This window comes from Rana temporaria, chromosome 7 (assembly GCF_905171775.1).
Source record: "Rana temporaria chromosome 7, aRanTem1.1, whole genome shotgun sequence".
NCBI classification, from domain to species: Eukaryota; Metazoa; Chordata; class Amphibia; order Anura; family Ranidae; genus Rana; species Rana temporaria.
This window is the reverse complement of record NC_053495.1, coordinates 53,452,986-53,693,915: the sequence shown is the minus strand read 5'-3', so window position 1 is coordinate 53,693,915 and position 240,930 is coordinate 53,452,986. Positions and strand designations below refer to the sequence as shown.

Here is a 240,930-nt window from a genome sequence, read left to right as displayed (position 1 = left end):
CTATTCTGTACCAAGACTGGTAAGACAACTCCATGTGGAGACATTTTCTGATGCTTAGATGACTAATGGCAGTGTACAGTATGCATCGCGTGATGGATGGACATGGTGGGCGGAGTCCAATTGGATGGGTGTGGCAGGCTCTGGTGGGCGTCTACTCATGCATATGATTGTGGGTATATTAAGAGAATGTTTGAAAATGTCAATCTACCATTGCTGTGGCTCTGAAGAAGTGGGTTCTCCCTTGTAACGCGTAAGCCGTTTGTGATGCCATCTGGTCCCTCCAAACATCTGGTCCAGGTTGCAGGTGCCTAGAGATACTGCTCGTAATTGCTGGAGTACTGATGAGCCTTGTTTTAAAGCTTGTTTGTGAGTATTATTCTTGTTATATTTTATAAATACATTTTATCTTTGGTAATGCACAAAGTCAGTGCGCCCTCCTTCTCTTTTTGTATGTTTCAGTTCCAAGGATACCCATTGTTCTTAGGAGGGCAGCAAGACCTTTGACATTCCATGTTTTACCAAAAGGGTTGGCTACACCATCTTCAAATCTGACCAAGCTCCCGAGCGCAGGAGATTGTATTTTGTTAAAAAGAGAGACTCACCAGTAGGGATGAGCTTTATGTTCGGGTCGAACATGAGTTTGACTCGAACATTGGCTGTTCGCCTGTTCGCCGAATAGCGAACAATTTAGAGTGTTCGCGGCAAATTCAAAAGCCGAGAAACACCCTTTAAAAGTCTATGGGAGAAATCAAAAGTGCTAATTTTAAAGGTTAATATGCAAGTTATTGTCATAAAAAGTGTTTGGGGACCTGGGTCCTGCCCCAAGGGACACGTATCAATGCAAAAAAAAAGTTTTAAAAACTGACGTTTTTTCAGGAGCAGTGATTTTACTGCATTATAGTAGTTTTAAATTACTTTTTTTCCTTTAGAAATGTAATTTTGTTCAGGGACTTTTCTAAGCGTGGGAAACCTGCGCTACTTTACAGGCATACTATAGACACCCCCCAGGTATGAAATTTAAAGGAATATTTCACTTTAATTGTTTCACTTTAGGCATTATTAAAATCACTGCTCCCGAAAAAAATTCTGTTTTTAAAACTTTTTTTGCATTGATACATGTCTCCTGGGGCAGGACCCAGGTCCCCTAACACTTGTTATGACAATAATTTGCATATTAATCTTTAAAATTAGCACTTTGATTTTTCATGTTCGTTTCCCATAGACTTTAACAGTGTTTGTGTGTTAAAACATTTTTTTTCCTGTTCGCATGTTCTGCTGTGAACCGAACCGGGGGTTGTTCGGCGCATCCCTACTCACCAGTGTTGGCATTAGTGTGGTTATTGAGGACAAACTCAGTCCATGGTAGAAGGTCTACCCATTCATCCTGATAGGCAGAAATGAAGGCAAAAAAGTACCGTTAGTCCAACCTGATTCCAAAGGATGTGGCCAGAGCCCTCCAGAAGTGAGCTGTACACTGAACTCCTCTATCAGAGATGATGTGCAAGGGTATTCCATGAAGAGGAAAGATCTCCTTTATGAAGATGGAAGCCAGAGTGACAGGGTAGTCCTTGAAGTGGAGTTAAGTGGCACATTTTTTAGAAAACCTGTCCACAACCACCCATAAAATGGTGTAGTCTGCTAAGGGGGGTAGTTCAGAGAAAATATCCATGGCAAAACACCAGGGTTCATCTGGAATAGGTAGGGGTAAAAGGAGACCTGGTGGAACAGACACGAGGGACAGCACACAAATGAAGCAAGTCTAAACAAAATCTTTAACATCCTTCTGAAGGGAAGGCCACCAGTAATGATGCAGCAGGAAAGCATAGGTATGTTGTACACTAGGATATCCAGAGGGTTTGGAGTCATGTGTCCATTTGAGAAGTATGGAGCGAAGGGCAGACACCACAAAGGTCTTTCCGGGCAGGAAACAAGAAGACTGAAACCGGGAATAATGGGTTCTGGTTCAACATGATTCTAATGCTGCTTACAGACGGTCGTTTTTTGTGATGAAAAAAAACGACGTTTTTAAAAACGTCATTTAAAATGATCGTGTGTGGGCAAAACGTCGTTTTATGTCTTCAAAAAAACGACCAAAAAAAAATTCGAACATGCTCGAATTTTTTGTGTCGTTTTTCAAAACGTCGTTTTTGTTTCACAGAAATTGACCGGGTGTAGCAAAAAACAACGTATAAAACGACGTTTTTAAACCCGCGCATGCCCAGAAGTTAGTTATACTTCATAACTAACTTCTGGGCATGCGCGGGTTTAAAAACGTCGTTTTATACGTTGTTTTTTGCTCACTTCGAGCTTCAATGGAAAAAAGTGGTGAAACGTAACCTCGCTTTGCTAGAGCATTGTGAAAAAACGATGGTGTGTAGGCAACTTCGTCTTTGAAAATGATGTTTCAAAAACGTCGTTTTATTTCATGATTTAAAACGTCGTTTTTTTTCATCACAAAAAACGACCGTCTGTATGCGGCATTAGAGTCAGCCGCATCAAATGATCTGGACAAGGCATCAGTGCAGCCATTTTTGGAACCAGGCCAAAAGGTAACGTCAAAGTTAACGTGATTGTAAAGGTTTTTTTTTATTTTTTAAATCAAACATGTTATACTTACCTGCTCTGTGCAAAGGGTTTTGCACAGAGCGACCCCGGTCCTCCTTTTTTGGGTTCCCCAGTGGCACTCTTGGCTCCTCCTCTTCATCGAGTGCCCCCACGGAGATCTGCTTTCCATGTGGGCACCCATGCGAGTGCGCTCCAGAGTCCTGCTGCTGCGTCCATTGACACAGACAACAGAACTCGGCCCTACCCCCGGCTTCTATTTCACTGGATTTGATTGACAGCAGTGGGAGCCAATGGCTCCTACTGCTATCAATATATCCAATGAGGACCGAGACAGCGGCTGGAGCTGCTGTTCTTGTGCTCGTCGCTGGAATGATCGGGTTCAGGTAAGAAAAAGGGGAGCTCTAGAGGGCATCTGCAGTACAGAAGGTTCTTCACCTTAATGCATAAAATCCGTTAAGTATCTTCTTGAAAGGAGATCCCTCTGTGTGCACTGCTGGCTGCTGAGTCTGTCACAGGGAGATGGATGGAGGACATGGACTGCTGCACGGACCTATCGCAGGTGCAGGCATGTCCAAAGTCCGGCCCGCGGATCTGCGAGCCGGTTTTGAACAGCCCCCCTGGTTCTCAGGTGTGCCGCGGTATCAGGGGGGATAAGGGCTGTCAGATGAGCCCAATCTTCCGAGCCCCTGCCGAACTATACATCAGCACTGTAAGAAGCTCCGTCAGCCTCAAAAGTGAAAGTAAATGCAGGGGAGTGTTCTGTGCTCTCTGCTTCCCCCTAGAGTGCAGTACCTGGCTGAATGAGGAAACTGGAAAGGTACTGTGGAAAGGTACTGTGCTAGAAGCTAGATTTGTTTTAAAGGGCTTATACATGTGAGTGTCTGTCTGTCTGTATGTGTTTGTGTGCATGTGTCTGTATGTGTGTGTCTGTGTGATGTTACTTAAAATCCGCCCCCCCCCCCCCTCCATTCCTGTACCATCAGAACTGCTTTTGTAGGGCTTGTTTGTGATAGCAGCCAGGACTGCTGCTCCTCTGAAAAGCAATCAATGCACAGATTGCTTTTCAGAGGCATTTGACAGGCAGTAAAGCCTATACCGCAACAGTGCAGTGCACACATTTGTGGGGTAGTTGCAGTGCAGCACCATTCAGTCTGGGTATACCTCCAGCTGCAGCCACAGCATGTGTACACACCCAGCTTCTGCCTCTGCAGCTAATGGGGGAGAAGTTGGGGGTGGTAAAAAACACTCCACTATGTGGTTTTACTGCCCCTCCAACCTGACATGGGAACAAGCCCTTGGTACACTCATCTGTGTGGCTGTATGCTGCGTGTAGGGCAGCCCATTCATTCCAATGGGCTTCCCTACCCACAAAAATGCAGGGAAAGAAATCACAACCTTTTTTTTTAAATTGCACTGCACCAAAAGCACCCCACGTTTTCCAATGTGTGGGGGTACCATTTAGAATTAACGGTACCCCTAAAGAGCAAAGCATTCGTCTGTGTGTCGGGAACGAGCGCGACAAAGGCAAGGGAATTCTTATTGGGCAGTGTATTAGTGATCGAACAAACACAATTTTAATGGTTCAAAGAATGTCAGGCAAAATGGTCGGCCCTCACGCATGTTTACTTCATCAAATCTGGCCCTCTTTGAAAAAAGTTTGGACACCCCTGGTATAGTGGGAGTGTTCAGGGCACACAGCTCTGTGCCCTGGAGGAAACCCTAAAGGAAGCCAGTCAAGCTTCCCAGCTGTAATCACATCATTGCAGAAATATCATTCTTCACATAGACATCTGTGTGTCCGGCGCCCTGAACACACTTGAATGAACATTTAAAAAAATTTAAATATATTTTTTTTATCACTAGCTGTTCGGGGGCAGCACCCCTGTGCCCCCTATTGACGGGCTGCCGCTGGTGCTGACCTTTTTGTTTTTCTAGTTTGTGTTACAAATGTTTACAAGTGACTGATATCAAGACAAAGTCAGGTACATACACTAGCTGCGCTTAGAAAAACTGTACATTTTATCCTTCGAATTACTACATAAATGCATTGATTGGTGGTTTTAAAAATTTATATGGAACAATGCATGACATTTCAATATATTATGCTTTATAAATGACAATTTATTTTTATAAAATTCTATAATAGAAAAAAATTGCATGCATAGATTACAAAAAAAGTTGTTGTGTACACAGGCAGACCAGTCATTGAAATACAGTGAAAATATTGACCTCCAAGAGAAGGACAACAAAAATCTGCAATATATATTTGGTGACTTTATAGAAAGACTATGGGCCTATATCACCATACAACAACTGCTAGAGAAACGGTATGTCAGTGTAAGAAAGGTTTTATATAGTGAACATGACATGGCTGTGCATCCAGAAATATTTAACTGTTTGCTACTTGACATTATGACGTTGCCTTATTTGCCGTAGGAATATGATACCAATCCACGATCAATAAGGTTAAGCTTAGAAATAGGGGGGCAGATCCACAGAGCAAGTACGCCAGCGTATCTACTGATACGCCGGTGTACTTTCAAATTACCCGCGTTGTATCTTTAGTTTGAATCCTCAAACCAAGATACAACGGCATCTGGGTTCGATCCGACAGGCGTACGGCTTCGTACGCCTTCGGATCTTAGATGCAATACTTCGGCGCCCGCTGGGAGGAGTTCTCCTCGTTTTCCGCGTCGGGTATGAAAATTAGCTATTTCCGTCGATCCACGAACGTACGCACGGCCGTCGCATTTTCCAACGTCGTCTGTAGTCGGCTTTTTCCGGCGTATAGTTAAAGCTGGTATTTTGCGGCGTATAGATAGACTTGCCATGTTAAGTATGGCCGTCGTTCCCGCGTCGAAATTTAAATTTTTTTTATTTTTTGCGTAAGTCGTCCGTGAATCGGGATGGACATAACTCACTTCTAAGTTAAAAAAATGACGTCCTAGCGACGTCATTTAGCGCAATGCACGACGGGAAATTTAGAAACGGAGCATGCACAGTTCATTCGGCGCGGGGACTCGCTTCATTTAAATGAAACCCGCACCCTAATCGCCGATTTGAATTCCGCCGCCAGAAATACACTACGCCGCCGTAACTTACGGTGCGAAATCGCTGAGGATTCGAAATTCCGGCAGGTAGGGTACGGCGGCGTAGCGTATCTCTGATACGCTGGGCGGATCTATTTTTCTGTGGATCTGGCCCAGGATTTATAAGTGAATTGTTTCCTATGGTGTCAGCTCATACCACTGAGGCTGTAGGCACTGAAAACGTGTACTGCATGCAGTACGCTTTTTCAACACACTTGGCCAGATTCAGATAGGAGATACGACGGCGCATCTCCTGATACGCCGTCGTATCTCTAAGGCCGGCCGGTCGTATCTATGCGACTGATTCATAGAATCAGTTACGCATAGATATCCCTAAGATCCGACAGGTGTAAGTGACTTACACCGTCGGATCTTAGGCTGCAATTCCAGGCCGGCCGCTAGGTGGCGCTTCCGTGTCTTTTACGCGTCAAATATGCAAATGAGCATTTACGCCGATTCAGAAACGAACGACCGCCCGGCGCTTTTTTTTTACGTTGTTTGCATTCTGGCTTTTTCCGGCGGAAAGTTACCCCTGCTATAGCAGGGGTAAGTGCGGCGTATCCTATGTTAAGTATGGCCGTCGTTCCCGTGGCGAGTTTTGAATTTTTACGTTGTTTGCGTAAGTCGTTCGCGAATACGGATGGACGTAATTTACATTCACGCCGAAACCAATGACGTCCTAGCGACGTCATTTGGAGCATGTGCACTGGGAAAAATCGCGGCCGGCGCATGCGAGGTAAGTGAGGTAAGTGCTTTCTGAATACAGCACTAGCCTCTCAAACTTGCGCCGGCGGATCGTAAATCAGATAGATTACGCGGATCTAAAGATCCGCTAATCTATCTGAATCTACCCCAGTGTGCTTTGTTGAAAACCACTGCCTATCAACACCGCTGTAAGAATCAAACATTGAATTTCGCTTGTGACATTTCCATAAAGTTCCAACAAGAAAAAGCAAAGACAAAAACAGTGCGATGAGCCAGGATCTGCCCTTCAGCACTGTGTCCAGCCAGCACACACTAACAGGTGTGCATTTAGCACCACTGCTGGTTAAATCATCCCTTATTGTGAAGTTTGCATTTTTTAATTTCCTGCTGAAAATGGTAATGATTCCCTGGAAGTTTTATCATAATAAGGACAGAAACACATCCCAAGAGGTACAGTAAAAGCTTGGTTTGAAAGTAACTTGGTTTGAGAGCGATTTGCAAGACAAGCAACATTTTAAATACATTTTGACTTGATATACAAGCGATGTCTTGATATAAGAGTAGCGTCATGTCACAACTGAGTATGAAAGAGAAGAGAGGCGCCTCTAAGTTTAGCAATATGGTTACATTTATTGAAGGTACAACATTAAGCAACATATTGCTACACTGAGGCCTGGTACACACGATAGGATTGATCCGTGGATACGGTCCTCCGGACCGTATCTGCGGATAAATCCTCTGGCGGATTTGGATCCGTTGGCATGTACTCACCATCGGATCCAAATCTGCGCGGAATTCAACCGCGGTGACGTGTCGCCGCGATGATGACGCGGCGACGTGCGTGTCATATAAGGAAATCCACGCATGCGTCGAATCATTACGACGCATGCGAGGGACGGGTTCGGACGGATCGATCCGGTGAGTCTGTACAGACCACCGGATCGATCCGCTGGAGCCGATTCCAGCGGATAGATTTGTTAGCATGCTAACAAATTTTTATCTGCTGGAAATCGGAAATATCCGCGGATAAATATCCGCTGGAACGTACACACCAGGGGATCTATCCGCTGAAACCGATCCGCTGAGATTTTTCAGCGGATGGATCCTCTCGTGTGTACGGGGCCTTAGAGGTGCCTCTTCTTTTATACTCTGTAGCTCCTGCCTGCTGGATTTTGTTTCCTATCCCCTTGTAGAGGTTTCTATTTGTGGATGGACATTTTATGGTTACACAACCTGGTCACATTGCTATAATCTTTTTATATGGGCTATAAACTGAAGGACCTATGAATAAATGGTCGTGGAACGAGTCATTTGAGTTTCCATTATTTCTTATGGGGAAATTTGCTTTGATATACAAGTGCTTTGGATTACAAGCATGTTTCTGGAACGAATTATGCTCGCAAACCAAGGTTTCACTGTATTGTTCATTAACAAAATTATTTACATATTTGTTTAACCAGCTACAAATTTAGTACAGTCTATTTATAGTGTGAATGTGCTTAAAACGTACAGTATGTACACATTTTTAACCAGTTTGTGCTGACCTGGTGCATATATGCAGCTTCTCATTGGATGGACTTTAACACAGAGCAGCCACATATATGTGGCCCTAGGTAAATACAATACTGTGCTGCGAGCGTGCTCTCTGTATGCTCCCAGCACAGTAATGAACGAGTACCGGAAAATTCCCGTTGCATACTTGCAATCGGGAGCTTTCTGATCAAGGGAGCTAGCATGGTATTAGCTAGTATATGGGGTTTGGCCCCTTTAATTGTAATATACAGTAAAACCTTGGATTGCAAGCATAATTTGTTCCCAGAAGCATGCATGTAATGCAAAGCACTTGTATATCAAAGCAAATTTTCGTATAGGTAATAATGGAAACTCAAATGGTTCATTCCACAATCATTTATTCATAAGTCCTTCAGTCTATAGTCCATATAAAAAGATTGAAGAAAGAATTACTAAATGTTGGGACTTTAAATGAAGCACACTGCTGAACTCAATGAATCAACTGAAGTAAATACATTTATTAGTTACAGATAGGGCATGACAAACGCCACTAAGGAGTAGGTAGGTAGAATAGTAATGAGTTACAAAAACTAGAGTCTAAACAGTGCATGGTAGTACCTAATAATAAAAGCGTACATGGTAATGCATAGCAATTGTAGGTTACACTGAATATATATTAGACAGTACATAATTGTAAAAATATCTCATAAAAACAAAGCATGACAATAAACCTGGCGTGTGAAGACCAAAGCTGTATTGGTAACACGTAAATACATAATATGGTAGTTGATCCATGGAGATAATTGGTAAGATAAAGGATAGGCCTATACTGTGACATATCATAGTGTAGAAGCTCTACGCGTTTCGTGGTTTGTACCACTCGTCAGGAGCAGATATGCAGTATGGGGGTATCTACAATAGAAAGAAAATGCCAATATAATAAAATGGTAATGAAACTATAAAACATATAATGCATAAAAGAAAGAGGGGGAGCAAACAAGGTCCCAAACACTCTTACCTATTGGTAGCATGATAATGTGATGATAGAATAATATCAATGGTAGGGGGCGGCTATGGACAGTATCTTCCCCGGGAGCTGAGATGGTTAAACCCAAGGGTCCAGCGGCTGCACCAGCAGAAGGTAAAAAACGTGGTAAATGATCGGTCGTCATCAGAAATGTATCAAATAATATAAACCATTCCCATATAAAAAGATTATAGCAAGTGATAAGTAACCATAAAATGTCCATCCACAAATGGAAGCCTCCCCAAGGGGATTAGAAGCAAAATCCAGCAGGAGCTACAGAGTATAAAAGAGAAGAGATGCGCCTCTAAGTGTAGCAATAGGGTTACATTTAATGAAGGTACAACATTTAGCAACTCACATGGTTGATGATTAATAGAGGCACATCTAAGTATGCAGGGATCCAGGGTAAAGCTCTCCACATAGACCGTCCTCCTCACCGCCAGCTCTCACCGCTGTCAGTCTACAATTGTGACCGGGAAGACTACCCTGCAGTAGAGCGATCTGAAAGAGAGGCTTAAACCGCTCGTGGAAGGGAGGACATCCATGCGGAGGATGGTCTATGTGGACAGCTTTACCTCGGATGCCTGCATACTTAGATGTGCCTCTTTTAATCATCAACCATGTGAGTTGCAAAATGTGGTACCTTCATTAAATGTAACCATATTGCTACACTTAGAGGCACCTCTCTTCTATTTTATACTCAGTTGTGACGTGACGCTACTCTTATATCAAGACATCACTTGTATATCAAGTCAAAATTTATTAAAATTGTTGATTGTCTTGCAAAACGCTCTCAAACCAAGTTACTCTCAAACCAACATTTTACTCCATATGTTTTTGAACAAGTTGCTACACAAGATAATTTTATAAAATAAAGAAATATTTCCTTTTTTTTAACATTTAACACGTTTTTCTTTTTTTTTGCTAGAATCCATGCTGCTGATCCCTCAGAAAAAGCAAACCTGACAGCAAAGGCTCTTGATCTCTCTTTAAAGTTTAATTTTGTGACTCCTTTAACATCAATGGTTGTTACAAAGCCAGAGGAGAACGAGAAGGAAGAAGAATCGTTCATTGCAGATAAGTTTGTGGATGGTAAAGAAATCCCTTAGCACATTTTTTATTTTTATTTTTTAACCATATGGAACTATTTGCACAGTAACTCTTCACTAAAACGTACTAATGTATGAAATATATTTTTTTTGTTTGTTTTTTTAGAAAATCAATTACAAGTGAATGTTAGCTTAGTGTATAGTGAAGGGTGAAGGTGTATTTACTTCATTTATCCAATCATTTGCAAGCAAAAATCATGCTTTCTCTACTGTTCATTAAGTGACACAGGAGAACACGTAGCTGTACAAATCCTGAGCCATGGTACAACTGCTTGAAGAACAACCGCTTGAGGGCAACCAAACTGATAAGAGGAATGGAGGAGCTCAGCTATGAGGAAAGATTAGCTGAACTGAATTTATTCACTTTTGAGAAGAGGAGATTAAGGGGGAGATATGATCAACATGTACAAATATATAAGTGGTCTATATAGTAAACTTGGTGTATTTACTTTAAGGCTAGGGATGAGCCGAGCACCCCCCTGTTCGGTTCGCACCAGAACTTGCGAACACACCTAGGGCCAGATTCACGTATTTGGCCGTATCTTTGTGCGGGCGTAGCATATCCTATTTACGCTACACCTCCGCAACTTGGACAGGCAAGTGCAGTACTCACAAAGCACTTAAAGCGCGTAAATTGGCCGGCGTAAGCCCGCCTAATTCAAAATAGGCTGGTAGGAGGCGTGTTGTATGTAAATGAATCGTGACCCCGCGTAAATGACGCGCCTAACGAACGGCGCATGCGCCCACATGCTCAGTATCACGTCGAATTTACTCCATAAGATACGCCAGGCCCAATGCCTGTGACGTGAATGTAACCTACGCACAGCCCCATTCACGTACGACTTACGTAAACAACGTAAAAAGATACGCTTGCCGACGTCCATACTTTGCATTGGCTGCGCCTCATATAGCAGGGGTAACTTTACGCCGGACGTAAGCCTAACGTAAACGGTGTAGCGGGCGCAAGTACGTTCGTGAATCGGCGTATCTACCTAATTTACATATTCGATGCGTAAATCTACGGAAGCGCCCCTTGCGGCCAGCGTAAATATACACCCAAGATACGACGGCATAGGAGACTTACATCGCTCGTATCTTGGCCAAATCTATGCGTAACTGATTCTAAGAATCAGGCGCATAGATACGACGGCTCACATTCGGACTTACGACGGCGTACGTGGAGATACGCCGTCGTACGTCCACTGTGAATCTGGCCCCAAATGTTCGTGTGAACTTTAGAACCCGTTAAAGTCTAAGGGACTCGAACATTTGAAATCTAATGCTAATTTTAAAGGCTAATATGCAAGTTATTGTCCTAAAAAGTGTTTGGGGACCTGGGTCCTGTCCCAGGGGACATGTATCAATGAAAAAAAAGTTTTAAAAACGGACGTTTTTTCGGGAGCAGTGAATTTAATAATGCTAAAAGTGAAACAATAAAAGTGAAATATTACTTTAAATTTCGTACCTAGGGGGGGGGTGTAAAGTTAGCATGTGAAAAAGCGCATGTTTCCCGTACATAGAACTGTCCCTGCACAAAGTGTAATTTCTGAAAGAAAAAAAAGTATTTTAAAACCGGACTTGCGGCAATAATGAATTGTCGGCTCTGGCAATTCAGAGAAGATTCATTCATAAAAATAAAAATAAAATAGCGTGGGGGTCCCTCCAAATTCCATTACCAGGCCCTTCAGTTCTGGTATGGATATTAAGGGGAACCCCGACGTCAGTTTAAAAAAAAATTACGTGGGGTTCCCCCCTAATATCCATTACAGACCCTTCAGGTCTGGTGTGGATTTTAAGGGAACTCCACAACAAAAAAAAAAAAATGGCGTGGAGTTCCCCCAAAAATCCACACCAGACCCCTTATCCGAGCATGTTAACCTGGCCGGCCGCAGAAAAGAGGGGGGGACAGAGTGCGCCCCCCCCTCTCCTGAACCGTACCAGGCCACATGCCCTCAACATGGGGAGGATGTCCCCATGTTGATGGGGAGAAGGGCCTCATCCCCACAATCCTTGCCCGGTGGTTGTGGGGGTCTGCGGGCGGGGGGCTTATCAGAATCTGGAAGACCCCTTTAACAAAGGGGACCCCCAGATCCTGCTCCCCCCCATGTGAATTGGTAATGTGGTACATTGTACCCCTACCATTTCACGAAGGAAGTGTAAATAGTTGGAAAAAACAGAGGACAAGGGGGGACTCTTTATATCTGGAGGAAAATAGATTTAATCTCCAAATATGGAAAGGTTCATTTACAGTAAAGCCTTGTACACAAGCTCGGTTTTCTCGGGAAGAACCAGCAAGAAAACTGTTGGCAGAGCTTTCTCGCCGAGTAAACTAAGTGTGTGTACGAGGCTTTCAGGTTTCTCGTCTGGAAATCTGGCCAGAATCTCAACGAGAAAAATAGAGATCCTGCTCTCTATTTTCTCATCGAGATTCTTGTCGGCCTGTTTCCCGACGAGAATCCCGAGAGTGTATATACTTACCTGTTTCCGTGGAAACCCGCGCATGCTCGAAATGACTGACGCATGCGCGGTAGCTTCCACGGTATAGGTAGGGTGAAGCAAGATGGCCGCGATGGCATCGAATGTGACGAGCGCATGCTCGTCGTACACGATGACGTCACTGCGTTCTTGCCTTTTAAGAGAACCGCGGTTCTTTTGAAAGGTCTGTGTGTACACTCGGGCGGCAGGAGATTCTTGCCAAGAATCTCGTCGGGAAAAACAAAGTTTTTTTCCTGACAAGATTATTGCCCGTGTGTACGAGGCCTAAGAGCTGTAAAATGTGGAATAGACTCATTTAACAGCTGGTTCTGGCCAGCTCTGCAGATAGTTTACAAAAAGGCCTGGATTCTTTCCTAAATATACATAATATAACTGGATACTAATATTTTATAGGAAAAGTTGATCCAGGGAATACTCGATTGGCTCTTGGGGGATTAAGAATGATTTTCCCCCCCGGTAGAGCAAATTGGATCACATTTATTGAGCGCCCCCCCCGCGCCCATGTCATTCGATTTGATTGACAGCGCTGCTATTAATCTTTCCAATGAAGAGCCAAGAAGACCAGGCCGAAATCGAGCGCGGTGACATCATCACATACGACGAGAATGCGCTTGTCACATTCAATGCCGTCTCCACCATCTTGCTTCACCCTACCTATGCCGTGGAAGCTACTGCGCGTGCGTCAAAGTCATTTCGAGCATGCGCGGGTTTCCACTGCGACAGGTAAATATACACACCCTAGGTTTCTCGTCAGAAAACAGGCCGACAAGAATCTCGAAGAGAAAAAATTAGCGCAGGTTCTCTTTTTTTCTCGTCGAGATTCTGGCCAAATTTCCTGAAGAGAAACCAGAATACCTCGTACACACGAACGGTAATCTCGGCAAGAAGCAGTTTTCTTGCTGGTTTTTGCAGAGAAAACTGGTCATGTGTACGAGGCTTCACACTTCAGCATACTTCAGGTGGTGTAACACTTCAGGTATATTGACTTTTTACTATTATTATAAAATATCACCAGCATAAAGACTAGAAAGGTTTTTTATTTTGGCAAATTACTTGATCCCTGTAAATTGATATATCTTTTATTAATATTGTGTTTCTAACTTGTGTTATTTTTCTTTTTATGTTCATTATTATTCATTTTCCAGGACAGAGTAAGTATTTATTTAACCTTATTTTAAAACCTTGACATAATATATTTGATTATGCATCAAACATTTGAATATTGTGAAGAATATGTGTATATAGTGACTTCAAACAATGTGGTTTAAATATCAAAAAAATTATATATACTAAGCAGCGCTAAAGTGTATGATGTTCACACGCACACAACTAAATACAGTAGTAAATTAAGTGATAAAGTTTAAAGTTTATGTTAAACTTTATCACTTAATTTATCACTTAATTTACTACTGTATTTAGTTGTGTGTGTGTGAACATCATACACTTTAGCGCTGCTTAGTATATATAATTTTTTTGATATTTAAACCACATTGTTTGAAGTCACTATATACACATATTTTCCACAGTCATTTGATTTAAAGCGGCAGCTGTTAGCGTCTGTTCATTTATCCTCCATAGCGCAGCGGTGGGAATCAGGAGGGCACATTCACTTTGATTACCTATCTTTTAATATTGTGAAGAAACCTGTTAGCAGTACTAAACAAATGTGTTTGCAGAGGAAAACTGCTGCTTTTAGGTGCTTACTAAAAGAGAAGTTCAGAACCGCTGATCACTCTGTTCTCAGTGCTCTGTGAGCAGAGCGCTGGTGACTGTCAGTCACCGCTGTCTGCTCTGCCCCCCCCCCCGCACCCTCACTGGAGCGCTAGGCTGTGGAGGGGGCGGGAGCGGCTGGCTCAGGCTCTCAGTGGCTTGGTGAGAGGCCAAGCCAGATGTCCATCCAGGCATCTGGGTGGCTTGTGACCATGTGATTGAGATCTTTCCCTAGCCTGGACAGTTTCAGTGACATCAGCTGACAGCGGCCTTCAGCGTCTGAACACAGTTTTGCAAATTTGACATGTGTAAAACTGTACAAATCACTGCAAGTACTAAATGTATCCTGGTGAACTATACCTTGTTAAATTAGGCTTTCATTTGGTGGTAAATGGTACTGCATATCTCTTGATTTTGTTTTATTAGCAAAAAAGTAAAAAAATTACTTTTAAAATGTAGCTGTATTTTTCTGGTTATTACCATAACCTATAACCAAAGAACAACCCCAAAAATTCTCCTGCTCATGATGATTGCAGCAATACCACATGCGTGTATGTTATTTGTTGTTTGTACTCATGGTAGGACCCAGAAACAATAGTGCGCATTTTGTTTTTTTTAAATTCGACCTAAAACACACTGGGCTCCATTTACTTAAAGTGGATGTAAACCCACTTCATGAAATTTGACCTGGGAACATATATCTGCAGTATTTTGTTATCTTATTTCAAAGAGCTAAGTCCCGTAGCTCTCTCCTGACCCTTTCCTCTGTTATCAGCATGAAAACTTCTAACAAATTCTCGGACACATCAGATAAAAGCAGCCTGACTCTTCTGTTGGGGGAGGTTGCTATAAATAGATTAGCAGGTAGCTGGCCCTGTTACAAAACACCTCTGAGAGTGTCTGCCTATGATGAAAGGGGGTGTGTGCCTTTCCTCGAATCAGCAATTTTAGCTATCTTGGCTGTATGCCCAGACATCATACTCTGTGTTTATCAGGAAGAGAACATTTCCTAACACAATCTGAACTTTCTATACAGTATATTAATGTAAAGACAGAAGATATACATGTAAAACCTATGTAGGGAGATTTGGTTCATTCCTGTGTATCATCTGAGGCTGTTTACTTCAATGGGTGTATAGAGGGGTTAACATCCACTTTAAGCAGATCACATGCATTATTTACAGTTGGTGTCCAAACACATTTTCCCTAAATATCGCATACGATTCTGAAACTATCAATTTACTATGCCGTTCTGCATTATTTACCGTAAACCACTGAAAATGCTTGGTATATACCACATGAAAAGGCATTAAACTAAATTCACAGAAGGAAATAAATGATTACAAGCATGCAGTAATTAAAGAGGAACTACACTGCATCTGAGCACTACAAACCAGTAACGCCACTTAATTCATTTTTAATATTAAAAGCAAACTCGTCCATCCATCCAGGTCTCCATGCTTTATTTTTCTGGAAAATCTGTTTTAAAAATACCCCACCGGCATTTCTGGCTGCAGCTATCTTAAAGTGGAAGTCCACCCTTAAAAAAAAAATCCACCAAAATTCTAAAAAAAAATTGAAAAAAAAAATGTTTTACTTACCAGAAATTGCGGTTGCTATGAGGATCTTCTGCCTCTTCCTAGTCCACGGCTGGTCTTCATCCTCGCGTTGTCTTCTGGGGAATGGTGCGCGCTGCCTTCTGGGAACTGTGTGTATCCCAGAGAGCAGCCACCCATTCATACAGCACCGCGAGACTCGGGCATGCGCAAGTAGGGAGCTGCAATGATCGAGGGATCGGCCTCAGGGGCTAACATCGCGGGAACCTAGGACAGGTAAGTGTCCTTATTAAAAGTCAGCAGCTACAGTGTTTGTAGCTGCTGAGTTAAAAAAAAATCAGGAGGATGTGCTTAGCTGGGAAAACCTCTCCCACCCTCCTGAAGACACTTGGGATCTATGACATAATTTGCCTAGGCCTGAAAACCAGGAAGTAACTGAATAAATGTAAAAAAAAAAGGTTAAAACAAATAAATATGATATACTTCCCTATGTATTTACTAATCCTAGTAGCATAAGGATTTAAAATAGTCAATGTTGATTGAGAGAGTGAAGTTCCACTTAGTATTGGTCCAGACAAGCAGGAATATAAAGATATAATTAATAGCCAATTTAAAATAATCTGTCTTTTTGGCACAGTTCTCTCAAGGGTAATGCATAGAAACCTAAATATGCAACTCATTGGGGTTGAAAACCCGTGGCTCCATCCACCTGTTCCTCTCCTCTCCTCTGATGACTGCTCCATCCTCTGTGGGTGCGGGTGACAGCTCCCCCTGCCCCCTCTCTCTCTCCCCCTGCCCCACCCCCCTCTCTCTACTTCCCTCTCCCTCTCTCTCTCTCCCCCTGCCCCCTCTCTCTCCCCCTGCCCCTCTATCTCTGCCCTACTTTCTCTCTCTCTCTCCCTGCCCCTTCTCTCTCTGCCCCCTTTCTCCCCCTCTCTCTCTCCCTGCCCCCCTCACTTTCTCTCCCTACCCCCTTTCTCTCCCACCCTACCTCCCTTTCATTCTCTTTCTGCCCTGTCTCTATCCATGCCACTCTCTCTCTCTTCCTGCCCCTCTATCTCGCTCCCCCTGTCCCCCCTCTCTCTCCCTGATCTTTCTCTCTGCCCTCTCTCTCCCCCTGTCCCCCTCTCTCCCTGACTCCCCCTCTCTTTCTGCCCTCTCTCCCTGACCCACCTCAATTTCTCTCCCTGCTCCCCTTCCCTCTCTCTCTGCCGTCCTTCTTTCTATTCCTGCTCCCCTTCTGTGAGGTAAAATATAAATGCGTATGCTTGGTGGGAACAGGTTAATGGGGTCTCTCTCTCCCTGCCCCCCTTACTCTCTCTCCATGCCCCTTCATCTTCCTCTCTCTCTCCCCCGGCCTTCCTTCTATTCCTGTCCCCTCTCTCACCCTGCCCCTCTCTCTCTCTCACCCTGCCCCCTCTCTCTTTCACCCTGCCCCCTCTCTCTCTCACCCTACCCCCTCTCTCTCTCACCCGGCCACTCTCTCTCGCTCTTCCTCCTTTACTAAGCCCTGGAGCAACTTCACTTCCCTACTGCACATGCACTAAGCATGCTGCACTTTCTAACTGGCCTGGGGGTGGAGATAGGGGACGAACTTCCAGGAGACATGGCCGCATTTTGCCGCAGCCAGGTCTCCCGGAGGTGGGGACAGGTACCCGTTTCCCCCCTCCCCCGAAAGGCAACAAATGTGGCATCGTAGGGGGGAGGAAACAAACAAGTGTAGCTTTCACTTCACTGGAGCTTTAAGACATGCTTTTTTTTTTTTACCTACCTAAAATACATGCCAAGGAACACTTGTTATCTGCAAGCATCCTTCTCTAAAAGTAGCCCAAGCCATCACAAATACTGAATTCCATGGCTTATTTGATGCTTCCCTCTCATTGGCCATGGACATAAATCAAAAGTGAGTAAATAAAGTTTGGAGAGTGGGATACAAAAGAGGAAAGCTAATTAAAAAATAGAAAAAAAGAAGATGGTTTGGAACCAAAAAGTAGTAAAAGAAGAAAGGAATGTATTTAAGGAGATAGCAGTTTTTAAAATAATATTTCCAAGTCTAATTTTGCTTTAATGCCATTTATTGCAGAAGATACATATGCCACTCAAGTTTCTTCAGCAACAAGTAAGTTTTACGTACTAACTATAATAATATTCATGTGAATCCTACAACTAAAAAAAGTGTTTTATTTGCCAAACGTACAATAAAAAGCTTAATTTCATATGCTTTTTAGACATATTTTTTTTTGTGGGCAGATGTTCACAAGTTGTCTTTTTTTCTGAAGTTTTATGTAAATCTTGAGTTCTCATGTAAAAGTTATAGGCATGGGTGTCCTTTTTTCAGGGGGGGGGGGGGGGCATCATTTTAAGGTCATCCATGCTCGGCCTCTTTTTAACTCAGGAACAGGAGGAGAATATTAGAAATTGCAATTTGCTGCTTGTACAGTTGGACAGCTGAGCTGAGCGATTGCTGGAAAAATATATGTGTGTGTGTAATAGTGTATGTGGCACTGCTGCTGTTAGACGTGTGCACAACGGAAAAATTAGTTTAGTTTAGTTTAGTTTCCTTTCCTTCCTGTTGATTCGTAATCATTCGTAATTTTGCTAAATGGGATTTTTCGTGTTCGGACTAATTCATATTTTTGCAAGCGTAATTTTTCGTTGAATCGGAATGATTCATATAAATGTAAGCCTTATTTTTAGTTGATTTATAATTCGTATTACACAAAGTTGTCCATTTATAAGATATTTCCAACACATAGCAAAAATTACACCCCAAAATACATTCTGCTACTCCTCCTGAGTATGGGGATAACACATGTGTGAGACTTTTACCTACCTTGGCCACATACAGAGGCCCAACATCCAAGTAGCACCATCAGGCGTTCTAGGAGCATACATTACATATATAATTTCCTGGCAACCTATCATTTTTTAAACCCCTTCATATTTCTAACACGTAGCATGTACATACCAAGAATTACAAACCAAAATAAATTATTGTGGGAAGGGTAAAAAAATAAAAATAAAAGTATTACTGTGCTTTTAGTAGTGTCCACAGAAGATAGCACTGGAATAGTAATTATCCAGGAAGCAGGCATGAATATTTTCTATGGTCAGCACAAGGATATTGTCAGCACAGTCAAAGCATTTGTCCATAGAAATTGTGCAGGCAGAGATAGACAGCACTGCCATAATATTGGTCCTGGTAAACTGTTACCTACAGACACTCCTTATTGTACCGCTCTCCAGCCCTTCATAAACATACTGCCTCTTGCTACAACCAATTATTTGCATAGTCCAGGTAGCAGGCAGAAGTGTGGTCCATTTATGCGGCAAGCAAAGGCATGTTAGCAGTAAGTCAGCAATGGCACAGGGGTAGAGGCTTTGACCCACGCAAATCTCTATGAAGCCTTCGAACTCCAGACCCTAATCCGAAAATTTTCTCCATCCGGAAAAACTATTCTGGAGCCCCTCACATATGTGAGACCCCTGTGTACTACAATAGCAGATCAGTCCAAGCGGTAGGCAAAAGCATAGTCCATAAAACAGGCCAGGGTTAGTTCAAGTGCAAGCAGGCCAAGCGGTAGGCAGAAGCATAGTCACAAAACAGGCCAGGGTTAGTTCACGTGGAAGCAGTCCAAACGGTAGGCAGAGGCAAAGTCAAAAAGCATGCCAGGGTCAGTTTACATGGAAGGCAGTGGCATGGTTATTTGGGGAAGCACAGATGATGAAAATAGGGAAATGGTTAAAAATATGGGCCAATATTTTAGGGATGTATGATAAAGTTCAAAGCATTCACCAATGCAAAGGACAGGTTGGGAGGGACACTGGGGACAATGGTAGCTGGTATCTTTTCGAAATCCTCTTCTGAAACCTGTTCTGTTGTAAAGAAATCCTCAGCTGAACTGTTAACAAGATCAATGACTGAGAGAAGCAGGGGTCACAGGAGATTAACTCCCCTGTAAGTGTTGGTTTCAAAATCACTTCAGCAGAAAAATATCCAGTGTCCCACAAGTAATTTGGGGCTGTATGGAGCACTGCTGTCGGCTGTCCCTCCTCTCCTCTGAAGCTGGCAACTGGCACCCTGAGAATAGGTAAGTATATGCATCTTCCTCTACAGGATACATAGTATTGTTGTTAGAATGGATGTTTCACCCAATGCTCCACCTTGAAAGGGCGCTTTCGCATGAGCAGCTGAGAGGTGTTAAAAACAGGAGACTGTACCACCACCCGGCCGCTCACCCGAATCCTAACCATACAGCTGGACAGGGCTGTACACATGCTGCAGCATTTTTTTAATTGAGCTGCAGAGTCTGACAGGTGCCACCACCTATCAAACTCACCTATTAGGTTCAATGTGGCCCTTCTGCAACCTCAAGCCAATGCTTGGCTCACAGTTGTGGAGCTGTACTGCATTTTGACAACTAAAGGGGTTATAAAGGCAGAAGGTTTTTTATCTTACTGCCTTCTATGCATTAAGATAAAAAGCCTTCTGTGTGCAGTAGCCCCCCTAATACTTACCTGAGGTCCCTCTTTGTCCAGTGATGTCCACAAGTGTTTCAGCCATCCAAGATTCTCCCTCCCTGATTGGCTAAGACACAGAAATGGCACCATTGGCTCCCTCTGCTGTCAATCAAAGTCGACTAGCCAATCAGGGGAGAGGTTGGGCGGGGATCCATGTTTGAATGGACACAGGGAGCTGTGACTCAGCTCGGCTGTCCCATAGCGAGCTGCTTGCTGTGGGGGCACTTAATAGGTGGGAGGGGACGGGGAGGGCCGAAGAGGAAGATCTGGGCTGCTCTGTGCAAATCCACTGCAACAGAGCAGGTAAGTATAACATGTTGTTTTTATACGGAAAAAAAAAATCACTTAAAAAACAGGTGTTAGGAGACGGCTATAGCACTTTCTGAATGGCTATCAGCTGTTGCTATACAACCCTCTTAAAAGCAATCCACCGCAGATCACTTTTCAGAGAACTTAAAGCATTACCACTAATGTGAGAAGGCCTAAGAGAAATCTTGGAGAGCCAGGAATGAGCCAGTGACTCATGGGCCTTGTTTTTTGACCTGGGCCACCCATTCTAGAGAGTCAAGGTCTGTAATTAGTCTAAAGTGACATCCTAGTGATAGATCACAAAGCCTCCAATGTCCACTCTTGTGCTACAATGCTAGTCATTTTGGCGGACATCATTTTTTGACTCAAAACACTACCATCTGTTCTTCTACACTCACCACCTGTGACAAAATAGCTCCCAGACCTAAACTGGAAGCCTAAAGCCCTGTACACACGATCGGATATCTGATGGAATCTAATCCAATGGATTTTTTAGTCGGATATCCAATCAAGCTGACTTTCACCAGTCTTGCCTACACACCATCAGTCAAAAATCCGACCATGTCCAACGCGGTGACGTAAAACACTACGACGTGCTGAGAAAAATTAAGTTCAATGCTTCCGAGCATGCGTCGACTTGATTCTGAGCATGCGTGGATTTTTGACCGATGGACTTCTACACAGACGATCGTTTTTTTCTATTGGTTTTTTTATTCATAGGAAAATTTTAAAACATGTTCTATTTTTTTCACAGATGGAAAACAAACCATCGGTCTGTTTTCTTTAGACAACCCGATCGTGTGTACAGGGCTTCAGTCTGGAAAGGGTTTTGTGCTAAAGGGCCTATTTCAGATACCCAAGTTACATCCCATAGTATTTTTCTAATTTGTGAAATCCTGTCAAAATTGCTGCGAAGTTGGCATAATTTTAAATGAACCATCTATAGTATCCTACAATGCCTAAGTAAGTGCTAGGTAAGCTTCTTGTTCATGGGAGCAAGAACTACATCCATGACTCTTTCCTGAAGCCAAAGGGGACCATTTGTCACAACAATCCATAAATTATTTAAAGCTGAACTCCAGGCAGATACAAATACACAGATTAATGCAGTTCAGTAATCATGAATACATTCCCATTTTTTTCATGAAAGCAGTGTAAGTACCTGAATTTCACTATGTATTTGTATCTTTCAGGCTCTGCACAGCAGAGCTCAGAAAGCGAGAGTAAGAAACAGCAGAAGGAGTCAATCAGGCATTATAGTGCAAGGAGCAGGGATGACCCATCCCCTAAGGGCAAACAGGCGCTGCCCCCCCCCCCTTATGCATCTATGCATCTGCCCCCTATGAAGGATGCTGGACGTATGAATTCTAACAGACAGGGGGGGGGGGGGTTGATGCACCTATATAAAGCCAGAGGCTCTAATAGGCTTCAAGATAGGGTGGGCTTGGGGTGCAGATAATGCGAACAAGCCCACCCAGGTGTGTTACAATAACTAATAAATATTCGCTATTTGTAACACTGAACCTCCTCCCAGCCAATCAGGAAGCGGGTCTTGAGACCCGTCACCCGATTAGTTTAACGAACAGGCGATCCTATTGGACACCCAGGAGGAGGGGGAGGAGCCACATGGCAGAAGCAGCTGTGATGGAGAAGAAGATGCAAGAGCTGCTGCCAGCTACCTGCCACCTGGATGGGGTAAGTGCTGGACCAACTTAGAAGAGAAGGGTTCCCCCAGGGTGGGCCTATAGGCAGCAGATAAAACAGTAGAGGTAGGTATAAATAGTATTTATTACCGATGATCTTGGATGGCAACAATGAGTTGAAAGGTTACATTAGAACATGGGTCTTCAAACTACGGCCCTCCAGTTGTTCAGGAACTACAATTCCCATCATGCCTAGTCATGTCTGTGAATATCAGTGTGCTACAATGCCTCATGGGATGTGTAGTTCTACAACAGCTGGAGGGCCATAGTTTGAGGATCCCTGCATTAGAACAATTGTGCAAGTTAAACGAATCACATTCCTTGATACAGTAAACATGGATGATAATACATATTACAGTTTCATATAGTATACAATGTTGAGCCCCGACGCGTTTCGACCAATAGGGTCTCTTCAGGGGGACAGGGTTTCTAGGAAATAATAATTACATGGGTTCAAAAATGGATGAAAGGACACATGTCAACATACATCACATTAAATTAACTATTGCAATAGGTTAGCCATAGTGTTATAGTTACCACGAGATCAAGGAATCAGTTGTCTATGAGGCCGTTGGATAGTCCGGAAGGGCGCAGACTGCCCCCATCCACCCAGTGGCTGGGGGGCCCATCCTGGAGAGCCTACAAGGAGCCACATTAAGATAGCCCCTGAAGGGCGATGGAGGGGCAGACACCTACGAAAAAACACCCAGGATACCCATGGTTAAAATTTGTATGGGGGTAGGTGATCGCAGAAGGGAGCTGTTGAGGTGACAGCTAAGCCTATAATCACGTAAATGTGTATGTGGTATTGGGATAATGAGTGGGCTAGGCAAAAACTGATTGCCAACATAATGGATGAGGGTCAGAGCATCCTTGGAGGTCCAAATAAGTAAATATATGAATAGGAGAATAATATTAAATAATTATAGGTATGGTAATAATTAGAGTAAGTGGATATGCGTACACAAGAAAGAACATTTGGCTTTGTTTGAGAATTTTCGTACAATTTAATACCATTGTCGGTTACATCATGATACGCAGCTTCAATCTTTCGGCCGATTTTCTCATAATGCGTACCCTCTTTAGGCACGAATGATTTTTTCACTAGTAGTTTGCTTTTTTATCTTACTCATACTGTTTTTCTTTTTTCAGGATACTACCAATATGCTGCTCCCGCAACTCCATCTAACTGGGGTAATATGTTTCTTGTTCCTAAAGTGAAATTTCAAGTGTAATTAAATAAAATCTATGCTCTCTGTGGGCCGGATTCAGATAGGTTAGCGGATCTTTAAATCCGCGTAACCTATCTGATTTACGATCCGCCGCCGCAAGTTTTTGAGGCGAGTGCTTAATTCAGAAAGCACTTACCTCAAAACTTGCGGCGGCGTATCGTAATTCCCCCGGCAGAATTCAAATTCCGCGGCTAGGGGGAGTTTACTATTTAAATCAGGCGCGTCCCCGCGCCGATCGAACTGCGCATGCGCCGCCGGCTAAATTTCCCAGCGTGCATTGCTCCAAATGACGTCGCTAAGACGTCATTGGTTTCAGCGTGAGCATAACTTGCGTCCAGCTCTTTTCTGAATCGACGTACGCAAACAACGTAAAAATTCAAAACTCGGCGCGGGAACGACTGCCATACTTAACATAAGATACCCCTCACATAGCAGGGGTAACTATACGCCGGAAAAAGTCGAACGCAAGCGACGTAAAAAAAAAACGACGGGCGGGCGTTCGTATCTGAATCGGCGTAAATGCTCATTAGCATATTCGACGCGTAAAAGACACGGAAGCGCCACCTAGCGGCCGGCCTGGAATTGCAGTCTAAGATCCGACGGTGTAAGTCACTTACACCTGTGGGATCTTAGGGATATCTATGCGTAACTGATTCTATGAATCAGTCGCATAGATACGACCGGCCGGCCTTGGAGATATGATGCCGTATCAGGAGATACGCCGTCGTATCTCCTATCTGAATCTGGCCCTGTGTCTTCTACATGAAATTCAAGGATATTTTGAAGTTTGTGTATGTAGCACTACCCCCGTAGGAGCTGCTGGTTTGAATTTGGGCCTGCAGTTACCTTACCACGTTCATCTTATGGGTCCTCCTTTAAGAGTTATTCACAAATGTCTGCACCAACACTTATGCCGCATATACACAACCATTTTTCGGGATGTAAAAAATTACATTTTTAATGGTCTAGAAAAAACGATGTTTTTTTCAACCCGATTATTGTTAAACCGGCCTAGCAAAGCGCGGTGACGTACAACACGTACAATGGCACTAGGGGAAGTTCCATTCGCATAGTGCCACCCTTGGGGCTGCTTTTTCTGATTTCGTGTTAGTAAAAGATGATTTGCGCTTTTCAGTCTGTTACAGCGTGATGAATTTGCTATCTCCATTATGAACGCTAGTTTTACCAGAACGAGCGCTCCCATCTCATAACTTGCTTCTGAGCATGCGTGTTTTTTTCACGTCGTTAAAGCCCACACACGACCATTTTTTACGACGTTAAAAACGACAACGTTAAAGACTACGTGAAAAATTACAGCATGGTTTAAATTTTAAATGCCCATTTTTTACGTCGTGAAAAATGCTCTGGAGCCCACACACAATCGTTTTTAATGACATTAAAAAAAAAAGGAATTTTTTACAACCCGAAAAACGGTCGTGTGTATGCGGCATTAGTCTTTTTTTCTTCCAAGGTTTTATTAAACAAACTGTCAGAGGGATGGGGGGTTAAGGGAGATTCAGGTACCTTGCTTTTCAGATGACTGGTACGTTCTTGGATCCAGAGGACAAACCGTTTCCACACTGGATTCAACAACCACCGGATAGGCCTCTCTCACCGAACTAGCAGCCGGTGCGAAGCTCGTTCAAAAGCCTCTGCCCCAGACTTGATGAGTGCAAACAAGTCATTGCACAGTCCTCTGCCACCGGATTGCGTAACCACACACACACTTTGCAAAAGTTCCAAAGACACAGCTACACAGTACCAGGATCTTTCAGCCAGCCGGCAGCACTGTGAGGTAGATTGGCCAGGATGCGTCCTCCAATTGAATCCCCAATTGTTCGGCTTCTTCCCGCAGGCAAGACAGCAAAGGACCACCCCTGGACCAGTAGGCCCCAGAAACTCCTGGGCCTACTCTCAGTAGTGGAGCCTCGGACCAGCAGGCCCCAAGGCCGGAAAAAAGCTGCTAGCACATCCCTGAGGCCAGGAGGGCAATCAGGTCAGGATCGGAAGACGACTCCAGAACAGTTTCTGTCCCTTAAGTACCCTCTCCCAGAATGTACAGTGACGGGGACCATGCCAACTGAGCTGCTTCTGGGAAAAAATACTCAATGCACCCAACCCGCTGCGTTTCCAACCTTGACCCCTGGTGACAGCGACACCCACAGTCAAGTAGAAAATGTGCAACGTAGATGAACTGGAACAGAAACCAATAATATGACATAATCATTCTGAGCTAAACTACAGCTCAGATAACTTAAATTTACAAATAGCGCCTACCCAACAGGAGCAGGGCGCTACATGTAGATGACAGTTTCCTATCTGCTTTTGTTCTGTAGGTATTCTATTGACCCCAAGGCTATGGCATTAAACTTTCTGGAAAAGAGTGCAAAGTGGCAGAGTTGAACTGTTATAATGATATGATAAGTCCTGGTGTAGTAACGAGGAACAACCCTGTCCTCCCTTTAGAATATGCGAATGCCTCACCAAAGATAAAACTCTTAGGTTCTTTAACACGTGCGATTGCGGGGCAATAAAACCAGTCAGTTGAGCCTCTTAAGCTGCAAAGGCAGCCACGTGGGGTTGTGTACATATTGCTCCTCCAATGCTTTGCCTTGTGGCAAGAATGATACCCCTTGCATTCAGTGGGCAATAGTGCCTGATGTACATGACCTGTTCAAGTGAAGTGAAGATTTAGTAGAGGTGACATAATGCCTCTCAGCTACCTGTCAGGGGTCCTCTGAAAAGTGATCCACTGTGGATCGCTCTTCAGAGGGCAATACTAATCAAATCAAGCCCATAGTTCAGAACATTGCTGGGAATGCCTTTAATTTGACAGTAATTGTACAGCTACTATGGTTGCAGGGAAAACAAATAGAAAGATAATTTTAATAACACTTGCAAATGGCCCTTTATACTGTATTATAACACTTTTTAAATGTGGAAATGTACTTATTTGGGGCCCCAGAGTACTTGCCATAATATGAAAACATGCACAACACATTTGCAAATTATGACAGACTTCCTCCAGAGATGTGAGCCCCGCACTTTCCCTAGCTGCTCTGTTGCCACCACTCCCATCTTCCCCTGGGCCTGGAGACCTCTGTCTTCTCCATTGCTCAATCATGGATGATGTAACTCCTGCATAAGGCCCCTTTCACACTGGGGCGGGATGTGCGGTGGCGGTATAGCGTCGCTATTTTTAGAGGTGCTATACCGTCGGAATTGCTGCGGTATTAACCCCCACTAGCGGCCGAAAAAGCGTTAATACCGCTGGCAATGCGCCTCAGTCATAGCACAGGTACTGAAGAAACGAGCGGGCCGTTTCTTCAATGCACATGCATCGATGACGTCGGCCGCAGCGCATATAGTGAATATCTCCTAAACTGTGCAAGTTTAGTAGATTTTTACAGTACCTACAGGTAGCCTTATAATAGCAGGTGGTGTAACAGAGTTTACAACCACTTTTAAGGTAAAAAAAACAGGCTTTAGAACCAAGTTAAATATTCTATTTCCATATGTTTGTGAATGTTTTCTTAAGAATGGTTAGATGTCTTCATGGAAAAAAATCTCACACTTTCAGAAAAATCATAGTTCAAATGTCTCCTATTGCCCTGACCATTAAATCTATGACCAGCAAAATCATTCCAGAAAGACTGGGTGGGTTAACAGGGGGCCTAGGAGCCTCTTGCTGTAATCTGGTGGGCTATTTTGGCTAAACAATTTTTACATACTATTTCTTTTGTTTTTACAGTTGACTCAGATCCTCATTTTGTTATAAAAGTCCAACAAAAGAATGATGCTTTGTGCTTTAATATACAAGAGGAACCTGGAGTGGTACTGAATCTTATTGAAGACAAAGAGCTAGGTATAGTGTGTTATTCCCATATACTCAACCACACACATAGGTAAATGAGAGCCAGTATTTGAAATAGAATCCAGTAATATGGACAAACCTAATCAGATTTTGACAAACATACGTTTTCAACTATGTCAGGTAAGGCCTCACAGCAAAAAACAAAACAAAAAAAAAATTCTGACTTCCAGGAGGCATTTTAAAGAAAAGAATGCGGCAATGTGTTGTCAGCCACAGGAACTGTGTATGTGGTATCGCCTCTATGGTGCCTTATATATAAAACAGACATTAGATGAGCCAACTAACAAAGATAGGTGTAAAACACTTAAAGGGGTTGGAAAGGTTTGTTTTTTATTTTCTAAATAGGTTCCTTTAACCACTTAAGGACCGCCTCCTGCACATATACGTCGGCATAATGGCACGGCTGGGCACATGCACGTACAGGTACGTGCTGTGCTATTGTCCAGCTGTGGGTCACTGGTGCGCGCCAGCGGCGCGCGCCCGCGACCCGGTCCGAAGCTCCGGGACCGCGGGACCCGATCGCCGCTGGAGTCCCGCGTTCGGTCCCCGGAGCTGAAGAACGGGGAGAGCTGTGTGTAAACACAGCTTCCCTGTTCTTCACTGTGACTTCGTCATCGATCGTGTGATCCCTTTTATAGGGAGACACAATCGATAACGTCACACCTACAGCCACACACCCCTACAGTTAGAAACACATATTAGGTCATACATAGCCCCTTCAGCGCTCCCTTGTGGTTAACTCCCAAACTGCAATTGTCATTTTCACAGTAAACAATGCATTTTAAATGCATTTTTTGCTGTGAAAATGACAATGGTCCCAAAAATGTGTCAAAATTGTCCGAAGTGTCCGCCATAATGTTGCAGTCACGAAAAAAAATCGCTGATCGCTGCCATTAGTAGTAAAAAATTTTTTTTTTAGAAAAATGCAATAAAACTATCCCCTATTTTGTAAACGCTATACATTTTGCACAAACCAACCGATAAACGCTTATTGCGATTTTTTTTAACCAAATATAGGTAGAAGAATACGTATTGGCCTAAACTGAGGAAAAAAACATTTTTTAATATATATTTTTGAGGGATATTTATTAAAGCAAAAAGTTTAAAATATTGAATTTTTTTCAAAATTGTCGCTCTATTTTTGTTTATAGCGCAAAAAATAAAAACCGCAGAGGTGATCAAATACCACCAAAAAAAAGCTCTATTTGTGGGGAAAAAAGGACGCCAATTTTGTTTGGGAACCACGTCGCACGACCGCACAATTGTCTGTTAAAGCGACGCAGTGCCGAATCGCAAAACCTGGCCAGGTCCTTTAGCTGCCTAAAGATCAGGGCCTTAAGTGGTTAAAGGAACCTATTTAGAAAATAAAAAACGAACCTTTACAACCCATTTAAAGCGGTGGTTCACCCTAAAAAAATAAATGTTTTTCTGCCATGCCATCCAGCATACTAGCGCGAGCTACAGTATGCCTTTATTTTATTTTTTTGCGCCGTACTCAGTTTAATCCCGTAGTTACGTTTCAGACTCCCCTCGGGGAATGGGCGTTCCTATGCAGAGGGGAACATGATTGACGGCCGGCTATGGCGCATCACGCTTCCCGAAAATAGCCGAAATAGGACTTGGCTCTTCACGGCGCCTGCGCAGTCAGCTCCTAGTCTGTGCGCAGGCACTGTATAGCGCTGTGAAGAGCCGAGTCCCACTCCGGCTATTTTCGGGAAGCGTGACGCGCCATAGCCGGCCGTCAATCATGTTCCCCTCTGCATAGGAACACCTACTCCCTGCGGGGAGTCTGAAACTTAACTACGGGATTAAACTGTGAGTACGGCGCAAAAAAATAAAATAAAGGCATACTGTAGCTCACGCTAGTATGCTGGATTCCATGGTAGAAACTTGTTTTTTAGGGTGAACCACCGCTTTAAGTACTAGTATTGCATGATCTGCTAACCACCAGGCTCATCCTGGTCAAAGAAAGATCCAAGAGGCCTAAACATCCCAGCAAACAGATCAGTTATGGATTGACTCATGGCTTGGCCACACTTACCTATTGAAGTAACACATATGCCTGCTTTGTCGCTGTTAACAACTTCTGCTCTCTTTCTCTAGGAATTGCAGTTAATGGGGAACTTGCTGGAAAAAAGAAAGAAGAGAACAGTGTGATATCACATGAGACATATTTTGGAAGACTGGGCATTGTAAACAAAAAAAATATGCTGAGAATTGAGGTGACCACTGAGACTATCACTATCATGCAGGGTAAAATCACCAAAATGTTCACATGGGAAAAGAAAGCATCTGTCAAAAAACAAGGGTAAACAACTCAAATTTACAATGATCAATTCCATAAATGAACATGTTTTTCTGAAACAATAGAAGTTCTGCGCAACTAGGCAAGTCCTACAGGGTCAGGGTTCCCCACTGCTGTACAGCCAGGTGCATACAGTGCCTTAATAAATGTATTCATACCCCTTGAAATTTTCCACATTTTGTCATGTTTACAATCAAAAACGTAAATGTATTTATTGGGATTTTATGTGATAGCCCAACACAAAGTGACACAATTGTGAAGTGGAACCAAAAGAGTAAATGGTTTTCAAATTGTTTTACAAATGAATATCTGAAAAGTGTGGCGTGCATTTGTATTCACCCCCCCCCCCCCCGAGTCTATACTTTGTAGAACAACCTTACGCTGCAATTACAGCTGCAAATCTTTTTGGCAATGTCTCTACCAGTTTTGCACATCTAGAAAGTGAAATTTTTGCCCATTCTTCTCTGCAAAATAGTTCAAGCTCTGTCAGATTGGATGGAGAGTATTGCCTCATACACACGTACGGTTTTCTCTGCAAGAAAGCTGCTGGGAGAGCTTTTTGCAGAGGAAAACGTGCTTGTTCATGGTTTTCTCGTTGGGAAAACTGCCGGGAATCTCAAGGAGAAAAATAGAGAACCTGCTTTTCTCGTCTGGATTCTTTGCAGTGATTTCCTGCCAAGAAACCCGTGTATGCTTACCTGCCCCCGGTAAGCCTGCGCATGCTCGATGAGACTTTGACGCATGCACGGTAGCTTACAAGCCATAGTGTAGGGTGTAGCAAGATGGTGGCGATGGCATCGAATGTGACGAGCGCATGCTCGTCTTAGTCGATGATGTCACCGCGTTCTTGCCATTCAAAAGAACAGAGGTTGGCCAATTATGACTCTCGCAGCAGAGCTTTGGCCAATCATCAGACATCAATGCACTGCGATCTCGCAGTGCATTATGGGGCTTGCATTTTGAGCTTATCCCTAGCTGGGACCCTCATCAATACTCCAAGCAGCTCCTCCTAGACTCCACCCTCTACTTCTGGAAGCTTCTCCAAGGTTCCAGAAAGCAGGGGGAATGACCAGAGATGCTGGCTCCTGAGTCGTCCAGCCTCCCTGAGTCTCTCATCCCTGACCCATATTCAACCCAGGCCTGTCTCTCAGCCAGGCCAAATTTTCCTACATTGACAACTAACTATGTACACTTAATCTAGCACACTTGAGAGAGCTACAAATAAATCAACTTCAGTGTGCACAATAAATTATCTGTTCATTTTCTGTAGTTTTCTCATACACTCATTATTTTTTTTTAGGTTGAATTTGGTAATCAACAAGAAAGCAAATGTGACATTTACATTTGGAGAAGGAGCGACATTTGTTATAATTTTACATAAAGCTCCAAAAGATCACCCTCTCCACAGAGATTTCTTGGGCTTCTACACTCTGGATGATCACATGTTTTCTACAGAGGTTCATGGGCTCTTAGGTAAGAGATTTATTTTCACACATTGTTTGAATTAAAGTGGTTGTAAACCCTTGTGACTGGCCTCAGGTAAAACACAGAGATTAAACAAATCCTCCTACATAAGTTGTACCTGTTTATCTTCCGTCTTCTCTTCTGATCAGGATCTGATTGGAGGGAAGGGACACACGCCCCTTCACACAACACATTGAAACAGAGCTGAAGCTGTCAATCACAGGCTGTGTGCTGGAGGTCCCTCAACATCGCCTTTTTTTCTTTTGGTGTCAAGTGATCAAACCATGATTATGGCTACAGCTGCAGCCATGATTCTGGCTTTACTCTTTCAGCTGACAATCAGATTTCAGGTAAAAGTGATCTGAGCGGCTTTTCAGCTGCTTGATCACTTTTTCGGTGATTGGAAGCCCCCCCTCTTGCCGCCACCCACCGCAGTTCCCGGGCTCTCCCATTCTACTGTGAAGCCCTACACTACAAGCAGTCTGATAATCTGCCCGCAGAGGAGATGGAGGAACATTCTTTCCCCCATCTAATTTGTGACTTATGAAGTCAAAAGCAATGAGGATTTTGTCACCTCCAGTTAAAATACTCTCTTAACCTGTTTTTTACAGCTAGGGTAGCATCTGATCAAACACATCTATGTTTTACCAGATGCTTTGAGGAGGGATCAGATGCCAGGGGTCTAATAGACCTCTGATCTCTCCTTAAACAGTACGTTCCACTACCCAAAGCTATCACAAGGTCACCCCTTAGGATAGCGATAAAGTTACATTTAAAAAAGTGTAATTTTTTTTAATTAAAATAAATAAAAATAATAAAAAAGACGTAAAAGCCCTCTGTCCCCCCATGCTCGCACACAAAAGCACATGTAAACGGTGACTGCACCACACATGTGAGGTATCACTGTGAACACCGTAGTGAGAGCAATAATTCTAGGACCATGTTCAACTCTAAACTGACAACCTGTAAAGGCTTTTAAATTGTAACCACTTGACAGTTTTAGGTAATGTAGTTTGTCTCCATTTCACAGGCGTGCACAAATTAAAATCGGGACATGTATTGTATCTATTTACTTGATGCAACATCATATTTTACATTTTACCACAAAATTGGGTATTAAATTGTGTTTTTGTGCACTAAAATGTATTCAAGTGAGTTTTTTCCTAAAAATTTGCTCTTGATAAACACCTGCGCAAATATCATGTGATTTAAAAAAAAAATACAACCACCATTTTGTTTTCTAGTTCCTTTGCTTTCAGAAAATATAGAATGTTTTCTAGCAAAAAATGCAGATTTAAAAATGTATGTAAAAAATTACAAAATGCACTGGATGGCAAGCGGTCGAAACCCCTGACAGGTCATTTTTTCCCATCTGTGTACCATCATGGATATTTTCCTTCACTTTCTGTCCCAAAGATGCAAAAAGATGTAAAAGGAAATAGCCCAAAGTGAGAAGAATTTCTCTCTAAAGGCCCGTACACACAATCGGATTTTACGACAATAATTGTCTGATGGACGTGTTGTGTCGGATAATCTGACCGTGTGTATGCTCCATCAGACAATTGTTGGCGGTTCAGGCTCACCAACTGTCTGACAATAAATGTGTTACGTCGGATTATCCGAACCAATGCTAACCATTAGACAACATTAGCAGAGGTTGCCCAAAGGGTGGCGCTAGAGAGCAGAAAAACCATGTTGTTTCCAGAATGTTGGCTGAAAAAGTTGTGCCATCTGTATGAATACCAAGTTCACGGCCAACTCCCTTCGGACAAAAATTCACGAATTTGTCCGATGGAAGTCCGATCGTGTGTATGAGGCCTTAGACATATATTTCTATTGATAGATTGAACCTAACCTCTTGCTATCTGAAAAGCTCCAAGATTTTGTAGAACTCCCCTTATACCCTCAATGAAAATGGTCACCAGTACAAATAGAAGGGTGACATTCCCATATGGGGACACCATCAGCAACAAAAACTTGAAAGAGGGTCTAGCCATCCCCCACTTTATGCAGAATAAAAAAAAGTTTCATAGTCCAGAGATATACATGAATCCAGCATAAAGAAAGCTTGCTATACTGTATACATTATGTAATGTATGTATAGGTTTAGTAATACTAACTGTGCAATATCTTATTTTCTTTCAAGGACAATTCTTTCATGGCATTGATTATGAAATATCCAATATTCATGAAACCCATATTCCCAACAAACCAGATGCAACAATGAAAGTTAAGAATAAGATCCTTACAGTGACAAGGTAGAGGATGGATTTCTATTTTATATGACACTGTTATAAATAAAAAATTTAGTCCACCCAAAAGTGATATTTTAGTTATAGGTGGAGTCTGGTGGGAGGTGAATCCGCCACCAACTTCTTATATGTTTTGAACATACTAATTTCAAGATCTCCTTGTCCTGATTCCCACTTCATTCCTGTCCATATGGGATTTTTTGTGCGTTTCATCTTTTCCTCTTACATTCCTTTAATTTAAAGGATAAGTTCACCTTTGAACCCATTATTAGGGTTGAATATTTAACATGTTCCCACTCCTGCAGTCTCTCCTGGGTGACGGGTCCCCTCTTCTACTTGTGACAGTGGGCTGGGGATCTTCTCCCCACAACACATGTCACAATTTTAAAAGAATACAGCTCTGCCCACACAGCTGTGTCAATCATTCACAGATTTCTGTGAATGAATGCAGCTGACAGCTTGTAGTTCTCAATGAACTTCCAGGGGACTGGTGAGTGCTCTAGTAGTTCATTGATCACCTTCACCTTGATACTTTTTGTGATACTTTTTGCTCAACTGTGGATGACAAGGTTTATAATATTACCTCTTTTTTTTTAAATTGGAACACTACATATGTAATTTACTTAATAACTTGTAAAACCTGTCAGATCCAGTACATGGGGCGTACAACTAGGAAGCGTAGGGACCTCTTTTATGAGCATCTCTATAGTATAGAGCAGGGGTCTCCAAACATTCTAAACAAAGGGCTGGTTTATTGTCCTTCAGACTCTTGGAGGGCCGGACTTTGGCCAGCGGGAGTGGAAATTTTCCTGACATCATTGTTAGTAAACATCTGGTATTAGGTGGAGGAATAGTGCCCCATTGCTGGTATCATAGGGAGGAATAGTGCACTATTAGTTGTGTCAGTGGGAGAAATGGTGCTCCATTGTCTGTGTCAGATGGCAGAATAGTGTCTCGTATCAGTGGGATAGTGCCCCAAGGGCCGGAAAAGGCAAGCAAATGGCTGCATCTGGCCCTCAGGACGCAGTTTGGAGACCACTGCTTTTAAACCAGGGGTCTCCTAACTTTACACACAGAGGGCCAGTCTACTGTCCTTCAGACTTTGGGAGGGCCGGATTGTGGCCAGCAGGGGTGGAAAATGTCCCGAACCCAGCATCAGTGAGAATAAATATGGCCTCAGGGTTGGTGGTCAGTAGGAGGAGTAGTGCACCATTATTGGTATTAGTAGGAGGAATAGAATCCCATCATTGGTATCAGTGGAAAATATAGTGCCTCATTGCTGGTGTCAGTGGGAGGAATAGTGCCCCAAGGGCCAGATAAAGGCTAGCAAAGGGCCACATCTGGCACTCGGGCCGCAGTTTGGAGACCCCTGGTATAGAGAAACACCTTTCGACCAATATCCTCCGGCATTTCTACAATTGCCATGCAGGAGATTTGTCAGTACAAATTCAGGTTATTGAAGTTAGAGCTCCAAAAAGAGGTGGTGATGTTTTTTAGCTTTTATGCAAGAGAGACATTTTTGGGATGTTTTATTTAAAAACTCGGATCCCACAGAGTATCTCTAAACCATAAGTGGGATATTACGAATTTTTATGAGTAGTTTAGTTTTATATATACAGTATCTCATAAAAGTGGAACCATGTCCTGTGGTCTGATAAGACCAAGAAAAACGTATTTGATTCAGATGGTGTCAAGCATGTGTGGCGGCAACCAAGTGAGGAATACAAAGACAAATGTGTCTTGCCTACAGTCAAACATGGTGGTGGGAGTGTCATGGTCTGGGGCTGCATGAGTGCTGTTGGCTCTGGGGAGCTACAGTTCATTGAGGGAACCATGAATGCCACATGTTGTACTGTAACATACTGAAGCAGATGATCCCATCTCTTTGGAGACTGGGCCAAAGGGCAGTATTCCAACATGATAACAACCCCAAACACACCTCCAAGATTACCACTGCCTTGCTAAAGAAGCTGAGAGTAAAGGTAATAGACTGGCCAAGCATGTCTTTAGACCTGTTGAGCATCTGTGGGGCATCCTCAAACTAAAGGTGCAGGAGCGCAAGGTCTATAACATCCACCAGCTCTGTGATGTCGTCATGGAGGAGTGGAAGAGGACTCCAGTGGCAACCTGTGAAGCTCTGGGGAACTCCATGCCCAAGAGGGTTAAGGCAGCGCTGGAAAATAAAGGTGGCCACACAAAATATTGACACTTTGGACCCAATTTAGACATTTTCACTTAGAGGTGTTCTCACTTTTGTTGCCAGTGGTTTAGACATTAATGTGTTAAGTTATTTTGAGGGTGCAGCAAATTTACACTTTTAATACAAGCTGTACACTCACTACTTTACATTGTAGCAAAGTGTAATTTCTTCAGTGTTGTCACATGAAAAGGTATAATAAAATATTTACAAAAATGTGAGGGGTGTAATCACTTTTGTGAGATACTGTATATATTTTGTTTTGCTGGTTGCAATAAACTTTCCTCTCTCTGCCGGATATTGTAGTGCATCTTTTCTTGGGTGCATTTAACAGTAAGAATTTTGCTGCTAATACACATCTATGTGTATACACAAAGGGCTGGATTCAAGAAGCAATTGCGCCTGTGTAACCATAGTTACACAGGCGCAATTGCTTACTTGCCCCGGCATAACGAATGCTCCTGATTCAGGAACCTCGTTACGCCGACTGCAGCCTAAGATATGCGCGGCATAAGGCTCTTATGCCCGCATATCTTAGGCTGCTTTCTTGCGATGGCCGCTAGGTGGCGTTCCTGTTGTGCTCAGCGTATAGTATGCAAATTGCATACTAACGCCGATTCACAACGTTGCGCGAGCCCTGCGTACGCAGTTTACGTCGTTTCCGTACGGCGTCTTTCGCGTAAGGCTGCCCCTGCTATTAGCAGGGGCAGCCAATGTTGCGTATACCCGTCGTTCCCGCATCGCGAAATTTCAAATTTACGTAGTTTGCGTAAATGATTAGTGAATGGCGCTGGACGCCATTCACGTTCACTTTGAAGCAAATGATGTCCTTGCGACGTCATTTGCCGCAATGCATGTCGGGAAAGTTTCCCGACGGAGCATGCGCTCTACGATCGGCGCAGGAACGCGCCTAATTTAAATGATTCCCGCCCCCTACGGGATCATTTAAATTGCGCGCGCTTACGCCGGGCATTTTGCCGGCGCGCCCACGCAATTTACGGAGCTACTGCTCCGTGAATCAAGGGCAGCGCAGTAAATTTGCGGGGGCGCAGGGCAAAAACGTTGCCCTGCGCCTCCGTAAAAAAAGCGCAAATCTTACTGAATCCAGCCCAAAGTATATACATTCTTCTATATATTTCCAATTTTTCCCATTGCAGACTTCTTCTATATGGTTGTCAGCGCTTCCAATGTATTTGACCGCATATACAGTACATGGGCATTTAGAGTTTTGTGCATTAATGTTTTATGGACTTGAGATCCATTGACCTCAAGTTCATTGTTTGATTTGGTTTTACTGTTTTGTTAAGTTGTTTATTTTATTAAGATTATTGGACTCTTCAGTGTTAAACTATGTATCTAGATTTGTTCTAAAATTGTTTCCAACATTTGTGATGTAAGTGCTAAATGCTTTTATTGGTTTTCTTTATTGCTTTTCTTTCTTTTCTTGTCTTTTAATGTTTTACCAGGAGGGGGTAAGGGCACCAATTAACACAGGTGTAGGCTGCTATATATATGCGCCAAATAAGGCAGTGCCATTGACTACCTTAACCACTAAAGACCCGGACCATTACGCAGGTAAAGGACCTGGCCAGTTTTTGCGATTCGGCACTGCGTCGCTTTAACTGACAATTGCATGGTCGTGCGATGTGGCTCCCAAACAAAATTGGTGTCCTTTTTTCCCACAAATAGAGCTTTCTTTTGGTGGTATTTGATCACCTCTGCGGTTTTTATCTTTTGCGCTATACACAAAAATAGAGCGACAATTTTGAGAAAAAATCTATATTTTTTACTTTTTGCTATAATAAATACCCCCAAAAAAGATATAACAAAAAAAAAAAAAAAAATTCTCAGTTTAGGCCGATACGTATTCTTGTACATATTTTTGGTAAAAAAAATTGCAATAAGCGTTTAACGATTGGTTTGCACAAAATTTATAGCGTTTACAAAATAGGGGATAGTTTTATGGCATTTTTATTAATATTTTTTTTTTTACTACTAATGCCGGCGATCAGCGATTTTATTCGTGACTACGGCATTATGGCGGACACATCGGACAATTTTGATACATTTTTGTGACCATTGTCATTTTCACAGCAAAAATTGCTATAAAAATGCATTGTTTACTGTGAAAATGACAATTGCAGTTTAGGAGTTAACCACTAGGAGGCGCTGTAGGGGTTATGTGTGACCTCATATGTGTTTCTAACTGTAGGGGGGTGGGGCTGGACATGTGACGTCACTAATCGCCTTTCCCTATATCAGGGACCAGACGATCAGTGACATTGCCACTGTGAAGAACGGGAAAGATGTGTTAACACACACCTCTCCCCGTTCTTCAGCTCGTTACCGATCGTGGGACACAAGCGGCGATTGGGTCTGCGGGTCCCGTGGCCACGGAGCTTCGGACCGGGGCGCGCGACCAACGGCTGGGCACTTAAAAGGGGCGTACAGGTACGTGCCTGTGCCCAGCCGTGCTATTCTGCCGACGTAAATGTGCAGGAGGCGGTCCTTCAGTAGTTAATTAAGCACTGTTTCGTGTGAAACGCGTCAACTGTATGTCAAGTCCCTGTGCTGTTTGGTTTCACTGTGATAGCTGACTTAAAATGCTTCAGTGTGAATGCCGACAGAAGGTAATTTCCATTGAAATGTATATTAATGTGTTTTTGTTATTTTAGGGGTGTACAGAGAGATTACAGGAAAGAACGCTACAATGGCAGTGAAGTTGCTTGTTGGTTTGTTCATTCCAATGGAGAAGGGTTGATTGACGGAACACATACAGATTATATTGTGATGGATATCTTCAGCATTGCTGATTAATCCATTGTTTTAAACATTATCCATAGAAACAAGAAGATGCTGAATAATTCATTGCTAATATGTAAATGTATTTTTGTGGGATAAATCATTCCTTGTATAACAGCTGAAAAATGAATAAATCACCAAATCTACTTTCTTGTCTTTGTACTTTGTGCTGTTCTGTGTCAAACTTTCTGTTAGCTGAGTAGCAGTAGCAGTTTTCAAAAAGCTCTCACCACTGAGGACTGGTTCACACTATTGCGGGTTGTTGTGGATGCAGGAATAGCAGTAATTCCTGCACCTGCAACCAACCGCAGTAAAAATGCTATGCTGTTAAAAAATGCTTGGGGCTGCAATTCATTCTTAATGGCACCCCCACACATCACAACCTGCATCTCATTTGTGGGCGCGGGAACTGCAGGGAAATTGCATAATGCTTTGATTTCCCGGCCACTGTGTTTCCAAAATGGTGCATAAACCTTTTTTCTGGTGAAAGCGCAGGCACGTCAGCCCATTCAATTTAATAGGCTGCCATGTCTGTGCAAACATAGACCGCAAACCTGCAATAGTGTGAACAAGGCCTCATTGCAATGTGTCAAAACGGGCCCCCATCGCAACCCCCCTAAGTCTGCAAAAATAATTGATGATTTTACCAGAAATAATTCCTGGTAAGGCAGAAGCTAAGACCCTTCAACAGGAACTTTCTAAGTTTTCTGGGAAGGCCAGAGGAAGACAGAGCCCACTGTACAGAGGATAAAGTGTCCTCATGCCCAATGATGGTGTACAGTGAGCTCACATCCACAGTGATAAGAATGCTAGATGAAGAGCATTTTACCAATTCAATGACCTAATGATATGTTTGGTATCTTTGAGGAATGCATCCGTCTTGGATACCAAGGGTTGAAGGAAGCTATTGATATACTGTCCTATACTGTTGAGGTTTTATTTGCGCTGGTTGATCTACCTTTTCTAGTTCTTCAATCAATATATCACAATTTCAGCTGCATTTATGGATGTTTTTCAGTATTTGGAAAAACATGAGGTGAAGTTGGGGGAAGTGACTGTTCTCTCATAACTCACCTATCAAGCAGGCCAATACAGTACAGACCAAAAGTTTGGACACACCTTCTCATTCAAAGAGTTTTCTTTATTTTCATGACTATGAAAATTGTAGATTCACACTGAAGGCATCAAAACTATGAATTAACACATGTGGAATTATACATAACAAAAAAGTGTGAAACAACTGAAAATATATTTCATATTCTAGGTTCTTCAAAGTAGCCACCTTTTGCTTTTATTACTGCTTGGCACACTCTTGGCATTCTCTTGATGACCTTTAAGAGGTAGTCACCTGGCGCAGCACCCGATCACTCTCCTTCTTGGTCAAATAGCCCTTACACAGCCTGGAGGTGTGTTTGGGGTCATTGTCCTGTTGGAAAATAAATGATGGTCCAACTAAATGCAAACCGGATGGAATAGCATGCCGCTGCAAGATGCTGTGGTAGCCATGCTGGTTCAGTATGCCTTCAATTTTGAATAAATCCCCAACAGTGTCACCAGCAAAGCACCCCCACACCATCACACCTCCTCCTCCATGCTTCACGGTGGGAACCAGGCATGTAGAGTTCATCCGTTCACCTTTTCTGCGTCGCACAAAGACACGGGGGTTGGAACCAAAGATCTCAAGTTTGGACTCATCAGACCAAAGCACAGATTTCCACTGGTCTAATGTCCATTCCTCTTGTTCTTTAGCCCAAACAAGTCTCTTCTGCTTGTTGCCTTTCTTTAGCAGTGGTTTCCTAGCAGATATTCTACCATGAAGGCCTGATTCACACAGTCTCCTCTTACCAGTTCTAGAGATGTGTCTGCTGCAAAAGGTGGCTACTTTGAAGAACCTAGAATATGAAATATATTTTCAGTTTTTTCACACTTTTTTGTTATGTATAATTCCACATGTGTTAATTCATTGTTTTGATGCCTTCAGCGTGAATCTACAATTTTCATAGTCATGAAAATAAAGAAAACTCTTTGAATGAGAAGGTGTGTCCAAACTTTTGGTCTGCACTGTACTCCTTTAGAAAATTGGGTAATATCTTTGAGAAAAGGGTTAAGACATGGTGGGACTGTTGAAAAGTTAAAAAGTATTTAACTGCTAAGCTTATTCTTCGATGTCTTTGGTGGGATGTGCCACCGAATGATGGTCTCATGGATGAGGAATCCATGAAAGAATTATATAGACTTTTTTGTAAGGAAAGGTTTAGAATTACTTGAATATTTTTTTTTTCTCAAAAAAGGATGTTTATTGAATAATATGGTAAAGATACATGGTTACATACATTTTGTCATTTTGTTTTTATCCATCCTCATATAACAGCACACAAAGAAAAAACCTTACAAGACATTTAGCATGCTACACTCTCCCCATACTAGACCAACATATTCCACAATAGTACAGGTAAAGAATAACAATGAACTCTCACACCCCGTGACCCGCTCCAGTGTAAACAATGAATCAATCCCCTGGTCCCCCCTTCCTCCCCCCTGCATGGGGCACCATTACTCTGGTTGAGTACCCTTAATGCAATCTTTCTATATGAGCAGCCTGTCCAGTACCAGCTCAAGTGGGGCCAACCCTCGGGGTATTCAACCAGGGGGCCCATAACGACTCAAACCTTCCCCGCCTCTTCCTATGCTGATAGATATATTTCTCTGCCCGGAGAGTGAATTGCATCTGAGCTATCCATTCCCCTAGCCTAGGGGGTTCCACATCTTTCCAATGGGTAAGAATAAGTTTGCGGGCCTGGAAGAGGGCCCTACCAACAGCTGTTTTCTGATTGTCCTCAAGTGGCAGATCATCTTTAATACCCAATATGCACGCTTTGGGGGTTTGTGGTACCTGGATCATAAACACCTCATTCAGGGTTTTGAGAACCCCCACCCAGTATAGGTGCAGCTTGGGGCACCGCCACATCAGGTGGATGAGGTCTCCACGATCCCTGGCACATCTAGGGCATGTGTCATCATCCACCAGACCCATCCTGTGCAGTCTGGCTGGTGTAAAATGAACCCGCAGAACAATATACAGTTGTGAAAAACGTTGTGCTACATTGAGCGAGGAACCCTTAATAGCTAGCAATGCCTCTTCCCACTGTTCCTCCTCGAAAATGCCCACATCACTTTCCCATGAGGTCACCACCCTAGAGGGGATGCCCGGCAGAAATGCCGACAACAGCATAGCGTAGGCGCTTGAAATAAAGCCCCTGAAACCAGTTATCCCAGTCATAAAGTGGAAGATCGGAGCAGGGGACAAAATCCAAGGGTTGCTCCCTGCCTGGGCCCTGATGGCGTGACTCAACTGCAAATAGTAAAAGTGCATTGCCTGAGGCAGCCCAAACTTCTCCCGGAGCTCCGCAAAAGAAAGCAGACGGCCCCCGGAGAATATATGAACCAAGTGTGTGACCCCATATCTCCTCTAGCGCTCACCACATGTCAAAGACATCAGCTCCTCATAATAGCGATTGTTCCAAATTGGGCTGTGTCCCGCAAAGCCCTCTATGTTCTGTAGCTGTCGAGTTTTATTCCAGACCTTCTGCATTAATGCATACGTGGGGAAGAGTTTATTTGACTTGGCGCATTGTAAAGATTCGAGACCTGTCACCATGTTGTCCATTCCCGTTATGTGCTTCACTATATCCACCACCGGATCACCCAGTCCCCTACTCATGGCTCGAGCAATATGTTGTAATTGAGCTGCAAGGTAGTACAACCAGGGATTTGGGAGCGCAAGCCCTCCCACCTCCTTTGGTTTTTGTAGCTGTTCTAGTTTAATCCTGGGGGGCTTATTAAGCCAAAGAAATGCTCGAAATAGGGAATTGATAATCCTAAAGACTCTGAGGGGGACAACCATGGGAGTGTTATGTAAAATATACAATAACTGCGGCATAAACACCATTTTTGTGAGGTTTACCCTGCCAACTAGGGACATTTTCAATTTCGACCATATTTTAATTTTGTCTCTGATTCTGCCTACTAAGGGAGTAAGGTTAAGAGTGACATATTCGAGAGGCTGAGGGGTAACCCAGACACCCAAATATTTGAATTTAGTCGCCACCGGGATGTTCTGTAGCGTGGGGTCCGACGGATTCGGCGAGTCCAAAAGCATTATTGCGGACTTAGTCCAATTAATCAGTAGGCCAGAATAGGATCCGAAGGTCTGAACCACCGACATCGCCTCGCGGAGGGAACCTGACGTATCGCCCAATAACAACATAGTGTCGTCCGCGTAGAGCATAATCTTTTCATGCGTCGATCCATACTTAAATCCCGTAATCAGAGGGTTGGAACGCACCAGAGCTGCCAACGGTTCTATGGCAACCGCGAACAACAAGGGTGACAGGGGGCACCCCTGCCGGGTCCCCCTATGCAGCAGGAAGGGAGAAGATACTCTGCCCTCCTCCCTAATGACCGCCAAGAGGGAGTCGTACAGGAGCTGCACCCAGGACTGAAACACCGGTCCGAATCCAAATCTAGTCAGTGTCGCCCACAGGTACTGCCATTCTATGCTATCGAAAGCTTTATGGGCATCTAAAGACAACAATGCTCTATTCCCCATATTATCCGTCGACGACTGCATGTTAACGAACAGTCTCCTGAGATTAATAGCTGTGGATCTCTCCGGTATAAATCCTGACTGATCTGTGTGTATAATTGCAGCTATCACCTTATTCAACCTCATTGCTAAGACCTTTGCCAGTATTTTTATATCGCTCTGCAGTAGCGAGATTGGCCTATAGGAGCCAGGATCTAGTGGATCCTTTCCAGGTTTAAGTAGTAGAACTATACTTGCTTGTCTCATGGAGTCCGGGAGCCGCTGTGACTCCCTGCCTGCGTTCAGAGTGTGAAGCAGTTTCGGGAGCACAACATTCCCATACTGTTTGTATACTTCGATCGGGATGCCGTCGTCCCCTGGTGCCTTAGCATTAGGAAAAGAATTAGCCGCCTCTGTCATCTCCTCAATGGTAATAGGAGTCTCAAGGCCTGGGACTCCGTTAAACACGGTAGTTCTATCCCCTGCAGAAAATCCAGAGTCTCCTCCCCAGTGTGTGTTTGCTTCGATTCATACAGCTCAGCGTAGAATCTGACCAGTTCCCTCATCACCCAATCAGGAGTGTTGACTAGTTTTCCTCCCTCTGCCCTAAGAGCTCCAATGGACGGGGACGTCTGCTGTGATTGGACTATCTTGGCCAGGAGTTTGCCCGTCTGTTCCCCCTCTTCGTAGAAAGCCATTTTGGAAAAGAACCGTTTCCTGTCAGCCCTAGAGGCGTCAAGTCTAGTCAATGCGTCCTGTGCTGCTATCCATGCAGAATTACTTGAATTTTTACTCTTACATAAACAAAGGAAAATAAAAAAATTTGGAAGCACAGATTCGTGATATTAAGAATCTCATAGAACTATTTAAGGAGAGTGAAGAATTTTTGAGATTATCAGTTGAGCTTAAAAAAAACTCACTAATTGGGATCTAGATGTCCAAAATAAGAAAAAGAAAAAATACATTAAGGATTTTGATGATTTTAAGAATGGGAATATATTTAAATGGCAGAATACTGGTGCTCCCAGCCAGCTTGTTTTAGACAATATCCCTAATCATACTATTGCTGATTCACCATTACCCACTCAGAGTAGGAATTTCACCTACAGCTATGATTACCCGGAACATGGTCTCACCGCTCAGAGGGATGTCCAAGCATACAGAGGTAACAATGAGAAGGCAAAATGAGGCAGGGGAAGGAGAGGGGAAACCCCAAACCCCCTTAGGAATAATTCCCAATACCAACCTAATTATGATTCACCACATGGGTGGGATAATCACAGGCAGGTCTTAGACCCCCATTATGGTCATCAAAGTAGGGGGAAACCTCATTTCCCCTGGGGGGGGGCAAGTGCCTATTTCCAAGAGATTTGCTCCCTTGCAGCATCATGCGGGAAGTGAAGGAGGGGATTTTTCGGGGGCACAGAGTGGAGCCAGGAGGGGCTCTCTAATGTAACCAGCCAAACCCAGGAGATTGGTGGAGACATCAGTCACAGCAGTCTCCGCAAGGAAATGGCCAACTACGAAAAAGAATGTAAAGAGAGGAATGAGAGGGGGTAGGAGAATACAAAAGACCAAAACCCCAATAGGTGCTGGAATTTACAATCTGAGCAGTTGCTCATTGAGTGATGATGAGATGAGGGTTCTGGATAGGGCACTTAAATTTGCCCCACCCAAAATCTTAATAAATTTCACAAATATTTCCTGTCTAATCCGATTAGACCATCTATAGTAGATGATGGTATTCATTCTAATTTACGTAATAAATCCACATTCAACCCCTTGAATGCTGACAACAAATATCTTGAAGTTTTCAAAAACATGGTGTTTAACGATCTTGATAAAATGAGGATACAGAAAGTGGTTGACCCCCAAAATATCAGGAAAGGTATTGACTCTCTTGAAAAACGGAAGGAAATTATTATACGTCCAGCTGATAAGGGAGGAGGCTTGGTCATTCTGGATAAAACTGATTATCCAAAAACTCACTATACCTATATAAAATGCGTGGACCTTCAAAAATGTGATAGGTAGTCAGTAAATTTTATGCATAATGTATGGCCCTAGAAAGCTTGAAGGCAATCCTTGGATTTTGAACTTTTCTATGTGGCTAGGCTATGAAAAAGTCTTATGCCACGTACACACCATCATTTTTCTTGTCGTTCAAAAACCCGTAGTTTTTCACAACGTGATTCCTCTCCAGGCTGACTTGCATACACACGTTCATGCAAAAAAACATCCGACCAAAGCACGGTGACGTACAACATGTGGTATCAACATGTGGTATCAACATGCCTCACTGTGCCATTACATGCCTCACTGTGCCATCAACATGCCTCACTGTACCATCAACATGCCTTACTGTGCCATCAATATGCCTCACTGTGCCATCAACATGCCTCACTGTGCCATCAACATGCCTCACTGTGCCATCAACATGCCTCACTGTGCCATCCCATGCCTCACTGTGCCGTCAACATGCCTCACTGTGCCATCCCATGCCTCACTGTGCCGTCAACATGCCTCACTGTGCCTTACCTTATTCCTGTACTGTGGGCGTCCATTATTCAAAAGCCGCGCCTCCTCCTCGTGCTGTTCCGTGATAGGCGTCTGTGTTCTGCCTATCACGGAGGTCCTCTCGTCCGAAGCCGAGGATGAGAAGACACCAAACAGAGGCTCTATCACGGAACAGCACAAGGAGCAGGTGCGGATTTTAAATAATGACGCTCCGAGACAGGTACCGGCGTATAAAACTAGTGATGGACGAACATCTGACGGGGGGTTCATGAACGCTAACCGCAAACTTTCTCATATGTTCGCAAACCGCAAGTTCACGGCGGGCCCCATTGACTTTTATGGCAGGAGAACATTAAAAACCTGCAGGTCATATTTGCAGCCACAAAATACTTACTAGCTGTGCACAAATAGTCCCACAACATGGACACTGACCTACCAGAAGTATTAAGCGAAAAACCGTAAACAGAATTAAGTGGCCATTACAGGCCCCAAAAATTATCCGACAGGCGTTCACTTGACAGCAAACAACTTTGTATTCTGTGGCTGGAGGTACATTAAGCTATTCACCAGATACAGAAGTAAGTGTCGGCCAGTACAGGCCCCAAAAATTAGCCAACAGTCGTTCACTTGACAGCAAAAAACTTTGTATTCTGTGGCTGGTGGTACATTAGGCATTCATCGGATACAGAAGTAAGTGCCGCCCATTACAGGCCCCAAAAATTAGCCCACAGGTGTTCACCTGACAGCAAACAACTTTGTATTCTGTGGCTGGAGGTACATTAGGCATTCACAGGATAAATAAGTGCAGGCCCCAAAAATTAGGCATTCAACGGACATAAAAGGCCTTTTATGCCGCTGTATTTACCTAAGACAGGGACCATGAATTGTTATGGGTGGTGGTGGATATTTGTGGCTTGTCATGAGGAATTTGAATCAAATATGGTCTACTGGTCACATGTGTTGAATTCCTCCGAGATCCATGCCTCATTCATTTTTAGAAATGTGAGGTAGTCAACACAGGCGAGTGTGCTTATCGGTCACGACCCCCCCTGCTGCACTGAACGTCCTTTCGGCAGGACACTGGACGAGGGGCAAGCCAACAGTTACATTGCAAATTGTGCAAGCTCTGGCCAGAGGTCAAGCCTGCCCACCCAGTAGTCCAGGTATTCATCACTTCTCAGTGCGTCCACATCGGCCGTTAACCCGATGTAGTCGGACACCTGTCAGTCTAGGCATTCCCTGATGCTGGATCCGGAGGACAGCTGTCGATGGGTCGGCTGAAAGAATGATCTCATATCATAAGTGACTAAGACATCTTCAAACCGCCCTCTTCTTGCAGGCGCTGTTGGATTGGTACCCACAACTGTTTCTCTGTGAGTGGAAATTCCTCTGTCAGCGCACGCAAAAGCAGAATGCAGCATTTCTCGAAGCAAGGCCTGGAAGTGCTGCATTCTGATAGCCCTCTGTGAAGGTGATAACATTTCCACCATGTTTTGTTTGTACCGGGGATCTAAGGGCCAGATCCACAAAAGGGATACAACGGCGTATCTACTGATACGCCTCGTATCCCTGTTTCTATCTTTGGAACTGATCCACAGAATCAGTTTCCAATAGATAGGCAGAAGATCCGACATGTGTAAGGGACTTACACTGTCGGATCTTAGAATGCAGTACCGCATCCGCCGCTGGGGGCATTTCGAGTCGAAATGCTGCTTCGGGTATGCAAATTAGCACTTACGGAGATCCACAAAGCTTTTCAGCTTCGTTTTTTCTCCATAAGTATTAGTTTGCAATCGTAAAATTAGGGCTGCTTTTACAAGGCCTAAACTGTTTAGGCCTTGTAAAAGTAGACCCTTCTATCCCGCGTCGCCGTCTTTTTTCTTTCAAATTTTTTTTACGCCCGTCGCGATTCTCAAAAGCCAGCGCAACGTAAAACCGCGCAAAGCACGTCAGGAAAATGACGTCGTGAGCATGCGCAGTGCGGCCGGCGCGAGAGCGCGCCTAATTTAAATGGCACTCGCCCCATTTGAATAGGAACGCCTTGCGCCGGCCGGATTTAAGTTACACAGCCGAAAATTTCTAGGTAAGTGCTTTGTGGATCGGGCACTTAGGTAGAAATGTTCCGGCAGTGTAACTTAAATGGGAATATTTAAGTTACGGCGGCTGGCTGTGGATCTGGCCCTAAGTGCCTTGCCACCCAGTACTGGTCCTTGCCCTTTTTATGCCCTTTTTATGCTTTTTATACGGGGTCTGCTCATCATCCAGGATAATGTCGTCCTTGTTCTCCTCCCCCCATCCACGGACCACACCAGGGATCCCAGAAAAGTTTAAAGCATGCTCTTCTTGCTCCTCCTCATCCACCCCGGCACCATCCTCCTCTGACTCCTCTTCAGACTCCCATTGTTGACTTGTCTCAGGTGGAGTAGCCCCCCCCTGGGAATTCATCCAGCATTGCGACTTTCTCATCTTCTTGCTCCTTCTCCTTGACGGCTTGATCAATGACACAACGCAATGCACGCTCCAGAAAGAAGGCGTAAGGTACGATGTCACTGATGGCGCCTTGGCTGCGACTGACCAGTTTGGTGATCTCAATAAATTGCCGCAGAAGTCTGCATGAGTCGCGCATGAGCAGCCACTGGCGCGGTGTAAAAAAGACAAGCTCCCCAGAACCTGTCCTGCCGAGTTCGTACAGGTAGTCGTTAACTGCACGTTTCTGCTGGAGCAGCCTATCAAGCATATACAAGGTTGAGTTCCATCGCGTCGGGCAGTCACAAATAAGACGTCTGACAGGCAGGTTGTGTCGCTGCTGAATGTCAGCAAAGAGAGCCATGGCCGTGTAAGATCGAATCGCTGCACGACCAAGTTCAGGACGTATGCCATGCATGGCAGCAGATTGGCACCGTTGTCGCACACCACTTTACCAACTGTCAAATTGAGCGGTGTTAGCCACTGATCTGCCTGTAAACGCAAAGCTAAAAGGAGTGCAGGACCAGTGTGGCTCTTGTCTTCCAGGCACAACAGACGCAGCACAGCATGGCAACGTCTCACCTGGCATGTCAAATTGGTTCTGGGGATCTTGGGCGGCGCAGCGGAGGAGACGGTAGCATCGGAAAAGGAGGAGTCAGCCGAGGAGGAGAGGGAGGATGGAGTAGGAGGAAGAGGAGAAGAAAAGGCAGGCCTGCATGCAATCCGTGGCGGTAAAACCAAATCTACATGGGTGCCACGCGTCACATGCTTGACGGCCGTCAGAAGGTTCACCCAGTGGGCAGTAAAAGTTATATACCTTCCCTGCCCGTGTTTGCTAGACCACGTGTCTGTGGTCAGATGTATCTTGGCACCGACACAGTGTGCCAGAGATACATTCACATGCCGCTAAACATGGCCATAAAGCTCTGGGATGCCCTTCTGTGAGAAATATTTCCTTCCTGGGACCTTCCATTGTGGTGTTCCAATGACCACAAATTTTCGAAAGTCCTCCGAGTCCACCAGTTTATATGGCAGTAGTTGGCGGGCTATCAGTTCCGACAAGCCAGCGGTCAACCGTTGGGCAAGAGGGTTATCTGGCGCCATAGTTTTTTTACGATCGAATATTTGGGCCACAGAAGCCTGCCTTTTTGCAGAAAAACTTGAGGACGTCATGATGGAAGGTGGAGTGGAGGACAATTGTAAGTATAGAGGAGAAGGAGAAGAGGTTGGACGGTGAGAGCCTGGAGTGTGGCTTTTTTGGGTTCTGATGGCGTTGCTCCCACTGGGCTCGGTGATTGGAGGCCAGGTGCCTTCTTAAGGCGGTCGTCCCTAGGTGAATGTTGGGCTTACCGCGACTTATGCTTTGACTGTAAAGGCTGCAGATGGCAACACTATTGTCAGCAGTGGACACGTTAAAAAAAGCCCACACTGCGGAGCCATGGGCTGGCGTCCGCAGTGATCACATACCCAGTTTTCATATTATGATTAGTTTTATATTTTCATTTCAGGGCCTGTGTCCCCGCTAGAGGAGGGGGACGTTCAACTCGGCCCGATTCCATCCACTTCTGTCCGCATTGCGTGCTGGGTCCCACTCGGCCCTGGTAAGCCTGGTTTGGTCTCTCCCTCTTTGGCTCGCCCACCTCACCCTGACTTTGGCTGCCCCCCCCCCTGTCTCCTGTTCCTTTCTCCCTCCCCGGCCTCCTCTTCCCACCCTATGATGCAGTCATGACAGGCAGGTTGTGACCTCTCGTAGGCCTAGGAGTGGTATTTCCTTATGTTTCCCCTTATAGTCTTTCAACTGACCCTGGCCTCAAATTAAATAAAATGTATACTTTTTTACTAAACTTATATTATTTATACCTTGCTGCAACACAAAGCCCCTAGGGGTAAATTTCTCTTTCTTCAAAATATGTTATTGATGTTCTTGGGAGGGTTTAAAAAAAATTATGTTAATATTTTATACTTTTAATTTTGTTTGTTGTTTTGTTGGTAATGTTTTAATTGTTTTTATTTGAATTTTAAAAAATAATGTAGTTTTTTAGAATCTGAATTTTTAGTTTTACTTGCTAAAACGCATGAACAATGTAAAACTTGTAAAAACTTACATTGTTCATGCGTTTTAACAAGAAAAAACGAAATTTTAGATAAAAAAAAAAAAATGAAAATTTTGATTTAAAATCTAATTATTTTGGAATATTATCTAAAAAATAAAAAGTTCTATTTTTACAAAAATAAAATAAAAATGTTTTTGAAAAAAAGAAAAAATATATATTTTTACAAAAAAGTAAATAAAACAGATTAAAAAAAATTAACCCAAAAAACCCAATTTTTTAACCCATTTTTCCTCAAACATCATCAGGCATTACAATGGCCCCCCTACCCATAAAATAATTAACATATTGTTGCCGGACATCACGGGCGCTTTGGGGGGCCAAGCCTGTAGGGCGAGCTTCCTGGGCCGGCGATGCCATTTGGAATTGTCTAATGGCCTCATCAGGCCCAATGGATGTTAAATAATTAGTGGAATTTTTCTTTAAAAAGTTATGGAGAATGCAACAGCATATTACTACATGGTTCCATTTGTACTCCGCAAGGTTGATGGAGTTGAGAAATAAGCGGAAACGGCTGGCCATGATGCCAAAGGCATTTTCTACCACCCTTCTGGCTCTGGCCAGCCTGTAATTAAACACCCTCCTCTCAGGGGTGAGGGTTCTTCGGGGGGAAAGGCCTCATCAGGTGGGGACCCAGCGCAAACGCCTCATCTGCAATGAACATGAAGGGTAGTCCCTCTTCATTCTCTGCTGTAGGTGGCAATGCCAAGTCATCCGACTGGAGCCGTTGGGCGAACTCTGTCTGGGCAAACACTCCGCCGTCAGACATTCGCCCATTTTTCCCCACATCCACAAATAGGAAATCATAATTGGCCGACACCATCGCCATCATCACGATACTGTGGAACCCTTTATGATTAAAATAATAGGATCCCGAACGGGGTGGTGGCACGATGTGGACGTGCTTGCCATCAATGGCTCCTCCACAGTTTGGAAAGTTCCAACGCTGGGAAAACTCAGATGCCACAGTCTGCCATTCCTGTGGCATAGAAGGGAACCGTGGAGTAACAAAAACAAAAAACAAAAAAACTTTGAGACAAACATTGCAATCAGATTATCCAAAAACATTCTTGCCAAAAACATCAGTATATCATTAATTTGAAGGAGTATTTTAAGACCAAAAAAAATGGATCACTAATCAGATTCATCACCACCTCTGATGGCCCAATAAAATTTATTTTTTGGGGAGGGGGGTTCAAGATGAGTTGGGGACCTCAGAAATAAAAGCTCTAGCACTCTGTCTGAATTCCCTAAAAATATAAAATGCACACATTTTAGGGGGGGGGGTTTGGGCAAGCACTACAATAGAGCAGAAGAAATGTAGGCCAAAAAAGGAGCATTAAAAGCTTACAGCATGCATGGGGACAAAGGGGACATTCACAGCATATTAATATAGTCCTCCTGCAGTACTTGGATTATAGCAGAACAGGTGTCTGGGATTATGTTCCCCAGAGCCTGGGGGGAGATGCCTTTCGAGAACTTGAAGTCCTGCAAGCTTCTCCCTGTTGCCAGGTAGCGCAACATAGCAACTAGCCTCTGCTCAGCAGTGATGGCTTCCCGCATAACGGTGTCCTGCCTGGTGATATAGGGAGACACCAAAGCCAAGAGCTGCTGAAAAATGGGGTCATCCCCAGAAACATCCTCAGAAAATTCCTGAAGTCATTAGGGTTATTCTCCTGGATCTCCCGCAGCAGAGGCATATGACAGAATTGGTGCCGCTGGAGCAACAAATTCTTGGCCCACAAACTCCTCCTCACCCTGTTCATGGACCGGAGCCGGGATAAAGCAGAAATCCCAGCACCAAGCACAGCACGATCTCGGCGACGCGAACGTACCCGCAACATGGCTAGAAAACGGTTGTCTAATCAGAACGAACTAAAAGAACGCACTGAAGAACAGCAAGGCCTCTGAAGAACGACCTGAAAAACAGTAACGAGCGGACAAGCACTGAAAGACAAATACGAACCCACAAGCACAAACTGAACACCAGAAAACGATCTTTAAAGCATGAAGACTGAAAAGCGTGAATAGTCTCTCACCAAACTTTTACTAACACGCGGTAACACGAAATCAGCAAAAGCAGCCCCAAAGGGGGCGCCATCCGCATGGAACTTCCCCTTTATAGTGCCGTCGTACGTGTTGTACGTCACATCGCTTTGCTAGAGCCAATGACAGCTGATCACAGAAATAAACAAAAGCCGGCTATCAGCTTTTTTTTTTCCCCTAACGCTTTCAGTTTGAGGAAAAGAAAAAAGCCGTTAACAGGCTTCTGTTAGATGTACATTGGTCTCCTTAGTGCCCACCAGTGCAGCTAATTAGTGCTCTCCAGTGCCGCTAATCAGTGCCCTGCAGTGCTGATAATCAGTGCCCACCAGTGCATCTATCAGTGCCCATCAGTACTGCTAATCAGTGCTGCCAATCAGTGCCCATCAGTGCCACCTATCAGTGCCACCTCTCTCCGCGCCGCCTATCAGTGGCCATCAGTGCCACCTATTAGTGCCCATCAGTGCAGCCTATCAATGCCCATTAGTGCAGCCTATTAGTGCCCATCAGTGCCGCCTCATCAGCGCACATCAGTGAAGGAGAAAAATTACCTGTTTGCAAAATTTTATAACAAAATATGAAAAAAAAATTTGTTTGTTTTCAAAATGTTCAGACTTTTTTTGTTTAGCAAAAAATAAAAAAACAAGTGGTGATTACATGCCACCAAAAGAAAGCTCTATTTGTGTGAAAAAAATGATAAACATTTTATATGGGTACAGTGTTGCATGACCGTGCAATTGTCATTGAAAGTGTGACAGCGCTAAAAGCTGAAAATTGTCCTGGGCAGGAAGGGAGTATAAGCAGTGGCGGTGCGTCCATAGAGGGCGCAGGAGCGCCGCCCCCTCTCTCTCCTGCACCTCTGATAGGCTTTCTGATTACAGCCTGAGGGCTGTAATCGGCTTCCAAATAGTTAACCAGGGGACGCACGGGGGGTGCGTTCCTTGGCTAACACTGACAGGCGTCTCAGCCAATCAGGTTCACCGGTTCTGGTTACCGGTAACCTGATTGGCTGAAGTGTCATCGAGGGTGGGAGAAGACATCGAGGGACCGTGGAAAGAGGATGGCTGACCCCAGAAAGGTAAGTCCCGGGGGGGGGGGGGCAATCTGGCAGCATTTTACAGGGCACAGTGGTGACAATTGATGGGCACAGTGGTGACAATTGATGGGCACAGTGGCGACAATTAATGGCACAATGGTGACAATTGATGGCACAGTGGCGACAATTGATGGCACAGTGGCGCAGTGGCTGCGTTTGATGGCATGGCACAGTGGTGACAATTAATGGGCACAGTGGCGACAATTGATGGCACAGTGGCTGCGTTTGATGGCATGGCACAGTGGTGACAATTGATGGGCACAGTGGCGATAAATGATGGGACAGTGGCTGCGTTTGATTACATGGCACAGTGGCTGCATTTGATGGCATGGCACAGTAGCTGCATTTGATGGCATGGCACAGTGGCGACAATTGATGGCATGGCACAGTGGCTGCCTTTGATGGCACAGTGGCTGCCTTTGATGGGCACAGTGGCTGCCCTTGATGGGCACAGTGAGGCTGCAATTGATTTTTTTTCGTTTGATTGCTCCCCCCCCACCAAAAATTTTGAGCACCAGCCGCCACTGAGTATAAGTGCCCAGTAAGCTAGTGGTTAACAAACACTGTCAGTCCAGCTGATATCTGCTCTCATCACATTACTGGAAACCATGGGCCAGATCCACATAGAAATGGACAGGCGCAGCGTATCAGAGATACGCTACGCCGCCGTATCTTACCTGGCTTTAAGTCGAATCCAGGAAGAATTTGCGCCGTAAGTTACGGCGGCGTAGTGTATTTCTGGCGGCGGAATTCAAATCGGCGGGTAGGGGGCGTGATTCATTTAAATGAAGCGCGTCCCCGCGCCGATTGAACTGCGCATGCTCCGTTTCGAAATTTTCCGCCGTGCTTTGCGTGAAATGACGTCGCAACGACGTCATTTTTTTAACTTAGACGTGACTTACGTCCATCCCTATTCACGGACGACTTACGCAAAAAAAAAAAATTCAAATTTCGAGGTGGGAACGACGGCCATACTTTAACATGGCAAGTCTATCTATACGCCGGAAAATAGCAGCTTTAACTATACGCCGGAAAAAGCCGACTAGAGACGACATAAGAGAATGCGACGGGCGCGCGTACGTTCGTGGATCGTCGGAAAAAGCTCATTTGCATACCCGACGCGGAAAAAAACGACGCAAACTCCACCCAGCGGACGCCGAAGTATTTGGAATTCCCGCCGTGCTTTGCGCGCAGTGATGTCATTTTTTCGAACGGCGACGCGCGTAGCGTAATTCTGTATTCCCGGACGGCTTACGCAAACAACGTTAATTTTTAAATTTCGACGCGGGAACGACGGCCATACTTTATACAGCAATACAATTGCTGTGTAAAGTTAAGGCCCCAAAAACGACGACTAACTTTGCGACGGGAAACTAGACTATCGGCGACGTAGCAAACGTGAAAATCCGTCGTGGATCGCCGTAACTCCTAATTTGCATACCCGACGCTGGTTTACGACGCAAACTCCCCCCAGCGGCGGCCGCGGTACTGCATCCTAAGATCGGACAGTGTAAAACAATTACACCTGTCGGATCTTAGGGATATCTATGCGTAACTGATTCTATGAATCAGTCGCATAGATACTCTGAGAGATACGACGGAGTATCTGAGATACTCCGTCGTATCTCAGCTGTGAATCTGCCCCTTAGTTTTGATTGATGGCTCCCAGTTTTCATAGATTTTAGCATTTTAGATATATGTTTAAGGTGTTCGGAGTCCGCCTGCTTGTGCTGCTACAATTATGCTCATTATGCCACGTACACACGGTCGTTTTTTGTGATGAAATAAAACGACGTTTTAAAAAACGTCATTTAAAATGATTGTGTGTGGGCAAACGTCGTTTTTTGTCTTCTGAAAAACGACAAAAAAAAAATTCGAAGAAGCGTTAAATTTTCTATGTCGTTTTTCAAAATTTTGTTTTTTGTGTCATTTAAAATGATCGTGTGTGGGTAAAACGACGTTTAAAACTACGTTTTTAAACCAGCGCATGCTCAGAAGCAAGTTATGACGTAAGCTTGAATGGAACAGAGTGCCGTCGTACGTGCTGAACGTAACCGCGCTTTGCTAGAGCATTTTGAAAAAACGATGGTGCGTAGGCAACGTAGTTTTTTAAAATGAAGTTTGAAAAACTTCATATTTTTTCATGAGAAAAAACGACGTTTTTTTACAAGACAAAAAACGAACGTGTGTACGCGGCATAAGTTTACATACTCTGGCCGAATTTATGATTTCTTGGCCATTTTTCAGAGAATTTGAATGTTAACACAAACACATTTCTTTCACTCACGGTGAGAGCCGGTTCACACAGGGGCGGCACGGCAAGGCGATCTCAAGACGACTTCACAGGCGACTTGCAAAATGACTTTTTGTAAAAAAGCCTCCAGTTCCTGTAAATTCTTGGGCTGTTTTGCATGAACTGCACGTTTTGAGATCTCCCCAGAGTGGCTCAATGATATTGAGGTCAGGAGACTGAGATGGCCACTCCAGAACTTTCACTTTATTCTGCTGTAGCCAATGACGGGTCAACTTGGCCTTGTGTTTTGGATCATTGTCATGTTGGAATGTCCAAGTACGTCCCATGTGCAGCTTCCTGCTGATGAATGCAAATGTTCCTCCAGTATTTTTTGACAACATACTGCATTTTTCTTGCCATCAACTTTTACCAAATTTCCTGTGCCTTTGTAGCTCACACATCCCCAAAACATGGGCTAACTACTAATCCCACGAGATACTAATGTTTGTTATTTCACACATGGGCGTCCGCTCCATAGGGCAAGGGGGGTCAATTGCCCCCCCCCCCTGGAAGTCAGAGTGGACTGCACTTTTCAGGCTCCACATGGATGCATTCCACACACACACCATATCTTATTAAAAATTATTATTTTTAATAATGTGGAATACTTTCTATGTAGAACCTGACAAGTCCCAGTATATTCCTGACATTGTCATGAGTATAAAGAGACATACAGAATACAGCCCACCTCCAGGAAAGGGAAAAGTTCACCCTTGCACTGCTGGGGGGGGGGGGGGGGAATTACCACTTGTACTTCTATGTTTCCATGTTCCAGCCAGCCGCATTGCTCTCCTCCTGAACCCAAAGCCTCAGCATCATTGCATACCATACAGGAACATTAACCCTGTATGGTACAATGAGGATGATGGAGTGCTACCACAGCCTGTCACAACTTTCACAGAAGCTGCAGGGGACCAGTCACAGAGATGAGGGCATCAGGAAAAGTTTGGTACACAGAGAGTATATTTGTTCCAAGTTACTATGTTTATTATGCCTCAGAGAAAGGAACTGGAGAATTCACACTCAGTCCCTTTTTATTTTTCAAAAGTGAGCTATCGGTGGTCTGTTTAGTCCCCTGATATTTCACCAAAGCCCCCCAACAAGACTGGTAAAAAATTAAAAAAAAATAAAATTTGTAAAAAAATAAATAAAAAAACGACCACTGCCCTTTTAACACTGCCCACTGCCCTACTGACACCATCCATCCTATTCAGCCACTAGAGGTGGGGGGTTTAAACCCCGGCTAGTGGTCGAAGACAGGGTTAAATGTGACTGTGTATTGCCGCTGCCGAAGTGCCCCCCCCTGAAAAAATGTCAGCGGACACCATGATTTCACATTAGTATCTCGGTGGGATACACAGGTAGTTAGCGCGACACATATATTTTATTTTAATATCACACGGCTGTATGAGTATGTGATTAGTGTCAGCAGCTGCTCTTACATTTATTGATTAGCTATTAGCACTAGTAGGTTAGGGTGACCAGACATCCCCAGTTTTAGGGGACAGTCCCCTGATTGAGGACACTGTCCCCGGACCAAGTCTGTCCCTGGTTTTGTCCCCAGATTGGATTTAATAGGGGACAGGGGCAATTTCAAAGACAGTCAGTGCAGAATTAAAATTAAAAAATTAGAATTACACACCCCCGCTCCGTCGTGCCTACTAGCGTAAGGGGGGTTGTATTTTTCCCATTATCTGTGCCCCTTTCTATTGATCATGTGCTGGTCGGAGCGGAGGGAATATTTCTTCATTTTCGGGCGCATGCCCATTCAGCTTCGCTCGCATGTTCTTCTGCCTTGGCTCAAATCCCGGCCAGCCACCTGCCTATCTCCTTGCCTTCCCTGGCGGAGTGATCTTCCTATGCTCCCCATCCAGTAGTAGCCGGGGCCTGGAGAGTAAGACTTGAGAGGCTGTGAGGCGAGCGACGGGCAGGGAGTCGCTGATTGCTGCCATTACTAGTAAAGAAAAAATATGTCCCCGGATTTCATTTTAAAAATCTGGTCACCTTATAGTAGGTAGCTCGCAAGATCTTGTATACTGTACAAACAAATTCATGTGTGACTGACTCAAAAAAGAAAAGGCTCTATCTGACCAAAAAGGACATTTCCAGTGTGAAAGATTTCCCTTTAACCCTTTAGAAGTTGGCCCTTTGGTTGTCATCAGAGAGGAGCTTGGGCATCCTGGTATTTGAGCTGGGATGATGAAACACCTTTTCATCAGAAAATTTGAGCTTAGGTACAGTTCATCTAAACAGACAAAGTTCATACAAACTTTGTGTTTGTGGATTTTACCGTTTCTACCCGTGGGCAGAGACTGCCTACATTTAAACAAGAGATAACCTTTTGCAAGATATTATGTAATCATGTTTTCTGGTTCACCTGCAGGTTTCTATAAGGTTTAAGATTTGTATATATTTTTTTCAAATCAGCTAGTGCAGGGGTCTCCAAACATTCTAAACAAAGGGCCAATTTACAGTCCCGTGGGCTTTGAGGGGGCATGACTGTGGCCAGTGGGAGTAAAAAATGCCCTAATTGGTATTGGTGGGAGGAATAATGATCCATTGTTGGTAATGGTGGGAGGAATAGTGGTCCCTTGTTGATATCAGGGGAATGAATAGTGCCATATTATTTGTGTTAGTGGGAGGAATAGTGCCCCGTCATTGGTATTGGTGGGAGGAATAGTGTCCCATCATTGGTATCTGTGGGAGGAATAGTGCCCCACCATTGGTGATGGTGGGAGGAATAGTGCCACATCATTGGTATTAGTGGGAGGAACAGTACCTCATCATTGGTATCAGTAGAAGGAATAGTGCACCATCATTGGTATCAGTAGAAGGAATAGTGCCCCATCATTGGTATAAGTGGGGGGAACAGTGCCTAATCATTGGTATCAGTAGAAGGAATAGTGCACCATCATTGGTATCAGTAGAAGGAATAGTGCCCCATCATTGGTATAAGTGGGAGGAACAGTGCCTCATCATTGGTATCAGTAGAAGGAATAGTGCCCCATCATTGGTATCAGTAGAAGGAATAGTCCACCATCATTGGTATCAGTGGGAGGAATAGTACCCCATCATTGGTATTGGTGGAAGGAATAGTGCCTGTATGTTAGTATCAGGGGAAAAAATAGTGCCCTATTATTGGTGTCAGTGGGAGAAATAGTACCCCATTGATTGTGTCAGATGGAGGAGAAATAGTGCCCTGTCGTTGGCTTCAGTGGACGGAATATTGTCCCACTGTAGGTGTCAGTGGGAGGAATAGTACCCCAACAGCTGGATAAGGGCAGGCAAAGGGACACATCTAGCCCCCAGGCTGCAGTTTGAAAACCACTGAGTCACATACCAGTGGAACGCAGAGGGGCATGAGATGGAGGTATGCAGGTGGGCTTCCAGTAACAGGTGAATTTATGGCAGGTGTATCATAGGTTAAAATTAGAGAGGAGCTTTATAGTTTTTTTTCTGGAGCATGTGAGGCTGGTCAGACACTGTACAAATTTCTTCCAGTTCCTGAAGAACTGGCTAAAATTTGCTTAGTGAGTGGTCTTGTCAGCCTTGACAGCAAAACTGCCTGGCCAGCTGTCAAAATACCATAGCTGTACAGCATGGTTAAAGGAATCTATTTGATTTTATTAGATCTATATGTGTATGGCCAATTTAAAGGGGTTGTAAAGGTACCATTTTTTTTCCTAAATAGCTTCCTTTACCTTAGTGCAGTCCCCCTTCCCTTACCTCATCCTTTGATTTTGCTTTTAAATTATTTTCTTCTGAGAAATCCTCACTTCCTGTTCTGTCTGTAACTCCACACAGTAATGCAAGTCTTTCTCCCTGGTGTGGAGTCAGGGCCGGCATTGGGGGTGTGCGGGCTGTGCGCCCGCACAGGGCGCCATGGGCAACAGGGGCGCCGTGCGTAGGGTTGCCACCTGTACTGACACATGTGCCCGGGTACACATTCCATTGTCCTGTGGCGCGCATGATCACGTACCCGATATCACATCGATGTGCTCTGAGCCAGTGGGTGCCCTGTAATTGGCCGAACGGGCGGTGTGCGGGGCGGGCCGGGAAGCATGGGGGTCTGTGAATGGCCCTGCGGAGCTGGTGCTGGTCATGTGTGAAGGCGTGGGCGGGGCTGCACTGTGGATTCCAATCGTGCCTGCTTGCTCCTGGAGCCCTGCCTCACGATGTGTGTCTCCTGAGGTGAGGGCTCATCTGCTCTGTGTCACCCCCCTCCTCTGCTCTGTGTCACCCCCCTCCTCTGCTCTGTGTCACCCCCCCTCCTCTGCTCTGTGTCACCCCCCTCCTCTGCTCTGTGTCACCCCCTTCCTCTGCTCTGTGTCACCCCCCCTTCCTCTGCTCTGTGTCACCCCCCCTTCCTCTGCTCTGTGTCCCCCCCCCCTCCTCTGCCCTGTGTCACCCCCATCCTCTGTGTCACCCCCCCCCCCTCTGTGTCACCCCCCTCCTCTGCTCTGTTTCACCCCCCTCCTCTGCTCTGTGTCACCCCCCTCCTCTGCTCTGTGTCACCCCCCCTCCTCTGCTCTGTGTCACCCCCTCCTCTGTGTCACCCCCTCTCATCTGCTCTGTCACCCCCCATCATCTGCTCTGTGTCCCCCCCCTCCTCTGTTTCACCCCCCCTCCTCTGGGTCACCCCCCTCCTCTGCTCTGTGTCACCCCCCCTCCTCTGTGTCAGCTTACCCCCCCTCCTCTGTCTCACCCCCCTCCTCAGTGTCAGCTTACCCCCCCTCCTCTCTGTCACCCCCCTCCTTTCTATCACCCCCCGTCCTCTGCTCTGTGTCACCCCCCATCCTCTGTGTCACCCCCCTCCTCTGTGTCACCCCCCTCCTCTGTGTCACCCCCCCTCCTCTGCTCTGTGTCACCCCCCTCCTCTGCTCTGTGTCACCCCCTTCCTCTGCTCTGTGTCACCCCCCCTCCTCTGCTCTGTGTCACCCCCCTCCTCTGCTCTGTGTCACCCCCCTCCTCCTCTGCATCACCCCCCTCCTTACCCCACCCCTCTCTCTCACTTAGCCCCTCGCTCACCTTCTCTCTCCCACCCACCACTCTTTCTCTAATCCCCCTCTCTCTCTCGTCCTCACCCCTCACCAACTCACCCAACCCCCTCTTTCTCCCCCTTCTCTCTAGCCCCCCTCACCTCCTCCTCTCTCCCACCCACCACTCTTTCTCTAATCCCCCTCTTTCTCTCTCATCTTCACCCCCACCAACTCACCCCTCCCCCTCTCTCTCCCCCCTCTCTCTCACCCCCCACCACTTCACCAACTCACCCAACACTCTCTCTCTCTCTCCTCAGGGGGTGGGGGCCCCATGAGGATGGCTGTATGGGGCCCCAATAATTGCTAACAGCAGCCCTGTGAGTGTACCAGTTTGGATGTGTCCTGAATTGTGTGTCTTGCCGACACACTTCTCCCCAAGGCTCACCACACAATGAAAGTGTAGCGCCCCCTTTACTTTCAGAAAGGGCACTACGCTAAAGTTAGTGGGAGAATGAGAGAGATAAGTTGCTCTCATTCTTAATTTTGTTAAATTTGGCTGTCGCCAAATCCTGGATTGTCCTGTGGGTCAGTCTATGCGTCCAGAGATACGGTCTCATCTCTGGACGGCAGATGGCGCCAGAGGGATCCAGGCGGAGCCGCTTCTTCCCAGCAGCCAATGAGAGGAGTTGGGCCTCGCTGTGCATGCTGGGAGGGGTATTTCTGTGGCGGAGGCCGTTGTTCTGAGTTCTTCGCGGGTTCCTGGATCCGGGTGCGCCACCCACCTTTAGGGTGTGTGCACAATCGCGGGCCCCACCACTATGACCTACCTGGCCTGGGGTCGCGCCCTACGCGGAGTTCCTAACACTGGGCCCTCCTGGCCCGGGGCAACTGATGCCACAAAGGGGCCCCAGTGACTTACTGGGTCCCCACATCTACTGAGGAGATCCCAGGCTGTATGCCGTTCGGTGGGGGATTGGCTTGAGGAAAACCCGGAGGCAGGTTATCCAAAAGGGCTTGAACGAACCATCGGGGATCTGGTGACCAGACATTGACAGGTACGCTTGCACTGTCAACCGGTGACCCCAACGTGGTCTATTGGGAGGATTCACTCTGCTGTTCACATTGTCAGCATTGGGCCTGTGGCAGAGGTTTTATCTGGCACCTTAATTTAATCAGAGCCAAGTCAGTGGCAGAGACTTGTTCCTCCCAGCAACCTAAAGTGACACCCCGGCTGCCAGACCTGTGGCAGAGGTCTGTCCGAGGGCACTTCACCCACTCTGGCTAGAGTGGCGACGTATCGTTACAGCTGTACAAAAGCAGGATTGCTTTTCACTATCCAAAGCCTTATACTGCAGAGTTTCCTTTATTTCATCAACCTTTCCTGTCTACCTTAAGTTGATGTGTTGGACCAAGAAATAAAGCATTCAGAAAACGTCACCTGCAGACTGGACATTCAATTACTGCTCTACTCACTACGTTCACCCCTAGACATCACAGGTAACTTAATACGCCAATCCCAAATCAATCAGCGGCTCCTGAGGGGGTAGCGCTACAAAAGGAAGGAAAACGACACTACAGTAGAGGAGCTCCACCCTCACACTTCCTCGCTCAAAGCGGCTCTCGGTAAGGCAGTCTAATGGGGGTCTTTTGTGGGGAAGGGGACACTGATGGGTGGGTTCCCTGATCTAATCAAGGGGGAACCGATATAAGGGAAAGGGAGTCCTGGTGGACTACAAGGCCCAGCATGTTACTATAGGAGGCATTGGTGGACTACAAGGCTCAGCATTTTACTATAGGAGGCATTGGTGGGACTAAAATGCTGGGCATTGTAGTCCACCAATGCCTCCTATAGTAAAATGCTGGGCCTTGTAGTCCACCAATGCCCCCTATAGTAAAATGCTGGACCTTGTATTCCACCAATGCCTCTATAGTAAAATGCACCAATGCTGTAGTGTCAGTGTGTAGTGGTCAGTGTGTGTATTGTGTAGTGGTCTGTGGGTAGTTTATTGTGTAGTGGTCTGTGGGTAGTGTATTTTGTAGTGGCCAGTGTGTATTGGTCAGTGTGTAGTGAGTTTAGACTCCATTCACACCTCCGCGACAAAACGCCCGACGCCGGACGCTCGTGCCGCTGGAGGGGAGAATTCCCATTGCTGTCTATGAGATGGTTCACATCTCATAGACGCCTGCCGCCTGCAAAAAAGTCCCGGACCCTTTTTTTCAGGCGGCATTGGCGTTCGGCCATACAAAGCAATGGGAAGGCTTTGTTAAAAAAAAAAGTTACACACTCACGGCAAAATACGCCGCGTACGCGGCGTATCTTGTCGCGAAAGTGTGAATGCAGCCTTAGGCAGGGCCAGATTAAGAACATCATGGGCCTGGTGCTGAGGATTTTGGTGGGGCCTTTTAGGCTGCATTCACACCTCCGCGACAAGTAACGCCGCGTACGCGGCGTATTTTGCCGCGAATAGTGTAACTTTTTTTTTACAAATCCTTCCTATTGCTTTGTATGGCCGAACGCCAATGCCGCCTGAAAAAAAGGGTCTGGGACTTTTTTTCATGCCGCAGGTGTACGGCGTCTATGAGATGTGAACCATCTCATAGACAGCAATGGGAATTCTCTCCTCCAGCGGCACGAGCGGCCGGCGTTGGGCGTTTTGTCGCGGAGGTGTGAATGGGGTGTAATAAATAATAAATAAATGCGTGGGAATGACATGAACGCAGCCCAGCCAAGGCAAGTGACCAAAGGCACAGAACCCAGAAGGAAGACCGGGTGAAGATGGAAGTGTCCAGGCCCCGCCTGATTCATCGCCGCACTGGAGGGCTCAGTCTGAAAATTGAAGTGTACACTAATGTGCTAATATGCTGTGCATACTTGCGTACGTTGTGGCATAACCTACCCCAGGGCCTCTAAAAAGTAGTAATGTCAGGAAAGTTTACTACCGCTTTATTATCACAGGATCCCAGGAGCCTCTCATGGGGCCCCTACTGACCCGGTGGACGGTGGCCCTTGGGCAGTGCCTAAGTGCACAGTTCCCAACATTTAAAAAATATTTTCAGGGCCACTTTTTTATATAAGTGCTATATTTAGAGTAGCTGAGATCCCCGATGTTCCTCTATACATCATAGTAGTAATCACAAAATTAAATGAGTACTAATAATGGGGCAGAACAAATATGAGAACTGATATTTCCTTTAGTTGAACTAACAAAAGTGTGTCCATTCTAGAGCTGGTAACATTGAGGATATTCAGTATAATTTTAAAGAACTGTTTTTGTGGGTAAGCGACATAGGGGAGGAGTATGGACGGTATATAAGTGGGAAGTATGTGCAGGTGAGGGAGAGGAATGTGGAGGGTCTAACAGTGGGCACTATGTACAGGAGAGGAGTACAAAGGGTATGGAAAAAAGCACTATGTACAGGAGAGGAGTGTGAAGGGTATGACAATGGGCAGTATGTACAGGAAGAGTGAGGGGGTATGACAGAGGGTAGTACGTACCAGAGAGAAGTGTGGAGGGTATGATGGGGCAGTATGTACAGGAGAGGAGTGTGGAGGGTATGACAGTGGGCAGTATGTACAGGAGAGGAATGTAGACGGTATGATAGTGGGCTCTATGTATAGGAGAGGAGTGTGGAGGGTATGACAGTGAACACTATGTATAGGAGAGGAGTGTGGAGGGTATGACAGTGGGCACTATGTATAGGAGAGGAGTGTGGAGGGTATGACAGTGAGCAGTATGTACAGGAGAGGAGTGTGGAGGGTGCGACAGTGGGCACTAAGCACAGGAGAGAAGTGTATGACAGCAGGCACTATGTACAGGAGAGGAGTGTGAAGGGTATGACAGTGGGCGCTATGTATAGGAGAGGAGTGTGGAGGGTATGACAGTGGGCACTATGTACAGGAGAGGAGTGTGTAGGGTATGACAGTGGGTACTATGTATAGGAGAGAAGTGTGGAGAGTATGACAGTGGGCACTATGTACAGGAGAGGAGTGTGGAGAGTATGACAGTGAGCACTATGTACAGGAGTGGAAGGATATTTAGGGACTGAGTAGTGGTTAAGCGGGTCATACATGGATTGAAATTGCGCCAATTATGCAGAGACCAGCCATAGTCAATATATGTATGGGCTAGCTGGTTTTACACAAGTCAATCTATTAATCAACTTGAGTACAACCAGCCTGTTTTTTTTTCTTAAAACAATCAGTGCTGCCAGCTAAAGTTAGCAACACTGATCATTGTACGCACTGGCAGAACACAATAACACTGCAGGAGTGATTCCCCCATCCACAGGTCAGCAGGTGAGAGGGTGTGTGGGGACAGGCTGGGGAGAGATACTAGTCAGTGGCTGGGTAGGCACTGTTAGTATCAGAGCCAGATACACACAGGTTACATACGCCACGATCGTTAGAGCGAGAACAATAATTCTAGTACTAGACCACCTCTGTAACTCTAAACATGTAACCTAAAAAAATGTAAAGCATCGCTTAGGATACCAAAAAAAAATTGTGCTAACTTAACTAACTAACTTTTTTTTTAATGAATGAAACATTTTTTTCCAAAAAAACATGTTTGAAAAATTGCTGCGCAAATACCGTGCTAGAGCTGCACAATTAATCGTTTAAAACATCGTGATCTCGATTCAACCCCCCTGACGATCTTCAATGCAGAGTTTGCTGATTCTTTCATATAACAAGTGGAGAGACTTTCAGCTGTCAAAAGAAAATATCTGGGCAGTCTGCCAAGTTTTTAACAGGAAACATTGTAACTGACACTTCCTTCTTAGATCAAAGGGATACACTTCTGTGTGTAAAGAACAAATCTGGGCAGTCTCCCAAGTTTGTAAACAAAATGAAACATTGTAACTAACTAACATTGTAACTAAATTTAACCACTTAAAGTCCAACACTTTCTTAAGTTAGAAAGCAATATTATTTGCTAGAAAATTACTTGGAACTGCCAAACATTATATACATTTTAGCAGAGACTCTAGGGAATACAATGGCTATTGCTGCAATATGTTATGTCACACTGCATTTTCCCACTTCAATGAATAATAAAAACCATAAAAACAAAACAGTGAAGTTAGCCCATTTTTTATTTTTTTTTTATGTGAAAGATGATGTTACGCCGCAACAATCGTGAGAGAATCGTGATCTATCTTCTAAGCAAAAAAATTGCAATTCTCATTTTAGCCAGAATCGTGCAGCTCTATACCATGCAACATAAAAAGTGCAAAGACCACCATAGAGTAATTTTCTAGCAAAAAACAAATGATGATTTTTACATGTAGTAGAGAAGTGTCAGAATTGGCCTGGGTGGCAAGGGGTTAATTACCATGAGTAATATACAAATAATTATTATAAGCACTGTGATCCTATCAGTCTGCTGCAGTGTGTCAGCTTGTATTTATATTGGCCGCTCTGAATGTAGCTTCTGACAGGCTGTGCAAGCAGCCCCGTATCTCTGGAACCATAAAGGATAGCCGTCCCATATTTTAACCAGTTGTGGGGTAGCTCTTCCCATGCCTACCCCCAAATGTAGGGTTTCTGTGACCTCTGGTCATCGAGCTACAACCCCCCAAATTCGATCTTAGAAAACAAAAATTCTTAAAAAAAAAAATAAAAAAAAAATATATATTTTTTTTTTTTTGGGCAAATGGGCCTATCTTGAGAAAGGGGCCTGGAGCTGCAGCTCCATCAGCCCCATTGTTAATCCGGCCCTGGCCTTAGGCTGCATTCACACCTCCGCGACAAGATACGCCGCGTACGCGGCGTATTTTGCCGCGAGTGTGTAACTTTTTTTTTTTTTTTTTTTTTAACAAAGCCTTCCCATTGCTTTGTATGGGCGAATGCCAATGCCGCCTGAAAAAAAGGGTCCGGGACTTTTTTTCAGGCGGCAGGCGTACGGCGTCTATGAGATGTGAACCATCTCATAGACAGCAATGAGAATTCTCCCCTCCAGCGGCACGAGCGTCCGGCGTCGGGCGTTTTGTCGCGGAGGTGTGAATGGGGTCTAAGTCAGGCCTAGGGCAGCAAAAAAACTAAATACACTACAGGAGGCCTACTTCTTCTGGGCTACTCTAGGCACTTAAAGTGGAACTTCACTCACTGTCAACATTGACTATTTTTATCCTTATGCTGCTAGCATTAATAAATAGATTCAGCTTGGGTGATAGAGGAAGAGGAAGATGAAGATGGTTTAGTAAACCAGTCCACCACCTCCTCTGCATGCTGTGGCTGGATAGCACTGGCAACATCACTAAACAGAGACAACGTGCCCTGCCTGAGGACAGATCACGTCAACCTTTGCATGTGGACACTGACGCTGCTGGCCCCCTCATAGTGGCATGGGAACATCTGCCTCTCCCTGTTGGTCTCCCAGACATGATTGGGGGGGGTCAGTTTATAGAAACTGGGAAATGTGTGATTGGATGCACTTGATTGAATGAAAAGTGGTGTTTGGTGCACTTTAAATTGAGGACTGATGCTGACAGAAATGTAAAAAACTATAAAAAAACTAAAAAGGGGAAACACCAGTGTCGCAGTCGGAAAAACTACGGCTGACAAAAAAAAAGGGGGTGGGCAGGCAAGGGACAAAAAAAACACGCAGCAACCCAAAAAAAAGGTATACAGCACTAAATGTAATGCTGTGTTAAGCACTTTAAAGGGGAAGTTCCATTCGAATGGTGCCACCCTTTGGGCTGCTTTTGCTAATTTCCCCGTCTCATAACTTGCTTCTGAGCATGCACGTTTTTTTCCCCCTCGTTAAAGCGTACACACAACCATTTTTCACGACATGAAAAAGAATGACGTGAAAAACAATGAGAAGAAATAGAGCAGGTTCTAAAAAAAAATCGGCCATTTTTCTCATCAATGCTCTGGAGCATACACACGGCTGTTTTTTACGACCAATTTAAAAAATGGCATTTTTCTCGTCATGAAAAAAGGTCGTGTGTACGCGGCATGACACTACCCTATACTCACACTATACTAACACTATACTCATACACTATACTCACACTACCCTAATACTCTACACTCAGAGTCACAATAAGTCAGTGTTTCTCAATTCCAGTCCTCAGGCCCCCCCAACAGGTCAGGTTTTCAGGATTTCCATTATTTTGCACAGGTGATTTGATCAGTTTCACTGCCTTAGTAATCACCACAGCCTTTTCATCTGAGGGAAATCCTGAAAACCTGACCTGTTGGGGGGGCCTGAGGACTGGAATTGAGAAACACTGCAATAAGTGAACATACTAACTGAGCCCTGCTCTATCTTTCTCCTCTCCAACAACACACTGCAAAAGCTTTCTGTGGGAAGGAACTTTTTGTAGTGTGGGGTGGGACTATGAGCACTGAATCGTGATTGGACAAAGTCATCATCACTTTTTCCAATCACGGTTCTGACAGTGCTCTGTGCCCTAACTGGCAAATTCTTTGCACCTGACCAGCGGTAAGGTACATTGCTTCACCCAGTTAGGGCCCTAGAATGCACTATGAAGCACGCATTGCATTGTGGGGCCCTTGGCAGGTGAACATTTTGCTTGGCACGAACCATTTTCCCAGCTCTAATGTTAATGTACACAACCATGATCACTGATGCAATAGGGAGGGATAAGCTGAGCAAATCAATTTTTTTTTCTATTACTGTTTTTTAGACTTTTGACTTACAGATTGATATAGAGATATATGAACCATAGGGAATTGGCTAGGGATGTCCCGATACCGATACTAGTATCGGTACCGATACTGAGCATTTCCCCGAGTACTTGTACTCGGGGGAAATGCTCCGATGCCTCACCCGATACCTGGGCAGGCAGGGGAGTTGCAAGTCTTCTCCCCCCGTGCTGTCTTTCCCCCTGCTCGGTGCTCGTCTTTCCCCCATGCTCCGTGCCCATCTTTCCCCCATGCTCGTCTTCTCTCCCCCCGCTCCGTGACCGGCTTCTCTCCCCCGCTCCGTGACCGGCTTCTCTCCCCCCGCTCTGTGACCGGCTTCTCTCCCCCCGCTCCGTGACCGGCTTCTCTCCCCCCGCTCCGTGACCGGCTTCTCTCCCCCCGCTCCGTGACCGGCTTCTCTCCCCCCGCTCCGTGACCGGCTTCTCTCCCCCTGCTTCGTGACGCTCTCCCCACTCAATCTGTCAGGATGGAGAGCGGAGGTAGGAGCCGCTAAATCCGGCTCCTACCTTTTCAGAATGAACAGAGTCAGTGATCACTGACTCTGTCCATTCATTTAACTGAGCATCGTAACCTATGTTTACGATGCTTCAGTTTATGAATGGAGAGAAGCTTCCCTCCATTCATTTCAGCTGAGGCTGCAGAGAAAGGGACTGGGAAGTCCTTAGTTCCTTTCTCTGTCTTAAAGGGGAGATGTCAGAGGTCTATTAAGACCCCTGATATCTCTCCAAAGACCCCCAACAGGGCTGATTAAAAAAAAAAAAAATTGCAATAAATATTGTTTTTTAAATAAAAATAAAATGTAAAAAAAAAAAAACACACTGACAATCCCCCTAAAAAAAATAAAAAAAAAATCACTGTTAAAAAAAAAAAAATACTGCCACTGTCACATGACATTAAAAAAAAAAAAAGGATCGGTAATCGGAATCGGCGAGTACTTGAAAAAAAGTATCGGTACTTGTACTCGGTCTCAAAAAAGTGGTATCGGGACAGCCCTAGAATTCCCTTTTTTGAGAAATATATTATATAAGTTATCCCCTTCCTGCCGACCGTATGCATATATGCGGCCTCGGCTTTAGGGAGTTATACCGGAATGATGCCTGCAGCTGTACCGTTTAGAGCCGGCGGACAGCTTTCCAGGGATAACAACCGATGTGGCTAAAAGCCGCTCGGCTGTTATACAGGAGGAGCGGGAAGAGACTCCGCCGCCTTCCGTCGCTCTTACCGGTCCTTATGTCCCACTGCGAGACCCGATCTGCGATGTGCCACTTCCGGTGCCTAGAGACAGACTGTCACGAAGCCGGAAACTGCTTTGTTCCAGTCTCCTGTATGTAAACACGGAAGCAACGTCACAACGTCACTTTCGGTTTACTCAGCTGCCAATGGTGCCTGTTTTTAAAAAAAAAACAGTATTCAGAATCGCTGTTTTTGGCGATCTGAATACTTTGAAGTGCAAAGGAGGGATTTGGGGTCTTTTAGACCTTCGATCCATCCATAAAGAGTACCTGTCACCACCTATTACTGTCACAAGGGATGTTTACAGCAATAAAATTGTGACAGCAATAAAAGTGATCAATTAAAAAAAAAAAAAAAAAACACAATGTAAAAAAATAAAAAGAAGTAAGAAAAAAATTACATTTTGAAAGCTCCCCTGTCCCCGCAAACTTGCGCAGTAAAGAAAACGCATACGCAAGTCGCGCTTACATATGTAAACAGTGTTTAAATCACACATGTGAGATATCACCACGATCGTCAGAGCGAGAGCAATAATTCTAGCACTAGACCTCCTCTATAACTCTAACCTGGTAACCGTAAAAAAATTTAAGCGTCCCCTATGGAGATTTTTAGGTACCATAGTTTGTCACCATTCCACGAGTGTGCAGAATTTGAAAGTGTGACATATTTGGTATCTATTTACTCGGCATAACATCTTTGTTTACATTATACACAATTAGGCAAATTTTACTGTTTAGTTTATTTTTAATTCATGAAAAAGTGTATTTTTTCCCATAAAAATTGCGATTGAAAGACCGCTGCACAAATACTGTGTGACATAAAATATTGCAACGATTGCCATTTTATTTTCTAGATTCTCTGCTAAATTTATATATATATATATATATATATATATATATATATATATATATATATATATATATATATATATATATATATATATATAAATTACGGATTTTAACTTGTAAGCAACAAATTTAAGAAATAAGCTCAGTCATGAAAGGGTTAATATTGTATAATATATTGACAACACTCTGAAGAAATGTATTTTTTATTTTTCTGAATAGCAGATACATACAGTATGTCACAAAAGTAAATACACCCCTCCCGTTTTTGTAAATATTTTATTATATCTTTTCATGTGACAACACTGAAGAAATGACACTTTGCTACAATGTAAAGTGGTGAGTGTACAGCTTGTATACATTTGCTGTTCCTTCAAAATAACTCAACACACAGCTTTTCATGTCGAAACCGCTGGCAACAAAAGTGAGTACACCCCCAAGTGAAAATGTCCAAATTGGGCCCAAAGTGTCAATATTTTGTGTGGCCACAAAATATGTAAGTAATTAGGGGGTTACTGGGGAGGCTGCTACACCCACAAGGTTGTTTATCTTAATGCGTTAAAATAAAACGACTTCTGCCTTTAAAACTCTTTTAAAGACTGCCTATAATTAGCAAATTTCACTTAAATCTAGAACATTGACTTCCATTCTCTACTGCTGAGCAGAGTAGAAACATCCAGTCAATTGATGCATATTTGTTTTATTTGTGAGAAATCAGCGTGATGTTTGCTGTTCTCACATTTCACAGTTTTAGTCAGAAGTTATCTTTTAATTAGGAATAATTATTTGATTACAGAGGTAAACCAGCCAAAGTAATATTTGTACAACAGCAGATAAAGTTGGCTAGCTTTTGAATAGTTTGAGTTTTAAAGTTTCGTTGTAAATGTCACCATGTTACAGTTCAGGGACAATTTTTTTACTGTTTGCTTGATCTTTTGCAAATAGTTGAATAGCAGGTGAGATAGGACAGAGGACAAAAGGGCTTTCAACCTACTAAATATCCTGTATATATTGTGATCTGAGATAGCTAGGGAAAGACAGCCAGCCAGTTTGGTAAAAGCAAGCAGTTCTTTTATTTGAAAAACAGAAAAACAGATAAACGAAAATAGCTTTCTTCAGCCAGAACAAATGAATAGTCAAAAGTACTTGTACAACAAAATTACAGTATCCCTCACATTTTTTTTTTTTTTTTTAAAGAAAATTAAGAAAATTAAGAAATGACTATTCACAATGTGAATGTGAAATGTGAAGACATTACACACACACACACATATATATATATATATATATATATATACCATGTTTCCCCAAAAATAAGACCTACCCTGAAAATAAGACCTAGCGTTATTTTCCAGGAGGGCTGCAATATAAGCCCTCCCCCGAAAATAAGCCCTAGTTAAAAATGCTTGTAAAATCCTATAATCCACTATATTACAGTAGTTTATAATGTACAATGTGTGTGTTTCTGTAATATAATTGCGGGGAAGAGAGCTCCGGCGGGTTGCAGAAGCGCAGAGCGGCGCTATAACAAATGTATTTGGCACAATTATATTACAGAAACGCACACATTGTACATTATATACTACTGTAAAAGAGTGGATTATAGGATTGTACAAGCATTTTAACTCAGTTCACACTGGGGATTCCTGACAGGCAGGGAGGGAGAGGGGGAGAGAAAACAGCACATTACATGGTAAGACCTACCCCGAAAGTAAGCCCTACTGTGTCTTTTGTTGTCAAAATTAATATAAGACCCGGGCTTATTTTCGGGGAAACACGGTATATATATATATATAAATATATATATAGTGATGGGGTAGTTAGCTCTCGTGGTAGATGCGTTTGTACAGTGAGTCCATGACAAACAGGGACTATAGACAAGGACCCGGTAGCCTCACTTTTATTAGAAATGGATAACCTCCAGAACATGTACCAATGATAGTACAGCTATAGGTAGAGATGCTCAAAAAAGTCTGTAGACAGAAAAAAAATTCATATGCACTGGCTATAAATGACACCACAGTGATTCCACAAATGAATGAAGTGCCCACCACCGTATACAAATGGGTGCTTACCAGAGGGCAAGCACGAATACACATTCGGCTATAACCGAGCCGCGGCCTTTAACTTCCAGGAGAGCGATGATAACAGGAACCATACTCTCACCAGGGATGAACTTCAGTGTACCTTAGTCTCCTTCAACATAACATGCGGTCCGTGGAATCATTCACATAACATATAAGGAAGAAGAGGGACCATAGCATTACACCATAGAAACTGTTGCATTTATTAAAAAGTAGTGTACTTACAAACACAGGATTAAAAATCACATGTAAAACATGCCGGCCGGCAATGTAGGAGCCCTTCCTCCTCAAGATAGTGTGGTGACGTCACTGTGCTTCCTTCCAGATGCGTTTCGTCATACACTGACGTTCTCAATGGGGATAGGGCAGCGCAATGATTCACCACTATAAATATAGCCAGACCTTGTTGTGGGATGCAAGGATCGAGCAAAAAGCGCCATATTAACTATGGGCACCAATGCCAGTAACCGCTGAAAAAACCTAATGCGGTTTATGGCTTGACAAAAGACTAAATGCATTTATTAACTAAACAAAAAATTAACCCAAAAATTGTGCCAGAGCAGCCTACAACCAGGAATAATTATAATTAATAATGAGAACAAATAAGCAAACCACGAATGACAACCGAACAGAACGGTCATCAGAAATGGTTCTCATGACCCCTAGTGGAACCAATCCAATATTACAATTACAATACTAGAATTGGAAAAAAGTTATTTTTAGGAAAAATTATTAACGTGTAAAAAATGTGTACATAATATAGCAAGTGAGTAGATTTAAACTCCCTGCCTTAAATAAGGAATTGATCAACAATTTATATAAAGTACCTTAAATTAATGAAGTGACAATGTAAATATTGTCAAAAGTACATCTCCAGTAGACACAACAAAATTACATTATTACACATAAAGTGAACAATGTGCTATAATAATGCAACCCTAGTGATTACAAAAATATAGTTGGTATACTAAATAAACATAACTGGAAAAGATACCGGTCTGCTGGAAGGGTTTGGAGGACAGGAGGCACCGTTTGGTGGAGGAACCCAGTCAGGATGCCAGGCAGTCCGTCACATTTATGATGAACAGTGCTTTAGCAAGAAAACTTTCATTCAGTTAGGGTTTACACATACAGGTTTACACAGTGGAGAAAGCTGAGCACATCAAAAGCATACATGATTTTTTTAAGCCTGAGAACCTTTAACAGTCTTGTAGCAGCTGCAAAGTAACACCAGCAGCCAGAAGACATTATCATGTCCTCGCAAATAGCTTGGAGGGGCTTTGTAGTTTAGACATTGTAGTTGATTACGTAGATACAGAAGACACCACTGGATAAAGCTGTCACCAGCAGTAGCTGACCTTCTGTTATTTATTAACATGCCTTTTATATACTTTTTAAAATACCCATCTGTCACACAGAAAGGACACACATCCAACATGGGGCATCTTCTGTTGGTCTGCACTTTGCTCTTCCATGCTTTCTCCACGATTAAGGGCGACTTTCTGATTGAAGGACTGAGACACATCCAGGTCAGTGTCCTCTTCTATCTTTGATCTTGGTATTTGACTAAATCTGTAAATATTAACCAATATCTGGATTCAATTATTGTTCTTATTTCCTATATAAGCACATGCAGGTGAAAGGGAATCTTAAAGGGGTGGTTACCCTAAAAATAAACTTTTAACATTGCATTTCCCACATTAATGACAATTAGAATCGTCTGGTTTTATTAAAAAAAAACGTCCGTAATTACCGTTTGCTGTAGGCGTAGACCTTCCGGGTACGATGGTGGGGCTGGGCGTTCCTAATTGATGGACAGGCATCCGACCGACGCATACATCGCGTCTCGAGATGCCGAAAGAAGCCGAACGTCGGGGGGCATGCGCCGTATAGAGCCACACCGGCTTTCGGCTTTTTTCGGCATCATCTTTTTTTTTTATAAAACCAGCCGATTCTAATTGTCATTAATGTGGGAAATGCAATGTTAAAGGTTTATTTTTAGGGGAACCACCCCTTTAACAAATCATAATTGTAGAAAAGGATCAACTCATGCAGGGCGGTATGTGGTTCCCATCATCCCTTGATTACTAAGCAATTGAAAAAATCTCAAAAAGGGTTGTGATTTTAAAGGCAACAAATAATAAGCTCGAAAGTTTACAAAAAATATACAAATTTATTACAAAATATAAATATTACAAAATTGACAATGCAAAATAAATGAAAAATGTATATAATATAAGATTGGATAAGAAATGTGACATAGATACTGTCTGTCATGGAATACCATCACCAGAAGACTGATGGCAAAATGGGGCGGATATCCGCCCCATTTTGCCATCAGTCTTCTGGTGATGGTATTCCATGACAGACAGTATCTATGTCACATTTCTTATCCAATCTTATATTATATTTATTTTGCATTGTCAATTTTGTAATATTTATATTTTGTAAAAAATTTGTATATTTTTTGTAAACTTTTGAGCGTATTATTTGTTGCCTTTAAAATCCCAACCCTTTTTGAATTTTTTTCAATTGCCTAACAAATCATAATTTACAGCGTCTCATTCATGTAGGATCTGAACAGTAGTTCAAACAAATGAATATTAGATTAATAATGATTCCATTGAACAATAAAAAGCGCAGTATAGGGCGGCTTTGGCCAGCATATTAACCCAAGCCACCCTATACTGCGGTTAATACGCTGGCCCAAGCCGCCCTATACTGCGCTTTTTATTGTTCAATTGAACCATTTTTTATCTAAAATGTATTTGTTTGAATATTTTTTATTTCAATAAATTCCATCATTTGGATTTACGCTATGTGGATGCCCATTTCTCTCTTTTTTATACTTTGAATATAATACCAATATTTGGAGGAGACACATCTCGGAGAGCTGCTTATTCACTGTTCAGAGCACCATCTACTTCATGAACCGCTGTCTCTTTGGATCCATCGCTTGCCTGCAGAGTAGGGGATTGAAGGATTTGTTTTTGGAACCTGATTCCACCCTTTTGTATACATGCTTGGCAGATCCACCGCCGTATGGCGTACGTCGGCCCGGCGCATTTTTTTACGTTGTTTGCGTTTGGCTTTTTACGGTGTATAGTTAAAGCTGCTGTTATGAGGCGTACTCAATGTTAAGTATGGTCGTCCTTCCCGTGTACAGTTTTGAATTTTTTACGTCGTTTGCATAAGTCGCTTGCGAATAGAAATTTGCGTAGAATGACGTCACCGTCGTAAGCATTGGCTGGTTCCGGTTTAATTTCGAGCATACGCACTGGGATACCCCCACGGACGGCATATGCGCAGTTAAAAAAAAACGTTGTTTACGTCGGGTCAAGGCGTATTTACATAAAACACGCCCCCATTACATCCATTTGAATTCCGCGCCCTTATGCCGCCAGAGATAAACTACGCCGCCGTAACTTACGGCGCAAATTCTTTCAGGATTCCAAAAAAAAAGATAAGTTATGGCGGCGTAGCGTATCTTAGATCTGCCCCTACATTTTTAGTCACTAGAATCAATAACGTGTTTGGTTTCTACCGTTCACTCATATCCATATATGGGTTGTGTTTCTTAAACATAATTATTACTATTTATGTCATTGCATTTATGGTTTGATGTTTGATTAATGACCACACACGAGCCTATAGTTCAGTTTTTTGATATTGTGGTTTGAACAGTCCCTAATTTTATCATTCATGGTTAGAATTTTTTTTATTATTGATTCACATTGCATGAGACTTTCTATATACACTCACTGTGTGTCACATTTACATTGTGCCTTTTCACTAAGGGTTATATATATTGTTTTACCACCTAGCCTTTTTTAAGGTTTAGTTGGGTTCATTTACCCAACATACTTTTAGCGCTATTTTCTATTTTCTATTTGTTCACAGTCTCATTGTTATGTTGGCTGCTCACATTTGGGGTTGGCGCAGTATTTTATTATATATACTCTTTATGTAACGCTTTGGAATGTTATGAAAAGTGAAGAAATTTATATTTTGAGTAAACTATATTTTGTTAATGTTTTACATTTCAGCTCCACTTTGTGGAGTTTCACTAAATGCTCCTCGTAGTAATTCATTTGACAGTAATTTATACTTAGTAAAATGATGTAGAATGATTACATACAAACTAATGAGGTATTTTCTTTCTCTGGTTTTACTTACAGAAGAGAAACATTGGCGAGGTAAGACATATGTAAATTTAGTGTGGAACTTTTACTCTGTCAATCAACAATTAACTGTTTTGAATCCTTATGATAAAAGCCTTAGTAAATAGATAGGAAGGTATATTATGTGTACTTGCTTTAAACATTTCTTCAGTTGCTTCCTCATTTCTGGCCTAGGCCACAATCATTTCATACATCCCAGGAGCATGTTTTTTCATCTAGAAGAGGGGAGGAGGGTTCTTCTCAGCTAAGCATACTCTCCTGCCTGTGTGCCTGACCTAAGAGCAGATGGATTCCAAGAAATATGACCCCTTTTACACTGGAGGTGTTTTTCAGGCATTTTATCGCTAAAAATAGTGCCTGTAAAGTGCCTGAAAAACATCTCCCATGCCTCCCCAGTGTGAAAGCCTGAGTGTTTTCACACTGGGGAGCTGCACTGGCAGGATGTTAAAGTCCTGCAAGCAGCGTCTTTGAAATAAATGGGCAAGCTTCGGCAGCTGTTAACCCTTTCTTGGGCTTAAAAACGCATCGCTAATAGCCGAAAAACGCCACTAAAACAATGGGTACAGCGACACTAAAGCTAGCGTGGCCCGCGGCTCAATGTAAAGGGGCTCTAAATGCTACATTAATTATCTGCCCTTACTCAAGATGGCCACAGCTCAAAATGTTATAGGGGTGTTTTGCAATATGATTTCTCAACAAAATAAAGAATGGAGACATGGATGGATTGGTAAGTTTGCTCTGAATATAAAAAATGAATTAAATAGTGTTTTCAGTTCCTGGTGCTCAGATAAATTTAAGGTCCACTTTAAGTGAATGTCAAACTGAATTTTAAAAGTGAAGAATATGGAACATCTAGAAATGTAAATTGTACCTAAGCAGTACCCTGAGTACCTCTTGTCTGGAATGACTCCTGAAAATAGCAGTACACTTCCTGATATGTGAGAGGACCTAGGCACTCCTTTTCTTTTAGGCCTCGTACACACGACCGAGAAACTCGACGGGCGAAACACATCGTTTTCCCCGTCGAGTTCCTTGTTCGGCTGTCAAAAAACTTGTCACGCCAAATTTTCCCATTGCCCAACGAGGAAATAGAGAACATGCTCTCTTTTTGGCTCGACGAGTTTCCCAACGGGTTTCTCGGCGAAAAGTGTACACACGACCGGTTTTCTCGGCAGAATACGTCTCCCATCGAGTTTCTTGCTGGATTCTGCCGAGAAAACCGGTCATGTGTATGGGGCCTCAGCCTCATAGCTTTTTATCTTCAGCGAATCTAAAGCCATTTCTGCCTGCTAACTGTTATGTCTCGTACACACGAACAGTTTTCCCAACAGGAAAACTGTGAGGAGAGCTTTTGGCCGGGAATCCCGGCCGTGTGTATGCTCCTCGCAGTTTTTCCGTTGGAAAAACTGCCCAAAAACCGCCAGACAAAAAAAGAGAACCAGCTCTCTTTTTTCCCACCGGGAAAACCGGCAGACTTTTGCCCGGAGGTTTTTATCAGTTTTCCTATGGGAAAAACTGTGATGGAGCATACACACGACTGGGATTCCCACTCAAAGCTCCATCGCAGTTTTCGGGAAAACCTCTTGTGTGTAGGGGAAAGACTGACCAAGCAGGTTCTTGGCTTTCCCCTCTGGATTTCCAACAGGAACCTTTCCCATTGGAAATCCCGCACGTGTGTACGGGGCATTAGTCTTAGAAAAATTGATTTAATGATGCCACTACTGTGCTGCTCACTGTTCTGACACGAGGAAGCAAAAACTCTGCCTCTACTCTGCCTCTACAAAGATGGAAACTTCCACCCAAAAACAAAGTGCAGAACAAGGCATTATAAGTTCAGTAATGGGGATGTCCCACTGCATGGAAAGCACAGCCAATACTGGTGACCAGTCCTTTGCCTTCTGCCTTTTTTTAGGCAGGGCTTCCAGAGTTTGGTTCTTCTGTAACCCCTTGTTGTTCATTTAAAGTATTGTCAATCATGGGAGGTAGATGTGGCGTTCCTGATCATGTGAATGGCTGTCACAGTGGTCACATGATCAGGAACCCTTCCCACTGGCTCCTGATCATTAGCGGTGACCAGGAGTTGTCAGTGAGAGCTTGGTCAGTGTTCAGGGAGCGCACGGTGAGCATTTTCTCTGCACACAACAGTGATCCATGGACGCATATGTGCGGGCCATCCACCCTGCACATTTGCACTGAGCGGTTGTGAAGTGAATGTCAAGAGGTATGTGTGTTTTCATGATGTTATATTGTTTGTGATACAGCAGTACACCAACATTAACAGAGTTTTCATGCATATTTAAGAAAGTTTGATAACTATAGCAAATACAGCTGTTACATAGCCTACCTATAAAAGTTCATTATTCATGTTTAAAGGGGTTGTAAAAAAAAAAAAAAAATTCCCTAAATAGCTTCCTTTACCTTAGTGCAGTCCTCCTTCACTTACCACATCCTTCCATTTTGCTTTTAAATGTCATTATTTCTTCTGAGAAATGCTCACTTCCTGTTCTTCTGTCTGTAACTCAACACAGTAATGCAAGGCTTTCTCCCTGGTGTGAAGAAAGCCTCTTGAGGGGGGAGGGGGCGAGTAGGCAAGTCAGGACACTCTCTACTTTGCAGATAGAGAAAGGAGCTGTGTGTTAGTGGGCATCCTGACACTCCTGCTCGCCCCCTCCCCCCTCAAGAGGCTTTCTCCACACTAGGAAGAAAGCCTTGCATTACGGTGTGTAGTTACAGACAGAAGAACAGGAAGTGAGGATTTCTCAGAAGAAATAAGGACATTTAAAAGCAAAATCGAAGGATGAGGTAAGTGAAGGAGGACTGCACTAAGGTAAAGGAAGCTATTTAGGGGGGGGGGGGGAATCCTTTACGACCCCTTTAATGTCACTATTAAAAAGTATAACTGTACAGGATAATCAATAACTGTTTATGTCTTATATATATTCTGATAGCTTAAATATTATTTAGACTTTTAAATATAATAAGGCACTTCTCATGTATTTGTACTCTCCAGCCAGTGAATGATATTGAAGTCTACAGTATTAACATTGACTGTAAGGTGACATCTCGATTTGCTCATAATGTCATCACAAGCAGAGCCGTTAATAGAGCTAATGTTTCTAAGGAGGCCATCTTCAAAGTGGATTTGCCAAAAACAGCTTTTATAACAAATTTTAGCATGTAAGTATTTAGGTATTTCACTCCAAGAACTATGGTAATCGTTCTGTTTTGAGTGGCTAATAATGGCGGGGAAGTCTGAGTTGCATACACAATGCCATAATCCAAAGCGTTCTATTCCAGGAGGGTTTGTGAGTATTGGGTATTTTCATCATCACTGCAAATGTGAACATAAGTTTACAGAGCAGCTGCCGTTTGTTTTATAATCATCCACCCCACAGCCCAAAATAATATATTTTGTTGGAAACATTTAACCACTTGCCGGCGGCCACACAATCACATACATGTACATGATTCGCTTCAAGTGGTTATACTGGGGTTAGAGCTGCAGCTGTATGCCATAAACCCAGTATTTTTTTTTCTTCAGCCAATACTCTTTCATCTAAAAGCAATCCTAGCAGCTGATTAGCCACTGGATTGCTTTTACAAGAGGCAGGAAGGGACGTCCCCCCACCTCTTGGTGCACAACGGTGCCTCTCCAGGCTTTCCCATGTGATAGAGGAGCCTGGTATCCATTATGGCGGTGCCACTGGGTTATCCTAAAGCTGACCAAGGACTTGAAGGTCCCCAGCTATCTCCAAGGTCTAGGAGGCTAGAAGCTACATCATTACGTCACTTCCAGTTAGGGCAGATGTGAACACTGCCTTCTGCTGAAAGCGTGAGATAATTTTTTATCTTGTGCTTTCCAGGGACCCCAGATGTCTCCAAAAGGAGGACCTGTCAAGCCTTATTTCTATCACAAGGGATGTTTACAATTCTTGTGATAAGAATTAAAGTGATTTAAAATAAATAAAAAAAGGAAAATAGAATAAATAATAAAACAAATGTTTTTTAAAGCCCCGTCCCCCCCGTCCCCCCAAGCAGAAGTGAACGCATACGTAGGTTACGCAAGCATATGTAAAGGGTGTTCACACCACACACGTGAGGTATCGCCGCAAACGTTATAGTGAGAGCAATAATTCTAGAACTAGACCTCCTCTGTACCTCTAAACTAGTAACCTGTTAAAAATCTGAAGCGTCCCCTATGGAGATTCTTAAGTATCATAGTTTTTGCCATTCCACAAGCTTGTGCAATTTTAAAGTGTGACATGTTTGGTATCTATTTACTCAGCGTAACATCATCTTTTTCCAAAAAATTAGGTTATATACTGTATTTATTCGAGTATAACGCGCAAAATTTTATACCCAAAAAAAAGATCAAAGTTTGGGTGCGCGTTATACTCGAGGACTTTGTCCCCCCCGCCGCTACCGCCGCCGCACACGCCGCTGCTACCGCCGCCGCCACCAAAGCCACCAACGCCGCTACAACGTTAATCACGCGGCGCGGGGGAACATTAGACAGCTTTCGTTTGAATAGCTGTTTTCCCTGCCGCGCGTAGACACTCCCCCTTGGACGGATCTGTCCAATCGCGAGCAAGGGGGAGTGTCTATGCCTGGCAGGTAAAACAGCTGTTCAAACGAACGCTGTCTGTAATGTTCCCGCACGCCGCGTGATTAAAGGTAAGGGGACATGGCTGGACATACGGGGACATGGCTGGTTATAAAGGGGACATGGCTGGACATACAGGGGGCATGGCTGGACATACAGGGGGCATGGCTGGACATACAGGGGGCATGGCTGGACATACAGGGGGCATGGCTGGACATACAGGGGGCATGGCTGGACATAAATGATTTTTGGCAATTACAATGATTTTATACCGATTTTTAATTGAAAATTAGGGGTGCGCGTTATACACGGGTGCGCGTTATACTCGAATAAATACGGTATTGTGTTTTTTTGTATTAAAATTAATTAAAGTGCATTTTTTTCACCAAAAATTGCACAAATACTGTGCGACATAAAAATTTGCAATGACCACCATTTTATTCTCCAGGGCCTCTGCTAAAAAAAATAACTTTTAATGTTTGGGGGTTCTAGGTGATTTTCTAGCAAAAAAAAATGATAATATTTACTTCTAAACAAAAAGTGCCAGAATAGGCCTGGTCTTTAAGTGGTTGAAGATTAAGGCCAAGGATACTTTTGAACAATTGTTTACCTATTTTTAAAGTGTATTTACGGCATCTAAACTATTTTACCTGTCAAAGGATTTGGAATGCTATTCAAACAGTCTTGTGATCCAGACAGCCCTCCCAGAAAGCAACTACAGGTCCTGGACCTCCCTGCAGTCTGCACTGCAGTTAAACAGTATACGCAGATAAAGGACGTATCCAAGCCTGTAACACAACAATGAAAAACCAGTAGCACACTGATAAGGACATCCTTGTTCCCTGTGTTATGTCGACAGCACCATGCAAAATAATAGACCTCAACATGGCTCACACTGCTAACCCACCGTCTCCCTGTGTTAAGCCTCGTACACATGATCGGATTTTCCCCAGACAAAGCCTCTGACCTTTGGCCAAACGGCATTGGTCCAAAAAATTGGCTTGCACACAAATGGCACACATTTGTCGGCCAACAAACACAAACGTAGTTACGTACTACGTGGTTTTTCAGCTCTTTAGCGCCACCCTTTGGGCACCTTCTGCTAATGCTGTGTTTGAGCATTGCTTCCGAGCACGCACGCGTCTTTGTACTTTGGGCTTTTGTCTGACGGACTGTCTTAATGAGAGGGCACACCTGGGCACTGTCCAGGGGCCCCAGCTGCATGGGGGCCCCTGCCCTTTCCCCAAAGCAGCTGATCCTTGAGCCCGGGCTGCCCTTCCACATCCCAGATATCCCACCAGCACTCTGACCCCTCTACACCCTAGATATCCCCTACCTCCTACCTACTTGATTTCTGTTTACCTGCACTTATCCCCATTGTAGGGGGCCCCAGAGCATCACTTTGCCAAGGGGCCCATGATGCTATGAAGACGGCCCTGCTTGTGTACACATGCTCAGAAAATCCGACAACAGACCGTTGTTCACGGAAAATTTTAAAGCCTGCCATCCAACAATTGTCCGCAGAGCATCCGACAACAGTTGTCAGATGGAGCATACAAATGGTCTGATTTTCCACCAACAGCCTGTCATCGCACAATTCCTGTTTGAATATCCGATCGTGTGTACTAGGCTTTAGGCTCCGTTTCTTTCACACTAGCAGCAGTGTTTACTGCCCCTCTATAAAGCGATCCAGAGTTGAACTGCTATTTACAGTAAAGGGAAGTTTGCAGGCCTTCACTAGCTGATACTGCCACCTCCCGGTGCCTGTTGTGTGACACCATCCCAACTGCGAGCCAAGCATTTGACTCATGGTTATGGTTCGGGTCCATTCACTTACTTGGGACTGTTTCACAAACTCTTCATATCGTGGAGAGGAGGCCGATGTCAGGACAGATTCAGATACTTATGCTAATTTTATGTAAACATGCATTAAAAGATTCTAATATATGCAATGCTGGATTAAATTGTGTTTCTGTAATCTTCCCAGAGTTCAGCTTCAATCAACAAGTCAGACTAAAAAATAATAAAAATTAATTCTAATAATAATATTCTAATTAAATTAATTAATAATAATAATTAAAAAAAAAATGTTGCTTTGGCTGTTTGCTTTTGTTGATACATTATAGAAATGGTTTTGTGAATATAATGCATCACAAAGGAAAGGTATTGTTGGTAACACATTTGTTAAAAACCATCTGAACAGAGGTGGCTCTTTAATTAGGCAATATAGGCGGTCACCTAAGGCCTCACACTCACTTGTGGCCGCCTAACTTATCCAATGCATTACACCAGTTTTGAGGGACAGGGGACCTTAAGAGCCCTGATTTAGGAGCGGGGCCGCCAGCGTCCCTAACAACCGGTAAATATTGGTGACACCACCCCTTGTGACGTCAATGAATCAGCATGCCCTCAGTCAATGACGTCACAAGGGGGCGGGTTCACCAGGTGACATCACCGGTGGCTCCCGCCCCTTAGTTAATTAAAGAGCAGGATCTGCCCTTGTTAAAGGGGACTTTCAGATTTTGATAAGCCCCCTGCCCGCAGACCCCCACAACTTTGTGGGGAAGAGACCCTTGTCCTTGAATTATTTTTCCCATCATGGGTGTGAGTGGGGCCCCATGTCAAGTTTTGCCTAAGGCCTCACAAAGCCTAGAGCCGCCTCTGCATCTGAATTACAAACTGCTTTCTGCATCCAGGCGGTCCCCAGGTTACAAACATCCAACTTACAAACGACTCCTACTTGTATCACTCTGCACACTATATAACTAAAATTTGTCTATGTTAATGATATAAAGTTCACTTGAAAACATTAAGATTTTTATGTTAATTTATTGCAGGATAATTGATGGAATAACATATTCAGGGGTGATTAAAGAAAAAGAAGCAGCAAAGAAACAGTATCAAACTGCTGTTTCAAGGGGTCAGACAGCTGGCCTTGTCAGGTTAGTTCATTACTAACTTATATATGTATAGTTGTGTGACTTATTTTATGATATGTTATTATATTTGTTCACACATGGAAACTTACAGTATTTAATAAAGAGTTCCTATTCTTAAAGTCTGTCACCATTGTCATTAAGGCAGAAAATGAGAAGAATACAAACAATTTAAGTCTCGTACACACGGCCGGTTTTTCCAACAGGAGCTTTTGGCCAAATTCCGGCCATGTGTATGCTCCTCGTTGTTTTTCAGACAGGAAAGCTGCCCAAAAACCGCCGGACAAAAAAAAAGAATCAGCTCTCTTTTTTCCCGCCGGCAAAACCAGCGGACTTTTGCCCGGCTGTTTTTGGCAGTTTTCCTATGGGAAAAACTGTGATGGAGCATGATACACACGGCCGGGATTCCCAACCAAAGCTCCATCGCAGTTTTCCTTTCAGGAAAACCGGCCGTGTGTAGGAGGAAAGACTGACCGAGCAGGTTCTCAGCTTTCCCCTCGGGATTTCCGAAGGGAACTTTTCCCGTTGGAAATCCTGCACGTGTGTACTGGGCATTAGAGCTGAAAGTAAATCTTTAGATGGGGACAACTGTTCTGGTAATAACGGTCTAAGACAGGGGTGCTCAACCTTTTGAAGAGCATGGGCCACCACTTATATGATTTGGTAATTGGTTGCCGGCCACATTAAAATTAAATGGTTCAGAATTTATTTTTAATAGCTTAATGAAGATTTTAAACAGCAATCAGGATCATAATTTTCTCGGATCGTCTTAGTCTTTTACGTCACCGCGTTCTTGGCAGTCAAAAGTTCACCAAACTTTTGTGTGACTGTGTGTATGCAAGGCAGGCTTGAGCAGAATTCCGTCGGGATAACCATACAACTTTTTTCCAACAGGAATTCCGCTCGTGTGTACAGGGCATCAGAGACACTGGTTGCTGACCCCCTTTGGGTCCTGTCTGGCACAGAGGAGCCCCCAAAGATTGGCCTTTAGCCTGCTGTATACACTAATATTGTTGTACAACCACTTTGTTCTGGCTGAAGAAAGCTATTTTTGTTTATCTGTTTTTCAAATAAAAGGACTGCTTGCTTTTACCAAACTGGTTGGCTGGCTGTCTTTCCCGAGCTAACTCAGATCACAATATATACAGTGTACTTAGTAGGTTAAAGCCCTTTCGTCCTCTGCCCTATCTCATCTGTCATTCAACTATTTGCAAAAGATCATGCAAACAGTATAGAATTGTCCCTGAACTGTAGCATGGTGACATCAACATATGCAATGGAACTTTAAAAACCAAACTATTCAAAAGCTAGCCATCTTTATCTACTGTTGTACACATATTACTTTGGCTGGTTTTACCTCTGTAATCAAATAAATATTCCTAATTAAAAGATAACTTCTGACTAAAACTGTGAAATGTGGGAACAGCAAACATCACGCTGATTTTCTGACAAATAAAACAAATATGCATCAATTGACTGGATGTTTCTACTCTACTCAGCAGTAGAGAATTGAAGTCAAGGTTCTAGATTTAAGTGAAATATGTCATATAATGTCCTCGGCTTTGCGGCATTGTAGAGAGCGCACAGATCCACGTCCTGCCGTGTGATCCCAGTACCTGTATCTCCTCCCCTTGTGAGTCCCCTCCACCTACAGTTAGACTTACTCCCTAGAGAACACTTAACCCCTTGATCGCCCCCTAGTGTTAACCCCTTCCTTGCCAGTGACATTTATACAGTAATCCGTACATTTTTCTAGCACTGATTGCTGTATAAATGCCAATGGTCCCAAAATAGTGTCAAAAGTGTACGATGTGTCCACTGCGATGTGGCACTCCCGATACAAATCGTAGATTGCCGCCATTACTAGTAAACAAATAAATAAATAAATATGCCAAAAATCAATAACCGAGTTTGTAGATGCTATAACTTTTCAATTGCGATTTTTTTTTTTTTTTTTACCAAAAATATGTAGAAGAATACATATCAGCCTAAACTAAGGAAAAAAATGTTTGCCAGCCCCATTAGTCCAGTGTCTCATAATTTGGGTGGGGACAACTGCAGATAGTTTTCTCTAATTCTCAAGAAACGGAGAGCAATTAAAACAAATTTAAAACTTTCTCTGGCTCATTATGAGCAGCTTCGGGAGGCTGCGGCAAAAGGGGACTATTTTTACCTTTTTCGTGTCTGGGGGAGTCATTTGTATGCAGCTGCTCCCAATAGATAAACTAAAGTCCCAGACTTTTCTACATCTATCCGCCCGAGCAAGACGGTGGATTGATATTACAGAGGCCAGGCCTTTAGTTTATCTATTATGAGCGGCTGCATACAGATTACTCCGCCGCACCCGAAAATTGAAAAATACTCCCCTTTTGCCGTGGCCCCCCTGCACCCCTGCAGTTAAACAAATGGTGCCAGAGAAAGTTTTTTTCGTTTTTTTATTGATTGCTCTTGGATCTATTATTGGCCGGGCGGGAAGTGGTTAAAGGCCTCAGTGGTCTGTAAATTGGACATGTGTTTATGTGGCTTCAGCCACCAGGTGCTGCATTCAGGCAGCCAATGTAAGTGTATGGGGACGCAGTGGCTGCTTGGACAGAGCCACTCTTCCAAATTTGACACGCGTGCGGGTGTGGATGAGTGGCCACAAATGTACACTGTCTGTGTTCGGGGCTGTTCACCTGCACGACTGGCAAATTGGGATGATCTGCTGTATTGTACATGGGCTGCCTGCACGCAGAGCCTGGCGGTTACAGCGCCATAAATACACAGCCCATTTACAGACCACAGGCCTCAGCTCCTGTGTGAATGAGGCCTTAGTGGTTAATGATCTTTCTTATTTAAAGAATAACAAAGATTAATAATTTTATTTCAATTCTAGGGCATCTGGCAGAAAGACAGAGAAATTTACTGTGTCTGTAAATATAGCCGCACAAAGTAAAGTGACATTCGAGTTGGTTTATGAAGAAATGCTGACGCGAAATCAAGGGAAATATGAAATGTTCATCAAAATTCAACCAATGACGCTTGTCAAAAACTTTCAGGTATTTCACAAACAATACTATGTAATTATTTTAGTAGCAGTAGGAGTGTCGTCCCCTTTAGTAATATAATCCTTACTTAACCTCTTGCCCACCATGTAAAACACAGCAAGAAGGGTGAGAATTGATGCCCACATGCTGCATGTATGTGGCCATGGCGGCTGAGGTTTCTGTGCAGTGTGTATGCTCTCAGCACAACCAACAACAGCTCCCAGTTTTTAGTTATGATTAAGAGCAGGTGGGACTCTGAGCACTGGGGCTTCTGATCATGTGGCCACTGTGACAGCCAACCACAGTGGTCACATGGTCAGGAAGTCTGTCCTACCCTTCTGTATGCAGCAGCCCCCCTCAGCCCCCCTAATACTTATCTGAGCCCCATCTCTATCCAGCAAAGTGCATGAGTGCCTCAGCCGTCTGGGACTCTCCCTCCTGATTGGGTGAAACACAACAGCAGCGCCATTGGCTCCTGCTGCTGTCAATCAAAGTCAGTTAGCCAATCAGGATATAGAACGGGGCCATACCACGGCTCCGTGCCTGAATGGACACACAGGGCAGCAGCTCAGGTACCCCTATAGCAATCTGCTTGCTGTTGGGGCACTCGACAGGAGGAAGGGGCCAGGCGCGCCGGCGAGGGACCTGAGAAGAGTAGGATCTGGGCTGCTCTGTGAAAAAACATGTTTATTATTTTCAAAGAAAAATACAAGTATGTTTTTGCATATTCATTATTTATATATTAGCATATTTACAAAAGTGTTAGAAAAAAGTAAATGAGTGCTTCCAAAGTCAAAACATTTTGTTTGCAGTTTTGGATATAATTGAAATGTTAGAACCCCAATCAGGTTTTTTCTGAATATCTGTTCTGGTTTCCACTTGTAGCATGTACCCCAATTTTCCGGGAACGGCGATGGCCGACATACATTCTCAGGGTGCAGGTTTGTGGGCATGGTGGGTGATGAACAAGAAAAGAACATTGGGCGCCAGTCACTTTTAGGCTTAAACAAGAGTGAAGTTATTTCTTGAACAGGAAAAATGTAGGAGAGAGGGGATCGGGCAAAAGACACCCTTAATAACGATCAGCAACAGGCAGATTGGCAGACTCCTTAGACAAAAATAGGTGAGGGTAGACAGCAGTACAGGAATAAGAGTTTTTAGGCTGAACCAGCACTTCTGTACTTCGAAAGACAGGCTGTCTCCTCTAGTAACTGAACTTTATTCACAACTTCATACACTGATTCCCTTGGATGAGTTCTCTCTTGAAGTCCTTCTAGCCACTTCATAGCCTCTAGCTCAGGGGTCTCCATACTTTTCAAGCACTGTCTTTGAGACTTCAGGGGGGCCAGATTCTGACCAATGGGGGTAGAAAATTCCCCAGGGCCGAGCATCAGTGAGAATAAACATGGCCCCAGTGTTGGTGGGCAGTAGGAGGAGGAATAGTGGTCCATCATTGCTATTAGTGGACGAAAGAGAGCCCCATTGTTGGTGTCATTGGGAGGAATAGTGCCTTATATCGGTGGAAGCAATATTGCCCCAAGGGCCGGATAAAGGCTAGCAAAGGGCCACACCCGGCCCTCGGGCCACAGTTTGGAGACCCCTGCTCTAGCTCATGAAGAGTCCCCTCTGGTGCTTCCTTAGAACTCCATCCCTCTAGAATTGTGAGGTGGGGTTCACCGCTCCAGGGAAATCCCAAGTGCAATTGTGGATAAGTCCAGGTGGATGTGGGTGCTGGCAGTTGCTTGGCACGAAGGGATAAACCCAACTCGATGAACAAGTTTGCCTATTACTTGATTTAAGCAAATCAAGTAATATTCAAGTCAATATTAAGAAGCGAAATAGGACAGTAATTTGTCCAAGAGGTTGTATCAGATTTGATTTGGGAAAGCATAGAAATGATTTCCTTCAGTATCAGCTGATTTTTGCCTAAACCTTGGTAAGTGAAGCGGAATAGAAATGGAAAGCCCCATTGATAGGTGATTTGATCTTGTTGTAAAACTTGAAGAAGTAGCTTAAAAGCCCAATGCTTAGGGATGGTGAGTTGAGATAGATCAGGAAAATTTAATAGGTATGTCTCTGGAAAGTCAGTGAATATTTTGCTGTAGCTGCAGTTAGAAGTTGTTCCTTGGTGCGGAAATAGTGAAATTTGGTAATAATATTGTGTGGTGGTCCATCAGCTTTGAGAGGTGTGAGGGCTCTATGAACCCTGTCCATCTCCATTCGTTCGACTGGTATGGAAGGCTGTAGTTCTTGAAATAGGGATAGCATAGTGGCATCAGTGACAGATTTAGGTATTTCACTTATACGGATATTGGAACGCCAGGCCCTATATTCGTAATCTTCTAAACGCGATTGAAGGACTAGGTTTTCCTCTTTGAGGTTTTCAAATTCAACTGCATAAGCCTAGGTGTTATTTTCAAGTTTATCAACGTGCAGATCAAGATTTGCAGTGTGTTGGCCCAGTTCCCTAGTCAGACTGTTATATGATCTGAGGTCTGTTTAAGGGTTTTGTGAAGCATTTTTTCAAATTTCCTCAGAACAGAAGAATGAGCAGGGTGTGTAACAAATATCATTTGTGAAGTTTGTATAGTATAGGGTTATTAGCATACCGAGTAACAATTTTTACCAAGTGAAGCTGAGCTGGGACACAGTATAATACAGCAGAAGCATCCCTTCAGGAGCAGAGCTCTAAGCTGGCATGTCTGCTCAGTCAGGTTCCGCCCATGCGTTTTTTTTTGGCCATTCTCTTCTCTTTCCAAAATAAAAAACGTACACCTTTAATCAGGAAGCACAAAAATCAATAAACAGTTCAATGACTTAAGTTAATCATTTAATATACACTGGAACTCAAACCAATAGCAATAAAAACAGGCTTATTTGATAAGGAAAATAAACAGCAGCAAATTAAAAGTTATCTTATTCCTATACTTAAAGGGGTTGTAAACCCTCCTTTTTTTTTACCTTAATGCAGCCTATGCATTAAGGTATAACAACTTCTGTCAGTGTACACCCAGCCCCCCCCCCCCCGTTTTATTCACCTGAGCCCTGGAATGTCCCAGACCGAGGACGCGCAGTCTCTATACCTGGGGTTCTCGGCTCTTCATTGTATAGATTGATAGCAGCGCAGCCATTGGATCCCGCTGCTGTCAATCAAATCCAATGACGCGGCCGCCGCGGGGGCGAGTCCTGCAATCGGCAACTATGGACGCCGAAGGCTGGACTCAGAAGCATGCCTGCAAGGGGGTTATCTAATGCGGGGAGGAGCCGCGAGACACGCCGAGGGACCCCAGAAGAGGACGATCGGGGCCACACTGTGCACAAACGAACTTTACACTGGAGGTAAATATAACACGTTTGTTATTTAAAAAATAATAAAAATTAAACCTTTAGGGCCAGATTCTCAAAGGCGCTACGACGGCGCAACACCATTAGCGCCGTCGTAACACCTCATCTGGCCCCGGGTATCTATGCGACTGATTCTCAGAATCAGTTTCGCATAGGTACCCATTAGATCTGACAAGCGTAAGGCTGTTACGCTGTCAGATCTTAAAAGTAATTTTTTTTCCCGCCGCTAGGTGTCGCATCGTCGCTTTTCCCCGTCGTCTATGCAAATGAGGTAAGTACGGCGATTCCCGAACATACGCGAGGTCGACGCAGCAAATTAACGTCGTTTGCGTAGCGTACCCGACGCATAAGGTTGCCCCTGCTAATTAGCAGGCGCAACCAATGTTAACTATGGCCGTCGTTCCCGCGTCGAATTGAATAAAAATTACGTTGTTTGCGTAAGACGTCCGTGAATGGCGCTGGACGCCATTTACGTATACATCTAGGCAAATGACGTCGGGGCGACGTCATTTAGCGCAATGCACGTCGGGTAATTTACCCGACGGAGCATGCGCAGTACGCTCGGCGCGGGAGCGCGCCTAATTTAAATGGTGCCCGCCCCATTTGAATTGGGCGGGCTTGCGCCGAGCAATCTAACGCTACACAGCCGCAAGTTTACAGGTAAGTGTTCTGAGAATCAGGATGTAAACCTGTAGACCTGCGGCGGTGTAACGTAGAGCTCATATATTACGCTGCCCAGGAGCAGCGCGAATGTATGAGAATCTGGACCATAGTGTCACTAAATCCCAACTCTGGTCAAACCAAAAAAATTATCCCTTGCAGCGGGGCTGTGCGCACACAGGGGATCGTTTTAAAGTTTCCTGAAGGTGGGCTTCAAAGTATTAGCTTAACAATTAGGCCATTAGATTTTTCAAATGGAGTTCAGCAATAGCACATAGTTTGCCATGCATGTTAATGAGAGGAAACTCAATTTGTCAGATTCACACTGGCATTGTTCAGAAATCTTTCCAGTTGGCAATGAGGCCTCCTGAGAAACATCTAAAGGGTAATGAATAACAAAAACCGTATGCAGTGTAAATGGAACACATAACATACACTGTATAGCAAGGTTTTCTTAAATTTGACTGCAAATGTTAAATTAAGCTTTAACCCCTAATTATTGGTAACCAGGCTTTTTTTTTAGAGAGAGAGAATAGGTACAGGAACTCTTTCTTTCTAAGTCACTTCTTGTCTCCACCCCCTACCTACCTTCAAGCACCATTACTTGGCTCTACTCTCTATCCACCCCCTAGTACCATCACTTTTAGAGAATATAGTAAAGTAAATCTGTATGAAATTTGTTAATAACAATAATAGTGGTAAAATAACCCTCCCTCACCTCCAGCCAGCAGTAATAGACGCACCCCCACCCAGCAACAATAGATCTCCTTAGCAGCAATGGACCCCCACAACAAAATACTACCGCAGCAACAACAAATCTCCCAGCAGCCAGCACAAATAGACCCCTCCATTAAAAATAGATCCTTTCCAGCAACAATTGACCCCCCCTCCAGCAACATATGCCCCCAGCAACAATAGACAGTCACACAAAAATAGATCCCCTCCAGCAACAATAGATCTGCAAGCAAGTATCATCTATGGACCCTCCAACACACCCAAGCACCCCTTGCCATTGCATACATTAAGTGCTGGAGGTAGCTGAACTGCCTTCCCCTGTGTTCCCACTGAAAAAAATAAATACATTTTTTTTTCCGTGAAAACCTTATCTCAAGACTGTGGTTCTGCAGGGCAGATCTTCCAAAATCAGCCTGGAATTCAATCTACAGTCTAACTATGCATGTCCCCGATCATTGAGAAATAAATCATTCACACCACTGGTCCAGCCTCTCTGCAGTCTACAGGAAAGCTTATATGAAGGGAAGGAGGGGGTGCAGAACGACAGGCAAGTAGCTGCAAATAGTGTGGATGCAATGCTAAACTATTGCCCGTCACCTATAGATAGACTTTTCCAAAATGATTTCTTATTAAACAAGCTCCTAAATATGTGCTCAACTGTTCATGTAACCTTTTTTTGCAATATTTACAGATTGAAGTACAAATTCATGAACCTCAAGGCATCAGCTTTCTAGACGCCACTGCGACTTTCATAACAAATGATTTACTACCGGCTGTCCATAAAACTTTCTCTAAAGAAAAGGTATTATTTTTTTTACTTATTTAAAAGTTTAATACAGTGCAATTTTTTTTCTCTTCAGCACAATATTTTTTAAACTAGCTTTTGTAAATTTGGTAGATTCAGATTCAAAACCCAGTTAAAATTTTACTGAGTGCCAGGGAGATCAGATTATACTGGGTGTCGAAAAACTCAGTTGAGAGACACAACCCACTTGTCTGCAAAAATAAACTGGACCATCTAACATAGTCAGGTGTGCACAGGCTGCCAATGATCATCCAGGCTTTGCAAGTCTTTATTAACAGAATGAATAACATGATTTTTTCTTTATTAACCCTTTCACGCCTAGGTCTTTTTCTGACACTTGTTGTTTACAAGTTAAAATCAGTATTTTTTTATAGAAAATTATTTAGAACCCCCACACAATATATATATATGTGTATATATATATATATATATATATATATATATATATATATATATATATATATATATATATATATATATATATATATATATATATATATATATATATATATATTTAGCAGAAACCCTAAAGAATAAAATGGCAGCCATTGCAATATTTTTATGTCATACTGTATTTGCGTAGTAATCTTTCAAATGGATATTTTTTGGGAAAGAATACACTTTTATAAATTAAAAAACAAACAGTAAAGTTAGCCCAATTTTTTGTATAATGTGAATGTGCCGAGTAAATAGATACCTAACATGCCATAGGCGACACTTTAAAACATTTTAATGGTTACCTGTTTAGAGTTACAGAGGATTAGAAATATTGCTCTCACGCTAGCAATCGCTGTGATACCTCACATGTGTAGTTTAACCACTTCAGCCCCGGACCATTTCGCTGGTCAACGACCAGGCAACTTTTTGTGATTCTGTACTGCGTCGTTTTAACTGACAATTGCACGGCCGTACGACGTGGCTCCCAAACAAAATTGATATCCTTTTTTTCCCACAAATGGAGCTTTCTTTTGGTGGTATTTGATCACCTCTGCGGTTTTTATTTTTTGCGCTATAAACAAAAATAGAGCGACAATTAAAAAAAAAATTCAATATTTTTAACTTTTTGCTATAATAAATATCCCCCAAAAATATAAAAAAAAATGTTTTCCTCGGTTTAGGCTGATATGTATTCTTCTACATATTTTTGGTAAAAAAAAATCGCAATAAGCGTTTATTGATTGGTTTGCGCAAAAGTTATAGCGACTACAAAATAGGGGGTAGTTTTATGGCATTTTTATTAATAATTTTTTTTTTACTCGTAATGGCGGCGATCAGCGATTTTTATCATTACTGCGACATTATGACAGACACATCGGACACTTTTGACACTATTTTGGGACCATTATAATTTTTACAGCGATCAGTGCTATAAAAATGCACTGATTACTGTAAAAATTACACTGGCAGTGAAGGGGTTAAGCAGTAGGTGGCACTGTATGGGTTAAGTGTGACCTGGTGAGTGATTCTTACTGTAGGGGGGGTGGGCTGTGTGTGACATGACACTGATCTACGCTCTGATTACACAGAGATCAGTGTCATTGTCACTAGACAGAGCAGGGAGATGCTTGTTTACATTAGCATCTCCCTGCTCTATCTTTCTGTGAGACGATCGCGGGTATCTCCTCGGTGATTGAATCCGCGGGACCCATGGTCAGGCTCATGGAGCTTGCGGCAGGGTCGCAAGCATGCCGCCGGCAGCGTGTGCACGACCACACTGCGGCATCTTAAAGGGGACGTACCTGTACGCCCATATGCCTGTCCGTGCCATTCTGTCGACGTGCGGTGGTCCTTAAGGGGTTAAACACTGTGTTTACATTTGCGGGCGCGACTGATTTACTTATGCGTGCGAGCACAGAGGAATGGGGCACTTTAAAAAAAAATTTTTTTTTTATTTATTTAACTTTTTTATTTTTACTATGTCCCTTTTAAAAAAAAGAATTTTTACACTTTTATTGCTGTCACAAGGAATGTAAACATCCCTTGTGACAGTAATAGGCAGTGACAGGTACTCTTTATGGAGAGATCTGGGGTCTATTAGACAACAAAGCATTAAAAGCATTCAAAACTGCAAGTTTGGCTGTTTTGAATACAGAATTATTATTATTTTTTTTAAATCAAAAAGGTGTTTATTGAACACGTAAGAAACGACAACAATTTCCAATGTACAAGCACAGAAAATGAACTATTCAACTGTACAGTATTAGCATGAAGACTTTTACCTCACAATTATCGCATACCCCCATCAAACACCACCCCATCCCCCCTTCTCCATTAGACACAATCTTTTAAGTGAATATACAACACATACTGCAGTACCTCTTATGGACATTGCAAAATTCTAGACATTACAAGCTCTTTGGGGCTCAGACCAGGCGTGTCCAGCCATTTAGACCATATGCGTTCAAAGCTGCCCAGGCATCCCCTGTGTTGGTAAATGTATTTTTCCATAATAAGGGTATTCCCCATATGGGTTATCCAGGAGGAGTGAGTAGGTGGCAAGGCGGACTTTGACCCCAATAAAAGCAACTTCCTGGCCTGAAACAGTGCCCTAGACACGACCACTCTAATCAATTCCTCCGGTACAACCTTGTAACGGCTACCCCCTAGTAGGGAGGGTATCAGCCGTTGGAGACGTCCTTTTCCCTGGCAAGTTGCGATATGCAGGTACAGCCGGTATATCCCATCCACGAGATCCAGAGAGAGAGAGAGTCAGGTTCAGCTGTAAAATGAGCAGAATAGTAATCCCATCGAACACCCTTTCAAGAACGAGACGGGGCTACGTTTTGAAGGGTCAAGTAGGACTCATTTTTAATGGTTTACTCTGAGATTTTATACAGTCTTCAAGGCACATGAACAATCAAACTGTCCCCACCCACACATCACACCGTGGGGAAGCTTCAATCACATTCTTTGAGCTAATTACTAAACATTCCTTCATTAACAGAACTCAAACAAAACACCATCACACAATGATCTCCTTCCAATCCACATCTCTAGACAGACGTTCTGTCTCCGACAAGTACATTCCACACATAAACAGTATTTAGCATATAACACCTTTACACAAGGGACAATGAAATGTCTAGGAGTCTATGCAATTAACACCTTTCAAAAGAATGTGTCCCCACATTGAATAGCCAACAACTTGTGATATCTCCAGACATCCTGCAAACATGGATTATGATATCTCAAGACATCCTGCAAACATGGATTATGATTCACTTGCCACCCCATCTCCTGGCTCAATCTGTGCCCAAAAGTCACTCTACAATTAACCCTTTGTATGCCTCACTGCATGATGATTATAGATGTCCGGGCAGAATACATATTTCCGTTACAATCCTCCTCCAGGACCCCCAATACACAACAGATAGGGTCAATGGGTATTGTAGTTTAAAATACAACATTGAGTGTCCCCACCACCTCACTCCAATATCTGTGTAGCTTCGGGCAGTGCCACAGAAGGTGTATAAGATCCCTGTCCTGCCTTTGACACCTGCAGCACAACGCATCCGCCGCTCTACCCATCATATGAAGTTTCACAGGAGTGTAATGCACTCTGAGAAGTATATATAATTGGGAAACTTTTTGTGCCACATTCAAAGAGCATGTAACTATAGATTGAAGAGCTTCCTCCCATTGGTCGCCTGTTAACTGTCCAAGGTCCCTCTCCCACAAAGACACTGCCTTACACGGATAAGCTTGCAGCACATGGAATACAGGAGTGGGCGATAGAGTCCACTCCCCTGCATCCCCCTGCGCCGCAACAGCATGTTTGAGTTGCAAGTATGGGAACCACATAGTGACCGGGAGGCCGAAGGTACCCCGCAGTTCAGGGAAGCACAGCAATCTACCATTGGCGAAAATATGAGACAGCATAGTCACACCATGGGCTCTCCATCGGGGGTCCTGTTGCAACTTAGCCAACTCTATGTACGAACGATTGCCCCAAATCCCTTCACTCCCTGGAGCTGTCTGACCTTATTCCATATTTTTTGGGTTAACGCTAACGTTGGGGTCTGTTTGTTGGATCTCAGAAACATTTGTGCCTCCAGGCCCAGGGGGATGGTCTCAGCTCCTGAAGCAAACAGCAACAGCTGTGCCTCCGAGCCCCTGAGCCATAGAGCCTACCAAATGTTGCAGCTGGGCAGCGATATAGTACAGCCAAGGGTTGGGGACCGCCAACCCTCTGCTATCCTTAGAATGTTGTTGCTGCTCCAGCCTGATCTGTGGAGCCTTAACATTCCACAACAATTTTCGGAAAAGGGTGTTCACAACCCTGAAATTTTTGACGTGTATAACCACAGGCAAATTGTGCAAGAAGTACAATAGCTGGGGCATCAGAATCATTTTAATAAAGTTAGCCTTGCCCGCCAGAGACATTCTAAGATTGTTCCAGGTGTTGATCCTATCCCGAAATCGGGACAGTAGGGGATGCACATTCAGGGAGCAGTATTCTGAGATTTGGGGCAAGATCTGAACCCCCAAATACTTGAAGCTGGAGACTATCGGTATGGGACAAGAGGCCGGGAGGAGCACCTCCCGATCTCCATCCAACATCATCAGGGCTGACTTGGACCAATTAATGGTTAGGCCAGAGAAATTACCAAATTGCTCGATAATGGACATAACACCAGGCAAAGAATTTCTGGGATCTTCCAGAAAGAGTAACATATCGTCCGCATATAATATCATTTTCTCATGTATTGCACCGTACCTCAATCCACATACCCGGGAACTAGACCTCACTAGTGCCACCAATGGTTCTATAGCGATCGCAAAGAGCAGGGGGGACAACGGACATCCCTGCCGCGTCCCCCTGCCCAGAGCAAGGGCAGGTGACATTTTGTCCACCACCCTAATGGTCGCCTGAGAAGACACAACAGAATTGTTTTTAAATCTGGTGCCTTTGAGGCAGCGTACACACGATCGGTCAAAACCGGCGTGTACGGCCCATCGGTCTTTAATATATACATTTTAAGACTTGCTTTAAAATCGAACCGATGGACCGCTGACCGATCGGTCCAAACCGATGGTTAGTACACAAAAGCATCGGTTCAAAACCCACGCATGCTCAGAATCAAGTTGGCGCATGCTTGGAAGCATTGAACGTCGTGTGTTTTACGTCACCACGTTCTGACCCGATCGGTTTTTGAACTGATGGTGTGTACGCACATCAGACCATCGGTCTGCTTCAGCGGCGAACCGATGAAAACGGTCCGTCGGACCATTCTCATTGAATGGATCGACCGTGTGTACGTGGCCTGAGGCTTCAGTTAATTGGAAGTACCCTCGCTTCCTGGTTACTTGATTCAAAACCCGATCAAAGCTGATTCCGGCCAGCCGGCAGATGTGCAGGTGTTACATCAGATTATAGAAAAAAAATCCAAACAAGAAAAAACACTGCGCTAGAAAAATATAAAAGTGAAAAAAATTCCCACAGTGATAATGGGATGTGCAGCTGGCAGTACCAAAACATTTGAATACCAAATTTAGACAATAAATATAAAAAGCGTACAGCGCTAGACAAATAAACTGTGATAAACCTGATAGGTGAACACAAGTGTGCAGTAATATTTAAATATATTCAAAACCAACCGGTGATGAAAAAAGGAAAAATGATATATACATTTTTTTTTTATAAATAGTGAATAAAAAGGTTCAACATTCATAAGTGAAATCGATAAGCCATAAAGAAAAAGTCCTTATAATATAATTTGCATCGGTGCACAAAGGTTGAATTTGTGAAAAGAGGGATCTTCTTCCACCAATAAGACACCCAAATAGTGGTATTGTAGTCTCCTTACCGAAGATGGGTGACCGCTATCACGGCGGTCTCTCCAGGCAAAGGGGTTTAAAGTCTCCCAAAAGACTCACTCCAAATGGTTGGTAAGCACAGGGTGGTATCTTAAAGTTTCAAGGGGTGAGAAACAAAAAGAGACTCCATAGCATAATAACGTTTAACAAAGTATTTATTCTGCTAAAAATGTTGCACTTACACTTAGGCTGCTATTATCTCGTGGTGGATATAGCATAGAGGGAGGCGGCGTCTCCTCAAGGTTTCTCCTGTCTCTTAAGCTCCGTATCTGTGTAACTCAGTGTACAAAGGCGTAATGATATTGAATCACCTGGCCATACCTACGCGTTTTGTCATCAAAGGACGTCGTCTGGGATAGGCTGCTGGACTCGCATCACCACATATGCCCTTATATAGCTCCGCGACTCCATTTTGACTAAGGACGGAAGCGGAAAGGTTATTTAAAAAACACATACCGCCAGGGAGGTTAAAAGAAATGTAATATCAAAAAACTGTCTATGCATAGCTGCATCTGTCTTTACAGCTGTGAGATATGCTATTTCTATTAGGTAGGGTGAAAAGTTTCACAAAAAAATTAAAACCCTGAATATGTTTTACACAATTGTATATGACAGTTATGAGTGTATTGACCATATAATGGGCTTCATTTTTAGGGCTATGTCTCTTTCAAACCCACGCTGGACCAGCAACGTTCCTGTGCAACTTGTACAAATACCTTACTGAATGGAGATTTTACTGTGACATACGATGTTAATCGAGAATCACCAGGAAACATACAGGCAAGATATCCCATCTCATTTCCAGAATTCTGAAAACAAAAACAATACGATTCCAAAATAGAAAAAATTTACATAAGTGTATAGTTACCGTACTGTAATCATATGTATAGCACCTGATTATTTATGATGATGGAGGGGGTAGAGAACAAGGAGAGGACACCCAGGCTGCCATAACGGTCCAGAAAGGATTGCCACTCAGTCCAGACCGTGGTCTGCCATTTAGTGATATCTGCGTTATACCTTGGCTAATTTGAAGGAACTAATACAGTTTTTAACTTTTTTTTAGGTTGTCAATGGATATTTTGTTCACTTTTTTGCACCCCATAAATTGGCTAGTGTGCCAAAGAATGTCATTTATGTAATAGACAGAAGTGGATCAATGTGGGGAACAAAGATGAAACAGGTAAGATATAGATAACATTTTCTTATTGTTATTCATTCACATTCTCCAACTGTATTTTTTTGGTATCTTAAAGTATATCCAAGGCCAAAACATTTGTTTATGGACAAAATAGGGAACAGTTAAAAACCCAGTCAGGTTTCTTCTGTTGCTGTCTGTGTCTCATTTATGTACTAAAGTCACAAAGGCAAGTGAAAGAAAATCTTTCCAAAGGGGAAATACCCTCTCAGACAGTTGTCTCCAGAACTAATGTCCCCAACAAATAATTTACCATATTTTGCTGTTTGGGTGACAACTGTAAAATATTGGATTTTCCATCACTCTCTGTCCCAGCAATTTTTCCCCTTTATTGCAGTTTATAGAGTTGGAGTATTAAACATAATAGTCATAATAGTTACTGTATTTAATTGTATTTTTCACAAATTATAAAATATACAGTATAATTTTCCTTTGAAATTTACTCTCAGTTTAAAAGAATAGCGCAACACCAAAATTCAAACATAATAACCTGACACTATCCCAAATCAAAAAGAAGTTCTGGTTTCTGGCTCAATTATAGTGGCCCTACTCTTTGGGCCTGATCCACAGCCAGCGGGTGTAACTTAAATATTCGGATTTATGTGGCCGATGCACAAAGCACTTACCTAGAAATTTTCTGCGGTGTAACTTAAATCCGGCCGGCGCAAGGCGTTCCTAATTTAATGGGGCGAGTCCCATTTAAATTAGGCGCGCTCCCGCGCCGGACGTACTGCGCATGCTCCCGACGTCATTTTCCCGACGTGCTTTGCGCGGTTTTTACGTTGCGCCGGGTTTTGAGAATCGCGACGGGCGTAAAAAAAAATACGAGTTGCGGCGGGAAAAAAAAATGTTTTAAAAAAAAAGACAGCGACGCGGGATAGAAGGGTCTACTTTTACAAGGTCTAAACAGTTTAGGCCTTGTAAAAGCAGCCCTAATATTGCAACGGCAAACTAATACTTACGGAGAAAAAACGAAGCGTAAAAGCTTTGTGGATCTCCGTAAGTGCTAATTTGCATACCCGAAGCGGCATTTCGACGAGAAATGCCCCCAGCGGCGGCTGCGGTACTGCATCCTAAGATCCGACAGTGTAATGCCGCGTACACACCATCACTTTATGTGATGGAAAAAAATGACGTTTTTAAAAATGTCACTTTAATTGACTGTGTGTGGGGGAAAACGTCGTTTTATGTCTTGTAAAAAACGACCAAAAAAAATTGAAGCATGCTTCAATTTTATGTGTCGTTTTTCAAAAGTGCACTTTTTACTTCACAGAAATTGACCGTGTGTAGCAAAAAACTTCGTTTTCTAAGACGTTTTTTCATCCACGCATGCCCAGAAGCTACTTATGAAGCAAGCTTCAATGGTAAAACGTGGTGGAACGTAACCTCACTTTGCAAGAACATTGTGAGAAAAACGATGGTGTGTATGCAACTTCGTCTTTGAAAATTGAAGTTTCAAAAACGTCATTTTTTACTTCACTGAAAGTGTCGTTTTTTTTCATCACATAAAGTGATGGTGTGTACGCGGCATTAGTCCCTTACACATGTCGGATCTTCTGCCTATCTATGTGAAACTGATTCTGTGGATCAGTTCCAAAGATAGAAACAGGGATACGACGGCGTATCAGTAGATACGCCGGTGTATCCCTTTTGAGGATCAGGCCCTTTATACCTTACATTCTGAGTAAGGATGGGTTCACACTGCAGCACGGAGAGGCTGACAGCAGGGGTCCGGTGCGTCCTTGTTCAGTGTTTCAGGCACAATTTTTGGGCTGAATTTGGACGTGAAATGGACCAGAAGACGCACAGGACTCCTGTGCAATTTGCACTGGAGCCGCTCCGGAAATGTGTGAACTGACTCTATAGAGATCCAGTCACAGTATACTAACATGCGAATTGCATGCGGGGAAAACCGCATCCAATTCACAATAGTGTGAACACAGCCTTAAGGGGAATTGTACAAGAGACATATAAAATCTAAAGTTGATGGGTCAGCAATAATTTTTAATACATACCAGTATCTATTACTGTTATACTGTACATGCACTCAGTTAATAACAAATATGCCATTCAACTGAAATGTCCGTTATATATTCAACTGATTTTACAAGTTTAAGTCTTTGCGAAAACCTTCCAGTTCTGAATTAAAAAAAAAAGGAATCCAGCACACTTAGAACATTGAACTATTCACTATAATATACTGAACACTTCTTACCAAGCACCACCATTCAACAATTGTCCATGCACAGGGGCCTTTTGCTTCTCTGTCACTATCTCCTGACACTCTATTTATCTACCCTATCTAAGTGAAATTTACATTTACCGTAATAATAAATGTATGCATTACTGTTATATTTATGTTTAGACAAGGGAAGCCCTGCTTGAAATTTTGAAGGACACCTCAGAACATGATCATTTTAATTTTGTACTATTTGACCATAATATTGAGGTATGGAAACCTTCTTTGGTGAAAGCAACACCAGAAAACCTAATGGAAGCCAAGGAATTTGTCAGACAAATTAGAGATTATGGTGGTAAGTAAACGCAACAAATATATATGATTTCCTACGTACATTGGCTGTAATTAAACTCCGTAATTTCACATTTAAGAACAATCTTCTACACCACCCCAATTCACCCATCTGATAAATGTGGTAATGGTATGGGGGCAAACATGTGGTGCCTGACCAGCCAATTGCTAGGTCCAAGTGCCATCATACAGATCAGAGAGCTTGTTTAGCTCTGTGCAAGTTTCCCCTTTAGTCAGGACTTACAAAGGGATTTCAGGGGGTTCTGTCAGCAGATCTGGCACTCCAGCAAAGATAACATGTGGCATCTTATGACAGTTATTTTGAAGCTACAGCATTCCTTAAAATTGTTTACAACTACTGTATTTTCTGGAGTATAAGACTACCTTTTACACTTAAAAAAAATTGCCAAAAAGCAGGGGTCGTCTTATACACCGGGTCAACTGGATGTCGGATGCCTGCTGGATGTGCGGTAATACTGTATGTAGTTTTGGCTGCATACAGTATATTCCTCTCAGCCAATCCCGGTGAGCGATGTATTCAAATTAATACAGAGCCTGCTCGGATTGGAGTAACAACCTCTGCCAATCCGAGCAGGCTACATACAGTAGCCTGCTTGGATTGGCTTTGAGAGTCAGAGATGCATGGGCTGATGATGTTACAGCCTCTGCCAATCCAAGCAGGCTTTGTATTCATTAATAGAATACATCGCTCGCTGTGATTGGCTCCAGCTCCAGCAAGAAGGAAGAAGAATATGGCTCCAGAAGGAAGAAATATGAAGCGTCGGAAGCCTCGGAAGGGGGGTTGTCTTATACGATGAGTACAGGCAAAAAATCTTAAAAAACAACTGTAAAATTAGGGGGTCGTCTTATACGCCCGGTCGCCTTATACACCGGCAAATACGGTAGGTTTCAATTGACATTTCTATCTATCTTCATCCGCTTTTTGATTTATTTTTCTCCTCCCAGCAGGAGTCATTATCAATGGAAGTTCATCCAGGTCATAACAAAAAAAGGGGCTTCCAATTCTTTTATCCATATCTCTTTAACCTGCACGTATAATTCACACAAGAGTCACCAGGGTGTCACCTGGACAATATGGCTTCAAATTGTGCATGATGTATATAAAGAGAGGCTTTCCCTCTCTTTTATATAACTGTTACAAAGTAAGAAAAGAGTTGCTTTTTTGTTTTTATTTTGCAAAGGATGCAATGTCTCTTCAGGAATTTGGAAACCGTTGTTTACAACTGATTGGTAGATGTTTCTGTCTAAGCAGCAGTGTGCAGGAGGGCCATAACTTATAAAGCAAATTGCCCATAGATACAGTTTTTATTTTAGGACATACCTGTTTTCAGGATGATCATCCTTCAACCTTTAGTCTGGAATCTTGTAAAATATTGTCAATCCGATTGGAGTCAGAGCCAGGCATCAGTCAGTCAGGTGTCAAAATCAAAATCAAGTGTCAGGTGTCAGTCAGTGTCACGAATATCACGTATACCCCAACGCAGGTGGTCAGACACTATAGCTGGCTAATGTGCTCTTCACCTATAGCAGTCCCCTTTCCCTTAAGGCAAGCAGGCCTACCAGGACTTAAACACTATGCTATAGTGTCTGGCCAGCCCATCCGGACAGAGCAAACAAGATTCCTTGCAGTTAGCAGACAGCGTGGTTCAAAGACAGTTCAGGTAGAGGCAGGCTGAGTTCAGGGGATAATCCAGTATCCGTTCCAGGTAGAAGGGCCGGCTGAGTTCAGGGGATAATCCAGTCCAATCCGGGTCAAACACAGGGGATACAACAACAAACAAGACAGACTAACAGGGGGCTTGGTCTAGAACAATACAGGTAAATCTGTCTCTATCACAAGCAAAGGGATAGAGTGTTCAGTTTGCTTATATCAGGTGACTGACCAGAGCAATCAGTCAACAGGTGAACACAGACAGGGAGGAAAAGAAACAGCCAACACCCGGGTGCTGGAATGACGAACAGGGGCACTAAGTGATCATGACAGTCAGATGTCAGGCCGCGTACACACAACCGGTCCAAAACGGACTGAAGTTCAGTTTCATCGGTCCAAACCGACCGTGTGTACGGCCCATCGGACAAAAATTAGAGAACTTGCTTTAAAATCGAAACGATGGACGGCTGACCATCGGTCAAAACCGATGGTTAGTACACAAAAGCATCGGTTCAAAACCCGCGCATGCTCAAAATCAAGTTGACGCATGCTTGGAAGCATTGAACTTCCTTTTTTTCAGCACGTCGTGTGTTTTACGTCACAGCGTTCTGACCCGATCGGTTTTTGAACTGATGGTGTGTACGCACATCAGACCATTAGTTTTCTTTAGCGGTGAACCGATGAAAACGGTCCGTCGGACCATTCTCATCGGATGGACCGGTCGTGTGTACGTGGCCTTAGAGTCATGTGAGATGTCAGAGTCAGGTGTAAGGGTCAGGTGTTGGAGCCACGAGTAAGATCCAAGTGTCAAAGTCAAGAGTCAGGTGTCAGACCCAGAATACAATGTGTAAGAGTCAGGTGTCAGAGTTATGAGTCAAAACGAAAACTAAGAGTCAAGTGTCTGTAGCAATGTAGGTTATTTTGCTGATTTTGAATGACCTGTTGGGCTTGAGAAGTGCCTAAAAGTATAGGAAGAGTACTTCCTGAAGCGTTTTAAATGGAAAGTGAAACATACAAGACAAGAAATTAATAATACGGAGATGGCTGTATCCAAGGACATGCCTGTTTAGTCAATTCCTGACTAAAAAAGAGCTAATAAAGGGTTGGCCCATCATAAAAAAGTAGAAAAAAAGTGTGTCTCCTGAGTAAGATCTTAAAATATCCAGAGAAAACAGCAAAGACAGGGTGCTTGAATCACATAAATACCATATTATTAAAATAAGCACACAGTTCTCAGCTTTGTCTGGCTCTGCCAGCACTTACACTTGTTATGGAAAATATGGCTATACACTACGTGTAATCCATATCTCCTGTGCTAATAAGCACCCTTCCCTTCTAATGGTAAAATGCATCTCAAAATCACTCTATATCCCGCATATCCCCAAGTAAACAGACATGACCACAGTTTACGTCCTCAGTACCATCCTCTTCTCTTCTCTTTTTTATTCATCGACAACAAAAGGCATGACAAACACGAAGTCATGGCCCCAACAGCCAATTGCTTCCTCCGTGGGAAATTACATTACATAAAATTACCTCACAGGATATGACCTCACAGGATATGAATGTCAACACAGGAAATCCTTCCAACAGGAGGAGTTTATACAACAACCAATGAACAATAACTAAGGGAGTCTTATGGGTGTGTCTGGGCAGGTACAGTGTGCATGATTTCCCATCCCCTGTAACTGGACGTACCTTCAACTAGACAAAGGAAGCCACATGGCTGGTCTTAAAATCATGAACGCTCTCCCATAACAATTCAAAGGCTCCCATTTTTACCGTTGGCATGAATCCTTATTCTGTGTTGTTCAGAGAACAACGCTGTAACACCACCGTTTACGACCTTCCATCCACTACGACAGCTCATCTGACACACAGACAAATCAGCAGGCATCCCATTTTCCCAGAATCAAGACGAGACACAGCTCTGTACTTGTTCCAAATGTAATGACAATTTTAATGGTTTCTTCTCAGTCTTATATACAGTACAACCATGTGACAGTATTCAAAGGGACAATGAGATCTCCACCCCCCTAATCACACACTAAGGCTTATTACTAAACATTCTAGACGTGTCGGTGCCGGCCTATAATTATCATCATCTCATCACTGCACATTCCTTCATTAACAGCATAACAAACAAAACACCATCACACACTGAGTTCCCTAGGCAGACGTTCTGTCTCCGACAAGTACATTCCACACATAAACAGTATTTAGCATACATAATTAGAGGTCTGGGAGCAGACCTGGATTAACACCTTTACACAAGGACAATGAAATGTCTTCCAGGCCCTGACTCAATTAGCATGTCACTAGTCAGGGCTAAGCATAGAAATGGAGTCATTATTGACTGGTTGGGTCACAATTAACCAACATCTTGCAGTATCTCAAAATCCTGCAATATGAACTAATATTAATGTCCCATCTCATGTAATAAATGAATTATGATTCACTTGCCACCCCATGCCCAAAGGGCACAGGGTGGACTCAGACCCAAGAGTTATCAGTGACGCTGACACAGGAGTATCCCCCATCCTCACAAAGTCTCTGGGTGTCACGGGTCATCCTGTTACATCTCTCCCCTTTTGGTGGGAGACCCCGAACGGGTTGACTCCAAAGTCAGTCAGTAGATCCAGTCCTCCAATGCTGGTATCCATACCGTACCCCAAATAAATTGCTCCAAACCGAGCATTACTCACCCCGCCAACCTCTGTCTCTCTCAGAGAACCTGCCTGCCGCTGGGGAGAGTCCTGGACTGGCCCTTCTCCCTGGAGTCCTTTCAGCCGCTGGAGAGAAGACAGGGTCACTGGGCTCAGTCCATCATGTGGTTGGGGATCTGGGCCAACTGGCCCCCATCCCTGGGGTATACCAGTGGAGACTGAATTCCCATCCACTGGTAGGTGAAAATCCCCCGTTGCTTGCAAAGCCAAGCCGACATCCTCCTGTCTCGGTGACGCACCATTTTCTGGGGTTGTGTCAGCGGAGACCACAGTCCCATCCACTGCCCCAGGAACTCCCTCTTCCGTTAGTAGAGAGCAGAGGCTTGTGGCACTCTGCTCTGTTGCCAGATCTTCTGCTGGGTCGCTTTGAGTGGAGACCACAGTCCCATCCACTCCCACAGGAACTCCCTCTCCTGCTAGTTGAGAGCAGAGGCTTGTGGCGCTCTGCTCTGTTGCCAGCCCTTGTCCCGATGTCAGCTCAAGCTGCAGTTGTGTGCAGCAGCCAGTAGCATCCTGCCCTGCCGCCAGCGATTCAGCTGGGAGTAAATGCTTTACCACCACAGCTTGTTGCTGGGGAGAGGGGCCAATTGCCCCGGCTCCCTGGAACTCCACTTTCATGGTGACTGGCATCTGTACCTCTCCCCTCTCTTCAGTTGGTGCTGCTGTGACTTCTGCTGCTGCAGCACCTCTTTGCTGTAGCCAAGTGGCATCCACAGCCGCTATAACCCGGTCTATGATCTCCGGTGGAGGATTAGGTCCATACTGTGCCAGTCCACGTCTAACAGCCCGGTCAAAAAACTCTTCATCGGGTGTCCTGTCTGTTATGCTGGGCCTTTCAGCTCTATCCATTTGGACAAGCTCTGTAATAATGTCCCTTCTCTTACGATTGCAGGCCGATCTGCCCCGGCTCTCCAGTAAGTCCTTGAGGGAAGAGAGCTTCAGCCGTTCATACAGCGTCTCCATTGTCCCGTGTCCTTGTAGCCGTCCTTTAAGCAATGGAATTATCCCGCTGCTAGCCACCACTGTAACGGTCACCACCGTTTACGACCTTCCATCAACTACGACAGCTCATCTGACACACAGACAAATCAGCAGGCATCCCATTTTCCCAGAATCAAGACGAGACACAGCTCTGTACTTGTTCCAAATGTAATGACAATTTTAATGGTTTCTTGTTATATACAGTACAACCATGTGACAGTATTCAAAGGGACAATGAGATCTCCACCCCCCTAATCACACACTAAGGCTAATTACTAAACATTCTAGACGTGCCGGCGCCGGCCTATAATTATCATCATCTCATCACTGCACATTCCTTCATTAACAGCATAACAAACAAAACACCATCACACACTGAGTTCCCTAGGCAGACGTTCTGTCTCAGACAAGTACATTCCACACATAAACAGTATTTAGCATACATAATTAGAGGTCTGGGAGCAGACCTGGATTAACACTAGGGATGAGCCGAACATACCCGGGTTCGGTTCGCATCAGAACGTTCGAACAGACCGCGGGTTCGCGCGAACATTTAGAACCCCATTGAAGTCTATGGGACTCGAACGTTCGAATTCAAAAACGATCATTTTAAAGACCAATATTCAATTTAATGTTGGTAAACGTCTTTCAGAACCCGGGTCTTGCCCCAGGGAACATGTATCAATCGAAAAAAATATTTTAAAAACGAACGTTTTTGCGGAGCAGCGATTTTAATGATGTTTAAAGTGAAAAAAAAAAAATGAAAAATTCCTTCAAATATCACACCTGCTGTGTGTCTCTAGTAGTGGCACATGTTTAGAAATGTCCCTGCACAACATTAAATTATTATAAGAACAAAGTAATTTAATACTGGTTGCGCACGTGCTGTGTGGGAACAATATCTCGATTATTTTAGGGGTGGTGGGGGGGTGGCATTATCTTTTTGGGAAAGCAAAATTGTAGAAAAAAGGGCACCCCTCAAACATACTGTAATTGTAGCGCAACAAAGAGCCACGTGCAAAGTATTGCATCAAAAATTGTTATTAGGCGCCCTTGTTACACAGGGGCATAAAAATGTGTCCGTAGGCGCAACATAACACTGCAACCCCTCCCAATATCTGTAATTGGAGCGCAACAAGGAGCCACGTGCAAAGTATTGCATCAAAAATTGTTATTAGACGCCCCTGTTACACAGGGGCACAAAAATTAGGCCTTAGGCCACGTGCAAAGTATTGCATCAAAAATTGTTATTAGACGCCCCTGTTACACAGGGGCACAAAAATTAGGCCTTAGGCCACGTGCAAAGTATTGCATCAAAAATTGTTATTAGACGCCCCTGTTACACAGGGGCACAAAAATTAGGCCTTAGGCCACGTGCAAAGTATTGCATCAAAAATTGTTATTAGACGCCCCTGTTACACAGGGGCACAAAAATTAGGCCTTAGGCCACGTGCAAAGTATTGCATCAAAAATTGTTATTAGACGCCCCTGTTACACAGGGGCACAAAAATTAGGCCTTAGGCCACGTGCAAAGTATTGCATCAAAAATTGTTATTAGACGCCCCTGTTACACAGGGGCACAAAAATTAGGCCTTAGGCCACGTGCAAAGTATTGCATCAAAAATTGTTATTAGACGCCCCTGTTACACAGGGGCACAAAAATTAGGCCTTAGGCCACGTGCAAAGTATTGCATCAAAAATTGTTATTAGACGCCCCTGTTACACAGGGGCACAAAAATTAGGCCTTAGGCCACGTGCAAAGTATTGCATCAAAAATTGTTATTAGACGCCCCTGTTACACAGGGGCACAAAAATTAGGCCTTAGGCCACGTGCAAAGTATTGCATCAAAAATTGTTATTAGGCGCCCCTGTTAAACAGGGGCAGAAAAATTAGGCCTTAGGCACTGGTGGCGGAGCACAGAAAAACAAAATTTCTTACTAGCTAACAGCATGAAAAGTGAGGAGGAGAAGGATATTCCATCAGCAGCACAACAGGACAGTCACTCAGCATCAGCAGTCTCAAAGGGATCTGATATTTCAACACAAAATTCTTATTCAGTAACATCAGCATCAGGTGCTTGGTAGCCGGTGTTGATCCAAGCCTGATTCATTTTGATGAAGGTCAGTCGATCAACAGAGTCGGTGGAGAAGCGTACCCTGTGATCGGTCACAAAGCCTCCAGCAGCACTGAATGTACGTTCTGAAAGAACACTGGATGCAGGGCAAGCCAGTAGCTCAATTGCGTACTGTGCAAGCTCTGCCCAGTGATCCATCCTCAAGACCCAGTAAGCCAGAGGATTTTCCGTGGGGAAGGTGTCCAAGTCGGATCTTGCCGCTAGGTATTCCCGGACCATGTAAACCAGACGCTGGCGATGGTTGCTGGAACCGGTCAGACCTTGGGGCTGCGGATTAAAAAATTGTCTGAACGCATCGGTCAGACGGCCACCTTCTCCACCGCTCCTTCTCTGACTCACCGAAGCCTCAGCAAGACGTTGTCCAGGGCCAGGTTTTGGTAATCCCCCCGGTTCTGGGAACGCATTGCACAGACCCTTCTGCAAGGCCTCCCGCAGTAGTTTCATCTTCTGCTCCCTCTGCGATGGCAACATAAGATCCGTTACCTTACTCTTGTAACGTGGATCAAGGAGAGTTGCCAGCCAGTAATGATCCCTCTCCTTGATAGCACGTACACGAGGATCCTTACGCAGGCTTTGCAGAATCAGGGAGGCCATGCAGCGTAGGTTTGCAGAGGCATTCGGGGCACAGTCCTCTGGGTCACTAAGGACGACAGGATCCTCAGCCACCTCATCCCAGCCACGTAAAAGTCCACGTGTTCCTTGGGACTGTAAATGATCCCTTGAAGACTGCTGCTGTTGATGCTGAGTGCTAGGCTCCACCTCCATGCTGCTGATACAATCCTCCTCCTCCTCCTCTTCCTCATCCTCCTCCTCCTCTTCCTGTGTTCCAGGTGGGCAAGCAGGAACAGTGTCTGGATAAAGGGGGCCTTGAGAGGTAAGGAAGTCCTCCTCTTCCTCCCTCTGTTCTGCCTCAAGGGCCCTGTCCATTATTCCACGTAGGGTGTGCTCCAACATGTGAATAAGCGGGACAGTCTCACTGATGCATGCACTGTCACTGCTCACCATCCTCGTGGCCTCCTCAAATGGTGACAGGACAGTGCATGCATCCCTGATCAAGGCCCACTGGCGTGGTGAAAAAAACCCAAGCTCCCCTGAGCCAGTTCTGCTGCCATATTGGCACAGGTACTCATTGATGGCCCTCTGCTGCGTGTGCAGCCGCTGCAGCATGGCCAACGTAGAGTTCCATCTGGTGGGCATGTCACAGATTAGGCGGTTCTTGGGCAGGTTGTATTCCCTCTGGAGGTCTGTCAGCCGAGCAGTGGCATTATATGACCTCCGGAAATGCACACAGACTTTCCTGGCCTGCCTCAGGACATCCTGTAAGCCAGGGTACCTGCCCAAGAACCGCTGCACCACCAAATTGAGAACATGCGCAAAACAGGGCACATGGGTGAGTTTTCCACGTCGCAGGGCAGAGAGGAGGTTGGTGCCATTATCGCTGACCACCATTCCAGGCTTCAGCTGGCGTGGCGTCAACCACCTCTGAGCCTGCCCCTGCAGAGCTGAAAGAACCTCTTCCCCAGTGTGGCTCCTGTCTCCCAAGCACACCAGCTCTAGGACCGCATGGCATCTCTTGGCCTGCATTCCTGCGTAGCCCGTCGTACGCCTACGGAGCACGGCTGGTTCTGAGCCAACATCACCACAGGAAGAGGCCACAGAGGAAGAAGAAGAGGAGGGGGTGGAGGAGAGAGGTGTGTCACAAGCAGTTGTAGTGTTTTGGAGGCGTGGTGGTGGAACAACCTCCAAAACTACTGTGCCTTGACCTGCGCCCTTCCCAGCTGCCAGCAGAGTCACCCAATGGGCCGTAAAAGACAGGTAACGTCCCTGTCCATGCCTGCTGGACCATGAGTCAGCGGTAAGATGCACCTTACCACTGACCGCCCTGTCCAGCGAGGTATGGACATTGCCTTCCACATGCCGGTAGAGAGCCGGAATCGCCTTCCGTGAAAAAAAGTGGCGTTTGGGTACTTGCCACTGAGGTACTGCACATTCCACAAACTCACGGAAGGGGGCAGAATCTACCAACTGAAAAGGTAGCAGTTGAAGTGCTAGCAATTTTGCTAAGCTAGCATTCAACCGCTGGGCATGTGGATGGCTGGGAGCGTACTTCTTTCGGCGCTGCAGCAGCTGGGGCAGGGAAATTTGTCTGGTAATATCAGTAGATTGGCCGGATGTACTACCACTACTACGTTGTGACACACCTATTTCTACACCTTCGGTGCAGGCTGCAGAGAGGACTAGGGGTCTAGTGGGGTTTGAGGTCACAGAAGGGCAAGGGGAGGACCGCTTTGGTCTTTGGTGTGGGTCTTTCTGGTATGCCTGCCAACGAGCTGCATGGCAGGTCGACATATGTCTGGACAAGCATGTGGTGCCCAAGCGGGTGATGTTTTGGCCACGCGAGATACGCTTGAGACATATGTTGCAAACAGCAAAGGTAGCATCTGATGGACAGGTTTCAAAAAAGGCCCACACCAAAGAACTTTTGCTGTACCGTTGAGACACAGCAGCGCCACGTAATGCAGTTGGTGTACTGCCCTTAAGCTGACCCCTGGAGGGCTTCCTGCCTCTTTGAAGATGTGCCTGTGCCTCGTCCTCTTCCTCCTCCTCCTCTCTCCTACCAGGCACCCAGGTAGAGTCAATGACCTCATCATCCCCTCCCTCCTCATCATCACTGGCGACAACCTGGCAGTATGCTCCAGCTGGGGGAACATCACTCACAGATTGTTGTCCCTCTCGGCCACCCCCTCTCCCTGGGCTCACATCAATGCCTTCCTCTATCAGTGTTCCGTCATCGGAGTCTTCAAAACGCTGTGCATCTTCAGCTAGCATGTACCCAACACTGTGTTGAAACAGTTCGGGGGACTCCTCAGGAGGACACGGTGGGACTAGGGAAGGATTGTGTGATCCCATTGTGCAGAGGGTAGAGGACGCCTTGGCAGCTGCTTTGCCAGACAAACTATAATCAGTCTGTGTGAGAGAGGATGAGGAGGATGAGGACGGCTTGGTCATCCACTCAACTAATTTCTCAGCATGTTGAGGCTCAACACGGCCAGCTCCCGAAAAGAAGGACGAGCGGCCACGGCCACGTGCTGAAGAGGATGCACCACATCCATCACCAGCGTTACCTCTAGATGCAGAGCCTGCTTGCCCTCGTGACTCTCTGCCTCTCTTTGTCCTTCCAGCCATAGTTATGCGTTCAGGTGTTATGTAACAAAATAGTCGCTGTCACACCGACTGCGTTCAGATGGTATTAAACAGCAACCACACAGTAAGAGCGACTTGGCTCAAGTGTAAAGTAACAAAATAGTCGCTGTCACACCCACTGCGTTCAGATGGTATTAAACAGCAACCACACAGTAAGAGCGACTTGGCTCAAGTGTAAAGTAACAAAGTAGTCGCTGTCACACCGACTGCGTTCAGATGGTATTAAACAGCAATCACACAGTAAGAGCGACTTGGTTCAAGTGTAAAGTAACAAAATAGTCGCTGTCACACCAACTGCGTTCAGATGGTATTAAACAGCAACCACACAGTAAGAGCGACTTGGCTCAAGTGTAAAGTAACAAAATAGTCGCTGTCACACCGACTGCGTTCAGATGGTATTAAACAGCAACCACACAGTAAGAGCGACTTGGCTCAAGTGTAAAGTAACAAAATAGTCGCTGTCACACCAACTGCGTTCAGATGGTATTAAACAGCAACCACACAGTAAGAGCGACTTGGCTCAAGTGTAAAGTAACAAAATAGTCGCTGTCACACCCACTGCGTTCAGATGGTATTAAACAGCAACCACACAGTAAGAGCGACTTGGCTCAAGTGTAAAGTAACAAAGTAGTCGCTGTCACACCGACTGCGTTCAGATGGTATTAAACAGCAATCACACAGTAAGAGCGACTTGGCTCAAGTGTAAAGTAACAAATTAGTCGCTGTCACACCAACTGCTTTCAGATGGTATTAAACAGCAACCACACAGTAAGAGCGACTTGGCTCAAGTGTAAAGTAACAAAGTAGTCGCTGTCACACCGACTGCGTTCAGATGGTATTAAACAGCAATCACACAGTAAGAGCGACTTGGTTCAAGTGTAAAGTAACAAAATAGTCGCTGTCACACCAACTGCGTTCAGATGGTATTAAACAGCAACCACACAGTAAGAGCGACTTGGCTCAAGTGTAAAGTAACAAAATAGTCGCTGTCACACCGACTGCGTTCAGATGGTATTAAACAGCAATCACACAGTAAGAGCGACTTGGTTCAAGTGTAAAGTAACAAATTAGTCGCTGTCACACCAACTGCTTTCAGATGGTATTAAACAGCAACCACACAGTAAGAGCGACTTGGCTCAAGTGTAAAGTAACAAAGTAGTCGCTGTCACACCGACTGCGTTCAGATGGTATTAAACAGCAATCACACAGTAAGAGCGACTTGGTTCAAGTGTAAAGTAACAAAATAGTCGCTGTCACACCAACTGCGTTCAGATGGTATTAAACAGCAACCACACAGTAAGAGCGACTTGGCTCAAGTGTAAAGTAACAAAGTAGTCGCTGTCACACCGACTGCGTTCAGATGGTATTAAACAGCAATCACACAGTAAGAGCGACTTGGTTCAAGTGTAAAGTAACAAAATAGTCGCTGTCACACCAACTGCGTTCAGATGGTATTAAACAGCAACCACACAGTAAGAGCGACTTGGCTCAAGTGTAAAGTAACAAAGTAGTCGCTGTCACACCGACTGCGTTCAGATGGTATTAAACAGCAATCACACAGTAAGAGCGACTTGGTTCAAGTGTAAAGTAACAAAATAGTCGCTGTCACACCAACTGCGTTCAGATGGTATTAAACAGCAACCACACAGTAAGAGCGACTTGGCTCAAGTGTAAAGTAACAAAATAGTCGCTGTCACACCGACTGCGTTCAGATGGTATTAAACAGCAATCACACAGTAAGAGCGACTTGGTTCAAGTGTAAAGTAACAAATTAGTCGCTGTCACACCAACTGCTTTCAGATGGTATTAAACAGCAACCACACAGTAAGAGCGACTTGGCTCAAGTGCAAAGTAACAAAATAGCCGCAGTGACACCAACTGCCTTTAGTTGCTATTAAACAGCACGCACGCAGTAATAGCGACTGCGGTCAAATGCGATTTAACAGCACGCACGCAGTGACACCAACTGCCTTTAGTTGCTATTAAACAGCACGCACGCAGTAATAGCGACTGCGGTCAAATGCGATTTAACAGCACGCACGCAGTGACACCAACTGCCTTTAGTTGCTATTAAACAGCACGCAAGCAGTAATAGCGACTGCGGTCAAATGCGATTTAACAGCACGCACGCAGTGACACCAACTGCCTTTAGTTGCTATTAAACAGCACGCACGCAGTAATAGCGACTGCGGTCAAATGCGATTTAACAGCACGCACGCAGTGACACCAACTGCCTTTAGTTGCTATTAAACAGCACGCAAGCAGTAATAGCGACTGCGGTCAAATGCGATTTAACAGCACGCACGCAGTGACACCAACTGCCTTTAGTTGCTATTAAACAGCACGCACGCAGTAATAGCGACTGCGGTCAAATGCGATTTAACAGCACGCACGCAGTGACACCAACTGCCTTTAGTTGCTATTAAACAGCACGCACGCAGTAATAGCGACTGCGGTCAAATGCGATTTAACAGAACGCACGCAGTGACACCAACTGCCTTTAGTTACTATTAAACAGCACGCACGCAGTAATAGCGACTGCGGTCAAATGCGATTTAACAGCACGCACGCAGTGACACCAACTGCCTTTAGTTGCTATTAAACAGAACGCACGCAGTAATAGCGACTGCGGTCAAATGCGATTTAACAGCACGCACGCAGTGACACCAACTGCCTTTAGTTGCTATTAAACAGCACGCACGCAGTAATAGCGACTGCGGTCAAATGCGATTTAACAGCACGCACGCAGTGACACCAACTGCCTTTAGTTGCTATTAAACAGAACGCACGCAGTAATAGCGACTGCGGTCAAATGCGATTTAACAGCACGCACGCAGTGACACCAACTGCCTTTAGTTGCTATTAAACAGCACGCACGCAGTAATAGCGACTGCGGTCAAATGCGATTTAACAGCACGCACGCAGTGACACCAACTGCCTTTAGTTGCTATTAAACAGCACGCACGCAGTAATAGCGACTGCGGTCAAATGCGATTTAACAGCACGCACGTAGTGACACCAACTGCCTTTAGTTGCTATTAAACAGCACGCACGCAGTAATAGCGACTGCGTTTCTGTGCAATTCAATAGCCCAGTTGCATTAACAGCGACTGCGCTTCTGTGCAAATAAATTGCACACGTGCAGTAACAGGTAATGCGTCTGTGTGTGCAATTAACTAGCACACGTTAAATAACACAGAATAATTATATTTAAAGTAAATTCCTAATGCAGGCAATACAACACGTTAGAGCGCTGCATGTAGAACAATCTCCTGCCTGATAGATAAACTAGCTGAGCTGTACAGTTTATAAATATATTGACAACGCCTAAGGATGTGAATATATTCTCTACAAACTGTACTTTTAACTATACTGACTACACTTCCTACTCTATCTATCTTTCTATCTATCTATCTATCTATCTATCTGGTTAAGACACAGTGGGCCTGATTTACCAAGCCTTTACTCCATGACTCATGGAGTAAAAGCAGGAGTAGCAGCCGTTTTGCCATTTACTAAAGAAATACGCTGCTAGTGCAGTGTATTTCCCTAGTTACTAATGTGCTCCGTGCGCCCAGGAGAGGGTGCATTGTGCACCAGTACAGACCTGGCGCACGGCACATTAAACTGTAAATTGCGGGGGTTTGGGCGGGAGTTTATTAGGGGGGGAGGTGGGGGGATGCAGGGGAAGTGAAGTGACATGTGTTTTAAAGTGTTTGGCGGGCCGAATTGAAAGGGAAAGTGTTTTTTGTAAACAGATCCCCGTACGCTTGCACAGTGCGCCTGAACCTCGGGAGGTTCATTTGCATACTGGGCATGCGCAGAGAGAAAAGTCAGGGATTCCCGTGCGCCTTGTCAGTACGCCGTGAAAATCTTGGTAAATACCAAGCGGCGTACCCGTGATTGCGCTGCGTGACGCGGCGCACGGGAATCTCCGAGCTGTTTTCAGCCCTGAAGGGGAACTCGGCGCCAAATTTCAAACTTGAAATCGGAGCGGGTCCCCCTCCAGGGCTACATTAGGCTCTTAGGCTTGGTCCGGAACGTGAGGGGTTAAACCCGCGCCGATTCGGCGCGGGGGCCCCCCCCAGATCCAAACCAAGCCCTCATCCCAAGCATGCAGTCTGGCCCGGACAGGAATGGGGGAGGGGACGAGCGAGCGGCCCCCCCCCCTCCTGAGCCGTACCAGACCGCATGCCCTCAACATGGGGGAGTGTGTGCTGTGGGGGAGGGGGGCACTGCCCCCCCACCCCACAGCACTCTTGCCCCCATGTCGATAGGGACAAGAGCCTCTTCCCGACAACCCTTGCCATTGGTTGTCGGGGTATGCGGGCGGGGCTAATCGGAATCTGCGAGCTCCCTTTAATAAGGGGGCCCCCAGATGCCGGCCCCCCACCCTATGTGAATGAGTATGGGGTACATCGTACCTCTACCCATTCACATGGGGGAAATGTAAAGTAAAAAAAACACACCACACAGAATAAAATATTTTATTAATCTGCTCCGGAGCCCCCCCTTTCTTCTTTAGCTCTCTTAGAAGGGGGGGTTTCTTCTCTCCCGATCTTCCGCCGGGACCCTGGGCTTCGGTGATTTCTGCCTGGGGAGGGCGCCATCCCTCGGTCCTCTCCGGAGCCTTCCGCCGGATGCCCCCACCCCATTTAAGCTCTTTTTCATTAGGGAGGGGCATCCGGACTTCGGGGTCTTCTGCCGGGGGATGGCGCCTATCCCCCGGTCTTTCCGGTGCCTTCCGCCAGGGTTCCGGTCTTCCTGGTCTTCTGCCGGGGGTGCGCCAACTCCCAGGTCTTTTCTCTGCTCCCTCTTCTGCCTGGCTCCCCCGCGGAGCCAGGGCTTTCTTCCGTCTTCTTTCTTCTCTCTTCCTTCTTCTGCCTGTCTCCTCCGGGAGCACAGGGCTTGTCTGCGCTGTCCTCTCCCTTCTCTTCCATTGGATGTTGACACGACGAGGTTCCGCGCTGACATGCCGTGTCAGCGGCGGGCATGGACTTATATAGGGCAATGCCACCATGTGACCTCAACCCATGTGACATCACATTCCCTGGGCATGATGGGAATGTGATGTCACATGGGTTAAGTCCATGCCCACTGCTCAGACGGCATTCCAGCGCCGGACCTCGTCGTGTCAACATCGAATGGAAGAGAAGGGAGAAGACAGCGGAGACAAGCCCTGTGCTCCGCGGAGGAGACAGGCAGAAGCGGAAGGCATCGCAGAAGCCCGGAGAGTGGCGCCCTCCGGCGGAAGACACCGTACAAGCCCGGGACCCTCCCCCAAAGGCAGGAGCCTCCCTGGTGAAGGGGGTCCCGGTGAATTACGTCGCTGAAGACTGGGGTGGGGTGCCAGTGCACCCCCCCCCCCGCAGAAACCGTCGTGGAAGCCCGGGACCCTCCCCCAAAGGCAGGAGCCTCCCTGGTGAAGGGGGTCCCGGTGAATTACGTCGCTGAAGACGGGGGTGGGGTGCCAGTGCACCCCCCCCGCAGAAACCGTCGTGGAAGCCCGGGACCCTCCCCCAAAGGCAGGAGCCTCCCTGGTGAAGGGGGTCCCGGTGAATTACGTCGCTGAAGACGGGGGAGGGGTGCCAGTGCACCCCCCCCCCCGCAGAAACCGTCGTAGTAGCCCGGGACCCTCCCCCAAAGGCAGGAGCCTCACTGGTGAAGGGGGTTCCGGCAGAAGATGGCGAAGCCCGGGGCCTAATGGGGTGGTGGTGGGGGGCCCCGGCAGAAGACCCCCGGCTGACTAATAAATTAATTTATTCATGTGTGGTGTATTATTTTTTTCCATTTTTTTCCCCAGGTGAATGGGTAGGGGTACAATGTACCCCCATACTCATTCACATAGGGTGGGGGGCCGGAATCTGGGGACCCCTTTATTAAAGGGGTCTCTCAGATTCTGATAAGCCCTCCGCCCGCATACCCCGACAACCAACGGCCAGGGTTGTCGGGAAGAGGCTCTTGTCCCTATCGACATGGGGACAAGAGTGCTTTGGGGTGGGGGGGCAGTGCCCCCCTCCCCCACAGCACACACTCCCCCATGTTGAGGGCATGTGGTCTGGTATGGCTCAGGAGGGAGGGGGGCGCTCGCTCGTCCCCACCCCCATTCCTGTCTGACCAGACTGCGTGCCTGGGATAATGGCTTGGTTTGGATCTTGGGGGGGACCCCACGCTATTTTTTTTTGCGCGGGTTTAACCCCTTATGTTCCAGACCAAGCCTAAGAGCCTGGTATGCACCTGGAGGGAACCCACCTTATTTTTTTGGGGGGGGTCTGGAGTTCCCCTTCATGAACAGCGATCTGTCATTTACACATGTCAGTCCCACCCCCCCCTACAGTTAGAACACACCCAGGGAACATATTTAACCCCTCCCTCGCACCTAGTGTTAACCCCTTCCCTGCCAGTGGCATTTTTTGAGTAAGCAATGCATTTTTTACAGCACTGATCGCTAGAAAAATGCCAATGGTTCCAAAAAAGTGTTCGATGTGTCCGCCATAATGTCGCAGTACCGATAAAAATCGCTGATCGCCCCAATAACTAGTTAAAACAAAAAAAAAAAATATTTTGTAGACGCTATAACTTTTGCAAAAACCAAACACTAAACGCTATTTGCGATTTTTTGGAACCAAAAAGATGTAGAATACGTATCGGCCTAAACTGAGGGTTTTTTTAGTTTTTACAATATATATTTTTGGGGATATTTATTATAGCAAAAAGTAAAAATAATTTTTACATATGTGGGCGGGACTTACGCAAGTCCCGCCCACATATATAAACATCGTTCAAACCACACATGTGAGGTATTGACGCGTGCCTTAGAGCGAGAGCAATACTTTTACCACTAGACCTTCTTTGTAACTATAAACTGGTAACCTGGAAAAAAAAGAAAAAGGTCGCCTATGGGGATATTCACGGAATTCATTTTGGCCCCATTGCAGGAGTGTTTCCAATAGTAAAGCGTGACATGTAAGGTATCTATTTACTCGGTGTAACATCATCTTTCACATTATCCCCAAAAATTGGGCTCACTTTTGTGTTTTGTTAATTTTTAACCACTTGAGCCCGGACCATATTTCTGGTCAATGACCGGGCAAGTTTTTGTGATTCGGCACGGCGTCGCTTTAACTGACAATTGCGCAGTCGTGCGACGTGGCTCCCAAACAAAATTGGCAACCTTTTTTTTCACACAAATAGATTATTAAATGTGCGTGTTTACTTCTGTCTTTAACACCTCCCCTTCAGGCTGGAAAGCATCAGATCAGGGGAAACAAAAAAAAAAAAGCTCTCATTCCATTGCAGCTTGGTTCCTACATGTGTGATGAACTGAGCATGCTCAAACACTTAGAAAAAAAATATCCTTTCTTTTTAAAAGGTGAAAAACACTCATTGGATGCTCATAGAGCGTGGTTTGGATTAATTGCAGGTGTGCCCAATTACAAGCTCACCCAAACTAGAGACTGCAATTTGGTCATGTGATTTCAATTGCTTCATTACTAGCACTGTTATAAAAAGCTTGGATCGATCAGTCCTCAGCTGCCCTCAGAAGGGGCAGGCTGGCAGAAATGCTGTTGCTAAACACAAATGTGGTTTGTTGCATGGGTTTTGTTTTATTTTGCCAATGGTTTTGGTTTATTTTTAAATGATGTTCACTTTGATGTATTTGTCTATGTGGCCTTATTTTATGAAAAATGTGTAAAGCTATGGTTATTTAGAATTTTGAAATGTATTTTTGTTTGTTTGTCTTTTTTGCTTTCCTTGTTTTGTTGACCAATAAAAATTACTTTAAAATTGTTAAGTTTGTCTTTTGTTACTTTTTCATGCTACATATGTTGACAGCTGCAGCTGAACTAGGTTAGGGCCTAACAAATTATGTGTGATTTTTGTCTAAGCTTCTTTCCTGGTGTGTAATCATGAAATGTTTGCCATGTTTATTCTCCCTGACTTTAAAGACAAAAACTGGTAAGTATTTTATTTATTCTGCAGTGGTCCTCAGTCCTCAAGTACCCCCGACAGGACATGTTTTGGGGATTTCTCTTATCAAGAATTGCTGTCCAGACTGTATTTTAAAGCACATGTGCAAGATGAAGGAAAACCTGCAAACATGGCCTGTGGGGGGGGTTTGCTATTGGTGGACAGGCTTGACGTGCTGATTTACAGCACTGTGCTTAAATCTAGCGCAAGGCAATCCTATTCAAATTGTGGGTGTTTGAGGGAAGCCAAGTGAGTGTTAGAACCCCTGCTTTGTGTTTTTTATTTTTGTGTTGAGCTTTGTGTCCCTTTTCTTAAAATTGGCTTCACTTCCTGTCACACAGCTGAACAGGAAGTGAGGTTAAAACCCTACCAGTGTCATTTCTTGGGGACACAGGTCAATCTAACTAGTGTCCCCATTAAGCAAATTGCACTCCAGCACTGCTGTGTACACCCCAAATCATGGGTCTTCAAACTACGGCCCTCCAGTTGTTCAGGAACTACAATTCCCATCATGCCTAGTCATGTCTGTGAATGTCAGTGCATTACAAGGCCTCATGGGATGTGTAGTTCTAAAACAGCTGGAGGGCCGTAGTTTGAGGATCCCTGCCCCAAATGATTATTTAGTTTGGGGTTTAGTAAAGGCAAAGCCACTCTGCAGTACAAGCATAGTTGCTGAAAATCAGAGAGGAAGCACTGATGGTTTTAACATCCAATCCTGTAGAAGCAAAGTTGTTTTGTTTTCTTTCTTCCTTGCTTTGCACTTGTAGTGCAAAGTGGATTTGCCTTTAGTCAATGGACCCCAAAGTCCAAGATCCCTAATTTGGGGTGTACACAGCAAAATGCTAGAGTGCAATTTACATAATGGGAAACTATTAAGATTGATCTCTGTGTCCCCAAGAAAAGATATTAGTAAGGTTTTACCCTCACTTCCTGTTTGGCTATGTGACAGGAAGTGAATGAATTAGAAAGGGTGAAGACACCTCACAAATGTTGTCACTATCAGGGGTGCAGACATCCCCAAAAAATGAGCAGATAATACTTATTAGCAAATGAATAATTTTTTAGTTAACATTGGGTGGGGTGCTCTAACGCACACATTCCTACATATTAGCAATGCTCTATCCTGGCCTATTGGCATGGTTATATTTTTTGGGGCTCTCAATAAAACTCTATGAAATTTGTGCTTAAACTAGAACCAGGGGCGGACTGACAACTCATGTGGCCCCTGGGCAATAGAAGATTATGGGGCCCCTCTGGCTTACAGATGACCACCACGCCAGGAGGTAGTGCAGAGGCGGGCAGCTAAAATCTTGGGATATTCACATTAAAAGCATGTCATTTTCGGACATATCAGGGACAGATCTAAAAAAAACACAGATTTTTACATACTGTCCCTGGTTTTACTGAGCCTGGCAACCCGGATGGGGCCCCCTAGTGGCATGGGGCCCTTGGGCAGTGCCCGAGTGACTCAATGGTCAGTCCGCCCCTGACGAGAACTATAATCAACAAGTTTTATTTTCTTTAATTTTGGATAGAGTGAGGGAGGGTTATAGGCCCTGTCAGTTTATTTTGTATTATCTGTGTCCAATTGGGGAGATTTGCCTTCACTTCCTGCCCCATAGCCAAACAGGAAGTGAGAGAAAAACTATGCAAATTAACCACTTCCCGCCCAGCCTATGGCCGATTTACGTCCGGGAAGTGGTTACACAATCCTGACAGGACGTCCTGCAGGATTTCATGCCGCACGCGCCTGTGGGGGCACGCAGCGCGGCGATCGGTGATGCGGGGTGTCAGTCTGATCTCAGTAAAGAGTCTCTCACGGAGACGGAGACTCTTTACCACGTGATCAGCCGTGTCCAATCACGGCTGATCACGATGTAAACAGGAAGAGCCATCGATGGCTCTTCCTCACTCGCGTCTGACAGACGCGAGTATAGGAGAGCCGATCGGCGGCTCTCCTGACAGGGGGCGTTCGCGCTGATTGTTTATCAGCGCAGCCCCCCCTCGGATCACCACACTGGACCACCAGGGATGCCCACCCTGGACCACCAGGGTGTGCAAAAACAAAAAAAATATAGAACAAAAAAACAAAAAGCAATAAAAAATAAGAAAAAAGATGCCAATCAGTGCCCACAAATGGGCACTGACTGGGAAAATCAGTGCCACCCCACAGTGTCCATCAGTGCCACCCCACAGTGCCCATCCATGCACAGTGCCCACCTATCAGTGCCCACCTGTGCCACCCATAAGTATCCATCAGTGCCACCCATAAGTGCCGCCCATCTGTGCCGCCCATCAGTGCCCATCAGTGCCGCCTATGAGTGCCCATCAGTGCCGCATAGCAGCGCCGCCAATCAATGCCACCTCATCTGTGCCGTCAGTACTACCTCATCGATGTCCATCAGTGCCATCTCATCGGTGCCCATCAGTGCCGCCATATCAGTGCCCGTAATTGAAAGAGAAAAACTTATTTACAAAAAAATTAACCTAAAAAAATAAAAACTTTTTTTTGTTTCAAAATTTGCAGTCTTTTTTTAGTTGTTGCGCAAAAAAAAAAAACGCAGAGGTGATCAAATAACAACAAAAGAAAGCTCTATTTGTGGGGAAAAAAGGACGCCAATTTTGTTTGGGTACAGTGTTGTATGACCGCGCAATTGCCATTCAAAGTGCGACAGTGTTGAAAGCTGAAAATTGGCTTGGCGGGAAGGTGCGTAAGTGCCTGGTATGGAAGTGGTTAAGGGAATCCAGTGCCCCCCCCAGAACTAGTGTGTGGGTCCCCTGAAAATTACTGGGCGGGGTTATACAAAAACAGGGTGTGACCTTGACAGGAAGGGGTGGGTCATTTTTCTATTAGGAGGTGCAGATATGTAGTCAGGCCTAGGGCAGAACCAAACCTAAATATACTACTGCATATTAGGGCTTATTTAGACCGGAACCGATTTACAGCGTGTTTTTATATTGTGGGAGGAAACCCACGCAGGCACAGGGAGAACATGCAAACTCCATGCAGATGCTGTCACGGGCGGGATTCGAACCAACGACTCTTTTGCTGCTAGGTCAAAGTGCTATACACTACACCACTGTGGTGAACGAACATGATTGCAGCTGAAAGCATGAGAACTTTTATTTTTTTTTTCAATACCATGCTTTCCAGCCTTATTGACCCCGCCTCTCTCCATAAAGAGGACCTGTCACACACTAGTCCTATTACAAGGGATGTTTACATTCCTTGTAATAGGAAGAAAACTGATCATTTTTTTTTTATTTTTTTATTTCAGTGTAAAAAATTATAAAACTAAATAAAAATAAATAAGAAAACCCATTAAAAAATTTTTAAAGCGCCCCGTCCCGACGAGCTCGCGCACAGAAGCAAACGCATACGCGAGTAGCGCCCGCATATGAAAACGGTATTCAAACCACACAAGTGAGGTATCGCCGCGATCGTTAGAGTGAGAGCAATAATTCTAGCCCTAGACCTACTCTGCAACTCAAAAAATGCAACCTGTAGAATTTTTTACACGTCGCCTATCGAGATTTTTAAAGGGTAAAAGTTTGACGCCATGCCACGAGCGGGCGCAATTTTTAAGCGTGACATTTGGGTATCATTTTACTCGGCGTAACATTATCTTTCACAATATATAAAAAAATTGGGCAAAATGTATTGTTGTCTTATTTTTTAATTCAAAAAAGTGATTTGTCTCCAAAAAAAGTGCGCTTGTAAGACCGCTGCGCAAATACGGTGTGACAAAAAGTATTGCAATGACTGCCATTTTATTCCCTAGGATGTCTGCTAAAAAAAAATATATAATGTTTGGGGGTTCTGATTAATTTTCTAGCAAAAAAATTTTGATTTTCACATGAAGGAGAGAAGTGCCAGAATTAACCCGGTGGGCAAGTGGTTAAAGTACTCATGGCTATAAAGAATAGAGTCATTGCTCATTAAAAAAAAAAAAAAAAAAAAAAAAAAAGGGGGTCCCTCCAAATTAAATTACCAGGCCCTTCAGGTCTGGAATGGATATTAAGGGGAACCCCGCCGTAAAAAAAACCCCAAAAAATGGCGTGGGGTCCCCCCAAATATCCATACCAGACCCTTCAGGTCTGGTGTGGATTTTAAGGGGAACTCCACCCCAAATTGAAAAAAAAATGGCGTGGAGTCCCCCTAAAAATCCACACCAGACCCTTATCCGAGCACGTTGACCTGGCCGGCCGCAGAAAAGAGGGGGGGACAGAGTGCGGCCCCCCCCCTCTCCTGAACCGCACCAGGCCACATGCCCTCAACATGGGGAGGATGTCCCCATGTTGATGGGGACAAGGGTCTCATCCCCACAACCCTTGCCCGGTGGTTGTGGGGGTATGCGGGCGGGAGGCTTATCAGAATCTGGAAGACCCCTTTAACAAAGGGGACCCCCAGATCCTGCCCCCCCCCCCTATGTGAAATGGTAATGGGGTACATTGTACCTCTACCATTTCACCCCAAAAAAAATGTCAAAGTGTTAAAAATGACAGTAGCCGGTTTTTGACAAATCTTTTAATAAAATCTTCTTTTCTTCTTTCCTTCGGGTTTCTTCCGCTGCTTCTATCTTCTCGTCCACATCTTGCCCGACGTCTTCTTCTATCTTCTCCGTCCGTCCTTCAGCCTTCTGGTCCCGCATCTTGTGTCTTCTCCGGTCTTCTTCTCGGTCCGCCAGCCTTCTCGTCCCCGGACTCAGCGTTTGAATTTGAATTGGGCCGTCGTGTTCCCGCTCCTGGGACCCGCCCCCCTCTGACGCCACAAGTAAACTCCTTAGAAGGTCATGTGCGTCAGAGGGGGGCGGGGTCACATGAGTGTGACACGGCGGGAACTTCTTCTCCGGGCGGCGCGATTGAAATTGAATTCCCCCGCTGTGTGATGCTCTGTGACCCCGCCCCCCTCTGACGCACATGACCTTCTAAGGAGTTTACTTGTGGCGTCAGAGGGGGGCGGGTCCCAGGAGCGGGAACACGACGGCCCAATTCAAATTCAAACGCTGAGTCCGGGGACGAGAAGGCTGGCGGACCGAGAAGAAGACCGGAGAAGACACAAGATGCGGGACCAGAAGGCTGAAGGACGGACGGAGAAGATAGAAGAAGACGTCGGGCAAGATGTGGACGAGAAGATAGAAGCAGCGGAAGAAACCCGAAGGAAAGAAGAAAAGAAGATTTTATTAAAAGATTTGTCAAAAACCGGCTACTGTCATTTTTAACACTTTGACATTTTTTTTGGGGTGAAATGGTAGAGGTACAATGTACCCCATTACCATTTCACATAGGGGGGGGGCCAGGATCTGGGGGTCCCCTTTGTTAAAGGGGTCTTCCAGATTCTGATAAGCCTCCCGCCCGCATACCCCCACAACCACCGGGCAAGGGTTGTGGGGATGAGACCCTTGTCCCCATCAACATGGGGACATCCTCCCCATGTTGAGGGCATGTGGCCTGGTGCGGTTCAGGAGAGAGGGGGGGCCGCACTCTGTCCCCCCCTCTTTTCTGCGGCCGGCCAGGTCAACGTGCTCGGATAAGGGTCTGGTGTGGATTTTTAGGGGGACTCCACGCCATTTTTTTTTCAATTTGGGGTGGAGTTCCCCTTAAAATCCACACCAGACCTGAAGGGCCTGGAATGGATATTTGCCGGGAACCGCACGTCTTTTTTTTTTTTGGTTTTTACGGCGGGGTTCCCCTTAATATCCATTCCAGACCTGAAGGGCCTGGTAATTTAATTTGGGGGAACCCCTACACATTTTCTTGTTTGTTTTATGAATGAATCCCTTTAGAATTGTCAGAGCCGACAATTCATTATAGCCGCGAGTGAATTTTTAAATGACTTTTTTCCTTCTGAATGTCACTTTGTGCAGGGGGAGTTCTAAGTGCGGGAAAAATGCGCTATTTCACATGCTGACATTACACCCCCCCTAGGTACGAAATTTAAAGGAATATTTCACTTTTATTGTTTCACTTTAAGAATTATTAATTTCACTGCTCCCGAAAAAACGGCCGTTTTAAAAAATAAAAAAAGCATTGATACATGTTCCCTGGGGCAGGACTGAGGTCCCCAAACACTTTTTAGGACAAAACTTGCAGATTAGCCTTTAAAATGAACACTTTTGATTTCTCCCATAGACTTCTATAGGGAGTTCAGCGCGGCTTTTCATATTAGTTTCAATGCGCCGGCTGCTGCGCTGGTTCATGCGCCCAATTAAGCCTCCACCCGGAGTACTAATTAACGCATGAACCAGCGCAGCGCACAGAGCATAGTAAATCAGGCCCTGTGTCTCTATCTCTCTCTGTCTGACTGACTGATCTTCTCTAGAACCGCCAACACACTACACTAGGCAGCCGTGCAGGCTGCCTTTTATAGTGGGGGGCGTGTACTAATCCCCCTGAGCCATAATTGGCCAAAGCCACCCTGGCTTTGGCCAATTATGGCTCTTCGTTTTTTGAGCGCTGTGATTGGCCAAGCATGCGGGACATACAGCATGCTTGGCCAATCATCAGCGCTCAACGCCCCAGTGAATTATGGGACGTTTTGCGTCACTCGAATTTGGCGCGAACGACCCGTTTTGTTCGAGTTTCGACGAACGATCGAACGACCGATGTTCGAGTCGAACATACGTTCGAATCGAACGCGGAGCTCATCCCTAATTAACACCTTTACACAAGGACAATGAAATGTCTTCCAGGCCCTGGCTCAATTAGCATGTCACTAGTCAGGGCTAAGCATAGAAATAGAGTCATTATTGACTGGTTGGGTCACAATTAACCAACATCTTGCAGTATCTCAAAATCCTGCAATATGAACTATTATTAATGTCCCATCTCGTGTAATACATGAATTATGATTCACTTGCCACCCCATGCCCAAAGGGCACAGGATGGACTCAGACCCAAGAGTTATCAGTGACGCTGACACAGGAGTATCCCCCATCCTCACAAAGTCTCTGGGTGTCACGGTCATCCTGTTACAAACGCATACCCGGATTATACTACCATTCCTGTGGATGGGAGATTATCTGCAGGGGCACGCCATAGTCACCCCCCGCCCCCCCCCCCCATGTGTTGATCAGGCACACAGGGGTGACATGAGCATAAATCCGCTTATAACCGATAGTGGGCTAGATTCAGGTAGGGGGACGTAAGTTTGTGCGGGCGTAGCGTATGTTATTTACGCTACGCCGCCACAATTTAGAGAGGCAAGTGCAGTATTCACAAAGCACTTGCTCCGTAAGTTGCGGCGGCGTAGCGTAAATCTGCCAGCGTAAGCGCGCCGAATTCAAATTGTCAAGAGGTGGGCGTGTTTTACGTAAATAAAACATGACCCCACGTAAATGACATTTCTCACGAACGGCGCATGCGGCGGCCGTGAACGTATCCCAGTGCGCATGCTCCTAATCACGTCGCAAATAGTCAATGCTTTCGACGTGAACGTAATTTACGCAAAGCCCTATTCGCGAACGACTTACGCAAACGATGTAAAATTTTAAAAATTCGATGCGGGAACAACGTCCATACTTAACATTGGCTATGCCTCATATAGCAGTAGTAACGTTATGCCGGAAAAAGCCTTAGGCAAACGACATAAAAAAATCCGCCGGGCGCACGTACGTTTCTGAATCGGCGTATCCAGCTAATTTGCATATTCTACGCTGAAATCGACGGAAGCACCACCTAGCGGCCAGCGTAAATATGCAACTAAGATACGGCGGCGTAAGAGACTTACGCCAGTCGGATCTTAGCCTAATTTCGGCGTATCTTGCTTTCTGAATACAGAAAGAAGATACGCCGGCGAAGCTTTGAATTTACGCAACGTATCAATAGATACGCCGTCGTACATTCTTGCTGAATCTAGCCCAATGTCTTTGCAGATTGTACACATCCCCCCAGACGAAAGTTCTGTGCATTGCACAGGGGCCCTTTCGCTGGCAGACATATCCCCACTCTGCAAACACCTCTCTCCAGCCTTAGGAAGTTTTCCACTACCAGACGGGACTCAACCAGTGTCAGTCTGCCTCAGTCAGCTTTTTAGAGCGTGCTGCGGGAGTACTAACACTGGGAGACACTATGACAATACATATTGAATACATCTTTATAAAATTTCCACAACACACTGTAGCACAAAGAAGATTTGCCTTTAGTAAATTACTGCACTTGTTAGTGCAGTCACTGTAGATCCGAGGGGGACATGCAAGGAAAATATAAAACAGCATTTTAGCTTGCACATGACTGGATTACAAAATAAGCAGAGCTTCCCCTCATTTCAGATCTACCCCTCAGATTTACAGCGACTGCACTTCCAAGTGCACGTTGCACTTGTAGTGCAAAGTGGATTTGCCTTTGCTAAATAACCCCCATTGTGTTTTCTTCAAAATTACCGCTCTTTTGTTTATAGTTCAAAAAATGGGCATCAATTTTGTTTGGGTACAACGTTGCACGACTGCACAATTGTCAGTTAAAGCAATGCAGGTAAACTTATCCTTCAATAAGTATAAAAAATGTAATAAGAAATAAATATACTGTGTGTGTAAATGGCATCTGTGTTTACTATGCAAATGTAGGTGAATGCAGTGGCATTTGAATTATTAGCGGTTACAAACCTGTTATAAAGTCACTGTTGTGCTAATTTGTGCCCTTATCTACCAAACTTAACTCTATCCTAATGTTATCCCAAACAGTTTATGGTAACCACTTAATTTTGCTTCATGAATCGCAGTGCAGCATCAAAAAAAGACTAAAGCGCTCCTAAAGCAATACATTTAAGTTCACTTTGCAATGATGTGATATAATTTTAAAGTGGTTGTAAACTCTGGTGAACAAAAAATGAAAAACTTCAAGACAAAGTTATCATGAGCTAGAATGCATCGCACACTAGCTCATTATGAAATACTTACCTTAGATCGTAGCTGTTGCTGTGGTCCCCGCACACCGCTGTGACCGGCGACATTTCTCCCGGAGTTATTTCTGGGTTTATGGGCTCCGGCGCTGTGATTGGCCAGAGCCGGAATGACGTCACTACTACGCATGCGCGCAGGAGCCGCCGGTCATGGCATGGCTACTGAATATACAGCACGAGCAGGCCGTTTCTTCAGTGCACATGTGCCAATGACGTCACATGAGGATACATTGAATATTTCCTAAACGGTGCAAGGTTAGGAGATATTCACGGTACCTACAGGTAAACCTCAATATAGGCTTACCTGTAGGTAAAAGTGGTGTATCATGTGCATGAGGCCTTAGAGAAAATACTGGGACAATTTGTGTGCAGCCCGAACTAATGTTTGTGACAGAATGTTTTATATATAGACCCCCATGAGTCCATCCACAGACAGCTTCCTCACCCTCTGTGTGAGTGTATGCATGTGTGAGTGAAGAAATGTCCTCAGCACACCAAGGATTCGTTAAAGGGTCCAAAGTTTTATTCACATATGGTCAGGGTCGGTGCTTAACTATTTTGTGCCCTAGACATGGGGGAGGAATCAGAGAGTGGACTCAGCAGCTATGTTCAGAGACATGTTGCCCGCCTCCTCCACTGACCGTGTACCCGCCTCCTCCGCTAACCTTGTGCCCGCCACCTCCGCTGGCCTTGTACTTGCCTCCTCCACTGAACTTATACCCGCCTCCTCCGCTAACTTTGTGCCCACCTCCTCCGCCTCCCCAGCTGTGCCTGCCTCCTCTGCTGTCGTCCCTCCACACAGGCTGAGCTGCTGCTGACCTTCTCTGAAGTTCTTTTTTTTTTTTTTCCCTTTTCTTGCTTCTTAGTCTCTATGGGGCAGATCCACAGAGCAAGTACGCCGGCGTATCTACTGATACGCCGGCGTACTTTCAAATTTCCCGCGTCGTATCTTTAGTTTGAATCCTCAAACCAAGATACGACGGCATCTGGGTTTGATCCGACAGGCGTACGGCTTCGTACGCCTTCGGATCGCAGATGCAATACTTCGGCGTCCGCTGGGTGGAGTTCGCATCGTTTTCCGCGTCGGGTATACAAATTAGCTTTTTCCGACGATCCACGAACGTACGCGCGGCCGTCGCATTCTCTTACGTCGTCTCTAGTCGGCTTTTTCCGGCGTATAGTTAAAGCTGCTATCTTGCGGCGTATAGACTTGCCATGTTAAAGTATGGCCGTCGTTCCCGCGTCAAAATTTTAATTTTTTTTTCCGCGTAAGTCGTCAGTGAATAGGGGTAAGTCACGTCTAAGTTCAAAAAATGACGTCGTTGCGACGTCATTTTGCGCAAAGCACGGCGGGAAATTTTGGAACGACGCATGTGCAGTTCATTCGGCGCGGGGACGCGCTGCATTTAAATGAATCACACCCCTACCCGCCAATTTGAATTACGTGCCGAGAGATACACTACGCCGCCGTAACTTTCGGCGTGCAAGCTTTCAGGATTCGAACCAAAGCCGGAAAAGTTACGGCGGCGTAGCGTATCTCTGATACGCTGCGCAGGTGTAAAGGTATGTGGATCTGGCCCTATATCTCTTTATCACAGAGCACTTACTTGTACAATCTTTTTTAGACACTTGGGGGCAGATCCACATACCTTTACACCTGTGCCGCGTATCAGAGATACGCTACGCCGCCGTAACTTTTCCGGCTTTGGTTCGAATCCTGAAAGCTTGCGCGCCGAAAGTTACGGCGGCGTAGTGTATCTCTCGGCGCGTAATTCAAATCGGCGGGTAGGGGGCGTGATTCATTTAAATGAAGCGCGTCCCCGCGCCGAATGAACTGCGCATGCGTCGTTCCGAAATTTTCCGCCGTGCTTTGCGCCGGCGGCATACTTGCTCTGTGGATCTGCCCCTAGATGGCTCCAACCTCCCCTCGGTGCAGTCCCGATATTAATCTGTCTGGCGGCTGATGCAGCGTCCAACGTTCTGGGCCAACGCCGTGCGGTCCACTCAAGTGTTTTGCTGCTACTGCACCTCAGGTGGCGCAGAATTAGAGTATGAGTCAAACACCTCCTTGCAGCTAGGCAATGTGGACACAGTGTCCAGGGACTGCACAGCCTGTGGCTGGGCTTAGCCAGCAGGCTCATTTATTACACAAATGGAATTTTAGTTCTAGAAAGTGACCAGGACCCAGGCCCGGACTGGCCATAGGGCATACCGGGCAAATGCCCGGTGGGCCGCGGCGGCCCGCGGGCTGCATGTCACGTCTCCCCCCAGTTTAACATGCAGGGGGTCCAGAACTGTTAGGGGGTGTCTATGTAAAAAACTGTGGGGGGCTGTGTAATGTAAAGGGGTCCAGGGTGCTGTGTAATGTAAAGGGGTCCAGAGGTGCAGGGTGCTGTGTAATGTAAACGGGTCCAGAGGTGCAGGGTGCTGTGTAATGTAAAAGGGTCCAGGGTGCTGTGTAATGTAAAGGGGTCCAGGGTTTCGTGTAATGTAAAGGGGTTCAGAGGTGCAGGGAGTTGTGTAATGTAAAGGGGTCCAGAGGTACAAGGTGCTGGAACCCCACATCCCATCATTAACCGCCGTGCCCCCCCCCCCCCCCGGGCTGCTCAGTCTAAAATGCCCGGGCCTATTTTTTGTCCCAGTCCGGGCCTGCCAGGACCTTTCTACAAAGGATCAATGCCCATTATAGATTTGGATGGCTATTATTCAATCGATTGCATCCTTTCTTTGGCAGTTATGTCATAATATTTAAACTGAGTGCAATGGTGGGCTTATGACATCATTTGACATCAGGGGGCGGGTTTAGGCTTCAAAAGTTTGCACTGATTGGTGGATTGTTTGTTAAATACTTGGTGATTTGTACTAAACTTTGTCACTTGCCTGACAAAGGAGCCGTGCGTGGCTCTGAAACATTGCTGTATGTGTACCGTGTGGAATCCTTGGTGTGCTGATAACATTTCTTCACTCTGCCTACGGTTACCAGCCGATGGTCATTATAGCACTCAACATTACTACAGCAATTTTCATCAATGTGTGCTTGGGGAATATTGTGTTTGGACTTATGCATGTGTGAATCACTGTGAAGTATGTATATGCTATATCACTATTTCCACATATTTTATTGCAGCCACAAATATCAATGATCCTGTGCTAAGGGCTGTGGAATTATTGGATAAAGCACATGAACTAAAACAAGTCCCAGAAAGAAGTGTCTCTTTAATAGTCTTGCTAACTGATGGTGAAGCAAATACGGGTAAGTAATCTTGTAGTAGATGTTTCTTAAGGATTCCCCAGATCTTTTCAATTAACCATTTACCGGGGCACTTTCACCTCCTTTCTGCCCAGGCCAATTTTCAGCTTTCTGCGCTGTAACACTTTGAATGACAATAACTCATGCAACACTGTACCCAAATTACATTTTATTATTTTTTTTCACACACATAGAGATTTCTCTTGGTGGTATTTAATCCCCACTGGGTTTTTCATATTTTTAAAAAGCTTGTTTCTTCATTCCTCTGATTAAATTTTGCAAATAAATAAGAAGCGGCAAGGAGCACATGGAAGAGTGACACATGTCAAACAAAACCATATAGCACAATTTACCAACCAGCCTGCAACCAACCATATTTGCAATTGTGTGCAAACTTTACCCCTGTTTTTAATTTAAACTGGAGGTAATTTGGTTGGTTGCAGGCTGGTAGGTAAGTTTAAAGTGTATTCGTACAGTTTGTACTCCTGCGCTGACCTTAAAATATAAATGAATATGTATATATCCGTGACATTCATACACCAGCTCTTGTGAATCGTTATCTCTAAATCTGTGATACATTCACATATATAGAAACAAAATGTAAAAATTATATAAAACACAAAATATATGAACCCCTTCTCCCCTGCAAACTCTTAAGTGCGTCTGCGCTATTAATCAAATTACGGAACTATAAATACACTAAAATAGTCCAGTGCAATCGTGCATTAATACAATGTCCTCAAAAAGCGTGCCTCCAGTAAGTGCAGGAATTTGTGCCTTGCTGCAAAAAAAAAAATTTCCGGGACTTTGCCACCTTATAGTGTCACCACCACCTCCTATTGCGCTATGCTCTCACCAGATTCAAAAAGGTAAACTGCATATAATCATATGGTGTACGGTTTCCTCTTCTGGTTCCCGAATCTCTGCGCTCCAACTCTCTATGGGTTCTCTTATACTCCCAAGAAGAAAAAAGGCCCATATGGTGTAGTACGTTTTAACAAGTTTTATTCATGAAACATTAAAAACGAATTTTACACTCACATGTTCCTGTGCCCAAGCCGGCACTAGCCTGTCCAGCGTCACTGCTACCTTCCCAGCGTGCGTTCCAAGCCTTAACCGTGGTGCGTTCCAGCGGACGAAAATGCCTGTGCGGTATCGTTCCAGGGGTCAAGAATCGTGTGGCGTGAAAAAAAGATGTGTGGTACCCCCGCGCCTCGACGCGTTTCGAATACTTAGATTCGTCCTCAGGAAGCTCAAGTATTCGAAACGCGTCGAGGCGCGGGGGTACCACACATCTTTTTTTCACGCCACACGATTCTTGACCCCTGGAACGATACCGCACAGGCATTTTCGTCCGCTGGAAGGCACCACGGTTAAGGCTTGGAACGCACGCTGGGAAGGTAGCAGTGACGCTGGACAGGCTAGTGCCGGCTTGGGCACAGGAACATGTGAGTGTAAAATTCGTTTTTAATGTTTCGTGAATAAAACTTGTTAAAACGTACTACACCATATGGGCCTTTTTTCTTCTTGGGAGTATAAGAGAACCCATAGAGAGTTGGAGCGCAGAGATTCGGGAACCAGAAGAGGAAACCGTACACCATATGATTATATGCAGTTTACCTTTTTGAATCTGGTGAGAGCATAGCGCAATAGGAGGTGGTGGTGACACTATAAGGTGGCAAAGTCACTAAATTTTTTTTTGCAGCAAAGCACAAATTCCTGCACTTACTGGAGGCACGCTTTTTGAGGACATTGTATTAATGCACGATTGCACTGGACTATTTTAGTGTATTTATAGTTCCGTAATTTGATTAATAGCGCAGACGCGCTTAAGAGTTTGCAGGGGAGAAGGGGTTCATATATTTTGTGTTTTATATAATTTTTACATTTTGTTTCTATATATGTGAATGTATCACAGATTTAGAGATAACGATTCACAAGAGCTGGTGTATGAATGTCACGGATATATACATATTCATTTATATTTTAAGGTCAGCGCAGGAGTACAAACTGTACGAATACACTTTAATATTTTGCACAACTGCACCACCTGGTGGAGTACACCACAACTGCAGCAGACCAAATAATTTAATTTATATTAACACGTAATATTTTATATTTATTTGCGCCGGTACAACCACTCACAACCAAACTGGTAGGTAAGTTTAGCTGGGAATTTCCTTTGGTTTTGTTTGATATGCTTCGCTCTTCTATGTGCTCCTTGCTGCAAAGGCCAATTATAGATGGGGCCAGTGGCCATTTGTTTGTACTGTTGAAATACTGGTGAGGGGACGCACTAGACACCTTTGCTGCCATTGTGCTAAATGCTGGGTGTCTAGTGCGCCCCAGTGCCTTTAAAGGAGGGGTGGGCTCCCTCTAGGCTTATCTGCACTTTATCCATTATCATACATGTGCTTTTACTATGGAGGCTCTCAAAAATGTATAGAGTTAGGACTGCAGATAATATTGGGGTGCCGTGAAGTGGCTCTGCAGCTAATATGCATGTATTTGCAAATATGTGCAAACAAAAACAACTGTTTTTAACGCAAACTGTTAGGCAGGATAATTTGATGAGTTGCAGGCTGGTTGGTAAGTTGAGCTAGAAATATTATTTTGTTTTTTTTAACATGTGTCGCCCTTAAATGTGCTCCTTGCTGTAAAGGCCAGTTATAGGTGGGGTCAGTGGTCATTTGTTTGTACTGTTTGACAACGCTAAGCCACTGACATGAAATGCAGTCCTTGCATTTTAGTGTGAGGTCTGTTATAAAGCTGACCTCCAAGCAAACAGATAAATACAGCTGTCTTACTTGCCAAACTTTGCATTTCAGTGTATTCTGAGTCCTACTATACAAAGTTCTTCCACATAGTACAACCCTGTCTAGTAGGGCAGGAAACCTTATTTTGTTCTCTACTGCAGGGAGATCTAGTTTTTTTTTTGTTCTTATTAAAAGTCAGCAGCTACAAAAACTGTAGCTGTTGATTCTTAATAAACAGACATTCACCTGTCCCAGGATCCAGCGATGTGCTCAAACAAGCCGTCCCTTTCTTCGGTCTTCAGTCCCCAGAGCCAGCATCTCAACTGTGGGCACCCAGCTGTGACAGCTTGTAGCTTCACAGCCAGGTGCCCACTGGGCGACATGACGTGACGTGGGGTGAGGATTATTATTTTGTTATTATAATAATGGTGATGTGAGTAATTTTCCAGGAGCAACCCGATTCTTCCAGAGAGACGCACTTTATTGACTTCCAACACAGAACAAAGTCCATAAGATACTTGCAACAGATGACAAAATCCAACAGAGTAAATATGACAAAGAATAGTAAAAAGTAATTTTTCCTAGACCTGTGCCTTCATATTCATGGAGAATGAATAGAGTGAACGCTAGCTTATATCCCCTATACACCGAAGGGCTGAGCAATTTGATTGGCCGTTTCCATTAGGCCTTTGATCTGCTTCTGTCTTTCAGAGTGACAGAAAATGACACCTAGCCGTACACAGCTGCAGATAGATCCGGTGGTGTGTACGTCCGAGCGGACATTTATCGGCGGAAAAAATTCCAGCCGACGAATTTCCAGCGGATATAAATTTCTTAGCATGCTAAGAAATCTATCCGCTGGAATCCTGTCCAGCGGATTGATTCGGTGGTCTGTACAGACTCACCGGATCAATCCATCCGCTCCTCTCCCTCGCATGCGTTGTAATGATTCGACGCATGCGTGGAAGTCTTTATCTTCCAGCTTCGCGCACGTCACCGCGTCATCATCGTGGAGACGGCGCGACACGTCACCGCGGATGGATTCCGCGCTGATTTCGATCTGATGGTTAGTACAACCATCAGATCAAAATCCGCCAGAGGATTTATCCGCGGGAACGGTCCGAAGGACCGTTTCCAGCGGATAATCCTCTCGTGTGTACGGGGCCTAACAGATATCAATGTGGCCCTGCACAACATTAACACCCTTTTGATGTGTAAAATAGATTTGTCCTGGAATGCCTGCATGTGATACATATACACTGTGCTATACATATAACACAGTATATAAAATATTGGCCACTTTTAGTGCTTCGGCACTGCGTCGCTTTGACTGGCAATTGCGCGGTTGTGCGATGTTGCTCCCAAAGAATTTTTTTCCCACAAATAGAGCTTTCTTTTCTTGGTATTTGATCACCTCTGCAGTTTTTATTTTTTGCGCTATAAACAAAAGTAGAGCAACATTTTGAAAAAAGTGCAATATTTTTTACTTTTTGCTATAATAAATATCCTTATCCTTTTATATATAAAAAAAGTATTTTTCCTCAGTTTAGGCCGATACCTATTCTTCTACATATTTTTGGTAAAAAAATCACAATAAGTGTTTATAGATTGGTTTTCACAAAAGTTATAGCGTCTACAAAATAGGGGATAGTTTTATGGAATTTTTATTAATAATTTTTTTTTCTACTAGTAATGTCGGCGATCAGTGATTTTTATCATGACTGCGACATTATGGCAGACACATCGGACACTTCTGAAACCATTTTGGGACCATTGTAATTTTACAACGCTATAAAAATGCAATGATTACTTCAAAAATTACACTGGCAGTGAAGGGGTTAATCTGTAGGGGGCTCTGAAGGGGTTAAGTGTGACCTAGGGAGTGCTTCTAACTGTTAGGGGGCGTGGTTTGTCGTGACATGTCACTGATCGTTGTTCCCAATGACAGGGAACAGACGATCAGTGACATGTCACTAGGAAGAACAGGGAGATGTTGTGTTTACACTGACATCTCCCCATTCTTTAGCTCTGTGACACGATCGCAGGACACCGGCGGACATCGAGTCCGTGGGTCCCGCGGGCACGCTCACAGAGCTCGCAACAGGGTCGTAAGCACGCCGCCGTCAGCGCGCGCAACTACACGGCCAGCAAATTAAAGGGTACGTATATATACACCCATTTGCCCAGCCGTGCCATTCTGTCGACGTATAAGTGTGTGCGGCGCTCGGCAAGTGGTTTAAATCCTGAACTTCACACAAGCACCCACATTTACTTTCATTTGCTACACCCACTGAAAGTGACATGGCGTATGATTCCTGACATGGCTGCATAGCAAAGCATTGCAGCTGTGACATGTACACCCCCAGCTGTTGCCTCTGAAGTTAAATGCTCAACTGTAAGGTTTTACCATCCCCCAATTTCACATGTGAACAAGCCCTAATAGTACAGCCAGTCAAACGTGATAGTTAGTCAAGAAATTGGATGCATAATTTATGCACCCAGAAAGCCTGAATATGTTCCTTGGATGTTAGGCCTCTCTATGTGGCTAGGCTGTCATAAAGTCTTACATGTGGTATCACCATACATGGAGTAGCAGAATGTGTTTTGGGTGTAATTCTAAGTATGCCTATGCTGTGTGTAGAAATATCTTATTAATTGACAAATGTATTTAAAAAAATATATTTAATTCCGTATTTTCCAAAAAATAAAGACTCACCATACCTCTTAGAAAATACTTTGGAGTGTGCTTTCCAAAATGTGGTAATTTTGTGGGTGTTTACACTGTCCTGGTGTTTCACGGTCTTCAAAATGTGATAGGTAGTCAAGAAATTAGATGTGAAATTTATGCCTTTAGAATGCCTGAAGGGGCTCCTTGGATTTTGGGTCCCTATGTGATTAGGCTGTGGAAAAGTCTCACACATGTGGTATCGCCATACTCAGAAGCAGGGCCGGATTAACAATGGGGCTGATGGAGCTGCAGCTCCAGGCCCCTTTCTCAAGATAGGCCCATTTGCCTAAAAGAAAAATTTTTTTTTTTTTTTTTTTTTTTTTTTAAGAATTTTTTTTTTTAAGATTTTTTTTTTTTTTAAGATCGAATTTGGGGGGTTGTAGCTCGATGACCAGAGGTCACAGAAACCCCACATTTGGGGGTAGGCATGGGAATAGCTACCCCACAACTGGTTAAAATATGGGATGGCTATCATTTATGGTTCCGGAGATACGGGCCTGCTTGCACAGCCTGTCAGAAGCTACATTCAGAGCGGCCAATATAAATACAAGCTGACACACTGCAGCAAACTGATAGGATCACAGGGCTTATAATAATTATTTGTATATTACTCATGGTAATTAACCCCTTGCCACCCAGGCCAATTCTGACACTTCTCTACTACATGTAAAAATCATCATTTGTTTTTTGCTAGAAAATTACTCTATGGTGGTCTTTGCACTTTTTATGTTGCACGGTGTAGAGCTGCACGATTCTGGCTAAAATGAGAATTGCAATTTTTTTGCTTAGAAGATAGATCACGATTCTCTCACGATTGTTGCGGCGTAACATCATCTTTCACATTAAAACAAAACAAACAAAAAAATGGGCTAACTTCACTGTTTTGTTTTTATGGTTTTTATTATTCATTGAAGTGGGAAAATGCAGTGTGACATAACATATTGCAGCAATAGCCATTGTATTCCCTAGAGTCTCTGCTAAAATATATATAATGTTTGGCAGTTCCAAGTAATTTTCTAGCAAATAATATTGCTTTCTAACTTAAGAAACAAGTGTTGGACTTTAAGTGGTTAAATTTAGTTACAATGGGCCTGATTTACCAAGCCTTTACTCCATGACTCATGGAGTAAAAGCAGGAGTAGCAGCCGTTTGGCCATTTACTAAAGAAATACGCTGCTAGTGCAGTGTATTTCCCTAGTTACTAATGTGCTCCGTGCGCCCAGGAGAGGGTGCATTGTGCACCAGTACAGACCTGGCGCACGGCACATTAAACTATAAATTGCGGGGGTTTGGGCGGGAGTTTATTAAGGGGGGAGGTGGGGGGATGCAGGGGAAGTGAAGTGACATGTGTTTTGAAGTGTTTGGCGGGCCGAATTGAAAGGGAAAGTGTTTTTTGAAAACAGATCCCCGTACGCTTGCACAGTGCGCCTGAACCTCGGGAGGTTCATTTGCATACTGGGCATGCGCAGAGAGAAAAGTCAGGGATTCCCGTGCGCCCTGTCAGTACGCCGTGAAAATCTTGGTAAATACCAAGCGGCGTACCCGTGAATGCGCTGCGTGACGCGGCGCACGGGAATCTCCGAGCTGTTTTCAGCCCTGAAGGGGAACTCGGCGCCAAATTTCAAACTTGAAATCGGCGCGGGTCCCCCTTCAGGGCTACATTAGGCTCTTAGGCTTGGTCCGGAACGTGAGGGGTTAAACCCACGCCGATTCGGCGCGGGGGTCCCCCCCAGATCCAAACCAAGCCCTCATCCCAAGCATGCAGTCTGGCCCGGACAGGAATGGGGGAGGGGACGAGCGAGCGGCCCCCCCCCCTCCTGAGCCGTACCAGACCGCATGCCCTCAACATGGGGGAGTGTGTGCTGTGGGGGAGGGGGGCACTGCCCCCCCACCCCAAAGCACTCTTGCCCCCATGTCGATAGGGACAAGAGCCTCTTCCCGACAACCCTTGCCGTTGGTTGTCGGGGTATGCGGGCGGGGCTAATCGGAATCTGCGAGCTCCCTTTAATAAGGGGGCCCCCAGATGCCGGACCCCCACCCTATGTGAATGAGTATGGGGTACATCGTACCTCTACCCATTCACATGGGGGAAATGTAAAGTAAAAAAAAAACACCACACAGAATAAAATATTTTATTAATCTGCTCCGGAGCCCCCCCTTTCTTCTTTAGCTCTCTTAGAAGGGGGGGTTTCTTCTCTCCCGATCTTCCGCCGGGACCCTGGGCTTCGGTGATTTCTGCCGGGGGAGGGCGCCATCCCTCGGTCCTCTCCGGAGCCTTCCGCCGGATGCCCCCACCCCATTTAAGCTCTTTTTCATTAGGGAGGGGCATCCGGACTTCGGGGTCTTCTGCCGGGGGATGGCGCCTATCCCCCGGTCTTTCCGGTGCCTTCCGCCAGGGTTCCGGTCTTCCTGGTCTTCTGCCGGGGGTGCGCCAACTCCCCGGTCTTTTCTCTTCTGTCTTCTCTGCTCCCTCTTCTGCCTGGCTCCCCCGCGGAGCCAGGGCTTTCTTCCGTCTTCTTTCTTCTCTCTTCCTTCTTCTGCCTGTCTCCTCCGGGAGCACAGGGCTTGTCTCCGCTGTCTTCTCCCTTCTCTTCCATTGGATGTTGACACGACGAGGTCCGGCGCTGGAATGCCGTCTGAGCAGTGGGCATGGACTTATATAGGGCAATGCCACCATGTGACCTCAACCCATGTGACATCACATTCCCATCATGCCCAGGGAATGTGATGTCACATGGGTTGAGGTCACATGGTGGCATTACCCTATATAAGTCCATGCCCGCCGCTGACACGGCATGTCAGCGCGGAACCTCGTCGTGTCAACATCGAATGGAAGAGAAGGAAGAAGACAGCGCAGACAAGCCCTGTGCTCCCGGAGGAGACAGGCAGAAGAAGGAAGAGAGAAGAAAGAAGACGGAAGAAAGCCCTGGCTCCGCGGGGGAGCCAGGCAGAAGAGGGAGCAGAGAAAAGACCTGGGAGTTGGCGCACCCCCGGCAGAAGACCAGGAAGACCGGAACCCTGGCGGAAGGCACCGGAAAGACCGGGGGATAGGCGCCATCCCCCGGCAGAAGACCCCGAAGTCCGGATGCCCCTCCCTAATGAAAAAGAGCTTAAATGGGGTGGGGGCATCCGGCGGAAGGCTCCGGAGAGGACCGAGGGATGGCGCCCTCCCCCGGCAGAAATCACCGAAGCCCAGGGTCCCGGCGGAAGATCGGGAGAGAAGAAACCCCCCCTTCTAAGAGAGCTAAAGAAGAAAGGGGGGGCTCCGGAGCAGATTAATAAAATATTTTATTCTGTGTGGTGTTTTTTTTTTACTTTACATTTCCCCCATGTGAATGGGTAGAGGTACGATGTACCCCATACTCATTCACATAGGGTGGGGGGCCGGAATCTGGGGACCCCTTTATTAAAGGGGTCTCTCAGATTCTGATAAGCTCTCCGCCCGCATACCCCGACAACCAACGGCCAGGGTTGTCGGGAAGAGGCTCTTGTCCCTATCGACATGGGGGCAAGAGTGCTTTGGGGTGGGGGGGCAGTGCCCCCCTCCCCCACAGCACACACTCCCCCATGTTGAGGGCATGTGGTCTGGTATGGCTCAGGAGGGAGGGGGGCGCTCGCTCGTCCCCACCCCCATTCCTGTCTGACCAGACTGCGTGCCTGGGATAAGGGCTTGGTTTGGATCTTGGGGGGGGGGGGGGGCACGCTATTTTTTTGGGCCCCGGTTTAACCCCTTATGTTCCAGACCAAGCCTAAGAGCCTGGTATGCACCTGGAGGGAACCCACCTTATTTTTTTTGGGGGGGTCTGGAGTTCCCCTTCATGAACAGCGATCTGTCATTTACACATGTCAGTCCCATCCCCCCCCCCTACAGTTAGAACACACCCAGGGAACATATTTAACCCCTCCCTCGCACCTAGTGTTAACCCCTTCCCTGCCAGTGGCATTTTTTGAGTAAGCAATGCATTTTTTACAGCACTGATCGCTGAAAAATGCCAATGGTTCCAAAAAAGTGTTCGATGTGTCCGCCATAATGTCGCAGTACCGATAAAAATCGCTGATCGCCCCAATAACTAGTTAAAACAACAAAAAAAAAAAATTTGTAGACGCTATACCTTTTGCAAAAACCAAACACTAAACGCTATTTGCGATTTTTTGGAACCAAAAAGATGTAGAATACGTATCGGCCTAAACTGAGGGGTTTTTTAGTTTTTTGAATATATATTTTTGGGGATATTTATTATAGCAAAAAGTAAAAAGAATTTTTACATATGTGGGCGGGACTTACGCAAGTCCCGCCCACATATATAAACATCGTTCAAACCACACATGTGAGGTATTGACGCGTGCGTTAGAGCGAGAGCAATACTTTTACCACTAGACTTTCTTTGTAACTATAAACTGGTAACCTGGAAAAAAAAATAAAAGGTCGCCTATGGGGATATTCACGGAATTCATTTTGGCCCCATTGCAGGAGTGTTTCCAATAGTAAAGCGTGACATGTAAGGTATCTATTTACTCAGTGTAACATCATCTTTCACATTATCCCCAAAAATTGGGCTCACTTTTGTGTTTTGTTAATTTTTAACCACTTGAGCCCGGACCATATTTCTGGTCAATGACCGGGCAAGTTTTTGTCATTCGGCGCGGCGTCGCTTTAACTGACAATTGCGCAGTCGTGCGACGTGGCTCCCAAACTAAATTGGCAACCTTTTTTTTCACACAAATAGATTATTAAATGTGCGTGTTTACTTCTGTCTTTAACACCTCCCCTTCAGGCTGGAAAGCATCAGATCAGGGGAAACAAAAAAAAAAAGCTCTCATTCCATTGCAGCTTGGTTCCTACATGTGTGATGAACTGAGCATGCTCAAACACTTAGAAAAAAAATATCCTTTCTTTTTAAAAGGTGAAAAACACTCATTGGATGCTCATAGAGCGTGGTTTGGATTAATTGCAGGTGTGCCCAATTACAAGCTCACCCAAACTAGAGACTGCAATTTGGTCATGTGATTTCAATTGCTTCATTACTAGCACTGTTATAAAAAGCTTGGATCGATCATTCCTCAGCTGCCCTCAGAAGGGGCAGGCTGGCAGAAATGCTGTTGCTAAACACAAATGTGGTTTGTTGCATGGGTTTTGTTTTATTTTGCCAATGGTTTTGGTTTATTTTTAAATAATGTTCACTTTGATGTATTTGTCTATGTGGCCTTATTTTATGAAAAATGTGTAAAGCTATGGTTAATTAGAATTTTGAAATGTATTTTTGTTTGTTTGTCTTTTTTTGCTTTCCTTGTTTTGTTGACCAATAAAAATTACTTTAAAATTGTTAAGTTTGTCTTTTGTTACTTTTTCATGCTACATATGTTGACAGCTGCAGCTGAACTAGGTTTGGGCCTAACAAATTATGTGTGATTTTTGTCTAAGCTTCTTTCCTGGTGTGTAATCATGAAATGTTTGCCATGTTTATTCTCCCTGACTTTAAAGACAAAAACTGGTAAGTATTTTATTTATTCTGCAGGGGTCCTCAGCCCTCAAGTACCCCCGACAGGACATGTTTTGGGGATTTCTCTTATCAAGAATTGCTGTCCAGACTATTTTAAAGCACATGTGCAAGATGAAGGAAAACCTGCAAACATGGCCTGTGGGGGGGGGGGTTTGCTATTGGTGGACAGGCTTGACGTGCTGATTTACAGCACTGTGCTTAAATCTAGCGCAAGGCAATCCTATTCAAATTGTGGGTGTTTGAGGGAAGCCAAGTGAGTGTTAGAACCCCTGCTTTGTGTTTTTTTATTTTTGTGTTGAGCTTTGTGTCCCTTTTCTTAAAATTGGCTTCACTTCCTGTCACACAGCTGAACAGGAAGTGAGGTTAAAACCCTACCAGTGTCATTTCTTGGACACCGGTCAATCTAACTAGTGTCCCCATTAAGCAAATTGCACTCCAGCACTGCTGTGTACACCCCAAATCATGGGTCTTCAAACTACGGCCCTCCAGTTGTTCAGGAACTACAATTCCCATCATGCCTAGTCATGTCTGTGAATGTCAGTGCATTACAAGGCCTCATGGGATGTGTAGTTCTACAACAGCTGGAGGGCCGTAGTTTGAGGATCCCTGCCCCAAATGATTATTTAGTTTGGGGTTTAGTAAAGGCAAAGCCACTCTGCAGTACAAGCATAGTTGCTGAAAATCAGAGAGGAAGCACTGATGGTTTTAACATCCAATCCTGTAGAAGCAAAGTTGTTTTGTTTTCTTCCTTGCTTTGCACTTGTAGGAGTGGATTTGCCTTTAGTAAATGGACCCCAAAGTCCAAGATCCCTAATAATTTGGGGTGTACACAGCAAAATGCTAGAGTGCAATTTACATAATGGGAAACTATTTAGATTGATCTCTGTGTCCCCAAGAAAAGATATTAGTAAGGTTTTACCCTCACTTCCTGTTTGGCTATGTGACAGGAAGTGAATGAATTAGAAAGGGTGAAGACACCTCACAAATGTTGTCACTATCAGGGGTGCAGACATCCCCAAAAAAATGAGCAGATAATACTTATTTGCAAATTAATAATTTTTTAGTTAACATTGGGTGGGGTGCTCTAACACACATTCCTACATATTAGCAACGCTCTATCCTGGCCTATTGGCATGGTTATATTTTCTTAAGGCTCTCAATAAAACTCTATGAAATTTGTGCTTAAACTAGAACCAGGGGCGGACTGACAACTCATGGGGCCCCTGGGCAATAGAAGATTATGGGGCCCCTCTGGCTTACAGATGACCACCACGCCAGGAGGTAGTGCAGAGGCGGGCAGCTAAAATCTTGGGATATTCACATTAAAAGCATGTCATTTTCGGACATATCAGGGACAGATCTAAAAAAAACACAGATTTTTACATACTGTCCCTGGTTTTACTGAGCCTGGCAACCCGGATGGGGCCCCCTAGTGGCATGGGGCCCTCGGGCAGTGCCCGAGTGACTCAATGGTCAGTCCGCCCCTGACAAGAACTATAATCAACAAGTTTTATTTTCTTTCATTTTGGATAGAGTGAGGGAGGGTTATAGGCCCTGTCAGTTTATTTTGGATTATCTGTGTCCAATTGGGGAGATTTGCCTTCACTTCCTGCCCCATAGCCAAACAGGAAGTGAGAGAAAAACTATGCAAATTAACCACTTCCCGCCCAGCCTATGGCCGATTTACGTCCGGGAAGTGGTTACACAATCCTGACAGGACGTCCTGCAGGATTTCATGCCGCACGCGCCTGTGGGGGCACGCAGCGCGGCGATCGGTGATGCGGGGTGTCAGTCTGACACCCTGCATCTCCGATCTCGGTAAAGAGTCTCTCACGGAGACGGAGACTCTTTACCACGTGATCAGCCGTGTCCAATCACGGCTGATCACGATGTAAACAGGAAGAGCCATCGATGGCTCTTCCTCACTCGCGTCTTACAGACGCGAGTATAGGAGAGCCGATCGGCGGCTCTCCTGACAGGGGGCGTTCGCGCTGATTGTTTATCAGCGCAGCCCCCCCTCGGATCACCACACTGGACCACCAGGGATGCCCACCCTGGACCACCAGGGTGTGCAAAAAAAAAAAAATTATAGAACAAAAAAACAAAAAGCATTAAAAAATAAGAAAAAAGATGCCAATCAGTGCCCACAAATGGGCACTGACTGGGAAAATCAGTGCCACCCCACAGTGCCCATCCATGCACAGTGCCCACCTATCAGTGCCCACCTGTGCCACCCATAAGTATCCATCAGTGCCACCCATAAGTGCCGCCCATAAGTATCCATCAGTGCCACCCATAAGTGCCGCCCATCTGTGCCGCCCATCAGTGCCGCCTATGAGTGCCCATCAGTGCCGCATAGCAGCGCCGCCAATCAATGCCACCTCATCTGTGCCGTCAGTACTACCTCATCGATGTCCATCAGTGCCATCTCATCGGGGCCCATCAGTGCCGCCATATCAGTGCCCGTAATTGAAAGAGAAAAACTTATTTACAAAAAAATTAACCTAAAAAAAGAAAAAGGTTTTTTTGTTTCAAAATTTGCAGTCTTTTTTTAGTTGTTGCGCAAAAAAAAAACACAGAGGTGATCAAATAACAACAAAAGAAAGCTCTATTTGTGGGGAAAAAAGGACGCCAATTTTGTTTGGGTACAGTGTTGTATGACCGCGCAATTGCCATTCAAAGTGCGACAGTGTTGAAAGCTGAAAATTGGCTTGGGCGGGAAGGTGCGTAAGTGCCTGGTATGGAAGTGGTTAAGGGAATCCAGTGCCCCCCCAGAACTAGTGTGTGGGTCCCCTGAAAATTACTGGGCGGGGTTATACAAAAACAGGGTGTGACCTTGACAGGAAGGGGTGGGTCATTTTTCTATTAGGAGGTGCAGATATGTAGTCAGGCCTAGGGCAGAACCAAACCTTAATATACTACTGCATATTAGGGCTTATTTAGACCGGAACCGATTTACAGCGTGTTTTTATATTGTGGGAGGAAACCCACGCAGGCACAGGGAGAACATGCAAACTCCATGCAGATGCTGTCACGGGCGGGATTCGAACCAACGACTCTTTTGCTGCTAGGTCAAAGTGCTATACACTACACCACTGTGGTGAACGAACATGATTGCAGCTGAAAGCATGAGATCTATTTTTTTTTTTTTCAATACCATGCTTTCCAGCCTTATTGACCCCGCCTCTCTCCATAAAGAGGACCTGTCACACACTAGTCCTATTACAAGGGATGTTTACATTCCTTGTAATAGGAAGAAAACTGATCATTTTTTTTTTATTTTTTTATTTCAGTGTAAAACATTATAAAACTAAATAAAAATAAATAAGAAAACCCCAAATAAAAATTTTAAAGCGCCCCGTCGCGACGAGCTCGCGCACAGAAGCAAACGCATACGCGAGTAGCGCCCGCATATGAAAACAGTATTCAAACCACACAAGTGAGGTATCGCCGCGATCGTTAGAGTGAGAGCAATAATTCTAGCCCTAGACCTACTCTGCAACTCAAAAAATGCAACCTGTAGAATTTTTTAAACGTCGCCTATCGAGTTTTTTAAAGGGTAAAAGTTTGACGCCATGCCACGAGCGGGCGCAATTTTTAAGCGTGACATGTTGGGTATCATTTTACTCGGCGTAACATTATCTTTCACAATATAGAAAAAAATTGGGCAAAATGTATTGTTGTCTTATTTTTTAATTCAAAAAAGTGATTTTTATCCAAAAAAAGTGCGCTTGTAAGACCGCTGCGCAAATACGGTGTGACAAAAAGTATTGCAATGACTGCCATTTTATTCCCTAGGATGTCTGCTAAAAAAAAATATATAATGTTTGGGGGTTCTGATTAATTTTCTAGCCAAAAAATTGTGATTTTCACATGAAGGAGAGAAGTGCCAGAATTAACCCGGTGGGCAAGTGGTTAAAGTACTCATGGCTATAAAGAATAGAGTCATTGCTCATTAAAACAAAAAAAAAAAAGGGGGGTCCCTCCAAATTAAATTACCAGGCCCTTCAGGTCTGGAATGGATATTAAGGGGAACCCCGCCGTAAAAACCCCAAAAAAAAAAGACGTGCGGTTCCCGGCAAATATCCATTCCAGACCCTTCAGGTCTGGTGTGGATTTTAAGGGGAACTCCACCCCAAATTGAAAAAAAAAATGGCGTGGAGTCCCCCTAAAAATCCACACCAGACCCTTATCCGAGCACGTTGACCTGGCCGGCCGCAGAAAAGAGGGGGGGACAGAGTGCGGCCCCCCCCCCTCTCCTGAACCGCACCAGGCCACATGCCCTCAACATGGGGAGGATGTCCCCATGTTGATGGGGACAAGGGTCTCATCCCCACAACCCTTGCCCGGTGGTTGTGGGGGTATGCGGGCGGGAGGTTTATCAGAATCTGGAAGACCCCTTTAACAAAGGGGACCCCCAGATCCTGACCCCCCCCCTGTGTGAAATGGTAATGGGGTACATTGTACCTCTACCATTTCACCCCAAAAAAAATGTCAAAGTGATAAAAATGACAGTAGCCGGTTTTTGACAAATCTTTTAATAAAGTCTTCTTTTCTTCTTTCCTTCGGGGTTCTTCCGCTGCTTCTTCTCGTCCACATCTTGCCCGACGTCTTCTTCTATCTTCTCAGTCCGTCCTTCCGCCTTCTGGTCCCGCATCTTGCCCGTTGTCTTCTCCGTCCGCCTCCTCGTCCGCATCTTGGGTCTTCTGCGGTCTTCTTCTCGGTCCGCCGCCTTCTCGTCCCCTGCGTTTGAATTGTAATTGGCCGCCGTTTTCCCGCTCCTGGGACCCGCCCCCCTCTGACGCCACAAGTAAACTCCTTAGAAGGTCATGTGCGTCAGAGGGGGGCGGGGTCGCAGAGCGTCACACAGCGGGGGAATTCAATTTCAATCGCGCCGCCCGGAGAAGAAGTTCCCGCCGTGTCACACTCATGTGACCCCGCCCCCCTCTGACGCACATGACCTTCTAAGGAGTTTACTTGTGGCGTCAGAGGGGGGCGGGTCCCAGGAGCGGGAAGACGACGGCCAATTCAAATTCAAACGCTGGGTCCGGAGAAGACACAAGATGCGGACGAGAAGGCTGGCGGACCGAGAAGAAGACCGCAGAAGACACAAGATGCGGGACCAGAAGGCTGAAGGACGGACGGAGAAGATAGAAGAAGACGTCGGGCAAGATGTGGACGAGAAGAAGCAGCGGAAGAACCCCGAAGGAAAGAAGAAAAGAAGACTTTATTAAAAGATTTGTCAAAAACCGGCTACTGTCATTTTTATCACTTTGACATTTTTTTTGGGGTGAAATGGTAGAGGTACAATGTACCCCATTACCATTTCACACAGGGGGGGGGTCAGGATCTGGGGGTCCCCTTTGTTAAAGGGGTCTTCCAGATTCTGATAAACCTCCCGCCCGCATACCCCCACAACCACCGGGCAAGGGTTGTGGGGATGAGACCCTTGTCCCCATCAACATGGGGACATCCTCCCCATGTTGAGGGCATGTGGCCTGGTGCGGTTCAGGAGAGGGGGGGGGCCGCACTCTGTCCCCCCCTCTTTTCTGCGGCCGGCCAGGTCAACGTGCTCGGATAAGGGTCTGGTGTGGATTTTTAGGGGGACTCCACGCCATTTTTTTTTTCAATTTGGGGTGGAGTTCCCCTTAAAATCCACACCAGACCTGAAGGGTCTGGAATGGATATTTGCCGGGAACCGCACGTCTTTTTTTTTTTTGGTTTTTACGGCGGGGTTCCCCTTAATATCCATTCCAGACCTGAAGGGCCTGGTAATTTAATTTGGGGGAACCCCTACACATTTTTTTGTTTGTTTTATGAATGAATCCCTTTAGAATTGTCAGAGCCGACAATTCATTATAGCCGCGTGTGAATTTTTAAATGACTTTTTTCCTTCAGAATGTCACTTTGTGCAGGGGGAGTTCTAAGTGCGGGAAAAATGCGCTATTTCACATGCTGACATTACACCCCCCCTAGGTACGAAATTTAAAGGAATATTTCACTTTTATTGTTTCACTTTAAGAATTATTAATTTCACTGCTCCCGAAAAAACGGCCGTTTTAAAAAATAAAAAAAGCATTGATACATGTTCCCTGGGGCAGGACTGAGGTCCCCAAACACTTTTTAGGACAAAACTTGCAGATTAGCCTTTAAAATGAACACTTTTGATTTCTCCCATAGACTTCTATAGGGAGTTCGGCGCGGCTTTACATATTAGTTTCAATGCGCCGGCTGCTACGCTGGTTCATGCGCCTGATTAAGCCTCCACCCGGAGTACTAATTAATGCATGAACCAGCGCAGCGCACATAGCTTAGTAAATCAGGCCCAATGTTAGTTAGTTACAATGTTTCATTTTGTTTACAAACTTCGCAGACTGCCCAGATTTGTTCTTTACACACACAGAAGTTTATCCCTTTGCTCTAAGAAGGAAGCGTTAGTTACAATGTTTCCTGTTAAAAACTTGGCAGACTGCCCAGATATTTTCTTTTGACAGCTGAAAGTCTCTCCACTTGTTATATGAAAGAATCGGCAAACTCTGCATTGGAGATCGTCAGGGGGGTTGAATCGAGATCACGATTTTTTTAACGATTAATTGTGCAGCTCTAGCACGGTATTTGCGCAGCAATTTTTCAAACATATTTTTTTGGAAAAAAATGTTTCATTCATTAAAAAAACAGTTAGTTAGTTAAGTTAGCACAATTTTTTTTGGTATCCTAAGCGATGCTTTACATTTTTTTAGGTTACATGTTTAGAGTTACAGAGGAGGTCTAGTACTAGAATTATTGTTCTTGCTCTAACGATCGTGGCGTATGTAACCTGTGTGTATCTGGCTCTGATACTACCAGTGCCTACCCAGCCACTGACTAGTATCTCTCCCCAGCCTGTCCCCACACACCCTCTCACCTGCTGACCTGTGGATGGAGGAATCACTCCTGCAGTGTTATTGTGTTCTGCCAGTGAGTACAATGATCAGTGTTGCTAACTTTAGCTGGCAGCACTGATTGTTTTAAGAAAAAAAAAACAGGCTGGTTGTACTCAAGTTGATTAATAGATTGACTTGTGTAAAACCAGCTAGCCCATACATAGATTGACTATGGCTGGTCTCTGCATAATTGGCGTAATTTCAATCCATGTATGACCCGCTTAACCACTACTCAGTCCCTAAATATCCTTCCACTCCTGTACATAGTGCTCACTGTCATACTCTCCACACTCCTCTCCTGTACATAGTGCCCACTGTCATACTCTCCACACTTCTCTCCTATACATAGTGCCCACTGTCATACCCTACACACTCCTCTCCTGTACATAGTGCCCACTGTCATACCCTCCACACTCCTCTCCTATACATAGCGCCCACTGTCATACCCTTCACACTCCTCTCCTGTACATAGTGCCTGCTGTCATACACTTCTCTCCTGTACTTAGTGCCCACTGTCGCACCCTCCACACTCCTCTCCTGTACATACTGCTCACTGTCATACCCTCCACACTCCTCTCCTATACATAGTGCCCACTGTCATACCCTCCACTCTCCTCTCCTATACATAGTGTTCACTGTCATACCCTCCACACTCCTCTCCTATACATAGTGCCCACTGTCATACCCTCCACACTCCTCTCCTGTACATACTGCTCACTGTCATACCCTCCACACTCCTCTCCTATACATAGTGCCCACTGTCATACCCTCCACACTCCTCTCCTATACATAGTGTTCACTGTCATACCCTCCACACTCCTCTCCTATACATAGAGCCCACTATCATACCGTCTACATTCCTCTCCTGTACATACTTCCCACTGTCATACCCTCCACACTCCTCTCCTGTACATACTGCCCCATCATACCCTCCACACTTCTCTCTGGTACGTACTACCCTCTGTCATACCCCCTCACTCTTCCTGTACATACTGCCCATTGTCATACCCTTCACACTCCTCTCCTGTACATAGTGCTTTTTTCCGTACCCTTTGTACTCCTCTCCTGTACATAGTGCCCACTGTTAGACCCTCCACATTCCTCTCCCTCACCCGCACATACTTCCCACTTATATACCGTCCATACTCCTCCCCTATGTCGCTTACCAACAAAAACAGTTCTTTAAAATTATACTGAATATCCTCAATGTTACCAGCTCTAGAATGGACACACTTTTGTTAGTTCAACTAAAGGAAATATCAGTTCTCATATTTGTTCTGCCCCATTATTAGTACTCATTTAATTTTGTGATTACTACTATGATGTATAGAGGAACATCGGGGATCACAGCTACTCTAAATATAGCACTTATATAAAAAAGTGGCCCTGAAAATATTTTTTAAATGTTGGCAACTGTGCACTTAGGCACTGCCCAAGGGCCACCGTCCACCGGGTCAGTAGGGGGCCCCATGAGAGGCTCCCGGGATCCTGTGATAATAAAGCGGTAGTAAACTTTCCTGACATTACTACTTTTTAGAGGCCCTGGGGTAGGTTATGCCACAACGTACAAGTATGCACAGCATATTAGCACATTAGTGTACACTTCAATTTTCAGACTGAGCCCTCCAGTACTGCGATGAATCAGGCGGGGCCTGGACACTTCCATCTTCACCCGGTCTTCCTTCTGGGTTCTGTGCCTTTGGTCACTTGCCTTGGCTGGGCTGCGTTCATGTCATTCCCACGCATTTATTTATTATTTATTACACCCCATTCACACCTCCGCGACAAAACGCCCGACGCCGGCCGCTTGTGCCGCTGGAGGGGAGAATTCCCATTGCTGTCTATGAGATGGTTCACATCTCATAGACGCCGTACACCTGCGGTATGAAAAAAAGTCCCGGACCCTTTTTTTCAGGCGGCATTGGCGTTCGGCCATACAAAGCAATAGGAAGGATTTGTAAAAAAAAAGTTACACTACTCGCGGCAAAAGACGCCGCGTACGCGGCGTTACTTGTCGCGGAGGTGTGAATGCAGCCTAAAAGGCCCCACCAAAATCCTCAGCACCAGGCCCATGATGTTCTTAATCTGGCCCTGCTCAGAAGGAGTAGCAAAATATGTTTTGAGGTGTATTTCTAAGTATGCCCATGATGTGTGTTGGAAGTATCTTATTGTGAAACAAAAGTGCAGCGCTAATAAGTTGTGATCAATAATTATAATGACACAAACAATGAATATACAAAAATGTATATAAATAAAGTCCACGTGAGAAACTGAGTCTCAAAAACTGGTGATACTGGGTGAATGGGTGAATCACACCAGTAAATAAATGCATTCACAGTTCAATAAAGAAGTGATGAGTGGATGTAACAACATAGGGTATACGGTTGTCTAAAGAGATCACCAAAGGCATCAACTTGAAAAGGTAAGTGGAATGGGTACTCTTACCGGAAGGTGTGGACCCAACTGTTATTACTAACAGCGGGCTAGATTCAGGTACCTGCGCTTGTTCTTACGGCGGCGCAGCGTATCGTATTTACGCTATGCCGACGCAACTTACAGGAGCAAGTGCAGTATTCACAAAGCACTTGCCCGCGTAATTCAAATGTGGAAGAGGGGGCGTGTTTTATGCTAATGTGTGATGACCTGACGTGATTGACGTGTTTTACGAACGGCGCATGCACCGTCCATGTACATATCCCAGTGTGCATTGCTCCCAAGTACACCGCAACACCGTATTGGTTTCGACGTGAACGTAAATTACGCCCAGCCCTATTCGCGAACGACTTACGCAAACTACATAAAAAATTTAAATTTCAAAGTGGGAACGACGTCCATACTTAACATTGGCTGCGCCACCTAATAGCAGGAGCAATGTTACGCCGAAAAAGCCTTACGCAAACAACGTAAAAAACTACCGCCGGGCGCATGTACGTTCGTGAATCAACGTAACTAGGTAATTTGCATATTCTACACCGAAAAAACAGGGGAAGCGCCCCTAGCGGCCAATGTAATATTGCACACAATTATACGCCGCCGCATTCAAGTTACGTTGTCGGAGGAAGCCTATTTTTTAGACGTATCTGCCTTGGAGAATCAGTGTAACGATACGCCGACGCAGATTTGAAATGACGGCGGCGTATCTGGAGATACGCCGCCGTAAATGCTTGCTGAATCTAGCCCAGCAAGTCTAAAAGGCGTAATGGTCTCAGCGGACCTGGATCTCTGCATAGACGGTCCCTCTGGGCGGCGATGGTTGTATAAATCCGATGAGACAAATACCACCAATCACAGAAACCGGACGGATGTGACTTCCAATGCAGGTCATGTAGGGAGCCCCAATGGATTAGCAGGACATGGATGAACACAAAATGGAAGAAAAAGAGTGCTTCAAATGGTGCAGGTCAAATTAAATCATGACTAGTTTTATTTGAATTTAAAAAGTCATAAAAAAAACACGTGAATAGTAATAAAAGCAGTATGGGGTGCTGTAAAGCGGATCCGACGCATTTCGGCTAAGAGAGCCGTTAACAGGGGCATATCCCTGTTGACATTTTGTGGGTGTTCTCCTGTCCTAGCACTTCAGGGACTCAAGAAAGGTGATGGGTAGTCAGGAAATAAGAAGCGCAATTTAAGCCCAAAGGTGCTTCTTGGATTTTTAGGCCCCTCTATGTATCTAAGCTGAAAAAAACAAAACAATTTTATCTAAATTTTTCATTTTCTAAAAAATGTGCCAAAATATTTACAACTTCAAAAAACGCACTATGCATCTTACTCATAGGGGTGCACACAGAGTGTGCCAGGTGTGCCTGGCACACCCTAATCACCCATTTAGTACTATTGGGGGATGACTAAAAATATGCTAGTTGGATAAACTAATGAGGTTTTTGCTCACAAGTGTGTGATGCTTCTGTCCTAAAGGGGTTGTAAAGGTACAATTTTTTTTTCCTAAATAGCTTCCTTTACCTTAGTGCAGTCCTCTTTCACTTACCTCATCCTTCGATTTTGCTTTTAAATGTCCTTATTTCTTCTGAGAAATGTTTGCTGAGCTCCCTTTGCTCCTAGGAACACCTGCCATGCTGGTTCTGGGCCCACAGGTGCGCGGTCGTGCAACGCTGTACCCAAACTAAATTGACGTCCTTTTTTTCCTACAAATAGAGCTTTCTTTTGGTGGTATTTGATCACCTGTGCGATTTTTTTATTTTTTGTGCTATAAACAAAAAAAGAGTAACGATTTTGAAAAAAGAACAATGGGCCAGATTCACAAATGAGATACGACGGCGTATCTCCTGATACGCCGTCGTATCTCTGTTTCTATCTATGCGACTGATTCATAGAATCAATTTAGCATAGATAGCCATAAGATCCGACAGGTGTAATTGTTTTACACTGTCGGATCTTAAGATGCAATACCGCGGCCGCCGCTGGGGGGAGTTTGCGTCGTAAACCAGCGGCGGGTATGCAAATTAGGAGTTACGGCGATCCCCGACGGTTTTTCGCGTTCGCTACGTCGCCGCTAGTCTAGTTTCCCGTTGCAAAGTTAGTCGTTTTTTTTGGTGCCTTAACTTTACACAGCAATTGTATTGCTGTGTAAAGTATGGCCGTCGTTCCCGCGCCGAAATTTAAAAAATAACGTCGTTTGTGTAAGCCGTCCGGGAATACGGAATTACGCTACGCCCGTCGCCGTTCAAAAAAATGACATCACTTCGCGCAAAGCACGGCGGGAGTTCGGAAACGGAGCATGCGCGGTAGGTCCGGCGCGGGAGCGCGCCTAATTTAAATGGCACACGCCCATTTGAATTGGCCCGCCTTGCGCCGGAGGCCGCCGGCGTAGGTTTTCATCGCAAGTGCTTGGTGAATCAGGCACTTGCGATGAAAAATTGCGGCGGTGTAACGTATCTAGGATACGTTACGCCGCCGAGATTCTACGTGAATGTGGCCCAATATTTTTCACTTTCTGCTATATAACATTCCCAAAAAAAAATTAAAATTCTAATTTTCTTACCATTTTTAGGCCAATTTGTTTTCTGCTACATATTTTTGGTAAAAAAAAATCGCAATAAGCGTATTTTGATTGGTTTGCGCAAAAGTTATTGACCAGGGGGCGAGGGGTTAAGATGGGGGGGGAAATTAGGTCGCACAGGGCGCCTGAACACCTAAGGCTGCGTAAGTGTAAATATGTGCCGTCGTATCTATGCGACATCGTATCTATGCGCCGTGCCCACAAACTGAGATACGCCTGAAAATAGGCTTCATCCAACCGATGTAACTTTCCTACGCCAGCGTATCGTGGGCGCATATTTACGCTGGCCGCAAGTGGGGCTCCCATTGATTTCCCATTCAAATATGGAAATGAGGGAGATACGTCAATTCACGAACGTACTTGCGCCCGGCGCATAATATAGTTGTACGTCCGGCGTAAAGTTATTCCACATATATAAGGCGCAACTCGTGCTAAGGTATGGACCAGGGAACACAGCCGTCGTATTTTACGTCGTTTACCTAGTACGTGAATAGGGCTGGGTGTAGGTTACGTTCACGTCGTAGGCAGTGATCTGTCGTATCTTAGGGAGTAGTTCCAACGTGATTCTGAGCGTGCGCACTGGGATACGTCCACGGGACGGTGCATGCACCGTTGGTTTTAAGTACTTGTATGGCACTCGGCCCATCATTTGCATGGGGTCACGCCTCATTAGCATGGCTCACACCCACTTCCACCTACGACGGCTTACGCCGAGGGAACCCAGCGCCGTTTGGGAGGCAAGTGCTTTGTGAATTCGGTGCTTGCCTCTCTGCGCTACGTCGGCGTAGCGTATATTAGATACGCTACGCCGGCATAAATATGCGCCAATGTATGTGAATCCGGGTCTATATGTCTTTTAACATAGCACTGATATGATTTTTGTTTTTCTTCTACAAGGTGAAACTGTACCAGCAAAAATTCAGGAAAATGTAAGGAAAGCTAACAAAAATGGATATACCCTGTACTGTCTTGGCTTTGGTTATGGGGTTGATTATGGATTTCTTGAGAAGATGGCATTGGAAAATTCAGGCATTGCCCGTCGAATTTTTGAGGACTCAGATGCAGCCTTGCAGATGCAGGTTAGATTTTTAATGTATATCAGTTCAGCTGACTACGCAGTATGATTTTCGAAATGCCCTTTATACTGAAAATCTTTTAGGCTTGTTATGTTTCACAGAAAGTATATGTAAATAAAACGAATATTTCTTTACTTGTATAATAGGGATTTTATACAGAAATTGCTAAGCCAACATTGGTGGATATTAAAATGCAATATCCTGAGAATGTCATTGCAGACATCACCCAGAACAGCTTCAAACATTACTTTGATGGCAGTGAAATTGTGGTTGCAGGACGAATAATCGATAATGATCTGAACTTTTTCTCTGTGGATATACAGGCAGAAGGGGTATGTATAATGACTGTCCTGGTAAAAGTGAAATGTAAAAAAAAAAAAACATATTATTGTTGACTAAATCAATCCATGCTATCAATAAGATTTGCATTCCAACACACATCTTACTTCTTACTATTGATTTCACCATAACATATGCACTCTACCACATGACACAATCTCCAGTATCCTACCAACCAATGAGGTCTGCACTACACCACATGTACCTCACTTGTTAGTATCCATGCCACCAGTAAGATTTGCACTCCTGCGAACACACACCCTACTCCCAGGTTTCCATATCACAATTAAAGTGGTTGTAAACCCTATTCATGAAATTTTACCAAAGAACATATATCTGTAGTGTTTACCTATCTCACTCTAAAGCTCTCAGTGCTGATTCTATCTGGTGCTTTGTTCCTCTGTTATCAGCAGAGTCACTTCTGACAAGTTCTCAGGAGACAAGACACAGGAGATAACAGCAGCTGAAAATTTGTGTTGGGGAGGGTGCTTAGAGGGAGATTAGCAGGAAGCTTGTCTATTCATAATACAGCTCTGCATGTTCCTTCGTTCCTCTGCCTATGTGGAGTAGGGGTGTGTGTCTTTCCTCCAATCAGCTCTTACACAGTGTAAGCCCAGACTCCCTACCATCTGCTGAAAAAGGAAGAAAGAGTACAGAAGGGGAAAGACACAGATATACAATTAAAACTTACTGTATGTAGGAGGATTTGTTTCATCTCTGTGTATCATCTGAGGCTATTCACTTCACTGGGTATATGTGAGGATTTACAACCACTTTAAGATCGACATTGCAGGCACACAGTTTATTCCCTAGAATCCATGTCACCAATAGAATCTGCACTCTAGCAATCACAACTTCCCCCCAATCATCAATATCAGTAGTGATCTGCACAGCAGCACGCGTAGTTAACTCACCAGTTTGTGCTCAAGCCCCATTTTTACATGTCATCAATCTGCATAGCAGCACATACAGTACATCCCACTTTCCATAATGCATGAAAGCAATGAGATCTTCATTACAACTGTAGCACCCTCTTAGCTAGGTGCTAGAGAGTGAATATCGTTTTTGTTTTTTCTGTTTAACAGAGAAAGTAGACAAACAAATTTAAATGATGTCTGCTTAACAGAGAGCAGTGATTGATTAGTGAGGTCTGCTCAGTGTGATCTGGTGCTGCTCATGCTGTATTGATGTTTCACACTGATCCAATAGCAGGAGGGCATATTGGACAGTGGGAGGAAACCTTTCAGGTGAGAGCATGGATTTTGATACAGCCCTAACCAATTAGAGGGATGTGCCCCAAGGAATGCTGGGTGCCTGTATTTAAAGTGGAGTTCCACCCATTTTTTTATGTTGGTCTGTGCTGCATGCTCTAATCTCATAGTGTTCAGAATGGACAATTTTTATTTAATTTGTTGCTTGTAAATACCTTTATTTTGTAGTCCTTCATTACTTCCTCCTCCTTATTTGCCTAGGCTATTTGCAAGGGTTTCTGGGATAGGCATCATGTTTCCCAGTAGTCCTTGCAAACCTGACTGAAACCTATTACATTGCTTGTGCACTGAGTATGTGCGAGATATGCAAAGCTGAAATCCAGGAAGTCATACAGTCTGACTTCATGATGCCCACACTTAAGATGGCCACGGTCTATTTCTAGATTATAAACTATTTAAATGCTGTAACAACCTAAGAAAACGGACCTTAGTTTACAGACTAACTTTACTAGAATACATTAAGCTTGTGTATTACAGGGGTATTTATATTTAAAAAGTGAAATTGTGGGTGGAACTCCCCTTTAAGTCTGAGGAGCACAAAGGCTTTGGGATCCAGTCCAGCCCACCTCTGAGGAGAGAGGTTCAGGTGGGGAGGGGGCTGCAAAGATGGGCATAACTCACCATAGACAACCAGTCCAGATCCATATAGAAATAATCAAAAAGTGAACTGATAAGAAACAAATAGCATATCCCCGTAGCCAGTACAGGAGCCATAGATCACACCCCCTCCTTGTTCAATCAAAAGGTCACAGTAGGAAAGGGCCTAATTTAAACCAGATTTCCTATAAGGAAGTATATAAATTAGGTATTTAATCAGCACTCATAATAAGATGAGTACAATTGATTTAAATAACGAAAAACACATACCTAGTTCAATAATCAAAAAATAACTGATGTCTAGTGTCTAGATTTGAGCATCTTTGTCCCACAAATTGTTCTCCCACCCAGTCACTTGTCGAGACATCAGTGTAGGGTGGTAAGAAACATAAAATTGTTTATTCAAACATACTCTGGGGACAATCCCCCTTTCTTTGCACAATGACACAGGACGGGGTAAACTACATTCAGTAGCATGACACACAGATACATTCAAACTTTTCAACAAATAATTAAATTAGTAACTGTGCACCCAGACAGACTTTAGGAAGGGCTTCAGGAGAAATTCCTCCTCCCCTCTAGCAACACATAGCTGACAGTGGTTTCATTAACATGAGATAATTAATTAGGCACTTAAACCAGCCTAGATAAACAGACTATTCGGAAACAAGGCTGCAACAAAGTACATTTACAAGCGAACATGTCCGATGAAAACGGTTCGCTTGTAAAGGTATTTACAAGCGAACATGTCCGATGAAAATGGTCCGCGGACCGTTTTCATCGGACATGTCCGCTCGGAGATTTCGGTCTGATGGTTGTACACACCATCAAACCGAAATCCCAGCAGACAGACAGCGCGGTGACGTGGCGGTGACGTTGACGCCGCCACGTCCGCAAACCCGAAAGTTCAATGCTTCCACGCATGCGTCGAGTCACTTCGACGCCATGCGCGGCTTCTCGGGCCAGCGGACATGTCCGATGAGTCGTACTGACCATCGGACATGTCCGACGGACAGGCTTCCAGCGGACAAGTTTCTTAGCATGCTAAGAAACTTTTGTCCGCTGGAAACCTGTCCGCTAGGCCGGGAAACTGTCCGGTCGGCCCTACACACGACCGAACATGTCCGCGGAAACTGGTCCGACGGACCAGTTTCAGTGGACATGTTCGGTCGCGTGTACGAGGCCTAAGTGTAACCACAGAACACCTTTATAAACAGACAAAAGCAGAAGACCCCAGTTAAAGACTGTCTGGCTCATACCTACAATAGTCTATGAGGCAAAGCTCATACAATGTCCCAGCAGATTTTCATATATTTCTCCGGATATTGTTGATAATTATTACTGTCCCAAGTGAAAAAGCCTTTTCAACTTTCAACACAAACCACACATATAAGACCCAGGAAAACAGGGGTAAAACAAAATGCTGAGTCCGGTGTGGTTGTATTGATAGTCTGGTTAGGGCAGACCAGACTGGGCTTCTCAGGTCACCCTGTGCCCCTAAAAGACGCAGGGTAACTTACACATAAGACATTTTAAAGTGTAGCGCTGTGTAACAAAGAAAATAGGATGACCTACTTTGTAAAACAATATAAAAAATAATTGGTATATGGTGTATTAACCCTATAAGTAATGTAAGTGGCTAAAAGGATGCAGTAATAACCAGTGAATTATCAACAGGCACCTTATAACAAAAAAATATGTGGCTATAAATGTATATATACACAGTATAACATAAAACTAGAATTCATGAAAAACCTGAAGTCATGTGTATAATAGACAACACATATGTGCACAATATGAGTAATCATAAATTGAACAAAAAAATATATACATATAAAGTCCCACTGTGATGAAAAAATTGCCTAATAAACACTGGGATAAAGGTAAACCCCAAGGTTCCGTGACAACTGTCACTACAAGATTCCTCAATAGGCGTCCAAATAAGGAAAAGGACGTCACAGGTCAACACACTGAGATGACAAATAACTTCGAACAGTCTATATAGACATAGGTGGTATGTTGCTGGAGATATCACCCGGGAGTGCCTTCACCGCTGGGCAGGGGAAAGAAATAGATACTCTTACCCTCCAATGTGGACCCAACTCACCATACAGTGGTGGATCACTTGCGCTTATGTCCACGACAAGGACTCGAGGGAACTGGATCTACAGATCACCTCCTCTCTCCACTGGCAGCACTTCCTACTGGATCAGCAAATACAAAACAGGGACCGAATGAGATGAGGATGAAAATGTATAAACAAGAAAAGGGAATCCTCCACATAGTGTAAATCCAAATGGAATAAAGTTTATTTAAAAATATTAAACCATGGGTCTTCAAACTACGGCCCTTCAGTTGTTCAGGAACTACAATTCCCATCATGCCTAGTCATGTCTGTGAATGTCAGTGTGTTACAATGCCTCATGGGATGTGTAGTTCTACAACAGCTGGAGAGCCGTAGTTTGAGGATCCCTGTATTAAACAGTTCAGCAACTGGGTAAGTATTTAAAAATTCTATTGTAAAATCCAAAAAGCGTGGAATGGGCAGCTGGGGCTGGTGTGTGGACCCGACGTGTTTCGTCTGAAAAAGACTTCAACTGGGGTACACGCCAACCCGCTACCCCCACGCTTAAAGCGGAGGTTCACCCTCCAAACGAAGTTTACTGCATTTATACACTTCAGGCCATTAAAGTTTGATGTTGTTTACATTTTTTGTCCACGATGCTCCCTTACCTCTAATCTGCTCCACTTCCGGGTATTCATCCCTACGGGGAGTGGGCGTCTTGCTCTTTTCCCCGACCGCTTTGTGCATTGTGGGAGCAGATTGTATGGTGTCCAGGGAGTGACGTTCAGGCCAATCACAGCACATCCTCAGAAATAGCTAGGCGTCTGGTCTCGCGCTAGCTGGGCTGTCACGTGACGCGGGAGGCGGGTCACGTGACTCGCAAAGCGCTGATAGAGAACCACTAGTGTGATGGACACAGCGGGGCGTGTCCTTTTCAGGACGCCGCCCGCCGTTGTGATGGTAACTGTGCAGTGTTGACGGCGCAGCTCGCCGTCAACACTGCGCATGCGCGGGATTACGCGGTGAATGCTGGGAGATCAGCATTCGCCGCATCCCGGAAGAGGGTACAGGATGGCTTCAGCCCACAATTAAGATGGCAATGTCCATCATAATATTTTAAAAAATATTCTTTTCTTGGAAACGAGGATCCTGGCGGCTGCAAGAACGGCAGTAGTGAGTAAAATAAATAGTATAGGAACAGCAGCAGATTTGTCTTAAAAAAAAAAAACGTTTTCCCACAGAACCTCCGCTTTAAATAGAGAGAGAAATATCAGGGCTAAATTGTTATCCAATCAGTATCTGTGTCACGCTGTGGATCATACTCCCGGGTGATCGCAGCGTAAGCTGACGTGTTATGTAAACACGTATGTCACTTCCCATCCACAACACGTAACTCCGGAGGTGACTCGCGGTGCAAACTGTGACATGTAGTCTAGGGATATGCCCTAACAGCTAAGAAATCCCATGACCCACCGTCCACGTCTCCATCACAGACGTACCGACCACGTCTCCATCACAGAGACGAGCCAAATGCGTAAAACTTAACCCCCGAGATGTCTCGCGGTGCACGCTGGGGTATGTAGTCTAGGGATATGCCGCACAGGATGAAAAATCCTGTTACTTAAACATCCAGCCTACTGATGTAAATCACGGCATTCCGCATCGACACTGCTTAGCCACGAAGGGGACAGGAACAAGGCAGGCTGGGGCACACAACAGTTCCTCAATATGCTCAATGGTTGAAACACAGGAACAAAGTCCACCAGCATACAAAACTCAACATAGTGAAGTGTCAATTAAAATAAATCTAGAGAGACAACCATACAATGTTGGTTAATAATGGTACATGTCAATTTAAAAGCATTGATCTCGAAATGTACTAAAAACAATATGCCACACATATACAAATCGTACAAATCATACAGTGACATAAACCTACACATCCATACAATTTACAAAAACGTATTCAATGTGTAGAAATAAAATGATATATTAAAATATAAACCTCTAACTGCAGAGTGGTTTATACAAACCATATCCGCCTTAGAATGTATAGATTACTAGTAATGTTAAAAACGATTAGTGAGACATCCTATAAGCATAGCTAGTACCCCGTGGGAAGATATTATAACAAAAGTCAAACTAGTAAGAAACCTAACGAGATAAATAATAGTACAATAGATCCACTCTAATTTGTAATGAAATGCCAAATTAATCTAGTAATGATGGCAAGATATACTACAACACATACTTACACATAAGAGGGGCCTGGGGAGCTGGAAACTATGGGCCAGATTCACGTAGAATCGCGGCGGCGTAACGTATCCTAGATACGTTACACCGCCGCAATTTTTCATCGCAAGTGTCTGATTCACCAAGCACTTGCGATGAAAACTACGCCCGCGGCCTCCGGGGCAAGGTGGGCCAATTCAAATGGGCGTGTGCCATTTAAATTAGGCGCGCTCCCGCGCCGGACCTACTGCGCATGCTCCGTTTCCTAACTCCCGCCGTGCTTTGCGCGCCGTGACATCATTTTTTTGAACGGCGACGCGCGTAGCGTATTTCCGTATTCCCGGAAGGCTTGCGCAAACGACGTTGATTTTTAAATTTCGACACGGGAACGACGGCCATACTTTAGACAGCAATACACTTGCTGACTAAAGTTAAGGCACCAAAAAAAAAGTGTAACTTTGCGACGGGAAACTAGACTAGCGGCGACGTAGCGAACGCGAAAAACCGCCGTGGATCCGCCGTAACTCCTAATTTGCATGCCCAACGCTGGTTTACGACGCGAACTCCCCCCCCAGCGGCGGCCGTGGTACTCCATTCTAAGATCCGACAGTGTAAAACAATTACACCTGTCGGATCTTAGGGATATCTATGCGTAACTGATTCTATGAATCAGTCGCATAGATAGAAACAGAGATACGACGGCGTATCAGGAGAAACGCCGTTGTATCTCATTTGTGAATCTGGCCCTATGTTTCCAGAACTCTCTAAGGTAAGCTGGGTTTCCACGGGCCCAACGCCCAAAGTGACTCCCGTCGCACTTACCATAACTGGACTTTTGCTGAATAGACTTTGCTTCTCTTGAAGGTATGAACCTGACAGCCTGTATTAGTTAAATAGGGCTGGGCTCTGTTTTATGTACAGTGTGTTTAACTGTGTTGCTGAATCGTCAGTAAAGCTGTTAACTGTTTTAAGCCTGGATTGAAGTTCTTTTAAAGGGGTTCATGATGGTTTCAGGGACTGTAAAACACATATGGGGTACAGAAGCAAGGCCACGATAAAGGGTTAACTCAGCAGAAGGTGTGGAAGAAGTGAACAGTTGCCACAGGTAACCAAGGATTGGTGGAAGGTGTACAGCAGCCTGTTATGAAGCTTATGAAGCGTAGTAACTGCCATGGTGGAAGGTCCTCTGGTAGTGAGGGGGTCGTAGCTTCCTCCCCAGCAGTCAGTTCCCTAAAAGTATCAGGACCTTAACCACGTTTAGAGACCCACGGTGGATAGGTGGAGAGGGCATTTGCTCAGCGGTGTCCCTCCTAAATGCAATTGTAGCACCTGTGTACTTCCAAGTACCGGTGCTGTTAAAAGTTAAGGGATAATCAGAATGTGGTTGACTCTGATTCTGATTGCAATTTTACAAAGGGTCTCTGTTTCAGCTGGGCTGTGCTGTGGGTCCATTCTGTTGTTTCTGGGGTGCTATACCACCCCGGGGAGACAGGTGGCGCCAGTGGAGTTCAGGCTGGGGTGCCTCTTGCCAGCAGCCAATCAGGAGGGAGTTTCTCTCGCGGGGCATGCTGGGAGAGGGTACTTCTGGAGCAGATGCCATTAAGGCGGGGTTCTTTTCCTGAGGTGGCACCCACCTTTAGGGTGACCACACATCATGGCCCCCGGCGAGATGGCCTACCAGGCCGGGGGGCGCGTGCCACATGGTGTTCCTGGTTCCGGGACCATGTTGGCCCGGAATATTTAAAGCTGTGGCGGGGCCCCAGTATTTGACTGGGTCAATTCTGAGAACATCCCAAGCAAGATAGCTGTTCGGTGGGGAGTCCGCCTGAGGAGAGCCAAGAGAGGCTGGCGATCCAACAGGGCCTAGACAATCCATCGGGGATCAAGGTAACCGGACACTGAAAGGTTGGATGTTAGCAACCTGTCAGTCGGTGACCTGATTGAAAATACTACCTGAAGGCGTTTCTAACACAAATTCTACCGAGGAGGATTGTCTCCATGATCTAAGTTCTAGGAAGGGTCTGTGGCAGAGATCTTTTCCCTCAAAGTTCCGAGTGATACTCTGGCTGCCAGGTCGGTGTGAGAGGCCTGTCCAGGTACACTATACCCACTCCGGCTGGAGTGGCGACAAAAGTAAAGTATCGTTGGAAGCAGGACTGTTTCCGTATTGTTAAGCCTGAATCTGCTATTTCTTCTCCTCATCCATCCGTAACTCCTAATTTGCATACCCGACGCTGGTTTACGACGCAAACTCCCCCCAGCGGCGGCCGCGGTACTGCATCCTAAGATCCGACAGTGTAAAACAATTACACCTGTCGGATCTTAGGGATATCTATGCGTAACTGATTCTATGAATCAGTCGCATAGATAGAAACAGAGATACGACGGCATATCAGGAGAAACGCCGTCGTATCTCATTTGTGAATCTGGCCCTATGTTTCCAGAACTCTCTAAGGTAAGCTGGGTTTCCACGGGCCCAACGCCCAAAGTGACTCCTGTCGCACTTACCATAACTGGACTTTTGCTGAATAGACTTTGCTTCTCTTGAAGGTATGAACCTGACAGCCTGTATTAGTTAAATAGGGCTGGGCTCTGTTTTATGTACAGTGTGTTTAACTGTGTTGCTGAATCGTCAGTAAAGCTGTTAACTGTTTTAAGCCTGGATTGTAGTTATTTTAAAGGGGTTCATGATGGTTTCAGGGACTGTAAAACACATATGGGGTACAGAAGCAAGGCCACTATAAAGGGTTAACTCAGCAGAAGGTGTGGAAGAAGTGAACAGTTGCCACAGGTAACCAAGGATTGGTGGAAGGTGTACAGCAGCCTGTTATGAAGCGTATGAAGCGTAGTAACTGCCATGGTGGAAGGTCCTCTGGTAGTGAGGGGGTCGTAGCTTCCTCCCCAGCAGTCAGTTCCCTAAAAGTATCAGGACCTAAACCACGTTTAGAGACCCACGGTGGATAGGTGGAGAGGGCATTTGCTCAGCCGTGTCCCTCCTAAATGCAATTGTAGCACCTGTGTACTTCCAAGTACCGGTGCTGTTAAAAGTTAAGGGATAATCAGAATGTGGTTGACTCTGATTCTGATTGCAATTTTACAAAGGATCTCTGTTTCAGCTGGGCTGTGCTGTGGGTCCATTCTGTTGTTTCTGGGGTGCTATACCACCCCGGGGAGACAGGTGGCGCCAGTGGAGTTCAGGCTGGGGTGCCTCTTGCCAGCAGCCAATCAGGAGGGAGTTTCTCTCGCGGGGCATGCTGGGAGAGGGTACTTCTGGAGCAGACGCTATTAAGGCGGGGTTCTTTTCCTGAGGTGGCACCCACCTTTAGGGTGACCACACATCATGGCCCCCGGCGAGATGGCCTACCAGGCCGGGGGGCGCGTGCCACATGGTGTTCCTGGTTCCGGGACCATGTTGGCCCGGAATATTTAAAGCTGTGGCGGGGCCCCAGTATTTGACTGGGTCAATTCTGAGAACATCCCAAGCAAGATAGCTGTTCGGTGGGGAGTCCGCCTGAGGAGAGCCAAGAGAGGCTGGCGATCCAACAGGGCCTAGACAATCCATCGGGGATCAAGGTAACCGGACACTGAAAGGTTGGATGTTAGCAACCTGTCAGTCGGTGACCTGATTGAAAATACTACCTGAAGGCGATTCTAACACAAATTCTACCGAGGAGGTTTGTCTCCATGATCTAAGTTCTAGGGAGGGTCTGTGGCAGAGATCTTTTCCCTCAAAGTTCCGAGTGATACTCTGGCTGCCAGGTCGGTGTGAGAGGCCTGTCCAGGTACACTATGCCCACTCCGGCTGGAGTGGCGACAAAAGTAAAGTATCGTTGGAAGCAGGATTGTTTAACCCATCGTTAAGCCTGAATCTGCTATTTCTTCTCCTCATCCATCTTTGCTATTTACCTCAAGTTTTACTGTTTACTGTGTTGGGTAAAATAAAAGCACAAGAAAAGACACCTGCTGTGTGGACATTCCATTGCTTGGCTCTCATCAACTACCCTAGACGGCGGAATCACAGAGGTAACATGCCACCCAATCTATAACCAGCGGCTCCTTCGGGGGTGAGCGCTACACAATATACAATGAGGAAGGTGTGTTGTATCATGGGAAATCTTGTTTATAGAGGGACTCTGTACATTTAACTACTGCATGCAGTGAACAGCTCATATTTAAGTTTGGGAACTGCCATAATGTTGATGTCACATGAGAGCAGCCCTGGCTGGTCCTGGGCATTGATGAGAGTGCACACATGCAAATGGTACCCCCATGTTTAGGGTGAGGTGGCCCCCGCCCACAGCCTGGCACCCATTGCCATTCTGCATGCAGAGCCTTCAGAATAGGGGCCAGAATAAGAAAACAATGGGGTATATCATGTTCAGGTGCTTTAGTTTGAGGATGGCTTTTTTTTTTAAATCAGAGAAGTCTATTAGAGCTTCTCATTAAAGTATCATGCCTTAGTGTTTTTTTATAGTAAATACTAGGATAGTATTGTTAAAGAATCTTATGAAAACTTTATGATGTACTTGCTCTTAATTATGCTAGACTTATATATATAATGAGTTATGTCTTTTACTCGGACAGGCAGATAATTTACTGAAATACAGTGAAAATGTTCAACTACAAGAGAAGGATGGGGTGAGCAAACAGCAGGAGTACATATTCGGTGACTTTACTGAGAGACTTTGGGCCTACCTAACCATACAGCAACTGCTGGAGAAACGGTATGTCTGTATGTAAAATTGCTTGTACCCTAAAAAATTTCTGACTTAAATTATTTAAATATCTTCTCTATCAAGGAGTTCCAAAAAATGTTTGCAAACCTACGTTTCGGCCGCTACATTCATTCCTACAGCTATGTGTGTGAATGAACTACAAGCCCCAACATCCTTTGCAGCTTGTATTTCTCAATGAACTACTACAGCACTGTGGATCACCGTGATAATTAATTGATTCTTCCTGTCAGATTGTATCTGCCTGCCCGTACGGGACAGATCTGAAGGAGACCTGCTTGGCACCCATGATCAATGTTGCAATGCTTTACATGCTCCAAAAAAAAATGCCCATTTTTTTTACCAGCAAAATAATGTGCATTTATTCTTTTTTTCTAAAAGGTGAACTTATCCTTTAAGCAGGGGTGTCAAACTCAATTTCATAGTGGGCTGCATCGGCATTATGATTGCCCTCGAGAGGGCCGGTTGTATCTGTAAGATTAGATGTCCAGCGCATCCCCTCCCCTTACATTAGATGTCAAGAGCCACCCCACCATCAGAAGTTGAGTCCCCCACTCTCCCTTACATCACAGTGCACCCCCTTTCCTTATGCTCCTGCTGGGAAGAAGCTGGATGCATTGCTTGAAAGCAGAAAGTAAGGGTCTGGAGTAGGACCAGAGGTGGGTTGGAGCTCTCCTGCAGCTGCAGGAGAGGTGCGAGGGCCACATTAAATGGCCTGGAGGGCCAGATTCGGCCCGCGGGCCTTGTGTTTGACACCTGTGCTTTAAAGGATGTTTACCTTTGAAAAAAAAAATATTAAATTCATCTTTTTGCAGGCAAAATAATCGCAGGTGCCATGCAGACTTGTAGACTTGTCAGTGTAAGCTGTCTGCTCGTACGTTCTTCCATTCACAGAACTCTATGAATAAATGACGTGGACAGGTGAGTGGAGCCCTGCACGACCATGTTTTTTTTTTAACCACTTGAGATCCGCGCTATAGACGAAATACGTCCGCAGCGCGGCTCTCAAGTGCCAAGTGGCCGTTTAAAAACGGCCTTTATGTGCATTACCCGCGCGCGCCACTGGGTGGCGCGCGGCGGGTAAAAACTGTCCCGACGCATCGCCGAAGACCCGATGCGTGTACCTGGCGGCCGCGATGTCCGCCGGGTACACGCGATCGTCGGTGACACGGCAGGTGACAGCAGGGACGTGGAGCTCTGTGTGTAAACACAGAGCTCCACGTGCTGTCAGAGGAGAGGAGACCGATCTGTGTCTCTTGTACACAGAGACACAGCATCGGTCCCCTCCCCCAGTCACCCCCCTCCCCCCACACAGTTATAACACACCCAGGCTACACATTTAACCCCTTCCTCACCCCCTAGTGTTAACCCCTTCACTGCCAGTCACATTTATACAGTAATTCGTGCATTTTTATAGCACTGATCGCCGTATAAATGTGAATGGCGCCAAATTTGTGTCAAAAGTGTCCGATACGTCCGCCGCAATATCCCAGTCCCAATAAAAATCGCAGATCGCCGCCATTACTAGTAAAAAAAAAAAATAATAAAAAAAATCATAATTCTGTTCCCCATTTTGTAGGCGCTATAACTTTTGCGCAAACCAGTCGCTTATTGCGATTTTTTTTTTTTTTTTACAAAAATACGTCGAAAAATACGTATCGGCCTTAACTGAGAAAAAAAATAGTTTTTTAAAAAAAAATTGGGATATTTATTATAGCAACAAGTAAAAAAAATATATATTTTTTTTAAATTGTTGCTCTTTTTTTGTTTATAGCGCAAAAAATAAAAACCGCAGAGGTGATCAAATACCACCAAAAGAAAGCTCTATTTGTGGGGAAAAAAGGACGCCAATTTTGTTTGGGAGCCACGTCGCACGACCGCGCAATTGTCAGTTAAAGCGACGCAGTGCCGGACGCTGAGATTTCGCCTGGGAACGAAGGGGGTTTATGTGCCCAGTAAGCAAGTGGTTAAAGCGGGGGTTCACCCTAAAAAAAAAATGTCTTTGTCTACCATCCATTCTAGCATACTAGCGTCAGCTACAGTATGCCTTTTTTTTTTCGCTGTACTTACAGTTTAATCCTTTAGTTTAGTTTCAGACTCCCGCGGGGAGTAGGCGTTCCTATGAAGAGGGGAACATGATTGACGTCCGGCTATGGCGCGTCACGCGTTCCGAAAATAGCCGAAATAGGACTCGGATCTATACGGCGCCTGCGCAGTCAGCTCCTAGTCTGTGCGCAGGCGCCGTATAGCGCTGTGAAGAGCCGAGTCCTACTCCGGCTATTTTCGGAATGCGTGACGCGCCATAGCCGGACATCAATCATGTTCCCCTCTTCATAGGAACGCCTACTCCCCGCGGGAGTCTGAAACTAAACTAAAGGATTAAACTGTAAGTACAGCTCAAAAAAAAAAAAGGGCATACTGTAGCTGACGCTGGTATGCTGGATGGGATGGTACATAGTTGTTTCTTAGGGTGAACCTCTGCTTTAAGGGTTTAAAGGTAGTGTAGGGAGAGGATCCCCCACTCGCTGTCACAACAGGAGATGAGGGGGAAGGGGGGTGCAGAGGCTGCAGCAACAGTAACATGTTACATGTTACACCCTGAATACAGGTGTAACATGTTAGAAAAGGTGAACTTATCCTTTAAACATCAAAAGTGTTTTATAAAATAATAAAAATGTTTGTTTAGTTGAGATTCTAAATACATGGTATTTGCATGAAGAGTTTCTGCAGACCCATCGGAGAAAGAAAAACTTAAACAGCAGGCTTTGGATCTCTCCCTGAAGTTCAATTTTGTGACTCCTTTAACATCTATGGTGGTTACAAAACCCGAAGAGAAAGAAAAGGAAGAAGAAACGTTAGTTGCTGATAAATTTGTTGAAGGTAGGAACGTTATACAAACCTGTACTTTGGTATTGTTAAGCAGATGGTTCTTTTTTTGGTCTAGTATGGATTTTTGAGATAGGCTCACCATGCATTTGCTGTGGAGGACAAAGGACACTTTGCATTATTGTACTTACATATTAGTAGAAGTGTAAGCACCAGTTAAATGTGACATTGCTATTAGGCAGGACAGGAAATCTCTTCAGCAGGGACATGAAGAAGAACTGGCTCGCTTGACCCACAAGAAAAGAGGGGGGCTCACAAGAAAATCAAAAGGGAAAAAACACTAGACAACCTGGACTGTAGCGTTTGACTCATAGGTAGGGTGACCACGTGTCCCGGAATGCCCGGGACAGTCCCGCATTTTGCAGGTCTGTCCCGGGCACCTTCATTCCAGGACAATACAGTGTCCCGGAATGAAACTGACACAGCCACCCCCCAAGCCAAATTAATGCCCCCAAAAAAGGCCACTACATCAACGCTTTACTCACTGACAGTACTTGTCCTGGCTGGGAATGTCTGGAGGAGCACAATCCCGCCCCCTGCTTGTGATTGGAGAAATCATAAATCCCGCCTTTCGTGTCCAATCACTGTGCTGTGATTTGCTACAGCACAAGCTGATTTTTGGGAAGGGATGCGTCCCTGAATGGTAGTTTGGAAATGTGGTCACCCTACTCATAGGATGTAGAAGAGTTGAGTGTAAGGAAGCGAATAAGAATAAATGGATTACCGCACATCCGTTTACGTTGCAAACGACCACTAGAAAGCAGTGTACGCAATCTTGCTTCTGTGGAGAATATTTTTGTCTCCATGCAGTTCTTTGGGAAACAAAGGTCACACTCAGATGCCTTGGGTTGGTCTAATTTCAGTGGCTATAAACTACTAGATAATATCATGTGGTGAAGATCAGAAAAAAAACATCAAATGGCAGAGGTGCCCCAGAAAATGGTGATACTAGTTGGCATTAAAAATATACATTTAGTGAACACCAAATGACGCATTTGGTGGCTGACGGCCGCTTCTTTCAGACCTGCATGCTTGTGTACAAGTTCTGCAATAAAAACATAAATATTGCGGGTATGAAGATTAAGAATCTAAAAAGAAAAAAAATATATACCGTAACTCAAAATTGTCAATGGGTTAAATAAATAGTGGTTAATAATCGTAAGGGTAATATTAAAAAAATATTGATATTAGAAAAACAACTATATAAAAATATATACAATTATAGACATATTATGATGAATGGTAAGAGTAAAGATAATTGTCTACATACAGTGGCCCAGATTCAGGTACGACTTGCGCGGGAGCAAGTGTGATTTGCACCACGCAAGTACGGATTTGCTCCCAGGCAAATTTGCGGGTGACCCAGAAAACAAGCTAAGCCTGAAATGTGCCATTTTTGCACGGAGGCAGTTTCTCTGCCCCGGCGCAATTAAGGGGCAATTTTGCTCAGGGAGCAACTTGCGCTCTCATGGTTTTCCCTCAGCAAATATGCAAATGAGGAACTGCCACTGATTCATAAACTTGCGCGTGTGAGGAGCATTTTGCTCCCAAAGCGCGCAAGCTGTTTAGCCGGGGGAAATTTGCACTTTATAAAAGCAGGGGCAAGTTAGCAACAGATGGCCACAGGTCAGCTGGAGAGAAACTACAGCACTCCTCACCGTGTGTAGGGACTACAAACAAAAACAAAAACAAAAAAACTTTGAGCATAAACTAAATATAGAAAAGCTCCTAATCTGAGCAAAAAAAAAATATCCCCAAAAAAAAAAAAATATAAGCATAATCAAAATAAATAGAAAAGGCTCATTATATGAGCAGCAAGGGATAGGTAAAAAATACAAAAATAAAAGGAAAATATATATTTTTTTTTTTTTGGACATCCTTGTGCCAAGGGTGCCCCGGCTCTGGCTCCTCAGTCTGCGTGGTTAAGCCTGTGGTGGGGATGGAGCCTGGGCTGAGGATGGAGCCTGTGGTGGGGATCGAGCATGGGGTGGGGATGGAGGGGGGGGAGGAGCATCAGCCCCTACTTCCTCACTCCTGGCAGGTGGTGCCTGCAAGCCCTCCATGGCGTTGGCCAGGCGGGTGAGCACGCTGTTGGTTTGGGCCAACATCCGCAGCTGCCGGGTGGTATTGGTCCTCTGCTGCTGCCGGGTTAATCTCCCCTCCTCCCGCACAGCAGCAGTGTTGGCCTCCACCGCACCTGCCAACCTGCTCACCTCCGCTGTTAGCAAAGCGATGGCGCCCTGCTGCTCAACCATGCAGGTGGCCATGGCTCCACAGTTGGCACTGACTTCCTCCAAGCTCTCAGTATCTCGTATCCCCCGGTCAGCATGCAGGGTGAGGGCTTGCTGCAGAGAGGAGGAGGAGGATGCCAGGCTGTCCGCCACCCGCCTCAAGTCTCCCACCATGTCCCCTATATGGCGGGTCTGCCGGGCCTGCTCCTCCTGCAGACCTTCACGGAGGCTGGAGGGTACAACCCTAGTTTTACATAGAGCCTTTCTTGGAGGAGAGGCTGGGGCACAAACTGAGGGAGAAGGGGAGTGGGCCACACTGGAGGGAGGGACACTGGAGGGGGGGACACTGGAGGGGGGACACTGGAGGGGCTTGCCCTGGAGGGGGATGACGTGATGGTCGGGGGGTGGTGGGGAGGTCAGGGATGGTGGGATCCTCCTGAAGGTACACAGATTCATCCAGGTTGAGGATAATGGACTCCTCCACCACTTCCTCCTCCCTAGATGGACTATGGGCGATATCCTCCTCCACCAACATGCCCAGGATCTGCAGGGGGCCTGACTGGACCCCATGATGTTCTGGGGATGGCGTGGGTCGCCCTACAGCCGACGATGGCCCAGCCTCATCATCAACATCTGTGGATGACACAAAAAAAATATGTTGCTGGAGCAACACACTTATCATATGTTCCCTTCTACCCCCTCCCATGATACACAGCAGATATGAGAAACAAAAACTTGTTACATGTTCCCTTCTACCCCCTCATATGTTCACTTCTACCCCCTCCCATGATACACAGCGAATATGAGAAACAAAAACTTGTTACATGTTCCCTTCTACCCCCTCATATGTTCCCTTCTACCCCCTCCCATGATACACAGCAGATATGAGAAACAAAAACTTGTTACATGTTCCCTTCTACCCCCTCATATGTTCCCTTCTACCCCCTCCCATGATACACAGCAAATATGAGAAACAAAAACTTGTTACATGTTCCCTTCTACCCCCTCATATTTTCCCTTCTACCCCCTCCCATGATACACAGCAAATATGAGAAACAAAAACTTGTTACATGTTCCCTTCTACCCCCTCATATGTTCACTTCTACCCCCTCCCATGATACACAGCAGATATGAGAAACAAAAAACTTACCAGTCCCCAAGTCCCCAACAGTGGAGTCATAGCCTGGCAGTCCCTCCACCTGCTCCAGCGCTAGACTCTGAGAGATGACCTCCTCCTCCGGATTGAGTCGCACAGAACAGGCTGGTCCTCCTCCCGTGCCCCTGCTATGCTTTCTGATTAGGACAATTTTGTCCCTGACTCGACGACGCATGTCAGTAAAAAATGTTTGGATGTCCATCCAAGTCCGGTCCTCAAAGCCCAGGGCATTTATGTCCAATGTAATAGCCTCATATATTGCCCTCCTTTGGGCTACGGTGGTATTCTTCCGCTCTGAACCAAAAAGAACGGCAGTATGGCGCGTCAGTGCCGCAAGCAGTATATCCATCTCAGCGGAGACAAAATTTGCTTTTCTTTTTTTTTTCCCTATCAGGAGGTGCCATCTCAGAAAAAAGGGCAAAATTACCTTGCTCAGGGGGGGTGGAACAAGCAGGATGTAATTTTGCACAGGACCTGCGCAGGTCTGCCCCTATTTATTTGCTCAGTGCAAGCAGGTGGGCAAAATTTGCCCTGAAAATAGGAGCAAACCACTGCTGAGTGGAAAAAAGATCATTTGCATAGGGCACACCCACTTTCACTTGCGCTGCCTTAGGCCCTGATTTTTGCCTTACAAAGGAGCAAGTTAGCAGACAAAAGGAATCCTGAATCAGGTGGCAATCTTTCCAATTTGCCCCAGCGCAGAGCAAATCAGCTGCTCTTCACATGTGCAACTAAAGGGCAAATCTACCTGAATCTGGGCCAGTATATACACTGATCAGCCATAAGATTATGAATACTGACAGGTAAAGTTGATATCATTGATTATCTTGAATACGTGCACTAAAACATCCTGCTATTCTTGGCACCAAGCAGATTGAACATGGTCATTGCTGACTTCAGCAGTACCTGAAACCTGTGTCCAGCGTTTTCTGATTGATCCTGATTGGTCCCAAATGTAATCTGGCAGGCTTCTTACTTCCGGGTGAAACAAGTGTTCTAGTGTGCTGTTGTGCAAAGATGAGCTTTCATGCGCTTCAAAATGCGTGAGCACAATGAAACACGCATGGTAATAAATGCGGGCCCTTTGTAAAGGATATTTGTTATGAGTATGTTAAAGTGGATTATAATGGCCAATGATTGTACCAAAAGAAGTTTGAAAGTGGAATATAACAAATAAATAAATATATATATATATATATATATATATATATATATATATATATATATATATATATTGTGACAGGAAGTCAGGTAAATCTGTGGGTGTTGTCACAGACGGGACATACATTTCTGCCTTGTTTAGACAATACACCAATTGTTATTAGGCGTCGGCTGCAAAAGTAGCCAGAAAAGGTCTAAGGGCGTTGGAAAACTTCAGCTGTTCAGAATGAGGCAATTAAGGCCTCTATAAGTAATCCAGAGGATTACCACTGATTTGCTGCATCCTGAGGCTTTGCGAATAAGGAGAGCAGTAGCTGAAAGTCTTCTGAGGAGGTGAGGTGGAGATTGATTTTTCTGTGTGATAAAAATCAAAAGACTATTATTTTTCTGCTGTATGTCCAGCAGTGTCTGCCCAGCATTAGGCTGTGCCAGACTCCCTAGATAGGTTTCTGTGTGGTGAAGGTAGACTCCCCAAGTGGCCAGGGTTTATTTTATGTTTGATTTTGTTTATGCTGTTTGGATGCTTGCACTTGTTTCCAGCAAGATGGATAAAGAATAAACCAAAATATTTGTTTTCAACCGTCTTCGACTGCCTGTCTGTATAAATTCAGTGTGTAGTAAACCCACAAGGTAGTACCGGAGAGAATCCAAAGCCCATTTCACCGCAAAACATTCTTTCTCAATGATGGCATAATTCTCCTCATGGGCCTTCAACTTTCGGCTGAGGTACATAACAGGGTGTTCCTCCCCCTTCATAATCTGAGACAGTACAGCTCCTAAGCCCACATTTGACGCATCTGTCTGAACCACAAAGTCCCATGAAAAATCAGGCGAATTTAAAACTGGCTGACTACATAAGGCCTGTTTTAAAGACTGAAAAGCTGTTTCTGCTTCGGGAGTCCATTTGGTCATAACAGACTCCTTCTCTTTGGTCAAATTGGTCAGGGGAGCAGCCTGTGAGGCAAAATGGGGGATAAAGCGGCGATAATAGCCCGCGATCCCCAAAAATGCACGAACCTGTTTCTTGTTGGTGGGACGGGGCCAATCCTGAATAGCCTCAACTTTGTTTATTTGGGGCTTGATTAGACCTCTTCCAATGGTATACCCCAGGACAAGGATAAGCCGAGAGACAAGCCAGGGGTCATACACGGAGAAGTCTGGTCAGGCGAGCCAGGTCGTCAACAGGAATACAAGAACAGGAACAAGGATTCAGGATCACACCATGGGCTGAATATCATGCAGCAGTTGGTGACTGCTGCAACAAGCTTTAAATAGGGCACTGACGCCAGGAGTCCCGCCCGCATTGCGTGCGCAATGGCGCACGCGCGTGCACAGTAAAGAACAATGCATTTATGGTGTTGTTGCCTGTATGCGCGCGCATGCTGATCTGTCTCAAACAGCAGAACTGTCTCTACTTTTCTGTCAGAACTAGGATTTGTGTGTATACATACACAGATACCCATTCTGGCTCTCGTGCTCGCGATCACGTGTGGCCGGCCGTGATCGCTATGGCTCTTAAAGTAGCCACCGTACATATAGGGCGATTCGCGGGAGGGAGCCACATTGCGGCCGTATATGAATAAGAGCTGGTCGGCAAGTGGTTAAGGAATTATTTTTGAATGTTCCTTCTATGTTGTCCTATTCTGAATCTCAATTGTTGCGTAGTGCGTCCAACATATTTGTTTGTAGAACTTGTAAATCCTAAAGAAGCAGCAGTCAGCCACAAAACATTATTTATTTGGTGTTCAATTAATGTATAATTTCCATGTCAACTGTTATCACCATTTCTTGAAGCACCGCTGCCATTTGTTGGATTTTTTTTTCTGATCCTTATCACATGTCAGCAGGGACATGAACAAGAACAAGCCACATTTTTTAACAGTGTGAGGTAGGGTTAGAACTTCTATAAATGTTTGCATTGCTGTCTGTGCTGCGTTGTCCTGTCCCAGTGGCGTCCAGATACTAATTTTCCCTAAGAAGGGCAAAGAGAGCCATAACCCCCTAGGGTTCACACCTATGTGGTTTTTAGTGCATTTTGCAGTTTGAAGAAACGCACTACTGTCCACTTTTACATGGTTTCCTATGGTAAGGGTCAGGGACTTTTTTCCCACGTTTTGCATGTAATAGCCTTTAATGGAATCACACTAGAAACGCAAGTGTTGTGTTTGTGATGTGATTTTTTATGTGTTTTGCCAAAACACTGTATATAGCTGGTTGCTAAGGAGGGGGCCGGGTAGTCACGAAAAAAACAGCGTGGGGGTTCCCCCCAGGTCCATACCAGGCCCTTTGGGTCTAGTATGGATTGGGAGGGAACCCCCCATGCCAATTAGTTTTTTTTTAATGGTGTGGGGTCCCCCCAAAATCCATACCAGACCCTTATCCGAGCATCTGGTTCGGTAGGTCAGGAAAGGGAGGGGGACGAGCGAGGCCCCCCCTGAACCATACCAGGCCGCATGCCCTCAACATGGGGGGGTGGGTGCTTTGGTGAAGCGCCCCCCCGCCCCAAAGCACTTGGCCTGTGGTTGTTGGGGAGTGCGGGTGTGGGACTTATCGGAACCTGGAAGCCCCTATTAGCAAGGGGACTCCCCATGTGCATCAATTACATCGTACCCCTACCCATTCACCAAAAATCTGTGAAATGTTAACAAAATACAAGAGCCAGTTTTTGACAAGTCCTTTATTAAATAAGAAGCCCCAAACCATCTTCTTCTGGAACCGTCATCTCCCGAGGTCGTCTTCTTCTTGGGCTGTCTTCTCCCTCGCCGCCGCTGTCTTCCTCTGTTGTGATGTCCTGTAATGTCCCGCACTGTCCGGCACCTCTTCTATAGCCATGGGGCTACCATGGCTTGTCACAAAGGGTCAGGCTCTCTGGGCGCCATCATTGGATGACCATGCCCCATGGCTATACAAGAGGTGCCAGACAGCATGATGTTACAAGAGGCAGGCTCTCTGGGTGACGTCATTGGTTGGCCACGCCCCATGACCATATAAGAGGTGGCAGACAGAGGGGGACATCACAATGGAGGAAGACAGGAAGACAGCTTCAGGACAAGACTGTCTTTTTTTTTTTAAGTCCCCTGCCCGCAGACCCCGACAACCATCGGCCAGGGTTGTCAGAAAGAGGCCTTTGGCCTAATTGAAATGGGGGAAAGGTGCTTTGGAGTGGGGGGCGCAGAGCCATTGGGGAATTTTACCCATTTCCTGTTCTAGTGACACAACAGGAAGTGAAAGAAAATCTCCCACTAGTGAACCATGCAAAGAACTGTAATATACAGTATCCCACAAAAGTGAGTAAACCCCTCACATTTTTGTAAATATTTAATTATATATTGTCATGTGACAACACTGAAGAAATTACACTTTGTTACAATGTAAAGTAGTGAGTGTACAGCTTGTATAACGATGTAAATTTGCTGTCCCCTCAAAATAACTCAAGGCACAGCCATTAATGTCTAAACCGCTGGCAACAAAAGTGAGTACACCCCTAAGTGAAAATGTCCAAATTGGGCCCAATACTGAGATACTGTAATACTTTTGCTTCTTCATCTTGAGTTGACACTGTTACAGATTAAAAAAAATTATTGTAGAACAATCCTTTAATTATTTGTTTTTCTTTCTTTTTTTTTCCTTTTTTGTTTGTGACATGTTCATGTTCTCTATCTTGTCATCTTTGTTCATTCACAAGGAGAATGTAAGTATTTCATGTCTTTTAAATTGTACTTCACAATAGTCAGTATTAATCTAGCTATTTCTTAATGATAAAGAATGAAAAATTGAGAAAAAAAAACATTCACAAATTAAATCAGCATCAGACAGGGCCGCCATCAGGAATTATGGGGCCCCTTACAGCTTCAGGCATGGCCCCCTGGAGCAGAGTACCAGGGGGGGAGAGCTGCCGACTGAAATTGAGAATCGCGGGGGGGCTGCCGCGAATTTAAAAGCAGAGGGGTTCTTCGGCTAATTGAGAAAATTGAGAAGCGTAGGGGGCCTTTACAAAAAACAAGAAATAAGGAAAAGTATATATATAAAAAAAGGGGGGGGTAGCCATTCGGGGCTCTGGGGACCTCTGGGCCCTTTACTAAAAATAAAAATAAAAAAAAATATAAAAACATATATATAAAAAAAAGGGGGTTGCCATCCGGGGCCCTGGGACCTCAGGGCCCCTGGGCCCTTTAATAAAAAATAATAAAAAAATCAGGGGTCTGGGGACCTCTGGGCCGTTTAATAAAAAAATACATATATGAAAAAAAGAAAAAAAAAGAAAAAGAAATAAAAAAAAATATAAACAAAATGTATATTTTTTTTATAAAAAAAAGGGGGGGGGTTGCCATCCAGGGCCCTGGGGACCTCTGGGCTCTTTAATATATATATATATATATATGAAAATAAACATTTATTAAAAAAAAGCGGGGGTTGCCACATGGGTCCCTGGGGACCTTCCAGTAAAATGTGACAATATTGTCTGCAGAGCTATTGCATTAACTGAGTACTCATTTGGATCTTTTGGACCTCAATTGGCTTTTGATCACAGAGTCAGTAAGGTATAATCTCAGATTTATTTATTTCATTATTTTTCATTGCTAAAATTATTTAAAATCTATTGGATGAGATGTTTTGTTTTAACGGTATTTGTGGTTTGTATTTTACAGCCCCAGGCCACACTTCACCCTATCAGAGTAAGGATTTTAATATTAATTCTGAATAATTTGAATAAAGTAGAAAAATGGCTAATGTATTACTAAAGGAAATATAGGCTTATAGTGGAAGAAACCACTAACTATATCTATTCTTAAAAATGTTTCTTCCCCCTCCTTCTACCTATTCTGCCTAAACTAGGGTGACCAGACATCCCCTCCTTGCCTTCCCTGGAGGAGTGATCTTCCTCCGCTCCCCATCCAGTAGTAGCCGGGGTCCAAAGAGTAAGACTTGAGAGGCTGTGAGGCGGGCGGTGAAGGGCAGAGAGTCGCTGATTGCCGCCATTACTAGTAAAGAACAAATATGTCCCCGTATTTCATTTAAAAAATCTGGTCACCTTAGCCTAAACTGTATAACAAAAAGATATTTGCCTATTTTTAATCCGCTCCAGTTTAGTCATATGATCCTGTAGCACTGACTCCCCTGTGTCAGTGAGTGGCTGCTTTCAGGGGAGAGGAGGGACTGCCAACAATGGCTGGGCTATGGGAGCCTATGTGTGACATATATAGGTTATACAGAATAGGTAGAAGGAGGGGGGAGGGAACATTTTTAAAAATAGTTGTAGTTTTCTTTAATGCAGAATGGAGATGAAGGGATGCATGTTCAGATGTGCAGAATAAAGGGGGTGAAAGAGTTTATATACATATACACTTTCATGAATTTAAAAAAAACTAAACAGTAAAGTTAGCCCAATTTTTTTGTATAATATGAAATATGATGTTACTCCAAGTAAATAGATACCAAACATGTCACGCTTTAAAATTGCGCACATTCGTGGCGACAAACTATGGTACCTAAAAATCTCTATAGGCGTCCCCTTATTTATTTATTTTTTTACGGTTACCATGTTGGAGTTATAGAGGAGGTCTAGTGCTAGAATTATTGTTCTCGCTCTGACAATCGCGGCGATACCTCACATGTGTTATTTGAACACCGTTTACATATGCGGACGCGACTTACGTATGCGTTTTCTTTGCTGCCCGAGCTCGCGGGGATGGGGGCGCTTTAAAAAAAATTCTTATTTTTTTTATTTTTTTCATTGTGTTTTTTTAAAAAAAAATATAATTTTTATTGCTGTCACAAGGAATGTAAACATCCCTTGTGACAGGTACTTTTTATGGAGGGATCGGGGGTCTAAAAGATCCCAAATCCCTCCTTTGCACTTCAAAGTATTCAGATTGCCGAAAATAGCGATTCTGAATACTGTATTTTTTTTTAAACGGTGTTCTGTCGAGAAGGGCCCGGCTATCGAATAGTGCCCGGGTGGAACTGCGCATGCGCCTCACAGAGCCGCAGAACAGCTGAGTTTACGATCAGCTGTTGGCTCGCGTGGCCAAGACACGTTCATGTAGGTGATGGGCAGTGCTGGGGGGCGGAATTTTTATCGATGGCCAAAGAAATCTGCAAAAGAAATCTGCTATTCATTTTGAACACTTGCGGGGTGTGTTTAGTCAATTGAAGAGCGGCTTTTTCTATAAAGATTTCTTTAGCAGATTTGTTTGGCCATCAATAAAAATTCCGCCCCCAGCACTGCCCATCATTGAAATATCCGCCCCTTCATGTAAATATCCGCCCCTCTCCTACATGAACGTGCCCTGGCAATGCGAGACAACAGCTGATCGTAAACTCAGCTGTTCTGAGGCCTTGTTCTGCGTATGCTCGGCGCATTTGCAGTTTCAGCCGGGCATTTCTTGACAGGACAGAGTAAACCGAAAGTGGCGTTGTGACATCGCTTCCGTGTTTACAGAGAGAAGACTGGAACAAACCCGTTACCGCCTTCATGCCAGTCTGTCTCTAGCTGCCGGAAGTGGCGAATCGTTGATCGGGTCTCCCGGTGGGGTGGGATCCCCGGTAAGAATGGCGGAGGGTGGCGGGATGTTCCAGGTAACAACCGAGTGGCTTTTAGCCACATCGGTTGTTTACCCAGGAAGGCCAACCGCCCGCTCTAAAAACCAGTACTGGGATGATGCCTGCAGCTGCGGGCATCATTCCGATATAACCCCCTAAAGCCGAGGCCGCATATTTGTGTACACTCAGCGCGAAGGGGTTAATGACAATCTCAATATATGATTATTTTCTCTATTGTCTACCTGATTCTGTATATAGTACTATTGTTTAAATGTACTTTAAAAACCTTGTGGAAAAGAAAAACAAGGCACATATTTGTGGATGAATAATAATTTTGCAAACTTTTGCAGAAGCAGGATTACATTGGCAAACATCAAAAATCAAATTAATCAATAGATTCTCTGGTTATAGGTGTTTTAAAGACTGTGGGCCAGATCCTCAAAGAAGTTACGCTGGCGTATCTATTGATATGCCGCGTAACTTCTATTTTTCTCCGGCGTATCTTTGTTTTGTATCCACAAAACAAGATACGCCTGAAGCTGTGCTAGATCCGACTGGCGTACGTCTTAGTACGCCGTCGGATCTAAGGTGCATTTTTACGCTGGCCGCTAGGTGGCGTTTCCGTCGATTTCTGCGTCGAGTATGCAAATTAGCTAGATACGCGAATCCACAAACGTACGTCCGGCCGGCGCATTTTTTTACGTAGTTTCCGTAAGGCTTTTTTCGGCGTATAGTTACCCCTGCTATATGAGGTGTATCCTATGTTAAGTATGGCCGTCGTTCCCACGTCGAAATTTGAAAATTTTATGTTGTTTGCGTAAGTCGTTCGTAAATAGGGCTTTGCGTAGAATGAAGTTCACGTCATAAGCATTGGCTTGTTGCGGGTTAATTTCGAGCATGCGCACTGGGATACCCCCACGGACGGCGCATGCGCAGTTAAAAAAAAAACGTAATTTACGTTGGGTCAAGACGTATTAACATAAAACACGCCCCCATCACATACATTTGAATTGTGCGCCCTTACGCCGCCAAAGTTACACTACGCCGCCGTAACTTACGGCGCAAATTCTTTCAGGATACAAAAAAAAGCTGTAAGTTACGGCGGCGTAGTGTATCAGAGATACGCTACACCGGACGGATAGAAGCGCCGCGCTTCGTGGATCTGGCCCTGTATTATTGATGCCTGTTATTCAGATGTAATTGTGGATAAAATCAGTTACCCTAAAATAATACAGCAGTTTAAATGGAGTCTGATCCAGTGACCCTCTGGCTTATGTCTCTGCCACTATTTCTGCCATCTAAAGTTGTAGGTTTTCCCACCCCTCAGCATGTAACCTCTCTTCCTCTTGCATTCCCCAATGGGTCATAATGCATAGATAAATCCAGGAGCTCACATATAAGCAGAGCAATGATTTTTGTCTACATAGGCAAAGCTGTATCCTTTACATCAGTATCCCTGTGTGACAGGAGGGGGTGGCAGGAGGGGGGCAGAGTGGTAGGAGGGGGAGAGCAGTAAAAAATGGTTTAATACAATCAGCGCAATCACCAACACAAAAATTGTGTTTATTAACTCTTCACCTAAAAATATACTTGTGCCTAATAACCTAGGAAAAAGTTGCCGCTAACACTCTACAAGTGATTCCAATAATCCACCACGTATAACATATACAGTTGTGCTCATAAGTTTTCACACTCTGGCAGAATTTATGATTTCTTGCCGATTTTCAGAGAATATAAATGGCTTTTTAAATCACAGTTAGTGTCTGGGTATAAATAGTCAATGAGTTTGTTAGCTCTCACATGGATGCACTAAGCAGGCTAGACATTGAGCCATGAAGAGGTAGAAAAGAACAGTCAAAAGACTTGTGTAACAAGGTAATGAAATTTTACAAAGATGGAAAATTATATAAAAAGATATCAAAAGCCTTGAATATGCCAGTCAGTACTGTTCAATCACTTAATAAGAAGTGGAAAATTTGGGAATCTCGTGATACCAAGCCACGGTCAGGTAGATCAAGAAAGATTTCAGCTGCAACTGTTGTGGCTGCAATCTTTCTTGGTCTTCCTGGCCTTGGTTTGGTATCAAAAGAGCCCCTAATTTTCCACTTCTTAATAAGTGATTAAACTGTACTGACTGGCATAGTCAAGGCTTTGGATATCTTTTTATATCCATTTCCATCTTTGTAAAGTTTCATTGCCTTGTTACGCAGGTCTTTTGACTGTTCTTTTCTACCTCTTCATTGCTCAGTGTCTAGCCTGCATAGTGCATCCATGTGAGAGCTAACAAACTCATTGACTATTTATAGACAGACACTAATTGTGATTTACAAAGCCACAAATGTGGGAAACTAACCTTTAATTGCCATTTTAACCTGTGTGTGCCACCTTCTTTGTCTGTACCAAGGCCAAACTTTCCAGGGTATGTAAACTTTTGACCAGGGTCATTTGGGTAGTTTCTTTTGTGATTATGATTTAAAAAGGGTAAACACAGTTGATTAATAATAAATGGCTTCAGCCAAACACTAACCATGAGTGAAAGAAATGTTTTTGTGTTATCATTCATATTCTCTGAAAAATGGCCAAGAAATCATAAATTCTGCCAGGGTATGTAAACTTATGAACACAACTGTAATATTATATATATTAAGTGCAGCGCAATTAATTATATGTAAACACTCCTAAATGACCCTTCTAAAAGAATATCAAAATATATCAAAAACAAAAAGTGTCTTTAAAAGTCCTTCAAATATCTCCAAGTCAAAAAAGTCTCATCAAAAATACACACCACTGTGTCATAAACAGGTGACAGTGGTGAATCACCACCTCATGGTAAAATGCCCGCTCACCTCCAGAATCAGACTCCACTACACTGACACAGGATGGGGGCAGAGTGACAGGGGGGGGGGGGTAGAGTGAAAGGAGGGGGGTAGAGTGACAGGTGGGGGGTGGAGTGAAAGGTGGGGGGCAGTGTGGAAGGAGAGGGCAGTGTGACAGCAAGGGGCAGTGTGGCAGGAGAGGGGCAGAGTGACAGGAGGGAGGCAGAGTGACAGGAGGACACCTGAGCACACACTATACTAAACACTAGGCACTGTGTAGAAGAGTCAGGAAACTGCTGTTGCCTTGAATATATTTTTGGCTACCAAGCGGAAACCTTACCAGTGCAGCAGGAGCAGCATGGCTAGAGGCAAGAAGCAGAAGCTGGAGTAGGGGGGGTGGAGCTACTCTCAAAGGAAGTTTCCTGCTACTGTGCAAAGGGCATTTTGCCACGTTTGCATTTAAAAGCATTAAAAAAAATAAAAAAATAAAATTTGTTTTCAAAATAGACAATAATGAAAAAGGGCTGTAAATGAAATGTGGCTAAGTGCGAATTACCGTGTTTAGCCACATTTAGAAGCATTTGGCACTTGAAATGCCTGTAAACTAACTTCTGAACTGACTAGAAACGACTGTAAACGACCCTGTGTACATGGACAGATAAGATTACATAGAGGAGAGTTCAGGGGCAGTTGAAAAAAACTCTCAACTGCTCCTAAACCTCAGTAAACCTCAGTTTACCAGCAGCAGTGTACAAGGCCTAAATCAGCAGTCCATTTAGAACGGCACTACACAAGAAAGGGATTTCCAGTAAAATGTGACAATAATGGCCCGGATTCACAGACAGCGGCGCACATTTATGCCGCCGTAGCGTATCTCCTGTACGCTACGCCGACGCAGCGCAGAGAGGCAAGCATGGAATTCACAGAGCACTTGCTCCCAAAACTGTGCTGGGTTTCCTAGGTGTAAGCCGGCGTAGGTGGAAGTGGGTGTGAGCCATGCAAATGAGGCGTGACCCCATGCAAATGATGGGCCGAGCGCCAGACAGATACGTATAACGAACGGCGCATGCGCTGTCCCGTGGACGCATCCCAGTGCGCATGCTCAAAAACACGACGGAACAACTGCCTAAGATACACCGGATCAATGCCTACGGCGTGAACGTAACCTACGCCTAGTCATATTCACCTCCAAAGTAAAATACGCCGGCTTGTTTGGTGCAGCCCTTTGCATGTCTGCTGCCGGGTTACACCTCCTTTATGGGGCTTAACTTTACGCCGGACGTACAACTTACGCGCACCACTCGTAGCCTGCGTCTGCCGCACGTACGTTCGTGAATCAGCGTATCTCCCTCATTTGCATATTTTAATACAAAATCAATGGGAGCGCCACATGCGTCCAGCATAAATATGTGCCCACTCTACGCCGGCGTAGGCAAGTTACGTCGGTGGAATGAAGCCTGTTTTGAGGCGTATCTTAGTTTGTGGGTACGGCGCACAGATATGACGGCGCATATTTGCACTTACGCGGCGTATCTGGAGATACGTCGGCGCAAGTGCTTTGTGAATCCGGGCCATAGTCTGCAGAGTTAATGCATCAACTGAGCACTAATTTGGACCTTTTGGACCTCATTTGGCTTTTGATCACAAAGTCAGTAAGGTATAATCTCAAATGTATTTATTTCATAATTTTTCATTGCTAAAATTATTTAAAATCTATTGGATGAGATGTTTTGTTTTAACAGTATTTGTGGTTTATATTTTACAGCCCCAGGCCGCACTTCACCCTATCAGTGTAAGGATTTTAATATTAATTCTTAATAATTTGCATAAAGTAGAAAAATGGCTAAAAAGTTCTTTATGAATTTAGGCCAAATGTATTCTGCTACATGTTTTTGTAAAAAAAAAATCCCAATAAGTGTATATTATTTGGTTTGCGTGAAAGTGTCTATTATAGATACTGTTTTTTGTTACGCTGGTAATGGCGGTGATCAGTGACTTAAAGTGGGAGTATGATAGTATGGCGGGCAATCTGACACTAGCTGACGGTGGCTGGGGGGTTGACGGCCACTGACATCAATAGTGACACTAATACAGTGGTCAGTGCTACTACTTTACACTGTCACTGTATTAATTAAAGTGGCTGGGAAGGGGTTAACATCCACGGGTGAAAATATGGGTTAAATATACGGGGTTAAATATGTGCCTAACAATGTGTAATGTATGTGTTATGTGGTGCTTTTACTAAGCGATCTTGCTGTTATTTTGTCTGTTTTGCAGGAAATAAAAAACAGCAAGATCTACCTCTCACTATTCAGAGCTCTGTGTTGTTTACAACACAGAGCTCCCTTTCCCTGAATGACGGAGCCGATTAGCGGGTGCTGGTGGTTATTGGCCGGCACCTGCTGATCGGCTTGTGATGTGACTAATCACAGCACAGCCGTAGCTGTAGCCACACAGGCAGTCAGCAATTGGTTATGATAACTCAAGGTAATGGTATTAACAAATGTAGCGCTGGTCTCCCAATGAGTCGGACGCTGTTGTAAATTTAGGGGTGTCTGAGCCCATAGTTAATTGTATTTCTATTAAAATTAGCCTCTGTTCTGACTATGGCTGTGCTCGGTAGAAGTTTTCCCTTGTTGCCTGTAGGTGGCGTTACAACTTCAGGCCCATGTTGGAACTCGAGCAAACCATAGTGTATTAGGTGACCCCTCTCGGCGGCAGCCCAGTGGGAGTGGTGCCCCACTGTGCATGCTGGGAGGAGGTAATTAAGGGGCAGACACCGTTTTTCTGGGTCCTTCGCCTCGTGGCACTCCTGGCGCAAGGTATGTGTGTATGATTCCAGCCACGTTGGTCCGAGGCTGCATTGCTTTTCAGTAGGCCCAGTTATGCTGGCTGGGGCCTATGGTTCTGAAGGGGATCCCAAGCTGTCCGTCCGAGTGGAGGAACGGACAGCTTAACGAAGGAGACCGGGGGAGGACCTGCCCTGGAGGAGATTAAGCAACGCAAGCTGATGTCTCAGGTTAGGCCTGGTGAATTCGTTAACGAGGGATGCACTACTCAAATTTGTCTTACAGTCCGTTGGATCGGCTTAAAGGCTCTTTTGCTGTAAGACAGGAAGTTCGGGACTTTAAATCCTGTGGCAGAGGTCTCCTGACTATCCATTCTGTGTTCTCAGACGGTCTGTGGCAGAGACTGTTTTCCATACTATCCGTGCACCATTCCGGCTGCTAGGCCATGTGAGAGGGGTCTATCCGGGTGAGCAATACCCACTCAGGAGTGAGTGGCGAATATTGGAACTTTGAATACTTTGTGCATTCTGTATCGCGTACCTGAACCTTCCCCTTCTCGCTATACTCTCTACTTCCTTCACAAGTTTTATGCAGCGAAAATAAAGCCTACAGTTGAAGGTTTTACATCTTGTGTGGACATTGCAATTTCTACAGACTTTCTTCCCTAGACAACGAACTTAGAGGTAACGTGCAAAACCCAAACTAAACCAGCAGCTCCTTCGGGGGTAGTGATACACAAAGGAGAGGTGTGTTGGGTAGAGTCATTAGCATGGATAGTAATGTGTTTTTCAATATTTAAAGCACCAGTGTCAATGAACTTATGTTCACTTGAGAACTGCTTCTTTCTAATACAAAAGCAGCGTGAAGCAGGTCACAAAGAGGACAACTGCGGGTCAAATGCAGAGGACAATGAATTCTGAATGGTCTCAGAAGCATCTCAATCTGACTTCAAAAGCAAGCACATCAATATAGTTTATAAAACTACAGTGGTAATTTTGGTGCCACAAAATTGATCACATCCAGGGAAAAAATCTGAAAGACAACACTAAACCAACCCATTAACCTTCAAAATGAATCTCTTAAACAGAACTCCAAGCCAACAGCTAAAAGCACATATGAAATATATATAAGGGAGGCGTTTTACCTGTCAAAGGATTTTTATTTCTATCCATTGAGTCTGCTGTAGTTAATAATGCTTACAGGTCGTGTCCCTCCCAAGCCTGAAGCCCCATACACACTATCAGTTTTCCTGCAGGTTTTTCTCTTCAGGTTTACCAAAACCATCTAATATGAGGTCAAACCTTAAGGCCGCGTACACACGGGCAAACATGTACGATGAAACCGGTCCGCCGGACCGTTTTCATCGTACATGTCTGCCCGGGGATTTCTGTACGATGGCTGTACTAACCATCGTACAGAAATCCGCGCGTAAACAATACGCGGGGCGTGTCCGCGCCGTCGCATGCGTCAAAGTCATTCGACGCATGCGAGGGATGGCGGGCGCTCGGACATGTACGGTAGGTCTGTACAGACGACCGAACATGTCCGAGCGGGCAGGATTCCAGCGGGCCCGGCGGGCAAATGTTTGCTGGAATCCTGTCCGCTAAAGGGCCTACACACGACCGAACATGTCTGCTGAAACTGGTCCGCGGACCAGTTTCAGCAGACATGTTTGGTCGTGTGTACGGGGCCTAAGAGTTTCAATTTGTATGCAATCAGGCAGGCCCTTGCACTACATGGTTTTGGTATACCTGAAGAGAAAAACCTGCAGGAAAACTGATAGTGTGTACGGGGCTTGAATTTCTGTGTCAGTAACAGGTGTGGCCAGAACTGTGTGGACTGTAACAGAGGGAACCAAGCGCATGTAAAGTGAATAATAAAGTTTATTAAGAAAAGTGAATACAAATAAACACACCTCCAATACCAAACTGTGTACAACAAACCAACAACAAGACGGTGACCCACAAACAACAACAGACTAAACAAGTAAGAAAAATAGAAGGGGGATACCGGAATCTTAAACGTAGCCAGGCCGGGGTCATACACAGGAGATTAATAAAATAAAAAAGTGAAGGGGTCGTGGCGCTGTCTGGACTAGAGGCTGAGTGTACCAAGTGAAAGGTACAGTACTAACTTGAATGTGATCCAAGATGGGTGAGTGATGGATCTGGTAAATACAAGTGCCTGAGTGTATTAATACGTGAATACCTGTGTGGCATGTATTGGACACTCTAACATACATGTGAGGAACGGCGTGCGCTCCACTAGGAAACAGCTGATCGATCCGGAAGTGCGTGTGGGTGTGCGTGTAGCCGCTTTACGCACGTTTCGTATTGATTACGTCTTCTGAAGCGGGTACCCGCTTCAGAAGACGTAATATATATTTATATCTATATTTATATCTATTTATTTTTATAGTTTCATATTTTTCACTGTTGTGTTTTATACTCACTGGATATTTACCACCACGTTGGTATTTTTGCATTTCACCCACCGCTATTAGGCGGTCACTGTCAAGTCTTATATTATTTTAAACTCACTTAGTACTATAGCCCCTGGCGGCTACTTATCTTAGTAGTTCACCTAGTGGCCGACCACCCTTGCGGCCAAGTGCCACAATTTATTTTGCCTTTTCAGTGTTTGTTGCATATTACACACTATGTTTTCATCACATGTATGTTAGAGTGTCCAATACATGCCACACAGGTATTCACGTATTAATACACTCAGGCACTTGTATTTACCAGATCCATCACTCACCCATCTTGGATCACATTCAAGTTAGTACTGTACCTTTCACTTGGTACACTCAGCCTCTAGTCCAGACAGCGCCACGACCCCTTCACTTTTTTATTTTATTAATCTCCTGTGTCCCTTAGGCCCCGTACACACGACCAAACATGTATGCTGAAACTGGTCCGCGGGCCAGTTTCAGCATACATGTTCGGTCGTGTGTGGGCGCGAGCGGGCCGAATTCCAGCAAACATTTGCCCGCCGGGCCTTTTCCCAGCGGGCAAATATTCCTGGACGTGTTTTAAAACCGTCCGCTGGAATCCTGCCCGCTCGGACATGTACGGTCGTCAGTACAGACCTACCGTACATGTCCAGGCGCCCGCCGTCCCTCGCATGCGTCGAATGACTTTGACGCATGCGTGGAAGCCTTTAAATGGCAGGCCCGCCCACGTCTCCGCGTCATCGCCGCGTCATCGTCGCGGCGACGACGCGGACACGCCCCGCGTATTGTTTACGCGCGGACTTCTGTACGATGGTGTGTACAACCATCGTACAGAAGCCCTCTGCCAGACATGTACGGTGAAAACGGTCCGACGGACCGCTTTCACCGTACATGTTTGTTCGTGTGTACCCGGCCTTAGGGGATTACTTATCAGGGGGGCTGCAGTCTTTAGCCGCTCTCACACCTAGCGTGATTTGAGTTATTCATATTTACTTATTCATCCACTTTACTTTTACCACCCAAGTTTCTTGCTCCACCCACACTACTTGCTCCTAAGCGCGGTACCCTCCCTATCTATTATACACAGGAGATCAGCAGATGGGGGCAAGTAGCAGGACGGGACAAGGAGAAGGTGGACTGGATCAGGCTGCAGGGTAGGGATACAGGATAACAGGGTCACAGGAGGGACAGGATCAGGTTCAGGTACAGGTTCACAGAATCACAGGTTCAGGTTTAGGTTCAGGTCAGGGCTCAAGGAAAATACCAAGGCAGTGAGTGTAATAATCAACCGGGTATATATACACACACCTGCAATTAGGCTCAGGTGACACCTGACCTTGAACAGACCAGAACAAACAATTACTTCTCCACTTACCACAGTGAAGCCAAAAAAAACATTTACCTAGAAGTCTACCTGGGATGGCACTACACAAGAAAGGGATTTCCAGCAGTAAAATGTGACAATATTGTCTGTAATATGTCTGTTAATGCATCAACCGAGTACTCATTTGGACCTCAATTGGCTTTTGATCACAAAGTCAGTAAGGTTTCCCAGATTGATTTATTTCATTCCTTTTCATTGCTAAAATTATTTAAAATCTATTGAGTGAGATGTTTTGTTGTAACAGTATTTTTGGTTTATATTTTACAGCTCCAGGCCAGAGTTCACCATATCAGAGTAAGGATTTTAATATTAATTCTTAATAATTTGCATAAAGTAGAAAAATGGCGAATGTATTGCTAAAAGCAATATAGGCTTATAGTGGAAGAAACCACTAACTATATCTATTCTTAAAATGTTTCTTCCCCCTCCTTCTACCTATCCTGCCAAAAACTGTATAACACATTTTTTATATTTTTAGTTTGCTCCAGTCCAGTCATATGATCCTGCAGAATAAAGGGGATGGAAGAGTTTTTATATATATATATATATATATATATATATATATATATATATATATGAGAAAGCATGCAACTAGTATGTGTAGGAGAGATAGAGGGGACATGAATGGATTGAAAAAAAAAATCCTGTGTCGCTAAAACAGAATGAATGAATGTGCAGATGCTGATCCAATAATTCTGCCCCCATTTTTAATCGCTCGATCTCTCTCCTTCCCCTGTTGTAAGCATTGTAACAAGTATCCATGTGATCTGAGGGGCTTGGGTACCATGTGATCACTGGTATTGGTCATCACAGTGATCCCAAGGCACCCAGCCGATCGGATCAGCTTGGCACAGTGTCTCTATGTACCGAGATGCTTAATGACAGTCCCAATATGTGTTTCTTTTCTCTATTTTCTACCTGATTCTGTAAACAGTACTATTGTTTAAATGTACTTTAAAAACCTTGTGGAAAAGAAAAACCAGGCACACCTTGTGAGGTACCTTGACAAATTTGTGGAGAAAGAATAATTTTGCAACCTGAAGCAGGATTACATTGACAAACACTGATAAAATCAAATTAAATACATTCTCTGGTTATAGGTGTTTTAAAGACTGTATTATTAATGCCTGTTATTCGAATGTAATTGTGGATACAATCAGTTACCCTAAAATAATATAGCAGTTATAAATGGAGTCTGATCCAGTGACCCTCTGGCTTATGTCTCTGGCTCTATTTCTGCCAATCTGTGTCATGGATATGCAATAAAGTTTGGCAGCTTACCTGATTTCCATGTGTTCATTAGAGGCATGACCCTCCTTCTGACTGTCTTTTAATACCTTCCTCCCTGTATTGCTCCACCCTAGGCCATCCCAGGAAGCCTATATTAACTACTGCACTGCTAGTCTGCTTTGCTGTTCAACCCTGTTGTTAGCTTTAGTTCCTGTCTGCAGTGTGCTACGATTATCTTCCTGTGTACCATTTTTGGCTCGTTCCTGACGTCTCCTGTTTGCCTGTGATCCTGACCTTTTGCCTGTCCCTCGGTTACCCTTATCTGCCTGTTGCCCTGACCTCGGCTTACCCATCAGTACCGCTTGTCCTGCTTGCTGCTTCGCCTCTCTCCCTGCGGAGCGTGACCTAGGGGATCCCAGGGGTCGCGACCTGGATCCAGCTGCGGCGAAGGCCATCCTCACCACTAGAGGCTCTGGCGAACACAAAGCTGGGACTTAGACTCTGCACTCTGTGCTTCCTCTCTAATCACAGCTGTCGGCCATAGGGTTCACTACCCTGTGGTGCATCCCTGACCCCAACGGGGTGCACTTGTCAGGTGACCTGACAGTTTGAACAGCCATGAATCCGGCCGACGTGTCACTCCCCGCAGATGATCCATTATAGGGCATTGTTTGCAGACTCGAGATGCATGAAGCTAATCAGGCTCAGGTGATGCGTTTTCTTCAGGATCTGGCTTCCCGCTTTGATCAGCTTCAGACCTCGTTGGGAACCCCGAATCTGCAACCCCAAGTACAACCAGCGGCGGCGCCTGTCGCACCAGTCGCATTCACTGAAACTACCACCTCCAATCCGTTTTTCTGGAGACTCTAAGTCCTGCAGGGGTTTCCTTGGCCAATGCACTATTCATTTTGAGCTCCTGCCCCAACACTTTCTGTCTGATCAGGCTAAGATAGCCTATATCATTTCCCTCCTCTCCGGTGAAGCCTTAGCCTGGGCTGCCCCTCTGTGGGAATCGAATGATCCAGTGGTTTCTAGCCTGTCTGTTTTCTTTAAACTTTTTCGGAATAGCTTTGAAGAACCCGCTCGTGTCTCTTCAGCGGCCAGCACCCTTTTACGTCTCCGCCAAGAATCCGGTTCAGTGGGACAATATGCTCTTCAGTTCCGTATCCTCTCAGCTGAATTGAGCTGGAACAATGAGGCCTTAGTCGCAACCTTTTTGCATGGCCTTTCTGATAGAGTGAAGGATGAATTAGCAGGAAGAACCATCCCCACTGATCTGGACCGAGTGATCTCCTTGTGTAACGAGATCGATATTCGCTTTCAGGAAAGGACCCTAGAAAAGTGACGCAAGCATTCCTTGGTCCTTAGTCAGCCTGAGCTCCCCTCTCTTCGACCCGTGGAGCATCTCCTGCCAACTGAGGAACCCATGCAGCTGGGTCAGACCAGGCTATCTCCCGAGGAACATGCTAAGCGCAGAACTCTGGGCCTGTGTCTCTACTGTGGGGGCAAAGGTCATTGTCGTGACACTTGCTCTCTTCGCCCGGAGAAACGCTCGGGTTCAATTCCTTCTGGAAGGTGGAGTATTGGACCCAGAAATATCACCTTCGCCTTCTCGTCTTCTTCTTTCTGTGTCCCTTCATCTCGGTGCTTCTTCTCGTTCGGTCTCGGCATATCTAGATTCCAGAGCCGCTGGCAACTTCATGGACTGGGAAATCGCATCATCCATGAGACTTACCCTCTTGCCCTCACCACGCCATTGGTGGTCTTGGCGATTGATGGCACTGTTCTCTCAGGGGGCCCCATTCGTTTCCAGACACTTCCTGTTAAGATGTCAGTAGAGACACTTCACCAGGAATGGATATCCTTCCTTATCCTAGCTAAGGCCTCAGCTCCTATCGTTTTGGGTCTTCCTTGGTTAAGGCTCCATTCTCCACACATTGACTTGACTGCCGGACAGATCCTGGCTTGGGGTCCCTCCTGTTCCATGTCCTGCCTACCCAAGGTTTCCCCAAAAGAGAAACTTCCTGTTGCCACCATTCCAGTATCTTTTGCTCTTCCTACCGCATGTAGTGGTGTCCGGGATGTGTCCTGCAATAGTCAGGCTGACGCACTTTCTAGCCCATCTGGCACTCTGAATGAGAAGCCCGCCTGTGAACCTGAGCCGATCATTCACTCCAGGTTACCTTTGTCTGTCCCTAAAACGCACGGCCAGGCTAACTTGTCTGCAAGTTCCACAGTCGATACGCCTTGTGATGCGATTAGGGTAGTCTCTAGACCTGACTTTGCTATTCAATCGGCCTCTGCATCAGCTATGCCAGGCCAGCCCATGCCCTGTGAGCCTCCTACCTTTTCTTGTTCAGGACCTTCTGCAACCTCGCCTCATCCTAGTATATTACGTCCATTCAAACCTGTCTAAGGGGCTCAATCCATCCTTTGGATAGATTGCCTCATTCGGCTAAGTGGGGTTTTCTACCTTGTTTTCAGGGATCTCTGCATTCTGATGTTTTTTCTGCTATCCAGCTTGACTCCTGTGTCATGTCACCTTCTAACCAACCTGACATCAGGGTTCCTCTGACCTCTGCCCAGTCTGATGGTCCTGTGCTAGATGCCCAGTTCATCTTTAAGGGTCTGGGGAATCCTCCTTAGATTCCTGTTGATCCTCTCATGCCCTTACTTATTCATAAAAGGCCTTTAGTCCTCAATAAATCCTCTTGTCTTCTCCCTACTTCGGTTCTGGTCAATGAGGATAATCTAAAGTATGAGGTTACTCAAGTTCTGGATTCTCGTCTCTGCAGAGGCATTCTTCAGTACCTTGTGCTTTGGAGAGGGTTTGGTCCTGAGGAGGCGTCTTGGATTTCTGCATCTGAGGGATTTGCGCCCCATTTGTTGAGGAGGTTTCATCTGGGATTCCCCTTTAGGCCTGGGACCAGGCTGGGGAGGGCCCATAAGAGGGAGGGTACTGTCATGGATATGCAATAAAGTCTGGCAGCTTACCTGATCTCCATATGTTCATTAGAGGCCTGACCCTCCTTCTGACTATCTGTCTTTTATCACCTTCCTCCCTGTATTGCTCCACCCTAGGCCATCCCAGGAAGCCTATATTAACCACTGCACTGCTAGTCTGCTTTGCTGTTCAACCGTGTTGTTAGCTTTAGTTCCTGTCTGCAGTGTGCTACGATTATCTTCCTGTGTATTGTTTTTGGCTCGTCCCTGACTTCTCCTGTTTGCCTGTGATCCTGACCTTTTGCCTGTCCCTCGGTTACCCTTGTCTGCCTGTTGCCCTGACCTCGGCTTACCCATCACTACCGCTTGTCCTGCTTGCTGCTTCCCCTCTCTCCCTGTGGAGCGTGACCTAGGGGATCCCAGGGGTCGCGACCTGGATCCAGCTGCGGCGAAGACCATCCTCACCACTAGAGGCTCTGGTGAACACAAAGCTGGGTCTTAGACTCCCCGCCCTGGGCGATCTTGGGTTCACGCTTCCTCTCTAATCGCAGCAGTCGGCCATAGGGTTCACTACCCTGTGGTGCATCCCTGGCCCCAACGGGGTGCACTTTTCACCTGGCCACAGGTGACCTGACAATCTGAAGTTTTAGGTTTTCCCACCCCCTCAGGTCAGCATGTAATCTCTCTACCTCTTGCATTCCCCATGGGTCATAATGCATAGATAAAACCAGGCGCTCACATACAAGCAGGGCAAGGATCAACATAGGCGAAGGTGCATCTAAAGGATCCCTGTGTGACAGGAGGGGGCAGTGTACTGTGACAGGAGAGGGGGACAGAGTGACAGCAGGGGGGCAGAGTGACAGGAGGGGGGCAGTGTGACAGGAGAGGGGAAGCAAAGTCAACTGGCTTCCAGTGAAATTGGGTGTGAGTATGTGAATTCCGGATAAAAGGTAAAAATAAACTTTTTTTTAAGTGTTTTATATCATTAGTATTTATTTTTTCTTCATTTTGTCCTTAGCCGTGCAGACCTATTTATCACACCACCAACCTACCTACGCACCTTCATATCCCTATGGTAAAAAAAGATAATCTTTTTGGTTCTGTTTGTCTGAAATACCTGATAAAGACTTGTGCCAGGGGTAGAGGATTGATGCAGCAGTGAAGTTCCACTTTAATGTGGTAAATGTTTAGAGAGACCTACTAATAAGCTTTCTTGCTCATACATCACGGGACACAGAGCCTTAATTACTTAATAGGTTATGTAGTCACCACAGGTGATTGGACACTGGCAAACCCAATTAGAATTGAGTTCCTCCCCTATATAACCCCTCCCAAATGGAGAGTACCTCAGTTTTTTTGCCAGTGTTAAGGTCACGTTCAACATGCGCTAAGAAGAAAAATACTTTTTTGATGGTCTGGCTGCAGAGACCTAGGAGCTATAACCGGATCAATTCCTCCGGCTGATATCAAAGGCCTAAGATGGTTGGTACCCCGTCCTCGTGTAAGAAGAAACAAGGTTTTCCTGTAATGTCTCTCTGCGGAGGTCTGGGCTCTGGGATCCAGACTTTGGTGTACTAATACATCTGTGGCACGAAAAGTTTCTGGCAGAGTCTTCTACAGGTCCAGGTATGAGTTTTTTTCCTAATAAAACCCTTGGTAAACCTGAAGGTTGGCACAACTTGCCCGCCGTGATGGGTGAAAGCTGGAACTACTTTTAGTAGCATTCCTGCGGCGTGGATCAGGTAAGAAGAAGAACATTTTATTTATGCATTGTCTTCTTTGGAGTAGGATGTCTTTCCTGGTTCTCACCACTGGAGGCAGTAAGTGCAAACCTTGTGTTTTCTTACATAGCCTTCCAGGAATACATGCTCAGTGAAGTTGGACAAATATAACACCATTCACCTCCTTCCGCTGCAGGCTCTGCCACAATACGCATACAGCGGTCCAAAAGATGCCGCCCAGTAAACTCTCCCCCTCTTCCTCGTCTCCTGGGCACCGCCATGACAGCGGCACGTGTCGGGAGCGTGCTTTTACTGTCTGAATAGAGACATGGATAGGGGGAGGGCCGAAGTGGTTGATAGTGATCCGTGCACAATGCAGCACACCTGTGTGCAGGTGCCAAGAGGCTGGTTCAAAAGGCCAGCACGCCAGAGCCTTCTGTAAGCGGCATGGACACAGAGCTGTGGGCTGTAAGCATCCCTGTGGATTGAACCAGGCAAAACTAAGACTCCTACTCTGCATCAGGTTGTGCAGTGAGCTCATATTTTTGTGTATGTAAGACTATAGCACAACAGTGATTGCATTTATATTTGTGGATAGTACCTTTGCTTTGCAGTAAGGACTATGTCCCGAGAAGAGGGTCTAGGGCGAGTAAAAGAAGCACCAGAAAATCCTGCGTAAGGATTCTGAACTTGCCTGCAGTTTACCATCCCCCTCTGTCAGCCTGATGGCAGCCTCACAGGATGAGCCCCTGTCTGGTTTTGCAGCTTCTTCTATGGCAGCTCCTGTATACGTCACTGAGGACGCTTTAAAAGTTGCTTTGGATGGCATAGAATGAAGGATTGCTAATATTGTCGCAACCTCCTTAAGAGATAGCAGAAAACGGGGTAGATCCACTTCATCTGCTCTGGCTCTCTTTTCAGATGAGCCTTCTGAGGGTGAAAAATCCCTCTCTGGAGATGAGGATCATGCACAGTCTGAGGACTCAGAGGATGAGAGGTTTCCTGCGACTTCCCAGTCGCTACAGATGCAGGTGCAATATTATGCAGAGAGCGTGCGGGCCACTTACAAATTGCCTCCTGTTGAATCTTCTAGGCCCTCTGTTTCCTCTTTGAGATCCTGGAAATCCCTGCCGGCTGCATGCACCTTTCCAGTTCATCCCTTGCTGGATAAATTGATGTATGATGACTGGGTTTACCCAGACAAAGTGTTTCCTCCCCCTACGCAGTTTTCTCTCCTTTACCCTATGGAGGAAGGTTTCACCAAGAAATGGTGCCTGCTATTGATGCAGCTTTTTTTTGTGCAAACAAAAACCTGACCCTGTCCTTTAGACAACACGCAGGGTTTTAAGGATCCAACTGATAAAAAACTGGAGTCCCTATTAAAAGCCTCCTCTGCCATAGCTAAAGCTGTAGTACAATCTGCAGTTACAGCTATTGGTGTATGTCAGTTCCTCAAGGAACAAATTAAGCAGATGATTAATCTCCTCCCTTCAGAGGAGATTGAGGTTTATGAGGACCTTCCTAAGGCTTTGTGCTTTGCGATTGATGCGATTATGGACTCTGTTCAACAAGAATCTCGCTTAAATCTCCTGCAGGTACACATGCGCAGGTCCTTTTGGTTAAAACATTGGGAGACCGAGGCTTCCTGCAAGAAATACTTGGCAGCGGTCCCCTTTGGGGGAGAATGCCTGTTTGGGGATGAGCTGGATAAATACATCCAAAAGATTACCGGAGGCAAGTCTACTCTATTTCCGGTTAAGAAGAGTAAGCGTCCCTTTTTTAAACGTACTCTTTCTCCAGCCCATGGAAACTCAGTCTCCAGGCAGTGGCGACGACCGCCCCAGTCTAACACTAGGAGAAAGGCCCAGGGCCAAGCCCAAGGGCAATAAAAAACTTGGGGGTCAAGGTCTAAAAAGACCCCAAAACTTCCCTATGAAGGGATGCCCCAGCTCGGCCGAGTAGGGGGAAGTCTGCTGAATTTTGCAAACGCCTGGCGGAACAAGGTTCAGGACAAGCGGATCATCGCCACAGTGTCCTCAGGCTACAAGCTAGAGTTCAGAGAACTTCCGCCACCCCGTTTTCTGAGATCAAGCGTTGCCAAAGATCCAGAAAAAAAGGCCTTTACTGTTGGCCTTGGAACACCTGTTGTCCCAAGGGGTAATCATAGAGTTAGCCCCAGAGGATCAGGGGTCAGGATTCTATTCAAACCTGTTTACGGTTCCAAAACCAAACGGGGATGTCAGACCTATCCTAGATCTAAAAAATCGGAATCAGCTTCTGAACATTCGCTCCTTCTGCATGGAGTCTGTCCGTTCAGATGTTTCCACCCTTCAGGGAGGGGAATTCCTGGCATCAATAGACATCAAAGATGCATATCTACATGTGCCAATATTCCCCGCTCACCAACGGTTTCTAAGGTTTGCGGTGGATCAGCGTCACTTTCAGTTTGTGGCCCTTCCTTTCGGGCTGGCTACAGCACCCCGAGTGTTCACAAAAATACTGGCCCCGGTCCTAGCAAGCCTAAGGGCACTAGGCATATCAGTAACAGCCTACCCGGATGATCTGTTGATTAAATTCCCTTTCTATACATTTGTATTAGGGATGGAGGCACAGACATGTGCCTCATTCAAAGTCCCATCTATGCTCATGCATAGGTCCACCTCATGTTTGGGCCACAATGTGCACAGCACAGTGGAATATTTAGAGTACCTAGGCTGGGTCCTCAATCTGAAGAAATCTTCCTTGCAGCCTCAAAAGAGGCTAAAGTACTTGGGCATGATTATAGACACGTCCCTAAGCAAGGTATTACTTCCCAAGCCAAAGGCAAAAGCCATAGGAGATTTGGTCCGAGTGGTAAAGGCAAAAAGAAGTCCTTCCATCCGTCTATGCATGAGATTATTGGGAAAGATGGTAGCCTCATTTGAGGCTGTCTCTTACGCCCAGTTTCACTCCAGACCGTTACAGGGCGGAATTCTGTCTGCTTGGAACAAAGATGTTCAGGCCCTGGATCTTCCTATGATCTTATCTCCAGGAGTTCGCCAGTGCCTCAATTGGTGGTTGCTTCCCCAAAATCTGTCAGAAGGAAAATCCTTCACTCCAGTTACCTGGAAAGTGATGACCATAGACGCCAGCCTTCTGGGCTGGGGGGGCAGTGATAGAAGAAGCATCTGCCCAGGGGAAGTGGTCCGGGGCCGAAAAGCTCCTACCCATCAACATTCTGGAGATTCAGGCAATTCATTTGGCCCTCAAAGTTTGGTCTCAAAGACTGCAAGGCTGGCCTGTTTGGGTTCAGTCTGACAATGCTACAGCCGTGGCCTATATCAATCACCAAGGAGGCACCAGAAGCCTGGATGCCCAAAAAGAGGTGAATCACATCTTGGCCTGGGCAGAAAGGCATATTCCTCGCCCATCTGCGGTCTTCATTCCAGGGGTAGAAAATTGGCAGGCAGATTTTTTAAGCCGCCAGCAACTGAGTCCAGGAGAATGGTCTCTACACCCCGACATGTTTCAAATCATATGTCAGAAATGGGGAACCCCAGATGTGGACCTGTTGGCTTCCAGATTTAATGCAAAACTGGACAGCTTTGTGTCAAGAACAAGAGATCCCTATGCTCAAGGGTCAGATGCCTTGACAATCTCATGAGATCAGTATTCCCTGATTTATGCGTTCCCTCTAGTTCCGCTTCTCCCACGATTCCTTCAGAGAGTCTAGAAGGAAAGTCAGTGATTTTTATTGCCCCGGCTTGGCCTAGGAGACCCTGGTATGCAGAAGTCGTTAGGATGGCAGTAGGAAAAACTTGGGTTCTTCTATTACGCCCAGGCCTACCATCGCAGAGTCCAATATTCCACCCTACCTTACAAAGTCTAAATTTGACGGTTTGGCTGTTGAGCCCCACATTCTGAGGAAACGTGGGCTCTCGGGGCCAGTCCTATCCACTCTGGTTAATGCTTTAGTCCTCAATAAATCCTCTTGTCTTCTCCCTACTTCGGTTCTGATCAATGAGGATAATCTAAAGTATGAGGTTACTCAAGTTCTGGATTCTCGTCTCTGCAGAGGCATTCTTCAGTACCTTGTGCTTTGGAGAGGGTTTGGTCCTGAGGAGGCATCTTGGATTTCTGCATCTGAGGGATTTGCGCCCCATTTGTTGAGGAGGTTTCATCTGGGATTCCCCTTTAGGCCTGGGACCAGGCTGGGGAGGGCCCATAAGAGGGAGGGTACTGTCATGGATATGCAATAAAGTCTGGCAGCTTACCTGATCTCCATATGTTCATTAGAGGCCTGACCCTCCTTCTGACTATCTGTCTTTTATCACCTTCCTCCCTGTATTGCTCCACCCTAGGCCATCCCAGGAAGCCTATATTAACCACTGCACTGCTAGTCTGCTTTGCTGTTCAACCGTGTTGTTAGCTTTAGTTCCTGTCTGCAGTGTGCTACGATTATCTTCCTGTGTATTGTTTTTGGCTCGTCCCTGACTTCTCCTGTTTGCCTGTGATCCTGACCTTTTGCCTGTCCCTCGGTTACCCTTGTCTGCCTGTTGCCCTGACCTCGGCTTACCCATCACTACCGCTTGTCCTGCTTGCTGCTTCCCCTCTCTCCCTGTGGAGCGTGACCTAGGGGATCCCAGGGGTCGCGACCTGGATCCAGCTGCGGCGAAGACCATCCTCACCACTAGAGGCTCTGGTGAACACAAAGCTGGGTCTTAGACTCCCCGCCCTGGGCGATCTTGGGTTCACGCTTCCTCTCTAATCGCAGCAGTCGGCCATAGGGTTCACTACCCTGTGGTGCATCCCTGGCCCCAACGGGGTGCACTTTTCACCTGGCCACAGGTGACCTGACAATCTGAAGTTTTAGGTTTTCCCACCCCCTCAGGTCAGCATGTAATCTCTCTACCTCTTGCATTCCCCATGGGTCATAATGCATAGATAAAACCAGGCGCTCACATACAAGCAGGGCAAGGATCAACATAGGCGAAGGTGCATCTAAAGGATCCCTGTGTGACAGGAGGGGGCAGTGTACTGTGACAGGAGAGGGGGACAGAGTGACAGCAGGGGGGCAGAGTGACAGGAGGGGGGCAATGTGACAGGAGAGGGGAAGCAAAGTCAACTGGCTTCCAGTGAAATTGGGTGTGAGTATGTGAATTCCGGATAAAAGGTAAAAATAAACTTTTTTTTTAAGTGTTTTATATCATTAGTATTTATTTTTTCTTCATTTTGTCCTTAGCCGTGCAGACCTATTTATCACACCACCAACCTACCTACGCACCTTCATATCCCTATGGTAAAAAAAGATAATCTTTTTGGTTCTGTTTGTCTGAAATACCTGATAAAGACTTGTGCCAGGGGTAGAGGATTGATGCAGCAGTGAAGTTCCACTTTAATGTGGTAAATGTTTAGAGAGACCTACTAATAAGCTTTCTTGCTCATACATCACGGGACACAGAGCCTTAATTACTTAATAGGTTATGTAGTCACCACAGGTGATTGGACACTGGCAAACCCAATTAGAATTGAGTTCCTCCCCTATATAACCCCTCCCAAATGGAGAGTACCTCAGTTTTTTTGCCAGTGTTAAGGTCACGTTCAACATGCGCTAAGAAGAAAAATACTTTTTTGATGGTCTGGCTGCAGAGACCTAGGAGCTATAACCGGATCCATTCCTCCGGCTGATATCAAAGGCCTAAGATGGTTGGTACCCCGTCCTCGTGTAAGAAGAAACAAGGTTTTCCTGTAATGTCTCTCTGCGGAGGTCTGGGCTCTGGGATCCAGACTTTGGTGTACTAATACATCTGTGGCACGAAAAGTTTCTGGCAGAGTCTTCTACAGGTCCAGGTATGAGTTTTTTTCCTAATAAAACCCTTGGTAAACCTGAAGGTTGGCACAACTTGCCCGCCGTGATGGGTGAAAGCTGGAACTACTTTTAGTAGCATTCCTGCGGCGTGGATCAGGTAAGAAGAAGAACATTTTATTTATGCATTGTCTTCTTTGGAGTAGGATGTCTTTCCTGGTTCTCACCACTGGAGGCAGTAAGTGCAAACCTTGTGTTTTCTTACATAGCCTTCCAGGAATACATGCTCAGTGAAGTTGGACAAATATAACACCATTCACCTCCTTCCGCTGCAGGCTCTGCCACAATACGCATACAGCGTTCCAAAAGATGCCGCCCAGTAAACTCTCCCCCTCTTCCTCGTCTCCTGGGCACCGCCATGACAGCGGCACGTGTCGGGAGCGTGCTTTTACTGTCTGAATAGAGACATGGATAGGGGGAGGGCCGAAGTGGTTGATAGTGATCCGTGCTCAATGCAGCACACCTGTGTGCAGGTGCCAAGAGGCTGGTTCAAAAGGACAGCACGCCAGAGCCTTCTGTAAGCGGCATGGACACAGAGCTGTGGGCTGTAAGCATCCCTGTGGATTGAACCAGGCAAAACTAAGACTCCTACTCTGCATCAGGTTGTGCAGTGAGCTCATATTTTTGTGTATGTAAGACTATAGCACAACAGTGATTGCATTTATATTTGTGGATAGTACCTTTGCTTTGCAGTAAGGACTATGTCCCGAGAAGAGGGTCTAGGGCGAGTAAAAGAAGCACCAGAAAATCCTGCGTAAGGATTCTGAACTTGCCTGCAGTTTACCATCCCCCTCTGTCAGCCTGATGGCAGCCTCACAGGATGAGCCCCTGTCTGGTTTTGCAGCTTCTTCTATGGCAGCTCCTGTATACGTCACTGAGGACGCTTTAAAAGTTGCTTTGGATGGCATAGAATGAAGGATTGCTAATATTGTCGCAACCTCCTTAAGAGATAGCAGAAAACGGGGTAGATCCACTTCATCTGCTCTGGCTCTCTTTTCAGATGAGCCTTCTGAGGGTGAAAAATCCCTCTCTGGAGATGAGGATCATGCACAGTCTGAGGACTCAGAGGATGAGAGGTTTCCTGCGACTTCCCAGTCGCTACAGATGCAGGTGCAATATTATGCAGAGAGCGTGCGGGCCACTTACAAATTGCCTCCTGTTGAATCTTCTAGGCCCTCTGTTTCCTCTTTGAGATCCCGGAAATCCCTGCAGGCTGCATGCACCTTTCCAGTTCATCCCTTGCTGGATAAATTGATGTATGATGACTGGGTTTACCCAGACAAAGTGTTTTCTCCCCCTACGCAGTTTTCTCTCCTTTACCCTATGGAGGAAGGTTTCACCAAGAAATGGTGCCTGCTATTGATGCAGCTTTTTTTTGTGCAAACAAAAACCTGACCCTGTCCTTTAGACAACACGCAGGGTTTTAAGGATCCAACTGATAAAAAACTGGAGTCCCTATTAAAAGCCTCCTCTGCCATAGCTAAAGCTGTAGTACAATCTGCAGTTACAGCTATTGGTGTATGTCAGTTCCTCAAGGAACAAATTAAGCAGATGATTAATCTCCTCCCTTCAGAGGAGATTGAGGTTTATGAGGACCTTCCTAAGGCTTTGTGCTTTGCGATTGATGCGATTATGGACTCTGTTCAACAAGAATCTCGCTTAAATCTCCTGCAGGTACACATGCGCAGGTCCTTTTGGTTAAAACATTGGGAGACCGAGGCTTCCTGCAAGAAATACTTGGCAGCGGTCCCCTTTGGGGGAGAATGCCTGTTTGGGGATGAGCTGGATAAATACATCCAAAAGATTACCGGAGGCAAGTCTACTCTATTTCCGGTTAAGAAGAGTAAGCGTCCCTTTTTTAAACGTACTCTTTCTCCAGCCCATGGAAACTCAGTCTCCAGGCAGTGTCGACGACCGCCCCAGTCTAACACTAGGAGAAAGGCCCAGGGCCAAGCCCAAGGGCAATAAAAAACTTGGGGGTCAAGGTCTAAAAAGACCCCAAAACTTCCCTATGAAGGGATGCCCCAGCTCGGCCGAGTAGGGGGAAGTCTGCTGAATTTTGCAAACGCCTGACGGAACAAGGTTCAGGACAAGCGGATCATCGCCACAGTGTCCTCAGGCTACAAGCTAGAGTTCAGAGAACTTCCGCCACCCCGTTTTCTGAGATCAAGCGTTGCCAAAGATCCAGAAAAAAAGGCCTTTACTGTTGGCCTTGGAACACCTGTTGTCCCAAGGGGTAATCATAGAGTTAGCCCCAGAGGATCAGGGGTCAGGATTCTATTCAAACCTGTTTACGGTTCCAAAACCAAACGGGGATGTCAGACCTATCCTAGATCTAAAAAATCGGAATCAGCTTCTGAACATTCGCTCCTTCTGCATGGAGTCTGTCCGTTCAGATGTTTCCACCCTTCAGGGAGGGGAATTCCTGGCATCAATAGACATCAAAGATGCATATCTACATGTGCCAATATTCCCCGCTCACCAACGGTTTCTAAGGTTTGCGGTGGATCAGCGTCACTTTCAGTTTGTGGCCCTTCCTTTCGGGCTGGCTACAGCACCCCGAGTGTTCACAAAAATACTGGCCCCGGTCCTAGCAAGCCTAAGGGCACTAGGCATATCAGTAACAGCCTACCCGGATGATCTGTTGATTAAATTCCCTTTCTATACATTTGTATTAGGGATGGAGGCACAGACATGTGCCTCATTCAAAGTCCCATCTATGCTCATGCATAGGTCCACCTCACGTTTGGGCCACAATGTGCACAGCACAGTGGAATATTTAGAGTACCTAGGCTGGGTCCTCAATCTGAAGAAATCTTCCTTGCAGCCTCAAAAGAGGCTAAAGTACTTGGGCATGATTATAGACACGTCCCTAAGCAAGGTATTACTTCCCAAGCCAAAGGCAAAAGCCATAGGAGATTTGGTCCGAGTGGTAAAGGCAAAAAGAAGTCCTTCCATCCGTCTATGCATGAGATTATTGGGAAAGATGGTAGCCTCATTTGAGGCTGTCCCTTACGCCCAGTTTCACTCCAGACCGTTACAGGGCGGAATTCTGTCTGCTTGGAACAAAGATGTTCAGGCCCTGGATCTTCCTATGATCTTATCTCCAGGAGTTCGCCAGTGCCTCAATTGGTGGTTGCTTCCCCAAAATCTGTCAGAAGGAAAATCCTTCACTCCAGTTACCTGGAAAGTGATGACCATAGACGCCAGCCTTCTGGGCTGGGGGGGGCAGTGATAGAAGAAGTATCTGCCCAGGGGAAGTGGTCCGGGGCCGAAAAGCTCCTACCCATCAACATTCTGGAGATTCAGGCAATTCATTTGGCCCTCAAAGTTTGGTCTCAAAGACTGCAAGGCTGGCCTGTTTGGGTTCAGTCTGACAATGCTACAGCCGTGGCCTATATCAATCACCAAGGAGGCACCAGAAGCCTGGATGCCCAAAAAGAGGTGAATCACATCTTGGCCTGGGCAGAAAGGCATATTCCTCGCCCATCTGCGGTCTTCATTCCAGGGGTAGAAAATTGTCAGGCAGATTTTTTAAGCCGCCAGCAACTGAGTCCAGGAGAATGGTCTCTACACCCCGACATGTTTCAAATCATATGTCAGAAATGGGGAACCCCAGATGTGGACCTGTTGGCTTCCAGATTTAATGCAAAACTGGACAGCTTTGTGTCAAGAACAAGAGATCCCTATGCTCAAGGGTCAGATGCCCTGACAATCTCATGAGATCAGTATTCTCTGATTTATGCGTTCCCTCCAGTTCCGCTTCTCCCACGATTCCTTCAGAGAGTCAAGAAGGAAAGTCAGTGATTTTTATTGCCCCGGCTTGGCCCAGGAGACCCTGGTATGCAGAAGTCGTTAGGATGGCAGTAAGAAAAACTTGGGTTCTTCTATTACGCCCAGGCCTACCATCGCAGAGTCCAATATTCCACCCTGCCTTACAAAGTCTAAATTTGACGGTTTGGCTGTTGAGCCCCACATTCTGAGGAAACGTGGGCTCTCGGGGCCAGTCCTATCCACTCTGGTTAATGCTAGGAAGCCGGCCTCCAGGTTCATCTACTACAGAATCTGGAAGGCATATGTTTCCTGGTGTGAACCCATAAAGTGGCATCCTAGAAATTTCGCCATTAATAGGATTCTTGCCTTTCTTCAGTTGGGCTTAAATATTTAATTTGGCCTTGAGCACTATCAAGGGCCAAATCTGTCTGTATTTTTTCAAAGACCGCTTGCCTCTCATTCAAAGTTAGGGCCTTTGTTCAGGGTGCACTGCAGTCTCCAGTGTGCCCATGGGATTTGAATTTGGTGTTGTCTGTTTTACAGAAGCTACCTTTTGAACCTTTAAACCAGGTTTCTCTGACCTTGTATACATGACTGTTTTCCTCGACAAAATCCATCAAGAAACTTGGCGGCAGAGCTTTTTTGCACAGGAAAACGGCCGTGTGTATGTTTTTCGTTGAGAAAACTGTCATGAATCTTGATGAGAAAAAAAGAGAACAAGTTCTCTTTTTTTCCCGTCGGGAGTCTCAACTTCCTCGTCGTGTTTCTCGTCGGGCTGGTTTACGACAAGAAACACATTCGTGTGTATGCTTAGAAACCTGTGCGTGCTCAGAATAAAGTATGAGACGGGAGCGCACCTTCGGAAAAAGTAGCGTTCGTAATGGAGATAGCACATTCGTCACGTTGCAAAAATGCTTGCATCGTTTAAATGCTGCGCATTTAAATCATCTTTAGAATGGTAAAAAAAAATGAACAATAATGATCTTCTTTTGCTGCTGATATTCACACAGAGTTCTGACTAACTTTTTGTAAAATTTTTCATGCTGATCTCATGAATATTTTTGAATAATTTATATAGCCATATTTTTTTTATTTTTTTTAAATACAGATCTTAATTTTGAATTATTATTTAATTTCTAGTCATCTCCATGATTTATTTTTTTATTTTGTTGTGTCAAGTTACCACCATTGTAACATTATTATTTGGTCTTATCAGATCTGTCCCTTTTATAATTAGACCTTTTGTATTTTTTTTAAAGTTAACCTGCCTACTCACAAGCTAAATTTTTGGGTTGATTAAAAACACATAGGCAAGTATGAACTGTAAAACAAAATGACCATTTATTCTGGTAAAGTATAGAAATAAAATGAATAGAAGGCAGCACTGAAGAACAGCAAGTCCTATGAAGAAACGAGCGGAAAGGAACGCACTGTAAAACAAATACGCCCTGAAAGAGAAGATACGAACCCACAAGCACAGACTGAACCGCAGAAAATGATCTGAAAGCACAAAGACTGAAAAGCGCGAATCGTCACTCACCAAACTTTTACTAACATGCGGCAACACGAGATTAGCAAAAGCAGCACCAAGGGTGGCGCCAATGGAATTGAACTTCCCCTTTATAGTGCCGTCGTACGTGTTGTACGTCACCGTGTTTGAGAACAACGAGATTTTGTCTTGACAGTGTGTACGCAAAGAAGGCTTGACAAGATTCTCGACAAGCCTGACAAGTTTTTTCTTGTAGCCATATTCTCAGCTAGGAGGGTATCGGAATTGGCTGCTCTTTCGTGTGAAGAACCGTATATGATTATTCATTAAGAGAGGGTGGTGCTGCGGCCTCGCCCGAATTTCTTACCTAAGGTGGTTTCAGGTTTTTATCTGAACCAAGATATAGTCCTACCGTCTTTTTTTCCATATCCGCAGTCTGCGGAGGAAGAGAGTTTACACTCTCTAGATGTTGTAAGAGTGGTAAAGGTTTATCTGCAAGCTACGGCTCAGATAAGGAAGACAGATTGTCTATTCATTCTGCCACAAGGCCCAAAGAATCCACTAAAATCCACTATTGCAAGGTGCAGGGCCGGACTGGGAATAAAATCCAGCCCTGGAAAAAATTTCATACCAGCCCCATAGCATTATTATACCAGCCCAACAGCAAACGTCATTATTTTCTTGTTCATGAAAGGGAAAACCATACATTTTAAAGCACATTTGAAGAATGTATTATATATATATATATGGAAGACAGATATGAAAGTAGTAGGTATATGTAGGTATAGTGGAAAACTGGGAAGCCTATACTACATGCTGTGTACCCCTGGCGGGGAGTTGGATCTGGTGAGTGGGGACCACTGGTCCTTTTCTCACCCTTTATGGTATAAAGCGGGCATCACTAAATGGCGGCCTGCGGGCCACATGCGGCCCGCGGCACTCTGCCATTCGGACCGCTTCGGTACTGCGATGTAGGAGCCTTTTCTTCCTCCTGCCATCGCTCTGTAATCCTCACAGAGCCGACAGCGGGAGGCGGAACAATTCTGGGTGGAGGGCGGAGCTGCCCGAGGTTATCAAACAGGCGATTGGCTGCTAGGACTGTCTTTCATCCTAGCAGCCAATCACCTGTTTGTTACCTCGGCCCTCCATCCAGAACTGTCCCGCCTCCCTTCCTGCAACTCCTCTCCTGTCCCTATCCAGACATGCTGTGCCTCCCTCCGATCTGTCTGTGTAAGGTAGGACAGTGAGGGGGTGAAGTAAAGAGCTAACATCTGAATGTGGGGGGAGGATTCCAAGCCTCAGGATTGCAGTGATGTGGGGAAAGGGGCTAAGGACATCAAAGAGGGGGAGCTAAGCACTGAAGTGTGGGGGGGGGGACAGAGGACTGGAGTGTGGGGGGGGGACTGAGGACTGGAGTGTGGGGGGGGGGGACTGAGGACTGGAGTGTGGGGGGGGACTGAGGACTGGAGTGTGGGGGGGGACTGAGGACTGGAGTGTGGGGGGGGGACTGAGGACTGGAGTGTGGGGGGGACTGAGGACTGGAGTGTGGGGGGGGACTGAGGACTGGAGTGTGGGGGGACTGAGGACTGGGGAGTGTGGGGGGAGCTGAGGACTGTAATGTGGGGGGAGCTGAGGACTGTAATGTGGGGGGAGATGAGGACTGTAATGTGGGGGGAGCTGAGGACTGTAATGTGGGGGGAGCCAAGGACTGTAAGGTGGGGGGGCTTGAAGAAGTTAAATTGGGGTGACCAAGGACTGTAATGTGGGGGGAGCTGAGGACAGTGATGTGGGGGGAGCTGAGGACTGTAATGTGGGGGGAGCTGAGGACTGTAATGTGGGGGGAGCTGAGGACTGTAATGTGGGGGGAGCTGAGGACTGTAATGTGGGGGGGCTTGAAGAAGTTAAATTGGGGTGACCAAGAAGGACAGTGATGTGGGGGGAGCTGAGGACAGTAATGTGGGGGGAGCTGAAGACTGTAATGTGGGCGAAGCTAAGGACTGTAATGTGGGGGGAGCCGAGGACTGTAAGGTGGGGGGAGCCGAGGACTGTAATGTGGGGGGAGCCTGAAGAAGTTAAATTGGGGTGACCAAGAACTGTCATGTGAGGGGGGCTAAGGATATTAAAGTGGAGGTTGGGAATGTAATGTAGGGGGGAGCTGAGGACTGTAATGTGGGGGGAGCTGAGGACTGTAATGTGGGGGGAGCCGAGGACTGTAAGGTGGGGGGGCTAAGGATATTAAAGTGGAGGTTGGGAATGTAATGTGGGGGGTAGGCTGAGGACTGTGATGTGAGGGACTGAGGACAGTGATGTGGAGGGGTTGAGGACTGTAATGTGTGGGGGGGACTGAGGACTGTAATGTGGGGTTATGATATAAATAGGGGCAGAGGACAGTACTGGTAATGGGGGTTGATGTTAAGGGAGTGTGAGAACATTACTGTGGAAAGAGTGGAGGGGGTGATGTAAAGGGGGAGCTGAGGACACTCTTTAAGAGGGGATCTTGGTGTGAAGGGGGTTAAGGACTGTGATGTGCACTGGGGACTAAGGACGCTGATATAATAATGGGTTAAGATCTGTGCATGTGCATTAGGTGCACACGTTGTGGGTGGATTAGCCTATTTTAATGGGCTGCACTACCCACAAGAAACAGAGACAAAGAAGTCCTTGACCTTTTTAAAAAAAAAAAAAATTGCACCGCACCAAGCTGCATTGTGCTGCAGCAACAGAGGTCCGACATGATATTCGGACCTCTGCTAGAAGAAAATGTTACTGACCGGACCTTGGCGAATTGTAATTCAATACCCCTGGTATAAAGGGATAAGGCACAGGCAGCGCCATCACCCCAATCCTCACACATTTTCTATCACATTCACCTACCCCTTTAAGGCCTCATTCACACGGACGGACCGTTTGGGTCCGCATGTCAGTTTTGACGGCGGACCTGAACGGCCGCTCCATGCATCTCTATGGAGCGTTGGATGTCAGTGGAGACTTGTCCGCTGACATCCGACCCTATCCGATCCGCTAAAATCAGACGTATGGGGGCCACGTCCCCATCCATCCATGCGGATCGGATCGGGTAAGATCTGATGAAAATGGACATGCTGTCCGTTTTCATCAGATCGCTCCATAGGGACACAGCGGTACCCGACAAGCCCCTCCCCGCTCAGTGAGCAGAGAGGAGCTTGTCATCTGCGGACTGATCTCCCGCTAAACTGACGGGAGCAGGCGGACTCCGTAGCGACGGAGTCCGCCTCGTGTGAATGAGGCCTTAGGGGTTGGGTTTCCAGGGGGGCAGCAGCCCAATTCACGGTCCTAAGCGCAGGCAGATTATTGTTTTTTATTTTTTCAAATTACAGATTTTTTTTTTTTTTGCATTTAAAAGGTAGGTGCAGAGACGGGGGGGGGGGGGGGGGTTGACCACGGAATGGTGAGAGAGATATTATACAGTCCAGATTACAATTTGCTGGGGCAGCAAAGGTGACAGAGAGAGGGGGGTGCACCATGCAACCCCCCCCTCTGTCACCTACCTTTTCTGCCCCTGCAAATTGTAATCTGTATAATCTCTCTCACACCATTGCACGGTGCACTCCCTCCCCCCCCCCCCTCTCTGAGATTATTATACAGTTTACAGTTTTCAGGGGAAGCAAAGGTAGGTGACAGAGAGAGGAGGGGGGGGGGGCGGGGGGTGCACCGTTATATGGTGAGAGAGAGATACATGTACAGGTCAGCATTTCATTAAAATATATTTGGTCACCTTGTGCTCCAAGGTTGGCGGGCGCCGTTAATTTCTTGTCCTCTCTGCCTCCTCTGCCATGTGACCCTGCAGGAGAAATAGTGGGCGGTGCTGGCGCCGCACAGGACGATGGAACCGATCTGACGTTCGGTTCTCTTTCCCTTCGGCTCCTCCCCTCCCTCAGTCACATGATCGCTCCGCCTCCAGTCCCAGTGAGTCCACCCACACAGCGCCGGGTTAGATGCAAAGGACAGTGCGGCGGCGAGCATGGCGGCCGGCCCGCCGCTGCTTTATATTTGTGACACACGCTGCACGCATGACACTGGAGTGACTGCCTGTCATAGGGCAGGCGTCCACCACCCCTGCATAATTGCAAAGTGCGGCCGCGATGGCGGCCGCAATGGCGTCCGGCGGCCGCCGCCGTGGCCAACAGCTAATACATTTTACTGGCAGCAGGCGGCCTACCGGGAATTTTCCCGCTATCCCGGTAGGCCAGTCCGGCCCTGGCAAGGTGGATTCGACAAGTCATTATTCAGGCCTATGGTTTAGAAAGGAAGATCCCTCCTTTTCAGGTGAAAGCGCACTCGACTAGAGCAGTTGGTGCTTCATGGGCAGTGCATCACCAGGCCTCCATAGCTCAGATCTGTAAGGCTGCTACTTGGTCTTCGGTCCATACATTTACTAAATTCTACCATGTAGATGTGAGGGGTTACAAGGATGCCACCTTCGAGCGTAGTGTGCTGCAGGCAGCAGTATATAGATCCTCTGGCTCGATATCAGTCTTATTCTGATCTGTGTCTCCCTCCCCTCAATTTTAGCATTGCTATGGGACATCCCATTAAGTGATTAAGGCTCTGTGTCCCGTGATGTATGGTCAAGAAAATAGGATTTTTTAATACAGCTTACCTGTAAAATCCTTTTTTTGGGAATACATCACGGGACACAGAGCTCCCACCCCTCTTCGGAGTTAAAGCGGAGTTCCACCCTATTTTACAACTTCTTTGCATTCGTTTTTACACTGCCCCTTTAAATACATTTGGGATGTTTTATTTTTGTCTTTTAAAAACTCACGTTTTTATCTGTGAGTCTCTTATTCCCCCGCCGCGGCGGAATGGCCCCCCCCCCCCCCGCCGCATCCAGCGCTGCTATGCCTCCTGGGATATGTGTCTCTTCAATCCCAGGAGGCTGGGCTGAACATCGCAGCCGTGGATGAACATCTCGGGGGGCGGGAGGGAGGGAGGGCAGTGCCGCCCATAGAGGTGGTGTCCTTCCTCTTCTCCCTCTCCAACTCCTCCCCCGTCCTAGCTCCTCCACCCGTCCTAGCACCGCCCCCGTCCTAGCACCGCCCCCGTCCTAGCTCCTCCACCCGTCCGTCACCGCCGCCCCCGTCCTCCTCCCTCCACCACCCGCCCACCTGCCATCTGTCTCCGGTGCACGGAGATACAGATCATCAGGCAGAGAGAGCGAGTCTCTGTCTGATAGATCTGTATGTGAGAGCACCGAGGATAGTACAGCCCCGCCTCCCTGTACATAGAAACATCGCTCTGCACTGTGTGTTACAATAAAAGTGCAGGGAGGCGGGGCTGTACTATGATCACTGTACTCACATACAGATCTACACAGACAGAGATGTGCTCTGTATGCCTGATCATCTGTACCTCCCCCCACTCTGCACATAATGTCACCGCACTGTCACCGCACCGTCACCGCACTGTCACCGCACTGTCACCGCACCGTCACCGCACCGTCACCGCACCGTCACCGCACTGTCACCGCACTAACATCACCGCACTGTCACCGCACTGTCACCGCACTGTCACCGCACTAACATCACCGCACTGTCACCGCACTGTCACCGCACTGTCACCGCACCGTCACCGCACTGTCACCGCACTGTCACCGCACTGTCACCGCACCGTCACCGCACCGTCACCGCACCGTCACCGCACTGTCACCGCACTAACATCACCGCACTGTCACCGCACTGTCACCGCACTGTCACCGCACTAACATCACCGCACTGTCACCGCACTGTCACCGCACTGTCACCGCACCGTCACCGCACCGTCACCGCACCGTCACCGCACCGTCACCGCACTAACATCACCGCACTGTCACCGCACTGTCACCGCACTGTCACCGCACTGTCACCGCACTAACATCACCGCACTGTCACCGCACTGTCACCGCACTGTCACCGCACTAACATCACCGCACTGTCACCGCACTGTCACCGCACTGTCACCGCACCGTCACCGCACCGTCACCGCACTGTCACCGCACTGTCACCGCACTGTCACCGCACTAACATCACCGCACTGTCACCGCACTGTCACCGCACTGTCACCGCACTAACATCACCGCACTGTCACCGCACTGTCACCGCACTGTCACCGCACTGTCACCGCACCGTCACCGCACCGTCACCGCACTGTCACCGCACTGTCACCGCACTGTCACCGCACCGTCACCGCACCGTCACCGCACCGTCACCGCACTGTCACCGCACTAACATCACCGCACTGTCACCGCACTGTCACCGCACTGTCACCGCACTAACATCACCGCACTGTCACCGCACTGTCACCGCACTGTCACCGCACTGTCACCGCACCGTCACCGCACTGTCACCGCACTGTCACCGCACTAACATCACCGCACTGTCACCGCACTGTCACCGCACTAACATCACCGCACTGTCACCGCACTGTCACCGCACTAACATCACCGCACTGTCACCGCACTGTCACCGCACCGTCACTGCACCGTCACCGCACTGTCACCGCACTGTCACCGCACTGTCACCGCACCGTCACCGCACTAACGTCACCGCACTAACGTCACCGCACTGTCACCGCACTGTCACCGCACCGTCACCGCACCGTCACCGCACTGTCACCGCACTGTCACCGCACTGTCACCGCACTAACATCACCGCACTGTCACCGCACTGTCACCGCACTGTCACCGCACTAACATCACCGCACTAACATCACCGCACTGTCACCGCACTGTCACCGCACTGTCACCGCACCGTCACCGCACCGTCACCGCACTGTCACCGCACCGTCACCGCACTAACATCACCGCACCGTCACCGCACTGTCACCGCACTGTCACCGCACTGTCACCGCACCGTCACCGCACCGTCACCGCACTGTCACCGCACTGTCACCGCACTGTCACCGCACCGTCACCGCACTAACATCACCGCACCGTCACCGCACTGTCACCGCACTGTCACCGCACCGTCACCGCACTGTCACCGCACCGTCACCGCACCGTCACCGCACTAACATCACCGCACTGTCAGGGCACTGTCACCGCACTGTCACCGCACCGTCACCGCACTAACATCACTGCACTGTCACCGCACTGTCACCGCACTAACATCACCGCACTAACATCACCGCACTGTCACCGCACTAACATCACCGCGTCACCACACTAACATCACCGCACTAACATCACCGCACTGTCACCGCACTAACATCACCGCACTGTCACCGCACTGTCACCGCACCGTCACCGCACTGTCACCGCACTGTCACCGCACTAACATCACCGCACTGTCACCGCACTGTCATCGCACTGTCACCGCACTAACATCACCGCACTAACATCACCGCACTAACATCACCGCACTAACATCACCGCACTAACATCACCGCACTGTCACCGCACTAACATCACAGCACTAACATCACCGCACTAACATCACCGCACTAACATCACCGCACTAACATCACAGCACTAATGTCACCGCACTAACATCACCACCGCACTAACATCACCGCACTAATGTCACCGCACTAACATCACAGCACTAACATCACCGCACTAACATCACCGCACTAACATCACCGCACTAACATCACCGCACTAACATCGCAGCACTAACATCGCAGCACTAACATCGCAGCACTAACATCACCGCACTAACATCACAGCACTAACATCACAGCACTAATGTCACCGCACTAATGTCACCACCGCACTAACATCACAGCACTAACATCACCGCACTAACATCACCGCACTAACATTACCGCACTAACATCGCAGCACTAACATCGCAGCACTAACATCGCCGCACTAACATCACAGCACTAACATCACAGCACTAATGTCACCGCACTAATGTCACCGCACTAACATCACCGCACTAACATCACAGCACTAACATCACCGCACTAACATCACCGCACTAACAAAATGAATTTATTGACAGTGCACATGTCTGGTATATGTATACACACCACATATATAACAAGAGATATATATCATCTTGTTATGTAGATATATCTGCACAGGAACAAATTATTTTGTATATTTACTGGTTCCTGGAAGGAGGAGGGGAGGGGGGGGGAGAGGAGGGGAGGAGGGGAGGAGAGGTTTGCTTTGCATAGATAAGGGGCGGTAACTTCCTCTGACACTCCCGTTGCTATTGAAAACTGATCTGAAACCATTACACTGCTTCTACAGCACTGAGCATGTGCGAGGCTGAAATCCAGGAAGTCATACAGTCTGGCTTCATGATGCCCACACTTAAGATGGCCCCAGTCAATTTCTATTTTATAAAGTGTCTAAATGCTGTAACAACCTAACAAAACGGACCTTAGTTTACAGACTAACTGTACTAGAATACATTCAGCTTGTGTATTACAGGGGTATTTATATTTAAAAAGTTTTTTTTTTTCAATTTGTGGCCGGAACTCCGCTTTAACGTGGAACACTTATTGCTTTGCTACAAAACTGAGGTACTCTCCATTTGGGAGGGGTTATATAGGGGAGTAACTCAATTCTAATTGGGTTTGCCAGTGTCCAATCACCTGTGGTGACTATATAACCCATTAAGTAATTAAGGCTCTGTGTCCCGTGATGTATTCCCAAGAAAAATCCTCATCATCAAATTGTCTGGGGTCTACACGATTGTTATAAGCCACTGGTCATTGACCATATAGTTTTGATGGGTGCTTTCCTTAGATCATCCCCTTCGGAATGATTCAGAATACAGGAGTACTGGAGTTCCCTCAATCCTAGTATATACTATATACCATCACATATATGTAGCCTGTCACATTACTTTTGTAATGTAAGAACAATTGCATTTCTTTAAATCATTATATGTAAAGTGTCTTCTGTTATTAAAACTCGTTGTTATTTTTTTTTTTTAACAGCTCAGACACCTTATAACTGGGGTAAGGACATCATGAAGATTTAACCTTTGTAATCTATTTAAATATACTGGTACATTATAATGCATATATAGATAAACAGCTGCAATCTCAACAAATTTGGATTGCGGTACTTTGTATTTGCGGTATATTTGTATTGTATTGTTTTCTGCATATGATATCTTAAAGTGTACATAAATTTACTCACTTTTGGACAGATAAAAATAAAGTAGAAAGCATTTTGGGCCGGTTCCCACTGGTGCGATGTCCGAGATCGGATGTGATTCACACCGCACTGCAGTGCAAATCACATGCGATCTCTGTGCAATGCGATTTCAGCCATACTATCTGTATTCAAATCTGAATTTGTATTGCATTCGGACCAAACTCGCACAGGACCCTTTTTTTGGTCCGCAGCAGATCACACCCATGCGATCCAAATTTGCAGGTCTCACTGAGATATGCAAAGTGATTTGGGGGTGACACTCCAAGTAGTTAGCATAGAGTAGTGTGAACTGCCGCTGGGAGACATGCGATGCGGGAACCAGCAGTGGATTTGAATGGTTTCCACATCGCAGCAGTGTTATATCGGTTTATAAAAAAAAACTGTTGATCTTGTCAGCAATTCAGAGGCCCTCTTCGGCCCGGTTCACACTGGTGCATGACAAGTCATGCCCCATTAAGTGCAATAGAATCGTTCTAATAGGAGTGACTTGAGTCACTCCGACAAAGAAAAAGGTTCCTGCACTACTTTTGGTGTGGCTTTGCCACGACTTGCATTGACTTCTGTTAAAGAAGTCGCATGCAAGTCGTGCCAAAGTCACGCTGGGATGTCGGCTTCAAAGTTGCCGCAATGTGAACCGGTCCTAAGTTCTTAACTTGATCTAGACAAGAGAATGATTAGCATTTATGTTGTAGGGATCTGAAAGTGAGAGTGGTTGAGTACAATATAATATATCTAATATAAGGTCTGCACTGTAATAAAGGAGGCTGCTAGCAGAAAGGTTGATAAACAAAAACCCTATGGAACCATAAAAATAATCACCTGCAGCACCACACAGTAGACTGCACCAATTAGTCATACAGTATATCTATGTAAAGTGAAAAAAATCAACACAAATATAAATACATCAATCCTAAAGTGCAGTATAATATTATAATAAAGTAAATATGTGTAGTGCTACCCAGGGGCGTACCTAGAGCATTTGGCAGCCGGGGCGGATCCAATATCTGGCACCCCCCCCCCCCCCCCCACACGTTAAAATGTAAAAACACCTCACTGTGCCCCCTGCATACCTCTGCATCCTTCAATATCTTTTTGTTACTACTGTGTACCCCTCTCCACAACTGCACCTCTGGACCCCTTTACATTACACAGCCCCCTGCATCACTGCACCCCTTTTACATTACACAGCACCTGCATCACTGGACCCCTTTACATTACACAGCCCCCTGCACCACTGGACCCCTTTACATCACATAGCCCCCTGCACCCCTTTACATTACACAGCACCCTGCACCTCTGGACCCCTTTACATTACACAGCCCCCTGCATCACTGCACCCCTTTTACATTACACAGCACCCTGCATCACTGGACCCCTTTACATTACACAGCACCCTGCATCACTGCACCCCTTTTACATTACACAGCCGCCTGCACCTCTGCACCCCTTTACATCACATAGCCCCCTGCACCTCTGGACCCTTTTACACTACACAGCCCTCTGCACCCCTTTACATTACACAGCACCCTGCACCTCTGGACCCTTTTACATTACACAGCCACCTGCACCTCTGGACCCCTTTACATTACACAGCACCCTGCATCACTGCACCCCTTTTACATTACACAGCCCCCTGCATCACTGCACCCCTTTACATTACACAGCCGCCTGCACCTCTGCACCCCTTTACATCACATAGCCCCCTGCACCTCTGGACCCTTTTACACTACACAGCCCTCTGCACCCCTTTACATTACACAGCACCCTGCACCTCTGGACCCTTTTACATTACACAGCCACCTGCACCTCTGGACCCCTTTACATTACACAGCACCCTGCATCACTGCACCCCTTTTACATTACACAGCACCCTGCATCACTGCACCCCTTTTACATTACACAGCCGCCTGCACCTCTGCACCCCTTTACATCACATAGCCCCCTGCACCTCTGGACCCTTTTACACTACACAGCCCTCTGCACCCCTTTACATTACACAGCACCCTGCACCTCTGGACCCTTTTACATTACACAGCCACCTGCACCTCTGGACCCCTTTACATTACACAGCACCCTGCATCACTGCACCCCTTTACATTACACAGCACCCTGCATCACTGGCCCCCTTTACATCTCATAGCCCCCTGCACCTCTGGACCCTTTTACATTACACAGCCCTCTGCACCCCTTTACATTACACAGCACCCTGCACCTCTGGACCCTTTACATTACACAGCCACCTGCACCTCTGGACCCCTTTACATTACACAGCACCCTGCATCACTGCACCCCTTTTACATTACACAGCACCCTGCATCACTGGACCCCTTTACATTACACAGCCACCTGCACCTCTGGTCATGTCAGCTAAAAAAAAAAAAAAAAAAAAAAATTTTTTTTTTTTTTTTTTTTTTAAATCGGGATGGTGTCACCCCTCTAGTGGGTGTCACCCGGTGCGGCCCGCACCCCCCGCACCCCCCTAGCAACGCCACTGGTGCTACCCCTGTAGGAGCAGATTGAATTTTTGCCACTGTTTAATCCTCAAGCATCAAAGGGTATTTTCCACACTGCCAGGTGCACACACTCTTCCGCTCGTTGTCTTCAATAGCCAGTCTAGGTGATTTGTTTTGTTGTTTTAAATAAAGAACTTGGATAGGAAAGGGATATAGTAGGATACTTAAAATTTAACTATTCACACGTTAGGACAGTTTTCCTAGATCTGTGTGGCAGACTATACAGAATAGAGCAAAGTCCTTTTATTAGAAGGAATTTAATGGACCCTGCTTCAAGACACCAGCCGGAGTCCCCTTTAGCTTACACCCAGCAGCTGACTTCTAGCACCCAGAGGGGGACTTAGAAGCACCAGTCTCTGGGATTCTGTGCTCACAAGGCCCTGGTCACAGGTCACCTTCCTCAGTGATGCCAGACAGGATCCATGGCAATCTTCCCTCAGACAGCTCTCAGGAGAAACCTAGGTTTCAGCATTCATGGTTCAGACCCTCAGGTCGCCCACTTGAAGCCACATGCATAGCTCCCAACTGTCCCTGATTTCCGCGACCAGTTTTAAATTAAATTTTTTCTTTTGGAAATGTAATTTTGCTGTGGTGCTGTTATAAACACAGGAAAGATGTGCTACTTTACAGGCAGACTAAGGAGACCCCCCAGGCATGATATTTAAAGGAATTTTAAAAGGAATATTTCATTTTTATTGTTTTACTTTAAGCATTATTAACCACTTCCTTACCGGGCCATTATAAAATGACGCCGGCAGGAACCCTCCCTCCCTCCGGGTAGACATCATATGATGTCCTTTCTTCCCGGCAACCTAGGGCATGCACGCACGCCCACGGCACCGCTCGTGACCCGGTGCGCGTGCCCGGTGGCTGTGATGTCCGCCGGGCACCCGCGATTGCCAGCGACACAGATCCACCTCCTGTTAGAGGTGAGGAGAACGATGTGTGTTCCCAGTACAGAGGAACACACATCGGTCTCCTCCCCTTGTGAGTCCCCTCCCCTTACAGTAAGAATCACTCCCAGGGAACATATTAACCCCTTCAGCGCCCCCTAGGGTTAACCCCTTCCCTGCCAGTCACATTTACACAGTAATCAGTGCAGCTTTATAGCACTAATTGCTGTATAAATGTGAATGGTCCCAAAAACATGTCAGAAGTGTCCGATGTGTCCGTCGCAATGTCACGGTCACAATAAAAATTGCAGATCGCCGCCATTACTAGTAAAAAAATAATAAATAAAAATGCCATAAATCTATCCCCTATTTTGTCGACGCTATAACTTTTGCGCAAACCCATTAATATACGCTTATTGCGATTTTTTTTACCAAAAATATGTAGAAGAATGCGTATCAGTCTAAACTGAGGAAACATTTTTTTTTTAAAAAAAACATTGTGATATTTATTAAATCAAAATAAAAAAATAGTGTGTTTTTAAAAAAATTTACGCTCTTCTTTTGTTTATAGCGCAAAAAATTAAAACTGCAGAGGTGATCAAATACCACCAGGCGAAAGCTCTATTTGTGGGGGAAAAATAACATAAAGATTTCATTTGGGTACAGTGTTGCATGACTGCACAATTGTCATTCAAATTGCGACAGCACTGAAAACTAAAAATTGGCCTGGGCAGGAAGGGGGTGAAAATGCCCTGTATGGAAGTGGTTAAAATCACTGCTCCTGAATTAAAATAAAAATTACTTTTTTTTTTGCATTGATACATGTCCCCTGGGGCAGGACCCAGGTCCCCACTTTTTTTGGCAATAACAAGCATATAAGCCTTTAATCGCTTCAGCCCTAGAGGATATGGCTGCCAAATAACCGGGACACTTTTTGTGATTCGGCACTGCGTTGCTTTAACTGGCAATTGGCGGTTGTGCGACGTGGCTCCCAAACAAAATTGACGTCCTTTTTTTCCCACAAATAGAGCTTTCTTTTGGTGGATTTGATCACCTCTGTGGTTTTTATTTTTTGCACTATAAACAAAAATAGAGCGACAATTTTGAAAAAAATATATTTTTTACTTCTTGCTATAATAAATATCCCCCAAAATGAAAAAAAAAACAATATTTTTTACTTTTTGTTATAATGTATATCCCCAAAAATCTATAAAAAAAAAGAAATTTTCATCAGTTTAGGCCGATACTTATTCTTCTACATATTTTTGGTCAAATAAAATCGCTATAAGCCTTTTTTTGATTGCTTTGTGCAAAAGTTATAGCGTCTACAAAAGTTTTATGGCATTTTTATAAAAAAAATGTTTTTTCTTGTAATGGCGGCGATCAGCAATTTTTATTGTGACTGCGACATTATGGCGGACACATCAAACACTTTTGACACTATTTTGGGACCATTCACATTTATACAGCGATCAGTGCTATAAAAATGCACTGATTACTGTATAAATGTGACTGGCAGTGAAGGGGTTAACCAGTAGGGGGCGAGAAAGGGGTTAAGTGTGACCTAGGCATGTGTTCTAACTGTGTGGGGGCTGGGCTACGAGTGACACGACACTGTTTACTGCTCCTGATTACAGGGAGCAGAAGATCAGTGTCCTGTCACTAGGCAGATGACTTGTTTACACTGGCCTCTCCCCGTTCTGCAGCTCCATGACACGATCGCGGGACACCGGCGGACATCGATTCCGTGGGTCTCGTGGGCACGGTCACAAAGCTTGTGACGTAAATATATACGTTACTTTGCACAGTCGTGCCACTCTGCCAACGTATATCTACATGGCGCGGTCGGCAAGTGGTTAAAATTAGCACTTTAAATTTTTCATGTTCGTGTCCCATAGACTTTAAGGGTGTTTACACAATTTTTTTGCCTGTTTGCAAGTTCTCATGTGAACCGAACCGGGGGGTGTTCGGCTCCTCCCTAAATGCAGGGTCCTGGGGGCAAGGGAGCTCTGAAGATGCTGTGGTTAGGATGTTCGCTACCCTTGGGAAAATGTTATTCTAATAGTGCAGAACACCAAGCAGCAAGGCATGACTATGATAGAGATATCCACAACAAAGAAAACCAAGTAGGATGACTCAGTCCCTGGTTTGGCAAATATGAGTTCTGAGACTTTTAGGAAAATGATAGGCCCCGTACACACGACCGAGGAACTCGACGTGCCAAACACATCGAGCTCCTCGTCGAGTTCAGTGTTGAAGCCGCCGAGGATCTCGGCGGGCCGACTTTTCCCATTGACTAACGAGAAAATAGAGAACATGTTCTCTATTCGGCCCGACGAGTTCCTCGTCGGCTTCCTCGCTGAAAAGTGTACACACGACCGAGTTTCTCGGCAGAATCCAGCTCCGACCGAGTTTTAGAGATGTGAGAGATCCTTCCTATGGAGACTTTGAAGAGGGGATGGGTCTGAGTAATGATAACACACAATGGGGTTTATTTACTAAAGGCAAATCCTCTTTGCAAACCCACTTTGGAGGAAGTGCATGTGGAAGTGCAGTCACCGTAGATCTGAGGGGGACATGCAATGAAAATAAACAGCATTTTTGCTTGTACACAATTGTATGAAAAAAACAGCAGCGCTTCCCCTCATTTTAGATCTTTCCCTCAGATCTAAAGCGACGCTACTTCCAAGAGCACTTGCAGTGCACTTGTAGTGCAAAGTGGATTTGCCTTTAGTAAATCAACCCCAATGTCTATCTAACAGTGCAATGTCAACGAGGCAGTAGGAAGGTGAAGAGAATGACCATTCATGGTTCAAACATCCCTCTTCCCCTTTAGTTGCCCTAATCAAATTATTAAAGGGTTCCTTTATAGGATAGAAACGGGCCATGAAGAGTTTTGTTGAGAAGACTGATTGTGCATGCATGTCTGTCTGACTGTTCCCTAATGTCTATGGCCAGCCTTGTCTGAGGCCACGAATAAAGGTTAGTCCTAAGGGAGTCCTTGTACACCAAGGGAATTAAGTTAAACTCCAGAACTAAAGTTGAGAGTGATGCCGCGTACTGATGGACCATTTTCATTAGACGAACCGATCGTGTGTGGGCCCCATCAGTTTTTTTCCCATCGGTGAAAAAACGTAGAACCTGTTTTAAAATTATCTGATGGTTAAAAAAACGATAGAAAAAAACGATCGTCTATGGGGACATCCATCGGTTAAAAATCAACGCATGCTCAGAATCAAGTCGACGCATGCTCGGAAGCATTGAACTTCATTTTTCTTTGCATGTTATTGTGTTTTACGTCACCGCGTTCTGACACAATCGTTTTTTTTAACTGATGGTGTGTAGGCAAGACTGATGAAAGTCAGCTTCATCGGATATCTGATGAAAAAATCCATCAGACCGTTTCCATCGGATGAACCGATCGTGTGTACAGGGCATGACACCAGTGTTACCCAGTGTGGCCTGGTATAGTTCTATTTGCACTTTGGTGTAATGTGCACTCTGGGGTTGCAGGCACATGTGCTTGCAAAATATAGTTTTTGGCCGGTGTTGGTAAATGCATGATGCCAGCTTCCAGTGTTAAAACAGCTATTATTTTAACTTATGGATGTGCATTTCGATAGTGTTCTTTACAGGAATTATTTCCTCTGCCACTCAACTAAAGTACATGGAGGTATATGGGTTGATTTTCTAAAGAGGCACATGGCTGGATGGTGGAAGGCAGCACAGCTTTCCCGCATTCACTAAGCCAAGGGAAAATGTCCTTGCAAAGTGCACATAACCTTGCAAAGAAAACACTATTTGCCTTTATTAAATCAACCGCAGTATTGCATTTCTATAAAAAAAATATTTGGGGCCAACACTTGTTGACATCTTAACGTAATATGGACTATGCAATCTCTATAGCAGCTTGTTTTGGGCAGCAAGAGCCTAGATCAGTGGTGTCCAAACTGCGGCCTGGGGGCCAGATGCGGCCCTTTGCGTGCCTTTGTCTGGCTCTTGGGGCACTATTCCTCCTACTGGTACAAGACACTATTCAACTCACTAACACCAACTTTGGGGCACCATTCTTCTTACTGACACCAATGATGGGGTACTATTCTTTCCACTGACACCAATGTTGGGGCACTATTCCTCCCACTTATACCAATAATGGGGTACTATTCCTCCTACTGACACCAACATCTGGCCCCCCTACAGTCTGAAGGACACTAAACTGGCCCTTTGTTTAAAAAGTTTGGAGACCCCTGGCCTAGATCAAGACAAAAGATTCTCAATGACAGAGGTAAAAGCTCATAATCATTTAGTCCATGACAACTACTATGGTTTCCAATTAAGACCAAAGAAAATAAGACACTGCTAAATCACTGAGGTCGCTGGCCTGAATTGTAAAGCCATTAGTACCTTATTCAAACACCTCTTAATTGAGCAGCATTAAAAAATGCTTGTTGGAACTTTTCTGGCCTTGGAATCACCTTAGTTTCTTTATCATTATGGTTCAGAATAGCTAAAGATGTCGTCATTTCACTAGTCTTGTACAAAATGTGAATTCTTTGCTGTTTCTCCCTTCATAAAAGTCGTAGACCACTCTCTATTATATTGTCATAGGATTGTAACTCAAGAAGAAAGTTAAATTTTTTAAATAAAATTTATCTTAACAGTTGATTCTGATCCCCATTTTGTGATAAATGTTCCAAGCAAGAATGACTTTTTGTGCTTTAACATACAAGAGGAGCCTGGAGTGATATTGAATCTTGTTGAGGACCAAGAACTCGGTATGTTATACATTGTGTGTGATCTTTTGTCTCTGTTATACTAATGTCCACATAAAAATTCTGATGATACAGGTCTACTGATTGCTGCAGAGAATATTATGGAGAACTTTACAAATCACAACCGATAACCTACCTAGGTCTAATGAAAATCTCGCTGTTATAAAGCTTCATTCAAATTTTACACATTCACTTTAGGATGCATGGTGGAGTTCTTGTCCTGTTTGAAGATCCAAAGCAGCACAACAATTACTTACGGTTCCTTTTGGCTGCACTGATACAAATCATCTTTCATTAATGTAATTGTTGTGGGATGGGTTCTATTTGTTGCCATAGGTCAGTGATGGTGAACATTGGCACCCCAGATGTTTTGAAAATACATTCCCCATGATGCTCAACTGCACTGCAGCATGTATGAGCATTATGGGAAATGTAGTTTCAAACATCTGGGGTGCCGAAGTTCGCCATCACTGCCATAGGTTATAAATCCTTCTTATCTTCCACTTTGTTGCCACTGTATTTATTACAGGTACTTACAGTGCCTTGCGAAAGTATTCGGCCCCCTTGAACTTTGCGACCTTTTGCCACATTTCAGGCTTCAAACATAAAGATAAAAAACTGTAATTTTTTTTGAAGAATCAACAACAAGTGGGACACAATCATGAAATGGAACGAAATTTATTGGATATTTAGCTGTATAGAGAGTGGTATAGGATGGAGTAATCTGAACCCCTAGGTATTTCAGGCCCTCTGTTTTCTAGTGATAAGGGAAGCATTGCTGCAGATGTTGAATTTATGCATCCGGAATGTTGATAGGGAGAGCTACAGATTTAGCCGTGTTTATTTTATAGCCGAAGAGGGACTTGTATAGGTCGAGTTCCGCATGTAGGTTGGGCAAAGAGATCCTGGGTTGGATCAGGGTAAGTATGACGTCATCTGCAAAAAGTGCTAGTTTGAACTCCCTGCCCGCACTGGATATCCAAGTTTCTTCGAATGGATGCCGCCAGGGGCCCCATGCATAGCACAAACAGTAGCAGCGATAGCGTGCATCCCTGACGGGTCCCGTTGGCTATCGGAAAGGAGGGAGACTGTGCAAAGGGAGTTTTAACCTGGGACGTAGGGTTCGTGTAGAGGTGATGTATGGCCCGCAAGGAGGGCCCCCGGAACCCCGGCAGCTGGGGGGCAGGCTGGTGTGGAGACTGCATGGTGGAGGAGGCCGGCGCCATCTTGGAGGCCTCGCCGCGTGACATAGGCGGCGGTGAAAAGTACCCACGGAGGGTCATAGAAGAGCTGGGAGGCGGCTGGGACGATCCCTGCACTTTAGAGGAGCGAGTCCTCCTGGTGCCACCCATGAACGAGCGGGTACAATCCCCTAGAACGGCCGCGGAGCTGTGGGCTGTGGAGGAGCTAAGAGCTGAGGCGTCCATGCTGGGCAACTTCCGGTCACGCCCCGATCAGCGATTTTTATTGTGACTGCGACATTATGGCGGACACATCGGACACTTTTGAAACTATTTTGGGACCATTGTCATTTTTACAGCGATCAGTGCTATAAAAATGCACTGATTACTGTGAAAATGACACTGGCAGTGAAGAGGTTAACCTGTAGGGGGGCTGAATGGGGTTAAGTGTTTCCTAGGGAGTGATTAATACTGTGTGGGGGCATGGCTTGACGTGTGACGTCACTGATCGTCGTTCCCTATGACAGGGAACAGACGATCAGTGACACTCGCACTAGGAAGAACGGGGAAAGGTTTGTTTACACTTACCTCTCCCCGTTCTTCCGCTCTATGACCCGATCGCGGGACACCGGCGGCGATCCGGTCCACGGTCCCGCGGGCGCAATCACGGAGCTCAGGACCGGGTTGCGAGCGTGTCAGTTCGCGCACGACCCACGGCTAGGCTCTTAAAGGGCAACGTACCTGTACGTGATTGTGCCTAGCCGTGCCATTCTGACGACGTATATTGAAATTCATGTGGTCCCACAAGTAGATCAGGGTCAGACACATGGATAGGGGCGGCGCCCCTGCACCCAGCATCAGGGGGCGCAACTAATGTACAACCAAAAATTATGGCTGAAACTTAATTGAAAAGAACATAAAAAAAATATTAATATAAATATCTGCTATCTTTTCTTCTTTGGATTCCTCCAGTGAGTTAACATACTTAAGACATTTTTTTTTGTACACTTGAAATGAATAACTAATGTATTTTGCCTATTTTTACCGTTTTAGAATAAGCGTACACATATCTTTCCTGTCCTCATTTGCTGGTTTTCTGCCCCACAGTATCATCCTTTTATTACACGTGAACTGAATCGTATTTAAACCCTCCCACCTTGATATTTATATACAATTCAACCTGACCCTATCAGATTATTCACTTCATTCAAATGCTACTGGAATGGAATATTTTGACTCTTTATTATATTCTCTTCTGTAGGTATCGCTGTTAATGGTGAAATTATTGGAAAGAAGAAAACAGCCAATAATGTGATATCAAATCAAACCTACTTTGGAAAACTAGGGATTGTAAACAAAAAGCTGAAACTGAGAATTGAGGTGACAACTGAGACAATCACTATCATGATGGGTAAAAATAAGAAGGAATACACATGGGAGAAGAAAACCTCTGTCAAGAAGGAAGGGTATAGAAATTCAATTGAAACTTTTTTTTTTTTTTTTAAATCTGGCAGCACCAGCTTAAAAAATCTTAGCCCTAATTTTAACCTTACAAATGAAAGAAAACCTCTTAACCCCAAAAATTAATTCTAAAAAGGAAAAAAGAACAAGGAGTGTACCAGCCTTGAGTATTACCTTTGCAAAACTTGTATAAAGGATAACAATTAGTAATATGTCAAGCATATAGTGTAAAGTCCTTTGCATCATCCAGCAAGATCCGCTGCCCATTAACAATGGCGAGATGTATAGTACAAAACCACTGACGTGTTTCGAGGGTGTCCGCCCTTTTTCAGAACTTCTCTGCTCTGTTTTTTTCCTTTTTAGAGTTTCTTCTGGGTTTCCCCTGACCTGTTATGAGTAGCAGCACAGTTGACGTGGTGGTTTGATTCGTGAAGACTTTTTCATTCTATCCTTTCCAAATCAACTGCACGGCTATCTCCCAAGAGCAGGAGTTTTTGTTTTTTCTTTCTATTGACCCCCACAAATTAACTCCTGATGAAACGCCTAAGACAGAATTCATCATATGCTGCCCCTTTCCTCCATAGGAGCAACCATGCTAAATTTAAGCAGGCCCTACGCCCAAAGTTATCTATGCTTAGCTTAGTTATCCTTTAATTGACCAGATTAAAGTGGATGTAAACCCGATTCATGAAATTTGAGCTGAGCACATATATCTGCAGTATTTTGTTATCTCTTTTCAATGAGCGAAGTCTTATAGCTCTCTTCTGAATGGTTCCTCTGTTATCAGCCTGAAAACTCCTGACATATTTTTTGACTTTTTAGACAAAAGCAGCCTGAATCTTTTGTCAAAGGAGGTTGCTGAAATAGAGTAGCAGATAGCAGCTCCTATTACAAAACAGCTCTGAGAGTCTCTGCCTATGATGAGAGGGGGTGTGTGCCTTTCCTCCAATCAGCAATTTTAGCTATCTTGGCTGTATGCCCAGACATCACACTCTGTGTTAACCAGGAAGAGAAAAGTCTCCTAACAAAATCGGAACTTTCTAAAAAGTATATAAACGTGAAGACAGCAGATATACATATAAAACCTATATAGGGAGATTTGGTTAATCTCTGTATATCATCTGAGGCTGTTCACTTCACTGGGTGTATGGAGGGTTTACATCCACTTTAAGATGAAATAATGTTTGGGTGGCTTTGTGCTGCCCCTGGCAGTCCTACCACCCTAGATCATGGCTTATGTTGGGTATTCTGAAATTCGCACACTGTATTTTACTTTGTTATATATGTTTTTTTCTTTTATTATGGCAGGCTTAACCTGGTTGTCAATAAGAGAAACAATGTAACACTATCATTTGGAGAAGGGGCAAAATTTGTCATTCTTTTACATCATTTTGCGAAAGATGATTCTCTACACACAGATTTCTTAGGATTCTATACTTTGGATGATCATAAATTTTCTGCAGGCGTTCATGGATTGTTAGGTAAGATGACTGTATTTATATAGAGTTCATTTTTAATCAACTATTGTATGCAGACAAACATATATTAATCTATTAGCAGAATACACAGCTTGAATTTGAGCCATGGATAGCCATGACAGCCCCACCCGGCTCAATGATTTCAATCTAAAAAAATTAAGGGAGCCTGGTGAAAAAATCTCTGCCAAAAAGTGGCTGCAGCCAGTCAGATGCATTCACTGTTCAGGTAATATGACAGCGCAGGTGCTGGCTGTCAGAACACAACAGCCGGCAGGGGAGATTCCTTCATGTACAATGTTTGGCATAGATGAGGTAATCTATTGATTTCTCTTGTTCAGCCCTGTGTGTGCCTTAGAACTACATATCATCAGATTATTATCTCACATGGGTACACTACAGCGTACAATTGTGCGAGGCCTGTATTTGCCCACATAAAGAAGCACAGGTGTTCCATGCATTCCTGTGCAGGAAGTCCCATTCAGGTCAATGGAAATGCAGCAGATGTAGGGGCACAACTGCAGCTCTCAATCTGACAGCTATGTGGGTGCACAGTCCCGAACGCAGACAGTGTGCCTTCAGGGCCGCGCACCCGCACAGCTGTCAAATTGGGAGCATCAGCTGTGTCCATGCGTCCCAATTGTCATGAAAAGGACTGCCTACAATGGAATGCACCTTTGCATCCCTATGCAGGCAAACACGCCCCTTGTGTGGGTGTATGTATGCTTTAGTCTACTGCAGGGGTCTCAAAACTTTCTAAACAAAGGGCCAATTTACTGCCCTTCAGAGTTTAGGGGAGCCACACGGTGGCCAGTGGAAGTAGAACATTTCCCAGCGTAAGATGTCCCATCAATGCCGCATCATTGGTTTTAGTGGGAGCATTAGTGCCATATTGTTGGTATCAGGGGAGAAATAGTGCCATATTGTCGGTATCAGTGGGAGGAATAGTACCCCATCATTGGTGTGTGTGGGAAGAATAATGCCCCACCACTGGTGTCAGTGGGAGGAACAGTGCCGCATTATTTGTGTCAGTTGTGGAGGGAATAGCGCCCCAAGGGTCAGATAGAGGCAAGCAAAGGGCCACATCCAGCCCCAGGGACGCAGTTTTGATGACCACTGGTATACTGTATTAAAGGGAAGTTCAATACCAGGCATGTTAGTAGAAGTTTGGTGAGAGACGATTCGCGCTTTTCAGCCTCGTGCATTTCAGTCAGTTACAGCGTGACGAATGTGCTATCTCCATTACGAACGCTAGTTTTATCAGACCGAGCGCTTCCGTCTCGTACTTTATTCAGAGCATGTATGGAATTTTGTGCGTCGGCATTGTCCACACACGATCGGAATTTATCTCTCAAATTTTTTTTGACGGAAATTCCGACAGCTAATGTCCGATGGAGTCTATATACGGTCGGAATTTCCGACAACAAGCTCCCATCGAACGTTTGTTGTCGGAAATTTCGACTGTGTGTACGTGTACATTAGAGTGAACAATTTGGTGCCTGCTCTGCATAGAAACCAACCAGCTTCTAGGTTTAATTGCCAAAACCTAATTGACCAAGCTGAACTTAGAAGCTGATTCGCTACCATACAGAGCTGCACTAGATTCTGAGGGCCAAATCCACAAAGATCGTGCCTAACTTAATTTTTTCCATTTAAGTTACACTGCCCTAAAATTTCTACCTAAGTGCCCGATCCACAAAGCACTTACCTAGAAATTTTCGGCTGTGTAACTTAAATTCCGCCGTCGCAAGGCGTTCCTATTCAAATGGGGGCGATTCCCATTTAAATTAGGCGCGCTCCCGCGCCGGCCGTACTGCGCATGCTCGTGACGTCATTTTCCCGACGTGCATAGCGCGAAATTACGTTACGACGAGCTTTGTGGATTGCGACGGGTCAATAAAGTTGCGTCGGGAAAAAAAAAAGATACGGCGGGAGAAAAAAAATTCAAAATGTTTTAAAAAATCGCGTCGCTGGACAGAAAGGTCTGCTTTTACATGGTGTACTAACTTTACACCATGTAAAAGCAGCCCTAATTTTGCGTATGCAAACTTAAACTTACGGAGAAAAAACGAAGCTGAAAAGACACAAAATGCCCCCAGCGGCGGATGCGGTACTGCATCCTAAGATCCGGCAGTGTAAGTCCCTTACACATGCCAGATCTTCTGCCTAACTATGGAAAACTGATTCTGTGGATCAGTTCCATAGTTAGGAACAGGGATACGACGGAGTAACAGCAGTTACGCCGTCGTATCCCTTTTGTGGATTTGGCCCTAAGTGCTCCAGTTATAGTAAATCTCTTATCTGCAGCATTTTTCTGTGGGTTGAATGATGCTGTTATTCAACCCACAACAGCAGCACCACCTAGTGGTGAGAAGACTTACTGCAGAGGACAACGCCTGGAGATTAGGTGAGTTTTGCAGTGAGAGTATTTTTTTCAATAAGTCTAGGCCATTTAAAAAAAAAAAAAAAACCTTACCTGGAGTTGGTCTTTAAACACTGCTACAGGTGCTTTTTATTTAGGTTGATTTGTTTTTCAATGCAAATAGTTAACCACTTCAATACAGGGCATTTTCACCCCCTTCCTGCCCAGGCCAATTTTTAGTTTTCAGCGCTGTCGCACTTTGAATGACAATTGCGCGGTCATGCAACACTGTAATCATATTTTTTTTCCCACAAATAGAGTTATCTTTTGGTGGTAATTGATCACCTCTGCAGTTCTTATTTTCTGCGCTACAAACAAAAGAAGAGTGATATGTTTGAAAAAAACACAATATTTTTAACTTTTTGCTATATTAAATATCCAAATTTTAAAAAACAAAAACAAATTTTTCCCCAGTTTAGGCCAATAAGTATTCTGTTTATATTGATTGGTTTGCGCAAAAGTTATAGCGTCTACAAAATGGGGTATAGATTTATGGCATTTTTTTATTTTATTTTTTACTAGTAATGCTAGTAATACTAGTAACGATCTGTTTTTTCTTTTTTTTTTTTTGACTATGACGTTGCGGCGGACATATCGGACACTTTTGACACTATTTTGGGACCATTCACATTCATACAGTGATCAGTGCTATAAAAATGCACTGATTACTGTGTAAATGTCACTGGTGGGGAAGGGGTTAACACTATGGGGCCATCAAGGGGTTAAGTGTGTTACCTAGGGAGTGATTCTAACTGTAGGGGGAGGGGACTCACAAGGGGAGGAGACCGATTGGTGTTCCTCTGTACTGGGAACACACAATCGGTCTCCTTTCACCTGTTAGGACATGGATCTGTGTGTTTACACACACAATTTCACGTCCCTGCTCTGTTACTGGCAATCTCAGGTGCCCGGCGGACATCGCGGCCGCCGGGCTTGCGCACCATCTCCTGAGTGACACAGCAGGGGCACCCGCCCCCGCCCCCTAAGCGGCCGGGAAGCCCAGGACGTCATATGATGCCCGCCCAGGATGGGAGATCCCTCCTGCTTACGTCATTTGACACTGGGCGGGTAGGGAAGTGGTTAAACAACGAATTTTGTGGCTGCAACTCAATACATAGGGGTCTATTTATTTTTATTTTTATTGCTGTATTAAAGCCCCAAGCATTTGCACAGCCATCACAAATAATCATGTAAAATATTTATTTTCTATGATCATCTGCTTTATCTAGTGACCATAATGCGGTATTTTCCTGAAATACCACATTCAGGAAAATATTGAATTATGGCCACTAGATGAAGTTGATGATCATAAGAAGTAAACATATTACACAAATTATGGGGATTATTCATTAGCTGGCTGTACAAATGTTTGGGACATTGGCATAGCAATTTTTTATAAATGGATTCTATAACATATGCAAACCTGGTCATGTTAAGCTGCTGCTCAATGATGATGCACGATTATAGAGACTTTCTGTTCCGGTTCACACTGGTGCGATGGGGGAAACCCTGCGATTCAATGCCGGTTCCCCCATCGCACCTAAATCACACACTGGTTCACAATGAGATCTGCGAACCACTGGGGGTGTCAATGTAAAGTTAAAGACACTACCAGATTGGTTCGCAGATCGTAGTGCGAACTGTCAAATGTTGCAGGAATCGGATCGCCTGCGGTGTAAATGCCCATGCGATTCGATTCCAGTGCGCATCAATAAAAGGGTCCTTCACCAATTTGAATGTGATTTCAGCCATACAGTTTGTACTGCGGAATTCGCATCGCACAGACAATGCGGTGCGAATCACATACGATGTCTGTCATCGCACAAGTGTGAACCCAGCTAAAGGGCCCCTTTCACACAAGCTTTACGATCAGGTCCACTTGTCCGTTATTCAGGCGGGCCTGATCAGATGCTCGAATCAGCCTTATGGAGCGGTGGATGTCAAAGGTGACATGTCTGCTGACACCCGTGAGTGAAGACGGACCTGTCATCCGTCTGCTCATTGGGCATCAGCGGATCGATCCCCCGCTGAGCAAAGTGGAGTCTGCCGGGTGTGTAAAGGGAAATCTCTGAATATACAACTCAAACCATTGACTGTGGTTTTGAGATTCTTATTATTGAATCACTAAAGACTGAGAAAGGTGTTTCCTGACGTGATGTGTCTCAATTTCTGCTGTCCCAATTAGCCCTGGTTCATAATTTTGTATGGAGGCCGTTCACATATATGCAGTCCAGACGCAATGCGATTTTAGCACTGCATCACACTGATGTGATTTTGGATGTGCTTCAGAACGCATGGAATTGCACGACAAAAATCAAATAATTTGATTGTCTATGGAGGCTGTTCACATATAAGCAGTCTGAATGCAATACCATTTTAAAAAGGGTCCTGTATGTTTTTGGAGTGATGCTGTACAATTTTGAGCTCCATATAGTTGAACGGAAACTGTATGGAAAACGCATAGCTGTTCAAAGGCAATGTGATTCCATTGCATTTTTTAGAGGTCTGTTCTGAGTTTTTGAGCTGCCTTAGCCCCCATTCACATTGTAACGCCGCGTACGCGGCGTATTTTGCCGCGATTAGGTTACTTTTTTTTTTTTTTTTTCACAAAGAATTGCCATTGATGTCTATGGCCGAACGCCAATGCCGCCTGAAAAAAAGGGTCCGGGACTTGTTTTCAGGCGGCAGGCGTACGGCGTTTATGAGATGTGAACCATCTCATAGACATCAATGGCAATTCTCCCCTCCAGCGGCACGAGCGTCGGGCGTTTTGTCGCCAAGGTGTGAATGGAGCCTTAGAGAGAGAGAGGAGAGACCGCAGGCCATTAATAAAAAATGTAGCTGCATCCAAATTGCATGCAAAACTCATTGGAATCAAAGTCATTCACAACTGTGTCCCCAACTACACCCCATGATATTACACAAAATTGTCCTGTTCACTCTTCCAAAGACCTCCTGCTCCCTAGTTCCTTCTTCACATTCTCCCTTGCTCACCTCCAGGACTCCTTCAGAGTCTTTTCCAACCTCAGGAACTCCCTACCCCATACTGTTGTCTATCTCCTACTCTCCATCTCTTCGGGGAGCCATGTGCCACCTCTACTTAACAACTGAATGTTACTTTCTTCAGCAACATATCCCCACACAGTTATGCCCTTTTGCAAGTTCTCACAAGCAGGGTTCCTCCTAAGCCTTTTGTATTGAATTGCTTTGTAACTGTAGTGCCTACATAGGCGTGCGCAAGGGGTGTGCCAGGTGTGCCTGGGCACACCCTAATCCTGGGGTTGGCAACCTGTCAATCACAGGCAAGTGACAGGTCAACCATGATCCTTCCTTGCCAACCCCCAGAACCTGGAACGAAGAGCAGGTGGGGGTGGAATTTAGTGGAACCGATCTGTATTTTCCTCCTGCAACAGCTGAAAGTAGGCTTCTCCTCCTCTCCCTCTCGCTGACATTCAGCTGCCACAGGAGGAACTGTCCCTGTTCTTCTTCTTTTTGCTGCCCAGGACCCCCCATTGTTTCAGGATGGAGAGTGGGGAAAAGGCTAGTAAATATGTCACAAACGCATATGTGTTGGAGCTTTAAGGTGCACACCCTAATGCAACAGGCTGCGCACACCTATGAGTACCTATCTTTATTTTGTAAAGCACTGTGCAAAACATTGGTACAAGATAAATTCTGTATAAAAATTATTTACAAGAAAACCTGAGTATTATTAGTATGGAACTAGATCGGTGTACCTGAAATGGCCACTGACATACAAAAGGCCTTTTTATCATGGGGTCACATTTTCTTATTTTTTAGGCCAGTTTTTCCATGGAGTTGATTATGAAATTTCCAATATCCATGAAACCAAAAATCCCGATAAACCAGATGCTACAATGAAAGTGAAGAATAAACTACTGACAGTAACAAGGTAAGAAGAGATGTGTATAGATGAGATGCAGTTGAGTATAAACTCTGCAGTAGTTGGAAAATATGGAAATTATGGGTGGTGTAAGAACTGCTACCAATGTAGTGCTAGGTGCTTAGACTCAATGATCAGATCTTGAAAAGATGTCCAATTACCTGGCTCGGTCCATCTAAAATTAAATTCTAAATTCTATGCATTAAGATAAAAAGCCTTCTGTGTGCAGCAGCCCCCTCAGCCCCCATAATACTTACCTTACCCCATTTAGATCCAGCGATGTTGCAGGAGTGTCTCGGCTGCCCGGGACTCCCCTCCTCATTGTCTGAGAGAGCAGCGCTGTGCCGTTTGTTCCCACTGCTGTCAATCAAAGTCAGTCAGCCAATGAGGGGAGAGAGGGCAGGGCCAGGCCAAGGTTCCGTGTCTGAATGGAGTGGCTCTGCTCTGGTGCCCCCATAGCAAACCGCTTGCTGTGGGGGCACTGAACAGAAAGGAGGGACCAGGAGCACCGAAGAGGAACCTGAGAAGAGAAGGATCTGGGCTGCTCTGTGCAAAACCAACTGCACAGAGCAGGTACGTATGACATTTTTTTTTGTTAAAAATAACAAACAAGACTTTAGTATCTCTTTAATTTGCAATGGCCTGGTTATATATTTAGGTCTCTTGACATTACCAGTGAAATAAAGTACACAATAAAAAGAATACAAATTAACATTTACTTAATTGATAACATATGCAGGGTACAGAAATCTCCGGTTCTGTCCATCTAAGCAGGGATTAATTTACAGACATCTTCTGTGTACATCCTTGAGTTTTGATGGTTATGATGGCATTTCTCCCATTGTAAAGCCCCTAACATCACACTTTTTAATCTTGGTGTTTAAGTATTAAAAGCAATGGGGACTATTTACCAACACTGGAGAGTTCAAAATCTGGCGCAGCTCTGCATAGAGACCAATCAGCTTCCAAGTTTAATTTCCAAAGCTTAATTGAACAAAGTTAAGTTAGAAGCTCATTGGCTACCATTAACAGCTGCACCAGATTCTGACTGCACCAGTCTTAGTAAATCCCCTCAATGTCACAGCAGTAATAATGTCACTTCCAAATGTGGCACTCTAAGCAGCAGCTCCATTCCAGACACTACCGAATTAATACTTTAATTGCTCTGTAGTAAGCAAGACTATTGCTCTGTAAAATCTATTCTCGGCTTTGATGCAATAAAATATTTTAACTTAGTGGAGCTTGGGCCACAATTACACTTTTTAAATAAAAATACCCCTATAATACACAAGCTTAATGTATTCTAGTAAAGCTAGTCTGTAAACTGAGGTCCGTTTTGTTAGGTTATTGCAGCATTTTGAAAGTTTATAAACTAGCATTAGACCGTGGCCATCTTAAGTGTGGGCAAATGAAGCCAGACGGTAATACTTCCTGGATTTCATTTTGCAGATCTCGCACATGCTCAGTGCTGCACAAGTAGTGTAGTAGGTTTCAGGTCAGCCTTTTGTATGGGTGTATGGATCAGTATGCCCATGTGAATGAGGCCTTAGAGCATGGGTCTTCAAACTACGGCCCTCCAGTTGTTCAGGAACTACAATTCCCATCATGCCTAGTTATGTCTGTGAATGTCAGTGTGTTACAATGCCTCATGGGATGTGTAGTTCTACAACAGCTGGAGGGCCATAGTTTGAGGATCTCTGCCTTAGAGCTTGAACAGAGCTTCTCCCCACTGCCAACTAGGCGGGAACAGAGTGGAGGGGGAACAATGGAAGGATATATATACGAAGCTGCAGGATCCAGGGGCCAATTCGTTTTGTTTATTCGCTTTCTAATAAATTCACATTCACAATTCAGATTGGTCAAAAAACGATCGACCAATTTAAATTCTGTGTGAAGAATAGCTGGTTGTTAAGCAGTGGGCCGGGAAGCTTCCCAAAACAAATTTGAACAAAAACGAAATTTATCGAATTCTGAAACCAAACTTAACTAATTCCATAACTAAATGAAATTGGAAACATAAAGAGACTATCCGAAATGGAACAACATTTTTCCATTCTGCACATGTCTATTAGAAACACTTGTATATAACACAAAAAGACCAATGGATTTATGAATAATAGATAAAATCCAATGTACAAATGGTGTGTACATACCGTAGATGTAGTTAAAAGTGACACTAAACACTGGTTTAAAACAAATTTTATTCAAAAATGTATTATTAACTCAGTAAAAGTACAGTACCTTCTGTCGCTCTAAGGCCCCGTACACACGGTCAGACCAAACTGATGAGACTGGCCCGTCGGACCGTTTTCATCGGTTCACCTCTGAAGTGGCCGTACGGCCTGATATGTGTACACACCATCAGTCCAAAATCCGATCGGGTCAGAACGCGGTGACGTCAAACACACGACATGCTGAATAAAACAAAGTTCAATGCTTCCAAGCATGTGTCGACTTGATTCTGAGCATGCGCGGGTTTTGAACCAATGCTTTTCTGTACTAACCATCGGTTTGGTCCGATGGGGCAGCGGTCCATCGGTTCGGTTTTGAAGCATGTTTAGAAATTTTGGACCGAAGGAAACCAGACCGATAGCCTATACACACGGTCGGTTTGGTCCGCTGAAAATGAACTTCGGTTTATTCACATCAGACCAAACCGACCGTGTGTACGGGGCCTTAGCCTTCTCCAAACCTCCAAATTCCACTCTTTTTAGGAGCTGTGATCTGACTTTCTGTTAGAAAGTGGCTTTGTTAGTTTCCATGGTCCCAATGTATGTAGGAATGTAGTCACCAGGGATGGCCCGTCCATTAAGGGCGCACGGGAGCTTCCCCCCCATCCCCCCCCCCCTGGTCCCGCTGACTTGGACCACGGTAATCTCCAGTTCTAAGCCCCGATATACCCGCGCCAGGTGTCCGGTGTTTCCAAATCCTCTCAGCTAATTGTCCAAAATGTCCCTTGTCAGGGGAATGTTTTGGAGCATTCTAATTGGTCAGCGCTGTCACATGATCGGCGCCGACCAATCAACAGCTGCATAGCCCGTCCTGTCAGCTATGAAGACGCCACGTAAATGCAGAGAGGATTTCTAAGCCCCGTGCCCCTGGCGCGGATATACCGGGGCTTAGAACCGGAGATTACGGTTCTGTCTCCCAGCAGTTGTTAAAGCGGAGGTTCACCCAAAAACACAACTTTGTACCATCCAAACTAGCATACTAGCATCAGCTACAGTATGCCTTTTTTTGTGTGCTGTACTTACGGTTTAATCCGTAAGTTTCGTTTCAGACACCCGCAGGGAATGGGCGTTCCTATGAAGAGTGGAACATGATTGACGGCCGGCTATGGTGCGTCCCACGTTCCGAAAATAGCGGAGTAGGACTCAGCTCTTCGCGGCGCTATACGGCGCCTGCGCACAGACTAGGAGCTGACTGTTTAGGCGCCGTATATGTCCGCATCCTATTTCGGCTTTTTTCGGAAGGCATGACGCGCTATAGCTGGACGTCAATCATGTACCCCTCTTCATAGGAATGCCCATTTCCCGGCCGGAGTCTGAAACGAAAGTTACGGATTAAACCGTAAGTACTACCTTTATGGTAGATAAAGAATTTTTTTTTTAGGGTGAACCCCCGCTTTAATGCTTGTTAAAATAAACCAGCACAATACATTACATATCTTATCATGCATAAATGCTGTTATATAGGATTGTAGCAGACGTATAAGCTTATGTATTGCTTTAATATTTTAGGGGTTCACAAAAAGATTATGAGAGTGATAACAAGAATGGCAAAAAGGTCCCTTGCTGGTTTGTACACTCCAACGCAGAAGGGCTGATTGATGGCACTCATGAAGACTATATTGTACCCGATATCTTCTACATCGGAAATTAGGACATTTATAATCTCCCTCTTTTCTTCATGTTTTAAGGAATAGTTCTGCATATATGTTTCAATTGAATAAATATTTACTGATTAATGTACTCTTTGTGATATACAATTTTAGAAGGAAACATGTCCCCTTTACATTTACTGCCAAAGGAAATGCCCACCTTACTGATGGTCAGTAAAATCCCCCCCCTTTACTTTGATGGTTGTTAAAATGCTGCTTTTAAATCCGTGGTCAGTAAATCTTTGCCCTGTTCTTTGGTGTCCAGTGGAATGTCCCTGTTCACATTGACTGTCAGTAGAGCTGCCACCTTCAAATTGGGCGGTTGCTAAACACTGGCACCTTGGCAGTCCCTGGAGCGCCCTCTTTAAGATTATTGCTCATTAGTACAGCCCTATTTAGACTACAATGCCATACAAAAGCCCTTTCCATTAACCACTTGACCTCCTGAAGATTTACCCCTCTGCTCTGCGTTACTTTAAATGACAATTGCGCAGTCATGCAACGTTGTACCCAAACTAAATTTATATCATTTTTTTCCCCACAAATAGTGGTATTTGATCACCTCTGCTTTTTATTATTTTTTGCACTATAAACAAAAAC

The 240,930-nt window shown here is 45.1% G+C and overlaps 2 protein-coding genes across 7 annotated transcripts in view; both read left to right on the top strand.

The window, feature by feature from the left end:
• LOC120945305 (inter-alpha-trypsin inhibitor heavy chain H3-like) overlaps positions 1 to 38,574 on the top strand; it is a gene marked incomplete at its 5' end in the record, with an annotated part of 91,155 nt that extends 52,581 nt beyond the window's left edge. The window contains 10 exon segments of the mRNA XM_040359388.1: positions 4,759 to 4,892; positions 9,827 to 9,990; positions 13,649 to 13,654; positions 17,853 to 17,888; positions 23,455 to 23,496; positions 27,286 to 27,399; positions 29,512 to 29,716; positions 31,014 to 31,186; positions 33,324 to 33,435; positions 38,302 to 38,574. Of these exon segments, the coding sequence (XP_040215322.1) occupies positions 4,759 to 4,892; positions 9,827 to 9,990; positions 13,649 to 13,654; positions 17,853 to 17,888; positions 23,455 to 23,496; positions 27,286 to 27,399; positions 29,512 to 29,716; positions 31,014 to 31,186; positions 33,324 to 33,435; positions 38,302 to 38,443 (1,128 nt within the window).
• Positions 38,575 to 73,755: 35,181 nt separating this feature from the next.
• LOC120945304 (inter-alpha-trypsin inhibitor heavy chain H3-like) lies at positions 73,756 to 240,421 on the top strand. Of its 6 annotated transcripts, none has more exons than XM_040359383.1 (26): positions 73,756 to 73,884; positions 76,534 to 76,551; positions 79,547 to 79,713; positions 83,977 to 84,081; positions 86,951 to 87,113; positions 92,533 to 92,643; positions 99,118 to 99,243; positions 99,530 to 99,646; positions 102,027 to 102,195; positions 132,907 to 133,032; positions 156,855 to 157,036; positions 157,180 to 157,365; positions 168,122 to 168,261; positions 170,990 to 171,150; positions 179,393 to 179,395; positions 180,354 to 180,380; positions 186,829 to 186,855; positions 191,959 to 191,985; positions 196,883 to 196,939; positions 202,807 to 202,863; positions 217,607 to 217,627; positions 225,897 to 226,010; positions 228,450 to 228,654; positions 229,958 to 230,130; positions 236,348 to 236,459; positions 240,191 to 240,421. In XM_040359383.1, exons 1-26 carry the CDS (start codon positions 73,792 to 73,794, stop codon positions 240,330 to 240,332), a joined length of 2,829 nt encoding a protein of 942 aa, XP_040215317.1. In that variant the 5' UTR covers positions 73,756 to 73,791; the 3' UTR covers positions 240,333 to 240,421. The 6 variants fall into 6 exon arrangements, with proteins under 6 accessions (XP_040215317.1, XP_040215316.1, XP_040215319.1 ...); XM_040359382.1 differs by having other exon boundaries at positions 179,390 to 179,395; XM_040359385.1 differs by lacking the exon at positions 186,829 to 186,855.
• Positions 240,422 to 240,930: the final 509 nt, after the last annotated feature.

Coding starts and splice junctions, on each gene's coding strand:
- LOC120945304 (XM_040359382.1), top strand. CDS start 73,792: ATGGGGCATCTTCTGTTGGTCTGCACTTTGCTCTTCCATGCTTTCTCC. Junction 92,644..99,117: donor AAACTTTCTCTAAAGAAAAG/GTATTATTTTTT, acceptor CTTCATTTTTAG/GGCTATGTCTCTTTCAAACC. Junction 191,986..196,882: donor CCAGAGTTCACCATATCAGA/GTAAGGATTTTA, acceptor TTTTGTCCTTAG/CCGTGCAGACCTATTTATCA.